General features: G+C 46.3%; 2 protein-coding genes, 2 long non-coding RNA genes and 1 other non-coding gene across 17 annotated transcripts; 1 reads left to right on the plus strand and 4 right to left on the minus strand.

Moving 5' to 3' along the window:
- Nucleotides 1-21,357: 21,357 nt before the first annotated feature.
- On the plus strand, nt 21,358-157,738 carry WASF3 (WASP family member 3). Of its 13 annotated transcripts, none has more exons than XM_019822353.3 (11): nt 78,721-78,940; nt 79,174-79,291; nt 82,589-82,666; nt 111,024-111,166; nt 134,011-134,145; nt 136,263-136,416; nt 140,343-140,460; nt 145,430-145,605; nt 150,328-150,594; nt 152,004-152,371; nt 154,667-157,738. In XM_019822353.3, exons 4-11 carry the CDS (start codon nt 111,034-111,036, stop codon nt 154,822-154,824), a joined length of 1,509 nt encoding a protein of 502 aa, XP_019677912.2. In that variant the 5' UTR covers nt 78,721-78,940; nt 79,174-79,291; nt 82,589-82,666; nt 111,024-111,033; the 3' UTR covers nt 154,825-157,738. The 13 variants fall into 13 exon arrangements, with proteins under 13 accessions (XP_023105967.1, XP_023105920.1, XP_023105952.1 ...); XM_019822210.3 differs by having other exon boundaries at nt 78,722-78,940; nt 82,589-82,685; XM_023250199.2 differs by lacking the exons at nt 78,721-78,940; nt 79,174-79,291; nt 145,430-145,605 and adding exons at nt 21,358-21,480; nt 149,275-149,441 and having other exon boundaries at nt 82,589-82,685.
- LOC111556724 lies at nt 54,688-54,794 on the minus strand. Its single transcript, XR_002736440.2, has one exon. It is a non-coding gene; the product is annotated as a U6 spliceosomal RNA (small nuclear RNA).
- On the minus strand, nt 109,647-114,391 carry LOC109495851. Its single transcript, XR_002740432.2, has 3 exons — nt 114,235-114,391; nt 110,582-110,758; nt 109,647-109,878 (listed from the first exon to the last, which is right to left on the minus strand). It is a non-coding gene; the product is annotated as an uncharacterized LOC109495851 (long non-coding RNA).
- A 32,013-nt stretch (nt 157,739-189,751) lies between the features above and the next one.
- Nucleotides 189,752-193,507, minus strand: LOC123382387. The gene is made up of 3 exons (XR_006590755.1): nt 192,670-193,507; nt 190,765-190,967; nt 189,752-190,344 (listed from the first exon to the last, which is right to left on the minus strand). It is a non-coding gene; the product is annotated as an uncharacterized LOC123382387 (long non-coding RNA).
- Nucleotides 193,508-212,900: 19,393 nt separating this feature from the next.
- Nucleotides 212,901-216,141, minus strand: GPR12 (G protein-coupled receptor 12). Its single transcript, XM_023250214.2, has 2 exons — nt 216,020-216,141; nt 212,901-215,232 (listed from the first exon to the last, which is right to left on the minus strand). The coding sequence occupies exon 2, from the start codon at nt 215,215-215,217 to the stop codon at nt 214,213-214,215; it is 1,005 nt and encodes a 334-aa protein (XP_023105982.1). The 5' UTR covers nt 215,218-215,232; nt 216,020-216,141; the 3' UTR covers nt 212,901-214,212.
- Nucleotides 216,142-288,358: the final 72,217 nt, after the last annotated feature.

Below are 288,358 nucleotides of genomic sequence, written 5' to 3' on the forward strand. Positions count from 1 at the left end.
GTGGGCTGAATAATATTTCATTGTATGTAGATGCCTCATTTTGTTTATCTGCTCACCTTTCAACCGATATTTGGCTTGCTTCCTCCTTTGGCCTATGGTGAATGTTGCTGCCAGGAACATGGGTGTGTGAATCACTCTCCTCTCTATCTCTGTCTCTCTGTGTTTCATAATCCAACCTTTGGATCTCACCCTGACTCAACGTTCTGCTGCCGGGAAAGGAGATGTGAGAAATCATTAACGCCTCGGTGCAAATGTGCGTAATGTGTTATTCCTAAATGAGACTGTCTGCATTTTAAAAAGAGGACCAAAGGGAAAGGAACATAAGGGAATGAATACAAGTTGTGGAGTCCCTGGGTGGGCGCTGTGTGGGCCGATGGCACCCTAGCACTTCTCAGAGCTGATGGGAATTCTGTACCAATGGAAGTGGGACTCTGCTCCCATTAGCCCAGAACACCCTTGTCTTACGTGTCAGTTCCGATCCGAGTCTATCTTAACCATCAAACGTGAAGCATACACTCGTCTCGACCTGTCATCATCTCGTGTTAGGCTGGGAGAGAAAATCCTTATAACGTGCTGGAGAAAGCTCACTCTGCTCACAGAGCAGGTCTGGTTCCGCTCAGACCCCAGATCACACCTCCCCACTGAGCCTTTTTTCCTCACACCAGCATCCCCGGGGCCACAGCTCCTGCACGGTTGTAATCCTCCCCAGCGAGGGTTTGCTAATCTCTATTATCTTTGCCTTATGACACCTGTCAACTCATGCTCCTCTCGGAGTTCACCACCACGAACACACTGTTGCCAGAAACACACGTCCGCCCACAACTGAAGATATGCAACCTAGGGAATATCTGTCTTCCTACAGACTTTACCCGCTGTAGTCTCAGAAAATGTTCATAGGCTGCAAGAATTCGTGGTTGCTGAACGGAATCTCTGTCCTCTTTTCTTCGATTGTAATGTCACAAGCGGAGCCTGTCACGGCAGATCAGTCGCCGTGACTTAACGTGTTGCCTTTTTGCAGCACTTCTCACATCCTTCTGCTCTCACCAGCTGGACGCAGCCTGGGTGGGGGGTGGTGGGTGGGCTTGCGGGAGACAACGGGGAAAGACCCAGTCACGTCTGGAAGGTGCAGAGTTTAGAACCGTAGGGAAGGCTGATTTCTGAGTGTTGGGGTGGCCGACCGGGACTTAGGTGAGAGGGGGCGGCGGGCTGGTATGTCGGGGCGGAGGGGGTGGGAGAGAGTGATGGATGCCAAAGTAGTGCACCCAAATTCAGGAACTGTGCCAAAGTGAGAGTGCAGGAACCAGAGACCTAAGGGGGACGTGGAGAAGTGAATTTAATCCTGGAAATAGCTTTCCACGGACCTGCCCTTATTTTATTATATATTTATTTATTTTTGAAGTTTAGTTGTTTATTTTGAGAGAGAGAGAGAGAGAGAGAGAGAATCCCAAGTAGGCTCCATGCTGTCAGTGCAGAACCTGTCCAGGGTCTCAAACCCACGAACCATGAAATCGTGGCCCGAGCCGAAATCAAGAGTCCGAAGCTTAAGTGACCGAGCCACGCAGGCGCCCGACATGGGGCTTGAGCTCACGACCCGAAGATTAAGAGTCGCGTGCTCTACTGACTGAGCCCACTAAGCACTCCTCACTGATTGCTTTTAAAAGCTTAGGTATATGTTCTGAGGAAATTTCCTTTCGTTAGAACTTCCCATTGCCAGTTAAAACCCTCATGGTATTTTAAAAATATCTTCCGGGGCGCCTGGATGGCTCAGTCGGTTAAGCCTCGGACTCCGGCTCAGGTCCTGATCACACAGTCCGTGAGTTCGAGCCCCGCGTCGGGCTCTGTGCTGACCGCTCAGCGCCTGGAGCCTGCTTCGGATCCTGGGTCTCCCTCTCTCCCTTTGCCTCCCTGCCCCGCCCCCATTCATGTTCTGTCTCTCTGTGTCAAAAATAAATCAACATTAAATCAGAGTCTGTGAAGGTGGGCCTTGGGCACTGGATACAAAACAGCAACTTCCCGCGTGATTGTAACGAAGCCATAATTAACCACTGCTTTGGCCTCTCCCCATGTACATCCACCTTGCATACCACTTCCAGACAAACCTTTCAAAGTCTGATGCTTTAGAACCCTCAGGGACTCTCCGTTGACTTCTCAAGTTGATGGGTTTCCTCGGCCTGTCTTCCAACACGCTTCGTGTCGTGGGGCTCCGCGCCTGTGGCCTGCCTACCTTCTCCTTCCGGCTCATTGCCTGCCTGACTGCGGCAGCGTAGAAGCCCTGGGTGGGCCAGGCGCAGGTGTGGGAAGGAAATCCCATCTGGCGGGCAGAAAGGGGTGTCTGAGGGGCACGTGAGCAAACACGAGGGAAGCCCAGTACGGGGAACGGAGGCGTCCCATGACACGGGGTGGCAATATTCAGAGGTTCACGCAGACAGCAAGATCACAGACCAGAGAAGGCTCTCAGCTACAGGTTGGTGGTCCTAGAGCCCTGGAAGCCATGCTGCTCAAGCCTAGCTGGGCAATGAGAATGAGGTAGAACGTCCATCTCAGCCCCAGGCCAGCTCTATCCCAACTGTCCACAGTAAGTATCCAGAAATCTTCCAACCACGCTGCCTCTCCCAAGGCAACAGCATCTGCCCAGGGTACCAGCCTTGGCCCCATAATCGGCAAGGTGGTTGCGGTCCTGGGCTGCCAGACCCCGGAAGCTCAGAAGGTCAGGCAGGAAGACCAGGCCACCTGTCGGGTTGTGTGCTCCTGTCTCATTTCCTGGGCTTCGCCTGCCTCTTTCCTGAATCTCCGCTGCCTCACCAGCTGGAACCCCTGGGCTGGGCTGGGCTGGGCTGGCTCTGCATCGGTCCCTCCTGTACGCTCCGTGCTCTGCCCCTCTGAAATCTCATCTTAGTGATGAGCTCTGCCAGAGCCCCTCTGGGCTCCTGAACCTGCTTGGAAACGGGTCGAATGTGCCAAGCCCTGTCCGCCCTGCCTGAGCTGGGTTTATCAGTGCAATCCCTCCCCAAAGCTATCTTTTCTGCTCCCACTTCCTGCCTTTGGTCCGTTCCAGGCCTTCTTCCTTGGTCCAGACCCCAAATGAGCTCTCCCCTCACCGGCATGCCCCCTGCGTCTAACTCCCCATCAGAGGGTAACACTTAGAGGGAACCATTTAAAATCGCCCTACAAATAAATATTTGTTGATGTTTGTGTTGGTGCTAAGTGGAGAAAAACAAAAGGTAGTTTGTATCTGTATGTGTTCACCCCACCTATGTAACAAGTGCTCAGACAAGGTCTGCAAGGGTATTCAGCAATATGTTAAGAGCGGTTGTCTCTGGGAGGTGGAATTATGGAAGTCTTCCAATTTTCTCCTTTTTGTTTATCGCTGTCATATAATTATTCCGCAGTAAAAAAAATTGTTTTTTTTTAAGAAGGAAAATTATATACATGTGTGTGTATGTATATATATATATATACACACATATATATTTTTTATTTGTAAATACACACACATACACACACACATTTACAAGTACAAAACATAAGGTAGCTACAGGGATCCTGGTTCTCAGAAACAAGACAGAGGTCGAACTGAGAGCACCCGGCCAAAAGCACAGTTCAATTAAGAACTAGAGATTGCAGCCAAGCCCCAAAGTGTTGGGCCCAAGCTCCCGAGGGCAGGTACTTAAGACTTAAGGGGGTGCTTAAGACTGTAACTATTAACAGCTTGCTCGGGTTTGAATTCCAGCTCACCACCTGAGAGATGTGCAACTCTAGGCAAATTGCTTAACCTCTCTGTGCCTTGTTTTTCTGAATACTTTGGCGCTTCAGTGGACCATATCGTGTAACAGGTACTTCAAAAGGTGCCTGCCATATAGCAAGTATGCAACTGATGTTCACTGTTCTGGGAAGGAAGGCGGGAGGGTCTGGGTGGAAAACCTACCTGGAGCTTCTAACCCTCTTTGGGCTCCTCCTGTTTATATTCCTGAAATCCCACCCATTCTTGAAACTCCATCTCAAATGCCACATCCTTCGCTCAAGCCTCCCCTTTCTGGGCCTCCAACCGGGAGGGGCCTCGCTTTCCTCCGCATCCACCCGTCACTGTGTACCGTGCCCCCAGCCCCGAACGCACCCTGCCTTCTCAGCCAGTAATTTGTACACTCGTTTTGTCCCCTCTTTGCAACCGTACGCGGAGAACCCGTGTCGTGCCTTCCACGCTGTAGCACACATTAACTATCTGAGTTGAATCGCACGTTTTGAAGACGATCAATTCGTCCTACGAAAATGCTAACTGAAAAGTGCTGAGATTTACCGCTCGGATGGAACCGTATTTGTTGCTTGACCGATATAAGGAAGAGTAGTTGTATATTTAAACTTACGCACTTTGGTCCCACGGAAGTTTGGATGTGTCAAAGGGTACCGGCCAGGAACCTCTTTGTTATTCGCAAAACAGGTCACAAATAAGATTGCAGGTTGGCGGAGTAAAGCGGGATCTGGCCACGAAGTTGCCAATGTCTGTGATGGCATCCAAATGCCGAACGGGGACGGGGACGGCATCTCAGTCCCCGCCAGTGCGAACGTGAGGAACCGTGCGAGGCTGTGTTGTTGGCCTGCAGTCAGCAACTTTCTGTTTGGGGAAGAAAAATGCTACACTTGCTAGAGTTTTGTTTCATATTTACCTCCCACACGTCTTGGCAAATAAACTATACATCGTTTGTTGTTCTCCATCCAGACCACACTTCCTTTTCAAATGTGTTTGTGTTACATTTGCCAGGGAGCCAGGGGATCTTAACTGGAGTACTTACCGCATCAAAACCTGTCAGTGGGAAGAGGGTGGCGTATTGAGCACCTATTTGCACACGGGCTGTACGTTAGCCTCGTGCCCTGAAGCGATATATCCGAGAATGAGAGCTCAGGGCCATACACCGGACACATTTCGTCTGGGTTAAACAGGACTCCACGCCACCTCCCGCCCAAAGCCCGCTGAAAATTGATCAGCGGGCGCTGTTGTTGCCTTGGACATAGAGTAGGCGCTCAATAAATGCCTGTCGACGGACTGCCTTGCGCCATTTATTTAATGTCAATTTTTGAAAGGCAATGAGTAGAGCATGTGGAAATAGCGTCTGCGTGTAAGCAACCTACAGTTTTCACGGGACAAAGAATTTCCGAATTGGGCTAGAGAGGTGGGAAAATGTAAAGTAGGTGAAGAGAATTAGAAGGCGGTGGTGGGCAGTGTGGGGCTTTGGGACACTGTGTCCCTCGATGTCCTGTGTTGAAAGGCTGAGACCTACCTCTCTAAGATGTTTCTGAGCAGCAGGATGTTGGGGTGATGGTGAGGTCGGGGTTGGGGGGGGGGAATGTATCTGCCCTGGCTTTGACACTGGGGTCTTTGTTTATCCAGAAGCATTCCTGCTTTTCTCCATGGCTTTTGGGATTTCCTTTGCATGTGTGGGAGGGAGTTAAGCAGAGATGGATAGATGGATGTCTCCTGCCTTTAAAGCTGGGACTTAAAGGGGAACAAAATGGGCAAAGTTATTGGGAACGGAAGTGCGTTATTTATTGATTCCGGAAGGCTTCATCGTTCATTCATAATTTTAAAAATACAACAGGGATCATTTTAAAAGAGAAAACGACTTCATTTTGAATCACCTGAAGAGAAATATTACTATTACTGTGGCCTGTGGGGGCAGGGTGGGGTGAGTAATAGATTAATGCCGTCTCATCTCAGATCTAAAGACCCGATTCTCGGGAAAGGCAGAGACACGTGGTGGGGAGATGGGACGATTTTAAACGGGCATAACTACCCAGCCCAGAGCCGAGAGCCCTGAGGGCGCCCAGAGCCCTCGCTGGCTGCACCGTGTGTGGGGGATGAACTTGCAGCGCGCCTGCTAACCTGCAGCCGTGGGTTTTACGGCCCCTGCCTGAAGGGTCTTTATCTTTGACAAAACTGGAATTACACAAAGACTGTGGGGCACTGTTAGTTTCCCTCGCCTGGCTGAACTTGACCCTTTCTCCTGGCGTCCACTGGGAATCGAATGGGAAACTGCTTTTAGCAGGGCTTCACTGTAATAATCTATAAGTCATTAACTGTAGCTATATTTAAACCTACAAGAATCAATCTCTGAGATCCTAGCAGATGTTATTGACATAAAGACCAGCGCCTCAAAAAATCCTTTAGAAACAATGATTTTAGGTCTGGGGCTGGGGATTCGCACTTCCCCATCTTCCAATCATCTTCGATTTGCTACCTGGGGCTGGGACGCACGCCTCCGTCACATTCTATTCCAGAGCACCTGGCACTGGAGGGTCTCACACGCGGGACTGCGATAGATCTTCCATGTGTCCCTGGGGCAGACGCAAGGTTAGAGGCCACTGTATAAATAGAAGCTGAAGCCAATGTTCTCCAGGGAGACTATAGCGATGATGCTGTTACGTGTTGAATTGTGCCTCGCCATTCATTTGTCGAAGTGTCAAACTCCAGGACCTCAAAATGTACCTATGTTGGGAGATAAGGTCTTTAAAGAGATGATTAAGTCAAAATGAGGCTGTCAGGGTGGGCCCTAATCCTATATGACTGGTGCCCTCACAAGAAGACGATGAGACACCAGCGGGTGTGTGCCCAGGAGGGACACCAGTGAGGACACAGCCAGAGCGGCCATCGCCATCTATGAGCCAAGGAGACAGGCTTCAGGAGAAGCCGACCCTGCCTGCACCTTGACCTCGGACCCCCAGCCTCCTGACCTATGGGAAATAAATTTCCATTGTTTAAGCCCCCCAGCCGGTGGTACTTTGTTACGGCAGCTCCAGCAAACTAATACGGAGGCGAAATCACTTCTGGGCATGCTCCTAGCTAAGTATCAAACAGACGGAATTTTTTATGTTACTTATTTGGGGGGGAGCGTATTAGGGAGCGTTTCAGTTTTGGTCTTGTTAGAAATAGATGGTACACTCCAAGGGTGTCACCGAAGAGTGTGAGGAAGGTGACTGACTGGTGTGGGCAAGGCTGAGGGAGCGGAGGAGGGATGGGGCGACCCGGGGACTGGCAGCAGTGGGGTGCCATTGGCACGCTTGACCTGAGGGCCAAGAGGATCGAAGTGTTGCTGGAGCCCCCGGCAGCTGTAGCTGTAGAAAGGAGGCGGCTGGCCGCAGAGTGGCAGGGGTGGTGGAAAGGGAAAGATAAACACTCAGCCCTCTCTCTCCTCCTGCCCTCTTCACCTGTGCCAGTGCCTCCTGTTGCCCGACCTGCGTGATGGTGCAGCCCTGCAAGGTCAGGCTCCGGGCTATGGCACAGGGCAGAGAAGGGCCGAGAACACACGAGCGTGGGCACGGAGAATGTTAGCTCCTCTCTCAGAAGATCCACTCCTGCCACGTTCAGAATGGCGCCCTCTCGCCCTGGGTTTCTTTGCTTTTCACTTCTCCTCTCGCTTTTGGCCATTTTCTTAGTTGTAGTTTCGTCATTTTTACAAGTGGGAGCCGTAAATATTTACCTCATGGGATTGTCGTGAACGAAACAACTTATGGACCCGTTGAAAGCCCCTGGCACAGAGGAGATCCCCTAGGAACCTCATTTGTTCTTGTTCGCCTCTAACTACTCCTCCCCCGCCTGTATCTTCCCCATGCTCTTCTTCAAGCCTTCGTAGGTCCACACCAGACTCTCTTGGGATGGCTTTGCCACCAGGTCAGTGTGCTCTACAAAAATGGGACAGGAACAGGAAAGAAATAGGTGAGAAGGCAGTTTTGCGTATTGGCCAGAATAGAGATAAAATAAAGTTCCGTTAAAGAAATGGAAGAGGTTAAAGAGGAGGAGAAGGCTAATGTAGGGACACGAGAAAGTGCAGAAGATCGATCACAAAAGAAGAAATAGGTGCTCTCTGGCTCCTTTTCCTTCCAAGGTCTGAAACCTCACTCCTATGGAGGAAGGGAGGGAAGGAGGGAGGGAAGAAGGAGTGAGTGCATGGCTCGGTGGATGGGTAGATGGGTGGATGGATGGGTGGACAGATCGCTGGCTGGCTGGCTGGCTGGGTGAATGATTGGATGAATGGATGGATGGATGGATGGATGGATGGTTGGTTGGATGGATGGGCAGATAGATGGAGGCTTCGGTTCCTGCATACCTGTACATAACTGCTCTGTTCCAATAACAACGTTATGATTTGAGAGGCACAGAAAGAAGTGCTAAGGATCCTAAGCCAGGGTTGGGGAGGAAATTTTTACAGGAGCATATGGGTACTGTCTTGCCAGGTGATCTAGTTGTCAAGAGTGGATGGGAGGGTGAGAGAAAGGAGTGGTAGTATTAAAAATAGATACAAAAGTACAAGGTGAATTTTAGCTCTTGGTTTTATTTTTGGAATGAGAGCCATAAATAGTCACAATCTTACCCATTCTTCATCCTTCTGGGCTTTTCACAGGGAACTCTTATCTAAGCACAGAAGATGCATAGTCAGATCTGAGCCTCAAATACATTTTATACCAAGAATTAGGAAAACTTCTAAAAAGTGTTATTGACAGGCCAGCAAGAGTGCTTCTCACTCAAAGAAGGGGGCACTTCCTGTCCCTGGAGGATGGGGAGTCCCAAGAATGGGCATCTCCTGGTATCACCAAGAGTTCAGTGCATCTCAGTTCTCCATAAAAACATCGAAATGCGCCTACTACTAATAGAACGTAAGCTAAGATCTCATTAGTTTTAACGTGTCTAAGGTAATGCCATAACACAAGTTGTTTCTTCCTAAGAATCTGCCATTGTTAGTCTGTTATATTGTTCAGAGCAAACAAGCATAGTGAGTCTGTTTGGTGGAGGACGCTACCATGGGGACTCACAGATGCTTGGTGACATGAGCTGATGCCTGAGGTCTCCTATCTGTCAAGAGGAAGACCAGCCTCTGGACCGGAGACGTCCCACCACACAGGGGTTGTCCAGTGAAGCTATACTTGCTCTGCCTGTTCTACTTGTTTCCGTGTCTCAAGGGCAACCCTGGCTATGCACCAATCCCACCCACTTTAAACTAAGTAGCTTGTCTTCCGCTAATAAGTGTAAATAACTGAAGGACGTTTTCTGAGATTGAACTGGGCACATCCTAGGCGTTTGAGTTAAAGAGGCAACCCACCCCTGATTTCAGATAGCACCCGAAAGGAGTAGTGACTGTCGGGGCGGGGGTGAGAGAGATTGTGTGGGAGGTAGCAAGCGTGGCCTTGCTCAGCCACATTGCCCTTTGCCCCCTGGCTTCCACGCCTGTGAAAAATGGGACCAAGGGAGTGGGAGTCAGAGGAATGTCAGGACTTTGTTAAGATTTCTGCTACTGGAGGCTTTCTGCTAGTTTTCTCTCATTCCTCTACATTTTAATAGAGAAGTTGAAGTTTCCCCACTACTTTAGGTTTCCACAAGAGTATTTCTGGGTACAATACAGCTTGACTTACGTGGTTTTCATTGTACTTTTTGATATTTTCAATATTCCTTCTCTTTCTCTAATTTGCAGAACGCTTAGATTTTCTTTAAAATTGTTTTTGCTTTCAATGCTAGTACTTTTTTTTTTTTTTTTTTTTTTTTAAGTAGGCTTCACGTCCAGTGCAGTGACCAACATGGGGGCTTGAACTCAGGACACTGAGATCAAGACTGGAGCTAAGATCAAGAGTTGGATGCTTAACCGACTGCGCCACCCAGGAGCCCAATCCCAGTACTTTTCAATTTTGTGTTTACTTTTGATTTGCTAGTCTCCATACTGACTTCTGGCTTCATACATTTTTTTCATTTTAATTGCAATAATTTCACCTTTTCCATCCTTGTCTTTAATCTTTTATCCTTTCCACTTTTGCATTTTAATTTTTTACTTTTCTAGATTTTATTAAATCTTTTTTTAAATGTTTTATTTGTTTTTGAGACAGAGAGGGACAGAGCACAAGTAAGGGAGGGGCAGAGAGAGAGGGAGACACAGAATCTGAAGCAGGCTCCAGGCTCCGAGCTGTTGGCACATAGCCCGACGCGGGGCTCGAACCCACAGACCAAGAGATCATGACCTGAGCCGAAGTCGGACGCTTAACCGACTGAGCCACCCAGGCGCCCCTACTTTTCTAGATTTTAAATCTAAATTTTATTTACCCGATCACCATCTTATTATTTAAACAGTTTTGACTTTCAGTCTTGGATGTGGCTTAATGAATTCACTTAAAATAGTGAATTGATGTTTTAAAATACCATTATTTAATCTTAACTTATTAGATTTATTCTTATCTTAAACCACTACCTTCCCTTTTAGTCTTGCCTTTCTCTTATATTTTAAATACTTTCATTTTCATTTTATTTTAGGGATCACACATTGTTTAGAATTTTATTTTGGGGATCACGAAGATCAGACAAGAAACAAATGTACGTGACTTAAGCTGGATATAAGGTGATAGGAGAGTAGATAGCACAGGTACCTGGAGATAGCACATCCTGCCTAGAAGACCCATATGAAGACAAACCACATGGGAGAAAATATCTAGGAAAAAAAAAAATAGGAGCTAATAATGGTGCTAACTTTTGAGTGGGATTATAGTTTGTTTTTTTCTTTTTGTTTGTCTCTATTTTCAAAATCTTACAAACGTCAATCACAATGCGTTGGTAATTATGGGAGGAGAGTAAACACAAAAGCGAAAGACAACATAAGGAAAATACTATTCCAGCCAGACAAACACATCTGCCGGCTGTATGTGGCCCGCAGGCTCCAGCGTGTGACCTTGACTTATTTTCCCAACGGCAGGAAAGAAGCTTACGCTGCAAAGAGGGGAAGCTGGAGCCACCCTCCTGCCCTCCTACTCGGGCTCCGTGCCTCTCAAGGAGAGTTCTCCCCGAAGCTTTAGCTGTTGGGTCTTGATGTTCCATCAGCAAAATTTCTTGCCAGTAAAACATAAGGAGCACTTTGTACATTCCAAGTGCTCCTGTTTCTTCTGAGCCACTGAATACTTTTTATTTAACAGCTACCGGGAGTCATTTCATTCTTTGGGTTGAATAGAATAGAATGGTTGCTATTCATGATTTTAGCATGATCTCTCAAGTGTCCAACTCACATATGTTTGTTCTTTGGTTTCCTCACTACTTTTTAATCCCGTGTTGCTGAATACATGCTGGGAGACACCTTAAGTCAGCTTTGAAATAACATAGGGTATACATACAGTAATTGACTAAATGCGTGGGAACTGCCTCAGTTTACCTCCTCAGTCTCATTTCCGTAAAACTCTTTCCACACTGCTTGTCTACACACACACGCACACACCCCATATGCATCAGTTTCCCGGAGATATCCAGAATTAACGGAGATACTTACCTGAATTCACCATGCATCCTTCGTGCTTTGCATTTGGTCTCACCTCTGCCTGGAGTTGGCCCTTTGTTTATCTTACTGATTCCTACTCATTCTTTCGGAGTTTGAATCTTCTGTTCGCATAGCCTTCTTCAGTTTCCCTTTTCTGCCTTGCCACTTAGATGCTTCTCCCAGTGCTCATAGAACCCTCTAGAATAGTGTGTTGGCCTATTTGCTTCTCTTGATCTTCTCCCCTAAACTGGGAATTCTCTGGTGGCTGGGACTTAATCATTTCTTCAACACTTCCATTAAGTACAAGGAAAATGTTCCAGACACGTGTCCACACTGAAATGAGTGACAAAACATAAAACTGAAACCAGGACACTTTTAGGGGCATGGGCCTTTGTTTGGGTGGATTAATACATTCCATATAGATTTGATCTAGTCATTTAACCATGCATCAATGTCAACGAATGACGTTACCTTAAATCGCTTGGATCTCCCTGGAGAGCAAGGTTTCACTCTGTTACTATCTGTCATGACAGATCACTTGGTTTGCTACACTGACCTGGCATTCAGTCGTGTAGAGAGATGGTTCAGGTTTTCAGATTCTGCGTGATTAAACCTCCGCACAAATAGTGTTTATGCATTTTTATCTTTTCATTTGTATAGCACCCAATACATTTCCTTAGCATTCACCACACAACTCCGGATGTTTTCCCTCAAACCTGCTGTTTCTCTGGTCTACCTGTCTGTAAATACCTCCTCCCGCTCCTCCTGCAGAAGCTTGAAACCTGGGAAGAGTGTCTGACATTTTTAATCCCCTCCTCTTCCAGCCCATGGCCAAACCCCACGGATCGTACCCTACGACGCACCCCACATCTGCTCTTTCCTTTCCGTTCTCCTTGCTACTTTCTCGGTTTGGGCCTTCATTGCCTGTCACTCACGGTGAGAACTTAATGACTCGTCTCTCCTCCGTGATCCGCTACACCTGGATGAGAGGAAGCTTCACCAGGCCTGCCCGCTCTCCCTTGCACTCTTGTCCACAGCACTGGGCCCAACCTCCAGGCTTACACGTGTTCAATGGACAGGCTCTCCAGAGGCTCCTCACAATCTATGTCTGAATTCCTTACAAGACACGAGTGACCCTACCTAGTTACGTTCTGGTCTCTTCTCCTAGCTTCTCTGCAACCCGCTCCAGCATTTCCCAGTTCTCTAGCCTGTCCTATGTCATGTCACACCCCGGGGTGTCCTTGCCCAGCTATCTCTGCTTGTCAAAGTGACATCCGCTTCTCAAGGTTCAACTTGGTTGGAACCTCTTCCATGCTTCCACTTGGATGCATATATTTTCCCTCTCAATGATATTCCGGTGGAATTTATCTTATAATTTACTCCTCTCCCAGAACCTACTACATTTTTTTTCTTGACTTACATCTTTTTTTTTTTTTTTTCATTTGAAAACATGCCTGAGTTTCCCTTTCCAGGATGGGGGGATTCTCCCGGAGAGCAGGAAAAAACATTATAGAGTAAAACCTTGAATGGCGAGTAACTTGTTTTGCGAGTGTTCTGCAAGACGAGCAAACATTTCTAATAAATTCTAACTTGACAAAGGAGTGACGTTTTGCAATATGAGTAGTACGAGATGCCGAAGGTCATGTGATCACCACTGAGCCAATGGTTCTCTCTCTGTGGGTGATCGCCTCCCATGCTCGGATGCTCGGTCTCAGGCGTCGGTATTTGGCAGAAATCAGTGATTTTTCAGAACGTTGGAAGGTGCCCACAATTGGTACTAGTGTATCTATTGTCCCTTCAAAGCACCTATGGACAGTCCTTAGCTTTTCCAGACAAGAGAAAGCTTAGGGATGCTTAGCTTCACTCTAGGTCAGGCTGCCTGCAGATGTAGACCCTTTCCTCTGCTGCCTTATTGCCAGTTACATTATATACAGTGAATGACAAGAGTTTATGAATACTGTACCGCAGTCAACATCCAGGTGAGCATATACAATGGCCCCATGCAGAAAAAGATTCCAGTGAGCCAACAGATAGCAGTGATTCCGGTAGTGATAGTCAAAGTCGTCCTACACAATAACCCTCCTCTCTCTTGTCTCCCTCATACCAGCCATGAAGGTTTTCAAAGGTAAGTGCAGGTTAATTTCTTTGTTCTTTATATTTTGTATTTTCCTTATTATTTTGTATTATATTCCAGTATTGTAATCATTTTTACAAGAATATTTTTGGGTTGTGGAACCAATCATCTGAGCCCCCATTATTTCTTATGGGGACATTTGCTTGGATAGACAAGTGCTTTGGATGACAAACATGTTTCCGGAATGAATTATCCTGGAAAACCAAAGTTTCACCGTACTGGGCTTAGCATCCTCTGGAACACCTTGCAAGCTGTGTCTCCTTTTCGAAGCGCTTACCAAATACAATTAGTCCTGTGTACGTAGCAAACCGAGAAAACCTGATGATCTCATATGGGTAGTGAGGGCCGGAGGATTCTCTCTCTCTCTCTCTCTCTCTCTCTCTCTCTCTCAAAAATAAATAAACATTAAAAAAATTAAAAAAACAAAAAAACACCTAAATCTGTTAAGATCTCTAAATTTTATAAGAAAAGCCATTGCATAAATAACCCACATATAAATGGGTTTGGAATGGCTAACTAGCAAAACCCCCAGGCTCCAATGGTCAAGAGGAATGACTGATAATGAAGGCAGGTTCTTCAGGTAGCATCAATCTGGGAGTTATTTCCTTCCTGTCAAAGCCCAGGGGGCTTATATAACTCCACCTTACTGCAGCACAGAGATAAAAGGCGTCCTGGGCAATTGCAGCAGGTAATTTTGCAGACTATGCACGGCAAGAGTGTTGCACGTTTGTTTCAGGAGCAAATTAGGAACAGTAATAGCCCAAGCAATAAAATGAAGACTCTGGATTTTTAATAACTGAATTCGGAGCAACTGCCCTTCAATTTTTCTAACAGTAGGAAGGCAAGGTACCCGTGGATTTAAAAGCAGCAGAGGTCCCGGACAGGGGCGAGCACACTGGAGGAAGGTCTCTGTGGGACCAGCACAGGGTCGTTGCCCTCAACATCAGGCTCCAAGATTTGTTTAAAAAAAAAACAACCTCTTATTGCAGGAAACAGGTGCACCCTATACCTTCTTTACTGCTTGCGTAAATATGCAGCATGAACTTCAGTTCACTTCGTAAGCTTTGGTGTCGTCGTTCCCACGTAACCCTTCCGCCTTGTTTGTAAAATACTGACTTCCAACAGATTCCCTTCAGGTAGTGGAGGAAGGGGATTTAATCAATCAACAAGTGCAGTCTGGAGAGGGAGAGGGTTGAAGATGAGGAATAATTAATGTTCTCTGAATACCGGCAATCGTACAACCCCATTTTTTATGTTCATTTTACACGAGGGAAATGGACAGGCTCTCCGAGACCGTAAGTTACCTTCCTCAGTACACAGCGGATGCGGAGTGGAAACCCTCTGTGGTTTCACTCAAGAGCTCATGCCCTTTGCATCCCGGTCCCCGGCCTCCTGAAGTTTGGGGTCCAGGGTAAGCAGACAAATGAATGGCGTCTACTTATGGCCTGTGCTTATGTTCCTGTAACCCACTCCACAGCCAGATCACTTCAGATCCGGTATGCTTCCTCCCGTCTCCCCCCAGCAAGGTCAGGACTGTGTGTCTGTTGGATGAGGGTCAGGGGAAGCTGACAAGTGTCACGTGGGCCCGGGGCGGTGTGGAGGCAGGCAGCATGTGCAGGCCCTGGTGCTTGCCAGCCCAGCAGTCACGGGTTCACCTTCGTTCTTCCTGACGCTGTTGTCGTCGGCTTCCTGACCTTCGTGGGGGACAGAAGCCTGGGGAAATTTCTGAGCCTGATGCCTCTCAGAGCTCTCTGTTCGTGCTATTTGGATTGCTTGCATATTAGTTTTTCCTATGATATCATGAAAATCCATTCAACGAAGATTAGCTATATGCCTGCATGTGTTTGGGTCTGGGGATTCGAGAAGGGGAAGGGAGAGTGTCTGCCCTCTCGGAACTCGCTGGCTGGTGCGGGACTGTGAGACAGGGTAGGACAGGCACGTGAAGAAGTGCAAGGGGAGTGCTTGGCGGGTGTGAGTACCCGCACGAAGGCTCCCGAGGTGGGGGGGGGCGTGTGAACTGCGTTGTGCAAAGTGAGCTTCCCAGGGGAAGAAAGGCAGGAAAGGTCTTCAGACAGAAAAGGTCCAGGCACACAGGAAGAATGCTAGGGATGCTTTGGGGAAACTAGTTGGAGCTGGTAATTGGTAAGGGTTTTATTTGACTTCCCCTGGAGATGGTAGGCGCCTCTGAAGGGTTCTGAGCAGAGGAGAGACACAATTCGATCTGTATTTGAAAAATCACCCACGAGATAATGCAAAGACAGACCGAAGGGAAATGAAGCCATGGGAAACGTGTTAGAAAAACTACCCCGGCGCAGAAGGGGACCGCAGTGGCCTCAAGTTGAGTGGTGGCAATGGGGAAAGAGTAGGGGGACAGACTTGAGAGAATTCCCTGCCGTGGTGTCAGAAGGGCATGTACATAGCGCTCTGCTGTCTCGCTGAGTGACTTTCAGGGCTGCCCTGGCCCACTGGAAAAGCAGTTTTCCGTGAAAATATCATGTCAGTAACTCTGGTAAATAACATACTTTCTTGGGGCGCCCGGGTGGCTCAGTCGCTTGAGCGTCCGACTTCGGCTCAGGTCACGATCTCATGGTTCGTGAGTTCGAGCCCTGCGTCGGGCTCCCTGCTGTCAGCACAGAGCCCGCTTCGGATCCTCTGTCCCCCTCTATCCCTGTTCCCCCCACTTGCTCTCGCTCTCTCTTTCTCAAAAATAAATAAACATTAAAAATAAAACCATACTCTCTGTGTCTTATCTGTAAAGTGGGCGTCACACCATGTATCCAACAGACACTGCGAACGTTAACTATACCAAGGCCGCCGTATGGCAAATAGTGAATTCACAATTCATGTTATATTCACCTTCTCGTATTTTTCCTCTCTTAAAAATAAGGTTAATATCAATAGACTGCCCTGCTCTCATGAGATAACTGGCCTCACATTTCCAGTTAAGATAAAGTTCCTCATTTTTTCGGGGAAGGTTTGATTCTTGCGAGATGTGGGCATGTGGACGCGAGGATTTATTTCACTCTAGCGTCAAGATAAACATAGATGCTCTCCTCCAAAAGAAAGCTAGACTAAGCGCAGCGTGTTTATAAAGATTTATGTACGGAGCTAAATTAATTCCTGAGAACTGAGGATTTGTAGTCATCACTCTACCTCATTCTGAGAACACATACAAATGGGCATGTCAAAAATGATGACAATTATTATGCCTTTGTAATTCGATTTCTTACATATTCTAATTATATTCTTTTAATTAGTAACCACTCTCGTTCTGGAGCTTCCCCAAAGTGAGACTGAACTCAGTTCCTGATGCAAAAACAGTTTGTAACTTTTATGTCACAGGACACGTTATTAAGTGAAAAGAATGACAATTGTGTTCTTCACCGAAGACTTAGTCATGGTGAGAGAGAACTTCAGCTAATCACCGAGCATGTATCTAATTTATAAAGCGTCTAATTCGTAAAAGTCACAGTGTCATCACTATCCGAATCGTCCGGTTAAAGTAAAAGATGATGCGAACACTACATTTGAACTTTGGGCATTTACCCAAGAGCTTGGCCAGGCAGGAGTAAAGAGGAACAAAGATGACACATTTCAAGAGGTTTAAAAAAATATCGTCTGGAAGATCTCATTAAGAATACGCTCGAGATCTTGTTCAGTTGTCATCACCCTGGACAGCATGCGTTCAGCTGGCTGGTGGGTCCAGAACCGGCCGCATTTGATGAACGTCATTTCACAAAACACGAATGATGGCTCGCTAGCCTTGCCTCACCAGAATTCTCCTTGGCCGGATGCCACACCACCAACCTCCCTGGCTCCCGAATTTGATTTTACCCGCTCAGCATGATCCCAGTTCACGGGGATAAGGACGTTCTATGTCAGACTGGCCAGGTATTTACAGAAAACAAAAGGGAAGTGATGCAGCTTGAGTAGTCAGACATACCTTGTCTCCACGAGCCCATTTTAAAGGCTCTGCTTGTCTCTTATGTGCTAGAACAAGCCAGACATTTTTGCCCTTGGAGGTATATGCGGAGGTATTTAAAGTGTCTTAGTGTCTGCGAATTGCCTCCAGGGGTTGACTGAAAAAAAAAAAGCCACGTGCACAGAGAAAAGAGAGAGAGAGAGAGAGAGAGAGAGAGAGAGAGAGAGAGAGGCTGACGAAGAATGAAGAAGCAAATATGGCGCTGTGTAGACATTTGGTGAATCTGGGTAAAAGGTTCATTGTGCCATTTTTTCTGTTTTTCTTTACACTTGAAAAATGTTCACTATAAAAATTGGAGCACACCCCCACATCAAAAAAAAAAAAGTATATGCGATAAACTTTTTAAGATTTAGCAATAGTTGAAGGGTGATAGCATTTGTCTGTGAATGCATTGGAGGCCCATAAATAAAACAAAGGTGGCTTCTCCAAACATTTTTATTTCCTCTTTATTATGATCACCTCATTACAGACCAGCGTTATAACAGTATCCTTGACCGTTAACTATGGTTCCCTTGTTTTAGTGATTAACAGACTTTATTTTTTAGTATAGTTTTCGATTTACAGCATAGCTGGGCAGATAGTACATAGTATATACTCACCCCACCCCACCCCTCCACCCCTCACACAGTTTGTCCTATTATGAACACCTCACACAGTTTCTCCTGTTATTAACATCTTGTGCAGTTATAATTAATGGACTAATATTAACACATTTTTTATTAACTAAAGTCCATAGTTCACCTTAAGTTTCACTTCTGGGTTTTGCATTCTGTGGATTTTGACAAATACATAATGACAGGTACTTACCGTTATGTATCGTACAGAATAGTTTCCTTGCCCTAAAAATGCTCTGTGCTCTGCCGACTCACCCCTCCCGCCCCCAGCCCCTGGCAACCACTGATCTTTTTAGTTTTCATAGTTGTGCCTTTTCCAGAATCTCCTCGTTGGAATCGTACAGAACGTAGCCTTTTTAGATACGCTTCTTTTGCTTAGTAACATACATGTAAGGTTCCCCATGTCTTTTCATGGCCCGATTACTCATTCTTTTTATCACCGAATCACATCCTCCTGTCTGGATGACCGGTTTGTTCATCCACTCACCTACTGAAGGACTTGGTTGCTTCCAGTGTTTGGTGATGATGAAGACCGATGCGGGGCTCGAACTCACGAACTATGAGATCGTGACCTGAGCCGGAATCAGGAGTGAGACGCTTAACTGAATGAGCCACCCAGGTGCCCATTGCTCATTTCTATTTATTTATTTATTTGTTTGTTTATTTATTTATAATATAACTTATTGTCAAATTGGCTTCCATACAACACCCTGTGCTCACCCTTGCTCATTTTTAAACTGGGTTGTTTGTTTTCTTGAGATTTGAATGACTTTTTTTTTTTTTAATTTTTTTTTTCAACGCTTATTTATTTTTGGGACAGAGAGAGACAGAGCATAAACGGGGGAGGGGCAGAGAGAGAGGGAGACACAGAATCGGAAACAGGCTCCAGGCTCTGAGCCATCAGCCCAGAGCCTGACGCGGGGCTCGAACTCCCGGACCGCGAGATCGTGACCTGGCTGAAGTCGGACGCTTAACCGACTGCGCCACCCAGGCGCCCCCTTTTTTTTTTTTTTTTTTAAAGTGGGTCATCTCATGAATAGGGGGTGGGTCCAATCATGTGTTCACTTATTCCACAACCATGCCAGAAACTGCATTTCCCTTCTCCTTTACTAACAGAATCCTGACATCGTGGCAGACAAGGTCCCTGGCCTGAAATATTTAGTCTTTCAGACTCCTTTGAGAGGTGGTCAGTGTGACACAGGTCTGGCCCACAAGAAACAAAAACAGAGAGTGCTGGTTGGGGCTTCCCAGAAGGACTGTTAGAAAGGAAGACTCAGTCGGCATGCACCACTTCGATCTTTTGTCCTTACCTGTACCCCTACCATTTCCCAGAACGTGACACAGTGCCCAGAAAGGGAGAGATCATCTTGTGAGGAGGAAGACAAAGTCACTTGACGAGTAGAGCCAATGGATAGACGGAATCTGGGGTATAATGACACCATGGAGGTGTTGCAGAAGCCAGGACCGTCCCTAGACGTCCTGGTTTGTGATGAGAAGCACCCCCATTTGGTAAGCATTTTAGTCAAGTTTCTGTTACAGGCAACCAATGCATTCCCCGCTATGGCGACATTTTTCAAGCACCGTTCAGGGTGACACGCTGTCTCCCTGACAAGACTATTCTAAGCAATGTTTATTTAAAGGCCTGGTTCGCAGAAGTACTACATTTGAAAAAATTTCTGTATGTTATGGGCATGATTATATTTACGACATGTTCAGCACTGTGCTGGGCATCACGGGGAGAGGAAACGAGAGAATGAAATAATGAGGTTACCCGCATGGAACTTACCATCTGATTAGAGATAAGAGCGACCTACATGAAATAATCCTGAGCGCATCAGGACGGTAAGATGAAGGGCTCATAGTGGGTATCAACAAGGTATAGCAGCAGCTCCCATAAGGTGAGGTCACTGAAGAAGAGAGGAAAGGGGAATGTGATTGTCAACTCTGAAAACACACTTTGGGTGTCCTATAGCTTCACGTTTTTGCGTATTAAATCAATGACCTAAATATGGACAGGAAAGCTAGTGCCTGGGTAAGTGAAGACAAAATGAAGAAAAGTCATTTTAATTTGTATACCAATTCAGCTTTGAATTCAGAGGAAATTTATCACACTAGTACCAATATTTCAAATACAGAGGACTGTAAATAATTCACTAAAATTCTATTTACCTTATTAATTGCCAGTATATTTCATGTTGACGCGAAATGGAAACTGAGTGTATGTTATCTCAAAATAGACCCTTCCTTTGGTAGGTTAATGGATTTCACCCCAAGAGGGGCCCATGCTTTTTCTTACGCGTTTCTGGTGGTGCAAATTTCGCTAATACAGTTAGCGACTGCTATTCATTTTTCCTAGCTTGCGGTTGCCAGTTACTAGCTGGAACAAAGGTGGGTAGTTATCACACGTCTGTACAGACAAGAGCAAGGCAATCTGAATTAGTTTTTCTTGGGCCTCTTTCCTGGGATTTGAAATTTTTTTTCTCAAGTTTTTCAATTTCAGCGATAGAAGAATAAAGGCTTGCAACTAAAATACAGATGACATCTCTACCTAAAGTTTTTAAACCCCTTTTCTTCAGGACTTGGGGGCACGAGGACATACTTGGCTTTTCTTTTTTCTTCTCTTCCTTTCCTCTTCCATTCTTGAGTTTACGCCCGAGTCATCAAGTCAAGTCATCAAGTTTACGCCTGGCTGTGCTTCATTGCCACGGGGCTTAGTTTCAGGGTTATCAGATCTTTAATGGGCACTGTGGATTGTCTCACATCTGGGCTGGAGGGCGACTGGAGATAGGGTGAATCAAAAGGGAAGAATCTGTAGAAGGATAGGAGACTAGGCAGAATGTTAACGGATTGGAGAAGGGCATGGAACCAATAGATGACAATGGCTATAATCCTCTCAAGGTTGCCTGAACTTAACCCTGTAGGACGTCTGACTACCTACAGGTAGATGGGACTTGTTCGCAGGGGCCCTCAAAACCCGGGTAAGGTTAGGGTACGGGTGGAAACTCAAAGGGACTGCAGTGGGTCCATCGGTAGCAGAGGCGATGGAAGGGCCCCTGATGATAAACTCAGCCGAAAGTAACCCCACCTCCCCACTCCGGGGCCGACTCCGGCCAAATCCTCATCCGGAGCCGCGGGCGGAGGACTGATCGTGAGAGCCACCTCCTCCGCAATCCCCCGCCCCTCGGCGCCGACGCTCCGCGCTCCTTCCATTTCCCCATTGGCTGAGGCGCTCGCCAATCCTGGTGAAGCGGCTCGGCGAGAGGCCTCCGGTTGGTGGAGCCGGCGCTGAGCCCCCCTCTCGCTCCGGCCGGGCCCCCGGCCGAGGGGGGGCGTGGCCGCGGCCGTGGCCGGGCCGGAGGCGGCGTCGCTGGCGCCGCTGCGTGCGGTGTGGTGCGGGGCGGGGGCGCCGGGCGGCCGCGGCGCGGCGGGACCATGGAGCTCGGAGCGCAGCCCCGGCGCCGGCGGCGGAGCCGCGGACCGGTGAGTGCGGGCTGCGGCCGGCCGGACTCCCCGGTCCTGGCCCCTTCGCTGCGCGGCTCCGGGCCGAGGGGCTGCCCCGGGGGAGGGGCGGGCGCGGGCCGGGTCCCCGCAGCCCGGTGGCCAAGTGAAGTTGCTGCATCGCGCCGGGCGCTCTCGGGCGGCCGGCGGGGCCCACTGCGGGCCGCGGCGCCGCCCCGCGCCTTGCCCTGCAGCCCAGCCGCATCCTCCGCGCCGGCTCCCGTGCCGGCCCGGGCTTCCCGCCGTCGCGGCGCGGCCCGGCGGCCGCTCTCCCCCGCGCGGTCCCTCGGCCCTCGGCCCCGGCGCTGCTCGGTGCGCGCTTCCCGGGCTGCGGGGCAGGCGCCCGCCATCCCGGCCGCAGGTGGCGCCCGGGCCTCCGCTCGCGCCCCACGCACGATGCTCGGGGCTGCCCGGCGTCCGGGACCTTCACATCCCGTGGCTCTGCGCGCCCTGCCGGCATGTGGCCCAGTCCCCGCGTGCCTGCCGCCCCGGGTCGGGCCCTCCACCCCCGGCTTCGCCCTCCCCGCGCCTCTGCGCCGGGTGCCCCCTCCCCCGGGTCTGCAGGCCCGCGGGGCTCCCGGCCTCCGCAGCCAGGCTCGGCTCCCCGAGCGCAGGGCAGGGGGGTCGGGCAGCCGGCGAGGGGGCGCGCTGCAGGGCAAGGGGAGAGGGCTGAGCGCCCGGGAGCCGCTTCGCGGGCATGGATCGTCCCCGGGAGACTTTGCCTGCGCGGCGGGCGGGGGCCGCGGCGCCTGGCTCTCGCCGTCCTCCGCGCCGGAGCTCCAGCGCGTGGAAAACCTTCCCCTCTCCGTCCGTGGTACTTACGGGCAATGGCGATTTCTTCTTGCTTCAGCCTCCCTGCAAGGGATAGTTCCGTGGCGGAGAGCAGAGTTCTTAATTATTAAGAAGCTAAGCGATGGGCTTAGGGATGAATGGGAACATCTCATTTTTCTCAGCCGCCGTCGGGCGTATTAGGAATTCTTTCTCATTTGGGGGTCAGATGAAATCGTACTTAACTACCAGCAGTAATTTCTCAGTTTTTAAAAGACCGAACATTCAAAGGTCAGTTTTTGCTTTGTGCCTGCTTCTCCAAATCAAATGCATACCGGGGCACGAAATTTTAAGATTCAGAATCCACATTTTTGGTTTTTCTTGAGGGGAGGGGCTAGCCTCATTTAAAAAAATCGGTTTGTCTAAAACTTAAAAAGCCTGCGTCTCTATCAAAACTAAGTTCAAAGTGTTATAATGGACTCATTTTTCTGTCGCCTCTAGGGCAAATTCTGTTGAACCTTGGTCGCTTTTCTGTGTATGCTTTACTCAACTTTCCTTTTCTAGCAGTGAAACAATGCAGTGATTCTTTAAAGCTAGTTCTTTTATCTACTAGAGAGGTTAAACAAAGGAAAGCTGGGTTTGACCTTTCCCATAGGCAGTTCTTATTGTGTATCTGGTCTCCTTTCTAACAGCCTCCACATAGCGCTCATTTTTCTTCATTTTTGAAGATCTTAATTTATATTCACAAAAGTTGTGCCCTTTCGGATGTTTAAAACTCACTAGGTTGGGAAGTTTGCTTGACTTCATCAGACATTTGCGGTTTGACCTGTATTCACTGTTGTCTTAAAACCGTGGAAAGAGGGGCACCTGGGTGGTGCAGTCGGTTGGGCGTCCGACTTCAGCTCAGGTCACGATCTCGCGGTCCGTGAGTTCGAGCCCCGCATCGGGCTCTGGGTTGATGGCTTAGAGCCTGGAGCCTGTTTCCGATTCTGTGTCTCCCTCTCTCTCTGCCCCTCCCCTGTTCATGCTCTGTCTCTCTCTGTCTCAAAAATAAATAAACGTTAAAAAAAAAAAATTAAAAGAAAAAAAAACCGTGAAAAGAAGCTTGTTCTGGAACTGTCTACATAAAAATTGTTCTTGCGTTTCCAGTTGCTGACATGAAGTTGCTCTATAGCAGCGTTTTATCTGTTTCCTTGAAACTTATGACCTAATAGCCAATGGTGTGCTACTCTGTTTTTAAAAAATTCTGGAAGAAAAAAAAGAAAAGGCGAAACTGCACTTTACTAAGTGGTGGTGTCGGCATCGTAGCCCCCTGTGTGTTCTCAGCGTGTCTTTGTAAACCTACTTTACCCTTCCCAGAGTAACCTGCGTGTGGTAAGTCACTTCTTGGTTATTGGAATGGTTCCATTAAAACAGTTGTCTGTTTATAAGTATTAAAAGAATTACCTGTCAGGGTGCCTGGGTGGCTCAGTCGGTTAGGCAACTGACTTCGGCTCAGGCCATGATCTCACGGTTCGTGGGCTCGAGCCCCACGTCGGGCTCTGTCCTGACAGCTCAGAGCCTGGAGCCCGCTTCGGATTCTGTGTCTCTTCCTCTCTGTCCCCCTCCCCTGCTCATGCTCTGTGTCTCTTTGTCTCTCAATAATAAATCAACGTTAAAAAAATTAAAAAAAAAAAAAGAAAGAATTATCTGTCCTAGGAGGCCAGTACTAGAGTTTCATTTAGAGTTCCCAGAACTTTTCTTTGAGAAATAATCGCCGAGTATATTTCCCACTTCTACGCTGTTATCATTCCTTATATCTTCTTGGGCCTGCCCGCCACATGGTCGTACAGACTGTTGATGCTCACCTCAGTCCTTTTTGCTCAGAAGCCTGCTTTCCTCTGCAAGGTCAGGTTTTCTTGGGACCTGCCCTGGGGCATTTGGAGCCCGATGCTACTTGCAGTCCACGGGTGCTCAGGGCTGGGGCTTCACCCATGGTGCCTTTTACGTGGGTAATACAGGAATAGAGTATGCCATTCATACGTAAATAAGGCGTTATTATAAACTAAATGGAGTATCACTACGGAGATACATGGAGTAACAAGTCTCAGTCCCCTCTTCCTCTTCTTCTTGGGTGCCCTTGTCCTGTGTCTTTCTCCAGAGGTAACCAAACCTGATCCTATGGGGTGTGGCCTTCCAGAACTTTTTCGAGAACTTTTTTTTTCTTCAGAAGCCAGTGAGTGGATGCCCGCTAAGCGCCTAGCGCGATTTTCATACCGGGAGCGCAGAAATAAGAGAGAAAAGCTCTCAAGATGTTGTTAGTCTGCCGAGACCAACGATTTCAGTGCAGTGTGATCAGTGCCGTGATGGGAGTTAGTAAGCAGAGAGGGGTGCGGAGCATCACATGAATGGCCTAGTCCGTTTGCTTGCTTTATTCATTCGCTGGATTTCAGAGCTTATTCTACGTGCTGGGGATACAAAGGCAAACAAGGTAGATGCCTCTTTTAGCATCTGGTCATCGGGTTCTCGGACAGTTTTACAAAAAACATTTTTTTTAATGTTTGTTTATTTTTGAGAGCGAGAGAGACAGAACATGAGCAGGGGCCGAGAGAGAGAGAGAGTGGGAGACACAGAATCCGAAGCAGGCTCCAGGCTCTGAGCTGTCGGCACAGAGCCCGATGCAGGGCTCGAACCCACGAGCTGTGAGATCATGACCTGAGCCGAAGTCAGTTGCTTAACCGACTGAGCCACCCAGGTGCCCCATCGGACAGTTTTAACCGATGGGGCACACATTTAGTTAACGAGTGTGGTATATGGTAAGCGCTCTGAAAGGGCTCAGCTACTGGAGCTTAGAGGGTGACTGGAAACCGAAGCTTAGGGACTATTCAGAGAGATGAGAAAAGCCTCCGGGAGAAATACAAGGGAAGGAATTGGTCAGAGTCTGGGTCAAGGAGAGGCTTGGTAAAGGCTGTCAGGGACATGGTGTATTGGAGCACCTGAAAAAATTTAGTCTGGTGGTGTGACAAGGTGTGGATGGGCTCAGGGAAGCGGCAAGAAATGGGGCAGGAGAAGCGACCCGGGGCTGTGCGGCATAGGGCCTTGCGATTCCTGTCGTAAGGGGTTTGGACTCTTCTGTGGACGAAAGGAAACAGTTGCGGAATTCTGAAGCAGAAGGGCATGATCAGATTTGCCCTTTGCAGAACGGATGGCAGGGAGCAAGGGTGGAAGGAGGGAAGGTCGAGGAGGTAGAATTACTGGGACTTGGTTGTCGGTTGGTGGGGGTACATATGGGGGAGTTAGGAGAGGCGGGAGTTCTGGGCAGTGCTGAGTCCCGGGTGGCCAGCCGGGTGGATGATGGTGCCTTTCTCAACGGAGCAGCGGCCATTTGGAAGAAACGATGCCCGGTGCACTTGGCTTCGTTAAGTTTCAGGTGGCCGCGGGACACGGTGGTTAGTCGACTGCGTTAGGGATCCGGCTGTTGGGGGATGTCTGGACTTGAGACAGACATCTGAGAGTCCTTAGACCACAGTTCCCAGACTGTGTGCTGATGTGATGCAGTGAACTCACGGGGAGACTGCAGGATATTGAATTGTGGAAGGAAACTCAGCAGTCCATAACATCTGTCCTGCCCTGTGGGGAATACTCGCTCAGAGGAATCTACGGTTTCCACCATCGGTTGCATTACTCTCTTTTCGTTGATAACGTTTGTAAGGCTGGGCGTTCAGTGGTTGGGTTCCCTGTGAGATTCAGTGTGTAGTAGGACATGCACGAGGTGATAACCAGTCCAGCTCCAAGGTTTGAGAAATTGTGAGGTGCCCAACAGGTGCACGCGTACCGTAAGTAAATACTGGTGGTTTATTCAGACATAAAAATACTGATTTTTTTTTTCTCAATTGAAATGTGCTTTTTAAAAATAGGTAATAAGTTGTTAGGGCACGAATGCTTAAGTTATTTGAACTTGTCCAACAATGCAGCAGTCAGGCGTTTCTTTTGGCCCGAGACGCTAAGGGTGCCGTGAACAGAGAAAGTTCCAGAACCTCTGCCTTTGCCCGTATTTGTGAACGGAGGCTGTTGGAGTGGATGGAGTTATTCAAGAAGCACGTACAGAAAAAAGGAGTGTGTCGAATGTGACCTGGGGAGCTCCTGTGTTCAAAAGATACGCAGGAGAGGGTAGGCTCTCACTGTGAGACCGAGAAGGACAGTTGTGGGGGGAGGGGGGCACGAATGGCGTCTGGAAGCCGTGGTCCAAAAGCACATCAGCAAAGAGGGGTGCTGAGAGCCAGGAAGTCATTAGTGATATAGGAGGTGGCCACGGTGACACGGTAACGGGGACAGGAGCGGGATGGCCAGATCGCGAGAGGGTATAACAGCGGGAGCCAGGAAGTGTGTGGGGACAGTGTGTGGGGACAGCTCTTGGGCGTGGTGGTGGTGAAGGGTGGCTCCAGGGGGCCAGGGAAAGGACGGACTTTTTTTTTTTTTTTTTTTTTTAGTGCAAGGATTTGAGCATGTTGAGGAACCAAGGGGAGAGGGTGCTAGCTAGCAAGAGATCCAGACAGACAGTGGGTACAGAATGTCCATTGGTTTCCGCTCTGGGACGTCATTACTGGTTTCACAGGAGGAGTCCCAGGGGAGCCTTACTGCCACGGACCAAGAATTGTACTCAGGTGGGGAGGCTGGTCGGGTTACACGGTGCTTCTAAACCTTGGTTGTGGAGAGGAGAGAAGGGCATTCGCTAGGGAGGCACGTCTGGTTCAAGGGGAGTTGTTTTTTGTTGTTTTTTTTAAACATTGACTTTATTTTCTTTTATTAACTTTTTTTTTTTTTTTTTTAAGAACGCCTTTTTTTTCTCTTCCGTTTGAGACATGCTTTTCTTAGGACTGGTTGAGCCTTCTCAGGGTGGGGTGCTCTGGGCACGGCCGTGCCTTTTTCTAGGTCCTGGCGTCCCGTGAAGGTCGTATGGTCCGCGACAGTGCTGTCCCGTTTTGCTTTGAGTGGACGCTTTCTGCTGTCAGTGCTGTGCTGCTTGCCTCAAGGTCAGTTTTGTTTGTTTTGTGTAAGAGCCTATCCTCCTGTCTTAGCAGATGTCCCTAGATTCGGATAATTTTTCCATACTCGGATTTCGGCCTTAATCTTTGGAGCCACCCTGTTCTGGCTCTTCTTCCCTGGATCTGTGCCTCTTCTCTTTGAGGTTAGCTCTTTTCTTCTCTTTTCTCCTGTTGATGCTCTCTTTTTTTTGCGGGGGGGGGGTGGTTTAAACATCCTGAATATCCCAGGGTGATTTCTCCTCTTTCAGGTCTAGTAGGAGCTTCTGAGCCTCAGCTCTGGGCTCAGCATCCGGGATGGAACTTTCCCCTTCGGCCTGTTCTTAGGGGGCCCTCCGACCTCTGGGAGCCGTGGTCTTGTATTGATCTAAAGATGTCTTCTGCTGCATTGTGTATTTTTGAACTTTTTCAGTGTTTTATTAACATTTCTCTTTAGTTTTTGCTTTATGGTTCTTTTCACGTGATTGAATGCCTACTGTGGACCGTCCTGGTTATTGGTGATAACAGCATTAATCGGACAAAGCACCAGTCCTCAATACCTGGAGAGGGAAAACAGAGGTAAATTGTCTTGCAAACTCACTGTAAGCTCCTTGTGGGCAGGCACCAGACGGCACGGTGCCTCATCCACAGCCGGCTCTTAGTAGATGTGCTCCAGCTTTGTTAAGTAACCTCTTAAACACTGTGGCCACTTACAGACTGTTGTTTAGGTCATAACCTTACTGGCCAGTGGTAACACCCAGTGCCTCCTGGCTCCAGCTGGCCATTTGCCCAAAGCCTTTGTGATCTTTGGTCCTTGAATACTTCCTTTTACTAGCCACTGAAAGCCATCTTGGATCTTTAAATTTTTTTTTGTAATGTTTATTAATTTTTGAGTGACAGAGAGACAGAGCGTGAGCAGGGGAGGGGCAGAGAGAGAAGGAGACACAGAACGCGAAGCAGGCTCCAGGCTCTGAGCTGTCAGCACAGAGCCCGATGCGGGGCCCGAACTCACAGACTGTGAGATCGTGACCTGAGCCGAAGTGGACACTTAACCGGCTGAGCCACCCAGGCGCCCGCATCTTGGATTTTTAAAGCTGTGCTCCAGTGCATCCTGAAGATGTCATTACCCTGCTGCTGTGGTTCCTCTCGCGGAGTGCTGTTATCCATGTTGTGCACACGAGCAGCTCAGCGAAATTGTGTTGCATATAAAAGTATGGATGTGATTGACCGAACTAAGAACCCATGTGGCCATATTTTATCAGCTAAATGGAAGAAATGGTGTCTTCCTTGCACATAGCAGATACTCAACAAATATGTTTTCATTGACTGAACGTGTCATGGGTTTTGATTGAGGACCATAGGAAAAGCAGAACGCTATCACTACTTTCTAATTTTAAGGGTCCGGACTGAGTCATTTTGCTCTACTCATGTTGCACTTTTGTTTTAAGCCCCCCAAAACACGTGCATGACACTCCCCCCCCCCCCCCCCCCTTGTTTTGTCATGTAGTCCTGTGTTAGAGTTATTACCTAGGCACAGTTCGGCTCTGAATTTGACTTTGTAACTCTTTTCGGGGCCATATTCTGTGCAGTTTAGAATGAACACTTACGGAGAGGTTCATGGATTTAAATTGCTCCCTGTGGTGCATGGAAGGAACACTGTCTAAACACGCAGGGAGTGAAGTATCTAGTCCAGTAGAGGGATGACATTAACCAGAAGAGTGGCAAGAAAGTGAGGGAGCAGCTTATGTTTGTGTTTGTATCATTCTGAGAGAGGCTGTTCACAGCTTACAAGGAAGAGGAACTCACTTGCCTTCCATCTCTTGAAAAGTAAGATTTTAATTTTGGCGGGAAGATTGTAGTTTTCCAATATAGGTTACATGCCCATTTTCAACAGAAACAGAAAAACACATTTTGTTTATAACCAAACCTATAGCGTTTGAAACATAACTTGGTTCTCGGTTTTCCATAGTACTTATCTCCTGTTTGTGTACATCTTTTAGAGTTAATTATCCGGTTTTTGATTTAAAAACAGAAATGCACAGAGACCCCTTAATTCCCCAATCACCTGTCTTCAGATTTTAATTACACACTGCAAACAACATTGTTTCCAAAGGCTTTACTAAAATGTGGACTGTCCTTTGAGATATCCCAGGGAGGAAGATTATTAAAATGTTACTTCTTTTTGAAAGCTAGCATCGTAAAATTGGAGGATTGCAAGGCCTATCAGTGATAATGAAGTTCATACCTGAGTTTGCCCGTTGTATTGCATAGATTAGTTAAAAACTTCTTCCATTTCTGACATGTCTAGCATATTCCATACTACCTGTCCAAAAACAAAACAAAACAAAACAAAAAAAAACGTGGTAACAACAAAACCTCATGATATCATTTGATAGAATTATAGAGGCATTAGGTATTACAGGGTCTAGAACAATTTTCGTTTTAAGCTATGTTTATAGTTATTGTTGCTAGACAGGAGTTTAGAAACGTGTGGTTTCATTTCTCAGGCTATTTGGTTTCTGATGATTGTCAAATTACATTTGAGATAAAACATACTGCCCTGCATTTTAGTATTCACCCAGCATGCCCTCTGGTTCTGGACCCTGATACAACTTAGACCAACTGTGTACAAGTGAATGTTACAAATAGGGTTTTGTTGCAGTGTTTATGTTTTATCCAAATGTATTTGTTCAGATTTTGTTGTTTGAGATGCTTATGATTTTATTGAATGCAAACAGTGGAGGCTTGTCCCTCGTCCCCCATTACGTAAAGATTTAAATTAGCTTCTAGGAAATACTCATAGTGATGAAGCTGAATATAAATAACGAGAATCAAAACCATGTGAAGATCATGAATGAAAACAATGAAACCTATTCTTTGAACAAGGGCCCAGCCTCCCAGGTGGGTGTTTTAGTTGTGGAGGGCTAGAATTTTACTCGTGCAAGGCGTCAGTGACTCAGCCCCAGAAGCATCTGTTGCTTAGTGTTTGTGTTCCTCATGGGGTCGTCTTCCACGGGGCCCTTCTGGTAGGCCAGCTTTTTCCACCTGTGACTCAGCCTCCATTAGGAAGTGGGAACTTCCTCCTGCTCGGTTCAGCTGGTGGGCAGGGAGAGAGCCAAGTCCCGTGGAGGTTTTATGGGCCAGCACACATCACTTCTCATCCCCCTGGCTGAACTCCGACGCGGCCTCATTTAATGTGCTGAAAGCTGAAAACGTCGGCTGACTCTGAATCCCGTAGGCTGACTCTGAATCCCCGAGAAGAGAGGACGTAGGTATTGGTGACATAACTAACCAGTCTGCAGACTGGGAACTTGGCCGAGCATCCTGGTGGTGAAAGGGGGAAACATCGTCAGCTCTACGCTGCAGTTTTCACCATCTGTAGAAAACGTACCAGTTTCCTTTCCTTAATACGTTCCCCACACCCTCACTTGGGGTTCGTATTGGTTACACTGAGAGCCGCAGTGTGGAGTGTGCAGCCCATAGGACGTGGTTTTTCTGAGGCTGATTATATTCTGTTTTTTAGATGAAGGGAAAACACACCTTAATAACAACGTTTCTGCAGAGGGTTAAACTCGCATGGTTCATGTGCTTTCTGGTGGCAACAGTGAATGCACTGCATCTCTGTCAAAACAGCCATTCAGGAATATAATGAGCCTCAAATGGATTTTTTGGTAAAAGGTGTATAGAAGCTGGTTTGAAGTTCTCTTTCCTGATTAGGTTGGAGTGCTGGTATTTTATGTTGTCAATTAGAGGTAGACTTTTTGGAGACCAAAAATGGAGAAATGATTGATTAATTCAAAGTCAATGTACTGCATGCCAAGCTTGTTCCAGAACGAGGGTTGGTAAATAGTAGCCTTCGGGCCCAATCTGGACTTTTGCCTGATTTTGTAAAGAAAATTTTATTGGAGTAGAGGCTTGTCCATTCGTTTACACACTGTCTGTGGCTGCTTTTGTGCTATAAGGCAGAGGTGAGTAGTTGTGACAGGAACTGTCTAACCTGCAGAGTACAAAATATTTACTATCTGAGTCTTTAGAGCAAAAAATCCCGACCCCTCTTCTAGAGGATAAGTGCCCTTTCTCAGAGAGATCCCGTTCGAGTGGGGGGGAAAGATAATAAAGAAACAGCATAAATACATGTAGTGATAATGGCTATAGAAAAAATACAGGAGCAAGGGGACAGTGTATCGGGGACTGCCATTCTTGATAGTGTGGTCAAGGAAGTGGTCAGGGAAGGTGTCTCTGGGGTGACAGTTGACAGAGGCGTGATGAAGGTCAAGTGCGCCAGTCCATTAGCTATTTTGGCCAAGAGCCTTATGGGAGGAGGAACAGCAGGTGCAAAGACCCTTGAGGTGGTAGGAGGGTAGTATGAGTAAGTGGGGTGTGTGTGTGTGTGTGTGTGCACGCGCGTGTGTGTGTGTGCGTGTGCAGTTACAGAGGTAATAAAGGACCAGATCAGGTAGGGTCTGGTAGACTGTGGTGGCACTTTGGATTTTATTCTGAGTCAAATGGAAAGCCATTGCAAGTTTTTGAGCAGGGACACGATACCATGTGGCTTAGATTTTAAAAGGGTCACCAGCAGTGTTGTGTAGAGAATAGATTGTAGGAGACAAGGTAGAAAGACAGTGTGTGCACCTGCTAGGCATTGCTAGATGCTGAGAGTATCAGGATGAATCAGATGGCCCTTTCCTCCAGGGGCTGATGGTGTAACCGCTGAGAAAAACAAGTGAAAAGATCACTGTGGTGTATAGCTGTAGGTGGGAAAGTGTAAGGTGCCGTGGGATTGGGCAGGAGGGGTGCTCGATCCCGAGTGGGAGACGACACCCGCCTGAGAAAATGGGAGGACGCTAATGAAGACTGATCGGAATAGGTGCCCGTTGCATACCTGAGCTCTGAGAGTTTTGGAAGAACCACGCGAACAGATCGTCAGAGATTCTGCCATCCAGCAGAGCTGGCGGTGGGTTTCAGATCCTAACGATTGTTCTCTGGAGCACTGCGGGAGAGTGATTCTAAGATTGCATCGGGCCCCGATGGGATACGGTGCAGTGGGCGCTGAAGGGGCACGGATGATCTTGGCCAGAGAGCAGGACCAAGGTAATTTTGGTCCGGAAAAATTGTGGAAGAGTCTCCGTAATTTATCTGTGGAATGTATTGTAGAGCGTTGATAACCTTTCCCATGAGCCCAGCAGCATGAATGAGGTTGCAAAATATACTTCTAAGTAGTTAAACAAATTGATCTGCTGTCTGCAGTTACTGGATCTGACCCAATGAAACTTTGGAGGATGTCTATAATGATGGTTTTTATTTTTGAGAGAGGTGATATTATCCCATTTTGGATAATAATTAGCGGAAAAAATTGTTGCCATTTTTATTGGTGTAGTGAAGGTTATTCATCTTTTTATTTTCTTTAATAGAGTGTCTAGATCATCTGAAAATAATTTCAGTGATTATAAAAGAAATAGGGAGATGAAATGGATACATTCACAATCGTAGAGTGAGTTATTTTTTGTACTACCCTGGTATTGTAGTGAACAGAATTCCGTAAGGATATACAAGATTTGAACAACACAATATTTGAACAATAAACTTGCCTTGCATGTCTAGACATTGCCCCTAACAACTGCAGAATACACATTATTTACCAGTTCATGTGGATAAGCTGTCAGCTTATGGGATATTTCAGAGGATTGAGGTCAAACAGTACAGTATTCTCTGCATTAAACTAAAATCAATAGCAAAAAGTAAAATCATTCCTAAATACCCACAAATTATGGAAGATCTTTAATTGCAATGAGAATTTTAAATATTGACAAAATATTTTGATCAGAATTAATATAAAAATACTTCATATCGAAATCTGTGGGATGCAGCTAAAGTTATACTTAGAGGAAAGTTTATAGCCATAAATACATGTTAGGAAAGAAGACTGAAAAACATTCAGTGATCTGTACATCCATCTCACAGAGTTAGGAACAAAACAGCAAACTAAACACGGAGGAAGTACAGTTGACCCTTACCATGGGGATTAAGGATGCTGACCCCTGGGCAAAGATTCACATGTAATTTTCGGGTATGGATTTTAAGTCAAGGTCTGAAAACCTTTCCCTGCACCCATGATACAGAAGGCTTCACCAATGATTTCCTTAAGAAGTTAGGTAGCTTTCAGCTTTTACATTTTGATTTCTGCTGCACTTGGAGTTTATTCTGGTGTGTGATATTATGAATGGGTCTCATTTTATCTTCCACATGGCTATTCACTTGCCCCAACATTGATGAAGCCCATTTTCGCCCAAGTCATTTGAGATGCCACCATTATTATATATTACTAGGTTTCCGTATACAGGTTGGGTCTGTTTTTGTATTTTCTGTTACATTTCCCTGGTCTGTCTGCCTCTTTGAGTGCTTACAACCACAATTTTAATCATGGAACTTTGTTCTCATATCTGGTAGGGCTACTTCTCCCTCGTTCCAGTTCAGTGTTAACTGAGTGTCAACTTGTCTAGCTCCATAAAGAAGCTTCCGAGTAATTTTTATTGCAGTGGTGTTATATTTGTAAATTAGTTTAGGGAGAACCAACTGCCAGTCTACTGAAGTTGTGATATCTCATCCACGAATGGCGGATGCGGAAGTCTCACAGGGTGTGCCTTTTCAGGAGTGTGAGTCTGTAGATTTCTTCATGGAAGTTTTGAACATTTCTTGTTAAGTATACGTTCCTTTCTCTTGCTGTTACAAATGGGCTTTTCTCTTCCATTACATATCCTGACTGGTTATCGGTTGTGTACACGAAGGCTATTGTTTTTTTGTTTGTTAATTTTATATCCTGCTGCCTTGCTGAATTCCCTTTCTTGAGTTATTTTTTATCACTGATTCTTTTGATTTTCCAGGTTTACTGTCATGTGATCAGCTAGTAGAGAGTTTTATTTCTCCTTTTTCACTGTTTGTGTTTTTAATTGTTTTCTCTTGGTGAATGCCTCCAGAACAGTGTTAAATAGTAGACAACGTATTGGGCATCCTTGCTTGGTTCTTGGACTTACGTGGGCATGCCTCTAGTTTTGACCCAGTAAGATGTTGGCACCCCCGCTCTCTTGTGTGTGTACTCTCTTGTGGGTGTGCTCTCTTTGTGGGTACTCCCACGCACACACTTTCTCTATATGTACCGGTAAAGTCATGTTAAGAAGCATCCATTCATTCCTATTTATTCAAGAGATGGTTTTCCAAAATTAGGAATGGATACTGAATTTTGTCAAGGGTTTTTTTCAGGCCTTTTTGGAGGTTATTATGTATTTTTTCTCATTAGATTTATTAGTATGGTGAGTTGTATTATTCAATTTGCTAATACCGAATAACAATAATAATACTGGTGTTTTTTTTTTATTCCTTTAAGTTTATTCATTTATTTTTGAGAGAGAGAGAGTATGTATGTGTGTGAGCAGAGAAGGGGCAGAGAAAGAAGGAGGGAGAGAATCCCAAGCAGGCCTCACACTGTCAGTGTAGACCCTTGACATGGGGCCTGATCCCACAAACCACGAGATCATGACCTGAGCTGAAATCAAGAGTTGGACGCTTAACTGACTGAGTCACCTAGGTGCTCTGGGTTTTTTTTCTTTAATACTTTATTTCATATCTCTGCATTGGTGTTCCTAAGTGCTATTCGTTTGTAAAGGTGTTCTTTTTTTTTTTTTTTTTTTTTTTTTTACTATCTTAATTGGGTTCAGGAATTAACGTTATAGTTTTTTATGTTATACTTGATTCATAAAAAGAATTTGGAAGTTACTCTTTACTTTTCATGTTTTAAAACAATTTAATATTGGAATTGTCTGTTTTTTTAAGGGTTTGATAGATTTCCTCTGGGCTCTCTGGTTTGGTTCTCTTTTAGTAAGGTAGTTCTTTGGTAACTTTTTCTGATTCTTCTAGGGAAGTTAGTTGGTTTAAGCATTGTCTCTGCTGGGGTCCGTTTTGATACGCTGTATTTCCCAAGAAATTATCTATTTCATCTAGGTTTTTAAATGTGTTTGCATGCAAGGGGGCAGGGTACTCTTTTATGATTTATAGATTTTATCTTTTTTGTATTCGTGTATTCGCTTCTTTTTTTCCTTTGCTGAAATTAGTGTATGTTTTGTTTTGTTATTTCAGCTGCACAGGTCTGTGGCATTACGTCCATTAAGTGCAACCATGAGCACCATTCAGCTCTAGAGCTGCTTCACCTTCCCATAATCCAAATTCTGTGCTGGTTGAATATTCACCCCCCGTTCTTCCCTTCCCCCAGCTCCTGGCAACCACCGTTCTCCTGTCTGTGAATCTGACGACTCTAGGTCCCTCATATACGTGAACTCATTTTTTTTTTTTTTTTAAAGAATGAGAATTTTTATTAAGTTGGTTCTCCACCACGTTAATTTCTGCTTTTGTATCTTTACAGTTACCATCTTTAAAAAAATGTATTTATTTTAAAGTAATCTCTAGACCTAACGTGGGGCTCGAATCATGACCCTGATCTTGAGAGTTGCAAACTCCACCAACTGAGTGAGGGGCCTTCTTTGTACTCCTTTTGGTTGACCTTGTTCTCCTTTTTAGCTTTTTGAGTTAGGAATGGAATACATTCATTTTTCTGCTCTTAAAAAATTGACATTGGGGTGCCTGGGTGGCGCAGTCGGTTAAGCGTCCGACTTTAGCCAGGTCACAATCTCGCGGTCCGTGAGTTCGAGCCCCGCGTCGGGCTCTGGGCTGATGGCTCAGAGCCTGGAGCCTGTTTCCGATTCTGTGTCTCCCTCTCTCTCTGCCCCTCCCCCGTTCGTGCTCTATCTCTCTCTGTCCCAAAAATAAATAAACGTTGAAAAAAAATTTTTTTTTTTTTAATTAAAAAAAAAAATTGACATAGGTGGTTAGGGCTCTGGATTTGTTTCTGATTAGTACTTTAAATTCTTCCATGGAGTCTGATATGTAATGTTTTCATTATCATTATTTTTTAGGAATTCTGTGACTTGTTTTTATATTCTCTTTCTTCCAAGAGTTGTTTAAGGTTTTTGGTGGGAAGGTTTTTAAAAAATAATTTCTAGCTTTTCTCTGATTTTTAAGAAAAAATGTTAATTTTATTGATACTGGTAAAAATCACATCAGAAGTGTGGAGCTTGGTGCATTTTCACAAAATGTATTCCATCACCCATGAAACTAGCACCTAGAACATACCAGTGTCTCTTTTAAGTCATGACCACCCCGCTCTCCAAGGGCATCCCCTATGCTGACTTCTAAGCTGATGAGTTTTGCCTGGTTTTGAATTTTGATCATTATAAATGGTTTTGTATTTAGATCTTTTGTTCACCAATTTTTAAAAATTCGTCCATGTTGTTGCAAGTACTCTTGGGTCATTTATTCTTCTTGCTGTGTGTGATTCCATTGTGTGTACCATAATTCATTTATGTTTCCCTTCTTGTACCATTTTACATTGTTTCCAGTCTTTCAGTTTTCTTTGAAATTTTGATCACTGGTTATTGTTGGTAATATTGCTGTTTCATGATTACGTTCATGATTTATTTGGGCCTTATCCTGGGATTAACGTTTTGTGTTTGTTCAAAGGAGGTATATTCTCTATTCTTAGAGCGCGGCGTTCATATATGTCCAAAAAAAAAACCCTTCTTTATTGGTTATGTTGTTTAGATCACTTTTTTTTTTTAATGTTTATTTATTTTTGAGACAGAGAGAGAGCATGAACAGGGGAGGGTCAGAGAGAGAGGGAGACACAGAATCTGAAACAGGCTCCAGACTCTGAGCGGTCAGCACAGAGCCCGACGCGGGGCTCGAACTCACGGACTGCGAGATCACGACCTGAGCTGAAGTCGGATGCTCAACTGACTGAGCCACCCAGGCGCCCCTAGATCATTTACTTTTAGTCTTTGTTTATTTTCCTTCCTGATCTGTTTTGGGTACTGAGTAGTGCGTGTCTCTTATTTATAGAGATTGTATTTTTTCTTGGATTGGTTATAGTTTCTGTTATTTGATTCATAGATATTAATACTTTTTTTGCATTGTGAAATGATAGCTTTTAGCATTCATCCGCCTGAATACTTTTTGTCTTAACTTTTATCTTGTCTGGTATGATTGCCACCTAATTGCTTCCATTTGCCTGATAAGTTTTTGTGCATCGCTTTATTTTTAGCCTTTTCGAATCTTGCATCTTAAATCTGTCTTCTCGTTACTACGGGACAGGGTTGGCCTTTGCTCTCTGAGGAAGTTTGAAAATCTTTTAAGTAGGCAAGTTTATTTTTATTTTTATTTTATTTTATTTTTAAACGTTTATTTACTTTTGAGACAGAGAGAGACAAAGCATGAACGGGGGAGGGTCAGAGAGAGGGAGACACAGAATCTGAAACAGACTCCAGGCTCTCAGCTGTCAGCACAGAACCCGACGCGGGGCTCAAACTCACGGACCGCCAGATCATGACCTGGGCCGAAGTCGGCCACTTAACCGACTGAGCCACCCAGGTGCCCCGGCAAGTTTAGTTCATTCACATGAATTGTTATAACTGAGATACTTGTTTTTGGCTCCGTTGTTATCTATGATACAGTTACCGTGTGTATCGAACTTACTGTGTTCACTCATTATTACGTGTATTTTCCTTGAGCTTGATAAAGACAACTTCATATCTAGGAAGGAATAAATTTTTGTCCTAGCGGTTGCTTTTCAATTATGTACCTGTATAGTACACCCTCCCCCTTTTTAACCATTTTAACCCATTTTACTCTCTTGTATGTCACCTTGATATGGCTTCTTTTGATTCTCACCTGTCACCAATACAGTAGTGATTTTATTGTTTTTTTCTTTCTCTTTTACCTCCCCATTTTACTCACTTACTTAACTTATTTATAGTGTATGCGCTCGCTCGCAAGCCGGGGAGGGACAGAGGGAGAGAGAGAATCTTAAGAAGCTCCATGCTCAGTGTGGAGCCCTACTTGGGGCTCGATCTCATGACTGAGATCACGATCTGAGCCGAAACCAAGAGTCAAGACGCTTAACCAAGTGAGCCACGCAGGCGCCCCTTCCCATTATTTTTGTTGCAATTTTCTGCTTTGTCACAACGTAGGTTTATATACTTCTATCCGTGACCCTAGTCTTGTTTTTAGTTTTAGTTCTGCCGTTGAATACACAGACTGGGCACTTCTTCATCAGTCCTCTTTAGTCATCCTGTTAGCGGTGGGAGATTCTGCATTGTGTGAATGGAGGTCTCAGTTCTTGGCTTCCCCAGGAGAAGATTTATGTGCGGATCCACACTTGCTCTGGTATAAAGGTGGCCAGACGGAAAGTAGCAAGCATGAAGCAGTTTATTAAGGACAGTACATCCTCAAGGTGGGAGAGTGGGCAGGCCCAGAAGTGGCAGCTGCCGGGGTTAGAGGGGACGTTTCTTTCTGTGTTTGCATAGGTCATGGGTCACAGCTAGGGCCATCTCCCACTGAGGGCTGAGGTTGCTTCCAGTCATCTACGGGACTACTCCCACAGGTTAGGAAGGGGAGCTTTTGGCCCTATGCACACACGGTTCTTGCCAGAACTGTCATGGCCATCTCCCCCAGGGGGTGGGGGTTGAAACCACAGTGTAAATATATTAAAATGAATCTACAGGTTACCCTGGGACAGAGGTTGAAGAGGAGAGCCATGTTCTACACCTGTGGCTCTTGGTCTGTCAGCCCTGTGTGTTGGAAGCCACAAAGTAAGGGGGAACCTGGGTGGCTCAGTCGGTTGAGCCTGACTCCAGCTCAGGTAATGATCTCAGGGTTCGTGAGTTTGAGTCCCACGTGAGGCTCACGGCTATCAGCTCAGGGCCAGCTTCAGATCCTGTTTCCCTCTCTCTGCCCTGCCCCACTCATATCCTCTCTCTCTCTCTCTTAAAAACGAATAAACATTTAAAAAAAAAGCCACAAAGTCAGGATGTTGTGCCCTCAGGCTTCTTATGTGTCTCCTGTGTATCACTGCCTTTGCCTCTTACTCATGTCTGACTGCCTGTTCCATTCCTTGGTTAGATGGAGTTCAATGTCTAGTGCATCCATTGAATATAATGGATTAACTTCTCTCCCGTGCATGTAGAAGTGTGTTAGTTTTGTGTCTTTGGGAGAACTGAGAAGTTAGTCATGCCGATCATTCTGTGTCTTTGATTCAGATGATGAGCCTGAGTTGAGAAGGGTGATTGGAATCCTCAGGATGCGTGCCTGTGTAAGCATTTTTTGAGTTCTTGCTTGTTCGAGTATTTTTCATGGTCCTGATAGTTGGAGGACAGCTTGGCTGGATATAAAAACCTATGTTTCGCTAAGTTTTCAGGCTGATGCAGGGCTCCATCTCACAACCGTGAGATCATGACCTGAGCCAAAATCAAGAGTCGGATGCTTAACCAACTGAGCCACCCAGGTGCCATCCCTCTTTCAGTATTTTAAATATCCTTTCCCAGAGTCTTGACTCTTCGTACCCTGGAATACGTGTGTCTTCAATTACATGATGTTTGACCTTCTTTGCCTGTTTGCTGTTTCATTCACTCTCTACATACTCATTTCTTTAGGTTGTTTTCTCACTTTTTCTTAATGCCTTTTATTAAATTTTCATTTGAAGTTAATTTCCTTTGGGCACCTTTTCATTTAATCTTCTGCAACAGGATTTTTTCCTTCTATTTCTTTCCCAATTAAGTTCAGCTTGCTTTTGTTTCAGTTTCTTTTTCAGTCCATTTTCATTCTCAGCTTCTGTATTAGATTCACGTGTGCTTGTTTGAGGGTACTCAGTTCGGTTTTGAGTGTCATACTAGAGTTTTCTTTGGTTTAACAGATGCTTTGGGGGAGAAGTTTTGTTAGTGAAATGCTTTGATTTACATTTTCTGTTTTCTTCTAGCAGTTTTGTGTGGGTATGGACTTCATTTGCGTTTTTGAATCCCTGTTTATTTTGTGAGTAGGTTTCTTGGTTGGAGAGCACTCTTTCCAGTTGTTCCCCGAAGTTCTTTTAATGATGTCAGTTTTGATGGGTGGGTGGCTTGTCTTATTTTTGCTTTCATTTCTGCAGTTTCTTAATTTTCCTCTTTTTTCTTTCTTTCCCCTTTCTGCCATGTCTCCAAGATGTGCCAGTCTCTCTAAATAACTGACCCTTCTTCACAAACGTTGCTTCTCCAAGGCTGTGACTTCTAGTTCCACTCACTTTCAAGCCCCTCTCTTGCAGCCAGTTCTGTGAACTACCAAGTCTTGATCTGTGTTCAGTGATGTAGCACTTTTTCTCCCCCCAGAGGGTTGAGGGTCATTTAAGTCTTCCACATGTCTCTACTCTATTTTATATAACCTTTCATCTCTCCCGCCTTGTTGTCTCCAGCCATAGGCTTTCAGTGGTATAGGATGGAAGCTCTGTTGGAATGCAGTTTATTTATTTACAGGTTATTTGAAGGCTGTTGTATTCTGCTTCCTATTCATGCATGAAGGCATGGGTCATATGTGGATATTTTTGCTCTTCTTATGGATGTTTCGGAAAGAGGATGTATGGGGAGATTTGGAATCAGGGTGACCAAACTCTTGTAAGCCTGGAAGTCCTGCCAGACGAGCATAATCTTAACATCAAATATTGTCAAGGAATAAATTATAGGACAGTCTCATTCATGAACATACTTGCAAAAATCCTTAAACATAACAATGAGATCTACCAGTGTAAAAGGGTAATATGAGCGTTTTTGTATTTATTCTAGAATGGAAGGTTGGCTTAATACTCAAAATCAGATGTATCTCATCATATTAATGAAGGAGAAAAACTATTATAATCATTATGAGATGCAGAAAGCACTCAAATTTAATATTTGTTCATGTTGAAAAACTCTTAGGCAAACTAGGAAAGAATGATCTCAGGAAGAGTATCTACAAGGAAACTTACAGCAAATGTCATATTAATGGTGTTCAGTGATGAAATGCTTATCTTCTGAAATTGGGAATAAAATAAGAATGCTTGTCCTTACCACATTTATTCACCATTATGCTGTAGGTTATGGCCAATGCAGTAAGAAAAGAAAAGTAAAAGGATAAGAATTAGAAGAAAAAAAACAATTGAATATATGTAGGTAGTACGATTGGTCTATATAGTGTTGTATGTAGAAACATCCAAGAGAATCTACACATAAGTTATTAGACTTTAGAAGTGTATTTAGCATGGTTGTTAAATTCTCTATAGCAATTGGAAAATGAAATTAAAAAAAAATTTTTTTTTTCAACGTTTATTTATTTTTGGGACAGAGAGAGACAGAGCATGAACGGGCGAGGGGCAGAGAGAGAGGGAGACACAGAATCAGAAACAGGCTCCAGGCTCTGAGCCATCAGCCCAGAGCCCGACGCGGGGCTCGAACTCACGGACCGCGAGATCGTGACCTGGCTGAAGTCGGACGCTTAACCGACTGCGCCACCCAGGCGCCCCTGGAAAATGAAATTAACAAAGACATTGTTTTGGCATTAAAGATCCCAATATATAGGAGTAGAAGTAGCAAGAAATTTATAATACCATTGTGCAGGAAACTATAAAATATTTAGAGAATTTAACGGAAAGGTAAGGAAAGGGGGACTATATCATGTTCATGAAATGAAAGCCTTAATATTATGGAGATGTCAGTCCTCTCTAAATCAATACATGGATTCTGTTCAACCTTAGACCATAGCCTGGAAAATTTGGGGAGGAATGGAAATTGACTATTTGTGTCTAAAATTTATGTGGAAAAATAGAGGGCCATGAGTTTCAAGACATTCTTGAAGAACAACAAATCCCTGGCCTTATCAGATACATAGAGTTATTATAGAGCTATAGGATTCAAGCAGTGTGGTATTAATACGTGTTAGCGTAGGCAAACACGATTAATGAAGTGGAGTAGAAAGCCCTAAAGCAGGCCCAGACATTTATAGATGTCTGATTATGTTAAGTGCAAAACAGTCTGGAAAGAATGGTTTTTTTTGATAAAAATTGTTGTGTGATTGCTTAGATGGATGTCCCTAATTGACATTTGACCCCTATCCTGTATCATACTCAGAGATCAATTCCACACAGACTACAGGTCTACAGGTAAAAAATAATATAGAAAACCCTCATGGCCTGTGAGCAGGAGAACCTTTCTTAAACAGGACACAGAAGGCCCTGACTATAAATAAACAGATGCTAAGTCGAACTGAGTATTAAGAACTTCTGTTTATTAAAGTGTACCATTGAGATTAAAAAAGTAGTCCATAGGCTGAAAAAGAATGTTTGAATGACACGTAAACTGACATGTCTCCTACCTCGAAAATTTGAAGAGCTGGCAGAGATGAGTAAGAGCCAGATAACCTAATAGATCAATGGGCAAGAGACTTGAACTTGCACTTTTCCAGAAGATGTACAAATAGCCAATGAAGATACGAAAAGAAGTTTAAACTCAGTAGTCGGGAAGTGCAGAATAAATAATACTGAGACATCACCACAGTCTTCAGATGGGCTAACGTTGAAAAGACTGGCAGTCTGTAGTGTGGAGCCACCGGAATGCATATCCCAACCGATGGGAGTGGGAATTGGTACATACACGTTGAAGAGCTGTTGGGGGTTGTACCGAAGTTGAAGGTACACATGCCTCGTGAACCAGTATCTGTCTTCTACATATACGCTCCATAGCTATGCGTGCATGATTGCACTAAGGTACGTGTATGGTGCTGTGCATAGAAGCATTATTTGTAATACCCCATTTGGATACATCCCACGTGTTCGTCCGTAGCACAGCGGTTATGTAAAGTGTGGTGGATTCATCCACCACCCGGTGATAGAAGTGAAAAAATTGAAGCTGTGTGCGACAGCAGTAATAATCTCATAAATTTGACATTGAGTGAAAAGATGCTAGACATAGCAGAATCCAAACCGTATGCTTTTGCTAAATACAGTTTTAAAGGGGTGTCAGGAACAGGGGAAGTGATGATCTTTGGGGAAGAAGAAGGGATTCTACGTGAGAGAGGCACGATGGGTACTTCTGAGGGTGCTGGCATTGCCTTATTTCATGATCTTGATGGTGGTTCCCTGGATTTGTCCACTTTGCGTTAATCCTTCAAGCTGCAGTTTCTTTAATAGCTAGATTTATTCTATATACGTCACGTTTACACTAGCGTTTGGATATAGATTTCCTTCACAGCTCGTGTTCGGTTTTGATTCAATTCACTTATAAGTGTTAATCTTTTCATCGAAAATCAGTGTGGGTTTTGAGCCAGCTCTCTCCCTCTCCCCCTGTCTGTTTTTTCTAGCGGAAGTCCTGCCTCTCTGACAGCTGCAGACCTCATTAGTCCTCCTTGCTTCTCTACTCTCTACCAGCAGTTTTCTCAGTGTAGAATGGGACCTCGGGGAGTCTCCAGCACCTTTTTAGGGGTCATTGAGGTCGCACTTATTTTCAAAATTATGCTAAAATATAATTTGCCCTTTTTACTCTCGTTATTTAAGAGCATACAATAGGGTTTTTCAGAGGCTGCATGACAGAGCTAACAGTTACTTGCAAAGACTATTAAAAACTCCTCTTTCCAACTAGATATCTGTGTAAGACTGAATTGTCTCCATACACTGCAGCCAAAACAACGTATTACAGTGGAATGAATTCAGAAAGCAGATACGAAAATCCAGCTGCCTTCTTTTAAGCCAGATGTTAAAGAAACTCGTAAAAAGACAATGGTGCCAATGGTTTTTTGTTTTGAGAAATACAGTTATTTTTTAAGATAACGTTTGTTCACACATAATGAATTTATTTTGTCCTTTTCAGTGCTTTTTTTTTTTTTTTTTGAGAGAGAGAGAGAGAGAGGCAGAGGGAGAGTGAGCGCATGTGTGTGAGCCAGGGAGGGGCAGAGAGACAGAGAGAGAGAGAGAGAGAGAGAGAGAGGGAAAATCTTAAGCAGGCTTCATGCCCAGCACGGAGCCCAGTGTGAGGTTCTGTTTCATGACTGTGAGATCTTGCTTGACTTGAGCCGAAATCGAGAGTTGGGCGCTTAACTGACTGAGCCACCCAGGCACCCCAGCGTTTTATTTAAAACATTTTTCTCATAATTTCTAATATGGTAAATATGGATACATACAACTCATGAACAATTACAGTTTGGGGTTTCAGATGGTAAGAGGTCCTGAACAAAAATTTTAGAGGATTATTGCTTCATACAGCAGTGGTTCACCCAGGGAGTTTTAAAGATACTCATGCCTGTGTCCTGGTCCCATAAATTGTGATTTAATTGGGCCTGGGGTGTTGCATAGGTTTGAAATTTCTCAATGACCTCTAGAGAATTCTGCCATGTACACAAGCTTGGGAATTCTATTGATTTATAGTTTGGAATGGTGGTATATTGTATGCTTATGTGACTTCTGCTCTTGAGGTCTTAAAAAACAGATAAGGCGCTGGACCCCAGATTTGTACAAAAACCTTACCTTGGGGATCTTAATTTCATTTCTGGTTGTTGCTGTTCTGTAGAAAAACAATCAATTTTTCAGAAAATAATTAAAAAAAAATTTTTTTTTTTAATGTTTATTTATTTTTGAGACAGAGACAGAGCAGGAACGGGGGAGGGTCAGAGAGAGAGGGAGACACAGAATCGGAAACAGGCTCCAGGCTCTGAGCCGTCAGCACAGAGCCCGACGCGGGGCTCGAACCCACGGACCGTGAGATCATGACCTGAGCTGAAGTCGGACGCTTAACCGACTGAGCCACCCAGGCGCCCCCAGAAAATAATTTTTTACTGTGAAGGATTGGTATTGCTTTGATACCTTAAATAGTCACGTGTGAAGCCATTTGACCCTGAGCTTTTCTTTGTGGGAAGAGTTTTAATTATTAATCCAGTCTGTGAACTTGCTACAACCTAATTCAGCTTTTCTCTTTCTTTTTTAGTTACTTTTGTTAACTTATAGGTTTCCAGGAACTTTCCTTTTCATCTGAGTTGTCCAGTTTGGTGGCGTACATTTGTTGGTTATTCCTTTATAATTGGTTGGTGGTAATTGATGTTTTCTTATTTCATAACTGATTTTGTGCTCTACTCTCTTTTTATCTTCGTCAGTTTCAGGGTTTCAGGGTTTGTCAGTTTTGCTGATCTGCTTCCATCTAGGTAGGATTTAACCTCAAAATCGTTTAAAAAATGATAATTATCTGATGTCTGTGATTAGACTGTGGAATTTTAGGATGATGGTTGTCTGGGATTGTTTTTTGAACATGAAATGGATACTTAGTCCCTGTAAAAACAACAAGAGAGAAGCTAGATTAAAATACATAAGTAGAGGTGCCTGGGTGGCTCAGCTGGTTGAGCATCCGACCCTTGATTTTGGCTCAAGTCATGATCCCCGGGTCTTTGGATCTGTCTCTGTGTGGGGCTCTTTGACTCTGTCCCTCTGCCCTGTTCCCCTGCTCTCTCTCTTTTTTTTTTTTAATTTTTTTTTTTAATGTTTATTTATTTTTTAGACAGAGAGAGACAGAGCATGAACAGGGGAGGGGCAGAGAGAGAGGGAGACACAGAATCTGAAACAGGCTCCAGGCTCTGAGCTGTCAGCACAGAGCCCGACGCGGGGCTCGAACTCACGGACCGTGAGATCATGACCTGAGCCGAAGTCGGATACTTAACCGACCGAGCCACCCAGGTGCCCCATTCTCGTTCTCTTAAAAAAAAAAAAAAAAAAAGTAGTAGTAAGTAGTAGTAGTAAGGTGTCTAAGCTAGAGAAAGGGGAAGGATACTGATGATTGATTATAAGTAAGTTATTTAATTATAATCCTTATTTTTTTTTGCTTACTTTTTATTGGGTCATTTCGGGTGGTAGACAAATGAAATTCAAATATTTCAGTGTTCCATGGATTAAATAAGTGAGTAATCTGGGTCCGGACAAGTGTCGAATTGAAGTGCCAATGACAGAAAATAAGGTTGAAAATAATATTTCTCCTCTACTGAGGAGACATTTCTGTTTGGGTTATTTTGCACATATAACATAATCTCACATATATTGTCTCCTTGCCTGTTTTACCATTATTTATGTATGTATTTTTGGTCTCTGTGAATTTCTGATAAAAACAAAGGAAAAAAAGAAAAACGTAGACCATCTTGCAGTTTGCCCTCCGACCTCCCGTGCAGTGATGTATAGACATGATATGTACCCTTGCAGTGACCCTTTTCTACCAGGGGGTGACATTCCTCATGGTTAGTGTGAACCCTGATTATGCATGGTCATCAGAAATGAATGAACTGGTAACGCAAAGGAATGGATGAATCCAGAAAAAATGAACCACATCATGCTGAAAAACAGACGATTTCCAGACTGACTGCGTTTCTGAAACCTCAGATGTCGAACATTGGAGATGCCTGCATTTCCGGGAATTTCTTACTGTGTATTTTTGGCTTTCTAGTATATAAGATTTCATTAAAAAATAGCCTCTTAAACTTTTCCTTTTAGAAGAGTATTGGGGCAGATCCATTAATATGAATGTGTCTAGAAGTGGGCTTTTTCAGAGGTTCTGTAGCATGACATGGGTTAAAAGTATGTGCACTTTCCATTTCTGTCAGGAACATTGGAAAGAATCTCCGTGAATGGAGTTACTCTCTCAATGGGCTTTGTATAAAACTGGCCAAGCATTAGATTCATATTCTTTCATAGGTCCAATTAGCATTCAAATATTATTTCTGAAGTGTTGGATTTAATATATTTTAGAGCTTCTTGACCCTCACCCCCCAACTTTCTCCCTCCCCCCCCCCCAATTTTCTAATTACAGCCTCAAATTATTTCTAGTAATTTTTAGAATTTCTTTTCTTGATGATGGCATTTGTTTTTACGGCAGTGATGGTTAATGAAACCCTTCCTTCTCTGGAGGAATGGAATATGATTTCCTAAATTGACTAGAATTTGATTTATCCTAGTCTTCTGATTGAAGTGCTAAAATAAATCAGAAGATTCAGCAAATTTAATTTGAAGTTCCCTGAATTTTTGAAGTGGTAGGCATACGAATGATTAACTAGAGAAAGCAAATTTTTGGAAAGTTGAATGAATAGAAGCCCAGAGTGCTTTGAGTTGACCAGAGCATTTTGATCGGTTTCCCTTCCCTTTCCCCCAGATGCAGAAATGATAAATGCTACATCTTAAGGTTATATTTTACTGCTCTCTTTCTGGTTCTAGAGTACCGAAGTTAATCTAGCGTAGTTTTGTAACTTTTTTCAGGCACTGTTACTTTCTTGCTGCTGTATGTAAGTTTCTTCGGTTAGCTTCAGTTTTCTTAATTTGCTGTTTTTCCTTCCCAGTGAGGTTTCCTACATGTATGTATACATTTAATAGCTTTATCATCCAGAGTTTCACTTTGGCTGGTAATTGTTCCTTTGGGAAGGAAAGTAAGGGGGAAACTTCATAAATTCATATTGTGATAGAAGGAAGCAGTAGGACACGAGTTAGCTGTAAATGTCAGAGAAGGACGGGGAGTAGTCACGAGTGACAAGTTAGCGTGGAGAAATCAGTCAGCACCCTTCCGCTCTCTTTCCAAACAGACTCATTCCCTTTGCAGCTGCTTGGTGTTCTAATGAGAAGTTACTGTTAACCTCAAAGAATTAAAACAGCCAATTATTCTACCAGCAAAATGGGTTTATCCGGGGATAGTGGAGAACTGCAGTCTGAGACGTGCAGTCTGTGGCCGGCCAGTCCCCCAGACGAAGGAGAGGAATGTTAATTTATTGAGAAGGAGGAGGAAGTTGGGAGGGGTTGTTGGGAACAGAAAGCCCCTCGGAGAGAAGCAAGAGTTCAGGGTGACAACGGTTTCTCTTTGGCCAACTTGCAGGGGTAGCACATTCCTCGTAGGAGATGCGGTGTCCCATCTTCTCCCGTTGGGACCTGTAATTGACACTGCTTCCTGTAATTGATGGTGAGTGGGCCAGGCTCCCCTTTCTGGCCTCCCTGGTCCTTTTTAGTGAGGTTTTCCTTTGCTCATTTTCACATTACAGAACCACTGCTCTTGTGGGTAAGGGGTCCCAAGTTGTCATGTTTTCAGTGGAAGATAATCAGAGTTTCTTGGCTTTTTGTTTTTAATTATCTTTTACTAGAGATTCTTTGACAGTCGTTTGCTACAAACTGGGCTTTGGTTTCGGAAGAACACAGGGGGGCTGTTTGGGATATTGAGGAGGAAGGGATATGTACTGGTACTTTGGGATAGGATGTTAGCAGGTGTGGATTGAAATATGTTTGCTTTCGGGACTTCGAATCAGGAGTAAAGGCAGTTTCCATGAGTGTTTGGCAGGTTTGTGGCTGTAGACATTGAGTTCTTCAGTATCTCAGATTTCCCTTTGCAAGTCCTTCGACCAAATTTGTTTCACCTGTAGCGGATGTACAGGGTTTAGGGGCTGCCTTCCACACTTGTTTCATTTCTAGCTTACGTGATGCTTCTAGTCTTTTTTTTTTTTAACTGACTTCCATCATCTGTTGTCTTTTTGAACAGGGGGATGTACATAAACGCAATCATGTATAGATGGTTCCTGACTAGACCTACCCCTTTGTAGGTTTCAGGCTCGGGACTGATGACTGATGGCCTCTGAGACCGGCTGAGACAGAATTGCAAGCCAGTGGAGCAGGGGCTCTGGGGGCAGACTCATTGGGTTCAAATCTTGGCTTTGCCATTTCTTAGCAGCGTGGTTTCTGGGGCACTTGCCAACTTCGGGGAGCCTTGCTCTTCTCATCTATAAAACAGTAACTACCCCGTAGAGTTGTAAGGAGTAAAGGAGAGCATGTAAATAATAAATAAAGAGTTGAGAGTGATGTACCAAGAATAGAAACCTGCCCGGCAGCCGGCAGAATAGAGGACGACAGAGAGAGTAAGAACATTCTTGAGAAAGTTTCAGACCTGCGTGTGCAGCGTTGACCACACTCTTGAAGAGAGGGACACAACCACCTAGGTGTCCTTTTTAGCTATTAGAAGTAATAGGGGAGAATTATGAGGGGATAATTTGTCAGCCAGAAAGGTGATGACAGGCCTCTTTGTGGATGTTTAGAACAGGGCAGGAGGAAATTAACGCCGAGTTAGTGATTTGGGGTCTTGGTGTGAAGAGAGTGACAACTGCGGTGTTGTGGTTTGGGCGGAGTTAGTGTGGATAACTTGTCACCAGTTCTCGTAAGACTGCATGCTTGTCTAGTGATTTATGGTGTTAAGGGTCTTTACGATCCGGTGGAATTTGATGAGTACACTCAGAAGGTAGCTTATTGTTCAGATGATTCTCGTTTGCATGGGGGCAAGTTCCAGAGGCACTGGGGAGCAAGCAAGGATTTTCCTTCGATGGGCAAGAGAGAAAGATTCACATGGTCAGTGAGTGAATGCACCAGGCCTGTAGAGAATTCCTGATATGAGCGCGGGGCTCTTTCTCCTAGAGATCAGGGTGGTGGCTGTCTGTGCCCAAAATGGGAGTGCTGAAATATACAGAATAGTTCACAGGGGAGGTGAGGTGGAAGCTGGACCCCAGGGGTCCTTCAGCCCGAGCGGGAACTGTTTTCTGCTGGATGGTATCTTCGTAGAAAATTCCTTACCCTATTAAAAAAAAATGTTTACTTTTTAAATTACTAATTTGATTATAGTCTTTGTTTTTGTTGTTTCTTTAGACGGTTTCTCAGAAGAGTGTCCCCTGAACACATGGTACCGTGGGGTTGGGGCTGTGTTTTTTTCATTTGTTAATTCATTAAAAAAAAAATTTTTTTTTTAATGTTTGTTTATTTCTGACAGAGAGAGCGACAGAGCATGAGTGCGGGAGGGGCAGAGAGGGAGGGCGACACAGAATCCGAAGCTCCAGGCTCTGAGCTGTGAGCACGGAGCCCCACGCGGGGCTCCAACTCATGGACGGTGAGATCATGACCTGAGCCGAAGTCGGACGCTCAACCGACTGAGCCACCCAGGCGCCCCTAATTAATTCATTTAAAAAAAAAAATTTCTTAATAATTTTTGAATGAGCCCGATGTTTTTATTTTTCTTTATTTTGCTTGTTTTACTTCAGGTTTTTTAATTCCACATATGAATGAGAACATACCGTATTTGTCTTTTCTCTGACTGACTTATCTTGCTTCTACTCTCTAGCTCCATCCATGTTGTTGCCCATGGCAAAATTTCCTTCTTTTCGCGGTTGAGTAATATTCCATCACACACACGCGCGCGCACACACACACACACACACACACACACCCCACTTCGTCTTTATCCATTCAGCTATCGATGGACACTTGGGATGCTTCCATAATTTGGCTACTACAAATAATGCTGCAATAAACATAGGGGTGCATGTATCTCTTTGAATTAGTGTTTTTGTATTTTTTTGGTAAATACCCAGTAGTGCAATTGCTGGGTCCTAGGGTAGTTCTATTTTTATTTTTTTGAGGAACCTCCATAGTGTTTTCCATAATGGCTGTTTGTGTTTCCACCAAAAGGGCCCGAGGGTTCCTTTTTTTCTACATCCTCACCAACACCTTTTGTTTCTTGTGTTGTTGATTTTAGGCAGTCTGACAGGTGTGAGGTGATACCTCTTTGTAGTTTTGATTTGCATTTCCTTGAAGATGAGTGATGTTGAGCATCTTTTCGTGTGTCTGTTGGCCATCTGGATGTCTTCTTCGCGGAAGTGTCCATATCTTCTGCCCATTTTTTTTTTATTTTTTTTTTAACGTTTATTTATTTTTGAGACAGAGAGAGACAGAGCATGAACAGGGGAGGGGCAGAGAGAGGGACACACAGAAGCTGAAACAGGCTCCAGGCTCTGAGCTGTCAGCACAGAGCCCGACGCGGGGCTCGAACTCACAGACTGCGAGATCATGACCTGAGCCCAAGTCGGCCACTTAACCGACTGAGCCACCCAGGCGCCCCCTCTTCTGCCCATTTTTTAATTGCATTATTTGGGGATTTTTGGGTGTTGAGTTGTATCAGTTCTTTATGTATTTTGTATGTTAACTCTTTGTTGGATATGTCATTGCAAATATCTTTCCCATTCTGTAGGTTGCCTTTTAGTTTTGTTGGTTGATTGCTGTGCAGAATCTTTTTATTTTTTTGATGTACTCCCAATAGTTTATTTTTGCTTTTATTTTCCTTGCCTCAGGATACATATCTAGAAAAATGTTGCCATGGCTGATGTCAGAGAAATTATTGCCTGTGCTCTCTTCAAGGATTTTGATGGTTTCATGTCTCACATTTAGATCTTTAATCCATTTTGAGTTTATTTTTGTATATGGTGAAAGAAAGTGGTCCAGTTTCATTCTGTTTCATTTGGCTGTCCGGTTTTCCCAGCACCATTTGTTGAGGAGACTTTTCCCATTTGATATTCATTCCTCTTTTGTAGAAGATTAATTGACCATATAATTGTGGTTTTATTTCTGGATTTTCTGTTTTATTCCATTGATCTGGGTGTATGTTTTTATGCCAGCACCATACTGTTTTAATTATTACCACTTTGTAATATAACTTGAAATCTGGAATTGTGATAGCGCCATATGTTTTTCAAGATTTCTTCGGCTGTTTAAGGTCTTTTGTGATTCTGTACAAGTTTTAGGATTGTGTGTTCTTGTTCTGTGAAAAGTACTGTTGGTATTTTGATAGGGATCCCATTAAACGTGTAGATTGCTTTGGGTGGTATAGACATTTTAAAAGCATTTGTTCCAATGGTTCGGACTAACTTTGCATTCCCCTTTTGTATTACATTTATACAGTATCCCCTTTGCTCTTGAAAGCCTTGAAAGCCTTTTGAAGCTACTATAGCTTCGTTGTAGTTTGCTTTTGTCATTAGGAGGGTGCGTAAAAACCAAGTCTGTCTCTCCAAAGAGCCAGATAGTAATAGGAGTCAGGGGTGTAGGTCGACACTTTCGTACCCTGGAAAGGTTGGGAGTGCAGGAGGGAAAAGGCTCACCGGAAATTTGGTATACTCAAAAAGGTCCTGAAAACTCAATTTCAGTAAAGTACATTTTGGGCTCAGTGCATTGAATCTGTGACCTCCTGTAAGATCCTGCATTTTTGCCTAATGTTTACTTAAGCCTCTAACTTTTAAGAGGTACCCCTCCCGCTCTCCTACCAGGCTCAAGCCCTCCGCAGAAGATACTCACTTGGTTTTGCAGGATTATGGAGATCCAGCAAACGTACCAAAGGCACTTCCTTTTTTAGGTGCCTTTTTTTCTCTGGCCTCATAGCTTAGTTATTTGCACGGGACCCCTAAGTTAGAATGTTGGTGTTTTTTTCTGTTGCTTTCTCTTGAGGGCGAATGATTTCTGCTGGAATGCAAATGAAGCATCTCAAATTTTCCAGATCTTTACTATGAAAAATCCCGGACTGTGGCAAATGAGAATATTTTATTAATTCCTGGAAATACTTGCTAAGAATACTTCTCTAGAGTGCTTATTTGTAGAGTAAAAACTGTGACTTCAATTTCTGTTACCATGCAGTGAACATAATTTTTGTGAAACAGTGGCTGTAAGGATCTAGAATTAACACTATATGGCTCGTGTTCACCAAATCTGTATTTGATACATTCAGTGCAGTATTGAGAGTTCTGGCTGTTTAACCAGCAGAATTATTCATTATGGAAGTTGATTTTTTTTTTTAATTTTTTTTTTAACGTTTATTTATTTTTGAGACAGAGAGAGACAGAGCATGAACGGGGGAGGGTCAGAGAGAGGGAGACACAGAATCTGAAACAGGCTCCAGGCTCTGAGCTCAAACTCACGGACTGTGAGATCATGACCTGAGCCGAAGTCGGCTGCTTAACCGACTGAGCCGCCCAGGCGCCCCTACAGAAGTTGATTACGGACAGCTTATCAGAGTTGACTTACAGTTTCATTCATTGTTTTTCATAATTAACCAGGTAAAACGATGACAAATAAGTCAGTCATTTTCTTTTTAATTAAAATAAGGAACTTACAAACGATTCTTCGGTTTTATGTTCCGTTATGTAGAGAAGTTCACAGGCAGCCAGGACATGGGGTAATTATTCAGGAATTTCATTTGCTAGTATTTGTGTGTTGAAGGTACAGAGGGGAATGAGAGGTTTTACAATGTCTTTGCCAAGTCAGAATTGCCTTGTAAAGGACCTTACAGAAATTCCTAACTGTTTCTGAGCCTTTTAAGCGAAGAAACGGAAAATTAGTACTCCTTCGATAGTTGTGGTAGGGTGGCTCATGCTAGCTGGCCGAAGGAGTGGAGGGATGCCACTATCCCCTACTCCGGGAGAAGAGAGGAGTGTTGGTGACAAAGCCCTTCCTCCCAATCGGAGCTTCCTTGTTAAAGTACATAATATAATTCTCCCAGGCAATAGTGCGGGAAGCACAAAAGGGAAGAGGAACTTAAAAAAAAAAAGGACTGAAGTGAGTTAGCACATGATTTGTAGTAAGTAGTATCTCTGGGTCAGCAAGGAAGACTGAATGAATGGGTAAGAAACTGGGAGATCCAGATACCAGAAATGGATAAAGGGGAGAAAGCGCATGGAAATAAACACAATATGGTTTTGGGATCAAGGTGATACCGGACTAATGATCTGAATTTACATAGCAGCTGTTCTGCTACCCTGCAGGAAGATACCTCACCCAGCTGACAGGCTCTGACTGTAGTGCCTTCGGGTTTTGAGCCGAGTCACTTGGGTATACCCATAAACTAGTTTAAAAAACGACATGGTTGATTACAATTTGCTTCTAGTAATAAGTTAGAGAGGGGTACTTTGGTTCGTCGGGCAGTCACCCGGGGAGATTGGAGATGGAAACATAATGTATGTTACTGCCCTTGGTGAGCAGATACCCTTTCTTCATGGTCTGACTAGTCAGCTGGTTCCTGGAAGGCAGAAGACTGGATGCTATACATTTGGTAAGCATTCACTGTTGAACCTGCATGTTGCCTGTCTGGCCACATACCCCAGAGCAAGCTTATTCTGGGAAAACTATTAACCTCGTATTGCTTTACTGTGTGTGCGTTTTGTTGAAATTAAGCTGTGACCTGAAGATGCCTTACAAAAGACATTGCCTTATTGTAAGTCTGACAGTTTCTAACACGAGTGGAGGGTAGTAGCTGTGGGTAGTGCTATAGAAATCTCAGGTCAGGGGCCTAGGCAAGTTTGAGATTCTCACCGTGCATTCTGTTGGATTTGATTTTTTTTTTTTTTTTTTTTGTATTGTTTTAAAACCCCTGGCAACTTGGGATCGTAGGAAAGACAGAAAGAGTGCTGTACTTGGCATGGCATAGAACCTGGGTTTTGTGCTGGTTGGACTTGTGCTTGGACTTCATGCCTAATTTTGACCTTGTCCATGAAGTTTTCTGTAAGGAAGCCATGTTTTATGTTTCTTTCTTTCTTTTTTTTTTTTAATATATGAAATTCATTGTCAAATTGGTTTCCATACAACACCCAGTGCTCATCCCAAAAGATGCCCTCTTCAATACCCATCACCCACCCTCCCCTCCCTCCCACCCCCCATCAACCCTCAGTTTGTTCTCAGTTTTTAAAAAATATGGAACGCTGCACGAATTTGTGTGTCATCCTTGCACAGGGGCCATGCTAATCTTCTCTGTATCGTCCCAATTTTAGTATATGTGCTGCCGAAGTGAGCACCATGTTTTGTGTTTCAAGTAGTTTCATGTTTGGCTTCTGTTGTTTTTCAACCATTCTTTGAAAGACCTTCTCCACTACCAGATTGTTAGAAAAAGATCCTTTCGTGTTTCTTCTAGTCCTTTAGTGCCTTCGTGCTGTATATTTTTGCTGCATTTAGAGCTTTGTGTAGTATATGGGCAAGGTAAGGACTCAGTTTGGGATCCCCACCCCCCCCTTACTGCGTACTCATTTAATTAATAGTCTTTACCCCAGTGGTTTGAAATGCCACCTCCATTTTATACTGAGTTCCTTGGTATATTCATTAGTTCCTACACTTTCTAATCTGTTCAGTTATTAGGTTTATTTCTTCAGATGTCAGCACCACACTGTTTTAACTATTGTAGCTTTATAATGTTTCAGTATTCTATAGGGATGGCCCTTACCCCCTACTCTTTAGTCTTTTTCAGAAGTGCCTTGTCTATCTTTGCTTGATTTTCTACAAGAACTTTAAAATCGCCTTGTCTAGCCCCTAAGGGAATCGCTGGGGGTGCTGGAAAGAAAACCTTCCTCTGTGATGAATGATCCTGGATTCTTAGAGCCCCATCTGCATTGTAAATCTGGAGACTTGGTTTCAGACTTCGTTCTGACGTTCACTGGTGCTGCAGTGAAAAATTAGATTTGTGTTTTACAGCTTTGCAGGTGTGTACAGGTGCTTTTAAAGAATTGCTGTGTACTTGCTGTTTTTGTCCCTTTACTTTTTCAATCAGTAGATATAACCATTAGAAAACTCCTCAATTTTTTAGCGTTGCAGAAGGGCCCTCATACTTGCAAACGTTGGGGACAACTGGTTGAGAGTTCTGTAAGCTCTTCTCTGTTCTAAACTTCAGTTCTAAATAATAAAAGGTGGTATATCATCAATCCAATCAAGGATTGAATTTAAATCTTTGTAGCCACTGAAAGGGCTACTCTACCAAGAGAAGCTGCAGAAACGTTTCTTGGCAAGATCATTTGTCTGTGTCTTTCTTTTCCTCTGTAAGCAGTTGGTGTTTTGAAAGGAAGCATATTGTCTAGATTTTCAAAGTTCTCTAAAAACAGGATGGGGGAGTGCGTTATTTTCGAAGCTTGTAACACGATTGCATTTTAAGCGGAATTAAGTGCTTTGAAAGCTTGAATTTGTGTTGTCATAGTTGAGTATTTATGATTGAAATAACTACGCATATGTCTTCTTCCCTTTCTGTGTGATCATTGTTAGGTCTAGCGAGAGCCTCTGGACAGAATGGTTGGTTTATAGGAGAAGACAATCAAGGCTGTGATAATTCTCAAAAGTAAAGCTTTACATTTTGAAGGGCAAGTCACATCTATAGTTTGTATGATTCTGTAACAGATGGGGAAATCATGGAACAAATGATGAGAGAAAATTGGCCTTTATCTGTTGGCAAATGGCAGTCAATGAAGAGATGACATTTTTTTTTGGCTCCTTTTGGAAAATTACTTTCAGGATTCATCGATTGAAAATTGCTACAGGACTTGGGGCGCCTGGGTGGCCGAGTCGGTTCAGTGTCTGACTCTTGATTTCAGCTCAGGTCATGATCTTGCTGGTTCATGAGATCAAGCCCTGAGTCGGGTTCTGCACTGACAGTGTGGAGCCTGCTTAGGAGTCTCTCCCTCTCTGTTTGCCCCTCTCCCACTTGCTCCCTCTCTCTGTCTCTGTCTCTCTCTCTCAAATAAATAAACATTTAAAACTAATAGTAAAATTGCTACAGGACTTAAAACTCTAAAAACATTTACCAGAAAGTCTAGAATTGTATACTGAATAATATTCTGAAGTTAAGGTTGAGGTTTGGGATATGTTGAGTCTAATTAAACCAGACTCAGTCTATTTAAGAGTCTAATGTTCTTAAGGAGGAATAAACATAATTAGATAAGCTGATCTAAATTACCATTATTAAAATTAGAAAGGTTGGAGAGGGGAGTTTAAGAAAACAAAAATATAAGCAGAAAATAATCCTGAGAATGAAAGTCAGTTTATTGAATCTTCAGATGTTGTTTGTGTGCTGAAAAGGAATAGAATGTCCCAGGAATGTGAGACTTCTTCAGATAAAGCTCTTGAGTTTACATTTCCTTTTTTCAAGAGTACATGTGACTAGAATAAATCAGAATCCGAGCCCCAATTCCACATTCCTGGGAGGGAAACTGGCCCCTTTTGGGTAGCGCCTGTCACCGTCCAGTCAGCCGTGGCCACAGGGTGGGGGTGGGGGTCACAAAGCCCAGGGTTTCAAAGGGTCATTAACCCCTCACGTTTCTACTAAAGTCAAACGGCACCTTCAAATGGACTTGTGTTTCAGTTGTCATCACAGTTGTCATCAGATGTTTTGGGAAATAGGTATTTTTTTCCTTGGAGTTCAGTTCGATCTTGCGGACTCTTTGCAGTCTTAAAAAGCTTTAATTTACGGTCTATTAGAGCGCCCGTGTAGCCCCGTCCTGGTGAACACTGGGCTTTTTCAAATATGTTTTAATCTCTACTAATCTAGTAAGTGAAAATGGTGTAACACATCGTGGCTTCAGTTTGTATTTCTTCAGTACTTTGGAAGGTTGGGCATTTTTGCGGATCTGCTTTTTCCACTAGCCATCAGGGGGATGGGAACTTAGTTCCTTTCTGTTCTCGTTCAACCAGATTGGTGGGCTACAGGGCGTCTTTCGTAGCGTGCTACTTTGGAGGAAGTTCCAGCTTGTTCTATCAGCCATCAAATTAGCACTAAAAATGGCTCATCTCAGGACTGGCTCAGGTGGAGTGAAGTGCCGGCCGAGCATTAAAGGGAAGTGGTCACAGGGCAGGTGTCATGGTGGGAACCGTCGTGATTGGTAGACAGCAAACCGTCACTGCAAATCGAGCTCAGCGTGGACGGAGGACTGTATGGTTTAGAAAGTTACTTTATGTAGGCAAGCGGCAAAGTCCTCTGAAGGCTTAGAGATCTGGGCCTGGCGTGGCGTTGTCAGTAGGTGCGTTTGTATGAGGGGTCTTGCTGTTTAACATCAGGTGAGTGTTTCGAATGAAATCGTGCCATGACGCAGCCTTTGGAAAGATGTTTGCACGTATCTCGTGTTTAAACCTTTCCTTTTGTTATTTCTTCAAAGCTCAACAGAGCTGGGCGGGCCGATAACGTGTAATTCTCTTGAAATTAAATTAAAAACAATCACGTTACGGTAGGTTGGTTGGGGTGTAGGGCGTTTTCCACCTCCGAGAATGTTAGAGCTCGTGCTTTGGATTGTCTTGAACATATACTCCATTTGGCTGGATGTTTCTTTAGATTTTAATATTCATGAGCACTGTCATCATGCTTCTTAGCATTGAATTAAAGCCAAGGTAGGGCTGTCGAAGGCATTTTCGCCTTTCTTTTGCGTTACTTCCTCGACTGGGCTCTCTCCGTTTCTGGGTTTCTGCCAGTGCAGATGAAGGTTTACTTCATTAGCTCTCAGTGTACAACAGTGAATGGAAAACATAAACATGCGTCTGTTCTTGCGTGTCGAACTTTCCCCTTCCCCTTTGCAACCAACTCCTTTGGGGAAGCTGAAACTGAAGACCCGTGTCTGAATAGCATTTTAACAGTATTTCTCATTAATATGCTTTGTCAGTCCTCAATTTGCAAGAAAGGCACTGTCAGGATGTTGTTGGTTTGAAGCCTGGATGCTTTGATTTCCGTCCCGTTAATTTCTTATCCGTGACCCTCTGCTGGGAAATGCCCTCCCCCTCCCTTCCCGTTTGATCACATTCAGGAGAAAGAGTAAAACTTCTGATATCTTTTTAAAATTGTTCACGTATTAATAAGATTGCCACCTCTTCCTCTCTGTGTGAAGATGCAATATAGTATATACTTTTGCTTCAGTAGTTTTTCCGAATTTTGACCTTTTTTATTTGAGAAAAAAACCTAAAGGAAGGCATAAGGTGGAAAGTTGTTGATTATTCTCTTTAAATGTCTTTCCTCTTACAGATGTCATCTTTAAGTGTAGGTTTTAAACCAGAAATATCCCCTATAACTTGACTCACAGAAAGTAATCTGGAAGAGATTTACGTGCACATCAGATCTACATGAGATCACTGGGTGAGGTCACCAAGGGAAAGGTCCAAATAAACACATCTAAAATCTGGTAATCTCGTAATTCTTTGGCATTTTGGAAGATGATAGGTACTATAGAGAAAAAGAAACCATTAAAGATGTTGCAATTTTGTGTGGGGTGGGGTCAGAGAAGATAGTATTTGAATAGAGATTTGAAGGAGGCTCGAGGGGTGTCGGGTGGGTGGGGAGGGACATTCCAGGAGAGGTCATAGCAAATGCAAAGGTCTTCCTCTTTGGAATGGCTGCTCCCTGGTGTGTAGAGGGAATTGGCCTAGGAAGGCAGCCAGGCCTGAAGTAGAATGAGAGAAGGGGGTGGGGGTGTGAGGGAGAGGGGATGAGAGAGAGAGAGAGAGAGAGATGAGGACAGAGTGGTAAAGGGAGGGAAGGAGGCAGGTCAGGTAGCTATCTTCTAGGTCATTGTAAAGGTTTTGGCTTTGACCTGAGTGAGGTGAACAACGATTAGAGGGTTTTGAATAGAGGAGAGACATGATCCAACTTCCCCTTTGATAGAATTGCTCTGGTTCCCATTCAGAAGAGAACAGGAGCAAAGGGTAGAGGCAGGAGACCAGGGGGAGTCCTCAGGTGGGAGCTGCCTGATGGTGGCCCCGGGTTGGGATGGAAGCAGTCGAGGTGGGAGGAGTGTTCTGATTTTGATATGTTTAATTTTTTTTAAATGTTTGTTTATTATTGAGAGACAGAGAGAGACAGAGCATGAGCATGGGAGGGGCAGAGAGAAGGGGAGACACAGAATCCAAAGCAGGCTCCAGGCTCTGAGCTGTCAGCACAGAGCCTGATGCGGGGCTCGAACTCACCAACCACGAGATCAAGACCTGAGCTAAAGTCGGACGCTTAACTGACTGAGCCACCCAAGCACCCCGATTTTGATATATTTAAAAGGCAGAATCACCCGTGGTATTTGCGGATGGATCCGATGTGAGCTATGTGAGGGAGAGGGGGGAGAGAAGTTAAGGATGCCTAGCGGTTTTTTGTTTTGTTTTTTAATATTTATTTAGAGAGAGAGAGAGAGTATACGAGTAGGGGAAGGGCAGAGGGAGAGAAAGAGTCCCAAGCAGGCTCCGCATTGTCAGCTCAGAGCCTTCTTATTTTAGATACAGAGAAATTATTTTCCCAAGGTGTTTCTTAATAGGTTGCACAACTTGTGTCCGTATTTTCAGTGCTTCCCTTCAGTTTAGTCTTTTCACAAATTGAACAGTCTGATACTTGCATAATGGGGAGTGGTTCGTAAATTTCGATGGCATTTTCGGGTCCTGTTTCTAGGGCCTGTGCGATTTTGCCGGAGTCCCTGCCATGCTGCTATGCGGTGTTGATTCAGTGAGTGAATGAACTGAGGCGAATGTGTGTGTGTGTCTGTGGGGGCGGAGGGTTGTACTACAATGAAGACAGGAAATGTGAAAAATACCATCTTAGCTGGTAGATGGAAGGATCACTTGTCTTGTGAGATTTTCTGCCTTCAGCGTTGCAGAGTTCATCTTGGCTCAAAGCAGCTTAGTAGAAGCACAGGCTTCCATAGGTATGTTGCTTTCCTGTCCTTCCTGAGTTTCCGGGTTTGGGAGTGGGGAGGTACCAGGTTTTGTAAAAGTTCTGCCTCCTGATGATGCTAAAGGAGAAACCATGGAGGGCCCACGCACTTCCTGTTTATAATTACACTTTGATTTTCCTAGACCATTTACTAAGCTGCCTGAAGTTTGCTTTGTTTTAAACTTTTATTTTACATTATTTTTACTATTAATCTTGAGGCTTATTTCTTTTAAAATGATTCCAGGTTTTTTTTACATAATTATACACACACACACACACACACACACACACACACACATTGTCTTATGTCACCTGTTAATGTTTGTCTTACTAGCATTTATTTCATTCCTGATTGTCTTGCACATTGATTTATCTACCCTTCCTGGCTCACTTTCCAGTAGAAGCCGAGCTTCACAAAAACAAGAAATTGTCTTTTACTGCATTTTATCCCCAGTACCTAAGTGATAGTAGATAATAGGTATTCAGTAAACAGTCTTGCGTAAATACTGCAGACCCTATTTTGTATGCTGTAAAATATTCAGTGTCATAAGAAGTTTATCCCATAATGAAAAAGTCTTCTGAAATACTACCTAGGCGGTTGCATAATTACTTATCTTATAGATCTAATTTAATTTGCTTTGAGTTAATTATTTTGTTTGGTTATTTAGTTTCTTCTGTTTTATTATTGGAAATAACATTGAAAGGAGGACATCTTTATATATAGATCCTTGACCACATTTGTATTTATTCCTTTCACGTATTGTAAAGAATTATTAGTTGAGATCATTTAGGTCTGAACGTGTACTGACAACAGAAGTATAATAGTTTACACCTCCATTGACATTTTACAAGGGCCCCTTTCTTCTAGAATTTGATCTCCAATACTGTTTTCTTCTCGTTTTATACTCCTTCCCTTTGGCAAGCCCATCTCTTACTGCTTTTACAGCCAGTGCTGGTGATTTGTGGCCTCTTAACCTCAGGCTGTAACTCTGTATGTGCTAGATCCTGGAGATCCTCTGTACCTCAAGTTCACATTCCCCAACGGCATAATGATTATCTTTCCATCAGAATCTGCTCCCCGCTGCTCTGTTCCCTTTTGAGGTAAATGAAAGTAACATCTTTTCAGGTGCCCAAGATGGAAATGTGGGCATGATTCTCAATTCTTCTCTTTCCTCTTTATCCTTAACTAGTTGGTACAAGCCCCTTTATTTCCATGCTTTTTCCTCCTCCTCTGGTTTAAGCTTATTACCACCTCTTCCTTGGACTATTAGATTATTGCTCTGACTTCCTCTATCACTTTGCTCTAATGGATCATCCTTACTGCCAAAGCTGTCTTCCTAAAAGGCCCATCTTCTATTGCTGTCCTAATTAAATTCCTTCAAACTCTCCTAGTTCCTTAGAGTGAAGTTTGAGCAGAGACTTCAGCAGAGACTGTGCTCCGCTTGCCCTCCACACAGTCCACCCTTCATCATTTCTTGTAATGAGGGATTTTCCTCCCCCCTGTTCTCCAGGTGCGTTGCACCCTTGGTGTTCCACATATGTGTCTTAACTCTTTTGTCCCTCAGTGGCTAGAATACTGTCCCTCACTTATTCACTTAACATTCATTTGTAAATTCAGCTCCAAGAAGACTTTCTTACTGACTCTTTTCTAGTGATAGCTTCCTTTTCTGTACAGCTGTGGGTGGTGTTTCAGCACTTCTGTGACAGAATATTCAATGTCATTTATAGGTTTGTATGCTAGGCTGTGAGATTGAGTCTTATTTGTCCTTGATTCCATGGCACTTACCGTAAGAGACTATTGTAGAAAAAATATTTAACAAGTATTAGTTGAATTAATGAATATATCAATGGAAACATCCTTGAAATTGATATCTTTTTAGTGTTCTTCCTTTCTGCTTCTGTCTGGGAAGTATCATTTCCATTTAGTCTGAAGAACTTTAGCATCTTTTGTCGTATGGATCTGTTCAGCTTTGGTTTATTGGAAAATGTCTTTGTTTTGCTTTCTTTTTATTTTTAAATAATTATAGTCTCACAGGAGATTTCAAAAAAAATCACAGTCCCATGTGCCCTTTGCCCAGTTTTCCCAAATGGGGACATCTGGTATACCTGTTACTGTAGTAGCAAAACCAAAAAATTGATCTTAGTATATTTCTATTAACTATTAAGATTAAGATCAATTAAGATTAAGATTAAGATCTTATTCACTGTTCAGTGTATTTTCAGTTACACTGTGTGCGTGTGTGTGTAGTTCTGTACAATTGTATTACGTGTAGATTTGTGTAAGCACTGCCACAGTCAAGATACGGTACTGTTTTCATCACCGTATAAGGTCTCCCTTGTGCTTTTTAAAAATAATCTCATCCACTCTACCCCCTACACCCTCTTCTCCATGTCTGTAGTTGTGTTATTTTGAGAACGTTACCTACATTGAATTGTACTGTACTTAGTAAAAAATGGGCAGAGGACCTGAATAGACACTTTTCCAAAGAAGATAGGCAGATGGTCAACAGACACATGAAAAAATGCTCAACATCAGTAATCATTAGGGAACTGCAAATCAGAACCACAGTGAGATATCACCCCATACCTGTCAGAATGCTGCTTTCAGAAAGACAAGACATAACTAGTGTTAGCGGGGATGTGGGGAAAAGGGAACCCTCATGCACTGTTGTTGGGAATGCAAACTGGTGCAGCCACTGTGGAAAACCGTATGGAAGCTCCTCAAGAATTTAAAAATGGAACTACCATATGATGCGGCAATTTCGGTTCTGGGTATTTATCCAAAGAAAAAGAAAACACTAATTCAAAAAGGTATATATACCCCTGGGTTCACTGCAGCATCATTCATGATGGGAACAGCCTGTGTGTGTGTGTGTGTGTGTGTGTGTGTGTGTGTGTGTAGGGATTATCACTCAGCCCTACAAAGAATGTGATCTTGCTGTTTGCAGCAACATGAATGGACCTACAAGGTATTATGCTAAGTGAAATAAGACAGACAAAGACCCAGGACCTTGTGATTTCATTTGAATATTAAATCTAAAAAAACAAAACAGACAAAAGAAAACAAATAGATTCATAAATATAAAGAACAAACTGGTGGTTGCCAGAAGGGAAGGGTGGGGGGAATTAAGAGATACAGACTTCCAGTTATAAAATAAGTAAGGCACAGAGATGAAAAGTACAAAAAGAATATAGCCAATGATACTGTAATAACTCTGTATGCGACAGGGGTAGCTAGACTTAACACCTGGTGATAATTTCATAATGTATATAAATATTGGATCACTCTGGTGAACACCTAAAACTAATACAACGCTGTATGTCAGCTATACCTCGATAATAAGAAAGTTTCACCAAACCCAAGATAATAAACTAATTAAAACTATGTGGGTATGGCACTGTTTCTTTAGAAGACCTGATAAACAAATCTGTCTTCACCGGAAATCATGTTCCGCAGCTGTGATCAAAGAGTGGGAATAAGGTGAAGCAAATCATCATGTTCAGGGTGTCTGAGTAATATCGTTTTGCAAGATGAGCTCCATTTTAATTTACAGAAACACTCTTAGGTAAAGTCAAGTGAATTAAAAATTTTAAAAGCGAATTAAAAATAAACCGCATGAGTGAACGGATTCCCAGTTCAAGAAGTCCTAACAACTGAAAGTGAACTCATTTTTCTTTATTGACTATATAATCTGTAAGTATTTGGGGAAGTTAAAATAGTGTTAATATTTTTTGTTTTATTGCTAAATATCTGTAACAGTACTTAGGTCCACCTAATGAAAAGATGAGTCAGATATATAGAATGTGCTACTGCGAGCGTGTTTTTAAGGCATTCACTATACAGTGTATCTCATGTCTTACATCCTAATAAAATATTATAATGAAAACAATCCAGAATGCCCTTACGAATCATTCAGATCGTTGTCTGTATCAATATTTCTTCCTTTTTATTGCTGAGTAGTAAAGCATCGTATGAATTCACCAGAGTGTGTTCAACCATCCACCCGAATAACATTTGACTGGTTTCTAGTATTATGAATAAAGCTGCTGTGTTCACATACAGGTTTCTGTATGGAAATAGGTTTTAACTTCTGTGGAATAAATGCCCAGGAGTGTGTATTGGCCCAGGGTCCAATGGCAAGTGCGTATTTAGTTTGGTAAGAACTTGCCAACTGTTTTCCAGAGTAGCTGTACTATTTTCATCTTACATCCGCACCAGCGGTGTATGGGTGATCTAATTTCTCTGGCTCCTCGTCAGAATTTGGTGTTATTACTGTTTTTTATTGTAACTGCTCCAGTGTGTGTGTAGTGATATCTCACTGTGGTTTTAGGTGGCATTTCCCAAACGGCTAATGATGTTGACCAGTGATGTTGGCCATTAATGTTAATAATTGATTGCCATCTGTCTCTCCTCTTTGATGAAGTGTTTCCTTCTGTCTGTTGCTCATTTTATACTTGTGTGCTTTTTCTTTTAACTGTTGAGTTTTGTGATTCTTTATATATTCTAAATAGGAGGCTTTTGTGGCATGTTCGGTTTCCAGATATTTTCTCCATGTGTAACTTGCTTTCATCCTCTTAACAGAGTCTTTGCAGCTCAAGACTGCAAAGTTTGATGCTTTTGTTTTTGAAAGTATTTCTGCTGGATGAAAAATTCTGTGTTGGGGATGCCTGGGTAGCTCAGTTGGTTAAGCGTCTGACTCTTGATTTTGGCTCAGGTCACGATCACGGTTCGTGGGGGTGAGACCCACGAGACCCAGTGTCGGGCTCCACACTGACAGCATGGAGCCTGCTTGGGATTCTCTCTCTTTCTGCCCCTCCCTTGCATGCACGCACACACACACACACACACACACACACACACACACGCACGTACTTTCTCTCAAAATAAATTTAAAAAATTCTGTGTGACAGTTTATTTTTTCTCCTTCTTCAGCATTCCAAACATGTCACTCCATTGCATTCTGATTTTCACTATTTTTGATAAAATGTCCCTTTCTTACATGTTATTCTTATTGTGTTTTTCCTATTGGTGGCTTTGGATGTTTTCTCCTTATCTTTGGTTTTCAGCAGTTTGGCTATCATGTGCCTGCGCGTGGTTTTCTTTGTATTTATCCTCCTTGGAATTGAGTGAGCTTCTTGGATCTGTGGGTTGATGTCCTCTATCACAGTCTGGAAAGTTCTTAGACATTGTTTCTTCAGGTATTTCTTCTGTCCCCTTCTGTCTTTCCCACCTTCTGGGACCCCGGTTACACTTGTAGTCGAGCCATTTGATATTGTGACACAGATCTTGGGAAACTTTGTTGTGCTTTTTAAATTATTTTTTTCTCTTGACATTTGTAGAACTGTCTGCTGTTTCCAGTTTGCTGTTAAGCGCATTGAAGTATTTATTCCAGAAGTTGTCGTTCTCTTTTCTCCCTTTTCTGTTCAGCTGTTTAGTTTCTGTTTTATTCTGCTGAGATCCTTCCCTGTTCATGTTTACTGCTCATCTTTCCTACAAGATTTTTTAGTACATTGAACATAGTTGGGTCTGCTGGTTGCAGTCCAGGGTCATATATGGGCTTATCTCTGTTGCCTGTTTTTTCTCTTTTTTATGAATCATATTCTTCCTCTCTTGTTCGATGACTTTCTTGTGTGGTGGTCACTGTGTGTAATGAACAGTGAAGCCTGGAGGGTACCACACGAAAAGGGCTTGTCCCTCTTTTGGTCATGCTGCTGACACGAGGGACTGAGCTGGGCCTTGACTTTGCTGTAGCAAGAGTTAGGTCCACTTCATCATTAGCTGCAGATATTTTGGGAGTGGGATTGAGACATTGTTTTTGGGAGAGCTTCAGAATGATCCCAGGAAGACCTTGGAGATTTCTGTGCTTTAGAGCTAGGCTGCCAACTTTTTTTTTATTAAAATTTTTTTTTAACGTTTATTCATTTTTTGATAGAGACAGAGCGTGAGTGGGGAAGGGGCAGAGAGAGAGGGAGGCACAGAATCTGAAGCAGGCTCCAGGCTCCGAACTGACAGCACAGAGCCCGACGCGGGGCTCGAACTCACGGGCCGTGAGATCATGATCTCAGCTGAAGTTGGACACTCAACCGACTGAGCCACCCAGGCGCCCCATAGGCTGCCAACTTTCTGAACAATGACGGACTCTCGGTTTTATAGCTTGGCTGCTAGTTTTGGGGACACTAATGAGTCCTCTTTGCCCTCCGGTCTGTGGCTTTCTTCTCTGGAGATCTCTCTTTGCCCTACTGTTTCTTAGAAGAAGTTTTCTCAGCTCTCCTTTCTTCCTCCTGGTGTTAGAGGGTGCCTGGATATGGAGCTCTTGTGTTCTGTCTGTATGTGTGCCATCTACATTATTTGGTAAAGATCCCAGTGGAAGAGTTGGCAGGTGAGTGCAGACTTGCCCTGTGTCTGGGGCTCCTTGAGATTCTAACCCAGCATTTCTGCTCATGTGTGGACATCAAAGGTTTATTAACAGTTCAGCTGGTATTTTCTTACCCCTGTTTACGGCAGGTCCTCCTTCCTGGCACTCTGCTGGGGATGAAAACAGTTGTGGGTCCTGTCTCTCCTAGGAAGGCCTTGTCAATATCTGGTATTTACTTCATTTAGCTTTCTTTCTGTTCTGAGGTTTTTTTTTATAATTTTTTTTTATGGGTTTCTTTCTTTCCTTTTCTTTTGAAACTTTTGGTTTTATAGCTTTCTTCAGTTTATACTCATTATTATGGAAATTTGCTTTATTAACATTTCTGATGAATATGTTTAACATTTTACTAATGAAGCACTGATACTATCTGTATTAATTTCTGATCCTTAGGCAATCTGTTCCCTTAAGCAGTGGTCTTAAAAACCATTTGATTATGTACTTCATTATAAGAAAATGAGCACAGAGTCCCAATATATGCATACCTTTTTTAAGTTTATTTATTTTGAGAGAGAGAGAGATAGAGACAGTCAGCCTGAGTGGGGGTGGGGGGAGGTCAGAGAGAAAGAGGAGTGGAAGAGAGAGAATCCCCAGCAGGCTCCACGCTGTCAGTACAGAGGCAGATGTGGGGCTCGAACTCAAGAACTGTGACATCATGACCTGAACCAAAATCAGGAGTCAGACACTTAACTGACTGAGCCCCCTGGGCGCCCCTGCATATCTTACAAATTATAGATATATACTAGGTTATTAAACTGTATTTTTCCCACGTTTTAAGACCTTAAGCATTATAAGATTCATAAAATTTAAAAATTTTTATATTTACCTGAAATTGTTGATAGTGGATATAAATTTATTTCAATTCATTGCTTTGATGACTGTGAGAAAATTTTAAGTTGATTTCTGTAGATGTGTTCAGATTATGATTGTATTTGACTCATGTAGCTGACAAGAGGAAGTTACCTAGACAGAGTGTCAACTTTGCCATTTTCTTGTTAGCTGCGAGAAATAAGCGCACTGCTCCAGTCAAAGGAGGGACACAGAGACTCAGAGCACAGTGAACAAGGCTTTAATCAATGTTCTTGCAAGAGCAGGTGTCTGATGGACAGGCATGCTCGGGGCAGTTACAGCAGACAATTTATCTCCTAGTATGCAAGTCCCTCCCCTGGGTCCTCATTGGCTGAGCACTACAGGGTTACAGCCTTCCCCGGAAGTCGCCTGTGCCCATGTAAGGCAAAAAGTAGTCTGATTGGAACAAATGTATATTCCTTGAGGTGACACACAGACTCTCAGTCCCTCCTCCCTTTGTTCTTTGGCACGTGCTCATTGCAGAGCCCGTGAATGGAGAGGGGAAGAAGAACCAGGAATCGAAGGGTTTGGGACTCCATTTTGTGTGTGTGTGTGTGTGTGTGTGTGTGTGTGTGTGTGTGTGTGTGTTGGGGGGAGGGTTGTACATATTTCCAGTAGGTTGTGAACCTACTGTTAGCTAGACAGCACCGCTTTTATTTGGTATTTCTGAAAATAGATCATCTCTCTTCCTGCATCAGCTTATTCTTGTGTTAATCAATATTTAATCCTTTTGTTGTTGTTCCAGGAGTCTCTTTTTTTACCCTCCTCTTTCATTTTTGTGAGAATTAGTTTTATTGAAACTGGTTAAAATGACTTGTAATTCCACTTTGCCTGGGCCCCTGTAGACCGAAACCCTGCAGAACATCTCACCTGCCCGTAGCTCTTGGGGCAGGGCTTTCCTTATCCCGTAATTGTATACTGTTGGGAGGAAGACGTTCCTCTGCCCTTCAGGATCCTTCTACCTGGACTTAGAATCAAATTGACATGAGACAGATTAACAGGAGAAAATCAAATTTAATAGTGTACATAAAAGGGGAATCCACACAGACATGAAATTTTGAAGACAATGAGGCAGCGTGAAGCTTATATGAGCTACGGAGGGGGGTAGGGCCTGAGGATACAAAGGAGAGGAGATCATTAGGGGGAAGGTGAGAGGAGCTACGTTTGGAAAAACAAGTTGCCCTATGATACAGATCAGTTTTTTAGGTAAAGGGGAATCTCCCTTAATAGCTCTCTTCCTGATGCAGGCTCTTCTTTCCAGTGCAATTAAGCAGTTGAGGACCAGGGAGAGAGCTTTTCCTGCATCTGCTGGGTTTTGATTACTTTTAACTCAAAATAATGTTTATGCCAAAGTGGCCCATCCTATAATACCTTGGTACATGACCGCTGCTGACCTGTCGTCCACAGGAAGACACGGTGTCTTACATACGTTAACTATGAGTAAGGCTTATTAATTCCTCTTCTGTCTCCCTATTCATTTTGTGTTTCCATTTCTCCCTGCCCATCGGGGCCCTGCACTTTGTAAATCATTGCCCTAGAAAACTAGAGCCAGTTCTGTATTTGGGGAGCAGCTCTTCCTTTCACATTCTTAGAGCGTTCACTGCCTCTGTTCAGCCAACTTTCCTGTTGACCCTGTTAGAGTAGCTATTCCCCAACCGCCCCCCTGCCCCTGCCCCTGGCAGGCACATCTAGAGCACAGCAGGATCCTTCTGGAAGTCCTAGGGCAAGCCATCTCTGTGTAATGTCACAGAACGGAAGTGAACAGTCATCCCACGGGATTCAATTCATTTAGGCCAAGTAGGCAAACTATTTCCAAAGGCATCATCTGCTGTAAGTGGACTGGGAGTTCACCTTGCCTTTGCCACTAAGAAGCTGGTGGTAATACTCAGTTATTCCTACTCTCTGAAAAGTACTCATTTGTTAATTGGGGTTTATACCACCTGCCTTCTCTTTGGGCGCTAATGATTAAGTGATGTGCTGAACGCAGAAGTCCATAGTAGATTTCCCAGGGCTCGAACGGCTTTCGGAGGATTGCTGTAGAGAGATTGTGAAGTTTACCTTTCAGAGTGGAGTGCACGGTAAGGTGAGTGGAATGGAAATTTGATAGCTTTCCATTTCCTGACTTTGCAGTGAGACTCTTACTTAATTTCACATGAAAGGGGGTGGATAGTGGTTAACCGCATCGTCTCTGGAAGCAGAGACTTTTCAGGTGGTAATCTCCACTCCATTATGTGTTGTGTGACCCTTGGGCCATTCCCTTCTCTGCTCCCTAGTTTCCTCATCTGTAAAATGGGGATCATGCCAGCACTTAACCTCATAGGGTTAGCATGCGGATCAAGTGAAAGACACAAGCTTGTAGAGCAGTTGAGCGGCGTGCCTGGCTTATTAGCATTGCCGGCCCAGGAAATGTTAGCTAGCCTGCTTCTCCTTTTTTCCTTTCTAAATGTCCTTGTGTGATACAGTCCTGGTTCACATTTCAGCCCAGCAGAGAATTCAGAACACAAACCCTGACCCAAAAAGATGTTTTCAGTAAGAAACCTCACAGTGTTTATGGGAGCGGGGATTTTGTTTTGTTGGGTGGTTGGTCTTGGAGGCCAGATGTTTTCAGCTCCTTTCTGCATGAATTTAATCTCCTTGCGTTCAAGTCGTCAGCAAAAGAGGAGCAGGGGCACCCTCTCTGAATCACGTACTGCCTCGAACAAGATGCAGGGCCACCATTGCCACCGCTCTGGCGAATCTCGTCAGTTTCCCTTGCAGATTTCTGCACACCTTCCCGCTTCTGTCTGTCTTTCCTTGACTGTTGCAGGAGTGTGGTAAATAGCGGATTGCTTTCTTGTGGGCAGGGTAGAGACTATCTGGTTGCAAATTCTTGAGGTTGTGGTAAGGGAGGGCCGTGATGTATTGAAATCATATGATCTCGTTAGTTTAATAATATTGTCTTTTTAGTATCTCTGTTTTTTTTCTTTTCAGTATTTTTAGGTACAATAGCTCATTTACTTGCCTTCAGAAGGATTTTAATATTGCTGGCCTCTTTGTTAATAGATTTAAGGGCCATTTGTTTTAAGCATCGAAACTGATGAAAATAGTATTTAATGTCTTTGCACTTGTGACACATGAAAATTGATACCACTATACGTCTTTGGTACCTGGATTATATAGTAGTTATTTTAGTAAATTTCCATGGCGTTTCCTTTATTTCTGCAGTTGTGAAGGGAGAAAGTAAAACTGGATATGAAACTGGCTGAAGTGCGTTGTGGTCTCATGTCTGCGGCCTGCCCCTGAATAGGTTGTTGTCACTTTCATTCTCTCTGTCCACTTTATACGTGGAGTCAGCCACGTAACCGTGACCCCTGTGCCAAAAGGCTCCATGGACTTGAGGTCTGCCTTTGGGAGAAGTGGGCTTTTCTCGACTTGGAGAGAAGAGTGATGTCAGCTCTTCGGGATTATGGTGGGTGGTGGAGAGAACAGAACAGAATCTGGATCTTGGCATCTTCGTAGCCTTCGGGGTTGACAGATTCCGCTGGCATTTCATGCAGAATTCAAACCTAACAGAAAACTACACAAGTGAAAGAGCTTTTGTTAAGTAAAAAAAAACCCCGAGGATTTCAAACATCAGAATACCTACTGTTGGGAATATCCACATTTCCGTGCCTTTTCTCTCGGTGTGTAGATTGGCCATCATCTTCACTTGCAGAAATCAAGCAAGGGCTGGGTGGGACACAGCCAGTGCGTTGGCCACTTGCCACGGGCATCCGCTTTGTCATTTCTAGACAGGTGGGTGTCAGCTACAGTAACTTGAGAATGAGAAAGCGGCACGTCCTCTGCCTTCACAAAAGCCACGGTATCTGCATTTCCCCTGTGCCATAGCGGCCTAAGTAACCCTGCCCGATTGTGGCGGGGATGCTTCCGCCTCCCTGTTGGAGGACAAGGCCCCGCCAAGTGCGTGACAAGTGCATTTAGCTTCCTGTAGGAGGTGGTTAGCAGCCACCACTTATGAAGCGTCTCTGCCTCCTTGCTGTATTCTTTGACAGAATGGCTCATCCTCCCCTCGTGCTTCCAGAGGGGGGGAGGGCACTGTTGGCCTTCTTACACATGGGGAGACTGAGGCCCGGAGAGTCACAACTTCCCCAGAGTCCACAGCTTCGGGTGGTGGATCCAGGCATGGAGCGCCCGTCTCCGATGGCCACATCTCTGTTCTTTCCCCTTTGTCGTGCAGCCGCTGGTCCTCAGCGCGTGTTTTCTCCAAGATCACATTGGATGCCACTAGTTACATGATTACTACTTAATTACTAGGAGGCAATTTAATGCTAGAAATATTTTCAGTGGCGATGAGTTACTTTCTAGGTGACTGAAATTTTCTATTCATTTCTGGGTGGTGATAATTCCCCCCCGCCTTGTGTTTGCCTTCTGTCACAAGCTGTGGTATTCTTGTAGTCTGGTCTCGTGGTGAGCCATTCAGCCATTCCCCGGTTACTTTAGATACGGTGTCCATTAGGGTGACCAGAGGCTCAAGGGAATTGAGCGTAGACGTGCCATAAAATGTTACTGCTGTGTTTGTCCGTCTTCTGTGGACACACAGGGTCCCCCGTGGGTAGAAGTTTATGGACCCATTTGTTATATCGGCTGGTACTATAATTTATCCTGGGGGGGGGGGTGGGAACGGGGGAAATGACTGAAGGTACTTGTTGAATGGCACGTGAAATCTTTGCGTCAGGTTTAGTGTTACATAGCTAGCTTTGAAATATATTTGGATTTGGGGATATGTAAAGATTGTCATGGGAATGAAGAAAAAAAAAAGCCTCTGCAATGCAGCACTTACATCTGCTGTTTCCATCTGATAATGCACAGATTTCCCAAGTACTTTGGTGCGGTTAGGTAAGAATTCTCTTTGTCCAAATTGAAGAGTCAGCATAGTTAATGAAGCCGAATGGTAATCCTGATTTGGTTATGATCTGTTTGGTTTCCAGCAGGATGTTGATTGCTGACGGGGCTGCCCTAATGTTTAGGATGAGTTTGAAGAGGAAGGATAGAAGGTCATGGGGAGTGAAGAGTCACTGCCGCGGGTACCCGTGTTACTTTCGTCTTTCTCTCCAAATAGCTGTGGACATGCCGAATCCAGGTGCAAACTAAAGATAAAAATAAGGCAATATCCCTCTCCTGACCGCTCATACATAGGAGGCTCAGCCGGTCCCTGTGTAGGGGCCTGGACGGTATCTGTGGCAGTGGGTTTGCTGTGGTTGACAGGATGGGTTCGAAAGTCAGGGTCAAGAGAACCCAGGTGGGGCTGGAACTCAGGAATCCTGGCGTGAACAGAAAGCAGGTGAATATGGGAATCAAGGCAGGTCACATCAAGGAGATAAAAAACTCAGACAGGCAGCCGGTGAATCAGGACCTCAGGAGCTTATGAAACTGAGCAGTCAGTCGGAAACCAGGGCAGTTTATAGTTACAGGAGAGCAGAAGAGACTCAAACCTGTTAAAGAGGAGAGCAACTTTAATCACTGTTAAGAAAGCCTCTTTTTTTATTTATTTATGATGGCCTGGGAACGGCTTCCGGGATTTTCTAATCTAGTTGCAAGTGATGCCATAGTTGGGAAGTAGGAGAAGAGAGACTTTGTCTACTCGATGATTCTTTGATAGGTGGTGCGATAAAAAATAGTTCAGTGTCTGCCCTTTATGTACATGATTCTAGACACTAAGAAATATAAGATTCTCGAGGGGGTTCTAATGGAGTTGAGAAGACAACAGGTGGATCCCAAGGTCAACCACAATGGGAAGTAGATGTGTTGGGGAACACCTGGGTAGTACTCTCCTTGAGCTTTGTTGGAGTTGGGGGGACGGGGTGACCTGGCAGGGCTGGGGCGGGGGAGGGTCCAGGAAGCCTGGTGAAGGTAACAGAGTGCGTCCTTGCAGGAGCTGAGTTTGGAATACAAAGTGGGATTAAGGGTGAGGAGGATGGGGGTGAGCGGCCCTCCCGCCTTCATGTGCTGTGTCAGTTTTTGAACTGGTTCCCTAATTTGTAAAATGGAAGTAATTCCTACCTTTCCCGTTTGGGTGAGGGTTATTGTGGAGATTATGTATATGACGTGATTCATGTGAAAGCACTTTGTAAATGGCATCGTGGGTTCAAATGTAAGTTGTTATTAATAATTGCCGTTTGTGGGGTGCCTGGGTGGCTCAGTCGGTTAAGCGTCCCAACTCTTGATTTTGGCTCAGGTCACCATCTCACAGTTCGTGAAATTGAGCCCCGTGTGTTGCTGACAGCACGGGGGCCTGCTGGGGATTCTCTCTCTCTTCTCTCTCTGCCTCTTCCCTGCTCGCACGTGCTCTCTGTCTCTCTCAAAATAAATAAATAAACGTTAAAAAAAAATAATTGCCATTTGTAGTTGGAGAGCCTGTTGGAACACGGCTGGGCTTTGTTTCAATTCATTTATCACATGTAAATGACATTGGATTCTTCAATCAAAGGTGTTTCATGAAGGTCATGATTCAATGTGAAGGGAAAGGAACTGTTTTTAAGCAAGGTTAGTTTATGTCTGAGATTTCATGTTAAGCTTATAAATGCATAATTAATATTGAAAATTAATGTTTAATGTGCATCTGAAGTGTTATACGTTTTTGGTTAATAAAAAGAGGAGATATATTTCAAGAGTAAGTTACTGAGCTGTGAAAAAATAGAAGTCCATTTAGTAGCAAAATTACATGATGCTTCTCATTCTACATTCTGAAACAGACTATTTTTAGCATCTCTTTGAATCAGTGATGAATTCCAATTACAGGATTCAGTAATTAAAGCAGAGAAAAATATATAACATCGTTTAGGCAAGAAAATCTTTCACTTGAATTGGATCTGTTTCAAGTTTTAAGCCATTATGTTCAGGGGCCTCCCCGGAATCATTGATTTGTCATCTTTGTGGGGTCACAAGCAACAGGAAAAGTGCCAGAACATCAGCCAAGGACAAAGTGTCCCACTTTTAAGAAAAGGAGTTTAAAAAATTCTGCGATTCTGGGATGTCTTAGCGGGTGCGTGTGTTGTGTCTCTGTTGTCTGCAGAATTCCGGAAGAAAACTTCAGGGACCCCTCGGCCTCGCCCTGTTTTCCCACCCTCCTGTGGTCAGCCCACTCCCCGACCAGGACCTCTGTCCCTCTGTCCCCTGCATCTGTCCTGCCTGCTCCTTTCCTCCTTCCAATCTCTGGCTGCTTCTGAGTGTCTCGAAAGAAGACGGCATGATGGTACCACTCCACATTTGTATTTAATGGTTGTAGATTGTCCCATAATGTTGCCAAACAGCTTTTAAAAAGCTTGCTCCTAGTCAGCAGTCTTTCCTCAAGCCGGAAGCCTTATTTTATCTCCAGCCAGTTATTGTTTATCTTTTTATGCCCCTTGCACAAAAGCTCATTAACCATTTGGCTGAATTGAAACGCGTGTTCTGTTGACCCCAATTCTCCTCTTTGCTTGGGTAAAGCCCAGCACTTAAGGTGGTGACCCACGGGGACAACACAGGGTCACTAGACACAAGCAAGTCCAACTTTCCCGGTCAAAGTAGGTCAGGAAGAGGCATCGTGATTTTTTTTTTTTTTTTAACCTAGGCATTCAAGAAAATTCACTTATTTGGCAAATGATTTTTGAGTGTGGGCCGTGTGCCAGGCACTGAGCTAGGTCCTAAGAATTTTAAAATGAAAATGAAAAAATGTTCATAGTGAAGAGTTCAGTTAGGGGTCAAAAGTGTTGGGGCTCACAGGTGGCTGTCTGGGGCCAGACCTCTCTGCCATGAGCATTAAAAACATGACAAATAGAAAATAAAAAAAACTTAACATTTGCATTAGGCAGAAATGTCCTACAACTCGATAATCCGTTTTTCCCCTTTGAAATCGGATGCTGTTTATTGTGAATTTCTGAACATTTCAACCTCGAAATTCTTTTTTTTTTTTTTTAAACTCCTGTTTTTTAATGCTTTTTTATTTTTGAGAGAGTGAGAGACCAGGGGAGGAGCAGAAGGAGGGGGAGACACAGAATCCGAAGCAGGCTCCAGGCTCCGAGCTGTCAGCACAGAGCCCCGACGTGGGGCTCGAGCTCACAGACGGTGAGATCATGACCTGAGCCGAAGTCGGACGCCCAACTGCCTGGGCCACCCGGGCGCCCCTGAATCTCTAAATTCTTTGATCTCCTGGCGGCTCGGTGCATTCTGTTGTGATAATTGTAGTTCAGGAAGTTTAAGCCCAAATAACCTGCCTGGAGTCTTGGAGCGTGTGAGTGGGGAAGTCGGTTGGAGTCAATTCCGGCTTGAGAGCCCCCCCTGCACCCTGGCATCCTGCATGGCGCCTCTGGTTGGTGGGGGTGGAGAAGGGAGAAGGGGACGCTACCGGGAAGCTGAACGATGCTTTGCAGGGGGCCCTGAGTCGGCCCAGTAGGAGAGCCAGTAACCGTGGAGAGGCAGGTGTAAAGAAAGGCAGGGGTGGATGGGTCGGGGCCCCATCGCAACTTGAGAGACGTGGAGGAGGCCACCCTGCCAAAGGGCTGCCTGGGAATCGAGCTCCGGAGGGGTGGGCCAGTCCTGAGCAGGAGTGTGCCCGGCGTGGCGGCGGCGTCCGGAAGAGAAAACCGGTGGAGCAGACTGGCAGGCTGGCCGCCTTAAGGGGAGGGGTGTGCTGCCTCTCTCGGGCGGCATCTGGTGTGTGGTGTTCTGGGCACTGCACCTCCCGGAGCACTGGCCAGAGAGCCCCTGGGAGAGGCTGGAGGGACTGGAGCAGTTAACTGTCCCCTCCGATGCTTGAAAGCTGGCAGAGCTGCGGGTGTGGTAGCCTCTGCCTGGGCTCGGCGGGCGGAGCAGAGCATTGGTTCTCGGTTAGGAAGATGCAAGCTTCAACCGAATAGAAAGAAAGGCTCGGGGGCGCCTGGCTGGCTCAGTCCGTTGAGCGCCCGGCTTCGGCTCAGGTCACGATCTCGCAGCTCGTGAGTTTGAGCCCCGCGTGGGGCCCTGTGCTCACAGCTCGAAGCCCGGAGCCTCCTTCGGATTCTACGTCTCCCTCTCCCTCTGCCCCTCCCCTGCTTGTGCTGTGTCTCTCTGTCTGTCTCTCAAAAATAAATAAGTGTAAAAAAAAAAAAAAAAAAAAAAGAAAGCCTCATGTCAAGTAGTGTTTCTTAACGCGTGGGGTTACGAAGTCATGGCTTCCCTCTCCCTGAGCAGTGTTCTGGTAGATGCGTTCGCATGGTGGCGGGGGGGGGGGGGGGTTGGTGCTCTGGACCCCTTCTAACGCTTGCCTGGGAGTTTCCTGTAGCTTCCCTGGAGACGGGCAGGCAGATGCATACTTTTTATTTCGAGAGGAAGCTCTGGATCTGCTGCTCAGGATCCTGACTTCCTCATGATGTCCTGACGCTCCAGCGATGATACGGCATTTATCTTTATATTCCCTTTGCATAGTCTGTGCATCTCAGAAGACAGTAATCAGTCTCGTGGTGTCACTTTGAGCCCCAGGCGGATTTGAAGGCTTTTGTCTATCGCAGCTGGCACTAGCCTTCTCTTCTCTCATAGCGTGTCACCCGTGTCTCTCTTGCCACTTGGCGCTTTTGAACTTGCGGTGTGGTGTCTTGCCGTGTACAGCCTCACCTTCATCTGACTCATGGCTGTGTTTCTCATGCACAGTAGGGAGAGAGTAAATGTTTGGATGGATCGATGAGTGGTTGATGTGACCCCGATCTGTATCGGGGCTATTCGGTTCCTTGACCATCGTTAGCCCAGAGGTGTGGGCCCGCTGTGGATCTCTGCAGAAGTCACGCTATATCAGGAATTGATCACTCCTCGTGGTTTCCTGGGTAGTTACGCTGTTCGTTAAGTGAAGGGGAAGAAGATGCTGTCTTATGACCCTCGTATTTAGGTCCGGGGTAAGTCCTTTCTCAATGAACAGATTACTCAAAACCGGGCGAAGTTTTCATCTGCGCTCATCGTTAACGTGGTTTTGTTAATTAACGAATGAAAGTGAACCTGGCAGAGAGTGTGAGACGCGTAGGGGTTCAGTGGATGGCAGTCGGCTGCGGTTACTTTTGTTCTACTCATAGCAATATCTCTCGTGCGGCTTGTTTCACATTTTTTGTGTTTATTTGCTCTTCCCCGCCCCCCCCCCCCCATTCAAGCTTTCCGGAGGCCAAGACCTTGTCTTGTTACTTAACGTTTTCGCTCTCCCGTCTGCAAAAGAGCCCACTAATACTTTGAATTGAATTGTGGGGCCAGCCAAGCGTGTCCCTGTTGGCTCTGATTTCAAAGACGGAGGACTGTTGTGGCGCTGGGACTTGGGGCACAGGTATCCAACCCGAGGGGCCAACGAGGGGAAGCACAAGACTTCTGTGTTAACCGTGTTGTTACACACACGATTCTAGCTAAAAACACTCATTTTTAATTTTTTTTTTTTTTTTTTTTTTATTAATTTTTTTTTTTTTTTAACGTTTATTTATTTTTGAGACAGAGAGAGATAGAGCATGAACGGGCGAGGGGCAGAGAGAGAGGGAGACACAGAATCGGAAACAGGCTCCAGGCTCTGAGCCATCCGCCCAGAGCCCGACGCGGGGCTCGAACTCACGGAGCGTGAGATCGTGACCTGGTTGAAGTCGGACGCTCAACCGACTGCGCCACCCAGGCGCCCCTAAAAACACTCATAATAGACATTCTGATGAGATCTGTTTCTCTGAAGCTAACAGAGGCTACCGGTTCTCAGGTGCCCAACAGTCTTGTAAATAGAACTTTGTATGTGAGTGGTTGTGAACATGGATGACGTGATCTCATGGAGAGGGAGGAACGTCGAACTGGAGTCTGGTTAATAAGGTAGCACGGGGAAATGCGGCAGGGAAACAGCTATCTGGAACACGCGTGGGCATTGTATACCCGCCAGCTTCTCATTTCTGGAAAACTGGAATTCGGAAGCTTAAGAGGGATGGCAAGGACCAAAATAGTAAACAAATCCTAGTACAATCAGATTAGGATAATATTGGCGGATTAACGTTGGTCATTTGGACACAACCTGTTCTCAGGTTTCTGAACAGTATCTGTTTTCGTGTCGCCGAGTTATTTATCTCATATTGACTTGGATGTTGTGGATAGCTGCGATGAAAGGGCACGTTCCTAGGGACAGCTTTATTATCATTGACCTTTTAAAATGCTCCGTGGGACACAATGAGGTGTTTCGTGAGATAAATTCAATCCTTTCCCCCAGCAGAGTATAGAGGAATGTAAACTGAATGTCAGCTGAACTGCGTAGGAGGTGAGCGGACTGTAATATATTTGTAATGACCTGAACTCATCATAAAGCTGTTTGGTCCTCTCCTCCTCCCCACTTCCTTCTGTTTTTAGAAAAGGACACATTTTACGAGACAGTTATTTATCCTGGCTTGATTATCCTGGGTCTGGGATTATTCCCCAAGTTATGACTTGCTGTAATTTCATGATACCCTTTTTCTTTCTTCTTTTTTCTCTTCTTGTTTTTTTATACTGAAGAGCATAAGGAATTTTAATTTAGCAGTATTTCAAGAATTAGGCTGAGGTTTGGAGACAGCATGAGTGCATTTTGATATCACCATACTGAAAGCAGTATTTGAAGCCTGAAGGAGCAAGGGTAGGTACCTCTTTGATGGGATTTTAAAGGGAGGAGTCCTTCAAGGTCACCCTGTTCCTCTTTTCATTTGCTTGTTCGTTCACCTGTTCAACAGATATCTGAGTGTCTGTATGTCTTTCTCTTGGTATTCCTTTCCCCAGATACTGATGGTAACCCCTCAACTCAGTATCTCAAGCCTGAAGTGTTAAGAGCTGCACTGTTGAAGCCGTTAGCTGCTAGCCACGTGTTGCTGTTTAAGTTTGGTTAAAATGAAATAAAATGACAAACTCAGATTCTCAGCCACACTCACCACATTTCAGGTGCCCCATCAAGTGCTCTATGTGTGGCTGGAGGCTGCCATATTGGATGGTGTTCATCTACAGGACATTTCCGTCATCGCGGGGGGTTAAGCTGGACCGTGCTGTCTTCGCAGCCCTCAACTCTGCCTTCCGAGAGACATCCCAGCATCCCTTCTGCTTCGTTGCCTGATGCCTATGTTTGTCAAGTTCGTTCCCTTTAAAAAATTCTCCCATCTTATTACTTCAGGTCCGCATCATCTGTCATCTGGACTAAGGCACCTGTGTTACCAGGGCTGCGATGTCTTCCTGCCACTCCCTGCCTTGCGCTTTCTTAATACCATGTGTGTATGTTGATCGCATGGAATGCCAATTCCTTTTTTGTGCAGTTTTCTTCTGGTGGACCAAGAGGTTCTTGGGGTTGCGGGATTGGGCTTTGATCTTCCCGGGGTGGGGACACACAGTGCCTAACACGTTACTACAATAGATAACTGTTGATTGAGCAGCTAGAGGGCTGAATGGATTGGTGAAGGAGGCTGTTGCATTCTGAAGGCTAGGCACAGTTGGGCTGCACGGAGGATAGAAAAGGGCGATCATACTGAGGGGCCATCATGGACGCAGGCCCATTGGGCAGAAATTAAAGCACAACTGTGCTCCTAGACTGTCGCCACGGAGAGGCAAGCATTTTCAGCACCACTTAGAGCTTAACCATGGGACATAAATAGAATTTGAATTCTGGTGTTGCATATAAATGTGTTTCCCTGCGCTTGCTAATACGACACCTCTAAGTAGAGGTGCTGGCTTTCACGCTTAATAACCTTAAGCGGTAGCTTCCGAGGAGTTGAAGATAGGCTCTCCTGTAAAATTAAGCAGCACACTCACAAAGCCCAGTTGATTCTTCAAGACTTTTACGCTTCCTGACTTAGGTTAGACATGGTAGCTGCAGAAGAAGAAAGAAAACTGCATGTGTACGTGTTCAAAAGGAGGCTGTCCCCTACTGCAGTTCGAAAGAGTGACTGCAGCCAGACAGGCCTGTCCTGAGCCCGCTGCTTCCAAGCTGGGTCATCCTGGGCACATCGCCTTCTGGTCCTCGGTTTCCTCATTTTTTGATGGAGATAGATGTTACCCGCCTTGTGAGGATAAGTTAAAATACCATGGGACACGTGCGCGCTGTGCTGAATCCTGAGTAAACCATTCACCAAGTGATAGCTAATAACAGATTAATAGTTACGTAGCATTTCACGCAAATGGGAAAATTCATGGTTGTGTTTCCCAAAGGAAGAATTCACACGTGATTGCGCTCATGCAGGAAACATGCATATGGGACACTTTCCTTCCCACTTAGCTAGGTAGGACCATCTCTACAGTGAAGTGCATGGTTACTTTGAGAATCATGCAAGTAGGATGATCTGGCAGAGGTAAAGTTTGGCCAGGATACTCCGAAACCCAGGGGTAATTCTCCGCGTTTGGAAATAAGGTGATCGCCAGTGGAAACTGCTTGGGAAAAACTCACTTTTCTCTTTCATTCTGCATAATCAAGAGCATGCCGTACAGCTGCTCCTAAGGAAGGAGAAGAAAATCATGTGCTGCTTTTAATTTTAAGTAAGCAAACCAGTGGGACGTGTCTAAATGAGAGTATCATTGAACGATCTATTTTCCCCACTTTCAAAGCAGTGGTGACAGTCTCATCTGGGAAGACTCCGCTGGCCGACAGATCATTCGTGCACATCCAGACAATCCTCTTTAGTGGATTTCAAGTTGCTTTCCTCCCACTCAGACATTGCACACTGCTCCTTCCCTGTGCCTACATGACCTTTGCCTGGCCTCACTCCTCCTGAGGACTCTTTGTCCTCGGAGAAGCTGTTCGATGATATGCTCCACTCCCTTCTGGACTCGCTCTTGCTTTCATGTGACTATCTTATTGTAGCATAATTATCGGTATGTATTGGCCTCTGTGAGTTCTTTGACGAGCATTTCTGTATCTGCAGTATTTTTAAATTTTTTTTTTCAACATTTGTTTGCTTATTTTTGAGGGACAGAGAGAGACAGAGCATGAGCAGGGGAGGGGCAGAGAGGGAGACCCAGAATCCGAAGCAGGCTCCAGGCTCCAAGCTGTTGGCACAGAGCCCGACATGGGGCTCGAACTCACAAACCGCGAGATCATGACCCGAGCCGAAGTCGGACGCTCAATCCGACTGAGCCACCCAGGCACCCCTGTATCTGCAGTGTTTAAAGGGACACTTCCTCATACAAAATGCTTCCTAAAGTTTTGCTGAATGAATCAATAATGATATTCACTAACTTTTTCTTCTGTGTGTTGTTCCTAAGTAAACTGTAACTCTTGTTTGGGTGGGAAACTATACCATACATACTTACTGCTACCTCCTGGCTCTAGCACATTGATAATAAACAATATTAGACTGTTCTGTAGTCTTACGGCTCTGAATATCTATTATCCTGGAAACACTTTCTAGACTCGATTGAGCAAGTATTAAATTTGTGTTGTTACCATTTTATTCCCATACATTCTAATAAAGTATTTATAGGTGACCACCAGGATTTCTATTGAATTTAAATATTTTTGTGTGAAAAATTAATACAAGTGCTTTTATATGAGAGAGTTCTTGTGTGAATCATCCATGTTCAGTTCATTGTAGGCATTAACAAAACCTTAAATGTATGTGCGCAGAGCCTATGAACCGAGCAGTTCGGTTGAATAGACTTGTAATATACTTGGCTTTTTGTTTTTCTGCCCTGTAGCTATTCACTGTGATTTCTTGAAGTTAATTTCAGAGTTTATTCCAGGATAGGGAGTTGGAATTATTCAGGAACTCACATACCTTATTAGCTCCTTGCTTAAACTCATTAAAAAAAAAACAACAAAAAAAACCAAAACCTAGTTCTGGGAGTAGCACTCCCTTGATGAAATTGTTGACATGTGAAATTGAAATTTAAAACTTTTTCGAAGACTTGAATGCATTTTACTTACTGTTATTTAATTTTTTTTTTTTTTTTTTTTTAGTTTTAATTCTGATTGCTGTACCATTGATATCTGAGCCAAAGTGGTGATGCGACTACCTGAGGGACATTTCTGCAACCCGTAAGTCAACACTTATACGGTAAGAATATGTGCCTCTTACACTTAAAGCCATTTAATTTCTGTAACATTATAGGTTAGAATTTTAATTTCAAATAGAATAGTATAAAAGCCATTTAATTTCTGTACCATTATAGTTTAGAATTTTAATTTCAAATAGAATAGTATAAAATAGTCTACGATTTTAACATATTAAGTATTAATGTATATTAACATAAAAATTAACAGCAGATAATATTTTGGCGCTTTAGATCCTAATCAACAGTTGGATTTGAAAGAGAAAAATATAACTTGATCTATCAATTTCATATTAATTTTTGCGTGAAAAACACACTGCTATATAGTTTATGACTAAACTGGGGTCTCGTTTTCCTCCCTACATGTTTTGCCCCTTTACTTTTTATTTCCCAGGGTTTAACCAGTTCTTTATTATCTGAATCTTGTTAATAATGAATGGATATGAGATGTCAAGATAATCAAACCGAAACCTAGTTGGAATTTACCACAACTTACTTTGAACTAAAGTGGTGTTGATTCTAACGGTGGCTAAAATGAGGTTTTGAATTATTTAGGGATTTAAATGATCTGTATTCCTCTATCTTCAAGGGATAATTCAAGAGGAATGAGACACGGCCAACCAGGAAGGAGAGTTATTCCTTTGAGCTGCATTTTCCTTGTACTGAGTGTCTGTAATTTGTTTTATAGAGTTGTAAAAAGCAAATGAGATGATCTATGTGAAACTGTCCTTTTCTTCCTTTTTTTTTTTGGAAGGGTAGGGGGAGAATAACAAAAAGTCTTGATTTTGACGTGGGATTTAGAGAGAACACACTGCTCTTCTATCCTCTAAGTTTTTTTAATGTTTATTTTTGAGAGAGAGAGAGAGAGACAGTGCGAGTGGGGGAGGGGCAGAGAGAGAGCGAGGGAGACACACACACACACACACACACACACACACACACACACATATACACAGAATCTGAAGCAGGCTCCAGGCTCTGAGCTGTCAGCACAGAGCCCAACACGGGGCTTGAACTCATGAACTGCAAGATCATGACTTGAGCCAAAGTAGGATGCTTAAAAAAAGTAGGATGCTTTTTTTTTTTTTTTTTTTTTTTTTAGTGTTGCTCTTCATATCCTTTAGAGGAAAGGGTACTAGAAGACCCGATCTCCAGTTTGGTCTCAGTGTGACTGTGGGCATATCGTTTCATTAATTTACAATCAGAAAATTGAATTTGATTTCCATACTTTCACCTCACAGGTGACTTTTCATGAGTATGTCTGTGTTTTTTGACTACAATGAAACTAAGCTAGAAATCAGTATCAGATTATCTGTGAAATCTCCCAAGTATTTTGAAATTAAATACCACATTCTAAAAATCCCATGGGTCAAAGAGGAAGTCGCAAAGGAAATTAGAAAATATTTTGAACTGAAGCACCTGGGTGACTCAGTCGGTTAAGCGTCCGACTTCAGCTCAGGTCATGATCTCATCTCATGGTTGGTGAGTCTGAGCCCTGCATTGGGCCCTGCGCTGACAGTACAGAGCCCGCTTTGGATCTTCTGTCCCCCCTACTCTCTGCTCCTTCTTCACTGGTTCTCTCTCTGTATCTCAAAATAAAAATAAAAATAAACTTAAAGAAAATATTTTGAATTGAATGAAAATGAAAATACAACACATCTAAATTTATGGGATGCACCTAAAACAGTACTTCTAGGGGAAATTCACAGTGCTAAAGGCTTCTGTTAGGAAACAAAAGTTTTAAAACAAAAATCTAAACCTTCACCTTAAGAAAGTAGAAGGCAAAGAGCAAATTAAACGTAGACCAAGCAGAGAAGATACGAAAGATAAGAGCAGAATTCATTGAAACTGAAACAGAAAACAGAAAAACTGTAATCAGTGAAACCAAAAGCTGTTTTTTTTTTTTTTTTTTTAATGAGATCAATAAAATTGATAAACTTGTAGTTTTTCTCTCAGGAAAAAAGAGAGAGAAGGCAGAAATTTCTGATATCAGAAGAGAGAGACCATCAATGTAGATTCTACAAAAGGAAGTTAAAGAGAATATTATGAACCACGTAATATATTTGATTACTTAGATAAATGGACATACTTCCTCAAAGATGCAAGGTACTTAACCTTACTCAAGAAGCAGCAGATAATCTGTATAGCTCTTTATTCAAGAAACGGAATTTGTAGTTAAAAACCCTCCCTCAGAAAGAAAGCTGTAAGCCCAAATGGTCTACTGGTGAATTCTACCAACCTTTAAGAAAGAAATAATACCAATTATATACAAAATCTTTAGAAAATAGGAGGAATGGAACACTGATTTATTTTATGAGGCCGTTATTACTCGGATATAAAAAACAAAGACATTTCTCAACAGAATATTAGCAAATTGAATAAAGTTTATATAAAAAGGATGATACATCATGCCAAAGTACCATTTATTCCAGAAATGCAGGATTGGTTCTTCATTTGAAAATCCGTCATATGATTAATTCACAGTATCAAGAAATTAACCAGAACTTTTAAAACCTGTATAACCATCTTAATAGATACAGAAAGAGCATTTGATATTATTTATCATTTATTCACAATAAAAACTCAGAACAGTAGGAATAGAAGGGAGCTTTTTCAAGTTGATAAAGGTGTCTGTGAAAGACCTACAGCTAAGAGTTATAATTATTGATGAAAGACTTCATGTTTTTGCCTGATTTTAGTTCACTCACCGTTCTTACTCAGAATTTCCTAGTCAGGCAGTAAAGCAAAATCAAAAACAAAAACATATATATATATCCATATACATATACACATATATATACACACACATATGTGTATACATAATATATCGTGTATTATATATAATATATGTAATACATACATATATATGAAAAATAGATAAAATACATATTTATAAATATATATATGAAAAAAATATATATGAAAAATTAAGGTCCTATGGCAAGGGACCTGAGAAATGAGCTTCTAGCCTTCTAGCCTCTGATGCAGGGAAGGGGACAGGGGAGGTGGGAATAAATGTTAATACCAGTAGACCGTGTTTATTACATTTTGGTTTCTGTGATCATGATGTAAAAATCATAAGAACAAGGCCACATTTATATGACTTGTGGTTTTAAGTTACTGTTTTCTCTGGAGTTAAAAGTCAGCATAATCTGTTGAGAGAGCTGTGGTTCAGCATTTTCTTCTTTCTGTTAATCTAGCCAGAAAGCTTTGTGTAGTACTTGAAAGTTAATGCCTTGGTTTCACCTTCATTACATAACTTACTCTTTGGTTTAAAGAAAAAGACTGAAACAGTGCTAAGATGTTCTCTTAAATTCTAAGAGGGCCTATAGAATTACTTGTTGATCTGTTACAACTATCATATATCTTTGGATGAGTTAAAATTATTTTGTATGCTTGTTGTATATATCTTAGAATTTGTTGACATGTTTTGCATAATAACGTAAGCCACATATTACGCCTGTTGATTTCTGTTAAGTAATTTCCATACACATACTTTTATGATGGGTGGCAGTTAAGAATTGAGGGAACCCTGAGTCCTTGTCCCCTTTGCCTGGGACCGTTGTATGGCAAGACATTGTGTCTGTGGATGGTGTTACTGGAATCATTTCTAAGTCTCTTGCAATCAAATACTTTCTCAGCCTTAGTGGAATGCTTATAAATGTAAACAAATATTTAATAACTGTGTGCATTTCCATTTTAATTACAGTTGACCCTTGAACGGTGCAACAGTTAGGGGCGCCGACTTCTGCACAAATTCACATACAACTTTTGATCCCCCCCTCCCCCCAAAAACTTAACTACTGGTAGTCTTGACTGGAAGCCTTCCCAATGATATAAATAGGTGATTAACATATATTTGGTACATTATATGTATGATATACCGTATTCTTACAAAAAAGTAAGTTAGAGAAAAAAATGTTATTAAGAAAATCATAAGGAAGAAAAAATACATTTACAGTAGTGCACTATATTAATGGAAAAAAATCCACTTATAGGTGGACTATGCGGTTCAAACCCATGCTGTCCAAGGGTCAGCTGTACGTTATCGGCCATATCAGTTGGCATGGCAGAATGGCATAGTAGAGGGAGTGTAAGTTTAGGAGTTAACAGAAAAATTTGGGGTTCAGATGCTAAAAACATACAGGCTCTAAGCTTTTGAGCAAAATCCAGTCCAGTCCTTGATCCCCATTTCCCTCCTCTGTAGAAGGAGGATAATCTTGACGAGCTGCTTGAAAATATTAAAAATAATACCCAGAGCTTCTAGCAGACAGTGGGCGCTCAAACGGTGATGCTCATAGAGGATCTTACTTGCAGACATGTTATAAGACTTTGGTATCTGACAGAGCTGGTTTTGAATTGGATTGGAAGAATTAATATTAAAAAAATGCCTATACTACACAAAGCATTGCACAGATGCAGTGCAATCCCTATCAAAATTCCAATGGTATTTTTCACAGAAATAGATCCTAATTTTAAAATTTTCATGGAACCGTGAAAGATCCTGGATAAGCCAAAGCAGTCTTGAGAAAGAGGAGCAGAGCTGGAGGCATCACGCTCCCTGATTTCAAGCTCTATTGGAAAGTGATTGTATTCGAAACATTCTGGCACTGGTATAAAAGCAGACACACAGATCAATGGAAAAGAAGAGAGAGCCTGAAAATAAATCCAGACATATGTGGTCAATTTATGACAGAGGAGCCAAGAATATTCAATGGGACAGTCTCTTCAATTAATGGTGCTGGGAAAACTGAACAGCTATATGCAAAACAATGAAACTGGACCGCTGCCTCTACAGCATACACCAAACTTAACTCAAAGTGGATTAAAGACTTAAATGTAAGACCCAAATCCATAGAAGTTCTAACGAGAAAGTATAGGTGGTCTCGGCGATGAGTTTTTGGATCTGAACTTCAAAAGCAAGGGCAACAAAAGCAAAAATAAACAAGTGGGACTACATCACACTAGAAAGCTTCTGCACAGCAAAGGAGATCATCAAGAAAACGAAAAGGCACATCACTGAATGGGAGAAAATATTTGCGACTCCTGTCTCCGATAAGGGGTTCATATTCAGGATTTATATAAAAAAGTCATACAACTCAGTAGTAAGAAAAATCTGGCAAAAAAAGGACAGAAGATCTGAACAGATAGTTTTTCAAAGAAGACATCTGGATGGGCAAGCAGGTACGTGAAAAGATGCGCAATATCACTGATCATCATCACGCGTATCAAAACCGTAATGAGCTAGCCCCTCACACCTATGACAATGGCTGTTATCAGAAAGACAGGATGAGGTGAGGATACAGAAAAGAAGGAACTCTTGTGCACTGCTGGTGGGAATGTAAATTGGGGCAACCACTATGAAAAGCAGTATGGAGGTTCCTCAAAAAGTTACCAGTAGAACTCCCATATGATTCAGCAGTTCCGCTTCTGAATATTTATCCGACGAAAACGAAAACACTAATTTGAAAAGATATCTGTACCCCCATGTCATTGCATTTTCAATAGTTCAAGATATGCAGACAGCTTATGTGTCCATCAGTGGATGAATGGATAAAGAAGATGTGGTATATGGAAACCAGAATGGAATATTCAGCCATAAACAATAATAAAACATTACCATTTCTAAGTACATGAATGGACCTTGAGGACATTATGCTAAGTGAGATAAATCAGAGAAAGACAGATACTGCATGATTTCACTTATATGTGGAATTAAAAAACAAAAACAGGGGCGCCTGGGTGGCATGTTGGTTGAGCATCGACTTTGGCTCGGGTCATGATCTCCCAGTTCACGAGTTCGAGCCCCGTGTTGGGCTCTGTGCCGACGGCTCAGGGCCTGGAGCCTGCTTCATTCAGATTCTGTGTCTCCCTCTCTCTCCCCTGTTCATGCTGCTCTGTCCTTCTCTTTCTCTCTCAAAAATAAATAAATATTAAAAAATTAAAAAACAAAACCACCCAGGGTTATAGATGCAGAGAGCAGATTGGTAGTTGCCAGAGGTGAAAGGTCAAGGGTGGGGAAAAATGGGTAAAGGGTTCACAAGGTGCAGACTTCCAAATATAAAATAAATAAGTCCTGGGAATGTAATGTACAGCATGGTGACTATAGTTAGAATATTGTATTGCATATTTGAAAGTGGTCAAAACAGAGTAGATCTTAAAAGTCCCCATTACAAGAAAAAAAATGTTGTAATTATATATGGCGATGGATGTTACCTTATTGTGATGATTATTTTACAGTATATATAAGTTTCAAATCACTGTGTTGTACACCTGAAACTAATACAGTTGACCCTTGAACACAGGGGTTAGGGGTGCCGACCCCCCAACACAGTAAAAAAATCTGCATATATAACTTTTGACTGTCCAGAAACTTTACTAATAGCCTGTTGTTGATTGGAAGCCTTACTGATAACATGAACAGTTGATTAACACATACTTTGTATGTTGTATGTATTAGGTAACTGTATTCTTATAATAAAGTAAGCAAGAGAAAAGTCAGTGTTACTAGGAAAATCATAAGGAGAGAAAATATGTTTACAACACTATACCATATTTATAAACAAACAAAACCGTGTATAACTGCACAGTTCAAACCTGTGTCGTCCAAAGGTCAACTATATAATGTTATAGCTCAATTAAAAAAAAGAAAAAAGACTGGCATCTGACAGAATCTTTTTTTCTTTACTTTACTTTTTTTTTTTTTTGGTTTTGAATTTAAGTTCTTCTGCTTGCTTTTCAAGCCTTGATCTCTTTTTCTTTTAGTTGGGCGCAGTACCAGCCTGTAAAGTGGTAGTGGGACATAAATGACATAATGCATACAAATACTTGTATATGCAAATGTCCCCATTTGTCATCTTTAACTGGTTCACTACCATTAGCCTTTTGACTTGGTTTCTTTGGTTGGTTTTTTATAAAGTTACCCAAAAACCCTGCCTGCTCCTTTTGATGGCGCTCGTGATTTACTTGCTGGAATATGTTCCAAAGAATGAAGTTGATAGGATGCCAAATTTGATGGTTGGAGAACCAGGTACCTAGGTTGCAAATTTCAGAAATTCTACTATCTCGTATTTCTCTTAATGCTTTCATGGCCCAAACAATTGGGAATAGTTAACTAAAAGAGCCATTTAATTGTTCTTAATTTTCTTTCATGAGCACAGTTTCCCGTTGCCAAAAATACTGCCATCAGGATGCTTTTGTTTCTAAAAACACAGGAACTCATGTTTAGTAGCATGTATGCTAAGGAACAGTTGGTAGATTCTACAGCTTTATTGCTATTTTAATTTTATCTCATTTTATTGTGTTCATTCATGTGAAATTGCCAACATTTTGGCTGTTTAGACCAACAAGAGTGGTAATTTCATACGGTTCAACTTGCTGTTTCGGGGTAAGGTGACAATGTGTGCAATTGGCAAGTTCCCTAATTTTGTAGCTTATAATTTGTTGTTTCCTCTAAAAACATAAGTTTTAATTCGTTTGGATTCTGTAAATTTGTTTGGTGAAGGTCATTCTCACATGCAGAAGAGGAAGGTAGAGAAAAGTGATAACTTGTTTCTTAACAACAACAAAAAAAGGAGATGCTAATTTTTGAAGAGACTTTAAATTTATGGTGAACTGGATCATTAGAAGCAAAAACTAGGGGTGCCTGGGTGGTTCGGTCAGTTAAGCGTCCGACTCTTGAATTTGGCTCAGGTCATGATCTCAGGGTCATGAGATCGAACCCCGAGTTGGGCGTTGTGCTGGGTGGGCAAGGCTCTTGCTTCTCTCTCCCTCTCTCTCTGCCCCTCCCCAACTAGCATGCACGCACACATGTGTTCTCTCTCAAAAAAAAAAAACAAAAAACTAAACCTTGAGGTCACAGGTGATACCAGGTAAATTCTGAGTACCTCAAAATTTTTCTTGAATTTTTTAAAAAAATATTTATTTTGGGGAGAGCGCAAGTGGAGGAGGGGCAGAGAGAGGGGGACAGAGGATCCAAAGCAGGCTCTGTGCCGACAGGCTTGATGGGAGTGAGCCAGATGTGGGGCTCGAACTCAACTAACCGTGAGATCATGACCTGAGCCACCCAGGCGCCCCCTTCTTGAGTTTTAAAAAATTCTTTGACATCAGCACCGTTCAGAAAGTCATGTCTTTGGCAAGTGATAAAATGCTGTTGATGGTTTTAGCTTCTGAGTGTTTATTGACGTATTTTATGTTATTAAAACAAGGCTAATTTTGCTTAACTTTTTTAACATTGTGTTTATAAAACGTGTGTAGGTTGCCTGTTGATTATACCTTGAATAAGGAGCTGGCGATTTTGGTTTGTTTAAAAAAGCCAAAGCATAAGAGACTCTTAAAAACTGAGAACAAACCGAGGGTTGATGGGGGGTGGGAGGGAGGGGAGGGTGGGTGAGGGGTAATGAAGAGGGCGCCTGTTGAGATGAGCACTGGGTGTTGTATGGAAACCAATTTGACAATAAACTTCATATATTGAAAAAAAAGATAAAAATAGAAAATAAGGGGCGCCTGGGTGGCGCAGTCGGTTAAGCGTCTGACTTCAGCCAGGTCACGATCTCGCGGTCCGTGAGTTCGAGCCCCGCGTCGGGCTCTGGGCTGATGGCTCAGAGCCTGGAGCCTGTTTCCGATTCTGTGTCTCCCTCTCTCTCTGCCCCTCCCCCGTTCATGCTCTGTCTCTCTCTGTCCCAAAAATAAACGTTGAAAAAAAAAATTAAAAAAAAAAAATAGAAAATAAAAAAAACTAAAAAAAAAGAAAAGAACATTAACGTAACAGATACTTCATGTGGGTTATAGTTATATACTTCATGCTAAATAGCATATGAGCACGTCATGTTCACCACAGTGTGGTACTGATAAATGGCTTCTTCCTCTTGCTGTCCAATTAAAGTGAAAAGGAGGTGGTTAAAGGTAGTTAGTTGGTCAAGTGAGCATTTATTTGCTGAAGAGGAACAATATCTAGGGGCGCCTGGGTGGCTCAGCTGGTTAAGCGTCCGACACTTGATCTCAGGGCTCAGGGAATGATCTCATGGTTTGTGAGGTCGCCTCACCCCGGGCTCTGTGCTGAGCGCGGAGCCTGCTTGGGATTCTCTGTCTCCTTCTCTGTCTGCCCCTCACCCCCTCGGAAAATAAATTAATAAACTTAAAAAAAAAATAGGCATGGTATCCAGTGTTTGCATTCCGCTTTATGGTTTTCACGGCGTCTTCAGCTGGGCCTTCTCATCGAGCCCTTTCAGGCCACCGGGCAGATGTTCTGGCTGCTGTGTGTTAACTAAGGACTTGGGTGTAGTGGGGTTTCAGTGACTCCCACAGGCCTCTCCGCTCCTGAGGAACTGGGGCTTCTGCTCGTGTGGCTTGTTGGGCCGTGCTGGAGAGAGAGGCCCCTGGAGGAGAGCCAGCCGTGCTCGGACTGTGGCACACTCCCTGATGAGGTTGGTGAGGCAGATTCCCTTCAGGTGAAGGAATTCTGTAGGAGGAGAACTTTCCTTAGGGAACTGAGCTCATTTCTGTTAATTATGCCACTAACCGGCCCTTTGTAAATACTCTTGGAGCGGTGGCCTACCTGCTAAATTTATCGCTTATGTCTGTTTCTTCTGCCGTGATGTTTAGTCCTGTGTCTGTGGCCAACAATAGAGTTGTCTCTACAAGGCCGTCGTGGTAGAACCTAAGTGGTGAAGAAATATTCAGTGATCTCCCAATTAGTTTTCCGCCCTTATCTCTTGTTCGTCTCCACTGATTCATTTTGTAGACGGTTGTATCGAGGCGTAATTGACATACGGTAAACTATGCACATTTAAAATGTACAGTCTGATAAGTTCTGACATGTGCACACACCCATGAAACCACCACCCCCAGCAAGAAAGTGAAACTACCATTACCCACACAACTCTCCTCGTGCCCCTGGTCATCCTTCCCTGGTGTCCGTCCCCAGCCTCCAGGCCACCACCGATCTGCTTTCTGTCACTGTAGATTAGCTTGTGTTTCCTAGAACGTTATTGTGAAGGAAGAACACTCCTCCGTGTGTCTCCTGTATTATAAATTCCTCACCACAGCACCACCTCACTTCTGACAATAGACGTGTGGGTCTTCCACACATCAGGCAATTTGACCACAGCAGCTGGGTGTCCTGCAGTTTAACTCATTTATTTCCCTGGAGACCGCATCGGATCCCGCAGATTAAAGGTTCTGTCCCACAATGGGGCGCCTGGGTGGCGCAGTCGGTTAAGCGTCCGACTTCAGCCAGGTCGTGATCTCGCGGTCCGTGAGTTCGAGCCCCGCGTCGGGCTCTGGGCTGATGGCTCGGAGCCTGGAGCCTGTTTCCGATTCTGTGTCTCCCTCTCTCTCTGCCCCTCCCCCGTTCATGCTCTGTCTCTCTCTGTCCCAAAAATAAATAAACGTTGAAAAAAAAATTAAAAAAATAAATAAATAAATAAATAAAGGTTCTGTCCCACAAGACTTCCCCCCCGCTTCCCCCATCTGCCCAATTTCAGTCTCAAGCCCAGAATGTTCCCTGTGCTTCCAACCGACTGGCTGTAAATTGGGGGTTCCCATGCCCCCACTTCTTGGGTTTTATTAATTAGCTTGAGTGGCTTATAGAACTCAGGACAGCAGTTCACTTAGTAGATGACTAGTTTATTATGAGAGATGTTAAAGGATGTGGTTGAACAGCCACAGGCCTGGCAGAACCCAGGAGCTTCTGTCCTCATGGAGTTTGGGCTGTGCCACTCGCCAGTATATGAATGCATCCTGGCTCACCGACCTGGAAGGTCGCTGGATCGTGTCCTTTTGGGTCTTTATGGAGGTTGATTACCTAGGGACAGTTGGTTAAATCACTGGCTCCTGGTGACTGAACTCAAGCCTCTCCTTTTTCCCCAAAGCTAGGGTGGCTGGGACTGAAAGTTCTAACCCTCTAATCACATGGTTGGTTTCCCTGGCAACCGGCTCCCACCCTTCTGACAGTAGGAGTGTCTTTCCCAAAGTCACCTGGCAAGGTTGAGAGGGATTTGTTATGAATATCAAAATTATAGCTCTTCTAGGGGCGCCTGGGTGGCGCAGTCGGTTAAGCGTCTGACTTCAGCCAGGTCACGATCTCGCGGTCCAGGAGTTCGAGCCCCGCGTCGGGCTCTGGGCTGATGGCTCGGAGCCTGGAGCCTGTTTCCAATTCTGTGTCTCCCTCTCTCTCTGCCCCTCCCCCGTTCATGCTCTGTCTCTCTCTGTCCCAAAAATAAATAAACGTTGAAAAAAAAAATTAAAAAAAAAAATTATTGCTCTTCTCACTTAGGAAATTCCAAGGATTTTGGGAGCTCTGTACCAGAAATGAGGATGAAAACCAAATATAGATCTCTTACTATAAATCACAGTATCATAGGCCCCTGGGTGGCTCAGTCATTTAAGCATCCAACTCTTCTTTTTGGCTTGGGTTATGATCCCAGGGTCATGGTATTGAGCCCCATGTGGGGCTCTGTGCTGACAGCATGGAGCCTGCTTGGGAGTTTCTCCTCTCTCTCTCTGCCCCTCCCCACCTCAAAATAAATAAACTTAAAAAAAATATTTTTTATTTTATTTATTAAAAAATTTTTTTAAAGTTTATTCATTTTTGAGAGAGAGAAATAGGGTGTGGGTGGGGGAGGGGTAGAGAGAGAGGGAGGAAACATGGAATCCAAAGCAGGCTCCAGGCTCTGAGCCGTCAGCACAGAGCCCAACGTGGGGCTCAAACTCATGAACCGTGACATCATGACCAGAGCCGAAGTCGGAGGCTTAACTGCCTGAGCCACCCAGGTGCCCCTAAAAAAATGTTTTTTAAAAAAGATTCTCCCTCTGTCCTTCTCCCCCACTTGTGTACTCTCTCTCTAAAATAATAATAATAATAATAATAATAATCACAATATCACAATTATGTAAATGGAATCGTACAGTATACACTCTTTTTTTCCGTCTTTTTTATTTTTTAAGTTTATCTTTGAGGGGGAGAGAGAGAGAGACAGAGAGTGGGGGTGGGGAGGGACAGAGAAAGAGGGAGAAAGAGCGCAGAGCCTGATGCGGGGCTCAGACTCAAGAACCGTGAGATCATGACCTGAGCCGAAATCAAGTAGGACACTTACCCGACTGAGCCGCCTGGGGGCCCCTGGTCTGGTTTTTATTCAGCACAATTATCTTGAGATTCATCCATGTTGTTACATGAATCAGTACCTCATCCCGTGTTACTGCTGATTAGTAGAGTTTATTTAATCTATTCGCTTGTTGTGGATTTAGGGTGATTTCTATTTTTGGATCATTTTGGCTACTACAAATAAAGCTGTATGAACATCCGTGTACAAATCTGCATCTGGGCGTTATGCTTTTATTTCTTTTGCATAAATACCTAGGAGTGTGTGTTTAACTTTCTAAGAACGTGGCAAACTGTTTTCAACAGTGATGGTGTTATTTTACGTTTTCTTCAGGGCTTGAGCGTTCCAGTCGCTCTGTATTCCTACCAACACTTGGTGTGGTTCGTCTTTTTGGGTTTTTTTTTAAGTTTATTTATTTATTTTGAGAGAGAGCATGCGAGCGAGCACGAGCATGAGTGGGGGAGAGACAGAGGGAGAGAGAGAATCCCAAGGAGGCTCTGCCCTGCCAGTGCACGAGCCCCAAGTTGACCTCCATCTTACGAGCCGTGAGACCATGACCAAGAGTAGGATTCTTAATTGACTGAACCACCCAAGGGTCCCTGATTGCATATATTTTAAATCTATATCTTTTTTTTTTTTTTTTTTTTTTTGTCATTTCTGGGGATTTGAAGCCTAAGGAGAAGCCTAGACTAGCTTAAGGAGAAGGTCTCACGTAGATTTGTTTTTCTTTCTTCAGTCGTCCCATTCAAATTATAATAGCTTTTGAAATGATTTCCTTTAAAGAGCTAATAACACCACACACACACACACACACACACACACACACACACACCCTAGTTCTTACAAGTTTCTCATTTTGATTGAGAGATTTAGTTAGTATTGTTAGGGCCTAAGAAACAACAGTAAGTTACCTGTAATCCCAAATCGAGGAATAGGAGATGGTCACTTTCTCTTGTCCCAAAGGTCCTGTTAAACTGGGAAGTTTTCCTTACCGTACCCACACACAACAGCATTTCCCTGCTTGTCCTTAGAGACTGGGTATATACTCATAGTCTCCTGCACATACCTTTCTGGCAGATGTCAAATGGGAGTTGAGTTACCAAGGTGTCATGCTGAATCATGCCCAGTAGAGGTGTAGGTAGAGTGCTTCCCTGGCCTGGGAAGTAGGATGGAACACAAATATCTGGGTTTCTGGAATAGTTAACCAAAAGCCAGTCCCATTGTAAAAGCTCACGTATTTCGAAAATACAAAACAGAATAAGATGAGGACATCTGATGCTTTATGCATCAGCAACAAGGCAGCATCAGGAGTTGAGGGACCAGACAAAACCCCCTGTTTAGAAAAGATACTACAATATCTTCCACAAACAGAGCCTTGGAAAGACCAGCTTCTTCCTTTCACGGTTGGAGTTGACCACTCGCAACAGGTGCGTGGTTCAGTGTTGGGAAGGTCGCAGGAAGGAGAGGGACGATGTTGAAGCATCATCTGAGAAGTCAAGGCTTACTTGCATACCAAGGCAGAGAATTTTTGCGGCCTTGCTGCCTTTAGACACTGATAAAACACAGACATGAAATAGCCTTGGCTTGTTGGTATGTTTACAGATGGGGCTTATAGGAGGAAGGCTTGCAAATGGGAATGCGGTGGGCAGAGCACCAGCAAAGTCAGAGATTGAGCTAATTTCTCCTCTTCCTTGGCAAATGTCCACAATGTGGGAGAGTTGGGGTCTCTTGGTCTTGCTCTCTGACTGTAAAATGAAGAAGTTAGTCTAGATCTCCCAGGTTCCATTCATCCAGCAAAAGTTTATTTTAATAAAGAGCCGGTTTTGTTGGGCTGGTCAAAACAGGGAAGGAAAATGGTGTCTGGCGAAAGCATCTTCGAGGTTCCTAGAGTAGTAACATGCGTGGGGATAAATCTGTATGCACAACAAAGAAATAGAAGACAGGCGTAGGCTCCAATATAAAATATAATCTCTAGTCCCAGATATACTGAGTATCTGGTTGTATGGACGCCAGGGCCATTATGGACTTGGAAACAGAAGACATATTTTATTTTATTTTATTTTATTTTATTTTATTTTATTTTATTTTATTTTATTTTTTATTTTATTTTAATTATTTATTTTTAATTTTTTAAATGTTTATTGTTGAGAGAGAGAGAGAGAGGGAGTGAGCACGCCAGCAGGGGAGGGGCAGAGAGAGAGGGAGACATGGAATCTGAAGCAGGCTCCGGGCTCTGAGCTGTCAGCACAGAGCCCGTTGTGGGGCTTTAACTCAGGAACTGCGAGACCATGACCTGAGCCAAAGTCAGCTACTTAACTGACTGAGCCACCCAGGCGCTCCTATTATTATTATTTTTAAATGTTTGTTTTTGAGAGAGAGAGAGAGAGAGAGCATGAGCAGGGGAAGGGTAGAGAGAGAGGGAGACACAGAATCTGAAGCAGGCTCCAGGCTCTGAGCTGTCAGCACAGGGCCCGACGCGGGGCTCGAACTCATGAACCGTGAGAGCATGCCGAAGTCGGACACCCAATCGACTGAGCCACCCAGGTGCCCCAAGACGTATATGCTTTAAAAACATTTCATATCTAATAGGAACTTAGTAATTTATTTAAATAAAAAAAAATCCAGACTAAAGAAGGATATAAAACAGAGCATAAGAATCAGTTTAGCTAGGTGTAGCTAAATAGAAATAAATGGTGGAAGGTTCTAGAACAGAGACTTTTTTTTTTCCTTTTTTTTGAGGGGGGGCACTCATCACTCTTCCCCACAATAACCAGGAGAGAAAAGAGAGGAGAGGGACCTAAGGATTTTTCTTAGCGATTGTTCTTTGCCAGGGTCCCCACTCTGCTTCTCTATATTCTCACTTACGATAAATTGCTTTTTGTCACCTATACTGGCTTTGAGGTTTCTCCCCGAGGCAGAGAAAACTGTAAGACGGGAGCCAATGGGGAAAGCGGTGGGGAGAAATCTCAACCTAGACATCTGACCTCTGCTTTTTCAGTTCGAACCAGATATCAGCTTCCACCTGAAGTGTCTTTTGGTGCCTTTTTGTAGCCCACAAAGGGCAAAGGATCACTCTGTGTCTCAGAATGTCCTCCAACAATAGGTACGGGACACACGTTTCAGGTACATCATGTTATTCGGCAGACCTGAGTCTCCTGTTGCTCCCTGGATGGTTGCTTGTTGCGGCTGCTTGGCAGTTTTTAAAAATAATGCGATGCCTCCCACGAACCTGGAGTAAGACCTCTGTTCATCCGCTAATGCTTGTTGAGCAGCGGCTCCTGCGTGCCGGGCGTGGCGCTACAGGCCTGTGATGCGGGGCTCCCTCCTCCCCACCGCCCTGCTGCCGAATCCTTCTAGTTGTGTTTAAATTTAGTTGCCCGGGTGTGAGAAATACCTATAACGTAGGGCTTGTCACACTGGGTTGTAACTTAATTTATATGCCTGGGTCTCTCACTAAACCATTAATTTTTTGAGGAAAGGGACTCGTCTTATTTTCGTCTGTTCTTCGTATTCCCACTGAATACGCGCTAATAATAAGTAATAACTAATAAGAATAATAAAAACGCACTAAAGCTCTAGAAGATAATGTCACAGGTTGGGAGTTGAGGAATCCTGGGCTCTTCCTTCGGCCTTGGGAATGTAACATTAGTGGGAAATGTCTTCGGGGACTGTCAGTAGGCAGGCAGCGTGCCGTGAAACGAGGGCGCACACACATGGCCCTTGCCCTTCGGAATCCACAGGGCCCGGTGGGCAGTGTTGGTGGGAGGTCGGAGCAGGGGCTTGGAAGCAGTGTGTCACTTAGTTCTGTACGAGCGTGGAGACAGGACCACTCCTGCTTAGATCGCTCTGGAGTACAAATCTCATACATACAAGTCAGCGTGATTGAAAAGCCAGACACGGGCGGCACGCACACGTTGAGTTTGGCGTGTGTGTATCGCCCGAACGGCGTGATTTGGCTCTGCCTCGAGTGGCACTGATTGCCTGGCACCGCGGCAGTCAGAGCAAAGGTTACCGGCGCATCCAGAATAGAAAAGACAGAATCATTAACACCGTCAAGTTCTGCAGGCTCTGCGTGCTCTCAGAACTCCCAGGATCGTCTTTGTGGCTGCGGAGTGGAGAAGGGAACCTGTCACAAAGCCTGTTGGTTCAGTTTTGTACGCTTAACTCTAACGCTCAGTAATACGGTTTTAAAATCTGTCCTAAAGACTTAATGCAGTTACTAGAAGTTACTCTGCATCCGGTCAGCCCTTCCTACGATTGTGGAATAAGCTGGGGAATGATCACAGTTGTGGGTTTCAATTTAATTTATATTCCCCATGGCAGTGTGTTCCATGCATGAAAGCTGTTGTCTGTACTCCTATGGTAGTGTTACTCCTTTGTTTCCAAAACAGTTTGCTCACTTTGGGGTCTGCGCACACAGATACTTAGAGTACCCTCAGATGGTCACTCCTCAAGAATGTCCGTTTGCTTTCTTGTCCCTTTGTGAGTATAGTTAGCCGTTCCAACTCTTAACAAAAGAGGAAGCTGATGTGTTCATCTTGTCCTTACCATGCTGCCAGAGAGTTTCTTTTCCAATTACGATATAAAAAGTTGGAAATGAGCATTGCTTCCATCAGTAAGAGAGAGAAGCCAGATGATCTATAAAGTAATAACTTATCTTGAATTGTAAAGAGTAGCAAGCCCTCCTGAGGAGAGCAGGACTCTTAAACTGTTTTGTTTTGCAGAGCATGGGACGGGGGGCCAGGTGACCACCATCAAAGTGGCTAAAGGAGCTCTTAAAGGTTGAGTGTGAGTGAACACATCCGTTCGAATAACCAGGAGCCTAGATACAAGGGGGGTTGACACTCGCAAGCTCTTTTCTGCAGGGCTCCACCAGGCACTGGTAAGAAAGAAGAGGGACTAGACAGGACCCCACTGGTGGGGCGGCCATGCGGGGGATGGTCGTACTGGGGGACTGGTAGGCTGTAAGGTCCATTATTCTGCTCCTTCTCTCCTTTGACACAGAAGTTGTTGGGAGGGCAGCAAAGCCCCCAGGACCCAGGTAAATGTGAACAGCCAGATGAAGAAGTACATGGGATGAGGTCTCGACGGGTCCCAGGGACCAGAGCTTCCGTCCCCAAGTCCCCACAGAGTTGAGATTTGCCACCCTCCTGGTACATGAAGGTGTTCACCAACCTGGGAGATCGCCACACCCCATACTTTGGGGATTTTTAATGAGGTTTCATCACATAAGCATGATTGATTTCCATTTCCCTTCATTTCCAGTCCCTGTGCCTCCCCCATGAGGGGGAGGTGCAGAGAGACAGGAGGAAGAGAGAGAGTCCCAAACAGACTCCATGCTGTCAGACCGGAGCCCGAGGTGGGGCTGGATCCCATGAACCCCATGAACCGTGGGATCATGACCTGAGTCAAAATCAAGAGTTGGAAACTTAACTGACTGAGGCACCCAGGCGCCCCTCCAGTATTTTCTCTGGATAATACTTTCTTTCTTTTCCTTTTGGATTTCCAGTTACAAGTATGTTACACTACTGATATTGTTCCATACTTCTTGGGTGTTCTGTGGTATCCTCTGTGTTTGTGAAAGCTCATGGTTTTTCTCTCTCTCTCTCTCTCTCTCTCAAAATAAAGACATAAGTATTCTTTTTTTTAAATGTTTTTTTAACGTTTTTACTTATTTTTGAGACAGAGAGAGGCAGAGCATGAGCAGGGGAAGGGCAGAGAGAGAGGGAGACATAATCCAAAGCAGGCTCCAGGTTCTGAACTGAAAGTACATGACCTAACCACACCGATTAAAAGACAGAAATTGTCATTTTGGACAGAAAAGCAAGACCAAACCGCATGCTGTCTCAAACCTACTGTAAAGACACGGAAAGGTTAAAATTGAAAGGAAGAACTTACATTGCATAAACACTGGTCAAAAGAAGGGATGACTGAAGTAGACTTTGGGACGGCGATCAAGCTCGGGGGTGAAGGGAACGTTACATAAGGACAAGGGGTTTATTTCACCAGGAAGACGTGATGATCTGAAATGTGTGTGTAGATTCAACAACAGACCTTCAAAATACATAAAAACTGATAGAACGCCAGGGAGAAATGGACAAATCTATTACTGTGGGCAGCCTCAAACCTCCTCTCAGGGATTCAGGGAACAAGCGTACTAAGAATTAATTAAGAAAATAGAAGATCACAACATCATCATCATCAGTCACCACAGCTGAACGCACGTCTGTTCGCCAAGACATACATGTGGAATGCTCACCAAGACAAATCATGCTTTGGGCCATAAGACACGTATCAACAAATTTAGACAAGTCCAGACAAATTATGTCTTCTGAATACGGTGAAATTAAACTGAAAATCAGTAACAGTAAGTGATCTGGAAAGATCCACCAGTGACTTAGATTGCTGAGATGATAGCTCATCCCGGGTGGTTCGGTGTGGACGGGAATGGTTGGGAAAAGGGACACTCCGAGAACTTCACACCGTTTTTAAACATTTGTTGAATTGCTTTTGTAACCTTTTTAGAAAAGACATTCCATTAATCATTCTATAGGAAGACTTCAGAGTTTTATAATACGGAATTTCATTTTATGTATTTTTTTAAATGTTTATTTATTTTTGAAAGAGAGGGACAGAGAGAGCGAGCATGAGTGGGGGAAGGGCAGAGAGGGAGGGAGACACAGAATCCAAAGCAGGTTCCAGGCTGTGAGCTGTCAGCACAGAGCCCATCGTGGGGCTTGAACTCGCGAGCTGTGAGATCATGACCTGGGCTGAAGTCGGACGCTTAACTGACTGAGCCACCCAGGCGCCCCAGTGTATGGAATTTTAAAAAAGAGGTTAGATAACTTATTGGAAGAGAGAAAAGTTGCCTTTAAGTAGAAAGCACACTGATATTACTTGAAATTCTTTAATCATTTGACTTTAGTTAGAAGATTACCACTCCGGGAAGTGAAATGCCAGTGTTTGGACATTCAGCTGCCATAGTAAGTCAAGTTGCAGGAGAAATTCAGGTGTAGACTAATTGGACACTAAATAAAATTAGAGGAAAAAATTAAGTATCTTACTTGAGGAATGAATGTTAGATTAATATTAAAATTTAATAATACCATCAGTATGTTACTTTTTTTTTTGCCCAGCACACATTTTCATGTGAGCTGTAAGGCAGGGAAGGTGTAGTCAGCACACACAGGGACTCAGGGTTAATTTGTTGATGCAATTCATAAATTGGAATAAAGAATACGTTTTGCTCTATATTCGACATTGTCTTCCCCATTGTTACCCACTTTACCCCTATTATTCTCTGCTGGTCGCTGATCCTTTCAGTTTTTCACTATACCTCGCCGATCGTTGTACTCAGCCTTTCTCGTTCCACATTTGAGGACCACAATGGAGAGGGTTATAGGAACAGTGAAACGTGATGTGATACAGTGATGGACAGGCTGGGGGGTTAAGAGAGTCCTCATAGGAGACGTCTACGAAGTGAAATTAGCCATGTGAGTTTCTGTGGACACGTACAGCTGCTGGGTAAAGTATAGCTGACTGTGTTTGTGAATTTATGTGGTTTTTTTTTTTTTTTTTAAAACCTTGCCTTGCTGGAAAGAACACGTTGGAGGCCTGTCCATGGGTGTTAGAAGCCAAGGGGGTCGAGAGGGGAAAGGACACCAGGTGCTGGAGGCTAGGTTCTGATGCTGCCCATGGTACAGAAACGTGTGTCCGGCCAGCCTGAGGCAGCGAGCTAGAACTGGAGCCTCAAATGAACACTGTGATTTTCAGAGGGTTGTCAGATCCCTTAAAAATTGGGTGGAAGAACGGCTCGCCAGCCTTGAGAAATGGCTTGCCATCTGCCTGGGGCTCCAGAAATAAAAAACCCCAAGCTCTCGGTGAGAAATTAGAACCCTCGTCCTGTGCCAGGGTCTCTGTCAAAGCAAGCACAAGGTTGCTGTGTCGGGAAACTCCTGAAACGAGGTGTGGAGAAGAAAGCCCCACCGTGAGAAACAAGTTAACGATGAGATAGATGCTCCAGGAAATCGGCAGGTGCGGCGCACACACGCGCGCGCACGCGCGCTGACCGAGCACGCTAGGTAAGGTGGGTAATCAAGTACCCGGATCCTGCCGGAAGCGGACAACAAGATGCGTGTCGCCTGGCTTGCACGCGTGCTCTTCCCTGCCCTTTGTGTAAACGCAGCCCTTCCTCCTGGTCCCAGTCGGCTTCCTGTGCCCCAAGGGGACTCTGGTCCCTGGCCCAAGGGGTCCAAGGTGCTGCCCGGAGCCAGAACCTGCACTTCCCTGGGACCTTGACCGTGGCCCTTGCCAGAATGAGCCCTTCCTGGCCCTCCAGAGTCCAGCGGGCAGGGGCAGGAACACAGAACCCCTCAGTGGGCTCTTGGCAGTGATGGTAAGTGGGTCGTGGCAGCTTCTGCCTCCTGGCTCCTGAACCCGCGTGCCCTTCTTAGGGACGCGGTGCCACAGAGCGGTCTTCGACCTCGCAGACCACATCGTGAAGCGTGGCACCCATCCTGTCAGACTCTCGAGCTGGTGCTTCCGTGTGCTTTGAGAAGGCGGTTGCGGCACTCGGGGGGGGGGGGGGGGGGACAACTGCATCTGGACGGTGTGGTGTGTGTTACCTACCACCCACCGAGTTGGGTCCAGTCCCGAGCCTCCCCGCTGTGAAGGGGGGCCCCTGGTCAGATGTGGCGACGGAGGCGATCCCATCGGGCAAATCTGATGCCGCGGCCACGTGGATCTTGCCCACTCGGTACTCCGCGCCTCTCCCGTGGGGGGCGGGGGGATTGACACGATCCAGGAGGCTTCCCACTGCCCGCTCCCCAGTGCCTGCCCCGTATGCTTGTATCCAGACTTCCTTGTCCCTGCTGCTCTCCTTCTTTTCCTTCTCGTTCCCCTGACCACACAGCAGGCAGCCCAGGCATTTGGATTTTCAGCTCAGGCTCCCTCTCCGTTCCGCACGAAGTGGGGTGAACTGCCCTGTTGCACCTCCACGTGCGGGAAGATTTTCGTCTCCGGTGTCTTCGAGGGCAATCCGCAGTTGCTGCTGTAACAGAGCCATGGGCGCTCTTTGCTTTCGTCCCTGACGTCAGGCTGACCCGTCTGTCGTCCAGGTTCGTGCCTGCCCCACTCTGCCCGCTGGACGTACAAGTCGGCGTTTCGCTGGGGGCACGGGCATGGAGTGCGCCGGCAGCTGTGGTGGGGGACGTGGAAGAGGTCTGGACTTCCTGCTCGTGGGAGTCACTTGTGCCTTCCACGCTGGCTCACTCTGGGGAGTGCCCTTTCCATCCCCTGGTGGACCGGTTGACCTACAAACCCAGCTCACCGGTGGGGGCGGGGGGGGGGGGGGGGCTTGGATGCTTCTGCCCTTGCCGTTCATGACCTCTACCAGGGCCTGGTAATGCACACGCCAGGAGCTGTTCTCAAAGGGCGTATCATTCTCTGCTGTGATGGCGTGGCCTTCAGAATCCCAGGGGGGTACGTTTGATTCTCCATCTGGCGCTTGCCAGGGGCTCCTTACTGCACCTGTTCCCGTTACGGACCCCTCTGTACCATCCAGGGTCACTGGATCCTACAGCCTAAACATCCGGGCCGCTTGTGCCAAGCCTGGCCCTGCTGCAGAGAAAGCCTCTTGCTCTGGGCCCCACTCCCAGGTGGCAGCCGCTGTGCCACCCGGTCTGCGGGCCAGAGCAGCATTCCCAGCTGCGTTGCCCTCACGACCCAGCCGAATGGGCGCTGCACTTCCTTCTTTGTGGATGTGCCTGTTACTCAGGAGGGGCTCTCCCAGCATGCCCCCAACTGCCACGCCCCTAGAAGCTTCACCAGAGTTGCCACATCCAGGGCCTTCCCACGCTTTGTCTTCCACGCTCCCGAAGCTGTGTCTCTGGGGCACAGCCACCCGCCGCTTGCTTGTCCTCCCCGGGCTGCCTGATGTCAGTCTCCCCCACCAGGCCCGGCACCAGTTCCCCCGTTGGCATGCGGGAAGGGACTTGTGCAGCCCGCGCGGGTCACCTGCCAGCCGTGGGGGTGAGGCCTGTGCGGCATCCCCCAGTGGTGTGCTGACCACTTCCGGAGGGAGCTGGGGGGTGGTGGGGAAGTGTTTGCGCCCAGCATCCTCATGGGCATCCGTCAGGAGTCCGTGTTCCAGTTCTCAGGATCCCTGAAAACCACAGCCTGGATCTGCATACTAACAGAATGCTCTGACCGAGCATTCGAACATCTTGAGCTCCGTAGCTGTCACACAGTCCAGTCCGCAGTTCCATTGCAGGTCACTACAGGTCACTGATGAGGACCGGTTTACACCCACCAGGAAGGCTCCGGTGTTCTCTCACTTAGCCATTAACTGCTTGTTAACAGCTTCCGGTCCCTCATTACCCTTATGCAGGCCGTCAGTGCAGGCTAGCAGCCACGAGCCAACCCTGCTGTTGTTGTAGATGTTTTTTACCTTCTGGATCTTCCACGGGTCCACACTGTTATTCCTGTCGTGGCATTTCCCTCCAGTGGACAGTTCCCAGGTCACTTACGGCTCAGTCCCGTGGCAGGTGAGCCACAGTCTTGTGGCAGGACTCTTCACGCCTGCCCTTTCAAGACGGTCACCTCCTCTCCTGCACAGCGGTCTGTGCACGAGGCCCGTATCCCTGGATTACTACCCGTTTTTCTTAAACCACTCCCAGAGCCGCTCCTATTTGTCTGGGTCCTCGAGAGAAAGCCATCAAGATGGGGTCATACCTGCGAGGGTTTGGTTACGGGAACTGTGGTGTGGAAGGAAAGAGAGGAAGTGAGAAGAGGCCAGAAGAGGCATCAGACCAGGTTGCAAGCCTGACCCCCCCCCCCAGTGAAGTGGGGGGTTGGGTAGAGGTGTCCTCTCCTCGTTGGCCGTGCATTCTGAGGAGGATTGGGCAAAGCCCTGGGGTGTCCTTGTCTGCCCCTTGTCTTTGCCAGTTTGTCTGGGACTTCGTTCTCATTTCTTGGCCGTGACTGTGGCAGTCTCCACTTCCTGGGGCGGAGGGGTTACCCATGCCTGCTGTTTGAGAGAGCAGCAGCTGAGCTGGGTGTGGGGTCCCACTTCCGAATTCCCAGGGAAGGGCTCTGGCCTGCTTTCAGCCGCGTCTGGAATCTAGTTCACGGTTATGTGAACCAGGTTGTCTGTCTCTAAATTGAAACATTTCCCAGAAAGGTTGGGCGAACTACAGGTTTAATAGCAATACCTTATGTAACTTCTAATAATCCATAAACGTATGATTAGCAGTCTTTGATTTTTTTCTTAGCGCACAGGATGACTTTGAAGAATGCTCCGGATGCATCCTAGTTCTTCAAGCGAAGGAATCGAGAGGCATACTTAAGTGATTTGTTGGTGACTAATTGGGTTAGTTCATTACGTGTCCGTTTTTGTCATTGCAGAGCATTTTCAAGAGTAATGAGTGACCCAACGTTTTCCCCTTTACCTCTACCCTGCCGTTCAGTGTATTCAAAACTGGATTAGTGTCAGATAAAATAAAGGCCGGCCGGGGGAAAATTCACGTGTTAGGGTACTTCACCCTGAATCGGGAAGTCATGATAGTCATTGCTAGGTAATTAGAACTTTCCAAAGGAACTACAAAGCCATTTTTCTAAAGTTGAGAGGAGAGTAGCATTTCCTCCCCGTTGTATCGTTTGTATTTAGACAAGTGTGGGGGTGCCAAAGAGACGTGTAACGACCGTGAGAAGTGAAGGCTGGGATTCATTAGGGCTGAAATACTGGAACAACAACAGACGCAGTGCCCAAGGAGAGGGCCAAACAGAGACGTGTCTGCCTACACATGTCGGCGTGTAACCAGCAGACGGTTTTTCAATGCTCAGGTTTTGTTGGGGACGCTGGAAGTCGGTGTGGGAAACACAGAACTTGTAGGCTCAGTCCCTGAATTCAGAAAGCTTCTAGTCCACTTCGGGAGGGAGTCCTAGCCTGGGGCCAGGCATGTAGACTCCTGCAGTTCGCTTGCAGTGGTAAGCAGGGACACAGATACATCGCTGCCATGTTGCTTCCTTGGAATCCTCAGACTTCCCTGTTGTCTTAAAATACAGTATGCTGGGGCGCCTGGGTGGCTCATTCGGTTGAGCGTCCGACTTCGGCTCAGGTCACGATCTCGCGGTCCGTGAGTTCGAGCCCCGCGTCGGGCTCTGGGCTGATGGCTCGGAGCCTGGAGCCTGTTTCCGATTCTGTGTCTTCCTCTCTCTCTGCCCCTCTGCCGTTCATGCTCTGTCTCTCTCTGTCTCAAAAATAAATAAACGTTAAAAAAAAAATTTTTTTTTTAAATACAGTATGCTAATCGAAAAGGTGGCATACGGGCTGGCCGGCAGATCAGGAGGTGATACCATAAGGTAAACGTTACAGATCCCAAGATGAGGGGACTGCGTGGGGGGAAGCACCGGGTTTGGGGGGTACCTGGAGACAGAGCGAAAGAGGAAGCTGGCATGGAGAGCCTTTATCGCGGTTTCTGTGGGGAAGGATGGATAAGGCAGGCTGAGCAGGTTTGGGATTGGCTACTTTGAGTAATTTCAGCAGGCTTTGGGGCGTAATGTTGTCCCCGGTTGTCTGGCACCTGGTCCTGGGGTGACTGGGGCAGTTGGGCGGTGGCGTGGGGTGTGAGAGCGGATAGAGGAGGTGCGGGCTGTGGGTTGATAGGTTTGCAAACGAGAGGCGAGCCCCTGGGTGAGTTTACCAGCTCTAGGAATTGGCTAATCCCCGGAGGACCGATGCCTCCAGGGACCTCCGTCTGGCTCCAAGATGTCAAAGCATCAGAATGCAGAAATAAAAGATGTGGGTACTGCACCCGCTTAGACTTCAGCTTTTTTTCTTTGGTGCCCTAATAACGCCTTAAGCAAGCCTCTAGGTGAGCCCTTTCGGTGAGGCCGCAGTACCCATGGAGCCTCCTGGGACCCACCGTGTTGAGCCAACAGTTCACTGCGTGAACACAAGAGGGGGCTGTCTGAAATACGAAACTGAGGGTCTTTGGCGGGGGGGGGGGGGGGGTATCAGAGTGGGCCGTGAGCACCTCTGACTGAGAACATCGGGAAAATCCTGTGCGCGTTTTCAAGATTCCCTCGAAACAGACAGCCAGTGGTAGCTCCCACATATGCCCTGATGAATGGCAGGTGTATCCGATATTGGGGACCCAGCCCAGGGAAAGAAGGGAGGGAGGTATTAACTAGCTGTGGCCGTGTTTCGGACATGTTGGTGGGACCTCTGTGATGCGTGGATGATTAGATTTCTGTGCATTTGAATAAATCGTAAGAGATGTGGTGGTGGGCTGGGGGAGGTGTACCGGGAAGGTTGCTGGGCATGTCAGAGGCTGAAAAATACGAGTAAAGAGTGACATTTCATCCTGGATGAACACAGAACGAATGTGCAGGAGGGGCCTGTTATATGTGTAGCCTTCAGCTCCTAAATCTTACATTTACCCCAAACTCTCATAAATCCCTCTTTTGAGAAATTATTTAAAAGCTAATTCACACTTGGGCCAGTTTCACAAATCGGCGTTACAAGCAGGCTGCCCGCGAATTCAGAGTCTTCTAAGAACATCCAGTTCGCTAGCTTATCTGTGCCGTCCTTAGAAGCTTTTGCCATCACATCCCTCTCCACCCCCCACCCCCGATCGCTCCGTGCTTCTTTATGGATATCATGGTTTTTGTTGCTTAATTTCCTTCTCGCTTTCCTGGAGCGAGTCCCCGTTTTCAGTCGTTTTCTTTCCCATACTCTATGCTTTTATTAAGTTTGTTAATGAGTTTTCTCTTTTTCCCTTATGACAAATTCTGGCTTTCTAGTTCACTTTATTGTGATTAGTTACCATCCTGTCCTGTTGTTCTAATGTGGTTCCAGAAAGAAATGACAACTCACAGTAAATCTTCTGGTCTTTGCCTTGAGACTTGGACCTCTAGAATTTTCATATTTTAGCATTCCTTCCTTGAGTGTGTACGTCTTCTTTCACATAATTTCTATGCGAATATTGTTATCTTTTGTGGTTCAGCCTTATCGTCGGCTAGTAAACCGTTCCTTTTACTAGTATGATAGAAATAATAGTTAACATTATAACAACATATAAGATGTCATTAAATTAATAATCAGTCACATTTTTTTTAGTGCTGCTACAGTTCAGGCTGTTCTAAATGATTAATATATGTGATTGTTCATTAGATTCGCACTCTCTAAGGTAGGGACTGCTATATTCTCCCCATTTTACAGGGAGGAAACAGGCACAGAGAGGTGAAGGGATGTGCTGTAGGCCTTGCGCCTGCGTCAGTGGGAGTGGTATTTGAATCTGAAAATAGGGTCAGTGTGTTGAACGACCACCTTCATGGATATAAGGCAGAAATAGTCGATTAAACGTTGGATAATTGGACAGAACTTTTCCTTTACAGCTGTCACCCTCTTTTGCCTTCCTTTGCTTCATTCTCCACATTACCACACGGGACCCTTGTTCACCCTTCAGAGTTCAGGTCCCGCGTCCACAGGAGCTTGTCCGTGACTCTAGACAGCTGAGCACCCTGACCCCACAAACGGTTTTCTAACCCCGAATTCATTAACCTGCGCGGTCGGGTCAATGTCTCTCTCCCTCGTAGAATAGGGCTTCAGTGGGAAGGGGGGTTCCTTGTCTGCTTTGACTCCCCATTGGATCGTCAACCTCCTACACCGCCGGGTAGGTGGTAGGTGCTCTGTAAGTATTTATTAGATATATGAGCAAAAGTTTTAAAGAAAGGAGGAAGAAAGGCAGAGATTTATTATATGCTTACCACATTCCAGGATCTTTAGGTACAGCGTACCATTCAGTTGTTGTACCAGTTGGAAATAAGTTTCACACCAGGTAACAGAAAGCCCAACTACGGTGGTTTGAACAAATAGGATGTTATTTGTCTCCCGTAACAAGAATTCCAGATTGGCACTTCAGGGCAGGTTTGACCGCTGACCAACATCCTAGGCTCTTGTGTTTCTGTACCTCCAAGTTGGCCAATATGACGATCTTGTCAAAATAACGGTTATGTCCCAGTCACTGGATTTCCTACTGTCGTATGAGCGGTAGGTTGGTTGTCTAAATAGCAGGTTTGAACCTCCATATGCCTCCTTAAACAAAATGTTGAGATTTCATGTTATTTATAATGTACTTTTTGCAGAGAGAAGTGAAAAGGATTCCCAGGTTTCCCCACATTGGGAAAAGCTTTCCTGAAGTGTCTGGTGATCCTTCACTGTGCATTCTTATGTCTGGGGCATTAAAAGCCATGTGAGAATTGTGCGGGGAGAGATTATTGGCAGGTGTAACTGGTGGGTGACCTGGCTGGCATTTTGCGTAAGGGGAAGCCCTGGCCCAGTGTCCCATGTTTGTAGATCTCTCTTCCAGTATTCCCAGGGAGGGATGTCCCGGTCTCTTTGGGTGGGAGTGAAAACCGGGCTGCCAGGGCTCTGGGAGCCACGTGGAGAAGCCAGCCAGGGAACGGGGGTGTAGGGAGAAGCCCCGTCTTACATTCAGTGTAGACTTTGATTGAATACCCCTGGTCTCAGTGCATTTCCTACCCCAACCTTTAGCTCTGCTTTGTGTCTCAAGTCCAAATCCTGGAGTTCACCAGAAAGTAAAACATGCCGGGTAGGATGGAGTGGAGGCAGCCCAGGAAGGGAGAAGGAATTTGTAAATGGGTTTTTAAAAGCTAGTCCTCCTGTTGTCATATTCCTTCGTGTAGATCCTTGTGGTTCATCTAGTTCATTAGCTTATCCCACTTGGGAAGCCATCCCCTGCTCCCCCACCTCTGTCCGTTTCATGCATACGTGTCACCTTCTGTTCCTGAGCTGTTGTTGGGGAAGGTGGGCAGTGGGCTCACTTCCTTTCTCCCTTCATTGGCCTCCAGGGTATGGCCTTGTCTGTGTCTTCATCTGATTAGGCTCTGTCCAGTTTGGGACCGCTGTGTCCTTTCCTGCCCTTAGCACTTCTGGGCTTATGCCTTTTTGATCTCTCATCATGTTAGTAGAGAGGGAGGGAAAGTAAAAATGCATGCATTCAGTCATTCATACTTTACTGGAAATCTTGCTTACATTATCTTTCTATAAAAGTCGGGTTGTATGCTAAATATATCTTGGCAATCGATAAACTTTTATGTAATTAATTCGACATCTGCTGTGTTTCTAGCTGATTGTCTCACGTAGAAAGGATAATGAAAACTCTAAGTTTCTTAAAATGTGACTGTGAGCTTTTAAAAAAATGTCTTTTTGATTTTCAGATCGTGAGCCATGCCTTTAGTGAAGAGGAACATCGAGCCCCGGCACTTGTGCCGGGGAGCCCTGCCGGAGGGGATTACCAGTGAACTTGAATGTGTAACCAACAGTACCCTTGCTGCTATCATACGCCAGCTCAGCAGTCTAAGTAAGTCATCTTCTGTCTAGAACACTTTTTTCTGATTACCGATGGCATGTGACGAACTTCAACGTCAGCACATTGGTTTCACTTCAGTCGTTAGTTTTGTCCCAAGAAGAGACCGCAGCTTTGAAGGAAAGAGCCCACCCCCGCCCCCTCCCGATTTTCCCAGAGTGAAATAACTCACTGGTCTTAGGATACCAACTTTATGTGCTGAAGACGTAAAGTTCAAATTGACCCTTTTACAGATTGTTAGATAAGACCGAATTGTGGATTCAAAGTAGTGTCGGTTCTTATTAAATGAGGATTAAATGATTGGTACTTTTTTTAAAAATGTGAATTACTTTGTTAAGCTTGGACAGGACTGATTTTTTTCTTTTTAACGGGATAAATTAAAAACTTGTTAACACTTGTAACATGCCTGGCACAGAGTAAGTGCTCAAGTATTTGTTGGTTAACTAATGCTCCAAGTGAATTGACGATTAAAGCCAAAAAGTAGTGAGATTTGCTGATTTTCACTTACTAAGATGCAGGTACCAACTTCCAAATTGAGGTCAACAGATAAACTGTTACATATACAACACTGTGTATGTATTACATGTGCAGGTATATAAACGCAAGCAAATATAAGGAAGAAAGGACTTTCTGTTATTTTAATTTTGAATATGAAGGTGAAACACCCAAGAAATAGTTCATTTCTTAAGACTCAGATATTCACGAAAATGCATTTTCCTTCAAAGTTTCTTGAAGTCAGAATGTTTTCCCCCTAACTCTTACATTTATAAAATGATCTTGTTATCTTACTTTGTCCCACTCCTTTTTGGTTTAGATGGTTTACACCACGTTTGGGTGACGGGTTTTCACAGTAAAATGTTCCAGAAGCTCTGCTAATAATTAGAAAATCCTCCATGATTTCCCCTACTGGTAGCCTCAAGCATAGAAATATGCTTTTTAAGAACATTCAGGTACTTTCTGGGGTGCCTTGGGGGCTCAGTTGGTTAAGTGTCTGACCCTTGATATCGGCTCAGGTCACGATCTCGCAGTTCATGGGTTTGAGTCCTGTGTCCGGCTCTGTGCTGACAGCACAGAACCTCCTTGGGTTTTCTCTGTCTCTCTCTCTGTCTCTCTCTCTGTCTCTCTGTGCCCCTCCCCCCCCCGCTGGTGCTCGCTGGCTGTCTCACTCTCTCTCTGTCTCTCTCTCTCAAAATGAATAAATAAACATTTAAAAAAAAATAAAAACACTCAAGTAATTTTATTTAAATTTTGAGGAAGAAACATTCTGGAGAAGTATTTTTTCTTTAAAAGAATTGTACAGGGGCGCCTGGGTGGCTCAGTCGGTTGAGCGTCCGACTTCGGCTCAGGTCACGATCTCGCGGTCCGTGAGTTCGAGCCCCACGTCGGGCTCTGGGCTGATGGCTCCGAGCCTGGAGCCTGCTTCCGATTCTGTGTCTCCCTCTCTCTCTGCCCCTCCCCCATTCATGCTCTGTCTCTCTCTGTCCCAAAAGTAAATAAACGTTAAAAAAAAAAATTTAATAAAAAAAAAATAAATAAAAGAATTGTACAGTGTTGTTATATTTTTCATATATCTATAATCATTGGCTGAGGCAAAAGTAACTTGAAAATTACTTAAAATCTGTTTTGAAATAGGTATCTTTTGGAATCTAAACTAATTACAATTGATTTTGAGTAGCGGTTGTTGATAAAATGTATAAATTGGTATAATTACAGGAAAATAGCTGGTAAATTATCGAAGGCTAGAAATGTTTCTGTTTGAATTCATAATATTTTTGTAAGAACACTCTGGTCTCTTGTTTTTATGGCTGAAGTGTCTATTGACGCGGAGTATAAAAGATGGAAACCAACATAAATCGTTGAAGTTTTAGTAGTCAGGCTGCATCTCATGCTGTAATAACACTCAGCATCGTGTTGTTGGTCGTGTTTATGGCGTCTGTAAGCAAACCCCACACGTTCTATGTTCTGTTCCCCATAGTCTGCTCATGGAGGCAGAATAAGAATGGCCCCTCTAAAGATGTCTGCGTCTTAATCCTTGGAACCCTTGGATACGCTATGTGACATGATGGGGAAATGAAGGTTGCTAATCAGCTAATCTTAAGAAAGAGGTTAGCTTGGATTATCCAGTGCAATCCCAGGGTTCCTTTAAATGTGGAAGGAGGAGGTGGAACAGCCCACATCAGAGCGATGTGATGTGAGAAAGACTGAATCAGCCGTCGCCGGCTTAGAAGATGGCAGAAGAGATTGTAAACCGCGGAACGCGGGCCACTTCTGGAAGGTGGAAAAGACCAGGAGATAGATTCTCCTCTGGGGCCTCCAGGATGAACGTAGCGCTGCCAAAACCTTGATTTAGCCCAGTGACATCCCTTTCAGACTTCTGACCGCTAGGTTTCATTGCACCCACCTAATCCACTCAGGGATGGGCACCGACTGGCCTCAAGGACAGTCAGCCTTAGTTAGGCTGCCCCAGTGGGTCCCAGCCCTGTCCCTGCTAGAATCACCTGGGGAGCTTTAAAACAAGGTGCTAGGAATCCCCCCAGAGATGATGATTGGAGTGTGCCCTGGCAGTGTGATCTAGAGAATCTGGTACCGTGTATCCGCATTGAAACGATGAGCCGGGTCAGCCCTATGCTTGCAGGAAGTTCGACCTAAGAAACACGGCGAGCTCGCTAGGTTATTATGGGACCTGCTGCTGAAGTGTCCCCCAGGACCGAAGCAGTGATGGCCACCCGCAAGCTGAAGCTGGGGTTGTGGGCAGAGTTTAAGAGAAGGCAGAGGAAGCCAGCTGGTGAAGGCAGGCGAAAGCATGGGCAGAAACAGGAGCTGACGGGGAGAGAGACCGCAGGTCGCAGCCTGGCGGAGGCAGCACCTCGTCCCTACACCTGCGCGGGGGAGCTTTCCCTCCCGTGCAGGGGGTGGTGGTCGGGCATCCTCAGAGCACAGCCGCTACCTTCCCCTTCCTCGTGATCCATGCTTGCGGCCCAAAGAGACTTCCGGAAAGGGGACTATAGTGATACGTAGGCCAAGGATGTAATTGTATGAAACTAATACACCTAGTTACTTACTGGTAGTAGAATAGCACGTTGTCGGTTACCAGTGATTTATTCTTGAGTGATTGTTCACTCGGGATCCCCTAGGTGCAACGCATAGCAAATAAAATCGACTTGGTACCTGCGTGGAATTTTAAAAGCATATATAATTGGCGGTGATGTCATAGAACAGGAAGCACATGCACTTACTATGACGATGCTCTAGCACTCACACGTGTAATAAATGACCGCTCCGTTTGGGGTGACTCCATTTTGTGGGGGGCTTGCACGGAGTCGAACTTTATGACAGGAGATATTTTTTGATCTAATTTTTTATGATCTAAACTTGCTAGGAAGAATCAGAATTTAAAAATTACGTTTTTATGTTATTTTCTAATTTTGTAATCCTTCATCAGGTATTTTTAAAATGAAGTTTTAGGAATGCATGAATCTGTCATTCAAAGTCTTCTAAAAAAAAAAGTCTTCTACTGAGTATTAATTCCCAAGATAAAGTCAAAAAGGAATCTATTTTTTTATCCCATTAGGCACTAGGCCCAGATAAGTCTTAATCTTCCCTGCTTCCCTACCCACCGTCCCACACGCCATGACCACCCCTCGTGGGGGTTCCCCAGGTTAGGAGTGGGTGATGACATCACCTGAACTTCTCATGAACCATATAGAGAGAGGCTGGACTCCATCTACAAAGGCCATGGTGGGCAGAGTCCCATGGGAACTTGAAGGATTTGCCTCGACCCCACACACACTCCTATGCGCCTGAACAGCAGAGACTTGCCCTGGGCGACCTTCTGCGATGGTCCAGGGTAACTGATTCTCCAGTAGGTGCAAGGGAGGAAGAACAGACCAGGAGTCCATAGGAATTTGGTTGCTCTTTTCCAAAAAGGAAAACTTAGAAATCCAGGCCCCGTTTCACCAGATCATTCTGATTCTCATCACGTGTCTGGGCAGTTCAACATCATGCAGATATCACTGACTTTGCATAATCAAGAAAAGAATATGGTCCTGGATACCAAATAGACCTCTGAAGCCCCTAAAATTCTGCATAACTTTTGGGAAATCTATAGGTTTTTACCAAGTACCATGTTCCCATTATATCCAGATGAGACACTTGACTTTAAAGGGTGAGAAATTTTGTCAGCTCTAGATTTTTTTAACCAGGCTTTTCAGGGAATTGAAATCTTTTCAATGAGAAAATATTGATTATTGTAAGGAGTTTAAGAACAGTCATAGAAATGCAAGAGCAGATTTGTAACTTGAATCGCCTTATAGTTAAAAGATCAAAGCTTTCTCCAATAAAGAATTAGTAATTTTCAGATTTTTTTTCTTTTGTGTGTTCCTGACTTCTAATAGTGATCTGGGGGAAGTGGGAGGAGACAGGGAAGCCATTATTTAAAACAGTTTTGGTTAGGGGCGCCTGGGTGGCTCAGTCGGTTAAGCGTCCGACTTCGGCTCAGGTCGTGATCTCGCGGTCCGTGAGTTCGAGCCCCGTGTCGGGCTCTGTGCTGACAGCTCAGAACCTGGAGCCTGCTTCTGATTCTGTGTCTCCCTCTCTCTCTGACCTTCCCCCCATTCATGCTTTGTCTCTCTCTGTCTCAAAAATAAATAAACGTTAAAAAAAAATTTTTTTTTAAACAGTTTTGGTTAATAGTGTGTTACTTGGTTTTCTAACTATGGAATATTGACTTTTTTTCCTTCAAATAATGACAGTTTAGTGTAGCAATTAAATCAGTGCTTTTTCGTCATTTTGCTTGATTAATAATCTGAGTACTCTTGTTCCTATCAGCTAGTTGCTCAATTAAAATTACAGTATCTTGCAATCAAATTCCTACTGATATTATAATGTAATTTTAATATAATTTGCATTAAAAAGGACATGGGAATATAGGACATTTGTGCCAAGGATGACATAAATCCTCTTTAATACCTCTAGGCTGTTTTTTACGACTTCTTTTCTCTTTGTTCTTGTGACAATAATGGTCTTTCTTTTCCCATCTGAAGAAGCCTCCCAGGATGTCACAAAGAAAGGGATCAGACCTTTAGTGCAGCACCCCCCACCCCAAGGTTTTTGCTTGTATTAGATGGCATTAATGAGATAATACAGAGAACTTCCAGAGCACAGGAAAGCACATAGGAAAAAAAAATTGCAAAATTTTCATTAATCAGAGAAGGTAATCGGTAATGCCTTATATACGTCTTCATAAAAATTGTATCTTATTATACATATGGTTTTGTAGCCTGTACTCAATATATAGTAAGCATCTTTGTTGATTCTTCTAGGACATAGTTCTTAATGGCTAGAGATTATTATATTGATATACCATAATTATTTAACCATGTTTCTACTGTTGGACATATAAATTGTTTCTTTGTTAAGGAGTGACACTATCAGAAATTCTTGTATAAACCAACATATACATCTCCAGTTATTTTTGGTATTAAAAAATTTTTTTGAGACACCATTCATTTTAAATATACCTCTCCCTTAAAAACTTATTACAAAATCAGCTGCCTGGGTGGCTCAATCGGTTGGGCATCTGACTTCGGCTCAGGTCATGATCTCACGGCTCGTGAGTTCGAGCTCCATGTCAGGCTCTGTGCTGACGGCTCAGAGCCCGGAGCCTGCTTCACATTCTGTGTCTCCCTCTCTCTCTGCCCCTCCCCTGCTCACGCTCTGTCTCTCTCAAAAATAACATTGAACAAATTAATTTAAAAAATTATTACAAAATCAATTTTTCTGTTAATTTCAGTGTTGCAGGCAATTGCATGAATGAGAAAGGAGATCTGTTGATTTCTCAAAGATTTTAATAAATGATTAATATTTTTACTAATAATCCTTGTGATGCATACTGTTTCATATCAAACCAAATGCTAGATCAGCATAAAAAATACTACCTATTAATAGGGAGATACCCGGGTGGCTCTCAGTTAGGTGTCTGACTTTGGCTCTGGTCATGATCTCATGGTTTGTGAGTTTGAGCCCTGTGTGGCGCTCTGTACTTACAGCTCAGAGCCTGGAGCCCACTTTGGATATTCTCTCTCTCTCTCTCTCTCTCTCTCTCTCTCTCTCTCTCTCTGTCTCCTGCTCCCCCACTTGTTCTCTCTCTGTCTCAAATATAAATAAATAAATATAAAAAAAAGATTAAAAAAATACTACCTTAAGGGCTTGCTCACCTTTGGTTTATCTAATCAGATCTAAAATTTGGAGTTAGATTAATTGATTATATCAAGTGCAGTTCTACTCAGAATAGAGATCTAAATATTTTGAAGGCATGCACTAAATAGATCTCTAAGATGTTTGTAGGGGGATATGGGGGAGGAAGGGGAGATACCCAAGTGCAGTAGGTACAAGAAATAGGTCACAAGTACATTTCCATGCAGTGTAAGGCCAGGGTTAAAAGGCTATGGTTAGGAGAAAACGTACTGCTGTATCTGGATAGAGGTTGACTGGAAGAAACAGCAAGAACTTTAAAAATTTTAATGCTTCAAACTGAGATAAATGTTTGCGTTTCTTGTGGACTCAAACAGAAAGCCAGTGAAGGGAGCAATGTATACTTAGGAAAACTATGAGATAAAAGTTCTGTCAGCAAATTGGAGGCAAGTGTAAGAGGCCCCCCTCCCGAGAGGCAGGATTGTCAGGAATTCAAGCACTTTGCGGACCCATCATTTGACCTGAAATATCAGAAATTCTTCCTTACAGGCGTTATAGAAGTAATTATGACTTAGATTGTTTTTCATTTCTCCTTTTTCTAGATGGACCTCTACATAGCAGAGTTTAAATGTAAGATAATTCATAGGAACACAAGTTGGAGAGTCCAGCCAAATCTGTATGTTTAGTCCTATCATTGAACTTCTGGTTTATCATATGTATCCTTCCTGTTTCATGAGTATGTAGGCTTATGTGATTTATAGATGGTTTCTTTTCCCTTTTTCTTTCTTTCTTTCTTTCTTTCTTTCTTTCTTTTTCTTTCTTTCTTTCTTTCTTTCTTTCTTTCTTTCTTTCTTTCTTTCTTTCTTCTCTTGAGAGTATGCAGGAGTTGGGGAGAGGAGCCGAGGGACAGAGAGAGAGAGAGAGAGAGAGAGAGAGAGGACCTCAAGCATGCTTGACGCCCAGTGCAGAGCCTGATATGGGGCTCGATGCCATGACCCTGGGATCATGGCCTGAGCTGAAATTGAGTCGGACGCTCAACTGACTGAGCCACCCAGGCATCCCTAGATATTTTTCTAATTGTTTTGCTTTACTAAAGCCGACCATCTAAAAACTTTGAGGGAAGATTTTAAAGGTTTTTAATATTCTAAAATTTTGCTATGCTCACTCCCACATTAGGAACATGATTGTTATTATCAGCGGCCTAAAGTAGCATTCTTCTGTCAAGCGTGCCCTCGTATAAGACTAAACATTTGCTATCTCATTTCTACTATTCTACATACCTTGTCCAGTGAAAAAAATACAAGACATTCAGAAAAGGAGAAAAATGTGACTTCATAATTAAGAGAAAAAGCAACTGGTGGCCGCAGGACCCACAGATGACCCCAGTTTTGGAGTAGCTGAAAAATGCTATGAAAAATATATTGAAGGCGACTTCCAGGTTCCAACCTGGCATTGAAGGGGCTCAGAAATGATTGGTGATAAAAAAAAACACAAGAAAAAGCTGAACAAATTGAAAACCCAGAAGCTTCTCTTCGATCTATCAGAGAACGGAGGTCACAGTTCAAACCACTGCCCCCACGTGTGGAGAGACTGGTGAATTGCTGAGGGCTCAGTGAGAACAAGTTTGAGAGTTAAAAGCTCGGGGGGGGGGGGTCCATTCTTTGTGGGGCTTCCACACTTGGTGAGTTTTACTGTCAGGTGCCCTTCTGTTCTCACGGTAAACATTAGAGCAAAATCCCCTTGAGTTTCCATCAGAGGAAACTGATGGGCCACCTACTCCAGCCCCTTCTCGCCTTCCTTTCTCATCTAAGGGGGAGCGGAGTGAGACCCGGGGGCCTAGGCTCACTGAAAGACTGACACTGGGTCATAGGGCTACCATCAGTAGGTGAAGGGATAGGAAGATGGGGAATATACGTGGACACGGTGGGGTATTTATTCAGCAAGGAGAAGGAAGGACATCCTGCCATTTGGAACATGGATGTACCTGGGGGACTTTATGGTGAGTGAAATGAGCCATACAGAGAAGACTGTATGATCTCATTTATGTGCGGAGTCTTTAAAAAAAAAAAAAAAAAAAGTTGAACTCCTAGAAGCCAATAGTAGAATGGTTGTTGCTGGGTGAGGGCTGTGGGGGAGGGGAAGCAGGCAGATGCTGGTCAGAAGGTACAAGCCTTTAGCTTTTGGTTACAGGATGACTAAGTTCCAGGGATCTAATGTACAGCATGGTGACCATAACTAAAAATACTGGATTGTATGTTTGAAATTTGCTAAAGGAGTAGATGGTAGGGGTTCTCACCAAAAAAAGAAAAAAAAGAAAAGGTTTGTGAGGTGATGGTATGTTAATCAATTGTGGTAATCCTTTCACTAAGTGTGTGTATTTCAAATCATGACATTGCACACTTTAAATATATACAGTTTTGTCCGTTACACATCAGTAAAGCTGGAACCAAAGGGCATAGGACTCTAGAACACTTTCCCTCCCCCCACACCTTCCCAACACGTCACCAAAGGCCTTCGTATCCCAGTTTCCTTTGACCCTGTACAGCATGTCTGGGTTTCACCAAAAAAAAAAAAAAAAAAAAAAAAGAAATGTAAAAAACCCAGTTTGAAGAGGCAGAGGAAGCATCAGAAGCAAAGTCAGATATGGTAGGGACGTTGTAATTATCAGACCAGGAATTTAAAAGAGCTGATTCATATGTCAAGGATGCCAATGGAAAAAGCAGACAGGATTCAAAAACAGATGGGTCATGTCAGCAGAGAGATTGAAGTTATAAGAAAGAGTTAAAAAAATATATTGGAGGATAGATCAAAAAACTAGGTGACTGACATACATGAAGAAATAGAGAATTTATTTTCTAAAAAAATTTTTTTAGTGTTTATTAAAAAAATTTTTTTTTAACATTTATTTATTTTTGAGAGACAGAGGCAAAGCATGAGCAGGGGAGCGGGGGAGGGAGAGAGATACAGAATCTGAAGCAGACTCCAGGCTCTGAGCTGTTCATCGGCACAGAGCCTGATGCAGGGCTCAAACGCACAAACCGCAAGACCATGACCCGAGCTGAAGTCGGGTGCTCAACCGACTGAGCCACCCAGGTGCCCCTAGTGTTCATTTTTGAGATAGAGACAGAGCACGAGCAGGGGAGAGGCAGAGAGAGAAGGAGACACAGAATGCGAAGCAGGCTCCAGGCTCCAAGCTTTCAACACAGGGCATGACATGGAGTTTAAGCTCACGAACCGTGAGATCATGACCTGAGCTGAGGTCAGACGCTTAACTGACTGAGCCACCCAGGCGCCCCAGAAATAGGGAATTTCAACAGAGAAATGGAAACTATAGAGAAAATAAATAGAACTGAAAATGCCAGTATCAGAAATAAAGGAGTTCACTTGATGGTCCTACTTGCAGAATGGACACAAGCAGAAGTGGCTTGGGGACAAACCAGTAGAAATTATTCAAACTAATTCACAAGAGACACCGAATGATAAAAAAGAAAAAAAAAAAAGAACAGAACAACCAGAATATGGGCTAATATCAGAGGGTCTAATACGTATGTAATTGGAGTCCCAGAAGGAGAGGAGAGAGCAAAAATAAGGTAGACAAAATAACGGATGAGAATTTTTGAATATTGATGGTAGATATCAACCAGCGGGTTCAAGAAGCTCAGCAAATTTGCAGAAGTGTAAATTACACAAAATCCCATTTAGTCACATCCTAGTAATATTGCTGAAAAAACGAAAGTAAAGAGAAAATCATAAGCAAGAGGAAAAAAACACATTACGTATAGGGCGGGCACCGTGTTAAGAATGACAGCTGATTCTCATCAGACACAAGACCAGAAATGAAATATGAATGAAATGAAGGGAAATGGAAATGAAATAGACATATTTTATTTAGACAAAATCTGAGAGAATTCATCTTCAGTATATCTCCATTACCAAAAATGCTAGAAAAACTCTTTAAGCTAAATGAAAACGATACCAGATGGTAGCCTGGATCTGCAAGAAGGAATAAAGATCAACAGAAGGAGTAAATATGGGACTAAAGAAAAATGGGCATTAAAATGATATATTTGTATCTCTTTGCTTAAAGGCTGTTGACTGCTGAAAGTTTATTGTAGAGTTCATACCCTGTGAAATTAAAATATATGGCAGTAAGAGCTGTAAGAGTAGAAGTGGGGAAATGGAACCTATGTTGCTGTGTTTTACATTGGTTTTGAAATACTGTACTATTTGAAAGTACATTGTGATGAGTTAAGGATGCCTGTTTTAATTTCCGGTAACCTCCAGGATAACACACAGAGGAGATAGATGGAACCCCAAGGTAAATCATTTGGTTTTCCCAGAAGAAGGCAGGAGAGGAAGAAGAAAGGAACCAAGAACAGAAAGGACAAATGGAAAACCAATACCCAGGTGATGGAATTAAACCCAGCCATATCAAGAATTACGTTAAATGGAAACATGTTAAATACCCACTTAAAATTTAAGGCAGAGCTTAATCAGGTTAGGTAAAAAAGCAAGACTAAAATACATGCATTATTAAGGATGAAGACACAGCTTTAAAGAAAATAATGTAAAAACTATACCATGTGAACATAAAGCAGAAGGAAGCTGATGTGGCTATATTAACGTCAAATAAAGTAAACTATAAAACAGAGAGAAAGAAGGAATGTTCCATAGTGATAAGAGCTCATTTGTCAAGAACTCACAATTCTACATTTTAGTTTAAAAGAACGTGGCGTAACAATAGAACCAAAAGGGAGAAATAGACAAATGAAGAATGACAGTTGCAGATTTTAACAAAAACCTTTCGGTGAATGCTAAAAAAAAAATAGACAAAAATCTGTAAGAATATAGATGGTTTGGGGCGCCTGGGTGGCTCAGTCGGTTGAGCGTCTCACACTTGATTTTGGCTCAGGTCACGATCCCAGAGTCATGGGATTGAGCCCCGTGTCGGGCTTTGTGCTGAGCGTGGAGCCTGGTTAAGATATATTCTCTCTCTCTCTCTCTCTCTCTCTCTTTCTCTCTCTCTCTCTCTCTCTCTCTTTCTCTCTCTCTCTCTCTCTCTCTCTCTCTCTCTCTCTCTCTCCTCCCCCAGCCCCTCTCCACTGCTTGCACGCTCTCTCTCTTTAAAATATATGTTGGGGTGCCTGGGTGGCGCAGTCGGTTAAGCGTCCGACTTCAGCCAGGTCACGATCTCGCGGTCCGGGAGTTCGAGCCCTGCGTTGGGCTCTGGGCTGATGGCTCAGAGCCTGGAGCCTGCTTCCGATTCTGTGTCTCCCTCTCTCTCTGCCCCTCCCCTGTTCATGCTCTGTCTCTCTCTGTCCCAAAAAATAAATAAACGTTGAAAAAAAAAATTTAAAAAAAAAATAAAGAAAATAATGTAAAAACTATACCATGTGAACATAAAGCAGAAGGAAGCTGATGTGGCTATATTAACGTCAAATAAAGTAAACTATAAAACAGAGAGAAAGAAGGAATGTTCCATAGTGATAAGAGCTCATTTGTCAAGAACTCACAATTCTACATTTTAGTTTAAAAGAACGTGGCGTAACAATAGAACCAAAAGGGAGAAATAGACAAATGAAGAATGACAGTTGCAGATTTTAACAAAAACCTCTCGGTGAATGCTAAAAAAAAAAAAAAAAAAATAGACAAAAATCTGTAAGAATATAGATGGTTTGGGGCGCCTGGGTGGCTCAGTCGGTTGAGCGTCTCACACTTGATTTTGGCTCAGGTCACGATCCCAGAGTCATGGGATTGAGCCCCGTGTCGGGCTTTGTGCTGAGCGTGGAGCCTGGTTAAGATATATTCTCTCTCTCTCTCTCTCTCTCTCTCTCTCTCTCTCTCTCTCTCTCTCTCTCTCTCTCTCTCCTCCCCTCCCCCAGCCCCTCTCCACTGCTTGCACGCTCTCTCTCTTTAAAATATATGTTGGGGGGGGCGCCTGGGTGGCGCAGTTGGTTAAGCGTCCGACTTCAGCCAGGTCACGATCTCGCGGTCCGTGAGTTCGAGCCCCGCGTCGGGCTCTGGGCTGATGGCTCAGAGCCTGGAGCCTGTTTCCGATTCTGTGTCTCCCTCTCTCTCTGCCCCTCCCCCGTTCATGCTCTGTCTCTCTCTGTCCCAAAAATAAATAAACGTTGAAAAAAAATATATATATATATATGTTGGGGCGCCTGGGTGGCGCAGTCGGTTAAGCGTCCGACTTCAGCCAGGTCACGATCTCGCGGTCCGTGAGTTCGAGCCCTGCGTCGGGCTCTGGGCTGATTTCTCGGAGCCTGGAGCCTGTTTCAGATTCTGTGTCTCCGTCTCTCTCTGCCCCTCCCCCGTTCATGCTCTGTCTCTCTCCCAAAAATAAATAAACGTTGAAAAAAAATTAAAATAAAATAAAATAAAATATATGTAGATTTGTAGATGGTTTGAACAACACTACTAACCAATCTGATTTAATTGACCTTTATAGAACACTCAACTCCCAAATTATAGAATATACATTCTTTTAATGTTCACATGGAACGTTCACCAAGATGAACACAGGCTCAGCCATAAAATACTACATTTGAGAGATTGACATCCTGAAGAGTATGGTGGTAATGAGACGGTAATTATAATAATCTTTTAAGAGAATTCTCACATATCAGAAGATGAAGCAGGATCTTTTAGAATAATCCCTGGGTCGAAGAAGAAATCAAAAAGGAAATTAGAAACTGTTTCTAATGTGTGATAATGAACCATGTATTTCTGGGATTTCCTTAAAGCAGTGCTTAGAGGGAAATTTGCACCTTTAAATGCTTATGTTGGAATAGAAGAGGGATTTAAAACCGTGGGCACGTTGCTCAGGTGAGCCCTCAGCGTTGCTCTGCGATCCTGCTGTAATTGCTTCGTTAATCCGTTTCCCTGCCCTTAGGGTGCCTCTTCTGTACCTTTTCCACCTCAGACCTCCCCCCTGAGCTGACGACTTGTTTCTTACTTCGTTTGGAAGAGGAAAGCAGCCAGAGGAGAGCCAGACATCCCCTTCTGCCAGCTCAGTCGGCCAATACCAGACGGAACCCGGATGTGCCGGTCACCCTCCTTTCAAATGGTGACTGTTGATGTTTCTTTCAGACACACCGGACCCGATACCCTCCTGCTCGCTCCAGGACGGCGTTCACCCTCTCTTTTTCCTGCAGTATCTTTCTCCCCTCCCTGCCTCCATCATTTCTACCAAATAGTAAAATACGGAGAAATCTCTCGACTGAAACCTCCAACCGTCCTCTACCTGTGTCCCCATTTCTTGGTCCCCTTCACAGCAGGATACGTTGAAAGGACCCTTCCTTCCTCCGCTGCCTTCACTTCCCTCATTTTCTCTTGTCCCCATTAAGTCTTGTCCCCTCTACACTTAAAATTTGTGCTTGTCCGCACTACCGGGGACCTCCCCATGGCCAAGCCCAGTGCTTAGTCTCGAGTCTGGAGCAAACTTCTTGACCTGGCTTCTGGGCCAGCGCGCTCTGGTGCTTCTCCTCCGTCACAAGCTGTTCTTTATTAGTCTCCTTTGAGGATATCTCTGCACGTGGGAACACTCCAGGGCTCGGTCACCGACACTCTTCTCTGGCTGTTCCCATTCACTAGGCGATCTCATGACTTGAAACACCGTCTTTACGCCGATGACTTCCGAACGTGGGTCTTCAATTCTCACCTCTTGCCTAGATTTCAGACTTGTGTACACAACTGCCTACGAGGTATCTGCGCTCGGGTTTTTGTTTTTGAAAGTAGGCTTCATACCCAGCTCAGAGCCCAACGTGGGGCTTGAACTCCCGACCCTGAGATCAAGACCTGAACTGAGATCGGGAGGCCGACACTTAACCGACAGAGCCACCCAGGCTCCCCTGATTCACTTGGCTTTCTGAGGCATCTCACACCCTACATGTCAAAAGCAGAATTGTTTCATTCTTCTTTCTTCCCTGCCCCACCCCCCAGTTCTTTTCTACTTGTGACCCCCTTCTCTCCTATCGCATACCTTCGGAGTAGGGAGCACATCTGTACACCTGTTGGCACCTCCACGGCTGAGCCCCCACGGTGTCCCTGCTCAGTGCTCAGCAGCGGCCTCCGGTCTGGTCTCCCCACGCCACTCATCACCCCACTTCACAGGGAAGGAGCTTATTTGCCTGTGCTCTTCTCCCACTTTTCCCTCCATCCACCGGACTCCAGCCACATTGGCCTCCTTGAGGCCGCCCTCCCACACCAGCTGGGGTTCTGCCTTCCGCCTGGAAGGTTCCTCCCTGAGATGAGATCCACGTACGTTTCCCTGGCCTTTGGTGACCGCCTACGGGGCACCCCCTTCCTACCACCCTCTGCGCCCTCGCTGTCTTACTTTCTTCACAGCACGTATCGTCACGTGACGTGTCACCTGTGTGTTACCTGTGTGTAACGTCAGCTTTGTGGCTGTGTTCGCTGCCGCGTTCCTTCGGGCGACGGGGATGGCACCCGGTGCGGAGGGGGTGTTTATGAAATATTTGCTGAGTAAACTGAATATGCTTAACAGTCAGCTTCTATTATCTTAGTTCTTATGAAGAAGTGTACAGAAAACTTCACCACGGTTGCCTGTGGGTGACGTTTCTACTTTTCTGAGTTTTCCAGATTTTCTATCATGAGTGTATATTTTATACTCCCAGAGACACTTCAGTCATAAGGTGTCCACTAGGTTTTTTGGCTTTTCCACAGACTGGTGAACACAACGAAGACAGAAGAAAGAAATCGGAGTGTCAACAGTAGATGGGTTGGGCTTGGGGCCATTTCTTTCTACTGTTTACTCTTCCGTGTTTTCTGTATTTTTTATAATAAGCATGGATTGCTTTCATAGAAGGAAAATAAAACTTTAACAGGGGGGAAAAGGGGCGCCTGGGTGGCTCAGTCGGTTGAGTGTCCAACTCCAGCTCAGGTCGTGATCTCGCGGTCTGTGAGTTCGAGCCCCGCGTCGGGTTCTGTGCTGACCACTCAGAGCCTGGAGCCTGTTTCCGATTCTGTGTCTCCCTCTCTCTCTGACCCTCCCCTGTTCATGCTCTGTCTCTCTGTGTCTCAAAAATAAATAAACGTTAAAAAAAATTAAAAAAAATAAATAAAAGGGGGGAAAATCCTTAGGGCCCCCAAATTATAACTTGGTATTTTTATGGAACTCAATGGTTATTGGACTTCACCGCAAACACTACAATAAGGTTTCTTTTTTACCTTATTTTGAAATGACTTCAGACTTCTAAAAAGATCAAAACAGTAACGAGTTCTCAAACTTTCACCTACATATTCTTTTTCTCAGAGACTCTTCCTCCTGCCCTCCCTTCTCCTGTACACACACGTACACATATATATTTAATATTTTATGTGTATGTTTAGTGTTTTTTAAATATATATTTTATGTTTAGTATACTATATACATTTAATTCTCTTCTTCAGCCTGAAGTGGTTCCTCAGGCTTTCTTTGACTTGATGATTTGATATTTGAAAGGGGAACTGGCCGTTTCTTTTGTGGAATGTCCGTTGGTCTGGGTCTCCTGAGGTTTCCTCTTGATTAGATTTAGGAAATCGGCAAGACTGTGGCAGAGTGATGGTACGTCCTTCTCAGTGCGTTTGTTCACAAAGCACACATTCTCTGCTCGTCCCATAACTGCCCATGGTGACTTTGCTCACGTTTTGTTTTCCATCACGTTGGCGTTTTGTCCGTAGATTTCCGTAGCTAAAGTTGTGTCTCCTTCTGTAATTGGTAAGGATCTGTGGCGAAACGTGTTGAGACTTTGTAATAGCCTGTTTTCATCCACTGCTTTCCACTAGTCTTAGCATCCATTGATGATACTTGCCCCAAACACTTACTGTTGTGGTGGTTGCAGAAAGGTGATTTTTGTGGTTCCCTAATTCTGCGTTTATTAGTTGGAATTCTGCTGTAAGTGCTTTCGTTTCTTCCCTTGTCATTCATTCATTCAATCAGTTTGAACTCATGGATTCTCATTTTATTCTGTGGGCTATCATCCATTATCTTTCTTATTTATTTTGATGCTCACATTTTCCCAGATTTGGCCAGTGGGAGTCCTTTCACGCGGGCCCCTGTGTCCTTTTGACATGTCTCTGCCACCCTCTGAGTACTCCTGTATGTTTTTAGAACAGCACAGCAAAAGGTGTGCTAAGCTCCTCTTGGCCTTATCCACCCTCGGCCCTAGAATCAGTCATTTTTCCAAGGAGCCTTGTTATTTTTAGTGGTGAGTGAAAAGCCAGAATCTCGACCAATCAGGATCGAGGTGCTAGGGGTGCGCACTAAAATTTCTGAAGGGCCTTGTTAGGACTGGTTTCTTGTTCTACAGAAAGGACTCCTATCAGACAACGGTGGTTGTTGCCAGTAAATCGTCGCTTTTGAATACAATTGAAAATCCATGCATAATTTTGACTGCTTCGGCAGCTTAGAGGCATACTTCCCAACCTGACATACCTGGACACGAATTCGTAATGGTACCGATAAATCCATAAGTAGATCCTTTGTCAGTAAAGAATGAATAAATTACACTTAGCTCAGCGTGGTCTTCAATTCAGAATGATTTTAGTTTCGCTATTAATGGACTTGCCACTTCCAAGAGCGCGTAAAATTAAGCTTTTCAAATAAGTTGCTGTTTGCAAAACTGAATACTGTAATTTGCAACATTTTAGTCTCGTTCATCAGGAAAATATAGTTTCTCCCATTTTCTTCAGTCACTTGTTGGCTTGCAGCAGCTGGCAAAAGATGAAGTATGCGGTCCTCAATTTCTGTGTCTTTTTTTGTTGTTGTTGATAAATTAAGAACCTCCGGGGCATCTGGGTAGTTCAGTCGGATAATCGTCTGACTCTTGATTGCAGCCCAGGCTGTGGTCACGGTTCTTGAGTTTGAGCCCCACCTCGGGCTTTGCGCTGACCGTGCAGCACCTGCTTGGGATTCTCTCTCGCCCTCTGCCCCTGTCCTGCTTGCATGCATGGTCTCCTTTTCTCAAAACAAAACAAAACAAAACACTAAAAGAACTTCTACAGAAGTATAGTCAATGGCATGGCTTTTGGTCTTTGGTTTTTGTTTTTTTCCCAAATAGGGTTAAGCATTAAAGGCAGAGGCCACATGTTATTTATCCTTGTCACCTTCTATAGTATCTAGGTGAACGTGGTTCTCAGCAGTAGTCGCTGTGCTTGGAGAATGCTGGCGTGACTTTGGCAAGGGACGAGAGTATATACTCCCATATTCTTGGTGATACATGCTGTCCCTGTTAGATCTCTGTATAACTGAAGGGAAAGGGGAAGGATTTGGGTGGGCAGAGGTGGGAATCACACTGGAATATTTTTTATTTTGCTTTTATTTTTTAATGTTTATTTTTGAGAGAGTGTGAGCAGGGGAGGGGCAGAGAGAGAGAGGGAGACACGGAATCCAAAGCAGGCTCCAGGCTCCGAGCTGTCAGCACAGAGCCCGACATGGGGCTCAAACCCACGAACTGCAAGATCACGACCTGAGCCAAAGTTGGACGCTCAACCGACTGAGCCATCCGGGCGCTCCTGGAATATTTCTTTTAAATTTTTTTTTTCAATGTTTATTTATTTTTGGGACAGAGAGAGACAGAGCATGAACGGGGGAGGGGCAGAGAGAGAGGGAGACACAGAATCGGAAACAGGCTCCAGGCTCTGAGCCATCATCCCAGAGCCCGACGCGGGGCTCGAACTCACGGACCGCGCGAGATCGTGACCTGGCTGAAGTCGGACGCTTAACCGACTGCGCCACCCAGGCGCCCCTGGAATATTTCTTTTAAACTATGAATGGCCAGATAGAGAAAAATTAGTTGGCTCTATTTGATCATGTCTCGTATTCAAAATAAACAACTGATAGGCTTGGGCAGATACCCTTTGGAACCTGGTACTTTGTCTACAGATCATCCAGCCTGAACGGGCATTTTCCTGAATAAGTGTCGTAAGCCAGAACTTCCAAAGGATGTTATTAGGTGGTGCCAGGCCCAGTCCGTTTGAAAACATGGTATGCTAGATGCTTCTCTTACAGATTCCTATTGCATATGAGCATATTAAAGATTTGAGATACCCCAAGGCATAGAAACACGTTTGTCGAATCTTTTCAGCCCAGCATTCCCCAAACTTACTTGAGCAGGGAGCATTTGTTGGTTGTGTACGTGTTAACAAGAAAACACTGGTAGAGATCCTGTGTTTTTTTGTTCAAGAGATACTTGCTGAACACTAACTCAGCACAGGCAATGAAGAGATAAAAGGCTTTGCTCATACCCGCAAAGAACTTCTGTAAAGACAACGTTTGAGTTACGTGAAGAGTCCTGTGACTGAGGTTTGCCTAGGGTATTGTGGGAACACAGAGGGAGGCTGATGTTCCCCCGGTCTGCATCCAGAAGGATTGATTTGGAGTTAATACGTTTTTATTCACTTGTTCCAAAATCTTTTTGAGCACATACTATAAGGCAGACCTGCCCTAGACCTTGGAGATTGATACAGCAGTGCGCGGGACCCAGTAGAGCCCTTGTCCTCTTGGGTCATACATTCTGGCGGAAGGAGACAGGCAGGAAACACAAGGAATAAGCACACGTGTCCGGTGAAGCTCAGTCAGTTAAGCGTCTGGCTCTTGGTCGCGATTTCGCGGTTCGCTTCGTGAGTTCGAGTCCCAAATCGGGCTCCGTGCTGATGTGTGGAGTGGGATTCTCAATCTCTCCTTCTCTCTCTCTGCCCCTCCCCCACTTGTGCGCGCGCTCTCTCAAACGTAAAAAGAAAGTACGAGGCTACAATTATAACGTGGTAAATGCTAAGGAGAAAACTACAGCAGGGAAGGGCCAAGGGGGTGTGTGTGCCTCTAGTGTGGTGAAGTGATTGCAGTCTTAGCTAAGGTTGCTAGAGACGTCTCACTTCCAAGGTCACAGTTGGGTACAGGCCCGGATGAAGCGAGGGACCAAACCATGTGAGTTTCTGGGACAAAAATGGGCCAGGGAGAAAGAACAGGAAATGCACCCCCCCCCCAAGGCAAGTATGATTGGCACGTCTGAGAAACAGCAGGAAGCCAGAGTAGTTGGGGGAGTGGAATATGCGAGGGGGTGGCCTAGTGCATGAGGCCAGCGGGGTAGGTGGCATTCATCACGTGACCTGTGGCTTTTGCTCTGGGTGGGGGGGACAAAGGGCGGAAGGGGTTGAAAGCGCAGAGCGGTGGCGCCACCTGTGGGGAAGGGCCATGGGCACCGCAAGTAGTCCCTTCAGACCGGAGCACAAAGGGAGGGCACAAGTGAGGTGCACGGGGCCTTGTGTGGCCTGCCAAGAGGCCTAGATTCTATCTTGAGATGCTGGGGAGGAGGAGGGACAGTCAGATCTTTCTTTCAGAGAGATCACTTGGCAGTGGTGTGATGAACAGGTTCGAGGGTGGGAGGCGAGCCTGAAAGCAGAAAAGAAAAAAAAAACCAACAACTGTCGCTTGTTTAATTCAGGAGGGAAACGGGGAGAGTCGGAGCTCAGGGGCGCCGGGAAGAGGCAAGTGACAAGGTCTGGTGTTGGGTGAGCCGTAGCGGGAGGCAGCAGCCACGGATGACCCCGTTTCTGCGTGGGCTTCCCTTTAGGTGATTGATGCCTCTCCACACGGGGATGCAGGTTTGAGTTAACGTGAAAATGAATTCCTGTGCGCACTTGTACAGCATTTTGGGGTTCTGTAGGACATCAACGTGGAGATGTTCATGAGCCAGTTAGGCACACAAGTCCGGCACTGAGCAAAGGGTTCCGAAGGCAGTGAACACGCGCTAATTCTGGATATCGCATCTAGTTACAGAGTTTAGAAATATGTAATTTGTGAGGACTTTATTTCATTCCCTTGCCTTTGTTGAAACCGTTTTGTATGTCGTGGCAATGGAAAGCGTTGGCAGAATTTTAAGCGACTCTAGAGGATCATACATTAGATAACAGACTTTAAGAGAAATGATTTATTGCTCAGCTGACATCAGTGGCCTTGGGGAGCCCCCTTCCATTTTTGGCAGAGGGATGACTTTTTAGATACAGAATGTTTTTACTGATTCCTTTATTGCTCTCATTTTTAAAGAGAAAGTTCCTCCTGTTAGGATAGTCACACTATGGGAATTTATGAAACTGTACTGCTTTTAGATTCACAAGAAATGCTTATCTGGTGTCTGGGAGTGACCATTTAGGCAGCAAATATTTTAGTCCCTTTAATTAAGTAAACAGGAAATTACCCAGTGGCTTGTGGCCTGAAATAATTTGTGGAAGTTGCTAATTTCTAGGCAGGGAAGTTCAAGGAAGTATATGATAAAATCAGGAGAGTAGAAGCTAGAAGACCGAAGTTTAGTTCCATCTTTTTCTGCCACTTACTAGCCATGAGATTTGGACAGATCACCTTTCTGGTGGTCAGGTTGGTCGTCTGGAAAATGGAAGCAGTAACTCGCTATTGACCTCATAAGCCGGTGCGTTCTTTGAACAGGCGTTTGTCAGGACTCATTGGTCTAGCTAGGGCTGGGCTGCAACAGTGAACAGACAGGCTTCGTTCTTATTCTCACATCTTGCAGTGTTGTGAATTACAGCAGACAGTCTGCAAAGTGGATATCAGACTGTGCAAATTGTAAAGCACTATGAAAACATCACGGTTGTTCTCGCTTTAAGTAAGTATTCTTTCCAGAAGAATTAAAATGAAAACCTTACGCTCTGTGAAAGATAGTCAGGAGAATAATAAGACCTACCACAGACGGGGAGAGAATGTTTGCAGAAGACATAATCTGATAAAAGGCTGTTGTCCATAATATACAAAGACCTCTTAAAATTCAATAAAAAGAAAACTAACAACCTGATTAAAAAATGGGCAAGAGACCTGAACAGACATCTCGCCAAAGAAGATGTACAGATGGTGGTCACAGCACATATGAAAAGGTATTTAATATCGTATGTCATCAGGGAAATGCAAATTAAAATGAGAAAACCACTTCACACCTTTCAGAATGGCTAAAATCCAGAACACCGACAACACCAGATGCCGATGAGGGTGTGGAGCAACGGGAACTCAGATACACGGCTGGTAGGAGCGCAAAGTGATACCGCCACTTTGGAAGTGAGATCATGACCGGAACCGAAGTCCGACGCTTAACCCACTGAGCCACCCAGGCGCGCCCCGACTGCCTGTTTCTTATAAAAATAAACATATTCTTACCATACAGTCTGGCGGTCCTGCTCGTTGGTGTTTACCCAGATGAGTTGAAAACTTTTGTCCGCACAAAAACCTGCACACAGCTGTTTATTCCTCACCACCAGACACGAGAAGCAACCCAGGTGTCCTTCAGTAGGTGAATGGATAATCACACTGTGCTTCGTCCAGACAGTGGGACGTTATTCAGCGCTAAAGAGAAACTGGCTGTCTTGCCATGAAAAAGCAGGGAACCTGAAGTGCTTATTACTAAGCAAGTATGACTAATTGTAATTAATGACGATTCCTACTATATGACATTCTAGGAAAGGCAAAACAAGACAGTAAAAATCAGTGGTTGCCAGGAGTTGAGAGGGGGTGGGGTGAGGGCGGTAAACAAGTGGGAGCATAAAGGATTTTCAGGGCAGGGAAGCCATTTTGTTGAAACTGTAATGGTGGATACATGCGTCTTTTATGCGTATGTCAAAACCCATGGAATGTATGCCATCAAGAGTGGACGGACCCTCATGGAAACTAGACTTTGGATATCACGATACGTCACTGCGGGTTCATCAGTTACAACAAATGCATCACTCTGGGGTGGGATGTTGATCGTGGGGAGGCTGTGTGTGACGGGGTTAGGGAATATATGAGAACTTTTCTGTGCTCTCTGATAAATTTTCCTGTGAACCGGAAACTGTTCTTAAAAGTAAAGTCTTATTTATTTATTAATTTTTAAAGTGGTATCTCTGGCAGAGAGAAGATGCAGCTCTGCCTCGCACAATCAGGGTAGACGATTATTAAGTGTTCGTTGAATGAATAAAGGAACGATGTTAGGGTTTGGAAATTCAAGCAGGTACTTATTCCTGTCTTTTCAGAAATGTTTTTTATTACATTTTTTAAAAAGTGAGAGTAGTTGTGTCTGGCGCTCATAAGGATCCATGCAGAAAAAATTAACTCAGAATGCAAAATAGTGATTTTTTGAGAGTGCCAGATTTTTAGAGAGTGCTTAGATTTCAAAATATGGATTAGAACAATTTAAGGCCACTAGAGAATGTTAGGCGCAGCGTAAGATACCTAATGTTTCTGATTGTGAACGAAGCGGAATCTTAAATTTAGAAACCAACATGATTTATTTAATTCTCACAGGAAGTAAAAGGAAGGTTAAGTTCCTGAGATTCTATTTATACATAAAGCATGCAAAATGTGAGCACATTTTTTCCCGGCGAAGTTTAATGGGAACCAAGTTTCACGATAACTCACGTAGCAAATGAGTGAACATTCCATAGTGTCTTAAAACTTTACAACTTTGGGTCAATTTCAGACATACATGAATTTCCACAATACATTTTCAAAAGCTGTAAAGGCCTTTGACCGTGACACTTTAATTTTATAATCATTTGCACAAAATCCCACGTGTCGGCAGTCCTCAGCAGTGGCGAGAACGTGTGAAGGCTGCCTCAGCAGTTCTTAACAGATGGCCTTCTCCATTCATTCTCTCCTATAGGCAAACATGCTGAAGACATATTTGGTGAGCTGTTTCATGAGGCTAACAACTTCTACATCAGAGCAAATTCTCTTCAAGACAGAATTGATCGCCTCGCTGTCAAAGTTACCCAGCTGGATTCAACAGTGGAAGAGGGTAGGTAATGGCACGGAAGCAACGAGCTAGAGGTGATGTTGACAGGACAGCAGTAATTAATTGTGGTGTCATCACTGTTTTTTCCTTGGGGTAGTGTACTGATACTTCATCTTGTCCTTTCTGGAAGAATATTAAGGGGGGGGCGGGACCCCAACATTGGGTTACTTAGTAATTAAAAGATTCTTGTCTGCCTTATATATGCCATACTCTTTTTAAAAATTTTACACGTAGAGTATTTGTGTTTAAAGGCTTCTTTGAATGAATTCGGTATTAGAAACCCTAATTTAGGTCATTGGTAGTTATTCTAAAGATACTTTCTTAGCCAAAACTCACAGAATCACTCAAAGGATGTGGTCCAACTAAGAGGGAGGGTGATACGTACACAGCATGACCGAGCGAAGGCTTCTAGCTGTACGCTTGTTGGGGTTGATGCCTGTAAATAATCTTGGTTGATCCTGCTGATTGCACACCTCAAGAAATAGCATTTACCGAAGGCCTTTAGCATCAGAGTTTTCAAATAAAGTCAGTATCGGTAAGCACTGTGTAGTTAACTGATCATCACTTTGAGGATTTACTGTGAAATTGTGACAGTTTCACAATTAAAATTCTACAACTCCTCTTTAAAGATTTCACTTTCTGTAGCTTTCCAATGAGAGACTGAGGTTAGACTGGAAGAAAAAGAAAACTTGAAAAAAAGTGTAAGATGTGTCATTTCGTATTTACTTGAGGAGAACGTTCAGAGTAACAATTCCTGTGGTAGTTACCGTGTCTCGTTGCATTAAAGTGATCTTCGCATCTGCTATTTCTACTAGACCTATAATAGTAGTGTCAGTAAAAGATGAAAGTTTTATTTATTTTTTTTAAATGTAGCATTTTATGCAATTCATCCCTCCTCATTTATGTTCAGGGCTTTCCAGAGGTCGTTATTAAATTAGTGAATTAGAAATTTAACAAAAATGCAGAGCATGGAAATTTTAATATCCATGATGAACATTCTCTAGTCTGATTTTTACGATTCATCTTGTTTGAAAAAGGAAAACCTGGGTAGCTATGCGGTCTACTCAAATGAGAAATTTTATCATCTTAAGCCAGTCATTCATTTTTCAAATTGGTATCACAACTGATTTTTAATATTTATTCATCTGCCTTCAGTTTTGTTTTTCTTTTTTTCTTTTGTGGGCTCTTGCCATCGGAACACCAGTGATAAACCTTGGGCTGGAAAAGATTAATCTGTGCATTAGATTTCCTAAGATTTTGCAGTGCGTCTATCTCATATCCTCAAAATCATTTCCAGTCAAGATTTACCTGATTACTGTCCTTGGCATGGAGGTTATAGTAGAAAAAAACATTTGACCAAGTTAGGAAATCTGTGTTCTATCTCAGGCCTACCTTTTTTTTGCTGGGTCACCTTGGAAGGGTCACTTAACACCGTCATGACACTCCCCTTCATCGGTCAAGTGGTTAATGGACCAGGTTGGCCAATTCAAAAAGTTGACGTCACAGTTAGATGAGTTAACACATGAGGTACGGAGCGTTGTGCCAACAAGAAATAAGTATAGTCAGCCCTGATTTTCTCACCCCTGAGTGTAGTTTTTGTGTCCTGCTACTTAATTTCTAGGACTGTAGAAAAGCTTTGCCATCTTTCTTTAACGTTCGCGTCAAGAAAACTTAATGCGCTTTTTACATTTGTGTGTTTTTTGCAGACGTATTTCGTACATGTGTTACAATTCAACTGGTATTAACTGTTTGAATGTTTTTTTCCTTCTAGGATACCCAGATCTTTGCACTTACATGCCTGTTACACTCAACTGTATTCCTTGTGGTTTCTGCAAAGTGCTAGTATAAAGAATGATGCTCTAATGCTAGGTTCAAAGAAATAATTAGATCACTACAGAAGTGGGCAAGATGTGATTCGACTTCATTTTATAGAGATAACTATTATTTATAAGAGGGAAGGAAGGCACATGCTATTTAATGCACAGGCTTTTAAACGAACAATAAAAACATGATTTTGTTATCCTAGGGGATATTTACGATTATGTCTCAAATGATGCTTATTTCTGCACAGTGAAAAATATTTCTGCATAACTCAACTTGGGGGGCTTTTCTCTAAATAGTGTCACTACAGGATATCAACATGAAAAAAGCTTTCAAAAGTTCCACGGTCCAAGACCAGCAGGTGGTTTCAAAGAACAGCATTCCTAATCCCGTTGCTGACATTTACAACCAGAGTGATAAGCCGCCTCCTCTGAATATTCTTACGCCGTACAGGTATGGCTTCGTGCGTTCCTGGTGCCGTTTTTAGTCTAGATAAGCTGAGACAGGAGGGCAGTGCTGTGAAACTATTTACGCTGTGAAAATAATAATTGTATTATATATACAACAAAATTAGTTACTGGTACGGAACTGCTAAAGGGTTCATATTTGAAACTGTAGATAAACTCACCGAGAGAAGCGTGAACTGTCGTGTCAGCTTTTGTATCTGAAGTAGACACCTGCAGTACCTATCTCCTTTTGTAGATATCTGAGCGTAGATATCTGAAGTCGAAGCGGACACATCATATGGTATCGTGTGTGATGTTTTTCCTCATATCCAGAGTCAATTTTAAAGGAACTGCCTAGTTCATGTACAATGTGGCAAAATGCGGGTCTCAGCATTTCAGCACTGCAGAAAAACGTATTCCGTGGCAGTAGGGGTTTCTAAGAGGGAATAATATAGTCAACGAATTAACCCGTTACTGTCAAATGGTAGGACACGTTATTAGGACCAGACTTCTGACAAAAAAACTGGAGAATCAATGGCGAAGAAAATGAATATTCAGAAACTGAAAATGCTGTTTAAAAACACCTCTCCTAGCTGTTACCACATTCGTGTTTTCTTTCCATATTCTGTCACCTCGTCTCCCATCTCCCTTATCTGCAGACCTTCTCATTGTCCCTCATTGCACACAACTTGTTCTTCTCCCACACTTACCCTGCTGGTGAACTCACTCCCTCACAGCACAGGCTGTGGTAGGGGTGGTCTTCACTGTCCTCAGGATTAGCTCCGCTGGGTGGCGTTCTTGACCGCGGAGGGAGTTCTCTGCTTCCGGTGCCACCATCTTGGTTGGGCCTTTGGTACTTCTCAGAGAGTGCTCAGACGTTTTTGGGTCTGAATTCCTGTCCCTTCTCGGGGTCCAAAAGGAGATGTTCGGACCCACCCTCCATTGAAGCTCTGCTAATAGAGTAGCAGTTCCAACTGTACCCCCTTCTTTTAGCACAGACAGAAAGATTCTCTCAAAAAAGAAGTCCTAGAAATCCCCTGGAAACTGTGATGGGAGAGGGCCAACCTGTCACAGGGAAATATGTCGGCTTTTCTGGAAGGTTTAGCACACGCGTCTAAAAATTGATGGTCTATATGACTAGTAGTATTGTAAGCCTAATGTTTTAACTTGTGATTTTGCTTTTGTTCATAGGCATTTTTCTGGGGCAATTTCAGTTTCACTTAGCACTGGAAGCCCTAAGGGCGGGCCTGTTAAAACTTTCCTAAGACACCTCATTAAATATTCTAAAGGAAAAAGCCCATAAAACTCAGTGAGCCACTTATATTTGATAAATCAAGATCATGATTAGATAATTTGTGGTGACAGAAAAATTCTAATTATATAAAAAATGACTTGTATATATTGGATGTGTGCATTCAGTTTTAGGGAAAATAAAAATGTCTCTGACTTTTTAATAGTGTGTTTAAGAAGAGCAGTGCTGGGGCGCCTGGGTGACTCCGTCATTTAAGCGTCCGACTCTCGATTTCGGCTCAGGTCATGATCTCACTGTTGCAAGATCGAACCACACGTAGGCCTCTGCGCTGACAGTGTGGAGTCTGCTTGGGATTCTCTCTCCTTCTGCCCCTCCCACCCCTCAAAATAAATGAATAAACTTTTAGAAAAATAGAAGGGGCGCCTGGGTGGCTCAGTGGATTAAGTGTCTGACTTTGGCTCAGGTCATGATCTCACAGTTTGTGGGTTCAGCCCCCACTTTGGGCTCTGTGCTGACAGCTCGGAGCCTGGAGCCTGCTTCAGATTCTGTGTCTCCCTCTCTCTCTGCCCCTCCCCTGCTCACACTCTGTTTCTCTTTCTCTCAAAAATAAGTAAACATTAAAAAAAAATTTTTTTTTTAAAAAAGAACAGTGCTGACTCAGATGTACTTTTTGATAGTAAAATAATATTTGTGGTATATAAAATACTAAATAAAGATTGCTTTATATGAGCATTACGATGTGACCAGAAAATGACGTATTCACTTGCTGTAAACACAGGATATTGCTGCTTATATTCTTGTGTTTAGATTAGTGTTTGTTTACTTATACGAGCTTCTGCCTTCATTTAAAGTATTAGCTCCCCTCTTCAAAAAAAAAGTGTGGATTTTGTATGTTTTAAATTTTGCAGCAAGTTACTGCTCAGTTTTTTCTGTATCTTCGTCTATATAGAAGGCCTCGTATCTTAGGGAAACATATATGTTTCACAATAACGTTCTTAATAAAATCTCTATAATGGAAGTCTCATACCCGTTAGGAAACTTGGGAAGGAAGTGAATTGCCATGGTTAGTGATCTTCAGACAGTTGAACGGGCCAGAATAGCCCCTGTAGGAACTTGGGCCTTAGTTTGAGATGATGAGAAGTTCAGCAGGAGCAGGAACTTCAAGGACAGGCAGGGTTTTCCCCTGGACTCATTCAGTTAGTTTTCTTTGACTGTTTAGGCAGAAACTTTTTTTTTTTTTTTTTTAATTCAAGTTACTTAACATACAATGTAGTCTTGGTTTCAGGAGCAGAACCTGGGGATTCATCTCTTACATATGACACCCAGTGCTCATCCCAGCAAGTGCCCTCCTTAATGCCCCTCACCCATCTAGCCCGTCCCCCCACCCACCTCCCCTCCAGCAACCCTCAGTTTGTTCTCTGTATTTAAGAGTCTCTTATGGTTTGTCTCCCTCTCTGTTTGTATCTTCTTTTTCCTTCCTTTCCCCTATGTTCATGTGTTTTGTATCTTAAATTTCACGTATGAGTGAAATCACAGATACCTGTCTTTTTCCACTGACTTATTTTGCTAGTTCCATCCATGTTGTTCAGCATAAACTTACACTCCTCTCACTGTGCCTCATTTCATGTTGCTTTTATCTGTGCCTCAAATGACTTGTTGAAACACTAATTTGAAATGTAAATGTTCTGCTTCCTCTTGAAGGTAATCTACAGGCCAAATACTTTATGATTATTTTGAGTGTTACTGTTGATTTATATTACAACTTGGGATTTGTATTGGCTTTATGATAGGCGAATAACTCCTATAAACACCCAGAATATCCTTTCAGACCACAGTAGTTACAGCAGGACTCGAAAATGAAATGCCACGAGTGAATTCTCTTTGTGGATTACTTCTACTTCTGTCACACTTACACACCTTGAACACGTTGCTTCTTTCCAAATTGAATTTACAGATGTTGGGCCAACCTGATGTAAAAAAAAGGAATAGCATACTTTCTAATTAAAAAAAAATTTTTTTAATGTTTATTTTTGAGAGACAGAGACAGAGAGAGAGAGAGAGAGAGAGAGAGAGAGAGAGAGAAAGAGTATGAATGAGGGAGGGTCAGAGAGAGAGGGAGACACAGAATCCGAAGCCGGCTCCAGGCTCCGAGCTGTCAGCACAGAGTCCAATGTGGGGCTCGAACTCACAGACCGCGAGATCATGACCTGAGCCGAAGTCGGACGCTTAACTGACTGAGCCCCCAGACGCCCTGTGTACTTCTTAATTTTTATCCTAATAATATTGAAACTCCAGAAAAGAGGTGAATATATATACACAAACCAAGAATCCATCCATCTGTGTGTGTGGCCCCTGTTGGAATAAGCAAAATGTTTCCTGAAATAATTGAGGTATTAGATATTGTTGTTTATGAGCCATCTTGTGATTTTTAGGCACTTTTCTGTACTTAAACCTGAATTGGCAAGAGTACTTTTTGCCTGATTATTCTAGAAAACTTTGCCCTTCCTGCATGTTTGCAGTTTTTGTCAAATAAGGAAATCGGAGAAACGTAATATATAGGATAGTTAAAATGCCCCATGCAGACGTTATCCTCTCATAAGTTGAAATTAAATTAGTATTAACCCCATCTGAAAATGTCTAACAACCTTTTCCCCCCCAACTTGTAATACATTGATTTATAGAGATGATAAAAAGGATGGGCTGAAGTTCTACACAGATCCTTCCTATTTCTTCGACCTCTGGAAAGAAAAAATGCTCCAGGACACGGAAGACAAAAGGAAGGAGAAAAGGCGTCAAAAGGTAAATAATTCTAGGACGGGAACGTGCATACTTATGTGTCAGGGAGCTTCTTGTTTAGAAATAAGTCAGTAAGTTCTTTATTTAAATGGTTGAGAGGCTGGATTTAGGGCAGAAGTAGGTTGCATTTTTTACATGAAGATACTGACCATTCAGTCTAACACAGTAATACTGTATTTCAATAAATACTATCTGATTTGTTCCCTAATACTTGCATTGCTTTAACAGAAGTAGAGGCTAATATTTCAGTTCCGTTTGTAACTGTGTTTTATAGCTTTTCTCCTGCTGTTCTTTAAATATATATCATGGAAACATCAGATACAATGATCTGTTCTCATCTCTTGAAAGCATTCTTAATTGGTGGGTTGGCACCTCGCTGTAATTAATACCTTGGTGAGATGTTCATGTTGAATTGAAAAGCATGTGTGATCTGTACATATAGGGGATAGTATTTACTAAAAAATGAGACTCCTTTCAGTGAGGTGGTCGTAGGCAAGAGAGTTGCAAGTCTGAAGGTTGACAAACATCCACATTATAAGCACTCTTAGAAGAATAAGCCACTCTGGTCAGGTGTAGGGACTTCTGGGTTTTTTTAATGTTTGTTTATTTTTTGAGAGAGAGACAGAGTGCGAGCAGGGGACGGGCAGAGAGAGAGAGGGAGACACAGACTCCGAAGCAGGCTCCAGGCTCCGAGCTGTCCACACAGAGCCCGACGCGGGGCTGGAACTCACGGATCGTGAGATCATGACCCGAGCCGAAGTCGGACGTTTAACCGCCTGAGCCACCCAGGCGCCCCTAGGGACTTCTGTTTTAAAAACTGTCCTTTGGGGCCCAGAAATTAGACTTAACCCACTGAGAGTTAATTCTCCAAAGGCAAATATTTGCTAAGACTCATGTATATAAAGTATGTTTCAAAAAAATGAGCACCTGTTTTGCTTGACAAAGATTAGGGTGCTTTGGTGAGGACAAATTCTTGGTATCTTGTGCGGTGGTGGCATTAATGTGTGGCAGTATTTAGATGTACTGGCCCCAGAGAAGTGACAGTTTGGGATGGAAGAGAATTTGGGATGTGAAAATAGGATTTAAGAAAGGGACGTGGAAAGAGTTTGCAGACTGCAAATGTAAGATGTTCTCACGGAAGTCCAGGGAAGAATTCCAGAGGTTGGTTATTCATAGTCTCTCCCTGCACTGTGGGTCGGGGAAATCAATTGGGAAATTTGGGGAAGAGTATTCCAGTGGAAAAGTATCCAAGGGAAGAAATTACAAAGTATTCAAGTGAAGAGAAGAAAGACCCTAATCTCTTGACAGGAAAAGAAACATTTATCTAAAGGCCCATTGGTCTCAGTCCCTATACCTTTTTATATTAACAGAGGTTTAAGAGTATTTTCCTTTAAAACATAATGTCCTTTTAAATGGCCTTCTAGGTTTCCCTTCTCGGTGATATCTTGGCAAAAATACCTAATTTTTTCAGCATTGTTCTTCAGGGAAAAACAGTGTTAGTCTATGGATGATTATCACGTCTTCAAAATGACGCCATTTCCTTGGCTGTTTTGTCTCATTGCACATTCCTCCGACACATAGAATTCTGATAAGGGCTTCTTATTCACTTACATAATAATGCGTCTCGAATGCCTTCTAACTGCTGGATAAACAGCGGTGAGAAAGGATTATCGCCCTCACGGAAATGACAATGTAGCAGGGGAGACAAACATGAAGTAATCATGCAGCCCGCTGGAACTCATAAAGAGGGAAAGAAGTTTGAAAATTCTAGTACAAATCTGCTTTTATTAGGTAGGAATGCAAAATGAGGCCAGATAGCCTTCATTTCCCAGGATTTCGTAAACACGGGTCGCTGCTTTCAGTTTTGCACTGACAAATCTCTCTGAAGAAAAGTTAGTTTAGAAAAATTTAGGGGGTGAGAAGTCCATTGTTTCTGAACTCGCTTTCCTTAGTTTCCTGGTTTCGAAACATTTTTAGAATTGCAAATAAATAGGTAGTTGTGAGCGTGTCGTTACGGTGCTGTAAACGTTGCGAAGGAAAAGTGGTGTGCGGTGGGGTGAGGTGACGAGGAGGGGACAGCGTAAGTGCAGTGGAGTGTCATTCATTGAGCCTCAGCAGTGGGGAGTTAGAAGTCAGCTAAGCAGAGTTGGGGGAGGATGTGTGTGTGTGTGTGTGTGTGTGTGTGTGTGTGTGCGCGCGCGCACGCATGTGCTGGAAGAACGGAGGACAGAGGAGGTGGGGTGCATTTGGGGTAGAAGCAGCCAAGACCATACTGGGCTAGGAGACAGTTGGGCACATTCTGGGACTTTAGGACAGTGTAGTTGGAGTATAGATGCGTCACTGTTAAAACTTTGTCAGAGTTTGTGCACGTGTATGTGTGCGCGTGTGTGATGTGCATGATGGTGGGTAGATTTGGAGGCTGAACCGCTGTAAAGACTGTTGCATAATCGTAGCAATACCTGAATAGTCAACATACATCATTTAAAAGTAAGGGTGAGAGTTACTGATCAGTGCAGTGGTCCTTAATCAGGATGCATATTGCTTGAAATCCATTGAAGTCTCCCTCCTTTGGGTTTCTACAGGTATGCAGACAATGCATGCTGTAAAATGCTCAAATTACACCGAAGTGAATACATTAGAAAATTTGGGGAGAAGTTTCTTCCCTCCCCAGGTGTCACTAATCAGTAGTAACAGTTCAGGGCGCCTATTTTTAGGTCTTTTGGGCATTCGTAAATATGTGCGCACACGTTTCACCAAGTATTTTTACGTGCGTAGAATTGTACCACTCTTGACGTGCACACACACGCAGACGTGTACGGATATTGACATAATTAAAGACCTTCTTTGGTCTTTTTAACAGTTGTATGGTACTCCAAGGTATGCCCCCTACGTAGACTATTTACCCAATAGCGTATTAGGAAATAGAGTGTAAATAATTGCTTAACCGCAATACTGCTGTATTCATGTGTCGATATCTCTTCTCAGTAAATTCCTAGAAGGCAAGTAGGAGTTTTACAATTTGAAAGATGCCATCATATTGCCCCTGACCATTAAAAGACTGAACCAGTTTATACTCTTAACAGACTTCTTCTAGACCTGGGTGTTATTATTATTTTTTGGATGAGCTCACCCCTCCCCCTCATCTAATTTGCATCACACATCCTTATTAACCATTTGCATGTGTTCCGTGAGCTCCACGTTCACATCCTCCGCCAGGACATCGCCTACGCCTCCTGAACCCCTCTGCAAATAGTCCGGCTCCGCCTCGGCACCCACCGCGAGCCGTCAGCCGCCCCTTTTTCCAGGACCTGCCTGAGCAGCTTCTAATTGGCATCCCTGCCCTTCCCCCTTTTATCTTTTATTTAGTTTTATTTTATTTTTTTGCCTTCCCCTTTTTGATCCGTTCTCCACTACCTAGAGGGCCCTTCTCACATGCCTGGGCGGGGTGTCAGCCCCTCCCTTTGTCCCATTGCTCTCGGGGTAAAGAAAAACACTTGTGACACAGCCATTAAGGCCTTGCAAACCTTTTAGATCTTGGAGCCATTCACCTTAACTCACCATTTCCCTTCTTTATTCCTCCTGGCGTGCCACTGTCCGCCCTCCGCAGAGCCTCTGCACGTTCTCTCCCCTGTGGGCATGCTGCTGGCCCCTGCTCCTTTGCAGAATTAATGCCTGCACACCGCAGATCTGACTCTCAGTCACTCCAGGACACTCCCTGACTTCCAGACTAGGCAGCATTCGGTGTACGATGCACTTATGTTTCACTACGTTTTGTAGCTAGGCGTTTATTTGTGTGATTTTGTGGGCTTCGCCCACCGGATTGCAGGCTCCATGAGGGCAGATTCCGTGTTTGTGTGTTTGCTGTTTGTATCAGCAGCGCCTGACATGGTGTCTGGGACGGAGTAAGCGCCCTGAGCCCACCTAGACCTGGTCATATAGTCAGCCTTTGCCAAGTGCACACTGTCTGTAAAGCCGTGTGTGGAGGTGCTTTTAAGAGGAGCGTAGGAGTTAAAGGCACACAGTTCTCATCCTTAAAGACCAGGACGTCTTACTCGGGAAGCAGGAAAAACACGTAAACACATGTAGAAATAACTGCCTTCACCTTTAAAGAAACACCTATGTAGGACCTGTGTATTTACTGGAGACATTTTTGCTGGCAACGTACGGCTGGCACAAGAATGATTCTTTGTATGTGAAGGTAAGTCCTAATCACGGTTTGCTTTGTGTTAAGCTAGTTGCAGGATTAGCTTGAATATTCTGTAATGATCTTCTAGAGACTGGAAATAGAGGATTTTGAGTTATTTCATGAAACATGATGGCCTGTTAACAACTCAGTCAAAATTGTGCAGTGGTGGGAAATGATTTCTCTGCATGTTAGATATTTCACGTGTATAATACACATCTAAAAGGTACAGCACATTTGAAACAAGCTAAAAGCCTAGTAAGGTGTAAATTCTCTTCTTTAATTTTATTTATGTATTTTGAGAGAGACAGAGGGAGGGCGCCAGCAGGGGAGGGGCAGAGAGAGGGGGACAGGTGATCCGAAGTGGGCCCTGTGCTGACCGCAGAGAGCCTGACGCAGGGCTCATGACCCACGATGTATGCTGACCGTGAGATCATGACCTGAGCGGAAACCAAGAGTCAGACACTTAACCGACTGAGCCACCCAGGCGCCCCTTAAGGTGTGAATTCTTTACCAAAAATGATGGTAAGCAATTCCTGTAGTTAGCTGCAGTACAGTCAGTAGCTTTCATTTATTTAGGTTACATAGTGAAGTCCCCGTTCCTTCTGTTGGGTCTGCGTTGGGTAAGAGAGTATGTGCTTAGAATTTTCTTAACGTTAAAACCACCGGAAATGGGAATGTCTCTTGTCTGCACACCACGCTTGTTGCCTATGCATTACGACTGCATTTAACTTCTGTTTTCCTCTCCCTTCTGTCTTGGCATGCTTGCCCTCTCTGCCTGGACACCAGGAGCAAAAGCGTATAGATGGCACAACCCGTGAGGTGAAAAAGGTTAGGAAAGCCAGAAACAGGCGCCAGGAGTGGAGTATGATGGCATATGACAAAGAGCTTAGACCCGACAACAGGCTGTCTCAGAGTGTGTACCACGGAGCGTCTTCCGAGGGATCCCTGTCCCCAGACACTAGGTGTGTGTGCGTGTGTCGGAGCAGAGCCTCTGCGTAGTGCTCGGTTTTGTCGTACGTTGGGAACGTACCAGTGGCTTTCGTGTTCACGTGGCCCGCGGGACGTTTCAAAGCTTTCCTTAAAAGTCGATTCTGTATATGTTTTCGATTGTGAAATAATCCTTTGAAACAGTTTCATTTTACATTGGGTCACATCGTATGATTCTCCACCACTGTGACTTCAGTTTATGGTTCCATTAATCTAGACGCTGTGTTTTAATGTTGATACTAACTTGGGGCTTGATAACCATCGATGACTGACATTTTTATTTTAATAATCATTAATTTTTTCTCTTCTGCTTTAGCTTAGAATCTCGAATTTCCTTTGCCACCTGGCATCTAAAATTAATTAGTAGGTAGTAATTGATGTGCCTGCGATGCAACTTTATTATTCTTTAAATAACCTTTTCTAAGAGTGGTGAGCAAAAGCGATAGTGTTTTCTTCGGTGCACTAATCTTGTGTATTCTAATTTCAGGAGAAGAGTTCTGTTGGAGTTACTTTAAGAATTTGTAAGCATTTAAGTAAAAAAAAAATATTCCTTGCAGGTGTGAATGACATGGTCACTAAGTCACCATTTGTTGCAAAAGGGATTCACCGAACGACAGAAGCCGACTAGTCCATTTTTACTCTGGTTTAATTTCCTGTTTCTGCTTTTGTAAGGTCATGGTCTGCCACTTGCCTGCAGCCTCAGAGTCTTCCGTCAACATTTCAAAATTCCAATAGAGAATTCTTAAGTGACACAAGAATGTTCTAAAAATAGCCAACAACCTGGACGTCGCATTACATCTGTATCTTTTTTTTTTTTTTAAATGTTTATTATTGAGAGACAGAGAGAGACCATGAGCAGGGAAGGGGCAGAGAGAGGGGGAGACACAGAATCCGAAGCAGGCTCCAGGCTCTGTGCACAGAGCCTGATGCGGGGCTCGAACTCAGGAACCACGAGAGCACGACCTGAGCTGAAGGCGGACGCTTAACCGACTGAGCCACCCAGGCGCCCCACATCTGTGTCCTTTTTAAATTTTTATCTCTGTAACCTCGGCGTCTAGTCCGCTCTGCACAAGTGGCTTTGTCTTTGGTAGTTACCACGCCCAGAAACATCCCTGCCCCAGAAGGGCTGTAAGTCTTTGACTGGCTATGTTAGGAGGCAAGTTCTAGGCAGTTTTTCTGTACTGGCTGTTACCTGTTCAGTATTAGAGAATTAGTGGAGCTTTAACTGAGTGCTTGCCTCAAGTTTGAATCTCTGTGTCCATTTATTTCCATAGAAAGTGACAACGATGACGATCCAGGTTGCTCACGCCTCTAGGGGTGAGGAGGGGTACTTGAAGACGATAGCCTTGAGAGTGTCAGTTGGCTTTTTGGCATTTTTTTTTTCCAACTAATTTCGTTGTGCCTGTTTACTCATAGGAAACCTATGCTTTATTTTATAATACTCCATATACTTGCTCTCCCATTTCAACAGATGCAGGTGGAAAAATGATTTTTTCCTCCCTCAGTTGAGGGATGGTTACTCACTCTGGCATCCGAGATTCCGTTGTTCCGTGTTGGGTATAAAACTGACGGTTGCTGAGATTATTTAGTATTCAGCCTTTGTGTTTATGTGGTTCAGGTGCATCTTCATTTTTCTTAGTTTGCAGAATGCAAATCCCATTTCCCGCGGCCTCGTGCTGTCTGCACACACGAGATAATAGATTAAAATTCATCCGTGTACTTGGATTCCGTCCCTTAATTTAGAGACTTTTTTCATTTTACTAAACTGTACCACTTTTTCTTCATATAAAATAAGCTTTTTATATTTGGAAAGTACCAATGAAAAGTAAAATATTATCCATAATCCTATCATCCAGAGAAACCCCTTTCTGCATTTTATTTTATTTTTTTTTAATTTTTTTTTTCCAACGTTTATTTATTTTTGGGACAGAGAGAGACAGAGCATGAACGGGGAAGGGGCAGAGAGAGAGGGAGACACAGAATCAGAAACAGGCTCCAGGCTCTGAGCCATCAGCCCAGAGCCTGATGTGGGGCTCGAACTCACGGACCGCGAGATCGTGACCTGGCTGAAGTCGGACGCTTAACCGACTGCGCCACCCAGGCGCCCCCCCTTTCTGCATTTTAGAGTATTTCTTCCTTTGGTCTTTTTTTCAGTACACGTACATGTTTTTTCTTTTACAAAATTGAAATCGTGCGCCATGTTTTCTGTCTTTTGACTTTTATTATTTCATATTTATGTTTTAAGTATTATTTAGAAACAAGGTTTTTAATGGATATATTGAGGACAACTGAAATGCCAGATTTCACGGCATGTGTATAACCTGTTCGTGTAAGTAATGTGTTTGAATCCAATCCAGGTAAACTAACCATGAGATTTCGCTCCATTGATCAGGAATGGTTTGATTCTAAGCATAAATTTAGGATGAGAATTGACACACTTACCTCCTGCTCTCTCTTGCCCTTCTCAGGGGTAGATACCTCCAGCCCAGGTGTCCTTGTGTTTGTCTCTTCCTGTCCTGTGCCCGTGTTACAGCCGTCCCACTGCCCACCTGTCTATCCACAAGACCCTGGGGGAGTCTTTTGATTCTCCCACTGCATCTCCACCGCCTGCACTTTTCTTCTTCCTTTTTCCATGTGGTCTTCACTCCAACCAGTTCTCCTTTCTGTAACGGACAGTCAGTGATGACCATGACGTTTCAGGACCACCCCACTCGTCTCCACGTTGGTACAGCATCTTCTGGGGCTGACTGCTACCTTCCCGCAGGGATGTCTGGCCCCCACCAGGCCCCCGAGTCCCCACCTTTCCTCCAGCCCACTGGCGCCCCCCCGCCTCAACAGGGCAGCCCCCCTCCAGAGCAGCCCTACCCTCCAGACCTCGCCCGTGCTGTTCTTATCCTCAGATGCACACCCCCTGCTCCTTTACTCTCTCCTCCATCTGGTCTTCCTTCCCTTTCACCGGCTCCTTTGGGCCTCTGTCACAAGGCTACTCTGTGGGAGGAGTGCCCCGAGTTACCCCAGGATGTTTACAGTTTCTGGCTCCCCATCTCATCAGAAGCACTGCCTATTTTGCGAGATGACCTCGTTTCCTTGAGAAAGTGGTGCACGCAGTCTGTGACGCAGGCGCACACACACACACACACACACACACACACACACACACACACACGGTCAGTCACGCACCACCAGTGGCTCTAGTGTCTTAGGGTTTCCGTTTTTAAAACGTGCTACCTCAAAAAAATAATAATAAAATAAAATAAAATAAAATAAAATAAAATAAAATAAAATAAAATAAAATAAAATAAAATGAAACGTGCTACCTCTAAAGCTAGGTCGGGTGCTTCCCCCATTAAGAGTGTTTTTAACTCGCTAGCAGTTTGCATGGTTCAAAAGACATACTTATGTTCACACCATAATCTAGAATTCACACTGCAAGTAAGAAGCAAAAAGTGAGTTATTCGTTATTCTCATTATATTGCAAGTAGGGAAGGAAAAAAAAAAGCAAAAAAGCAGCCTCTTGTCATTTAGAATGCTTTTCTGTGCCGTGCGACGCTCCGTCGGGATTTCAAAGATCGAAATTCAGTTGGTGTCTTCCCTGCTCCCCCCCCTCCCCGCATCCCCAACTTGTGTTTGCCTGTTTCCTTCAGAGAGAGAAGCACAAGCTGAATCCTAACAGAAACCAGCAAATAAATGTGAGAAAAGTAAGAACAAGAAGAGAAGAGTGGGAGAGAAGGAAAATGGGCATTGAGTTCATGAGTGACACCAAGGAGCTGGCACAGGCAGGGAGCACGGCCGAGGACAGAGTGCCCAGGGGGTTCGTCACTTTGCGCTCTCGGACCCCAGCCTCAGGTTGCCCGCCCTGCTTTGGCTGTCCCGAGAGGACGCGCGGCCCCCTTACTGACAACGCCTCCCGTAACCTGTCCTGTAACCCCGGGCCAGGAACACGCCGCTGTCGTTACTAATGCCCGTGGCCTGTGTGGCTGCGACACTCACGAGTCCCCGCTCCCTCCGTAGGGCCTCGCTGGCGTCCCAGCGTCCGCACCTTTCTGAGCTCTGCTCATCTAATCCAAGACCTCCATTCCTTCCAGAGTTTCACACTCAGCTGTGCGCTCAAAGAGAAGACCACCTTTCCGTGTTACCCCACATTCTTTCCTTTTTGGCCGAGTACAGTTCTTCCGTCGAAGAACACTACGGTTCACTGTATTGCATTCTGGATTTCTTTCCTTTTCTTTCCCGTTCGTGTTCATCCGGGTCACCTGCCATTTCGTAACTTCTAATTATACGCTCTCACTCTCATTGCCACTGAAATCCTCTGCCTTAGGTGCGGTTTTTTAATTAAATGGGATCTGTCTTGTAGCCTTCTCTCTTAGAAAAAAAAAAAAAAAAGCACGCTGAAATACTGTGGAAATGGGGCTCTGCTGCTCCCTGCTTGCCGATCTGACTTACCCACTTCAGCGCTGTGAATCTGAAGCCACGTAACACTGGGGCTTGCCGCTAAAGTCGTAATGATGTTGTTGCTGGGAGGCTCTCATGGGGCTGGACCTGGCTGGTGCTTGTAAAGGAAACACAGTGTGTGATTTCTGTACATCGGCAAGGTTGTTACTCAAATAGAGGTGTATGCCTGTTGGGGTGGGGTGGGGGGATCCTCCTAATTTAATTTGAATTTCTCCCCCCCCCCCCACCTCTTCCCTGAACGCCAGGTCGCACGCGTCGGATGTCACAGATTACTCTTACCCGGCGACCCCCAACCACTCTCTGCAGCCGCAGCCGGTGACCCCTTCTTACGCGGCCGGCGACGCACCACCGCACGGGCCGGCAGCCCAGGCCCCCGAGCATGAGTACCGACCCCCCTCCGCCTCGGCGAGGCACATGGCGCTGAACAGACCCCAGCAGCCGCCGCCGCCACCCCCACCGCAGGCCACAGAGGGGTCCCAGGCCTCCGCGCCCATGGCGCCAGCAGACTACGGGTAACCGGGACTCCTGCGTCCTGCTGCGCTTGCTGTAGCGTCGGGAGTCTTGCTGTGTGTGCTCGAGAAGGTGCCACTGGACGATCATACCTTAGGGGCCAGAAGCAGCCAGGGGCGGCTGGGTGTAGATACTACCAGCTAAGCCACATTCCGCGTTAAAAGCCTCAGTGTCCCGTTGCTCCCCTTTCCGTGACAGATGCATCTCAGGTTCGAATCTGTAGTCATGCACACCCCCCCCCCCCCCCCCCCCGCCTTCATACATACCCCTGGCTACGTTCGAATGGATTGCGAAGCCAAGGCGTTGATCGAGGGTGACACGCTGATTTTGTGAACCTGTCCCAGATCTCCGGGTTAGACGTGCGCCGGGTGAACCGCAGAGAGTTCCCGTCACACGTCAGAAAACCATACAGTGCAGCCCCCCGTGAGCCGTGTTCGCACTTGGCCGCGTGGTCCCCTTTCTTGACCCATTGGAGCCCAGACGTCATTCCTCCCCCGGGTCCTTTTGTTTTCTGTGTCTCGGGTGGGATTCAAACACCTCCTAAAGAAAGACCCTCACGTTCAGGAGTTTACTAATGTAAGCACCCGTCTCTGTTTTGATAGGCGGTCTTTTGCTCTTTTCGGGCTCAACCGTAAAGTTGTCTTTTCGGGCTCAACCGTAACCTTTGAAGAGTTAGTGCCTCCGAGACAGTGTCCAGGAAGGTTGAGTGTGTGTTTGTGTTAACATGTGTGTTCTTCAGAGCAGCATGAAACACCTGAATGTATGCCCTGCCCCCCCCCCCCAGCCAGCTTTTTGAGGTTCCCTCTGTGACCACTCAGTACTGGTTATTCCCATCCATCCGTTCTCTCTCTCGGAGTATGTTCTGAGGCTCTAGCCAAGGGTCAGGCAAAGAGAGGGTCTGTGGTCCAGTTGGTTAGGAAAAGCCTTAGCTAAGTAGAATTCAGTGGATTTCTTAGCTGAAGGACTTTTCAAAGATTTTGAGACTTCCATAGGCACTGTCGGCTTGAGGAACTTCCATGAGACGGGCTAGGAAATACAGATTTTTCTGAATCTGACTGACCACAGAACCCTTGTAAGACCGAGTGCGCGAGCCGCCCACCTTTGAGATGCCCAGGAGAAAGGGGAGATTTGAGTCAACCGTTTTATTCTGGCCTGCCACAGAGAGTTACTTTTTGAGCGATTTTCTTTTCGGTTCCTTTGAGTAGGTGATCTCGAATCGCACCACAGCGAATAATGTAGACATGTGAGAATGGCTGGTGCGAAGCGTGGATGTTCGCGTCCTACGGTGTTGCAAGTTCAAAGGACAGTGTATATTGTGTTGGAGGGAGGCCCCTGTGTTAGGTGTATTAGACGCGCAGAGGATGTGGCTGTTGCTGCTTTAACGACTCTTGGTGTTTCCTCTCTTTATTAGGATGCTCCCAGCACAGATCATTGAGTATTACAACCCCTCAGGACCGCCGCCTCCTCCACCGCCCCCCATGATTCCTTCAGCACAAACTGCTTTCGTCAGCCCTCTCCAGATCCCCATGCAGCCCCCCTTCCCTGCCTCTGCGGGCTCCTCCTATGCGCCTCCTCCCCACCCTCCCGCCGCGGGGCTCGTGGTCACGGCCCCGCCGCCTCCGGGCCCACCGCCGCCCCCGCCGGGTCCTCCTGGCGCAGGGTCTTCTCGATCCTCCTCCCCGATGCACGGCCCCCCAGCAGCCGAGGCGAAGCGCCAGGAGACGGCACAGCCACCCATAAGCGATGCTCGAAGCGATCTGCTTGCCGCCATTCGAATGGGTGAGTGAGCGTCTCAAACACAGTCTTCCTTCCAGAAGGAGATCTCTTCGTGGCTCCGACCCCAGCTACAGCCTGGTCCTCAAGTGTCTACTCTCCACTGAACTGTGTCTGACGATAGGGTTTAAGGACACTTGTTTGATTTTGTTTTTGAAGTTTATTTATTTTGAGAGAGACAGAGGCGGTGCGAGCGGGCGAGGGGCAGAGAGAGAAGGAGAGAGAGAGAGAGAATCCCCTGTGCCACCAGCTACAGAGCCCAGCGCGGGGCTCGAACTCACAAACCATGAGATCGTGACCTGGGCCGAAACCAGGAGTTGGACGCTCAGTCGACTGAGCCACCCAGGCGCCCCTTGATTTTGTTTTTGGTAAACAGTAGATATGTTTTTGCCAGTGCAAGATAAACACACAGTAATAAAGAATTGAGAATTCAGGAAACCTTTACTTGACTAGAAATAGCTCATAAAAATGATCACTAATTAATGAGATCTTTCCTCTGCCTTCTACTCTGAGGGTAAATGTATAAATGAGCGAAAGCGAGCTCGTGTATATGATTTAGTTATTTTTAAAAATCTAAGCTGTGTCCTAGACTTCCCATATTTTTAGCTCGATGTGCTAAGCCAGTAAGCTTTTCAACATTTATTTAGCAGCAAAATTCTTTTGTCAGATTGAAGTCCTACACCGAACCCCAGAACATGAGACATACAGAAATAGAGCATCTCTGGTCCCGTCAGGTTGGAGGAGCCCAGACGCTCACCCATTTTGCCCCCCCCCCCCCAGAGCCACACACTTCCAGTCTATTCCACCCCATTTCTTCTCAGCCCCAGGCACAGCCCAGGCTGGTTGAGGGTCACTGACAGGGCATGAGATATCCCAAGAGCTCCTCGTGCAGTCGGGAGATGCACCGTCTCCTGGTCACGGTCTGGTTGTTTCCGTTCAGAAGGGACTGAGAAGGGAGCCCGACAGCAACACCCCTGGCGTCCTTCACAGGACGGCGGGGACGTGACTGCCTCTGCTTTGAGTGCCCACACATCAGACTGGAGTGTGACACACAGGCCCGGGGTTCTCGTATGTCTTGAACGTCATTGGCACACTTTGATTTTGTCAAGGAGAGAAGATCCCAGAGGTACACGACCCCGTCGCAAATAAATTTAGGGTCATAGCAGGACAGTGGTTTTGTTTTCTGACACCCGTGAGCCCCTTCCAGTAAGAGTGATAACATAACTTGGATCTAATCACGAGGAAACCTCTGATAAGCCCACATCAAGGGACAGTCTACAAAAGAGCTGCCTGTGTTCTTCAGAACCATCAAGGTCGTAAAACACAAAGACGGAAGAACTTCCCAGAATAAGGGACATGAATGACAACTAACGTGATGGGTGTTTCCACGTCGGATCCCAAGCCTGGTGGAAAACTTTCTTCATTTGCTGCTGTTAGGTCTGCTGGCAAAATTGAAATGAAATTTGTGCAGTAGACGGTAGTATTTGTGTCTGCACTGAGAGCCTGATTTTGGTCATTGTCTCTTAGGAATTACACATGAGGTATTTTAGGGGCATAGGGACATCATATGCTACCGTATTCTCGAGTGATCCAGGGAAAAGTATGGGTGTGTGAGCAAGAATGCCAGAGAAGGGTTGCTAGTTAAACAAGACGGTCAAATGGAATCTGGATGTCAGTTATATGGGGATGTTTTTCCTCTAGTTTTACAGCCTATAAATCCGAAATCGTTTCAAAAGAGAAAGTTAAAGAATTAGCACATTAAATCATCTTTGTATCCCACTTTGTTAATAAGAAAGCAGACGATTGTATTTTGTATTCATTTTCAGCAAATTAGTGAGACAGAGATCTCAACTCCCCACACCAGCCAAGGGCTGTTGGGGTAAAAAAGCACTGCTTTCTAAGCCTTGGGATTACAGCAGCGTCCGGGAAGTGTTCATGATGCCGTCCAGTATGGTAGCCCCCGGGGCCCAGTAAATTCACCCTTAATTTGCCACACGTGGCTAGCGGCTACCCCACTGGACAGTGTAGCTCCAGAACTTTCGTGACGTTCATATGTCCTGATTCGAACACACTGCCGTAAAACTCTTTGCTACAAAAAACGTTTCCCCTTTGAGTGCCAATTTTGTTGGTCACGAAACTTCTATTTCCCAAGCTTTTCTCCCCTCAGGTTTCCAAAACTTTCTACCCTGGGTGTCAGCAGGAAAAACAACAAAAAAAAGGCCGCTAGGCCTGTTAGTTTGTGTTTCCTTCGTGTGGAGCCAGCAGAGGGATTAAATTCTACGCTCCGTGTTGTGTCTCTAGGGATTCAGCTGAAGAAGGTGCAGGAGCAGCGTGAACAAGAAGCCAAGCGCGAGCCAGTTGGGAACGACGTGGCCACGATTCTGTCCAGACGCATCGCCGTGGAGTACAGCGATTCTGACGACGACTCCGAGTTCGACGAGAATGACTGGTCCGACTGAGGCGGGGCGAGTGCGCAGGTGGACGGCGTGGGGGCAGGGCTGCTTGCCGGCAGGAGACCGTGCGTCGGAAAATGTCTCGCAAATTTTGTGGTCTCCGCACCCACATAGTGGTATTATAACCCTGTAGCTTAGCAACTTTTGTATTAATAATGTGATATTGCTTTTGCACATCCAAAAATTCTGGGTTTTTTCAGTATTTACTGTGTAATACTTAAGTGCCACTACACATAGCAAATTGTGCTGCACACGAGGAAATATGCTGTAACTATTGCATTGTCCCGAAAACGGCATTTTGCTTCCTTTTTCTTGGCCGTGAGCGTATTTAGTGCAGTTTGGGTTTCCTCCTTTTGGTCGCTATAATTCTGCAGACTTGCTGCGTGTTTGTGAAGCTGCCTGGTGTTAGGTCTTTGCAAGATTAATGACCGTGTGTCAGAGTGATGTCTTCCAATCAGTAAGTGATACCGTTTCACCTTCGTTTTGTTCTGTTTTGTTTTAAATGTGTTTCAGAAGAAGTTGGTTCTAGAGGGAAGGATTCGACAAGTAAGGAGGATCCAGTGTTTCTGCTCGCAGTGTCTGGGCTTGTGCCTCTGTGTGACTCGGAACGATCTGTTAGATAATTTCGTTTCCTTTGCACCGGCCCTTTGCAGGCAGGGTTCCCTGCGGGCGTTCGCTTGGTCCCTGCCTGTCGGCAATTGCCATTAAGAGGTTTGGGCAGCTGCGCAGTGATGAACATGAACAGCGGGGTTCTTCTTCCGTCAGGGCCATGGGGTTGTGACGCTGGAAATGTGTGACAGCGCTTACAGCCTTGGGTGCCAGCCAGCCAGCACAGACACGGTGGTCCGGGACCCCCGGACCTCAGGGAGAGGGCTTCCCGTGGCTCCTCGCGCCGCGTGCTCTGAAGTTTAAAAGCTTAGATGGAGGTGGACGTAGATGCTGGCAGCTACTTGCTTTTCCTGGTGCCGCGGCCACATTAGGGATCCATCACCCGAGCGGGGCCGTGGCCCTGCTCCTAGAAGCACACGGTTCTCTTTCCTCACGTGGCCGTCGGCACAGGGAATTTTCAAAAGTACCTCAGGTCAGAGTAGGCTCCTGGCAGCACCGGATCACTTGCCCCTCGCCTTCGCCCTTCCCGCTCTGCTTCCCACACGGCAATACGACCGAGCCATGGGGTTGATCTTCCTGAGGAAGGCAGACTGCTGGAACGCTCACGGATGGCAGCTTACGTCTTAGAATTTGGGGTGAGGGATCGCTGCTTGTTCGGAACAAATAAACGCCCCCGGGCTTTGATTCTAGATACGACTTCACAAATAACACTAAGACACTTTACGTACTAGGGATTCTTACCCGAGTACAGCATTTCTCACGGATGGCGGTTACTCGTGACTCTCGGTCGTGACAAAGGAGTCTTCAGCTCAAGGCAGAGCTGGCTGGTTCACGGTGGTCGTCTCAGCAGGACCATGACCGATGGGTTTTTGTTACTGAGTCCTCCTGAGGACTTCAGCGGCACCCTCGAACCGGGTCTCTGCGTCCCTGTGTGGACATTTACGTGGCTTGTGGGCGTTCATCCTGTAAAGCCGATACCTTGAATTTTAATCACGTAGAGTTGGAGACTCTGAAAAGCCTAATGTCTGTGTCCCCTTCCCAAGACCATCCTTCTCACATCAGGTTACCTGAGTCTTAGCTATTTTGACACATGCTTCTCGAGTTTCTGTTTCTTGGAGCTGGACGCCATAATTTTACCGATTATAAGCAGTAGTTAGTAATGAACGTTTAAATTTCTCCCTTTGATTTCTCTCCCTTTATTTCAGTGTAAAGGCCTCCTGTGTTGGCATTATTCTTGGGACTTTTACCATTTGTACTCCTCTTTTGTCTTTATTACAGTATTTTGTTTTTATTGTTACTTTTGGAGTAGGAATTACTTGCACAATTCTAGAACTTCTATCTGGTAACGCTTCTTTGTTTTTTATGTCCCTTCTGTTCTCAGGACGAAGAGAACACATAAAGCTACTACCCATGTCAGAATTTCTTCTATTTATATCTTATTACAATAAAATTACTGGCACTTTATTCATAAATATTCATAAGCCTATTAATTATTAGTCGTCTTCCTGTAGTGGAATCAACAAGTCACTTTCAACTTGATTTTCCGACTAGTGAAAAACCTTTTGCCCTAGGGTGTCACATAGCCTTTAACAGAATGGAAAAGGACTAAATTTCCATTTCGATTATTTTTACAGTATTTTTCTCAGCAAATCGGATTTCTTCGAAAATTTAAATCCAGACTTTTTCTAATGTGCTAGTACATGAAAAGGAAAAAGTGAATACTTTGAATTTTCAGTTTTCCATTTTCAAAAAATATTTACCAAAACAAACGGAGAAGGACATTCAAAAGGGTATTTCATAGCTGTGAATTTTACGTTTTAAAGTAGTAGTCATCTATTGTAAGGTTATTTTAAATCATCCTCCGTTTTGTTCCCCCTCGTGTATTTTAGACTCATTTCTGATCAGCTTTTTTCTCCCATCGTAGATTAGGCAGAGGGGATGAGAAGACCGCTCGGTACCACACACATTAGCTACACAAACATAACGTGGTTGCTTTTCCATTGGTGGCCCCCGACCGTAGGATTTGGTACGCTTCGGGTTTTCCTTTCGTGAAAGTATACTGTTAGGAAATTAACATTTTCATTTCAGTAAATGTTTAGAGTATCAACATCTTTTCTGAGCACCGAGTGGCTAGGCTGTGAAAGTTTTGTAATAATTTGCAACGGAAATACACGATACATTTGAATCCATTAAAGACTAGTGGGAATGTATCAGCCAGAGTAGCAAGTAAGTTTTGTTTTATAAATCAGAGTATCTGTCACCTTGCAGTATTATTACCAATGCTGTTGTAAATTGAATTGAAAATGGTATTGAAAAAAAAAAACCAACCTCCTGTTAAACAATTTTTATCTGTTTGTATATCTTACTATAGATTATGTACAAGTAACATCTAAATAAAATTACACTTTTAACCCTAAAAGGTTTTACTCATTGGCAGCAGTGTTGTATGTTTAACCTTTTTTGGAGGGGAGAAGTTGGGGGTTTGGCCGAGTTTTTAAAAAAATTAAAAAAAATTTCTTTTAATGTTTATTTTTGAGAGAGAGAGAGAGAGAGAGAGAGAGAGAGAGAGAGAGAGAGACCGTGAACAGAGGAAGGGCAGAGAGAGAAGGAGACACAGATTCTGAAACAGGCTCCAGGCTCCGAGCTGTCAGCACAGAGCCTGATGCGGGGATCGACCTCACAGACCGCGAGATCATGACCTGAGCTGAAATCAGAGGCTTAACCGACTGAGCCACCCAGGTGCCCCTTAAAATTTTTTTAACGTTCTTATTTATCTTTGAGAGAGAGAGAGAGACAGTGCGTGAGCTGGGGAGAGGCATAGAGAGAAGGAGACACAGAATCTGAAGCAGATCCAGGCTCTGAGCTGTCAGCACAGAGCCCAATGCAGGGCTCGAACTTGTGAACCTTGAGATCATGGCCTGGGCTGGAGTCGGACACTCAACCCACTGAGCCACCCAGGTGCCACAAGGGCAGAGTTTTTAATTAGCATTTTCATTATTAGATAGCAAATACTCCGATTTCCATTTAAATTTCTGCATAAGTTTTGCGTCACCAGGAGTTGTGATTGGATACTGGGAGGGACCCGGCATAGTGAGAAAGAAAAAGCCATTCTGGGAGCAGGAGGCCGTGTGCTTTGCCACGTCTAGTCTTGATAATAGCAGTGATGAACATTCGGTAGCATTTATTGTTCCTGGGATGCCTTTCTCCAGTCCTTACAGTAACACATCGTATACGTCGTATACGTATATAACACATCATATACATTCAGCATACACATCATAAATTAGAGTTTAATATTTGTAACTAATGTTTAATATTTTTGAGGTAAGCGTGAAATGCAGCGTCCTAAGTATACCATTCGATGAGTTTTCACAGTGTGGACGCTCTCGTAACGCCAATCCCACAACGGTAGCCAGCACTGCCGTGACCCCAGCATGTTGCTCCATACCCTTCAGAGGCTTCTATCCTAGTCCCTGGAGCAACCACCGTTGTGGTTTTGTTTTGTTTTTTTTAAGCTATGGATTCATTTTAGCCTGTTTGAGAACTTCACATATGTGGAGTAAAATAGTACCATTTTACATCTGGCTTCTTTTAGCATAATGTTTTTGAAAGCCATTAATGTCACGGCATATGTCAATATTTTATGCCTTTTTTGTCACTGAGTGGCGTTCCATTGTATGAATATCCCGAAGTGGGTTTATCCACGCTCTTGGTAAGGCTCCATACAAGTCCTTTCTGGGCGTATCTGCTCATCTATCTTGGATAAATACCCAGGAACGAGACTGCTGAGTCACAGGTAGGTGTATGTTTAGGTTTATAAGAAATTGCCAGACTTCTGCAAAGTGGCTGTACTATTTTAAACTCCCCAGCAATGTTGCTTCATATGCTTTGGTATGATTTTCCTTGTATTTATCTCGCTTGGAGTTCCCTGAACTTGAATCTGTAATTTATGTCTTAAATGAAATTTGGAGAATATTTAGACGTTACTTTTTCAAATATATTTTCTGTCCCTTTCTTTCCTTACATTCCTATTACACATACATTAACCTTTTGAGGCTGGCCCACAATTCCTTGAGGCTCTTTTGATTTAAAAATTGTTTTTCTCTCTGTTTTTCTCTCTTCGGGTTCACCGACTCTTTATTCTGTCTCTTACAATTTACTCTAAAGCCCATCTAGTAAGTCTTTGCTTCCAGCCTTCTTTTCCATGTAGAATTTCATATCCTTTTTTAAAGTTTATTATGAGAGAGAGAGAGGGAGCATGAGTAGGGGAGGGGCAGAGAGAGAGGAGACAGAGAATCCCAAGCAGGCTCTGGGCTGTCAGCATAGAACCCAATGCGGTTGATCTCACAAACCACGAAATCATGACCTGAGCCAAAATCAAGTGTCTGATGCTTAACCACCCAGGCGCCCCTGTTCTTTTTTCTTTTTTAATAGCTTTTTTTTTTTCTCTGCTGAGATTCCCTACCTGTTTGTTTATTACAAGCTTATTTTCCTTTACATCTTTGAGCATGGCTATACTAGCTCTTTAAAAATCCTTGCCTGCCAATTCTGACATGTGGATCTTTTCAGGATCCGTCTCTAGATTGCCTTTTTCTCTTGGGTGCGTGCCTCGTAGTTTTGGATTGTATCCTAAACTTTATGAATTCTACATTTCAGGGACTCTGGAGTGTGTTGTGTTCCTCTGAAAAGTACTGATTTAAAAAAATTTTTTTTCAACATTTATTTATTTTTGAGAGACAGAGCGTGAGCAGGGGAAGGACAGAAACGGAGGGAGACAGAGTCCGAAGCAGCTCTAGGCTCTGAGCTCTCAGCACAGAGCCGGTCACAGGGCTCGAACTCACAAACCTTGAGACCACAACCTGAGCTGAACCGACTGAGCCACCCAAGCGCCCCTGAAAAGTGCTGATTTTTAAGGGAGATCGTTAACAGGGCTAGAATTAAGCTGCCACTTCTCCTTACCCTGCCTATGATGGGTAACCCCAGAACTCTCCTAAGTTCTTTTAGCTTAGCCAGGCCACTTTGAGTTTGCCTTGCTTTATACCTGGTTTCTAGGATCAACCAGAGATTTGGGCAGTTTTACCCAGGATTTTTGGATCCTCCTTTCTGGCTCTCCTTTCTAGTATCTTCTGTCACTTTCTGCCTGCTCTGATCACTCTGAACTTGGTCCTCTTACTTGTTAAGCCAGCAAGGCTGCGGGTTTTCTACTCCAGCTCAGCTGCCCTACTTGGCAGGAGGAAGCCTGTCCTCGGGCAGAAAAGCCATTAAATGCACCCAAAGATTTTCCTCCTAAGCCTCGGCCCTCCTCTGGTGTTCTGGTTTTGATTTCCCTCCAGCGCCTTCGAGAGTCGTGAAGTGTATTTTGTCCACTTCGTGGTTGTTCTCTGTAAAGAATTGCTCTAGAATGGGCCAGTCCTGCATTCTCAGGAGCCTCACCCCATAAATATTGGATGCGATAGCTTCTTAAAAACATTTTAAATATCATTTAAAGATGAGGACTGGGGCGCCTGAGTCGCGCATCGCATGGTGTGCTCTAAAACATCAGCCATCTTGACCGCCTTGCTCTAAACTGTACAAGCAGAACACGGCACCTGAATGACCTGGAGCCCGAGACGACTTTAATAAATCGCTGGCCTTAACCCCAGTCTCAAATTTTTATGTTCACCGCAAGGACCTTGATGTTTCCACAGAGTGTTAAAACATTAAATGTAGGAATAAATCTACGCAGACAGAATAATTTCTATTTCTGACTCTTGGTTCCTTTGAAAAAGGGGCGCCACTACTTAAAAGTCTGAAAACGGCCACCTGACATCATCACCGTCCGATCTTCTTGTCTTTAGACCGAGAAGTGTTCGCACTGTGATAGCACATTGTACTGCGGTCCAATTCTGTGTTTTATGAAGACAGTACCAATACAGAGGCCTGTCAAAAGCTGGAGAAGCCTCAGCTATCTAATTTGGAGGTGTGAGTACCTTGTAGAGAGGTATCTTGACGGGGACTTAGACGCTTAAGAGGTTCGCTTTCAAAATACACTTCCTTCACAGCTGACGCGTGGACGTTTCTTTGCCAAAACACAATAGCTCTCTGTTGTGAATATTTGCATATGTCATTTTTCTAAATCCCCCCCCTCCCGCATTCATCCTGTGTACTTGTGATTTGAATAATTGGCTTCAAATATAGCACCGTGATTAGTTAGAGGTGGTGAATCGGTGGATGATTTGCCACGAAGAAAAATTAAGAGAATATGCCCTTTGAGAACAATTTAAAACCTACCAAGTGGTACTTACCATGAAGTGACATTTAAAAGCATTTAATATTCTAGGATGTGCTGCAGCTCTTCTGGCCTAAAACCAGTTTAAATAGAAGTCAAGCGATTTGAGAGTACGTAAGCCTACACATCCTGAAAGTGTGAATATAACTTAGCACTTAACATGGGTAAGATGTTACTTTTTGTGGTGTGCGTGACAGTGGCTCGCAATGTCCCTTCTTACCCTTTTGAAATCAGGACTTTATGATCTCGATAATTAAGTTAGGGTGTCAACGTAACGCTCCTTTGAAAGGTCTTTTAATATTTCAAGGACCTAGGCATTCATTTGATTTGCAAGCTAGAGTTTCAACAACCTATGCACTGAGGGCTCAGACAAAGAGCAGCCCAGTGAATCACCAGTGGATGGTTCACCGTGGAGGCCCCCCCCCCCACCGCCCCGGATCGCTGCCCCACCCGTGAGCACCCACACTCATCAGGAATCAGGAGTGATTCTTAGGAACACAGAAGTGTAAGAACATCGTCTTAGCACCTGACCTTGCATGGTTGCTAGGAGCCCAAAGATCACCTGCAGTGACCCAGGACTGGTCAGCTGACTGGTGTCGCCACGGGGACCCCATGCTGAGCCCCGGGACCCCACGACACTCTCGTGTCTGCTCAGTGGCGGACAAGCACCCCCCCCCCCCCCGGTGCCGACGGGGGGGGGTGAACGGAGTAACGACTGGTCGTCTCTGGACTGCAGGTGCAGGGATGCAGAATCACCATCTTTGATTCTGCACCTGGTGGCCCAATTCCATGTTCCTTGCAGAGAGCCTGTCCCCTCACGTCCAAACCTCCCCAAGCTTCTCACTCGTTTATGTCATTGGGTCTTGGCTGCACAAAGCGCGTGGGAGATGTTACGGTCCCAGAGCAGATAATTTAGAAACTCCTTCCAACTCTCGTCCTCAGCAGCTGGGGAAGAGAAATGTCGGGGCCTGACTTTTGCCTGTGGGCTGTCGTTATTGGTGTCCCTCCCCAGACGGGCCTTGGCCTTTCCTCGGCGGCCGCGGGAGAGGCTCGTCTGTCTGTTGTTGATTCTCTGTTGTTTCTCGTGCCATGGGGGTCCTTGGGGCAGGAATGTGGCTGTGGGCTGCACATCACCCAGCATCTCCAGGGTTCTCTTGGGGTTGCTGTAAGCACAACACTCTTGAGAGCCCCCTTCTCCCTTCATGGCCTGACTTCTCCCTTGGTCTGTTTGCTTTGGCCCCCTGGCTCTGGGCAGTGGTGCGGAGAAGGAAGGTTCCTCTTTCCCTGTGTCGTCAGTCTGTGGGCGGCCAGGAGCAGGCAGGTCCCTAAGCGGTTCCCTGCAGGGGGCTCCCTAGGGTGTCCTTGCCTCGGGATGGGAAACAAAAGAAACATTCTTGGGTTGGCCCCATATCAAGCCATCGTGGCTCTCTGCCCTCTGCTAAATGGCCAGAGGCTGGTGTACATCCTGGTGGGCCCTCTACCTTGTGATGAAGGACCCTCGCCTGGGTTCAGGGACAGCACGGGAAGCCCCGTGGCCATATCCGCCCCTCCCCCGCACGCCCACTGGACTCACTCCCAGCCTGTCTGTTCTGAGACAAGAAAGAGATTTTCAAAGTAGCTTAACACAAATGTCTGCCTTCAGGACTAGTGAGGGCAGGAGGTGGGGCTTCCTGTGTTCAAACTCCTTCCTGGTTGTGAACTAGGGAGCAGTGAGAGATCAGCCCGTGGGAGGGAAGGACAGTCCCACCCCCCCTCCACCATGGCCTGGGGCCACTAACACAGGGCCAGGGCGAAGCCCGAGTCCCATTGGATCAAGCATAGAGTGACACAGCCATCAGCCCTAGTGTGGGATGGCACTCAGTGCCTGACTGCTCAGACTGGTCCCCTGAGGGACAGATGATAGCCGGTGTGCAGCCGCGGTGTCCCCAGGGCCCCGTGCTCCTCAGTGTGCGTGGGGTCGCTGGAGGCAGGCCCGAGACCGCCCCTCAGGGTGTGTGGTGCCCAGTGTCAGCCTGGCCCTCCTCTGCTGGGGGGGTGGGGCGCTGGAGTGCCCGTTCTGTCCGGATGAGGGTGTGTGGGCCACAGCTGCAGGGGACAAGGGCCAGAGAGGTGGGAACTGATTGCCCTCGGATCCGAGGCCTGGCGCTAAGACCGCTCTCCGACGTAACACAGCACCTCTACGAAGCAGGAACCGAGATCATAGGCGAGGAAACGGGGCCCCGTGATCTGCCCACGGCTCCCAGAGGTGAGGCTCCAAGCCAGCCCTCCCTAAGGCGACTCTGCGTCCCTCCTGCTTGGAGCGGCCTCCCAGGCCTCGGGGAGGACCCGCGGGACGCCGTGGTCAGCCTTCACCCCTGCTGCACCACAAAGCTGACGCGGGACTGCGACCGGGGAAGTCATGGGTTGGTTCCCAAAGGGTCAGCCGCATGTGGGTGAGCTTGATGCATGGGGACAGTGTGGCCTCCGAACAGCCCAAGAGGCCCGCTGGGTCCCTAATTTGACCCAAACACAGATTGTGAAATTCAGAGGCCGTGTTCCTTGCCCTGCCTCTGACTCCCCACCCCATCCCCGAGCTGTGCCTGGATCTCCGTGGTCGAGGCAGCATCCGAGATGGGGCAGGGGGACCTCCGCCCACCTCACTCCGTTGTCGACAAGGTTCGTGCGCAGTGGAATCGTCCTGGCCTCAAAGCCACGTTATCAAAACGTCCTGCTCTGTCCCCAGTGGTGTCGAGGGGCAGGAAGCTGGCTGGGGCCCTGCAGGGCCTGCCTGGGAGGGAACTCAGCCTGTGCGAGGGCCCCTGTGCTTGGAGCCACACTGGCGGGATGCAGGGTAGGGATCCGGGAAGATGCATGTTCCTGAGAGCAGACGGTGACGGACAGGAGCGAAGGGCCAATGTGTCAGGAAGCGGGCAGCTGTGTGCATCCGCGACCCGGGAGTGGACCCACAATCTCAGGGTGTGGAGTTCAGCGAACAGGCGATATGAACAGGTACAAGTAGGGCAGGTGCACGCCTTGGGTGACCCGGGGTGGGGGGGCAAAATCTTGCCTGATGGCCCGGGGATGCCTCACCCAGGGCCCAAGGGGCCTCCCTGGGCAGGCAAGGCCTGGGTCTCGGAGGCTCCAGGCCATCCCTGGAAGTGACCAAGGGTCCCACCTGAAGGAGGGTGTGGGGAAGGAGCCACAGCCCCTGGGATCACCCTGGGGAGGTGTCACAGAGGCTCAGCGCCTCCGAGGTCTCTGCAGAGCGACTGCCCCAGGTCCCCCGGCACTACGCAAGCCCCCGCATTTGCAGGCCTAAAACTACAACCACTGGAAATGTGCCTTTGAAGGAATGGCCTCACCTCCAGAGGCCCCTACAGAGGACGAATCCCTTCTGAGCTCTGGTGCCGTGGCCTCGGGAGGGCTTTACACAGGCATCGGAGCCTCCTGTACTGTAAAGGACAAAAGGAACGGAGAGCTGTGACTCCTGTCTTCCCTCTTCCGGGCTGTCAAGGGCAACCAAGTGGAGTATAAGTCCACACACACCGGAATCTGGATGGAGGGAGCCTCCCCTGCCCAAAGCAAACCGGTGCTCACAGACCTTCTTTCCCAGGGCGCCTCCCAGCGCTTCCGTGGGAAAACACCGCCTCCCAGTGGCCGGACGATTAAGTGTTTCTCTGTAGATCAACTTGGCATTCGTTCAATCACTCTTCATTCACTCTTTGTCCTTTCCATCAATCTTTCACTCCTTCCGGAGACAGATCCGTGCTTCCCATGCACTGCTGTTGGGAGTGAACTGGTACAAATCCTCTGAAGGGCTATTAACAAACACCTATGGAAATTAGAGCCTTACCTCCCTGTCACGGAGCAAGTGCGTTTCCAGAAAGGTACCCATGACGGATTGGATTAAAATGTTACAATGGTATTTCTGGACTCGAATCCTCTTCCAGGACCTTGCCACTCCGTGTCAAGAGGTGGATTCTATGCCCCTTCCTTTGAAGCTGGGTGGGATTTGGGGGCGGCCTCCTGCCCCCGACTGCCAAGGGCAAGGGGGCCGGCCTGGCTCTCTCAGAATGCCCTTCTAGAGCTCAGCCACCATGTTGCGAAGAAGTCAAGGCTGCCCGCAGGGGCCCCAGGCAAGGGTCTGGTCACAGGTAAGGTCTCAGCCAACCGCCAGGATGGCTTGCGGGCTCCGTGAGTGGACGAGACTTCATCCGAGGGCTCGGTCCCCACCCTGAACTGGCACCGCTGACGGCCTGTGGAGCAGAGACCACTGTCCTCACGGAATCCTGCCAGCTGAAATCGCAGATTTGTGAGCCAAAAAGATGAATGCCATTGTTGCAGGTTACTCAGACTTGGGGTAACTTGTTACCCAGCTTTAGAAACTGAGACAGATAGATTACGCTCACTAGAACTATTTCATGGGCTAAATGCCATAGTCACCACGACATGATCTGCAATCACAAAAGATGAGAAACACCCTACTGTTCTAGCAACCGAATATGGGTTAAATTACAAGAGACACCAACAGAGTCCTCTGCAACTGTTCAAAGAATGAAGATGTTTGAGGGACGCTCGGCTGGCTCAGTTGGTGGAACATATGACTCTCGGGGTCTTGAGTTCAAGCTCCATGTTGGGCATGGGACCTAGTTAAAAAAAAAGAGAATGAGAATGTTTTCAGTGATACGACCTTCGAGATATCGTTAAAGTGAGAAAACAAGAAGCAGAGAAATGTGCATCTAGGTGGCATTCACTAGCTAAAAAGGAGAATTGAGAACACACGTCTTCATTTAAATGGGCGTAAAATACTTTTGAAAGGATCGGCAAGAAAGCGAGTGCGTTACCTCGGGGTGGAGGTGGAAGGGAGAGCTCTACGGCTTACCCTTTTAGTGCCTGCGAATTTCGTAACCCAGGGAATGTTCTTATCTTAACAATGGACTATTTTTAAATGGATACAGCCTTTTTGGTGAGCTAGACATGGTGATACGAGAAGAGAGGAAAGACATAATCCTTCTCATCATCGTAACATTTATACTACTGCCCTGCTATCGAGGCAAAACAGTAGCATGAGGATAAAAGAGCGAAGCTTCTAGAATCCGGCTGCTGGGGTTCAACTCCTGGCTCTGCTCTGTGACCTTGCGGCTTAGTCAAATGATCAATTCTTCAGATTCCTCCTCTGAACAGTGGGCGCCCACCCGTGCTTCCCTCAAAGGGTGGTTGAGTTGTTGGCGTCTGGCTATTGATCTTTTCAGATTCTCTACTCCTTGTGGCCACTTAAGCATTTGAAATTCTTAGAGAAATGTTTCTGTTTCCTCTTCTATTTTCCTGTTGTATTTTTGTTTATTTGAATCTCCTCTCCTGATGAGTTCTCCTGCTGGCTTGTCTGGATTGGGAGCCTTTTCAAAGAACCAATTATTTGGTTTTACTGGCCTTCCATTTTTCCATTATTCCCATTTCACCCATTTCTACTCTTTTCTTTGGGTGTTGTGTTTGCTGGTTTGCCTGCTTGGGTTCACTTTTGGGAACTTACTAAATGGGAACTTCATTTGCTGTTTTCTCATGAATAATTTTTAAAACTATGATTTTATCTCTAAATTTCTTTAGTTTGTCCTATACATTTTGACATAGAGTATTTTTCATTTCGATTAAAAATATTTAATAATTTCCTTTATTATTTCTTCCCTATTTCAAAGATTATTTCATCATATTACATTTTGTTCTCAGTTTTCATTCATGAGGGATCTTATAAATTGATCCTTTTGATGTTGATTTATTTTACATAAGGTCAGAAAACATAGTCTGAACTTGCTGTGGAGGCTCTGGAATATACTGAGGTTTCCTCTGTGGCCTTATGCATAATCCACATTTGTGAATGTTCTGTGTGTACTTGAAAGCAACGTGTATTCTTTCTCTAATATTTAACTGATCAAGCTTTGTTAGGCACATTAATCAAATCTTCTATACGTTTGGTTCTTATTTGTCTGCTTGATCTGTTTCAAAGAGAGTATTTTAAGTTGTAAAAATTTTTTAATGTTTATTTTTGAGAGAGACGGAGACAGAATGTGAGTGGGGAAGGGGCAGAGAGAGAGGGAGACACAGAATCTGAAGCAGGCTCCAGGCTCCGAGCTGTCAGCACAAAGCCCCATGTGGGCTGTGAACTGTGAGATCATGACCTGAGCTGAAGTTGGACGCCCAACCGACTGAGCCACCCAGGTGCCCCTAAATGTTTATTTACTTTTAAGAGAGAGAGAGGGAGTGAGAGAGAGAGCAGGGGAGGGGCAGAGAGAGAGGGAGACACTGAATCCGAAGCAGACTCCAGGCTCTGAGCTGTCAGCACAGAGCCTGATGTGGGGCTTGAACCCACAAACCGTGAGATCATGACCTGAGCCGAAGTCGGACGCCCAACCGACTGAGCCACCCAGGTGCCCCATGAAGAGAGTATTTTAAAATCTCTAACTCAATTGTCCATTATCTTTTTATTTACAATATACTTTCTTTTCTTTTTCTTTCTGATTTTAAAAATTTTGGACTTTAAACAGCTCTGGTACCAAATTTGCTATACCAGCTTTCTTTTGGTTTATTTTTGCCTGGCGCTTGTTCAAAAACTTAAAAAAAAAAAATCTGTATCCTTTTGTTTTAAATGTGTTTCACAGTAGACATATCACATATATAGAGATATTCGTATCACTTGTTATTTCTTCTTTTTTAATCTTTATAAGTTTGTCTTACTATACTAATGGGTGACTATTATAAGTGATATTTACTATAGGTATGTTATTTAAAAAACTTCATCAGGGGCGCCTGGGTGGCTCGGTTGATTAAGCGTCCGGCTTCAGCTCAGGTCATGATCTCATGGTTTATGGGTTCAAGCCCCGCGTCAGGCTCTCTGCTGACAGTTCAAAGCCTGGAGCCTGCTTTGGATTCTGTGTCTCCCTCTCTCTCTGCCCCTCCCCCAGTCTCTCTCTGTCTCTCCGTCTCTCTCTCTCAAAAATAAAAAGTAAAAAAAAATTAAAAAAATAAAAAACTTCATCAGATTAATAAAATTCCCCTCAATTTCCTTTCTCAATTTTGAAAAAAATTATAAATAGATGTTGAATTTTATCAATGACTTTCTGTATTGATGTCAACATTCCTATGAACTTTCACCTTTAAGCTGTTAACTACAGATTACATTATTTTGTTAATATTTTTTAGAAGTTTTGTGTTTATGGGGGCGCCTGGGTGGCTCAGTCGGTTGAGCGTCCGACTTCAGCTCAGGTCATGACCTCACAGTCTGTGAGTTCGAGCCCCGCGTCGGGCTCCGTGCTGACAGCTCGGAGCCTGGAGCCTGCTTCCGATTCTGTCTCCCTCTCTCTCCGCCCCTCCCCTGCTCACACTCTGTCTCTGTCTCTCTCTCTCAAAAATAAATAAACATTAAAAAAAAAAAAGTTTTGTGTTTATGTTCATGAGTAGATTATAATTTTTCTTTTTTTTTTTAAATGTTTATTTATTTTGTTTCTGAGAGAGAAAGAACACAAGCGGGGGGCAGGCAGAGAGAGAGGGAGACAGAGAATCCCAAATAGGTTTTGTGCTGCCAGCACAGAGCCTGAGACACGGGGCTCGATCTCACAAAGCCGTGAGATCGTGACCTGAGCCAAAATCAAGCGTGGAATGCTTAACCAACTGAACCACACAGTTACCCCTGTAGTTTTTCTTTCCTAAGCTGTCATCATATTTTGGCATGAAGGTTATGTTTGCCTCATAAAATAAGCAAGAAAATATTTGCTTTTTCCCCCCCTATTCTGTAGAAGAGCTTGTATAAGACTGAGGTTTTGGTCCTTGATATCAGGCGCGGTAGCAATGGAGGGTGAAGCCACGTGAGTCTGAAATTTTCACTGAAGAAGGGCTTTGGGTTGCTGATTCAATTCTTAAATGTTCATAGGGCAACTTAAAGTTGAGTCATTTCTGATAAATTGTCTTGTTCTAGAACTGTGACCATTTCTTCTACATTTAGAGAAAAAGTTTTCATTACATGCCCCCCCCCCAGGTTAACCTTTTATATATTTATTTAGCAACATGTGTATCTTACACACACACACACACACACACACTCACACACACACACACACACACACACACGCCATATTTGGTAAACTTGTATCCGTTATGCTATAAATCTCATTCTGTATTTCTATTTTTGTGTCTTTTGAGTGGAAAAAAATCATATGTAAATGTAGTTCTTATTCTCTTAATGTGAGCAGCAACTATAGTGATTTCCGTTCTCTCCATCACTGAAATAGGTCTGTGCTTTCTCTTTTTCTTATCCAGGTTCGTTGGAGGCTCATCAATCCCATTAGGGTTTGCAAAAACAAAAACAAAAACAAAAACAAACAAAAACAAAAAAACAAACCAAAAAAACTTTTAGTTTGTTGATCTCCGCTATTGTAGATTTTTTTTTTCAATTTCATTTGTTTCTGCTCTGAATTTTAGTGATTCCTTCTTTCTTCCTTCTTTGGGTTTATTTCGCCATTCCTCTTCTAGCTCCCAGAGATGGGATCTTCATTATTTTTCAGCCTTTCTTCTCTTCCAACATGCATATCTTAGGGCTTTGGTTTTCCTCTAAATTCTGCTGACTTAAATTCCATTAGTTGTGACATGGCATTTCCCTGTTTACATATGTAAATTATCTAGAAGCATGTTTCTTAATTTCCAAACATACGAGGATTTTTTTTAGGCTTTTGGATTTTCCCGCTTCCATGTGGGGAAACCGAAAACGACAGAGACTAAGTACTTTGCTGAAGATCACATACATAAGTAGCAGAGCTGGGATTTGAACAGACTGACTCTGGAAACTGTTCTCTGAATCGAACTTTCACCTCTTTCTAATGAACGGGCTTCTGTCATTATGACACGGGCTTCTTCCTGGTGAGTGTCTTTGCCTTAAATCTGTTTTGCCTGATACACCATGCTCTGCTAGCTTTTTTTTTTTAATGTTTTTATTTATTTTTGAGACAGAGAGAGACAGAGCATGAGCAGGGGAGGGGCAGAGAGAGGGAGACACAGAATCTGAAACAGACTCCAGGCTCTGAGCTGTCAGCACAGAGCCCGACGCGGAGCTCGAACTCACGGACCGCGAGATCATGACCTGAGCTGAAGTCGGACACTTAACCGACTGAGCCACCCAGGCACCCCTGGATTGATTTTTTTTTTTTTTACTTACTCTAATTTTCTTCAGTAAGTTAGAAGCGTACACTGTTTATATTTTGGAGTCATTACTCTAAAAATCACAATATGGAAACTTAATTGATCAAAATCTAAGGTTAATCAATAATTTTTCTCAGAGGGAATTAAAAAAAATGGTTGTGCCGGCCAGGGTGACACACACGGGGTCCAATCAGAACGCACGGGAGCCAGTTCCCTCGGGATAATGTACAAGTGGACAATGCCTGAGTGTCAGCCCCGGGGACAATGCCAGAGCCTGCATTCTGTTTATCTCTGCTGGCTGCTGTCATAAAACACCGGGGACCGGGGAGCTTAAACAACAGAAATTATGTTCTTGCAGTTCTGAAGGCTGGAAGTGTGATTTCGAGGGTGCCAGTGTGGTCAGGTTGCGGTGAGAGCCCTCTTTCCCTTTGCGGATGGCACCTTCTCAAGCGTGTCTCTGATGCCTCTTATAAGGGCGCCGATACATCATGAGGCCCCCCTCTCATGGCCTTACCTCCACCCAGTCACCTCTTCTTCCAGGCCCCATCTCCAAACGCCATCACAGCGTGGGTTATGACTCCAACATACGAACTGCAGAGGAACACAGTTCATTCTGTAGCCACCCATCGGACTTCTAAGCTTTTGTTCTTTTGTTTTTTTAAACTTCATGAGACAGTATTGTTTCACGCAGTGAATAGATGCGCTTTTAGATCTATCCCAATCCCTATCATTATTATTTTGGCTTATCACTTCTTTGTATATTTCAGGCCTTCCACTGGGGATCATTTTGGTTTTTTTCCCAAAGTATGTGGCTTTAGAATTTTCTTTAGTGAGGATCTGCTAACGGGAAGGTGCTGTGTTCACCTGAAAATATCTTGACTTCACCCTCTGTTCTAGTTGCTGAGCGCCTGTCTGTCAACCCCAGACGCCACCCCCACCCCCCAACACACACATACTCTGCTTTGTGTCCTGCAGCCGGGACTCTGCCAGCGACATTCCTGCTTCACCCAGCTGAATCCTTGTTAGGGGACTCTATTAGTCAGGGTCCGTCGGAAACAGAGACAGAAACGTCCCTGCTTATTGGAACAGGGCCATTCTCATATAGCGAGTTACTGAGTAGAACGAGACAAGGTGGTTAATTACTAACAGGAGTTAGGAGGGAGCCCAGATGTAGAAGGTGCAGAAGGACAGCTTTTCTAGGCTGAGAAAGAGAGGACACTGGAGGAACTGAGGACAGGATGGGGACCCCCTCCAAGGCTGAAGCCTCTTCAAAGAAACCTCAGAAACATGCGGGCTGCCCGTGGCAAAACACCAAACAAAGGAAACAAAAACCCGCAAGAATGTGGGCTGGCGCTGGTCTGTAGAGGGAGCCCACCATTCCTGGAGGATGTGGGCAGGCCTGTTCTAGAAGCAGCCCACTTTGGTAGAGGGCATTTCTGGGACAATGTTGGTCTGCTGAGGGGGAGAGGCAAAAGACCCGGAATAGCCAGCACAATGTTGAAGAAAAAGAAAACAGAGTCGCACCGATGTCACCCAACTTCAAGACTTACAATAAAGGCACAGTAATCCAGACAGTGCAGTACTGGGGAAAGAACAGGCGAGGAGATCCACGGAACAATATAGAGATCCAAAAGAGATCCAGTCAAGTTCTCAGAGTTCTGGAAGCTGGGAAGTCTAAGGTCAAGCTACGTGTCCATATGCATTGTCTGGTGAGATCCTCCTTCTTGGTTCATAGATGGATGGTGGGTGGTCTTCTCATTGTGTCCTCACACAGCAGAAGAGGCAAGAGAGTTCTCTGGGGTCTCTTTTATAAGGGCAATAATTCCATGCAAGAGGGCCCTACCCTCATGATCCAATCACACACACCTCAACAGCCACGCCCCCGAGCTTACCATCTTGAAGAGCAGGTTTCACTTAATTTGGGGGGGACACAAACATTCAGTCAATGGCACAAATATAGTCAGTTGATCTTTGACAAAGTAGCAAAGGTAATACATTGGAACAAAGACAGTCTTCAACAAATGGTGCTAGGACAAGTGGACGATCATGTGCAAGAAAAAAAAATAAAAGAATCTAAACCCAGGCCTTACACCTTTCACAAAAATTGGTGCAAAATGGATCGCAGACCTCAATGGCAAATGGCAAAACTATAAAACTCCTAGAAAATAACACCAAAGAAACCAAGGTGACCTTGGGTTTGGTGATGACGTTTCAGTTCCAACACCAAGAACATGATCCGTGGCAAGAAAATTTGGCAGGTCGGTCAAAAACTTTTGCTCTGCGAAATCCAGTGTTCAGAGAATGAAAAGACAAGACACAGACCGGGAGGAAATATTTGCAAAATGTATACCTGATGAAGGACTTGGAAGATACCGGGGAGTCATATTTGCAACGTCTTAATCAAATACCTGAAAAGTTGTCTTCCACTGTGGCTGCTGGGAGCGCCTGTCCCTCGTCTGCCCTTTGCTGACTGCAGGACCCCGGGCCAGTCACTGGGGCTCTCTTTCCTCACCTGTAAGGTTTGGGGATGGTACCTACCCCACAGTGTGGCTGTAAGCATCAGGGAACCTGACTTCGGGGGGAACAAAGAGGGGGGGTGGCTAGAAATGCTAGAAAGGCAGGCCTTTCTGAGAAGCTCATTTACAGAGAAGTTCACGGGCTTTCCACACGGTGTCAGTGGTGCCTTAGAGCGCCTGGGAAGCTTTTCTGTCTGACCGGGTTTGAAAAGACACGACGAGGTATCCCCGGGGCCCAGGGTCCCTCAGCAACCCTGTGGGTCCTCCCACCCGCCTTGACACCTCCCTGCCCTCAAGTTACCTGGCAGGCAGCCCTGGACCCAGGCAGGTGGGCTCCACCCCAGGGCTCAGCTCCTCACAGAGCCTGCCCCCTGCCGGGGGGGGGGGGGGGGGGGGGGGGGGGGGGGGGGGGGGGGGGGGGGGGGGTCCAGCCCCCATTGGCCGAGCCTTCTTGCAATTAAAGAGCCCACGCTGGGGTCAGAAGCCCATTGGGTGGGCTCCCTGGGTGACGGGGCCGGCTGGCCCCTGAGGTGCGCTGGCACCTGCTTGATGACCGAGTCTTAAGCAAAAACGGGGAACTGCCGGAGCCCTGGTTTGTAGCCTTTGCCCATTTCTGTGGTCTAACGAGTCTGAAGGCAGCCACCTCGCGCCATCAACGCGGGATCACCCAGGGCAGGGTGGAGACAGGCGCGCAAGGTGCCCGCTGGAGCCCGCGCGGCCCCAGGCTCCTCGTAACTGAGACGGGAGCGACCGTCCCACCTGCTCCTCAGGGCGCCCTTGAGGGTTGTGCAATGCACCTGGCACGATGTCTGCCCTGTATCAAGTGCGGAAGAGACGTTCACTGCCACTGCCCATGCGGCCGTGGCTTCTACCGTTTTCTCCTCCCCCATAGCGCCCCCTGGAGGGAGCTACTCCTCTCTCTCCCCTCCTTAAGCACTCTGCTTTCCCTCCTGTCGTGTGGCCTTGCCATGGGTTTGCAGGGTCATCTCCCCCCCCCCCCCCAAGAGTCAGGTGCCCCTGGAGGCAGGACTGCCTGGGGTTGAGCCCCACTCTGCCACTCACCAGCTGGGTCAACTTGGACAAGGAACGTAAAACCCCCTGCCCTAGACGCCGCGAGACGGGCGTGATCACCGGTTCGTGTTGAGCAGGACCCTAGAGGGCGTCGCAAGGCTCGGTGTCTCCCGCGCTGGCGTTCCTGCTGACCACGGTGGCCTTAGGAGTCTACACCGTGGGATCAGGTGACTCCTGGAAGGAGGGAGCCGCGTCGCTGGGCGCCTCCCGTGGCTCCTGCCTCTGGGGTGGGGCTCTCTGCAGGCGGCGGGCGAGGCCCGAAGGGCGCTTCACGAGACCCGACGGCGTGCAAGGCCGCCCCGACGGCCAACGTCACGCGTTGGCGGTCCACCCCTGCAGGCTTTCTCTCCGCATCCTCTCGGGGCCCTGAGGCTGCGGCGTGGCTGCTGCGGACTCCGAAAAAACCACAAAAACGCGTCGCGAGGCAGGCCAGTGTTGGAGCTGCTGGCTTATGGGGGAGACCGAAGAAACCGAGGCCAGGGGAAGCAGAGCAGCGGTGGGGGCTGCCGTGGCCGCAGACTGGGGGTGGCAGGTGAAGGTGGGAAGTCGCCTACCTTCCTGGGCCCCGGCTGTCTGGGTGGAGGAAGCCCCGCTTTACCCAGTGCCCTCCTCCTTCCGCAGTTTCATTGGGCTTCTCTAGTTTTGCGCCTCAAGGGGGCCGACTTTTCTCCCAGAGGTGGAGTCAAGCAGGCAAATGCTAACAGGCGGCTGATATTGGAGGTAAGCTGTGTTTCTGTAAATTAACGCAGCGGGCAGGGTAACTCTGTTGGCCTGGGAGGATTTTTTTTTTTTTTTTCCCCTGAATCAGTGGGTTTGATTCTAAACACGGCGGGTGTGCCCATCTCGGGTGAGCTGGTTCAGTAACCACACAGCTCCGTCAAAAGCAAGGCGGGCCCGGGTTCCCTTCTTTGCTGGCAAGATCTAGCCTGTGTCGCAGCGAAAATCACCCCGCGGAGGCCGCCGAGCCTCGCACTCCTGCGTCCACGAGTTCCACCGATTTCGCAGGGCCTGCTTCTAAGGACGCGCCGACTCGCCCCTGAATGTGGTTTCGTCTATAGCTTTGGAGAAATGGAGACGTCAATCCCCATAATGTATTTATTTCATAACTGGAAGCTTATCCCTCCCGATTCCCTCCACCCCTGTCACACCCCCCCCACTCCCCTCCTATGTGGCAACCTCTAATCTGTCCTCTGCATCTATGAGTTTTGTTTTATCTCTTATGGTCTTTTTTTAGAGTCCGCATGTACGTGAAATCGTATGTTGTCTTTCTCTGACTTATTTCACGCAGCATGACATCTCGGAGGCCTTCCGTGTTGTTGCACGTGACAAGGTCTCATTGGGTTTGGGCTGAGTGATGTTTAGTGGCGTCGAAGATACCACATTTTCTTTATCCATTCGTCTACGGAGGGACACCTGGATTGCTTCCCCATCTTGGCTACTGTACCTAATGCTGTAATAAACATAAGGGCGCAAATATCTTTCTGAATTAGTGTTTCATTCTCTGCGGGTAAATAGCCGGTAGTGGAATTATGGGATCGCATGGTAGTTCTATTTGTAATTTTTGGAGGAACCTCCGTACTGTCTCCATAGCGTTTGTACCGATTTACGTTCCCACCAATAGTGCGCGAGGGTTCCCTTTTCTCCACGTCCTCACCGACACTTGTTTCCTGTGTTTTTGATTCTAGCCATTCTGACAGGTGTGAGGCGATATCTCACTGCGGTTTTGCTTTGCATCTCCCTGATAATGAGTGATGTTGGCCATCTGGTAATGTGTCAGCCATCTGTCTGTCTTCTTTGGGAAAATGTCTATTCAGGTCCTCTGCCCATTTTATTTATTAAAAAAAAATTTTTTTTTTTATTTTTGAGAGAGACAGAGACAGACAGACAGAGTGTGAGTGGGGGAGGGGCACAGAGGGGGACACAGAATCCAAAGCAGGCTCCAGGCTCCGAGCTGTCAGCACAGAGCCCAACGCGGGGCTCGAACCCACAAACCGCAAGATCATGACCTGAGCTGAAGTCAGACGCTTAACCGACTGAGCCACCCAGGCGCCCCATTCCTCTGCCCATTTTATTTTATTTATTTATTTATTTATTTATTTTTTCAACGTTTATTTATTTTTGGGACAGAGAGAGACAGAGCATGAACGGGGAGGGGCAGAGAGAGAGGGAGACACAGAATCGGAAACAGGCTCCAGGCTCTGAGCCATCAGCCCAGAGCCCGACACGGGGCTCGAACTCCCGGACCGCGAGATCGTGACCTGGCTGAAGTCAGACGCTTAACCAACTGCGCCACCCAGGCGCCCCTCCTCTGCCCATTTTAAATTGGATTAGTTTTTTGTGGGGTTTTTTTTTTGGTATTGAATTCTCTAAGTTCTTCGTGTATTTTGATGATTAACCCCTCATTGGATATACCACTTGTGAATATCTTGTCCCATTCAGTAGGTTGCCTTTTCATTTTGTTGATGGTCTCTTTCACCGTGTAAAAGCTTTTTATTTGTGGTGTAGTCCCAATAGTTTATTTTTATTTTCCTTACTTTTCCATTTTCTAAAGGGTGATTTTGGAGGTGCAAGTTTTTTAAAATGTATACTCTGCCCAAATTCTCTTTTATCGTTTTTGCCTCTGTAAAACTTACAAAGACCTTCCCAAACCTGAGAGATCTAATTTTTTTCTTTTCGTTCAGAGAGAAAGTATGTGATGGTAAGAACTCTACATTAACTGTCAGGAGACCTCCATTCTAGTCGTTGGTATGTTGTGCAATAATACATAACCAAAATATTACATCTGTTATTCGAAAAAGACCGTCAACGTCTTTAATGTTGTATTTGTTTATTTTTCCCTTTTTCACTTCCAACTTTTGCTTCATGCGTTGTGGAGTTCTTTGGTAGATGTATATACATCCAGGAACATTATGTCTTCTTGTTGAAGTGTTCTTAAAACGCTTGTTTTCAAGTAGTGTTTTCTTTGATTTTTCTTGTTCTGAAGCCCACTTCGTCTGTGATGAAGGTAATCGCTCTAGTTCCCTTATGACTAGACTTTACGTCAATACCTTTTCCCATCCTTTTACTTTTAGCCTGTGTGTTTGTACTTACAGTACATTTCTTCTAGAAAACACAGTTGGGTTCAATCTAGTATTTCCTGCCTTCTAATTGGAGCATTGAGTCCACTTATACTTAATGCTTAATCAAAGTGTTATTCAATCTTCTTTTAACGTACGTGTTGCTCTAAGTTGGATTTATGTCTGCTGTCTGGCTGTTGGTTTTTATTTATCCCATCTGTCTTGCTTTTTTTTCTTTCCCTGCCTTTGAATTAGTCAAGTATTTTCAGGTATTCCATTGTATGTCCTCTGTTGGGTTTCCTGCTACGCCTCTTCGTTTTGTTTGTTTGCTTTTGCTCCTGGCCCTGGAACCTAGGGATGCCACATACATTCTTGACACATCCGTGTATTTCAAATATTACATTTTTCAGTTCTAGAATTTTCATTTGATTTCTAAAAAAAAAGGTTCCATTTTTCCTACCGACTTCTTATCTGTTCGCTCATTGTGTACCTCTTTTTCTTTACTTGTAATAGCTGTTTTAAAGTTCTCATTTGCTAACTCAAAGAAAAAGTAAACAGAGATCCCAATAGTTCATTGTTGCTTTTGTTTCCCTTGCCTCCCGAGACACGTCGAGTAGGAAGTTGCTGTCCAGCCGAGGTCAAAGAGCTTTTGCCTTCTTTCTCCTCTAGGATTTTGATGGTTTCCTGTCTCCCATTTAGGTCTTTCATCCATTTTGAGTTTCTTTTTGTGAACGGTGTAAGAAAGTGGTCTAGATTTATTCTTCTGCATGTTGCTGTCCAGTTCTCCCAGCACCATTTGTTAAAGAGGCTGTCTTTTTTCCACTGGATATTCTTTCCTGCTTTGGCCATACGTTTGTGGGTCCAATTATGGGTTCTGTATTTTGTTCCATTGATCTAAGTGTCTGTTTTTATGGCAGTACTGTGTTGTCTTGGTGATTACAGCTCTGTAATGTGTCTTGAAGGCCAGAATTGTGACGCCTCCAGCTTTGGTTTTCTTGTTCAGGATTGCTTTGGCTATTCGCGGTCTTTTCTGGTTCCATACAAATTTTCGGATAGTTTGTTCTGGCTCTGTGAAGAATGCTGGTGTTATTTTGATAGGGATTGCATTGAATATGTAGATGGCTTTGGGTCGTATCCACATTTTAACAGTATTTGTTCTTTCAGTCCGTGAGCATGGGATCTTTTTCCTTTGTGTGTGTGTGTGTCTTCTTCAATTTCTTCCATAAGCTTTCTATAGTTTTCAGTGTATGGGTTTTTCACCTCTTTGGTTAGGTTTATCCCTAGGTATGTTACGGTTTTTGATATAATTGTAAATGGGATCCATTCCATGATTTCTCTTTCTGCGGCCTCGTTATTGGTGTATAGAAATGCAAATGATTTCTGTGCATTGATTTTATATCCTGAGAGTTTACTGAATTCATGGATCAGTTCTAGCAGTTTTTTGGTGGGATCTTTGGGTTTTCCATATCGAGTATCATGTCATCTGCAAAGAGCAGAAGTTTGACTTCCTCCTTGCCAACCTGGATACCTTTTATTTCTTTGTGTTCTCTGATTGCTGAGGCTAGGACTTCCAATACTCTGTTGAATAACAGTGGTGAGAGTGGACATCTCTGTCGTGTTCCTGACCTTAGGGGGAAAGCTCTCAGTTTTTCCCCATTGAGAATATTAGCTGTGGGTCTTTTATATATGGCTTTTATGATCTTGAGGTATGATCCTTCTAGCCCTACTTTCTTGAGGGTTTCTATCAAAAAAGGATGATGTATTTTGTCAAAAGCTTTCTCTGCATCTATTGAGAGGATCGTGTGGTTGTTGTCCTTTCTTTGATTGATGTCATGTGTCACATTGATTGATTTGCGGATATGGAACCAGTCCTGCATCCCGGGAATAAATCCCACTTGGTCACGGTGAATAATTCTTTTAATGCATTGTTGGATCACGGTGGCTAGTATCTTGTTGAGAATTTTTGCATCCATGTTCATCAGGGAAATTGGTCTATAGTTCTCCTTTTTAGTGGGGTCTCTGTCTGGTTTTGGAATCAACGTAATCCTGGCTTCATAGAATGAGTTTTGAGACCTCAGCAAGATAAAAACTTCTGCACAGTGAAGGAGACAATCAGCAAAACTAAAAAGCAACTGACAGAATGGGAGAAGATATTTGCAAATGACATATCAGATAAAGGGTTGGTATCCCAAATCTATAAAGAACTCAAGCTCAACACCCAAAAAACAATCCAGTGAAGAAATGGGCAAAAGACATGAAGAGATACTTTTCCAAAGAAGACATCCAGATGGTTAACAAACACATGAAAACTGCTCACCATCACTCATTATCGAGGAAATACAAATCAAAATCAAACCACAATGAGATACCCCTTCATACCAGTCAGAATGGCTACAATTAATAACTCAGGCAACAACAGACGTTGGTGAGGATGTGGAGGAAAAGGATCTCTTTTGCACTACTGGTGGGAATGCAAACTGGTACAGCCACTCTGGAAAACAGTATGGAGGTTCCTCAAAAAATTAAAAACAAAAGTACACTACGACCCAACAATTGCACTGCTAGGTATTTATCCAAAAGATATAGGTGTGCTGATTCAAAGGGGCACACGCACCCCAAAGTTTATAGCAGTGCTATCGACAATAGCCAAAGTATGGAAAGAGCCCCAACGTCCATCGCTGGATGAATGGATAAAGAAGATGTGGTATATATATATACAATGGAGTATTCCTCGGCAATCAAAAAGAATGAAATCTTGCCATTTGCAACAACGTGGATGGAACTAGAGTGCATTATGCTAAGGGAAATTAGGGAAAGAAATTATCATATGACTTCACTCATACGTGGAACTTAAGAGACAAAACAGATGAACATAAGGGAAGGGAAACAAAAATAATAGAAAACCAGGGAGAGGGACAAAACAGAAGAGACTCTTAAATATGGACACAAACTAAGGGCTGCTGGAGGGGAGGTGGGTGGGGCATGGGCTAAATGGGTGAGGGGCATTAAGGAGGACACTTGTGGGGATGAGCACTGGGTGTTAGACGTAGGACATGAATCACTGAAATCTACTCCTGAAATCCGTATTGCACTAGACGCTAACTCACTTGGATGTAGATTAAAAAAAAAAAAAAAAAAAAAAAAAGTTCCCCTGCGTGAGCAATGAAATCCTGAAGTCTTCATTGAAAAAAAAAGAAAGAAAGAAAAAGGAAACAGTAAGAGGAAGATGGATTTTCTGGATCACATAATCTATTCTTATTTATCTCACATGCCTCTCTGCCAGGCTCCTGGAACGCCTGATATGGTGTAACCCTATCCTTTAAAAATGCGAGCAGAGGAGCAACCCTAGATGCTTTAGCATGCCTTCACCATAGAACGACACCCCACAACTCCTAAATACCCAACTCCCACCAGCATAAATCCTGCCTTTCGAGTTTGACATTCTGTACAAAGACAGTGTAAATGCTCTTTTCTTACGAAGTCGGTAGAGCAGGGGCGTAGGGTAAGGCCACAGTAGAACAATCGACACAACACCAGAGTCAGCTCACCGAGGGTGGCTCACCAGAGACCCACCCGGCTGTGGACACAGCGCTCTCTACAGGAGTTCCTGGCTTGCTGCTCAAGGCTGGTAACAACTGCACACGGGCCTGTGGTCCTTCAAAGGGTCAGAAGAAGAGTTGCAGCCGGGGTGGAGGCCAGCCCAAAATGAAAGGACAGAGACAAGTGAGCAAGTGGCCTGGGAATCCCTTATTCCCATTCGAACACCCATGCCACACCCATTGAGTCAAGAATCAGGGGGCAGAACTTCTAAAAGCTCTGCTGGTGATTCTAATATGCAACCGGGGGTTGAGAACTCTGCCTCTTTCCCCGCCCCATCCCCAACCCCCTTGGGGCAAAACGTTCTGTGAGTACAAAGGTGATTGTAGTTTCTTTCTGGGGAGTGATACAAGCGGATGGTCCCCGAACTTCAGCACGCATCAGAATTACCTGGCGGGCATGTTAAAACACAGATTTCTGGGGCCCACTCCCTGCATTTCTCACTCAGTTGGCCTGGGGCGGGGTCATAACCAACAAGTTTCCGGGTGTCACCGATGCAGCTGGTGGGGCCCACCCTGGATGAGCCTCCGCTTTCTGCAAGGAAGCATTTCTGCCCCCAGTCACTGTATTGGTCCTCACCCCGCCAAGAGGTGAGTCCCTCCCTCTGAGGTGAGGGGCGCAAGCCCGAAACAGAGCCCCCATTTTAATGCATCTCATGGCCATTCATACAACTGGATTTCTGGTGGGGGTTGGAAAAGTGCTTGAGGAGTGGTCACAGATCACCCGGTGCACGACATTGGGAGCTCTGGGTTTTCCCTCCTCCACCCCCCCACCCCCCACCCCCACTGCCTTGGAGCACAAACCCCTGATCTCAGCCTTTGGTGGGAGGAGAGAGCAGAGGGGTTGACAGTCACAGGCTTAGGAATTCCGTTGCTTTTCATGCTGTCAGGTGGGTCACGAGCCCTTTATTTGCTCATCTCTCTGGACTTGACTTTTTAACATTTTTTTAGGTTGACATTTATTTATTTATTTATTTACGGAAAGAACGAGAGAGAGAGAGAAAGCAGGGGAGGGGCAGAGAGAGAGAGAGGGAGACAGAATCCCAAGCAGGGCGGAGCCTGATGGCGGGGTTCAGACGTCACAAACCCGTGAGATCGTGACTTGAGCCAAAGCCAAGAGACAGACGCTCAACCGACTGAGCCACCCAGGCACCCCTGAAAAATTTAAATATGTTTTTATTTTTACTGTGGCAAAATCACACGCCATTTGCAATCGTCATCATTTTGAAGCATTCTGTTCGGTAGCATTAAGTACATTCCCATGGTTGTGCAACCGTGACTCTTCATCTCTAGAATTTTTCATCTTCCCAAACGGAGGCTCTGTATCCATTGAAAACGAACTCCCCATTCCCCCTCCCCTCAGCCCCTGGCGGCTACATTTCTCCTTGCTGTATCTGTGAATTTGACTCCTTCAGGTACCTCATATAAGCGGACTCATACAATATTTGTCTTCTTTGTGCCTGATTTCTTTCACTTGGCATGATGTCTTCAATTCTAAACCGGTTTTTGATCTCAGTCAGAATTATTATACCAGGATGGGGTCCGACACAAAACTTTGGACTCAGAGGGTCCCAGTTTCGAGTCCTAGCTCTGCCTCCTTTGGTGATGTGATTTGGGACGATTTACTTCATATGCCTGGGCCTTAGTTTTCCCCAAACTCAATGAGGAAGTCTTATAATATCTATCTCATAAAGTAGCCAGCAGGACTACGGGACAACAAATATAGGACATATTAGGTAGTGAGAGCGAGCTAGCTCTCCCCCCAGCCTGGAGAAACAGCTCCAAGGGGTTAGGTGACCCTCCTTGGGGTGAGGTAGGGGAGTGGCTGTAGATACACAGGGTCCCATCCTGAGTCACGCTGCCTCCTCCTGGGCTTGTGTTTTCTGTTTCCTGCAAGGCAGAAGCCTTGTTTCTACAAAGTGAGCTTGGCCAACATCCATGTCTGCAACGCTGGCGTGTGTAAAGAACTGCTTTTGCCTTTTAGAGTATTTTAAAATGAGCTATCTGCTCTGTTCTCCCCCCCCCCCCACCACTCTCTTGAGTTTAAAATGCAGTGCTAACAAAATATTTTTGGCATAGTAAGCATAATATATTGAATGGTTTTTATAAAGGATTAACGTAACTTGGAATCCTATTAAGCCTAAGAAAGCAGTTCTCATTAAGATTCCAAATTATGCCATGCAGTACAGTTTTTATGATGATTAGGATAGGCAAAATAGCAAGAAAGCAGAATTTTCTTGGCACAATGCAAACTTGATATCATGATCACTTACAGCCATCTGTGGTTGTTCATGAGGCCTTGGGTACTGGGAAAAAGAGTGTCCTGGGTGCCCTGAGGCCATGGTTCCCAATGTTGGCTGAACATGAGAATCACTTGGGGGGGATTTTGGAAATCTCAAATGCCCAGATAATGCAATTCCATCAGAATTCTGGGGGGGTGGGGGTGGGGGGGGTTGGATCCAGGAATCTGTATTATTTTTAAGTCCTCAGGTCATTCCAAGGTGCAGCCACTGTTGAGAACCCTGCTCAAGTCCCAGTGGTAACCCACTTGCCTTTCCTTTTATATTCTTCCTCATACAGATCTTGTACATATTTTGTTATATTTATACCTAAGTATCATTCTGGGGGATATTAATGTAAATGGTATTATGTTTTTAATTTCAAATTTCACTTGTTCATTGTTGGTATATAAGAAAGTGATGAACTTTTGTGTATTAACCTTGTATCCTGCAACCTTGCTCTAATTGTTAATTAGTTCCAGTAGGTTTTTCTCTTTTCTTTTTGACAATTCTTTCAGAGTTTCTACATGGATCGTCATGTCATCTATGAATAAGGACAATTTTATGTCTTCCTTCCCAATCTGTATGCCCTGCCCCCCTTTCCTCGTCTTACCACATTATTTAGGACTTCCCGTACAATGTTGAAAGCAGTGGCGAGTGGAGATGTTCTTGCCTTGTTCCTGATCTTGGCATAAGATCATGAGGTTTTTACCATGAAGCATGATGTTAGCTGTAGGGTTTTGTTGATGTCCTTTACCAAGATGTGGAAGCTCACCTTCATTCCTAGTTTGCTGAGGACAGATGTACTTTTGCAGCCACTTACAAACTGTCTCCCGTTAATTGAACCAAAGCTGTCACCCACTCAGTTTGCATGGGTGTGTGTGTCCGTGACTTAGTCTGTAGATAGGTTCTATCCCGTATAATCCTAATAATCATACTCTCGTTCATGCTACACTCATTCATTGAGTGTCTGTCATGTAGACACAGCATTAAACAGGATAGAACACACAGAACCTACACTGTTTCGTTTCTTTTCATTTGAATGAAATTGTCTTATTTTTTTTCTGATTGTAAACACGCTACCAGCAATACAGAAGAGATTACAGAATAAAAATAAAAATGTCTCTTACATACCACCCAAAGGCAGCCACTGTCAACAATTCTTTACATGTTCGGCAATGGTTAAGAGTTTTTAATAGCAAAAAGAAAAATTAAATGAAATTGGGAACAGTGAGAGAGTCCAATTAAATTCTTTCAATTGATTTTTTTATTGGGATAAAATATGCATAACATAAAATTTATTCACAGTGTTGTACAGCCGTAGCCACTATGCACGTCCAGAACTTTTTTATCATCCCAAATAAAAACCTCATACCCATTAAACACCAACTCCTCATTGTCCCCATACACCCAACTCTGGCAACTTCTGTTATACTTTCTGTCTCTATGAATTCACCTATTCTAGGTACCTCATATAAGTGGGATATACGATATTTGTCTGTTAATATTTTTTTTATTTTTATTTTATAGAGAGGGTGCGTGGGAGCGGGGAAGAGGGACAAAGGGAGAGTGAGAGAGAATCTCAAGCAGGCTCCACGTTCAGCACACAGCCTGACACGGGGCTAGATCTTGTGACCCTAGGATCATGACCTGAGCTGAAATCAAGAGTTAAACATGCAACTGACTGAGCCACTCAGGCACCCTTGTCTGTTAATATTTTGACAACTAGCCACATAGGTATCTCTTTTGTATGTTTGCACAGGCACACACACAATTTTATATTTATTAAATATTTCGACTCATATGAGAATGTACCTTATCACATAATAATTTTCTATAATCTTCTTCATGTAAATAGATAGATATATATATTACATGGCATTCCACCGATGTCCTCTTGACATATATTTAAGATTCCTTCACCTTACTTTATTAAACAATGCTTACAATTATTGTCTTTGGATTTATATCACTTTGCACTTGACTGATCATCGTTCGGGATAAATTCCTAGATGTGGACTATTTGGTGCAAGACTATGAACTAAATTTTCTTACATGTTGTCTTAAAAGCAATACATTTTCCCTGGGGCCAGTGGCTCTAGAACAGTTGGAAATTTATTTATTTATTTATTTATTTATTTATTTATCAATCTATCTATCTATCTATCTTAAAATTTTTCCACAATGGCCAATTCAGGAAAATGATGTCTACACATAGCTAGGACCCAAGGGTACAAGAACATCTGGCTCTGGGGGCCCCCAACAGACCAGGCTGAGCCACTCACCGCTGAGAAAATCCAGACACAGAGAGATGAGCGGTAATGACACAAGAAAGGAATTTATTTCAATGAGGCCAACTAGGGGGAAGACAGAGGACAAGTGTCTCAGAGACTGCCTTCAAAGTGCTGACAGTACATCCAGGTTTATATTAGGAAAATATGGGACGAAGGTCAATGAGTATGTGCAGGTGGGCAGAGAAGGCCAAGTCCTCAGTGTCTTGGGGTCAGTCATGGGTGGAGTCTGCTGGCTCGGGGCACTCCTTATTACTTGAAGGGATAGTTTCCGTTCCCATAGGGGACTCTTTGCCATCTATGTCTTTTGCCTGAGTCAAGAGATAAGATGGAAAGAACTTAATCCATTAGAAGGTAGAAACAAAGGTCAAAATTGGTAGGTAATCGAAGTCCTCTTTCATACAGGCAAATGTGGTCCAAAATTAAAATACTAAAGTTTTATTCATGGAAAGAGTATACATTCTTACAAACAGAATATATGTTTATGGAATAGAAGGGTGTTATTAGAAATGGATTAGCTTTTTTTTTTTAGCAACAAAAATATTAATATCTAGCAATATGAGGAGAGTTTGGAATCTTCTTTATGAAATCAGATTAAGGGCTGCAGAGAGGTCATAGAGTCTGGATTTGAACAGGTTTGGTAGAAACAGTGTCACTTGTTGCTGTGGTTGACCGCGATTTATTTGTTAGATTTGCCAAAGGGAAGGTTAGGGGGAAATGAAGACGCGTGGCGTGTTACAGTGGAAAGAACATCAGAGAAAGTCGGACCAGGAAACTCAAGTGCCACCAGGTGTTCTTCTAAAGGGGGACATTCTACTTCCCCACTCTGAACCTCTGTGTTTTCATCTGTCAAATAAGGGATTGAGCTAGAGGGTTGAGCTAATACCCTAGACTACATGGTTTAAACAACAGAAATTTATTATTTCACTGTTTTGGAACCTGGAAGTCCAAGATCAAAGTGCCAGCAGGAGTAGTGCCGGGTGAGAGCTCTCCCCTTGGGTTGCAGACGGCCACCTCCTTGCTGTGTCCTCACAGGACCTTTCACCGTGTGTGCATGCAAAGACAGAGAGTGAGAGAAGGGAGAACAAGTTCTCTGGTGTCTCTTCTTAGAAGAACACGACTCCTGTAAAATCCAGACTCCTCTCTTCTGACCTCGTTTAACCTTGATAACTTCCTCAGAGGCTCCATTTCCAAATACAATCACACTGGGGTTAGGGCTTCAACATGGGAATTTTGAGGGGACACAAACATTCGGTCCATAATATTTCCCCCAAGCCGCCTCACAAATTCAAGTCTTCTTCTCGCATGCAAAATACATTCATTCCGCCCCAACAGTCCCCCAAATCTTAACTCATTCCAGCATCAACTCTAAACTCTAAAGTCCAAATAGCATCTAAATCAGGTATGGATGAGACTTGAGGTAAGATTGTCTCTAGCTGTGAACCTGTGAAACCAGACACTTGTGCACTATGTGCTTCCAAAATACAATGGGACAGGCATAGGATAGACATTCCCACTCCAAAAGGGAGAAAAACCAGAGGGGTGAAAGGGGTGATGGGTCCTAAGCAAGTCCCAGATCTAGCAAGAGAAACCTCATTAGATCTCAAAGCTCACTCAAGAGTCTTTGGCTCAATGCCACAAGTCCAGACCCACGGGGGGTGCGGGGGTGGGGTGGGAGAGGTCCTGCCCTTGTGGCTCTGGGGAGTCATCCTGTCCCCCAGGCTTTGGGCAGAGACCAGCTGGCCTGTTGAAATCCAGGCAGTGGCCCCAGCTTTTGAAACGGAGGAGGCAGCTTGGAGGACCTGAATTGCCTTTCCCCTCTCCCGAAGAACAGTACACATTCATGCCTACACAGCCCAGATCCCACCATGTAAAAACCGAGAGTCTAACCCACAGCCTCCCGTCATTGGCTCCATCTTCTGCCAGGTCAGTTCAAACCAACAGTGTTTCTGCTCAAATGATCTCATAATCCCTTTCTCCAGGGAAAGCCCAGCCACACCCTTCTCTTCAGAACAAGCTTCCTTATTTTTTGCAAGATGGGCAGGCTGGGGGTTGTCCAAATATTGAAATTCTGGTCCCTTTTTTTTTTTTTTAATTTGAGAGAAGTTGCACGAGTGGGGGAAAGGGGCAGGGGGAGAGAGAAAGCACGAGTGGAAGAGGGAGAGGGCAGAGAGAGAGGGAGAGAGAATCTCAAGCAGGCTCCACATTCAGTGCAGAGCCTGACCTGGGGGCTCAATCTGATGACTTCGAGATCATGACCTGAGTCAATATCAAGAGTTGGTTGCTCAACTGACTGAGCCATCCAGGCGCCCCCTGGTTCTCATTTCCTTAACATTTCCTTCTTCGATTCATCTTCCTCCTCCTGCATTTTATGGTGAGTAGTTACGAGGACCCAGGCCGCACCTTCCACATTTTGCTTAAAAACCTCCTCAGCTAAATTTCCAATCTCATCACTTACCAGTTCTACCTTCCACAACACGCTAGAACACAGCTCAGCCAAATTCTTTACCGCTTTGTAACAGGGACTGCCTCTCCTCTAGGGCTCAGTAACCTGTTCTCAGTAGCCCATTTTCACTTCCATCTGAGACCTCCCAGATTGTCCTTAAACGTCCACATTCCCAGCAACGTTCTGTTCGTGGTTATTCGTTCTCTGAGAAGATGGGGACTTTCTCTCCAGCTCTCCTCTTTTCTTTCTGAGCCCTCCACAAAATTGCCTTTACCTTCCATATTTCTACCAATAATCCCATCGTGTCAATCTAGGTTCTTTCTAGCATGCACCTCAAAACCCCTCCAGCCTCTCTCTACCCATTATCTGGTCCCAAAGCCACTTCCACACCTTTAGATATTTTTTATAGCAGCACCCTACTTCCTGGTACCAAAATCTGTACTAGCAGGATTCTCCAAAGAAATTTATTTGTTTATTTGTTTTTAAATTCATTTATTATAAGGAATGGGCTCGTGTGATTATAGAGGCTGACAAGTCTCAAGCTCTTTGGGGGTAAATCGAAAGGCTGGAGACCCAGGAGAGTGGGCGGTGTGGTTCCAGTTTGAAAGCCATCAAGCTTGAGCCCCAGGAAGAGCCAATATTTCAGTTTGAGTCCAGAGGCAGAACGAAGAACTGATGTCTCAGCTCAGAAGCCATCAGATAGGACGATCTCCTTACTCTGCCTTTTGGTTCTATTAAGCTCTTCAAATGATTAGACAAGACCCACCCACATTGGCTTCTCAGCTCAGAGGCCATCAGTAGGAGGATCTCCTTACTCTGCCTTTTGGTTCTATTAAGCTCTTCAAATGATTAGACAAGACCCACCCACATTGGAAGAGCAATCCAATTTATTCAGTCTACCCATTCAGATGTTAATGTTATCCAGAATCACTCTCACAGACACACCCAGAATAACGTTTGACCAAATATCTGGGCATCCCATGGCCTAGTCTAGTTGACGCATACAGTTTGTCATAACAGGGACCAAATGGGATCCCCTTGGAGGGGAGTTGGGAGTGTTGTCAAAAGGTGATCCCATCACTTGCACTTTCAACTAGACAATCCTCTTGTCCCCTTGGCCCTTGGGCCTGCCCTAAATCCTTGTTTGGTCCACAACTTTCTTGTCTCTCTTCATTACAAAGAATCATTATATTGAGATCTTACTGTGTCTCATGAAAGCTGAATTTTTGTTCATTTTTCAAAACATTGTAGATGTGTTTGTGCCCATGAAATGCAATTTTACAAAGCAAAGAATGTAACTTCAGAGGAGGATTTATCATTGTTTCAGAATGACACGTCGTGGACCCTCTGGGCTTCATTAACTCAATGACAAGAAAAGGGATTTTTTTTTTAAATAAATAGAGCTTTGGGGCACCTGGGTGCCTCAGTCAGTAAAATGTCCAGCTCTTGATTTCATCTCAGGTCATGATCTCACGGTTCATGAGATCGAGCCCCACGTCAGGCTCTGCGCTGACAGCACGAAGTCTGCTTGGGATTCTCTCTCTCCCTCTCTCTCTCTCTCTGCCCCTCCCCTGCTCGCACTCTCTCTCCCTCTCTCTCTCAAAATAAATAGATAAACATTTAAAAAAAAGGAGTGAAATTAACTTTAATGACATATTTTATTTAACCCAATATAGTATATCCAAAATAATATCATTTCAATGTACAATCAGTATAAAAACTTGCTGAGGTCTTTCACATTTTTTTCTCCACCAAGTCTTTAAAAGTCTGTGTGTGGGTACATGTGCCACACATCTCAGTGTAGAGGGGCCACATTCAAGTGACCAAGGGGTCACCCGTGACGGCAGCTCCTTTACCGGCCGGGGTAGCCCGCGAGCCTCTGGCCGTCACACACCTGCCGCATCCCAGGGCTCACCGCACTCAGATCCACTGGCCTTCGTTCTCCCCCCTTCACTCATTAAGTCCTTTCCCACCCTACGGCCTTCACACCCAGGGATCCCTCTGCCTGGGGAGTTGCTGTCATTCACTCCACCATCGAAATAGTTCCCTCCTGCTCTTTGTTCTTATAGCACTTACGACGATTCATAATTACAAATCCATTTGTTTACTCAATGGCCATCTTCATGCTAAATAAAATCCGTACTTCATGAGCCCGGGGATTATTTCCATGTAGCCCAGGACTACCTATCAGGCGTCCCGTCTGCGAGGCACACAGGAGGTCCTCAACGTAACCTGTTGAAAGAATGACCCAATTTCTGAGAATCACTGATCCTCTCGTATTCTTCAAGATGTGAGATGCAACCTATTAGCATGAAATCAGTTGGGTGGGTCACAGGAACCATTAGGTAAAAGAAATAGAGTACAACGACTTGATGTGTGTACCGAGTGATGATGCGTGTGTCATGTATTTGTCCCTGTGAGTTGTGTTCAGACACGTGTGGCAGTGCTTGCCTAATCTGTGCTGAAATGCAGGCGGAGGGTGTCAGTTCACCCCGGGGGCAAGTGAGCCCCCCGTTCGTGGGCCTGTGGGGCCAGAGCTGGGGGTTTCTGCCCCCTTCCCTTAAGCTGTGGCCACACTGTAGTAGAGAAGCTGTCGGACTAGATGGTGATCAGTTTCCCCAGGGGGCCATTCAGCAAGAAGAAGGTATTGACCTTGTCACTCTGTATGCTGGAGACCCCTGAGCGGAGCAGGGGGGTCACAGGCAGGCCTCAGTGCCTGCCCGTCAGACCTCTTCAGGGACCAGGCTGAGCAGTCTCCTCACGTCTGTCCCGGGGATGGCTGTCCTGGGAAGCAAAAGAGTGACCCGGTTGCAAACTGAACTGCGAAGCACGTCTCAAACTTCCAGATTAAAATCCTACAGAAGATATAGATATATATTTTTCACTTCAGTGCAGTTAGGCTAAGCATCAACAACAAAAAGATAATTGTTACTTGTTTGGAAATAGAGCAGTACTTTCTCTAAAAAAAAAAAACCCTATGGGACAAGGAAGAGATCATAGTGTAAATCAGAAAATACTTTAAATTATAATTAAATAGTATATATCACAACTTTTAGGATGTAGCCAAAGCCATGCTTCAAAGTTTATAGCTTGAAAGGCTTGTATTGGACAGGAAGAAATGCTGAAAATCAACGAGCTGAGAGTCTGTCTTAAGAAGTTTGAAAAAGGGGCGCCTGGGTGGCACAGTCGGTTAAGCGTCCGACTTCAGCTCAGGTCACGATCTCGCGGTCCGTGAGTTTGAGCCCCGCGTCGGGCTCTGGGCTGATGGCTCAGAGCCTGGAGCTTGTTTCCGATTCTGTGTCTCCCTCTCTCTCTGCCCCTCCCCCGTTCATGCTGTGTCTCTCTCTATCTCAAAAATAAATAAACGTTAAAAAAATTAAAAAAAAAAGAAGTTCGAAAAAGAATAGAAAAATAAAGCCACAGGCAGTAGAAGTAAGGATATAATAAGGGTAAAAGTCAAAAATAATGACTCAGAAAAATAAAAATACAGAAGAGGGTCACGAAAGACAAAGAGTGGTTCTTTGAGAAGACTGATACGACTCAAAGTCTGTTAAAGAACAAAACAAAGTAAAACATTGATGTCAGGGATTACCAAGGGGATTTTGGTTAAAGAGCCCACCAGTCTTATTTTTTTAAGGTTTTTATTTATTTTTTAGAGAGCGAGTGAGCATGCGTGCGTGTGTGGGGCAGAGGGAGAGGGAGGCAGAGGATCTGAAGCGAGTTCTGCCCTGACGGCAGACAGACAGATGCAGGGCCCGAACTCGTGAACCGTGAAATCATGACCTGAGCCGAAGTCGGACGCTTGACCAACCGAGCCCCCCAGGCGCCCCGGCCCATCATCCTTAAAAAGATGATAAGGGATATGACGATACATTGGAAAATGGAGGTGAAGTGGACAAGTTCTGGAACCACAGCACGGGTTCAGCAACATTTTATCAAGAAGGAGAACATAACTTGTCGCCCTCGAGGGTTGCCTGTCTCTTGCTATGCTCTGGAATTCGGTCCTGGCAATGCCAGGGTGATGTACTTTAGAGAGATGCGATCTTGACACAAAATGGCCCACAGGACGGAGGACCTGTTCTGCTCAACGAGGCCCCCGTGGGGACGTCCACCACCCCCTGGATGGAAAACACCCTGCCGTCCCCCCTGCCCATCCCCGAGCATAATCCCTCCTTATACTCCTCTCGCACCAATATAAAATCAGCTTAGTAAACCGGGCACACCGCCCAGAACGAGATAGCCCCAGCCTCGCAAACCTTTCCGTGGGGCACATATTCCCGGGACGAGGGCTTTAGGTACCTTCACGCTACGTAAGCGCGCAAGCCTTGCTTGCCCCAGATTGTGCGAGGACGCCACCAAGCCCGCACCCGGCCCCCCTTCTGGTGGCTTCTGGCATGTCCGGGAGCAGGCTCTTTAAGGGCAGTTTGCCCACGCAGAGCCTGCTTGCAAAGAATGCTAACCGAATGCTGCTGCAACACGGTTCCTGCCGGGCCAGGGACCTCTCCGTGTTCTGCAAAAAAAACCCAAAAAAACCCCAAACACGCAAAGCAGACTCACCCGGCTCAGCGTGACATCGAGAAGCATCGCTTTGGGCCCGGGGCCGCTTCCACGGATTCCTTCTTGCAGAGGAAGACCAGGCACATAGGTGGAGGCGGGCGGCCCTGTGCAGAGCCGCTGGCCCGAGCGCCCACGTCTAGCCTCAAAGTCAAAGTCTCCAAGCTCAGCGTTCCCCACGTGTGATGGGTGGATATCACCACTCTACTGAGCATACCTGGCTGAGCTCCGAACGCAAGGTATTCTTGGTTTCCTTATTTGAACCTCCCGTTCCCAACGTGCCTGCAAATGACAACTCGGCCGGCTTCCATGTCTTTTCAACTTTGGTTTACAAAAAAAAAAAAAAAATTTTTTTTTTGTCATTTTCATAGATTTTCCTCCAGAACGTTTTTGGGTTTACAAAAAGAGAAAGAGAAAAATTGCACAGGAAGTACAGAGAATCCCCCTATAACCCCTCTCCACCCACAGTTCTCCCTTGCAGACATCAGTAAGAGTTGATGAGCCATGGATACATTCTGATCAGCTGAAGTTCATGGTTTACATTAGGGTTCACTCTTGTCCATTCTATGAGTTTTGGTAAGCATGTCAACACGTACATCCACCATGATAGTATCCTACAGAATGGTTTCCCTGCCCTAAAGATCTTCTGTGTTCTACCTAGTCCTTCCTCCCCCCACCCTAATGCCTAGCAACCATTGATGTTTTCTTTGTCTCCATGGTTTCGCCTTTTTGAAAAAGTCCTAGAGTTGGGATCATACAACCTGGAGCCTTTTTAGATTGACTTCTTTCACTGAGCAGTATGCATTTAAGGTTCCTCTGTTTTTTGTTTTGTTTTGTTTTGTTTTTGTTTTGTTTTTTGTTTTTTGTTTGGTGGCCTGAGATCATCACATTCCACACATTCCATTGTATGGATGCCTCTCAGTTTGTCCTATTAAGAGACACCTTAAGACTATACCTTCAGGGACCATTTCTATAGTTTGGCTAGGTGCACGAGTACCGTTCAATTGTGGGTAATCAGTAATACAGTTGCCATAAATATTCACGTGCCGGTTGTCTGTGTAAACATGTTTTCAGCTCCATTGAGTAAATACCTTGGAGTGTGGTTGTCAGATCATGTGGTCAGCCTGTGTTTAGCTTTGTACCACGTTGCTCAACTGTCTTCCAAAGTGGCTGGGCCATCTTGCATTCCCACCAGCCATGAACGAGAGCTCCTGTCCCACTACACCCTCACTAGCAGTTGGCGTTGTCAGTGTTCTGGATTTTGGGTTTCCTAATAGGCATGTAGTGGTATCTCATTGCTGTCCCCATTTGCGATGACTGTTAACGATCTTTCATATGCTTATTTGCCACCTGCGTGACTTCTTTGGTGAGATGTCTATTCATGTCTTTTGCCCATTTTTAAATTGAGTCGTTTGTGTTCTTATTAAGTTTTAATGGTCCTTTGTATATTTGAGGTACAGGTGATTTGTCTCTCATTCTCTAATAGTATCTGTTGCAGAGCAGAAGGTTTTCATTTTAATGAGGTCCAAATTACCGATGTTTTTCCTTTCGTGGATTGTGCTTTTGGTGTTATCTCAAAAAAGTCATCACCGAACCCAATATCACCTGGATTTTCTCCTGTGATGGCCTATAGAAGTTTTATAGTTTTGCATTTTACATTTAGGTCCATGATCCACTTTAAGTTGGTTTTGGTGAAGGGTGTGAGTTCTGTGTCTAGATTAATTTTTTTGTCTGTGGCCGTCATCGACTACATCTGCCCTCCCTCCCCTCTCCCACTCGCTGGACACTGTGGAGTCCGATTTCTTCTTTGCCCTGAATTCTAACCTCCCTGTCTGGGGCTGTACGTAGTGTTGGACCACACCTAAGTTTAAGGATCCAAGTCCAAGTTCAAGTTTGGCTGAGATCCTGATTCAAACAAACTAGAACCAACACTGGGGTTGGTTTGGCTTGACTCTGAGTGCCTGAGATGTCTCCTGCCCCTCAAGGTCACTCTGCCTGGGTGGATGGGCAGGGAGGCCTGCCCTTCAGGGAGTTGCCTCTGATCTCACTTGCTTTGTTCTGCCCATCGTTAGGAACCTAACAACACTTCATGGCTGTCTACTCTGTACAACATTGTTTTTGCATGTGCTTCCTGCTCAAGGAGTACTGGATTTGTTGGATTTGTTCCTCCTGGCCACCTCCCAGCTTTCTAGAGAAAAGAAAAAGGTACAGAGATCAGACAGAGAGAGAATAAAGGTTCAGCAGAGGCAGGAAATCAGAGAGATGATGACTTAAAACAAGATCGTTCCCCTGAGCATCTCCAGAGCCATGGAGGGTAGGTTGGAGGAAGAGTGTAGATGTTCTCTCATACATTGAGTGGGGCCAATACTGACTAAAATAAGGTGATATGTGAGGGATAGGTAACAAAATGACGATAGTTTAAATAAATAGAGGGCAAAACCCCTTCCATTATTTATTTAAGGACTACTCAGAATCAAGTCATTTAAGGGCAGCGCGTCCATGACTGGTAGAACTGTAATTTGGTATCTGAAGGGCAATTTGTCAATAATCAGAGGAATCAGTTTAATTGGGTACACTCGGGGCAGACAGGTGTGGTATACCTGAGACCTAGATCTTTCTGTCATGATTCTGAGCACATGGCTTTTGAGTCATGGTTCAGATAACCGCTGTCGCTCCAGCCATCAAACATGCATCCCAGCCAGTGAGAAGAAAGAAGGAGGAGGAGGGTGCGTTTCTTCCTCTTAAGGACATTTCTAGGTGGCTGTAGACACCAAGGTTGCTTATATTTCATTGGGTGCTTTAGGTGCAAGGAAGGTGAGTAAGCGTCATTTTCTTCTGGGTGCTCATGTACCTAGCTAAAGCTTGAGGAAAATGGGAAGAAGAATGGGAAGAAGAAGGGAAAAGTCATGTTCGAGATAGAACCTTGTCATGGCACCGCCAGCGACTTTTACTTTAATACTAAAACCACAGTGAAGAGGGTGTCAGGAGATTCAGTTCATCTATTCTCCAAGAGAGGCTGACCAAAGTACCGGTAAAGCCAAAGTCACCTCTTAATAGAAACCCCAACAAATGGTGACCTTTTTGGACTTTTTATCTGTTTTGATATTTCGTGGCACTGTTCACCCTCTTTAAGGCTCTTTAAGTCTTTACTCTCTGGAAGAAATGATCACTGAATCATGGAAGAGTGACCGTCCAGTGATCCTGAATGGAGGCAAGGCAGCCAGGCCCCTAGCCTCACTCTCCTCCTGAGCAGAGTTCAATGCTCTTTAGCAGGGGCCGGATGTGGAAGGTCATGGAAAATGTTGTCACTTGTAGGTGCGCAGGGTTTCACAGACGGTGGTGTGGGTCCAAAGCTTTTATTTCCCTCTTCTTGGATTGGGTTTTGAGACAACATATGGGTGGATCTTCACCAAGAGGAGCCCACGCCTCTCCTTAAAATGCCACTGAGCCTTTCTTGTCTCCCAGGGTCTATCCCATGAGTGCCCACCCCTCCATCAGCAGCGACGAGCCCACTGCCTTCAGCGTTTTGCTCTGCCTCCCGAATTTTGGTCCTGTGGAAATGGTCTTGTTTTCACAAAAAGCGTGAGTTCTGTCCCTCCAGATAGCTGCGAGTCCTACCTTCTGTTTCAGAAGTTCTCAGTAACAGTGCAACATCCCAGCCATGTGTCTTGGGCAAATCGTTACTGACAGGAAAGTCCTGAAGCCTGAAATATTGCCTCTTTCAAGCCCATTAAAACACATTCAAGGTTACCTCCAGAGTGGCTGTCATCCCGGTGTGCCTTCTCGAGTGACATCGGAACAGTAGGAGTGACGGCCACTGTGTGAGTGACGGGGCTCCGGGGCGTGTCTCACCCGGAAATGTCAGCCTCCGTGGGCGCGGAGGGGGTGCTCGATTTCTTTTTGACCTCCAGACACGATCTTCTGTGGAGTTCTCTACGTAGGAAATGCCACTCCCTCAACACCCACCACGAGCGGCCTCGGTTCGGTGGCAAAGCGAAGCAACGAGAATTAGCGACAAGTGTGGACGGAGAGCAACGTGAGACCCCCGTGGGCCCTGGGTCTTCTGTGATGCGGTCACAGAGTCTACGTAGAACGCACACCTCAAGCTCAGCCAGTGGCGTGTTATGGCAGCCCAGCTTCCCAGCTTGAGGAGGGCCCCACCAGAGTTACGCAGGCACGCCTCTGCGTTCGTTGATTCTCACCCCACGATTTTAGCTGGGTTTAGCCAAAAGGGATGCTTTGGAGACGCAGCTGCTTGACATCTCTGATGAAGAAACTACTTTGGATCCGTCATTCTGCCTTTCTGCCAACCGTCTGAACCTCACTGGCCATTTCTAACCAGGGAGGGGGGCTCGAGCTTTGCTTGGGTGGCTCCCCCTTCGGCATCTTGGGGGCCCGGGGCCTGGGGGACCCACCCAGTGGCAGTTCCGGAGGCCTCCTGGACCAGCACCGGGGCTGGTGGTTCCAGGTGGGTGGACCGGGGCGCAGGGGTTCTGGGCAGCTGTGGATGTGGGGGCTTTGCCACGAGGTCTGGGGGGGCTCATGAGGAAGGAAGGGTTTTATACCTTCACAGCAGGTGATACATGGTATTAAGTAAGATGATTGGGAGCGGATGCCACGGATGAGACCTGCTTCAGGAGGGGAGAGCTGCCACAAAATCTGCAGGACTCGGGTAGAGGCCGGGCTCCGGGACCTCGCCCCCAGTTGTCGCTTATGACCGGGACGAGTTGGCAGAGTTGGGACGAGCAGAGAAAAGAGTTCACTTCTTTTGGTTTTGTTTTTAAGTTTGTTTATTTATTTTGAGAGAGAGCGTGGGGGGGGGAGGGGCAGAGAGAGAGAGAGAGAGAGAGAGAGAATCCTAAGGAGGGTCTGCACTGTCAGCACAGAGTCCGAAGCGGGGCTCAAACTCATGAACTGTGAAATCATGACCTGGGCTGAAATCAAGAGGTGGACACTTAACAGACGGAGCCACCGAGGCACCCTGAAAAGAGCTCACTTCTGAAAGGGGTGTGGGGGGCCATCTCGGTTGACTGCCACCCTGGGAAGGGAAGAGGGGCCCGGGGAAGATTCCCCTGTGGAGACGGGGGAGCGCAGAGATTAGGTTTGGAGAAGAGGCATGCCAGAGGGGCATTTGGGGGAGAGACAACACTTGACCCCGTGGACTCTTCCCTTGACCCCTCAAGTGCTGGATGAACCAACGTGTATCACGATACGCCCGGGGTGAGGGCTGATGACGGGACCAAGATTTATGTCACGTTTGCAAAGGAACAGCTCGTATCTAGACGACACTGATGCTTTCCAATGCGTCATGGACGGGACAGCGCACCCCAGGGTTAAAAGCACGGGCTTTGGAGTCCAGCAGATTGAAGTTTAAGTCCTCATTCTCCTGCCTGTAGTCAACAGTCGATAAATACACATGGAGTGACACAGACTCATCCAGGCACAATGCCAAGTGTCTGGGCGTTCCATGGAAATTGTCGTATCGACTGTGGGGACTTTAGCAAGTTGTCATTCCTTTAGAGCCCTGTCTGTAAACGGAGATGACACTACAGACATGATTATCTTCATCGAAAGGTTGTCATCAGGGTTAAATGAGAAAATGCATTTAAAGTATTTGCATCATATCCAACTAGAAAAGCCCTGGTTTAAATGTTGTGTTTTTTTTTTTTTTAACTTTTTAATGTTTATTTTTGGGACAGAAAGGGAGACAGAGCGCAAGCAGGGGAGGGGCAGAGACAAAGGGAGACACAGAATCCGAAGGAGACTCCAGGCTCCGAGCTGTCAGCCCAGAGCCCAACCTGGGGCTCGAACTCACGGACCGCGAGATCATGACCTGAGCTGAAGTCGGACACTTAACCGACGGAGCCACCCAGGCGCCCCTAGAAAAGCCCCGTTTTAATATGATCTAGCCTTCTTCTTCAGTACTCCATTAATACTGAGAAAAAAAATACTCTCACATTCTTTACACCTTCAACATACTAATTAGCTCGTCAACTGGCCTCCTTTGCTTCAGGACAAATAACCCCAATTCCTTTGATCTTTCTTCATTGACTGTATTTCCTGACCCTTTAATCACCTTCTAAACAGGATTTATTCCAATTTGTCTGCAACACTTTTTGAGTATGGTGTCCCCAGGTGGGCGCAATGGATGAACAGAAATGTTACTGGTGAGGAGGTGAGCAAAAAAGGAGTTCCCCGCCCCCCTTCCAATTTCACTTGAAGCTCTTCTCCCCACTCACCTCCCCCCCACTCCGTGTTCTAGGGTGAGACACCAGTAGCTTTCTCTGCGTTATGACCCACAAGACTAGCCACTCACTCAACAGAATCATCAAATCTTAACTATGTAATGCATCTAGAATAGAATCAAATGTCTATGAAGAACATTTGCATGCATTGCTGGTAGGATTGCAAATTGTTATCTGGAAGGAAGTTTGGAAATATGATACAATAATTCTTCTAGGATTTTTTTTTTTTTTTTTTTTTTTTTTTTTTTTTTTTTTTTTAGAGAGAGAGAAAGCAGGGAAGGGGCAGAGGGGGAGGGAGAGAGAGAATCTTAAGCAGGCTCCCTGCCCAGTGTGGAGCCTGAGACAGGACTCTACACAAGGCTCTATCCCAGGACCGTGAGATCATGACCTGAGCCAAAATCAAGAGTCAGACACTCAACTGACTAAGCCACCCAGGTGCCCCTCTTCTAGGATTTTTAAAGAAACATCATAGGTGTGGGCGAACGTGTATGCGGGAATATTCCTTGGAGCATATTTCCAATAATAAAATTGCAAATGATCTGGATAGTCCACGGAAAGGAAATAAGCAACAGTGTTTCCATCTGATATATAATTCCGTAGAGTCAGTGAAGAGTGTGGTTAAGGATTACGCGACACCTAAATGTGTTCGCTGCATATCAAGGGACAAAACAGCATGTTTAAAAAACGATGCTGTAAAACAGAATGCAGGTAAAGCACTTAGCATTCTGCGTGGCTCTGTGTTAGCTATCATCGTTTGCAACAATGCGATCTGAGGTTTTAGAGAAGCGTTCATAAATAATGGAAGAAAATGCATTACAACCTCAAGTGGTTATCAATGCGTAGAAGAATTATAGATTTATGTGTCTTCCCCCGTGCTTCTCTGAATTTTCTGAAGTGTCTGTAATGAACCAGTACTCTATCACCTGAGAACGGTCGCCCACAAAGAGCCCTGTGCCAAAGGTGTCCCAACCCGACTCCGTTTCCTTGAGCTGTGATGTTAGACATGTCTCTTTACTCCTCTAAGCTTTGTTTACCCATTTGTGGAATAATGTCTGACTTTAGGTGAGGGGATCCGTGCTTGTTAGGGAGAATTTTCGTTCATCATCATCAAAATAGCTCCACTTCTGGAACCCATATGGAGATGCTGGTCTATCCATGCTCTCAATGGTGGCATCTTACACAAGAGGACATTTAGGCTTAGAGAAATAGGGGCCCCTGGGTGGCTCAGTCAGTTAAGCATCTGACTTCAGCTCAGGTCATGATCTCACGGTCTGTGAGCTCGAGCCCTGTGTCGGGCTCTGTGCTGACAGCTCGGATCCTGGAGCCTTGTTTCCGATTCTGTGTCTCCCTCTCTCTCTGCCCCTCCCCTGCTCACACTCTGTCTCTCTCTCAAAAGATAAAAAAGAAATAAAATGACTTACCTGCGGCGACACAATGAGAAAGTGGGAACTCCGAGATTTGGACAGGTCTCTCCTACTGCAGGCATCAACAACTTACCTTAGTGCTCAAACAAGCAAAAATCTTCAAAGGCAGGAACAGAATTAGTTTTTTGAGACACATGTACATTTTATTTTTTGGCCGCTTCATCTCTGGCTCAATCTGGATGGGCTTTGTCCATTTCACGTTCTTGTATGTTCTAAAATTATGTAGTATGCAAAAATTAATCTGATCAGGATTCTGCACAAATGTAATGAGATGAAATTTTGTCACCGTTTCAAGGTTTTGCTTTGCCGAAACCCTAAACTTCTAGAGTCAACCTCCCCATCCTAGAGATAGGCGAGCTCCTGTTTCTGAACGGCACATGTAGGTAAATTACAAACAATACATGTATCTATTCAATATGAAGAGATAGGCAGCTTTTTATGAAGCCAAGCTGATGTATCCTTCATACCTCATAGACAACGGTTTTGCTTTTAACTAAGCTATTACGACATGAGTTAGAAAACTGCGCATTTTCAATTCAGCATAGCGCAATAGGGATGCTTGACAAAGAGCGACTTGTGCCATTTAAAAATTAACATCAGTCGGTTGAGCGTCCAACTTCGGCTCAGGTCATGATCTCGCAGTTGGTGAGTTCGAGCCCCACGTCGGGCTCTGTGCTGACAGCTCAGGGCCTGGAGCCTGCTTCCGATTCTGTGTCTCCCTCTCTCTCTCTCTCTGCCCCTCCCCTGCTTGCGCTCTGTCTCTGTCTCTCAAAAATGAATAAACGTTAAAAATATTTTTTAAAGAAAGCAGCAGCCTGAAGGTTAATTACAACACCTTCACAGAAGCAGTGGGTAGTTAGCATGACTGTGAAACAGAGTCCCCTTGGGGCTCAGGCGCAATCACACCTCAGAGGTTAGGCTGTTTGCTTTCATTTGAAGGGGCAGCTCGACCCGCTGAAATCATCTGCTGGGATTGAAGTGAATTAAATTCCCTAGGGAAAGCAATATCTGAAAAATTCTACAGGAAGAAGACTACTGTAAATTATCTTGCATTTTCCTTCGGTTACGCAGACATCAGTGGTTGTGGGGGAGGGAGATGTACAATGTCAAAGATGAAAGTATTCTGTTAGAATCAAGAAAATGGACTCTTTATTGCCAGTGATCTGGGGAGCAAGCCTGGAATGTATGTATGACGGTCACTCTTTTACCGGCCGAGTGTCCAGTGCCCCAGCCCGGTCACCAGCAGGCAGGAACCTGCTCTCAGGTCTTCGCCGACTGGTCCCAGCTCTCTCGCCAGCCCCGGAACACAGGGGTTTCATGACTGACAGCACTATTTCTGATTCCAACCTAGTCACATGAATGCTGTCATCGTTCCTTCGGAAGCCACAGTCCACAGCACTAAAATTCATCGTCACTCTCTCCCGTCCTTCCTGCCCTGCCCACCTGGTGGGGGCGGGGCAGGGGGGGGGGAGAAATAATTTGTATGAATGAATTATATATGTTTTTAATATTCTGTATATTTATATATTCTTTAAACCTTACTAGAATTGGTAAAATGAATTTCATTCATTCACTCATTCATTTCTTTAAACCATTTGATTGAGGTACGATCCACATACAAAACCCCGTGCATACTTAATTCATATAACTTGATGTATTTGGAGATAAACATACACCTGCGAAACTACCACCACAATCTGTGCCATAAATCTACCCGTTACCTCCAGATGTTTTCCTCCCACATTCTCCTCCTCCTGCCTCTCCCCACCCCTTCCCTCCTCCCTCTCCTCCTCCTCCTCCTTTTCCTCCTCCTTCTTCTTTTTCCCACTCCTCTTCCTCTTAAATATTTAATACACGATTTACTCTCTTAGCAGGTTTTTAGGTATATAATACAGTATCGTTAACTACAGGCTCTCTGCTGTACGGTAGATCTTTAGGATTTATTCATTTTGTATGACTGAAACTTTGTGCTCGAGTAGGCTCATTAGTTAAAGGGTAAATGAATTAAAATTATTTTAACGTTTTATTGTATTTCTTTTGAGGGAGGCAGTGTGCAAGTGGGGTGAGGGGCAGAGAGAGAGGGAGACACAGAATCCGAAGCAGGCTGATCCGAGCTGAGATCAACAGTTGGGCACCTGGGCGCCCCGGTGGCTCAGTCGGTTAAGCGTCCAATTTTGGCTCAGGCCGTGATCTCGCGGTTTGTGGGTTCGAGCCCGCGTGGGGCTCTGTGCTGACAGCTTGGAGCCTGGAGCTTGCTTCGGATTCTGTGTCTCCCTCTCTCTCTGCCCCTCCCCAGCTTGTGCTCTGTCTTTGTCTCTCTCTCTCAAAAATAAATAAACATTAAAAAAAATCAGTTTCTCAGTATCATGAGTCACATTTCAAATGCTCAATCACCACAGGAGACTAGCAGTTACTGAATTGGCTACATTTCCGTAGTCAGAGAAAGTTCCATCAGAAAGCCCTGCTCCAGAGTTTTTCTAGAGGATAAAAATAAATAAATAATACAGCTGGTACAACTTTTAAAATAAGTAGCCATTTAAATTTGGTAGTTCTAGGGGCGCCTGGGTGGCGCAGTCGGTTAAGCGTCCAACTTCAGCCAGGTCACGATCTCGCGGTCCGGGAGTTCGAGCCCCGCGTCGGGCTCTGGGCTGATGGCTCAGAGCCTGGAGCCTGTTTCCGATTCTGTGTCTCCCTCTCTCTCTGCCCCTCCCCCGTTCATGCTCTGTCTCTCCCTGTCCCCAAAATAAATAAACGTTGAAAAAAAATCTAAATTTGGTAGTTCTATACTAAATATTTACCAACTAAAGTATATAATGTAAAATATGTAACAATGTGTCATCTAAAATATGCAACATAAATAAACATTGACATTAAAAAATAACACACTAGGGGCTCCTGGGTGGCTCAGTTGGTTAAGCATCCGATGTCAGCTCAGGTCATGATCTCGCAGTCCGTGAGTTCAAGCCCCGGGTCGAGCTCTGCGCTGACAGCTTGGAACCTGGAGCCTGCTTTGGATTCTGTGTCTCCTTCTCTCTTTGCCCCTTCCCTGCTCACCTTCTGTCTCTCTCACTCTCAAAAATGAATAAATATTAAAAAAAAAACACTAAAAGACAAGTACCATCTGATCTCACTCATGTGTGGAATTTAAGAAACAAAACAAATGAACAAAGGGGAAAAAAAGGGAGATAAACCCAGAAATAGACTCTTAACTATAGAGAATAAACTGATGGTTACCAGAGAGGAGGTGGGTGGGGGGATGGGTGAAATCGGTGATGGGGATTAAGGATACACTTGTCGTGATGAGCACTGAATCATGTACAGAACTGTTGAATCAATATATTGCCCTCCCCAAATTAGTAGAACACTGTATTTAGCTATACTGGAATTACAGTGAAAAACTTTAAAAAGAGACATTAAAAAATAACACTGATTCCTGAATTGTATGCTTTTAAAAGTCTATACAACCCGTGTTGGGAAAAACTGAGTATGTGTTTTTGAGCATTGGTTTTTGCCCTATTCCCACTATTTTATTTCATATCTCTGGCAGAAAAAGCCAGCTTGAGTTCACATGTCCTCAAGCAGTTTTTCACTGACAAAACTTAAACGAGAATACATGGATTATAAGTGTGTGCTAATGCATGTGTGTGCACGCACACACACACACACACACACACACCCCACTGACGTACACTTTACTAGATGTTGCTCGTGGTAAGGATTGTTATTCTTGGATCTCAAGTTCTGTGAGTCAGCTGTGCTGAAATAGGCTGCCAAAATTCATCCTTTTCAGTGAAATCTTTTATGAAATATAATATATGGGCCATCTTCTTAAAAAGCTTGTAAACTTGGCAGGCTGGAAGATAGACCATGTATGTTTTTCCCCCTCGGTAGAACTAACAAAGCAACTTGCCTGCTTTAAAAAAAAAAAAAAAAAAAAAAAAATCCCGTTTTTGTTGATTGGCTTATTTTGAGAGTGTCTTCAGGCTGACTCTAATTCTGTCATTTCAAATGTCTTCTGGGCTTCCTTTGAAAAAATTATTGAGGCTCACGAATTACTTTCGTATTTAAAGGGCCAGCTGCCCTTCCTCCCCCGTGCAGTAGAGTGGTAGGGTGGAAGCCAGGAGGGAGGGCCACCCTCTGTGCAAACATTTAATGCTTTCCATTTAAGTTGTGTCCCGGTGTTCAAGCAGAGACAAGGAACCTTCCTCCAGCGTGTGGCAGAAGACGGTCTTGTAGTTCGAGGTGTGGCCACCAAGAAATTATGAAATTCTCTGTCTTCTAGCAATTACCTTTGGCATCACGTAGGCCTGTCAAGGACAGACCCCCAGGCTGGTCCTCAAGACAGATGGAAAAGACGGGTGTCTGGTGGTTAAGAGGGGGTTGTGGTGTCGGACAGACCCGCCCGCCTCACAGGTGGAGGATCTTGGGCACATTACTTAGCGTCTCAATCTTTAATTTCCTCCCCCACGAAATAGAAAGAATAGAAGTGCCTGCATGTTGCCGAGTCATTTGTAAAGAGCTAATTTACGTAAAGTGCCCAGTGCGGTGGCTGGAACAAGAATAACCCAATACATTTCGTTATTTCATATCACTTTTATTTTTTATTTATTTTTTATTTTTTATAGACAGAGATTGTGAGTGCGAGCAGGGGGAGAGGGGCAGAGGGAGAGAGAGAGAGAGGGAGAATCTTTTTTTTTTTTTATATGAAATTTATTGACAAATTGGTTTCCATACAACACCCAGTGCTCATCCCAAAAGGTGCCCTCCTCAATACCCATCACCCACCCTCTCCTCCCTCCCACCCCCCATCAACCCTCAGTTTGTTCTCAGTTTTTAACAGTCTCTTATGCTTTGGCTCTCTCCCACTCTAACCTCTTTTTTGTTGTTGTTCCTTCCCCTCCCCCACGGGTTCCTGTTAAGTTTCTCAGGATCCACATAAGAGTGAAACCATATGGTATCTGTCTTTCTCTGTATGGCTTATTTCACTTAGCATCACACTCTCCAGTTCCATCCACGTTGCTACAAAAGGCCATATTTCATTCTTTCTCATTGCCACGTAGTATTCCATTGTGTATATAAACCACAATTTCTTTATCCATTCATCAGTTGATGGACATTTAAGCAGGCTCCGCACTCAATGTGGAACCCAACATGGGACTCGATCCCATCACCCTGGGATCGTGACTTGAGCCGAAATCAGGAGTCGGACGCTCAATCAACTAACTGAGCCACCCAGGTGCCCCGCTATCACTTTTAATAATAGTTGTATCATTAGGATTTCCAGAAGCCTGTCACCCCACTTGTCACGTGTGGGATTTCTTCGCCCCTTGTCTGACCGGAAAAGCACACTGTGCCGTCTGCCATTGGCTGCCCACTTACTAGCAGGATGGGAACAGGTTCGGACCTCTGCATATCCCTTCATAAAACTTGCCAGCTTTCATGTGACAAAGAGTCACAGGGATTACTGTATTTGTCACCTTGTGTGCTGATATTTTGCGTGTGCAAATAGCTTACAATCTGTATTGAAAATGCAACGGCTTCTGAACTGCAACAACACTTATTAAGCCAGTCAACTGTTGGAGAAGGTTGGCCCAGAAGTGTGTTAAGCTCCAGGATACATGGGACCCAGGATTGGGGGGCAGAGAAGAAGGGTCCTGAGACTTGCTTCCGGTTTGCATTTGTGAACAACCCCTTCCTGAAGGCTAGATTTTATGTTTTCAAATACTACCTTGAAGATGTGAAGAGCCGGTAAGTCGATACACGTAAAGCCCTTAAAATGGTGCCTGGGACAGAGCTCTCAGAAAGCGTTAGCCTTTATAGCAATGATCACTCCTCAAATTATCGCTGTAATTTCTAATAATCGGGGGTAACAGCAAATTATTCCGTCACAGGAGGGAACACTAGGCAACACTTTTCACATCTGAAGCTTTTCCTTGTCCGTGAACATCTGCCCCAGAATGGAGTCCTGGACGAGGAATCACGATTCTGGCTTCTCATTCTGGGCCTGCCACTTCCAAGGCAATGACCTTGGGATGTCAGCCTGCGTCACTTCAATGTCAGTGAAGTGAGGTCCTCTCCAGCTCGAGAACATGAACTCGATGCCTCCTGAGATATCCAAAGGACCCACGTAAAAATAAAAAAAAAAAACCTGTGCTATGTTTATGTTTGAAGAGTCTGCATGTAAATTAGCTGCCTTGTTTTAAAAATAAATCTTTCTAAAGAATTTTTTATTCATGCAAATGCATATGTTTACAAATGCAAACTTGTGGTCGCTCAGGTCTTTTCCTGAACAGACATTTTATGGATGTCAATAAACATAAATTTTTAAAAATCCGGCGTTTACAAGGTTTACAAAACACCTAAATGCAAGCTTTTGGTGATCATGCTGAAGTTTGTTTCAGTGACGTTTTCAGAACATTTTTCAGGAATTGGCCGTAGGATGAAATGTCATTAAAAGAAATTCTGTACCAAATTATTTCCACTTCACTCCTTGGAATCCATCACAGTTATTCCTTTCAGAGAACTCTGTGTTTTCCTTACACTTAACTAGGTCCAGCCTGCCCTTCGGGACCTATTGGCATCCAGCAGTTCTCATGAAGCCTGTCTACACTCCAGAACGTTAGGTATCTGCTTGGCACTCCTCTGACGCTGAACCCAGGCCACCTTCGGAGTCACCTGAACTGCTCACGCACAGGCCACTCTTGGCTCGTCTGACTGGGCACTTCTTAGCAGGTGCTGCCCATTTCTACGCGTGCACAGTTCCTAGCACAGTGACCCCCGCAAAGGCTGTGTGACTTGAGGCAAATCACTCACCCTCTCTGTGCATCAGTTTCCTTGCTTGTGATGGAGAACATCAATACGTGATGTATAGCGTTGCTGAAAAGATCACACGACGATGTGATTTAATGCAATGTGTAAAGCTTTTAGTTCGGTACTTAGCTAACTAAACGGTGGAACTTGTATTAGCAGGAGTAATAAAAATACTAACGAAAAGTAACATCCAAGTAGGTTCGTACCAAGCCCCATATTAAACCTTTCATATGCTGTCTGTCACCCAGCACCGGGAGGTGGGTCTTGACTCACACACGTCTTAGAGAGTCAGGACAGGCAGCTTCAGAGAGGTGAAGGAGCGCAGCCAACGCCCTCCAGTAGGAAGTGACAGGGAGGCGACATGAATCCAGGTGTCTGTGTCCAGAGCCCGTGTTCCTGATCTCTTTATTAATGAAGGCCATGCGACTATTGGTTGACGTCTTTTCTGCTTGCAATTAACAATGAAATTGTTGGGGTGCCTGGGTGGCTCAGTCGGTTAAGCGGCCGACTTCAGCTCAGGTCAGGATCTCGCGGTCCGTGAGTCCGAGCTCCGCGTCGGGCTCCGGGCTGATGGCTCGGAGCCTGGAGCCTGCTTCCGATTCTGTGTCTCCCTCTCTCTCTGCCCCTCCCCCGTTCATGCTCTGTCTCTCTCTGTCTTAAAAATAAATAAACGTTAAAAAAAATTTTTTAAAAAAAACAATGAAATTGTTAAATTGAAAATTTTCACTCCAGTAGGAAAGAAATGTATTGTCAACACGGCCTGTTTAATCGATGTCACTCTGTCAGGTCTGCAGGTCGAGGTGGGTACCCGGAGGCCCGTAGGTTTTCTTGCTGAAACCTCTTCGGACCAGTGGCGCCTCCTGAAATAGGTCCGTAAGAACCAGCTCGTAACTAGGTGGAAGGGTGTGAAAAGTGGAAACTATCTTCGCACTAAGGCTGGGTAGAGTGAATTCAGCTTTGGAATACACTGCATAGAGGGGCGCCTGGGGGACTCAGTCGGCTGGGCGTCAGATTTCGGCTCAGGTCAGGATGTCACAGTTCGTGAGTTCGAGCCCCGCCGTCAGGCTCCGTGCTGACAGCTCGGGGCCTGGAGTCTGCTTCAGACTCCCTCTCTCTCTGCCCCTCCCCTGCTCACACTCTGTCTCTCTCTCTCTCTCTCAAAACTAAATACATGTTAAAAAAAATTTTTTTTTAATAAATAGATAAACATTAAAAAAATTAAAAAGAAAGAGAGAAAGAAATACACTGTGTAGAAAGAACTCCCAGGATTCGTCAACCGTTCCAGGCCTGAAGTGATGACCTTTTGAATAAGTGTGACCTCAGATGGGCTGCCCTGGGGCCCCCAGTGGCCTCTGGTTTTCACGGAGTTAGTGTTCTCTTTGCATTAAGTGTGCTGGGTGGGGACGAGGTGGGAGAGGAAGGCTTTGTCTCTGTGGCGCACTTGCTGTGGGGGGACGACACTCAGGGGGCGCGGGGGCCACTGGGCGCAGCTTGCTGCTTTCAGCAGTGGCTCCTGGGTCAGCAAGACCAGCGTTCCCCATGGCGTTAGTCATAACCTCTGGATTCGGGTGTTTCGGAAATCACTAGATTTTCACTGGAAGACCACCCACATTCGCGGTGAAAACGCACCCACGTACTAGAACAGTCCATGCAGTGTACCCTACCCCCCCACGCCGGAGTCATCCGTCAGAGGATAGCATGAGGAGTGCACGGCACGGGTAGAAAAGGCTGAGAGGTCCCGGTTTTGCCGAGATATTAATGCCAGTATTATGTTGGGTTAGAAACAAGTGGATGAACGAACGCAAAGCAGAATCAGACCCATGAATACAGAAAACCGATGGTTGCCCCAGGGGAAGGGGGTGGGGGGATGGGCCAAACGGGTGAAGGAAAGTGGGAAGTACACGTTTCCAGATGGAGTAGATAAGCCACAGCACGGGGAACATAATCAGTGGTATTGTAATAGCGCTGTATGGTGACAGATGGGACAGCGACACTTGCGGTGAGTATAGCCTAGCACAGAGATGTCTGATCAATCTCTTGTGCACCTGAAACTAATGTAACATTGTGTGTCAACCATACTTCTAAAAAAATCGTTTTGGTGGGGGGCGGCGCCTGGGTGGCTCCGTCGGTTAAGCGTCCGACTTTGGCTCAGGTCATGATCTCGCGGTTCGTGGGTTCGAGCCTCGTGTCGGGCTCTGTTGACAGCTTGGAGCCTGGAGCCTGCTTCAGATTCTGTGTCTCCCTCTCAATGCCCCTCCCCCCCCAAAATAAATAAAAATTTTAAAAAAATGTTAAACCTTTAAAAAAAATACTACACTAGTAGGTCAGGATTCAGTTAGCCACACAACGCGCTACTCAAACTCAAGAGTGCATCAGAATGATCTGGAGGGCTTGTGAAAAGATGGCAGGGTCTCCCACCCCAAGTTTCTGAGTCAGGAGGCTTAAGGTGAGGCCTGAGACTCTGCATTTTTAACACCTTTCCAGGAGACTGCTGTTTCTGCTGGTTGGGCCCACACTGGAAGGCACATTGCTACACAGCAGACCCTCATTTCTGCTCTAGGGAGCTCTACATGTAGCAGGTTACTGTCTCCCAGCTTGAGGTATAGGGAGGAACGGTAGATATGGAAGAAAAGAGCAGCAAAATAATCAAAAAGATGGAAAATAAAATAAATCAGAAAAAAATGCTTTAAGTAATCGGGATAGTTGTATTTGAGAAGAAGAGAACTCTATTGTTCGATCAGTGTTTGCCATAGATGAACGTTCACTGCGGCGGGGACATTCGCTGTATCTCCAGGGGCTGAGCCAAGATAAATAGAATTTGCATGTAATAAGAAAGACAGATTAGGGATATTCAGACACTGCTAAGCAGCGAGGGAGAGGGTGGAATTTTAGTTTCCAAAGATACTTGGACTTAGATGATGCAGATTCAATATTCAACATGGTCCTCTGTACCTTGTCTTCCAATGGTTAGATTCTACAGTATCCGAGACTAAATTTGGTGCCAGAACATCCTGGAAGGAGTAAGGATATATAGTTGCGTCAGAACCAATGTTCCTTCAGGTTGTAGCCCAGGGACCACGATGTCTGGGAAAGACGGGTCAATATCCACCTCATGTGAAAGGCTTATGGTATCTTCCCCCAACCCAAGCAAGAATCCCATAGATTCCAAGTATGCCGTCTGGTGAGAAACGCAAATCCAAGCCTTTCAGAGAATGTTGGGAAGATGTCCTTTTACCTTTTAAAATATTCTGCCTGTAATTGTCTGTTCAAACCCTCACCTGCCAGGAAATCTGTGACGCAGTCAATGTTTTCCTTTCTGCTCCACACTTATTTCCAGTTGAAAGTTTGTTCACGGCTGCTTGATGTTACCATTTGCATTCCAGTGATAAAAATTTCCCGGAGTTCTTCTGTAAATATTTTATACTATGGACATATTGAAGTTATATATTAAAATCCACTTCAACTATGGACTTGGACATTCGTCTGTTGGATAAAAAAATATTCGCACCTCCTTGGGCTGAAAGGAAGGACAACGGTGGTAGTGACCATTGGTAACAGTTAACATTAATCGTATTTTTGGTGTTAAAAAATAACAAAAGATTACAGATAAATATCAAAACGAAGACGAGATATTTTTGAACGTCTCTGGCTAGAGAAAGGTTGCTGTGGGATGAGTTTAGCTGAATTGTAGAACACAGAGAACCAAAGTTTCCGCCTCACTTATCTCAAGGTGAATTCATGCATGTACATGAACCACATATGTCATAGAGAAAAGTGTCCTTTTTGGAAAACATGGCGGTGAGAACAAATCTTTGCTGCTACTGCTGCGTGCATAAACATGCAGGGTTTCGTGTATGCTCCTACATGCATCTGGAAACATACTGCACAGATACACAACATTCTGAAAGAATTACCTTAAGATAATGGTAATTGGGATTTTAAAAAGTGAGAATCCTAACATGGAAAATATATGTATAGATATTTACAAGATATGGAGAAATCCTAGGAAAAGTTCAAAGTTCATGTCCATTGAACATGGACTAGTTATCTATCAACTTCTGACAAGAATAAACACCTTTAAGGTATATGTGTGTGTGTGTGTGTGTGTGTGTATAATATACATATATAAAGTATATATATTTAAAAATGTTTATTTTTTTCAAGTTTATTTGAGAGTGTGTGTGTGTGTGTATGTGTGTGTGTGTGTGTGTGTGTGTGTGTGTGTGTGTGAGAGAGAGAGAGAGAGAGACAGAGAGGGGCAAGGGGAGAGAGAGAGAAGGAGAGAGAGAGGGAATCCCAAGCAGGCTCCACACTGCCAACGTGGAGCCTGATGTGGGGTTCAAACTCACGAACTGTGAGATCATGACCTGAGCTGAAACCAAGAGTTGTATGATTAACTGACTGAGCCACCCAGCCACCCCAAAAGTGTTTAGTTTTTTACTTTATTTATTTTTTTTTAATTTATTCATTTATTTTGAGAGAGGAGAGAGTGCGAGTGGGGGAGGGGGAGAGAGAGAGAGGGAGAGAGAGAGACAGAGCATGAGTGGAGAAGGGGCAGAGAGAGAGGGAGACACAGAATCTGAAACAGGCTCCAGGCTCCGAGCTGTCCGCACAGAGCCCGACGTGAGGCTCGAACTCATCAACCACGAGACCGTGACCTGAGCCGAAGTCGGACGCTCAACCGACGGAGCCATCCAGGTGCTCCACACCACTTATAACTTTAAACAGGAGGCTTTGTCTTAATTGTAGAAGTAAAACTTAGTGACAGTAACAAGTCCTCAGTCATTTCGCTCAGCTCTCATGTCCAGCGAGGGATCACAGGCAGCCTGGTGCAGGGAAGGGGTCAGGCGTTGGCTTTGGGAAAAACCTGGCTCTACCCTGGAGCTCTGTGACCTCAGAGAAATTGGTTAGCTTCTCTTCACCTTAATTTTCTTACCTGTAAGTGTATTTTAGTGAATCCAGCAACAAAGCAGGTACAGCATCCGGCAGGGAGCCTGGCACAGAACGTGCAGAGAGAAACAGCACGGTCATTATCGCTAAAATTCCTACTGTTAGAGATATCCAAGTGGGCCACCGTTTCTACAAAGGCAGCATTTATTGCTTTAAACCTCATTATGAGTCTTTGCCCGCACATGTCAAAACCAACTCACCTTAGTCATTTCTCACAAGGGGACGCTGTCTGGTTTTCCGTCATTAAGAAACGAACAGACCCATCACGTCCCATCCACCAACTCCATCAAACGCTCAAAAGGAATTTTTTTAAAGGCATCAGGTTGATTAGATTGGTCATACGGTGACAGGGATTAAAAATCCCGCTTCTGAAATATTTCACTCTCCCGCTTCCGCAAGTAACCTAGGGGAGGAGACCCAGATTCGAGAATGGGATTGGTTCACCCTTGTGCTACATACGAAGGCGAGAGGGACATCAGTATGCAGGCTGACAGAACGGCCCCGAGACCACCACGGGCATAACGTTTGGGACAAACCGATGAGGTGAATTTATTACCAGTGATTCCCCCACGGACCCTGAAATACCGGTCTTGCCGCCATCCGAATGGGCTTAGTTGACATCCCGTCCCGAAACCTTTCGTCGATTGTACAGGCACCACTACGGATCCACGGCAAATGGAGGGAAGGTATGTGCGTCTAAAACATCTGTCTGACTAAAGGAAATGGCGCTCAGACAACGATTTTGCAATGTGCTTACAACCGAGTCTTCTGTGTTATTTCTTGACAAAAATCTTTGCTCTCTGGGAACAGGCAATGCAGTTTTTATTGCATTTAAGTTGTTTTTTTTGGTGAAAAGAAGGAAAAGGAATTCAAAGTCAGCTTCTCACGAACAGCCACATGGTCACTCCGCTGATGAACTTACAGAGGGTAGCTTACAAATATCACCGTCAGATACGCGTGGTTTATACGCACTCGCCAACTTAATCGTTAAAATAGGAGACCACCTGTTTCAAATGCACTTTGTGCCACAGACGGTGTGAACCGGAAATATTTGATCTACAAGATTTAATTCTATTCGTCTCAATCAGGACTGACTATTAATACATTCTTAGATATAGAGAGATAGGAAACGTGATGTTTTCATATTTCGCGACAGCTTCCCATTGCTTTATTTTTCAGAATATTCTCCAATAAACGTAACCTACTTTTAATAGATGTTACTAAATTTTTTTCTTTTGTTCCCTGAAAACAATCAGACTGTGGTTTAAGAAACTACAATGGCCGGTCTAATCAATCCCACTTCATATGCAAATCAAGACAATTTTCAGAATTCGTTTTAGAGACACATTGAAAACCTATATTGAAAGCGGACTCATTTGATTCTGGATTTACACGGCAACATTTGAAACTAGTGGTCTAGCTAACACAGGCAACCTTGCAGAAAGTCACAACATTCACAGAAATACCAAAGTAATTCTTGTGAACAGTAATTGCTCCAAGTAAAGAAAGAATGAACAAGAATGGGTACACGGTTTCCGTGTTGGTCACTTATCACTGAGTTCACGTTAATAAAACCGGGTCTCTTCCAAACAGAATCATGTGAACTATTTGTGTTGGCTCGAAAGAGATCATCTTCAGTTAGATACATGCAGCGTTGAAAATCTACCTTGACATGAAAAAAAAAAAAAATCTGGAAAAAGTCACTGCTCCTCCATTGATCGCAATAATTCAATTTTATTGTCGAGTCCAAGTAAACACTCCAGGACCAGTTTACTTTTGATAACATCATGGCCACAGCATACACTTTCTTTCCCACCCGCTACCAATCCTCCAAATACAACAGAAAACAAAAATCCCTGCCTCTCAACAAAACAAAATAATCATTTATTTTATTTACTTTTTTTTTTAAAGGGCGAAGACACTGGCAACATTATTTCCACTTCGATCACTTAACTCATCTAAAGGAATGCTTCAGAAATGCTGGGTGCTCCTGCGGCTGGAGAGGAAAATCCGGTCGAAAGGAGTTAAGGACAGCATCTCCACCACTGGGCCGGGCAGTGAAAGTGCTTGGTAAATGCAGAATTTAGTGCGCCGCGTGTCCCCTAAGGGGGAGGCTGCTACACGTCGCTGGGGGACCGCGCTCTCTGGGAGAGACTGGACGGGATGCAGCCGCAGCAAATGAGACAGAGGGCTTTCTGGATTTCTTGGTTTCTGAAAGCATATATGACAGGGTTGATGATGGAGTTGTAGGTGGCCGGCAGGAGGGTGGCATAGGTGTACATGGAGGGGTAGGTGTAATCAGCTATCAAGGAGTAGAGCGTGAAAGGCATCCAGCAAGCAGCGAAGGTCCCCAGAATGATGGCCAGGGTGGAGACGCCTTTCCGGGTGGTCACGTAGTGGGAGGTGGCCAGGAAGTGATGTTGCAGGGCGATCTGATGGGCGTGCCGCATCACGATCTTGCAGATCTGGATGTAGAGCTGAAGCATGAGCGCAAACATGAAGAGGAAGGAGACGGAGAGGATGGCCGCGTTGTTCTTGGTGAGAGGTCTGACCACGCTGCAGGTGGACTCGTCTCTGAGGCAGTTCCAGCCCAGGACGGGCAGCAGTCCCAGGCAGATGGAGGTCCCCCAGAGCATGACGAGCATGACATAGGTGAACGTGACCGTCCTCTCCGAGTGGTACGTCAGCGCGTAATACAGGGAAAGGTAGCGGTCAACAGTGATAGCCAGCAAGCTGCAGACAGAGGCAGAGAAAGAGGCGACAATGAGCCCGATTGTGACCAGCTTGGTGGCTTCTGACTGAAGCAGGTAGGCAAAAACAAAATTGATGATGAGTCCCACGCCGGCCAGTAAGTCTGCCAGAGCCAGGCTGCCTATGAGCAGGAACATGGGTGCTCGCAGGCTGGGGTTATGGAAGATGATAAGGACCACAATGGCATTTTCACAGGAGATGAGGGTTCCTGAGGTACACAAGACAATGTCCCAAGGGTTGACAACCAGCTCTGGCTCCGGCTCGACAACAGGAACCTGGGAGGAGACGGCAGCCGAGACGTTCTCCGCAGCGCCAGCATCTAAATACTCCCGAGGCAGCCCGCTTAAATTGACCTTCAGGTCTTCATTCATTTTAACCCCCGTCCTCTTCAACGAAAAGACAGGCTTTTTAATGTTGAGACACAGCAGGGCGACAATCCAAGATCATGCAAAACACACACAGACAGAAAGCCAGCCCCTGCTCAGACACCGCCATCAAATGCCACACGCTTCACCAACTCGAAAGTGTCACGGAACAAAACAAAGGGCAAAGTCTCGCCGGCTGAGGACCCGCGACCACAGATGCCGGTGGGCGCTGGGGACGACACAAGATCGGACTTGGAAACACGAGCGTGAGCGAGGCAGGCACACACGGAGCCGCGGCGGACCGGTTGCTAAAGTGCGGGCAACGCACAGCTGAAAACCACATCCTGCATGCTGGAACCGAACCCCCGTGCCACCTCTGGGCTGCTGCCGGGGCGGCCCCGCCGCAGCCACAGGTCGCGAGCCGGGGGCCGCCATCCTCGATGGAACATTTCAATCGCCTATTTCCATCGAACTCCCCCTCCCCGCTCCAAAAAAATCAAACCAAAACCAAAAAAAAAAAAAAAAACAAAACAACCCTCGCGCGCGTGCACACACTCACCCCCCTCCCCAAGCCAGAACAAAGAGGGGTCCCAGCCGCCCCCCCGTGCGCACGGGGCAGTCGGGCCAGGGTCACAAAAGGCAGGTGTGTGCAATGGGAGTGTGGACACAGACAGACAGACACACGCCCATGCACCTGCCGCCGCTCCCCCCCTCCCCCGGCGGCGGGGACGGGCGGAGGACGCGCGGGGACGGGCAGGGCGCCGGGACAGGCGGCCCACGGGGGCGGGGGGGTCATCGAGGGGGTCACCTTGGCGCGACCAGGCCGAAGGGGCTCCTCCGGTGCTTCCGAAGCGCGCGGGCTACTCCTGTCGCATGCCCGCGGCGGGGCCCGCGGCGGCGAGGGGCGGTGGCCGCGCCCGGGAGTGGGCGGGTGGGGGGGGGGGGGCGCGCGGGGCGCGCGCTCCGCGCCAGGTGAGCTGCGGGCGGCAGGTGAGCGGCGGGCTCGGCTCGCGTGCCCGGCTCTCCCCGCCGCGCGCCCGCCCGGCCCACACGCTCCCCGCGCGCGCGCCCCCGCCCCTGCGCCCGCGCCCGCCGGTGCGCGCCCCGCCGCCCGCCCGCGGGAGCCCCGGGAGCCCGGCGCGCGCCCCCAAGGCTCGGCGCGCACCTGCAGGCGACGGCGGAGCGCGCGCGGCTGCAGCACCCCCCCCCCCCCCCCCCCCGCCCCGACCCCCTCTGGGAAGGAGAGGACCTGGAGGCCGCGACTTGCACGCTCGCCTTCCCGGCCCGCTGCCCCCGCACGCCACCCCTGCTGGCCGTCTGGGGCTTGCACCGGGTGACAGGCAAAGGAGCACTGCCCGGGAGCCCGGTGACCTATTTATTCCGTTCCTGAGGTCTCCCCGGGGAGTCGCAGTCTCCCGGGCCCCCGCTTCTCCACGCCTTTGCCTAAACTGCCACGTTCATGGCCCAAAGGATGGCTTAGGGTGGTGTTCAGGAGTAGCGTTTGGGATCCACGGTGAGCGGGTTAGGGAGGCTGATCCTTCAAGCAGCAACATGATTGGCCAGCTACTTTGCAGTTGCCGTTGACCACACTGCATCCGGATCCCCAAAGGGTTCCTTTCCTCAGGTGTGTGTTAGACCTGGTGCATTATGACCGTGCCCCGGGGCACATTGGCTTAACCGCATGTAAGGTGCTGTTCTGTGAATCATCATTCTCATCAAATCGCACTTATGAAGTGCTCCTTGAGCTGTTTTCAAATAGCAATCGTCTACTGAATTCCTGCAGAAGCTTCCTGCAGATGCTGGCCGAAACCCATTCATCTGGGTCCTGGAGTGGCAGTGTTAATTTATTTTTTTTCATTTCAACACATCGGTAGGTTCTAAGATTAAGAACCCGATAGCCGTCTGCTCTTATGAGCTCATGTCTCCTCTGGCTGCAAAACCTAGAGCGCCTAGTAGATCTTAAAGTTAAAAGTGAACTCCCAGCTTAAAGATGGGAGAAAACAAGGCTGGATATTCTGTTTTTGTTTGTTTGTTTTTTATTTATTATTATTATTTTTTTTCCTTTCAACAGTGAAGGTTTCCTGACTGCCTTTCTCCACCGCACGGTAAGGGTCCTGTGTGAACAGAGATAGCCCGCGGAGCATGGGACCCTACAACTCCTTCCTCCAGGGGCATCATCCTCTGGCCATCCTGCCTCTCTCCGGTGCTCACTGTCATTTCTTACCCCAGCCCTGCAGATTCCCCTGCCCTTGACTTCCCCTTCTCCCTTTTCCTCCCTTTCCCCCATCCATGAGCTCTGGCCTCTGCAAGATCACCCTGTCTCTCCCTACATGCCGGTTCTCAGCTACAAATCAGCAGTTCTGCGGTGGGGCCCAGATTCTTCGTTTGCAATCCTCTGTCCCGGAGACCCCAATGTTCCTGGTCCACGTACTCCCCTTGGAAAAACAAGGTTCTATGGAGTTTGTAGAACTCCTGGGGCACCTGGGTGGCTCAGTCGGTTAAGCATCCGACTCTTGGTTTCAGCTCAGGTGGCGATCTCACGGTTCGTAGGACCGAGCCCCTGGATTCGGCTCTGTGCTGACAGCGTGGAGCCTGCTTGGGATTTTCTCTCTCCTTTCTCTGCCCCCCTGCCCTGCTTGTGTCCCCAGTCTCCCCCTCTAAAAAAAAAATAAACATTAAAAAAAAAAAAAGAACTGCTTGTACCTGGTGGGGAGGCATCAGACACCTGTACCTGCCAAGAGCCATGCTAATCGCTGGGCGCAGATTCACTAAGATGTGATCTCCCTACTCACGGGCATGTATCTCGTGCTGGTGACAGACACATAAAAAGGAACTATAATGTCGGGCAGCAAATGCTGTCATGAAGGGATGTATAGCTTCCTCTCAATTTCTATGTGATGAATCAACGCGCTTTTAGAATCAAGGGTTGATAACCAGCTGCTTAAGCATACACAACAGTTTCAGCACGGTGCGGTTCAGACTATCTGCCACTTGGGAGCCTCGCATCCACACCGCAGTTCGGGGAAGGCTAACGCACAGGGCTGGCCACACACTGCTCTGGTCGATCACACGGAGACAGTCCCTGCCCTACAGAGCGGACAGGAGTGGCATTCATTCCCTCTTTAGTGTGTTTGGGAGTTGTGGGGGGCGGGGGAGAAGAAGGGTTGGGAAGAGAAAAGGTAATGAGGTGGGTGTGTTTCCCCACAGCGAGATCTTGAATTCAAGGAAGAAACCGAAGGAACGCACACGGGGCTGGATACGGCTAAAGGGCAGTTTCCCGGGGGCTACGGCGATGTGGGCACCTCCTCCGGATTGCCAGCATTAGCTGTGCCTTCCCAGTTCTGCTCGCTTCCCCCCCCCCCTGCCCCCGCCCCTCGAGCGATCGCTTGTAACACCACGAAGACTTTAAACTTTCCTCCCAATTCTAGGTTTATTTGTGCATTTGTTAGGACTTTTGTTGCCAAAGGGCCGAAATCCAATTCAAAGTAACTGAGTTACAAATGGAAATTGTTGTCTGACATGGTTGGGAAAGATTCTGGAGTGGCTCTTGGAAAAGCAGAAACTGCGGGAACAGAATTCTGTGTGCCAAGGCTCGCCGTCAGTCCCTGTCTCTGGCTTCTTCCTTGTCTTTGTTTCTCTGTGTTTGGCCGCCTCAAACTGACTTTCCCCAGACAAGCATCTCTCATGCGGCCATGAAAGCGGCCCCAGCAGCCCTCCCCACCCCCCACCCCACCCCCACCCCCACCCCCACCGCCCCGCTTACATGCTGAGACCATCTTCCGAGCTGGGGCCAGGGGTTCCCATGGAGAGCGCTGGCCCCGCCTGGTGTGTGCCCAGCCCTGCACCAACCCACGGCTGACGGGATGGGATGAATTAGTCGGCAAGGCCCGGATCACGCATAGAGTCCTGCGGTGGGGTTTCCACGCGTACTTTGCCGAATGGGCATTTCCCCACGAGAAAAGTGAGCTGGGACGCCAGATGGCCTCTGCAGCTCGGAATCCGGTGGGCTGATCGGGAGGTTTTGCGTGGCCCTCAGTGACGTGGCTCGTAGAGTTGCAGTCTGCAAGGCTGCCTCGTCAATTCATTCACCACTCGTTATAGGACACTGGAGCGGATGCCTTCCGGACGTGACATTTCTTGCCTTTTCATCGTGTACCGTTTTGGTCACCTCTCTCTATAGCTCTGGCAAGAAACGGTGAGCCTGAAGCACAGCCTGGCACCTTCACAACCTATACGAGCAAGTACTGTTTAGTGTGAGAAAGACTGTGCCCGTGTTAATCACACACAGCATCTTGGCTACCTTCAGCCCCGTACCTACATTTCCTGGCCCTTCCTCGTCATTGACTTTGTAGACCGTGGGGCCGTCCCCACAGCGGGATTATTATTGGCGGGAGCAAGTCGTAAACTGAGCCAGTACTGTGGGGAGGGCGCGGTGCCTACGCTACAACGCGACTAAACAGCTTCTTTGCTGCCCGTGTTAATGACTGCGAGTCAATTTCTGTATGTTTGATTAATTGGTGCACTGATCTGAACCAGATTATTAGCCACGCTTCGCGCTGCCTCGCCAAGGGTCGTATCACACCTGAGAATAAAACGCGACTCCAAATTAACGTTTCGTTTTTATTCTTTTTCAGTTTACGGTCCTTTTTTTTTTTTTTTTTTTTTGGCTGGGTGACCTACATACAGAAAGCGCGTATTTCCCAAGCACACGGTTTGATGCAGAGATGCCCAGTGGATATGCCAACGTCCTCTCTAGCCATCCTGAGAAATAGAACATTGCCAGCGCCCCAGCTGTCCTCTGGCCCCACGCCAGTTAGTACCCCCACTAGGAAAAGAAAACCACTCTTCTCAATTCTCACCCCGTCGATTGGATCTGCCTGTTTCTGAGCTTTACAGGAACGGAATCCTACATTCTGTATCGTGCTGTGCCTGGCTCCTTTCAGTCGACATTGTTTCCATGAGACTTACTGACTCGTTGCATGGAGCAGTAGCGCACTCTTTTTCATCGCTGCGTAGTATTCTATTGCATAATATGCCACTTGTTTTCTAATACATTCTCCTACGGATCTTGAGCACGTTGGGTGAGTGTCTCGTTTCGGCTATCGTGAAGAAAGCCATGATGAACATCCCAGAACATGTCATTTAATGCGCATATGTTTGTATTTCTATCAGGTGTACTCCTAAGGCTGCATCGTTTTACATTTGTATTTTAATATTTAATCCTCCGTTGAAACCAACCCTGACTTCTCTTTAAAGGCAGTGAAGGGCCTATGACAAATCATAACACATCCCTCCTTTTCCCTTTCCCAGGCCTTCTACCCTTCTCATTTTAATGGAGAAGGAACCTATTTCATGGGAATGTCAGGAGATAGAGAAAGGAAGGACGCATCACACAAAGACAACATTTGGGCTGAGATTCTGTGTGAGAAAGAATTCTGTTGTCCGTGCTAACATTGCCTTCTGTACAAATTTTTGTGTTTTCAAAGATGTATTACTTAAAAAAAATTTAAAAAGTCTTTTTCTGATTCTAAAACAATACATATTCATTACAGAAATCTTGCTGCCTGCGACTAAAATTAAAAAGTAGGGGCGCCTGGGTGGCGCAGTCGGTTAAGCGTCCAACTTCAGCCAGGTCACGATCTCGCGGTCCGTGAGTTCGAGCCCCACATCAGGCTCTGGGCTGATGGCTCGGAGCCTGGAGCCTGTTTCCGATTCTGTGTCTCCCCCTCTCTCTGCCCCTCCCCCGTTCATGCTCTGTCTCTCGTTGTCCCAAAAATAAATAAAATGTAAAAAAAAAAAAAAAAGTAAAATTACCCACACTCTCAATTCCAGAAAGAGAGACATTGGGAGCTTATTTTTGTTGTTATACATTTTTTTTAATGTTTATTTATTTTTGAGAAAGAGAGAGAGAGACAGAGTGTGAGCAGGGGAAGGGCAGAGAGAGAGGGAGACACAGAATCCGAAGCAGGCTCCAGGCTCTGAGCTGTCGGCACAGAGCCTGATGCGGGGCTCGAACCCACGAACCGTGAGATCATGACATGAGCCGGAGTCAGACACCGACCTGCTGAGCCACCCAGGTGTCCCGTGTTGATACATATTTTTAATGCATTCGCTGGAGTGTTTTTTGTTTTTTGTTTTTTGTTTTTTTTCCCCAGAGTAACTTGAGGAATTACAGTAAAACCTTGGTTTGCAAGCATAGTTTGTTCTGGGCGCATGCTTGTAATCCAAAGCACTTGTATATCAAAGTGAATCTCAAGAACCTTTGGCCCAGTTGTGATCATGTGACATTTATCAAGTTAAAGTTCATTACAAATGTTTGCTCATCTTGGGGAACTCTCGCAGAGCACGGTACTTGCAATCCAAGATTTTACTGTATTTTATTTGTCATTACTGCACGGAAAAATACCTTTCCTGCACCGCCTCCTGCTGTCTCTCTGTCCCGGTGGTAGCTGAATGATGAACGGCCCCCAAAGATATCCTCGCCTTAATCCCTGGAACCTGGGAGTATTACCTTATACGGCGAAATGGATTTTGTGACGCAGATGTAATTACGCGTCTCCGGATGGGCAGATTTCTCTGGATTAGGCAGGGGAGCCCTAAGTGTAACCCAAAGGTCTTTTCCAAGGATTGAAGACAGAGGAAGCAGGGCCAGGAGCCAAGGGGTGTAGGCAGCCTGGAAGCTGGAAAGGGCAATGAAATGGATTCTCCCTGGAGCCTCCGAAAGGAATACAGTTCTAGGGACCCACTTGTGATTTCTTGCCTCCCGAATACATTGATGGGTTTTTTTTTGCTGATACACACAATTACTAACTAAAGTCCATAGTTTCCGTTAGTGTTCACGCATAGTGTTGTACGTTCTGCGGGTTTTGGCAAATTTATAATGCCGTGTCTCCATCATCATAGGGTCATACAGGGCAGTTCCCCCCTCCCGAAACTGCCTTTGCTGCACCTGTCCCTCCCTCCCCACCCCCAATCCCTGTTCACCACTGTATGGTTTGCCTTTTCCAGAATGTCATGTGGTTGGAGTCATACTGTACGGAACCTTTCTGAGCTAGCTTCTTTCCCTTAGTAACGTGGGCGCGGGCATTGGCCACGGGGTGGGGGTGGGGGGGGGGCCGAGCCTGCACCTCGAGTCCGCACTCCATCAGAAGCATAGAGTGGCAGGAGCCGGGCACTGTGCCCATCCCAGGGCCACCCCCTGATGGGCAGGGCCAGCGTTTCCTCCCGAGGTAGATGGGCAGGTGATGCGAAGGAAGCCGAACCTGAGGCACCTCTCTGGGGACTCCCCACGTCACCAGAGGACGCTCGGCGCACGTCTAACTTTTCCCATCAAGCCAGCGACGGCCCGGGCCGCCACTGCTTGGGTATAAAGAGGAAGCATTCACCTGGACCTTCATTCAGCTTGTAAACAAGAGAGATCGCTCTCGCCCGGCTTTGTAACAAGGACCCCCCCCCCCCATCCCGAGCTGGGCATCGTAGCTGTGAACTGTAGTAGGCTGCTGGCTCAAGCGTGCCATGGTCCCCTGGGCAGAGAGCCTGGACAGTTAGCTTCTTGGGCCGTGGCCCCCCTGCTGCGTTTGTGCAAGAAACGCAAGGCGAGAAGCGGGGTGATCGGGCTTGCTGTTGATTCTTTGAGCCACTGAGGAGCGAGCACCGTTCACACAACCTAAATGCTTTGTATTTGAGATGAAGAATTCAACGTCTTTGCGGGCCAGCTTGACAACACATACCCTCTCTGCAAAGAAGCCTTCCTCGGGGATCTATCACTTGGTGCAACATGAATCACGCGTTCTCGATCTCTCTCGTTCGTTGTGACCTACATTTCATCGTATCTGATGGATGTCCCTGCGAGGTTGGGAGGAAATGTGCACGGTGAGCAAAGATACAGCCTTCCCTGCTGATGTGGTTTTAGAATCGTGGCACGTGCCTCCTGGTTGTGCCTTCTTACTTTAAACGAGGAAAGGGAAGGATGCTCCGGGGCTAGCTGGAAGGAGGAAAACTGTGTGTTTGGATGATGTGCTACTTTTCTTCCAATTCTTCCTTTACTATGTCAGGAGGCCCAGGCAGACGATTATAATCAATAAATTTTAGCCAAAACGTGATTGTTGGACATGTCCCCCCTCCTGTGGTTCTTGAAATGCTGGTTTAAAGTGCTGGTGGATAAATGGGGTACCTGGGTGGCTCAGTCGGTTAAGCGTCCGACTTCGTCTCAGGCCATGATCCCGTGAGGGTCAGGCCCCGCGTCGGGCTCTGTGCTGACAGCTCGGAGCCTGGAGGCTGCCTCGAATTCCGCGTCTCCTTCTCTCTCTGTCTCTCCCCACTCCCTCTCTCAAAAATAAATAAACATTAAAAAAAATTTTTTTTAATAAAAAATAAAAAAAATAAAATGCTGGGGAATGAAATGAGAGGAGAGGGGGCGAGAAGGAGTAACCCCCTAGGGTGCCGGCCCTGTGCGCTGCCCTAGGCTCGTGTAGAACGCACTGTATCTTCCCCTCCGCGACACAAACAGGTTGGGGACGGTAAATGCACAGCCAGACTCCAGCAGGGTGTGTGCGCAGGGTGTGACGCTATGTGACGAGAAGAGCTTTGGCAGTGGTCTTGGTTAACAGGGAAGGAGAATTACTAGTTCTGTGCATGATGCGTACCTGCTCCGGGTAACGTGCGCTGGGCAGTTAATGCACGCTCTGCTTGGTCCCGAAGCTGAGCTGTCCTAGCTCTTGATCGTTCTCCCTGGAGGCTCACATCTCTGATCGCTTTACGGTCAACTGAGTTTATATCGCTCATGTGAGAGCAGGGGCCCCCAGAAATTTGGATTTCTTGGGTTGGTAAACTCCACCAGCGGCAGCAACAGCAACAACAAAATGGAGAGACCGACATGGGGTTTCCAAGCTTTTATTTTGTCAAATAAGTTCATTTAAGCAAGCCAACTTCAAATTACCTTTATTATTCTTTTAATTTTTGTTAATGTTTATTTATTTTTGAGACAGAGAGAGAGAGCGCGTGAGCAGGGGAGGGGCAGAGAGAGAGAATCTGAAACAGGCTCCGGGCTCCGAGCTGTCAGCACAGAGCCCGACGCGGGGCTCGACCCTCACGGGATCATGACCTGAGACGAAGTCGGACGCTCAACCGACTGAGCCACCCAGGCGCCCTGACCTTTATTATTATTTTATATGGCATTTTTAGCATGCATGTGTGTGCACACTCACACATGGGTGTATGTCAAGCAAAAGGAGAGTGCTTTAAATGAAATACATCTGGTTCTATGAAGACCTCACTGCATTTTTCTGACTTTTCTAGAATACTCATGTTCAAGATGGATGGAGACTGTTGCAGCCCAGACTAGTCAGAGGATGCCTCTCCACTGATGGACGTGATGATCTTATAGCTACTCAAAGGAATCCTAGAAGACATTTAATACTTTCTGTCACATCAACAGAGAAAATGTACACAGTTTCCAATTATCCACAGTTTTCTTTTAGGCGTTCAGGAACATTCTCCGCCTCTCCAGACTCACAGCCCGCGTTTATGGACCCCTCACCTGTGCCATGAGCTCTCAGGGCCGCAATGTTGTGTGTTGTCATTGGGGAAATGGCCAGGCTTCCCCTGAAGGCCTACATAGTGACATTAATTTCTCTGCGAATTTACCCTGGTCTGGGGAGCTTTACCTTAACCAGATTGATACGTTCCTGTCAAAAGCTATCACAGGATAAATATTTACTGTCTCGGGTGCCAAGTATGAGCAGACCTGTGTGGCCTGGAGCAAATAAACCCTTCACCTATTTGTAAAATGAGACGGGTAACAGCATCCACCTCCTAGGGCTGGTGTGACACAGGATGAAGCACCCAGTCCACTTATCCCAGCCCGGCACAATACACAATAGTTGTGATCACTGCTGTAGCCATTGTCAGTGCGTCATCTCCCCGTGCCCTGTGTGAGTGGGGATCCAGGTGGCTCCCATTCTCTCAGTCGCACTGGCCAAGGGCCTAGCCATCGTCCTTGGAGTCATCACCCACAGACCATCCAAACTGTCAGGACATCCTGTGGACCCCACCCTCCGCATACATCCAGAATCGCTAAGTGTCGAAACTCAGAAGCAGCCAAGATGTCCTCCAGGAGGTGAATGGATAAATAAACTGGGTCGGGCACCTCCAGACACTGGAATATTACCCAGCTCTAAAAAAGCCCCATGCCCAAAACACTCTCGAGTCACAAAAAGACATCAAGGAGACCTAAATGCATATCACCAAGTGAAAGAAGCCAGTGTGAAAAGGCTACACGCAACCACATGACGTTCAGGAAAAGGCAAGACTTGGGGGAAAATAGAAAGATCAGTGGTCGCCAGGCATCGCGGGGAGGGAGGGATGAGTAGGTTGAGCTCAGAGGATTTTTAGGGCAGCGAAACTACGCTTTATGGTGCTGTCATGGTGGATACACGCCCATTATACACTTGTCAAAACCCATACAAGGTACAACACCAAGAGCGAATTCTAAGGTATATTACGGACTTCGGGTGATAACGACCGGTCAATGCGGGTTCATCGATGGTAACAAAGGCACTGTCTGGTGAGGGATGTTGATAATGGAGAGGCTCTGTGCATGTGGGGGAGGAGGCATACGGAACCTTTCTATACTTCCTGTTCGATTTTGCTGTTAACCTAAGATCGCTCTACAAGACAGTCTATTAAAAAAAAAAGCGAATAAAGACACATCGTAAGAGATGAATGCAAACAATGCATCAAATATTCATCAAGCAAAAATCGTAAAAGGAAAAAAGATGCCACTTCTTACCTCCTCCTCCGCTGCTGTCACCCTGATGCAAATGACGGTCATCCCTCACCTGGATTATTCCAAGGGTTTCCCAGCTGGTTTCCTACACGTGCTCTCGTTCTCATCCAGTCTGTTGTTGATGCACGTCAGTGAGGTCGTGTTTGTCCCCACCAAAGCCCTCAGAGTGGTCCCAGCTCACCCAGAGGGAAGCCAAGTCCTTCTGCTGTCCCCAACCACCCAGCCCTCCTGCCACTGTCCTTCCCACAGCACCAGGCTCCTCCCGATGCCCCGTGACTGGCCCCTGCCTCCCCAGGTCTTCCCTCGAATGTCATGTTTCAGTGAGGCTTCAGCCACCCTGTCCGCACCGCGTGCCCCCAACACCCAATGACCCTCCTCCCGCTTTATTTCTCTCCTTAGCCCTGATCACCGCTGATGCGCCCGGAGTTTCATTTCTCTCCCTTGTTGTTTATCTGTGTCGTCCCTGCAACACTACCCCCTCCGTTTGGTTCCTTGTTGTAGCTCCAGTGCCTAGAATGTGGCCTGGTGCAGAGGAGGGCCTTCTTTCTGATGACTGGGTCGTGGAATTGAGACAAGTTAGGGAGATTGGACGTTGCAAGGTTGGGCTGAGACCCTGCATCTCACTGTGGGGCACGTCTTCCCAACATATTGGGGACGTCAAGTGACTAATGACCAAGTGAGCCTCTCCCTCGGCAACGTTGGGTGGGCCTCAGCTGACCGAGGAAAACTCTCTGTCAGAGTGGGATGTTCTTTCCGACACGCAGATCTTGTTCAAGTGACCTGCCTCGATGCCGATGGCAGATGGTGCTCTGGCCGGGACTGTGTCCCTCCAAAAGCCATCTGTTGCTGCCCTGACCTCCAGTGCTTCCAGAATGGGGCTGCCTTTGGAGACAGGGTCTTTGCCGAGATGACTAAGTCAAAGGGACATCACGTGGGTGGCCCGAATCCAGTCTGCCTGGCCTCCTAAACGAAGAGGAGGTTAGAGCCCAGGACGCACAGAAAGGGGGGAGCCCAGGTGAAGACAGGGAGAAGACAACCATCTACGAGCCAAGGAGAGAGGTCTCAGAGGGATCCAGCCCTGCTGACCACCTGGACCTCGGACTTCCAGCCTTCAGGATGGTGAGACAATAAGTTTCCGTTGCTTCAGCCACCCAATCTGTGGCGCTTTGCTATGGCGGCCCATGCAGAGGAGTCTGAGCAGATGGACAGATTCTGACAGGAAGTCAGGTTTTTCTGGAGGGCTCGAAATTGGTCTGGGGCACCGCCTTCCACACCGTGTCAAGGAACGTAATTCCACAGATGCTCTTACATGCTTGGAAAGGGTACCAGGTGCTGTGGGGGCCCGGACGGTCCCCTTGCCCCTCAGGGCACACTAGCTAACTCCCAACCAACCAGCACCTACATCTCTTCGCTGAGGACTTCCTCTGGTGCCACCTGCACTGCAGATGGGAAGTGCCAGGAAGCGTATGCCCTTGGAGCAGCCATGTGCCCGTGACCGATGGGGACCAGGGTATCCGTACCCCGGCTCCCGCCTCCCTGGATCTCGGGGACCTGGACTAATCGCCATAATCTTCTCACACTGAAGGAGCCACCACAGCCGGGATGACGGGCAAACGGCCATGGTTGTGTTGCCCACTCAGGTTCAGGGACGCCAGGGACTCCAGCTTGGACAGCTTGCCCTGGGTCCTATTCTCGTTTGGAGCCTTCAAAGTCAAGCTGTGCGGCTCGTTTCCCGGTGGGTGAACCATGTCCCTGGTGCACGTTTTTCTCTGACTCTTGGAAGGTCTAAGCTCCAGTCACTGGCGGTGGGATGGCCTTCGTCAGCTGGGGCTGTCACAGCGACATGCCACAGACCGGACGGCTGAAACAGAAGTTTATTTTCTCGCAGTTCTGGAGGCTGCAAGTCCAAGTGTGAGGTTCTGGCTAAGTTTGGTTTCTGGTGAGAATCCTCTTTGTGGGTCGCAGATGGCTGTCCTCGCACGGCCTCTCTTTGGGGCATGTGTGCAAGTGGAAAGAGAGAGCGAGCTCTCGGTGTCTCTTCTTAAAAGGACACTAATCCTATTGGACCAAGGCCCCACCCTTATGACCTCATTTAACCTTGACTGCACTACAAAGGCTCTTTCTCCAGATTCAGCCACGCTGAGGAGCTGGGCCTTCAAATTACGAATTTTGCATTATGAATTTATTCAGTCCGTGACAGGTAATGTGATGTAAAATTTTTTTTTAATGTTTATTTATTTTTGAGAGAAAGAGAGACAGAGACAGAGCACAAGGGGGGGGGAGGGGCAGAGAGAGAGGGAGACACAGAATCTGAAGCAGGCTCCAGGCTCTGAGATGTCAGCACAGAACCTGACACGGGCCTTGAGCTCATGAACCACGAGATTGTGACCTGAGCCAAAGTCGGATACTCAACTGACTGAGCCACCCAGGCGCCCCAAGGTAATGTGCTTTTAAAAACCTGCTTACTGGGGCCCCTGGGTGGCTCAGTCGGTTAAGCATCCGACTTCGGCTCAGCTCACGATCTCACGGTTCATGAGTTTGAGCCCCGTGCCAGGCAGGCTCTCTGCTGAATGCAAGGAGCTCGCTTCGGATCCTCTGTCCCCCTCTGTTTCTGCCCCTCCCTGGCTCCCACTCTCTCTCTCTCTCTCAAAAATAAACTTTTTTTTAAATTTAAATCTGAGTATTGCCTGGTTTCTCTTTCTTTCCTGCCTCACTTCTCTACCCTTACCAGTATTTCCTGGGCATATACCCAAAACGCATTACTTATACTAAATCTTTGTCTCAGAGTCTGCTTCCTGGGAAACCCAAACTGAGACAGAAAAGCTGAATGTTGCGTGTCCTTCTAGGAATATCGCAACACTTGGTAGCATATTGAGGCTGTAAGAAATCTTCCATAAAGAAACATTTCTTTGAGTTTTATCCAGAGTTTCGCAAACTTTCTAAGCCAGGAAACCCCTTGGAATGTTCTTGCATTTAGTTGGAAATGGTGCTGTAGGGCTGGCAGAGTGCACGTAGTCGGTCATGATCGTTGCTGGGCGAGCAGGGTGAGGTCCAGGAGGACCCACGGGCCACCAAAGACGTTTCGGGTGGAGGGAGAAAACAGTATCTTCAGTCCAACATCGAATTGCACGTATTCATACTCCGACTATTTAACAGTGTTATTTGGGGGCTGATATTCTTCTTATTAAAATTAAATGGCATGAAATTTGAATTAGCTCAATTGAATTCATTTCCTTCTCTAACGTATTTATCTGTGACTCAGAGGAGTTCAGGAAAAGGCCGTCTTGGGCTCGTTCAATAATATACAGCTCCGTGCTCCCTAATCTGGACTCTGAAAGTACCCCCGGGGCCGGGAGGAGATGGAAACACCACAATTGCCACCCTTCATCTACTCGGCTTGGAAACAGGGGTAAAAATGACACCAGCTTCATTGGGGTTGTATTTTGAGATTAAATTAATGCACGTGAAACTCTTGGAGCAGGGCCCGGCCAGAATAAAAAGGAGCTCGTGAAATGCTCAGTGTTGTCATTCCTGAGAGTGTCCTTCCACTCAGGCCCAAGGAGTAAGTACTAAAGGATTGGACTGGGACCCTAACTCCAGGGTAACCTAGGCCTCTTCCTTTTCTGTGAGTTTTAATTTTCCAATCCATGAAGGAGCCGTGCCTTTCCAGGTTGGGGGAGGTGACAGGCACAGCTGACACCCCGCGGTGTGAACCGGGCCGTGGGTCTCGCTTTTCAACCCCAGCGCTGCTGAAACTTGCTAAGGCCCCCCAGAGATAAGGACAGTGAGCTAGCAGATTTTCATATCATACACTTGCTCGAAGGTCTCAAAGACAAGGTCTCTGCTGGCTTTCTGTGGTTCAACCCAGTCACCGAGCCATCCACGTTTCTGGTCGCGCTGCACTGACAGGAAGGTTCATTGTCCAGGGTGGGTGTAAAGAGGTCGGGAGCTCTCACCGGACGAACAGAACATTCTCACCTTGCTCTGCTGACACCCATGGGGCTCCAGACCCTTGATGATGCCAGGTCTCGGGGATTTCAGACCTAAGGGTTGTAGACACAGCAATTTCCTCATAGAAATTTGCGAGTGGAAGGAACCATGGCAGCCACCACTTCAACTTCATTAAGTCACAGAAGAGGTGACCCAGAGCTGAGGAAAGGGTTCATTTCCTCAATCCCCTCTGTATTCTCTCTTCGCTGCCCACGCCTTTGACTTTGATTATGTACCACTGAGTGCCCACCCCTCATTGCCCTTGAGGGAAATCTTATGGTACCTTGGGGGAGGGGGGTTAAGTTAACCTTAATGAACCAGAATGACCACCATTCTAGAATTGTCTCTCAGTCAGAAAGTGGGAGGTTTTACTGAGTTTTTTGAAGAATGAGTCAAATGACAGAGATAACATGACACTTAGTTTTCGAAACAAATAAATCCTGCACGCATATGTTAAAGATTTACCCTTACTCAGCCAGTTCTTTGTTGAGAATCAACAAATCTGGGGTGGGGGTGGGGACGGGGGTTTTCAAACTGCCCTTGCAATCCATTAGCGGATTATGAAATCAGCGAGCAAAATTTCTTAGAAAATAAAATTGGAAAAATGCATACAAAAGAGTAATTTTTTTTATATAAAACTTTTGCATCAATTCTATATAAACATACGTATATATGTGTACTCTTGGGGTAGCAATTAACCCAACTGTGGGGTGTGGTCAAAATAAACGTGACAAACACTGATGGGGTCCATTGCCACCATTTTTCAGATGAAGGCACAACAGGCCCCCACGGATTAATCGCCCTGCTCCCGCTCACCAGCTGGATTTGTCCTAAGCTCACTGATCCGGAGTGTTCTCTGCTGGGTACCTGACTTTCTCCACTTCACCGTTAAAGCACTAGGTCGTCAGAACGGTCACCTCGGGTCCCCACAAGATTCTGTCATTACTAAACGATTAGATTTTGCTTAGCAAATCATATTTCCTTTTGCAGGAAAACGGACTAACCCATCTTAAAAAGATTTATTGTGAGGGTTGACAGGCAAGAGGTTTTCTAGCGAGTATTTCCTCGGTTAGGAATGATCATCTATTAGAACCATCCCATCTCAGTCTCTGAGGATTCCAGTTGACTGTATACACTTTCATAGCCTCCTGTCCCCCTGCCCCATCCCTTCCCAGCCCCATTTCTTAGCATCATGTTGAGCACACATGTCCACTTGAGTCTGTCTTAGAACTGTCTTGACTGGGGCTCCTGGCTGGCTCAGCTGGTAGAGAATGCAACTCTTAATCTCAGTGTCATGAGTTCAAGCCCCGAGCCCACTTAAAAAAAAAAAAAAAAGAATTGCCTGGGTGGGTGGAGGGAAAATTACTAGTTCCTTGCTGCTGCTGTTCTGGAAAGGTCCCAATGAAGCCTGGGTGTTACAGGAGCCCATGCTTTAGTCTAGTTTTGGGGAAGCATTCTTACATGTGCACACCACATCTTGTTTATTGCTTCCATTTTGTTTTCAAATTTCTGTAATACATACACCCAATGTGGGGCTCACACTCATGACCCTGAGATCAAGAGTTGAACGCACTGTTGACTGAGCCAGCCAGGCATCCTCTGGGGCACCGTTCTTGAGCTCTGGTGCATACTGGCTTAAGCCAGATGTTACTGACCAATTACATGGGGCAGCCTACCCAACTTCAGTCAGCAAATTATGATGTGTTTTGACCTTTGGAGTCAAACGTATGTGGGCTCACATCTCAGCTCTACAACACATTGACTTATAACCTTGGGAAGTTCTGCAACCTCATTGAGCTTCAATATTTTCATCATTCATTCGGCAAATATTTCTCGAGTAGACTATGTATGTGTCAGGAATTGTGCTAGGAGAACAGAACAAAGCAGTGCCCGCATGGATGGAACTCAAAGTGTACAAGGAGATCCATTGCACAAATAGTCATTTAATTGTAATTGTGGAGAATCATCAAAGCAATGTTATAAATAGAAATATTAAATATCATAGAAATGTTAATAAAACAGAAATATTAAATATCGTAGAAATGTTAATAAAACAGAAATATTAAATATCATAGAAATGTTAATAACATAGAAATATTAAATATCATAGTGATTCAATAAAAGAATAAAAGACTTCATAAAAATATTTTAAGACATATCAAGATAGTAAATATTTAAGATAGTTCTTTGAGACCAGGAGACCCCAACCTGTTAACACTGGGAAGACAGGGGAAATCACATTGAAGAAGCGATTTTTGAGGCCATCCCTAAAGAAGGTGACAGCCATTTACATTCAGAGAGGTAAATGTGGGGGCCAGGGGAAGAGCACTCCAAGTGGAGGACAGCACATACCAAGGGCCTGAGGTTACTGAGGTCACAGAGTGGTGCAGGCAAAGGAGTGGAGAAAGCCAGTGCAGCTTTCTAGCTGGAGGAAGAGAATGGTGAGATGTGGAATGGGCGGGGGGGGGGGGGGGTGCTCTCAAGAACAGGAAAATAAAGCCCCGGTAAGGGCTTCTGTGAAAATTATTGAGTTAAGGTAGCTAATGCAACTAAACTACTTAGAACATGAAAAACGAACAGCTAGGATTAGGGGAGTATTTAATAATTTACAAACCAGAGTTGGAAGCCCTTATTTTGGAAGACACCAGAATTTCTGTGGCCAGTGTTGCTCCCCACCTGAAGCTCAGAAAATAGCATTGGCATCACCCCCTCAAGCCCCACCCCCAGGAGGCACCCCCAATTCCTCTTTTCCTTGGAGCTCGCATTTGATCCATAGCTCTACAGCCCACAGACCTCTTTAACCACTCCACCTCGCGCGTCTCCACTACTAACACCCTAGTATCCATCCCAGACTTGGGGCAACAGTCTAAGATGAGGGTTTACATGCCGGACATTTGTCACGTTCAACACATCCAAGGGTGGGGACAAGGAATGCAGTCCTGGGCAGAGGGGGAGCTGAAGTTCAGGGGTACCAGAAGCCTCTGCCAATGCCATGGGGAGCTCTGGATGGCTCTGGATGGCTCCAAATTGAGGCAAGGAGACCAGGCTTTTGCATTCTACTCGTCAGAGACCAGTCACTGGCTGCAGGCCGTCGCGGAGTGAGACAATCCCCCAAGAAGGGGCAGCCGGCCCTCTTTCCAGCTGGAAGGATGAATGTTCGGGCCAAATGCCTCCTCTAGAAGGTGAGCTCCCAGGGGTCTGGCAAGTCGTCTTGTTTCCCAATGTGTCTCCAGGGTCCAGAATATTAGGTGCTTAAAAATATATGTTCAGGGGCGCCTGGGTGGCGCAGTGGGTTAAGCGTCCGACTTCAGCCAGGTCACGATCTCGCGGTCCGGGAGTTCGAGCCCCACGTCGGGCTCTGGGCTGATGGCTCAGAGCCTGGAGCCTGTTTCCGATTCTGTGTCTCCCTCTCTCTCTGCCCCTCCCCCGTTCATGCTCTGTCTCTCTCTGTCCCAAAAATAAATAAACGTTGAAAAAAAAATTAAAAAAAAATATATGTTCACTGAAAGCCAATTATTAGTTTATAATTCCACCGATCATTTTGAGAAGTGGGAGTGGGATATGAGTTTCTCACGGGATTATTGGCGGGATTATAAAAGGAAAGAGCGTAAGAGAGGACAGAAAACAGAGGATATATATATATGGATATATATATGGATATATATAATATATATAATATAACGTTATATTATATAACATGTATATACATATTATATAACATATATATACATATATATATGTTTATTTCTATTTATTTTAAGAGAGATAGCAAGCAGGGAGGGACAGAGAGAGAGGGAGACAGAATCCCAAGGATTCTGTCAGTGCAGAGCTTCACGTGGGGCTCGAACTCACCAACAGTGAAATCATGACCTGAGCCGAAATCAAGAGTCGGACACTTGACTGACTGAGCCACCCAGGTCGCCCTAGAGGATGTATTTTTAAGGAGAAAACCTATATAGTTTTATTACTCTTGCAGACATCGTGTGAAGGATTAATTTTTTAAGATTCATTTATTTCTTTTGAGCGAGAGAGAAAACGAGCTGGGGAGGCACAGAGGATCCAAAGCAGGCTCTACACTGACAGCAGGGAGCCCAATGCAGGGCTCAAACCCAATGAACTGTGAGATCAGGACCTAAGCGGAAGTCAGCTGCTTAACCGACTGAGCCACCCAGGTGCCCCGACAGAGTTACTTTAAAATAGTCGTCTCAACTGTGGGTCTCAGCCTGGAGGACGGGGCATTTGGCTTTAATAAGTCTCCCGGCTGATTCTGTGTGGCCAAGATTGAGAACCGGTGCTAGAAAAGGTGAGAAGGGTAGACAATTGACTCTGACTCAGCAGAGATCCAACCGAGGAATAGTCACGCGCCTTGTGAAGCATCACTTCCGTCTGGCCACAGAGGGGCTGCAGACGCCACAACCAGCAGCATCCACGGGGCCAAGAGGCCAGGGTGCACAGACATTTGAGGTAGATTTGATCTTCATGGAATTTAGCAGTTCAGCGGCAGTGACCCACGTTCCCTGGTCCATTTGACACGGTGTCTGCTTTTATTTATCCTGAAGAGAGTTGAGAAAAAAAAATCACAAAGGAAATCAGTTGCACCTGTTTCTATAAATGATAACTGTGTCCTAGTTTTCCCGAGGCTGAGATTCACTTGCTGTTCCTTTTTCAGAGTCATCGCTGCCGTGAGTGCAAAATGTTTACACCCAAAAACAACCTGGACAAGATCGTTTTGAGGGTTTTCTTCGCGGAGGCACTCGGTTCCTTTTTTTTTTTTTTTTTTTTTCCTCCTCTTGCTTTCTAATTTTAGGTATGTTCTGTCGTGTGGGGCTCAGGTCCGCCCTGGAAGCAGAATGCATTCCTGCCAAACAGGAGTTGTCTTTGTTAGTGTTAGAAATTCTTGGGGGAGCTGGGTGGCTCAGTTGGTGGAACGTTCAACTCCTGACTGCGGCTCAGGTCGCGGTCTCGTGCTTCGTGGGATCGAGCCTCACGTCGGGCTCTGCCCTGATTTAGGGGAGCCTGCTTGGGATTCTCTCTCTCCCTCTCTCCCCCTTCCTCCCTCCCCTGCCTTCTGGCTCTCTCAAAATAGGGAAATCAACTTAGAAAAAAAGAAATGATTTTTTTTTTATCGTGGTAGACATACAGAATCTAAACTGTACCATTTTATCTATTTTTAAGTGTGCGTCCTATACATTCGCTTTATTGGGCAGCCATACACCATCCACCTCCAGAACCCCTTCATCTTCCCAAACAGAAATCCCTCAGACGGGTGCAATCGTGCAGTATTGGTCCTTCTGTGTCCGGTTTATTTAGCGCAATGTCCTCAAGTTCTTCCTTTTTTTTTTTTTTTTTTTGTCAGTAACTCTTTTTTACTTTTTATTTTCAGTTGTGGTAAGACACACGTAACGTAAGTTTTACCATCTTCACCCTTTCTAAGTGTGTAGCTCACTAGCGTTAAGTAAATTCTCATTGGTGTGCAACACGTCTCCAGAACTTTCTCACCTTGAAAAGCTGCAACTCTCTGTCCGTGTGAAACCACCGCGCCTCCCGCCCCTCCCCCCAGCCCCTGGCAGCCACCTGCCTTCGGACTTCCTGTCTCTGGGGATTTGAGTGCTTTAGAGACCTCAAGTAAGAGGCATCCTACGGTATTCGTCATTTTGTGACTGGTTTATTTCACTTATTATCGTGTCCTGAAGGTTCATTCATGTTGTAGAATGTGTCACAACTTCCTTTTTTAAAAAAAATTTTTTTTTAAATGTTTACTTATTTCTGAGACAGAGAGAGACAGAGCATGAGCGGGGGAGGGGCAGAGAGAGAGGGGGACCCAGAATCCAAAGCAGGCTCCAGGCTCCGAGCTGTCAGCCCAGAGCCTGACTCGGGGCTCGAACTCACGGACCGCGAGGTCATGACCTGAGCCGAAGTTGGACGCTCAGCCAACTGGGCCACCCTGGCGCCCCTGGACTTCCTTTTTCTAAGGCTGAATAACGTTCCCTCGTATGCACGCACCCCTGCGCACATCAGCGGACACGGGCGGTTTCCACCTCTCGGCGGTTGCGAGTGAGGCTGCTTATTTGGTTGCGCAAAAAGGTTAGTAACTCTTGAGTGGATGGCATGAGACCTGGAGCCACGATCCACAGCCGAGGCGACCCGAGAGGCGTCAGATCAGCATTTGCTGTTGGAAGCAGCCGATCACGTTCTGCGGGATTGTGATTTGAAGACTTCGGATCCTGGCCTAAACAGTCGGCTGTAACTCCGGGCTACTTCGGAAAGTCGCCTGCACCCGGAGCGCAGTTCGCGTGGAGTCTTGTGAGATCGGTTGCTTAGGAACCGTTTGACAATCTTCACTGATTTAACCAATCAATGAGGGGCGAGGGAGTTGGAGCACCTAACCATCCTTTTTAGTGTTAGCTCATCAAACACCGGAGGCCCTATATATTTTTTTGCAGGTCGCTCAGGTCGTGTCTGCAAAGCTGCGCGAGACAGAAACCTGTTGTGAGAAGCCTCCGGTCCAAGTGTTCTCTGTGCACAAAGGGCGTTGCAGCTATAAGACTCCAAAGTAAAAATCAGTTTGGCGGTTATACCGGAGGCGCTTAAGAATGGTAAGATTGGGGAAGGAGAAGGGAAAAATTCCAACGTCAGACCAAGCGCATGCGCAAAGGAAGACATGAGCAAAAAGCGGAACAAAGATGCAATGATCGATTTTTATGGAGCAAGTCGAAAACATTGGGAATAACCAACTCCTGAGGCCTTATCTACAATTCCGGTGTCCCCAGACTGAGGACTTGTTATTATTATTTATTTCTTCTTTCTCTCATTTGCTGGCACCTGACCCGAAATGGGGCGAGGCAAATTAGGATCCCTCTTCATGACGCTTCAGGTGGCTGTTCACAGTCTTGGCCACGGAAACGTTAATGAGTTTCATTAGGGGGTACAGTCCTACACCCCGGGGCTGGTGCACTACATGTATCTTTGCACGCTATTACCTTCCCCAAATCTGCAGACTTCTGATGCCTGAAACACATTTGGCCTTAAAGGCTGTGTGTGAGAGACTGTGGGTCTGTTCAGCACACCCAAGGGGCAGAGAAAAAAATAGCTACCGAAAATGACTTAGCAAAGGAGGCGCTTGGATTGCTCTCGGCAGGCTGTGTTATCTGCCTGGTTCTCTCTTTGGGAAAGGAAACAACCTAGTGATAATTAGATATGCTGCCTTGCTTATTTTCGGGAGGAAAAGGCGTCAGATGGGAGTTGTTTTCCTGTGGCACCGAGCCCTGAGCAGAAGCGTTGAAGGAAGGGAAAGAGCAAGAAAACGGAGCTGGCCCCGGAGTCCTTGTGTGTGTGGCCCCGCAGGGACCCACCGTGGTCCTTCCAGCCCCGCCCGCGTGTGCGCGCCCTCCTGTGTGTGAGGGTGCACGCCTGTGTGCAGCGGGGGCTGGCGAGTCCTTTCCTTTGGGGATGGGGAACAGAGCAGGCGCTGTGGACATGGAGGTGGGAGAGAGAGGGGAGGACCCGCGACTCATGTCTGTTCTGGTGAGACATAAAAACGTGGCAGGCCGACGCAGAAAAAGGGAAGTGCTGAGTGTGTGTGCACCTGTCGGTCGCCGTGTATCCTCCGCTTGTAGACACGGTCAGCGTCTGAAGCCAGACGCGAGGAACGCCCAATACGCGCCCCACACACAGACTAATTGTGTTTCAGCCCCGTTCTTCACCGTCTGCATCGGTTTCCGACGACAAACCAGGGCGCTGCCTGTCTCAGAACCCAGGCGAGAGTTTCAAAGCTGAGGACCACGAACGACGAGAGCTCTGTATTCTGAAGGAAAGTTCTAGGGGCGCGAGGGTGGCGCAGTCGGTTAAGCATCGGACTCTTGATCTCAACTCAGGCCATGATGTCACGGTTCGTGGGTTCGAGCCCCGTGTTGGGCTCTGAAATGACAGAGCACGGAGCCCTGCTTGGGATTCTGTCTCCCCCTGCCTCTATCCCTTCCCCGCTTGCCCTCTCTCTTGCTTTCTCTACATAAATAAATTAACTTTAAAAAAAAAAGAAAGAAAGAAAGTGCTAGACTCATCCATGTGGTTAAAATACGGCTAGGTCGGTCCGATAACCACGACCCCAGACTTAACAAGGGGGCTGGAGTTTTCTTGAGAAGAAATCTTTGAAAGGAATTCATGGGCACAGAGTAGAGCGGTGGCGCCTCTCCATGGCACAGCAGAGCAGAGACAGTGCCTCCCCCTGAGCCCCTGCCCCCCACCTCCTCAAGCCAGGCAGGGGACCCCCCAGACAAGGCGTCAAAGACTGCCAAACAGTCACTGAGCTGGGGAAACAACCCCTATGCCCAGCCCATGCCGCTTCCAGGGCAGACAGCTCTTGAGAGTGTGTGATCTGTGTCCCTGGGATTTTGGGGTACTCCTGAAGAGGGAGACTGGAACCAGGTAGGAGAGGGGAGAGAAGGCACCAGTGGCGGGGGGGGGGGGTAAGGAATGTCCCTGCGGAGGGAAATCAGGCCCACGTCACCCTGAAGGATCCCACCCAAGAGACGTTTTAACCAAGGCTGTGGGTGCATCGTAGGTCCAGAAGCTAAAGGAAAGGTCACAACAGACTAGCCCAGCAGTACAGCTCACACAAGGGAAAGCAAGGATTTGAAAGTCTTTCAAAACCAAAGCCCTTTGCCAGACAAGTGAGAGCACGAATGGCACCTCCAAGCTTAAAGGTCCTTTTGCCTCTTGTCTTGTGCCCCTCTCCCATCCCATCCCAAACCTGGAGGAGGCAGAGGGTGTGGGGAGGGGCTGAAGTTAAAGATCAGACCAAGCTCCCCCTCCTTTCCTTAATTCCCACCCCACCCCACCCCCTGGCCAGGCTGCGGGCGGGGCCCGAAGGAGAGGGAGACCGAGGTCGCTGGTTGCCCCTGCTGAAGGCTGTCCCTCTAATGGTCTTTCCCGGTTGGGGTATGGAGTGCTCCCTGGATTCACGTTTTCCATCCCTCCTGGGAGAAGAAAATTATCTCTTTCTTCTCTCTGTTCTTTCTTTCTGGAATTCTGACTAGATGTCTCATCCGTGTCTGTTATCTCTTTCATATTTTCCACATCCTTAACTTCCGGGTGATTTCTTTGGGTAAAAACCTTAGCGTCTGACTCTTTCTCCAGCTCTGTCTAATCTGCTATTTGACACTTCTGCTGAGTTTTTATTTCAGCTGTGATGGCACTTTTTTCATTCGAGAATTCTGATTTTTTTTTAACTTTTTAAATGTTTATTTATTTTTGCAGAGAGAGAGACAGAGCATGAGTAGGGGAGGGGCAGAGAGAGGGACACAGAATCGGAAACAGGCTCCAAGCTCTGAGCCATCAGCCCAGAGCCCGACACGGGGCTCGAACTCACTGACCGCGAGATCGTGACCTGGCTGAAGTCGGACGCTCAACCGACTGAGCCACCCAGGCCCCCGTCTCGAATTCTGATTCTTAACATCCCCTCTTATTATTCCTGATCATCCCTTGCTGATTGAGCTTTGTGGTTGAATTTATTCCCCTTATCGCTCGTACGTAGCTCGTCTCGTCTGTATTCTCTGACAACTCCAATGTCTACGGTCCTTGGCCAGCTAAATCGGCTGCCTCTTGTTCCTGTTGACTGTCTGACTCCCAGTGCCTTGCTCTCTTGTGTCTGGTTATCTTGGGCCGTGAGCCCATCGCTTGATCTTAATCTGCGTCGATACTGTGGGCCCACACTGGGGCGTATGGAAGCTCTCCTGCGGTGAGTATTTGCTTTGTCTTTGCTCAGTCTACACGGAGAGCTTCAGAGATCTCTCTGATCTTCTGTGAGACCAGCAGTATGTCTGTTGTGTCTTTTCCAGGCTTCTGCTGTCTCCCAAGAGGAGACTTCTTTGCCCTCCTAGGCTGTTGGCCCAATTGACCTTTTTAGCCACTATTTACAGTCACAGAGAAGTGTTTTACACGTACGTATACATCTTAGCACAAAATCTTAGCAACAAAATCATGTTGTTTGCTATTGTTTCTTGCTGCTACTTCCCGTGATTTGGGGGCAAGTGACTTAACTTTTGGAAGCCAGAGATTCCTCATCGGTAAGTGGGAATGTCCATACCCGTTTTGTAGAATAAATAATAAAACAGCCCGAGTAAAGCAGCTGGCTCGATGCCTGGTTGGTTGAGCATCCAACTCCTGACTTTCGCTCAGGTCACGGTCCCAGGGTCGTGGGATCGAGCCCCGTGTCGGGCTCCGTACTAAGCATGGAGCCTGCTTATGATTCTCCCTCTCTCTCTCTCTCTCAAAACAAAAAACGGGGGCACATAGGTGGCTCAGTGGGTTAAGCGTCCGACTCTTGGTTTTGGCTCAGGTCGTGATCTCACGGTCTGTGAGTTTGAGCCCCGCATCAGGCTCCATGCTGGCGGCACGGATCCCGCCTGGGATTCTCTCCCACCCTGTCTCTCTGCCCCTCATCTGCTCTGTCTCTTAAAATAAACTTAAAACAAAGCAAAACAAAACAAAACAACTATGCAGAGTCTAGTGTCATGGAGCAGGAAGCAGGGCTGTAGGGAGGCAGGGCATGAGTCTGAAGACTGGGTTGGGCGTGAAGGTCACCAAGGAGGCGTTGGGGGCGTTGTCCCTGGCTGCACAGCCTGCAGTCTCCGTCATGTGTGCTGTGATGTTTTCCCACCACCTGGCCAGGTCCCCCAGCTCAGTGTTGCTGGGGGATGGGCGCCAGTAAGGCTGGGTCAGGAGCCAGGAAGGAGAGCAGATGCCAGGGAGGCTCCTGTGGTAAGGAGGGCACTGGGTATGCTCCGGGGGTCAAGTAAGCTCGAAGAACCGGGAGCGTCAAATGTCAAGGCAGCGGAAGTCCACAGCCCAGACTGCTGAAGGTCGACATCCAGGGAAGAGACCCCGGAGCCTCTCATTTTCGGGCCAATATTCTCTGCACCGCTGGTGTATCTCACGGTGGGGTCGACCCTGTGACCGCCAAGGTGCAGAGCCGGGCAGGGTCTGCTCCTGCCGGGGCCGAGCTGTAGGAAGCCGCGTGCACGCCCGCCGCCTCTCTGGGTCCCGCCCTGCTCGGGCGAGCCCTGCCGTGTTGGCCTCACAGTATCTTGGGCAGACGGCACTGTCAGAGACTTGCACACGTGACCCAGGGGAGGCGACAGGGCTTGGAGACTCCAGGGCTGATGGATTCTTTTTGTCGCCCAAGCAGGTCCACACCAAGTGTGGACACCTCGGCTCTGGAATCGAGATCTGAAAACCGGCAACAAGAGTGAGACCGAAAGCATGGTATGGACTTTAAGTATGGCCGGTGGGCAATCAGAAAGAGAGAAAATGCATGAGCATATTTGGAAATATAGTTTCCTTGCATTATGACAGAGGCACGTGAACCCCCAGCTCCGACAACAGGGGGGTCAGCTCTCTGGCTTTAACAAACTCAGATGAGCAGAGGCCAGGAGAGTAGAAATCCTGGGAATTAAAAACGCAAGAGTCAGCCACTCAAAAGCATCTCTCTAAACAGCTGGGTTTTAGCTGATTTTGTATATATTAGTATGTCTAGTTTCCATTTACTGTTGCTTGCATAAAACATTGAGGCCTTTTTTTTTTTTCTTATGAAGGCTCTAAACTAATTTTCCGAAGACAATTCTAAAAGCCTTGTTCCCAAATGCTTAGGGGGAAACTGCCGACCAAGGTAGTTATTTTGCAGAAAACAGGGTTCCTTTAGACACGTATTGTGGCCTAAGTAGATGTTAAGCACCGTGGAGCTGAGGGGTGCCATGAAGGGGCCCCCTGTCCTCTTAAAGCTCATTATTTGGTGAAGGGGCTGAGCATAAAGCAAATAAACACACAATAATTGCAATTGTGTACAAGTGCTATGAAGGATTTTTTTTTTAGAAGGGAAATTCTGTTAGAACAGAAGCTTGAGGTGGCTCCTGGGTGGCTCCGTGGGTTGAGTGTCCGACTTTGATTTCGGCTCAGGTCACGATCTCACGGCTCCTAGGATCAAGCTCTTTGCTAACAGTGGGGAGCCTGCGTGGGATCCTCTGTCTCCCTCTCTCTCTCTCTGCCCCTCCCCAGCTCGAGCTCTTAGCCTCCCTCTCAGAATGTCAGTAAAGCGAAGTCAACTCGACGCGGAGGCCGGTGTGGCCTGGCCTCTCGGTTGTGTGCTATGGTGGGAGCTCCTGCGTTTCTCTGGGCTTCTTTTTGGTCCATTCGCTCCCACACGCTGCGCTGGCTTCTGTGCTCCTTTGGGCCACTAGAACCAAGAAAACCCTTAGGTTGTCTGAGTGCTAGGTTTCGAGAGGGGTTAAAGGAAATGTCAACAGCCCTGTAGTGGCCCGGAGTTGCCAGGAGCCACTCAGCACTTGGCAGGGGGCTGGCGGCCACTGCCAGCTCTGGGCTCACAGGCACCCCAGGGAACAGGCACCCACTGCTCCCAACCCAGGCCCCGTCTCCAGCGGAACTCGGCCATGTTGATGTCGCCACTGAGTAGCTCCCCTCCACCTTACGGCTCTGACTCACTGCCACATCTCTGTGCTCTGTCCTCGCATCAGTGTCTCTGCGTCTTTTAAGATCCTGTGTTACAACATTCTAACTCTCCGGGACCCTCTGCCCTGCTTAGCCCTCACCGTGTATACAGGGTCAGTCTCGAGCAGAGCTTTCTGGGTCGAGTGCCCAGGGCCCCCTGCTACCGCCCGCTGTGCCTCTCTGTGAAATGGAAAAAGGTGCCCCTGCAGGGAAGACGATTACAAAGCGGACTGTCTCTGAGCGGATGAATTCAAAAAGGAGGCTCGGTCCCCAGGCTCTCGCACCTCTAGCCCGTGCATGGCTTTTTGCAGCTGAGCATGGCCTGGATCTCAGTGCCCATTGCCCTCTGGGGATCGAGGCACGCCCGCACAGTCACTCTCGGTGGGCGTCTTGGGTCCCATCAGCCTGACTCTCCTGAGGGGTGGTCGGGTGGTGATACCTGCCCTCTGGGTAAGAGAGCTGTGGGCACAGCAGGGACCCGTCCTCCCAACTGGGCTGTGGACTCTGTGACCATGGGAACTGTCTGACCTTCAAGGTATCCTCCTCAAAGGAAGGGGGAATGAGCACCCTATGGACCCAGGGAGTACTGGATATAGTGTGACTCACCAATAAATTAATTAGCACCCTGTTTGGGGTTTTTGTTTTTGTTTTTTGTTTTTTGGGGGGTTTTTTTGTTTGTTTGTTTGTTTGTTTGTTTTGATTTGTTTTGTTTTTGCTGCAGTGGGAACGCATTTTCCATTCACCAGTAATGAAAAGAGGTATTCTTGTATTCTTTCCTCTTCCCCTGGGCTTTTGTTTTCAGAGTTGTGGGCTCCCCTGCCCTAGGGGACGTCACAGCTTTTCTGTTTCAGGCACGGTGGGGTAGGTGGCCCCCCCCATCACCCTCGCCTCAAATGGGTTTGAAATAAGGGTTACACAGTCAAGGGGAGAAAGGTGAGGGTGTTTAGGAAAGGAGACAGGTTTTGTAAGGTCCAAGGGAGACAGAGGCTTGCCCTGTGCTTCTAGCAATGCCTGGGGAGCAGGACCCGGATGCTGGAGGCTACGGCACCATCGTCTTGGGAGCTGTGGTGAAGGTTCTTCCGCATGGCCAAGCGGGGGTGGGGGGAGGCGATCCCACCAGCAGAACTTTCCACTTCCAAATGGTGTGTGAAGGGCAAGACAGAAAACACAGACCACAGCGCACTGGGCCGGTGGCTGTGCTGCCGAAAGGAGACTGCATGCCGAGTTGCAGGTAGGTTGTTTGGGTTTATTTTAAACACACAGAGAATGCCTTCCTCTGGCAGCAACTGTAAACGTTTATAGCAACAGAAAAGCTAGAACCTAGAAGAGCTCTAAGCTGCAAGCAATCTATTTGTGTGTGTGTGTGTGTGGTCAGATGTTCACATAAATGTTTCCAAAGGTCAGTGCCTCTTCTTACTGTTTTGACTTTTAGACAAGGACAGATGGCTGGCATTTGGGGTCATGTAGGTCCAAATTCATTTTAGAGTCAAGCGATTGACGCAGCTAAGTCTTTTCTAGGTGGGAAAAGACTGCAAGCCGCGAGCAAATTCTGACACCCCTGCCCCGTTTTTCCTGCCTGAGCACTAGACCCCAGGGAGGGGGAGGGGTGCCATGACATAGCATGGGGAACCATGGCGGTCAGATGAAACCTGGCCCCACGTTGTCACTCACTCCCCCGCTTCAAGCGAGTGGTCACTTGAAGCCAACTATGGTTGGGTCTTTAAAAAAGAAATGGAGTATTTCCTGCCCCTAGGGGGTCATGGGGCAGTTTGTATCTGCCGCACCTGCCTCTCCACCACTGGCTCCTGGGTCCACACAGCATCGTGGTTTGCCTGAACCGCTTCCAAGAGCTCCCTTGCCAAGCCAGACATCCACACGGTGCCCATTCTCCACACTGTGGCCAGAGGGAACTTTTCAAGTTCACATGCAGTCATCTCACTAGACCCAATCTATTGGGAGCCCAATAGTGTTCCAATCTATTATCCTTTTCCATGGCTTCCCATGGATCTGGGCATGAGGACCCAAACGCATAACGGGGCTTACAGGACCCCGCAAACCTGCCTCATTTTGCTCCATAACCTACTTCGTTCTCAGAGCTCCATCCATCATTCTCTTCCTTTCTCTAGAAAACACCAGAACTTCTCCCATCTTGAGCCATTTGCACGCACCATCCCTCTCCACGAATGCCTTCCCCACCCGTCTAATGCCCATTCCTCCTTCAGCCCTCTGGTCTAGCCCCACCTCCCTGGGCAGCCTTTCTGAACCTCCTGGACGGGGTCACACCCTGTTTTTATCCATGACTCGTGCGAGATGTACCTCTGCTTTACTCATGCGTCACAGCCATGAGTGTGCATCGGGGATATGGTTTCATTAATGTCCTTCCCCCACAGACTCTGAATGCCACATAGGCAGGGACCTCGGTGAGCATTCAGAGCTCTATTTTTTGCTCACTGCCGCATCTTCAATGCCTTGTGCTGTGGCTAGAATAAGTAGGTCTTCTATACCTTGTCGGAGGAATGAATGAGCATAGAACCACCGGGCATTTATCAACAGATGGCCCATGAGGCACTGACAAGAAACCTTTGGATCCTACGGTCTGAAAACAAAAAAGGCCATTCGATCTCTAAGGACCTGTCGGGTCATAAAATTCTATGACAATGAGGATTTCTAGCCCAGTGACCGATGAAAGGAAAACAAAAGAAATAGGCTCTCGGCAGGGAAGAGAACAGAAAACATGGCTAAAAGGTGCTCTTTGCTCCCCAAGCTGTTTCTAGTGATTTCTGTCTTACCACTGAGGTCTAAGAGTATGTCTCATTTATCTTTATACCCCTGGTGCTCAGCATGTCACAGGCGGCACATAGTAGGTACTCAATAAATGTTGAACGGAAAAGAGCAATTCATCACTTGGAAATGAACACAGTGACATTATTCGCCATCATTGAGTCAGATTTTACGTTCATAATTGATCGCGGTCATTGAATCCTTTTATTGTGATTTCATTAACTGTTCAGCAATCCGTGGGCTTGTATTAACCTCCCGGCCTTTTTCGTGTAATTGAACGTAATGGCTTGAAAGGGTTTGTGATAACAAGGTTAGGAAGGTTCCGTGCCCACGATTTGACGGTCTGCAGTTGTGGTGGGCAGTGTGGGTGGGTTTGCACATCCCTGGAAAGTTGACTCTCGATTCCCCTGCACTGCCTGTCTGCTTAGCTCCTTCCTGCTCCCTCGGCTTTTCCCTCAGCTCAGCTCCTGTCCTGACCTTAAGTCACGGATTGTGGCAACCGCCTCTGGGTAGAAACACAGAGAAGCTTTGGAAGCTACCAGCTCTGCTTCTGTGAAAATATATTTATTTCACCTGGGGCTTTCCTCAACTCAGTTCAATCCATTTTGTTCCGAAATGTCTGCCACTACTTCCTGGACGGTTCTTTAAAAGAGTTTTAGTAGGGTTGATTTAACCGATTTGCTACCCAGAGATCCAGAGCAATGTGACTTTACAAATATTTGGATGGGCACAGGTCAGGGCCCCTCTGTTAACTTCCGGTTCCTTCAATGAACCCTCTCTCCAGACCTTTGCTCATACTGGGACATCCTCTTTCTTGCTGTTCCTGCCTGGATGTGCTCAGCTCCTCCCTGGGTCCTCAGCTTGGACTGTACTTCCTTCCGGAAGACTTCTTGGACCCTCTAAGCCTGCGTGAGGCATGGCTCCTCTGAGCTCCCAGCGCCTGTGGGTTCCCCCAGAACAGTTTTCAGCATTACTGTGTTACTTACTTCTGTATCCCCTTCCACCTCTAGTTGAGTGATGGCTGTATCTTAGCCACTGCCAAGTTCCCAGGACCTGGAAGAATGCCTGGCACACGGTAGGGACTTACAGAGGCTATTTGTTGACTCCCAGATGAACAGGCTCACTGACCTTGGGTGCAAGCCCCCCGGAACCTGGCTTTGTCTTTGGGGCCAGAAGTTCGGGACTAGCCTGGAGTCAAGGGCTGGCCTTGGAGTTCTCCCTACATGTGTATCTGCCTGGTTCAGCAGAAAGTGGCCTTTTTGTTTATTTCATTAGAAACCTCCTTTATAACAAATTTTTTTATTTTGTCGTATATACCTTGATGACTATCTAAATGCTTATTCTTACAATCATAATAAACGTAACAGAGAAAGTCAACGACGAAGACACAGAAACCAGTTAACTGTAAAATGTCATAGCAAATTTGATTACCGTAACCGTATATTCCCATAGCATTTCTTACTAGTTGTAACCAGATTTTTCTGCCTCCTTCTGCTCTTCAGGACACAGAATACACAGTGTTTCTTTCTTCTCTTTTTTTAATTTTTTAAATGTTTATTTTTGAGACAGAGTGTGAGTGGGGGAGGGGGCAGAGCGAGAAGGAGACACAGAATCCGAAGCAGGCTCCAGGCTCTGAGCTGTCAGCACAGAGCCAGATGCGGGGCTCAAACTCACGGACCGTGAGATCATGACCTGAGCCCAAGTTCATGCTTAACCGACTGAGCCACCCAGGCGACCCACATCGTGTTTCTAACAGTGTCCTCACCCTTTTAATGTCAAGGGGAGATGACAGGATGCATTTGCTTTTTTCACGTAAAAACATATTTCGTGTCATTTGTAAAAACTTTTGAAAATCAAGACGTGCATGGTTCACAGGCACATGAGCAAGAGGTAGGCCCCCTGGTGAGCGAACACACTGCCTGCCGGGCCCCAGAAGATTCTCAGCCCTAGGATTCCTTCCAGCAATGCTATCCATCTTATCCCTGAGGAGGATGGAGTGGTTTTCACCGTAACAGGTGGATCTGCCAGAGAAACAGATTCAAAACTCACTCTTCCAATCTCGAAAACGTTGTTGTGGCTTCCCTGCCCTTAAGAAAAATTGACCTGTGAAAATCCACATAAAAGCATGGGGTTTGCACTACCAGAGATGAGCCTTTGAGGGCTCCTGGGGGGCTCAGTTGATTGAGCATCTGACTCAATTTCGGCTCAGGATCCTGGGATGGAGCCCCACATCAGGCTCCAGTGGAGCCTGCTTGAGATTGTCTCTCTCTCTCTCTCTCTCTCTCTCTCTCTCTGCCCCTCTCCCCAGCGCTCTGTGCTCTCTCTGTCTCTGGAAAAAAAAAAAAGAGCCTTTGCATTTTCTGAAATTCTTCAGAACTTGAGGTGCATTGCTGTGTGGGGGCCTCAGGTAAGGAGGCTCGTCACTCCCTGGGGGACAGGTACTGAGCGCAGGCCTCTGTGTGCAAGGACAGGGCCAGACACGAGGCTGTCGAGCCCTGGAAGCCCCTCTCTGCTTTCTAGGGCGGGACATGCTCATACACACTGCAGAGAACCACAGAGGGTTGGGAAAATGTGAAGCTCAGATAAGGGAAGGAAGCTCCTATCACAGGAAGCCAGGGTGAGGGGGTGTCTCACGGGTTCTCAGCGTCTTGGTGCCATCCCTGCCCCAGGACCTCCCCTGGATGGGCCCTCCCGGTATCCACCTATCCCAGAGTTGTGCCAGGTTGACGGAAGCCCGAGCATTGTGACTGCTACTGGGATCAACCTTCCTGGAATGTGTTCTGCACCTGTCCATTCCTTCTACCATTGTTTGGCATGCTCTTCACTTTCCCCAAGGAGTTCACCACCCTCCCCGACCCCGGCTAACATTGCCTCGTCCCTTGAGACAGGCCTTCAAGCAGCCCCATCTGTCTGTGTCGCCCCGCTTAGCACAACGAAGCACAACCACAGTCTTCCGTGTATGTGTCTCCGGCCCCCTCGTCCCGTGAGCTCCGGCCTGGTCACCCAAGACCCACCACAGAGTCGGGGTTCGGTTACTATCCTTGGACGAATGACATCATCCAGTCAGAGTCCTTTGGGATCGAACGAGAGCATGAAGTGCAAGGATGGGTCCTTGAAGGTCAAGCATGACCTTGACCACGGTCACGGCTAGTTTGTCGCAAAATTAAGACCAGAAGGCTGTTCCCATGCCTGTCCCACTGTGTCTGTTGGCACTTAACTTCAGCACGTTTTAGTGTAACAACGTCGAAAGAGAGGCTTTAAATACCATAGACGTATAATATAAATCTACAGCAGGCCCTAATGAGGACCCACACAAAGATTCATAATATGGATCTTTCTGAGCCCTAAGCCTAGCCCTACAGATTTGAAAACAGATCGTTATTCAGGATTAGTGACTAGAATGTAAATAAAAGTGCAGAACGTCCTCTCGGGCGGATTGTGAACTTAGGGGGCAAGAAGGGGAGCGTTCGTTCTCTGTTTCGCTTATTCACTCGCTTTAGATTCATTGAGTGTCTATGATATATCCAGCACGTGTTAGGGGCGTGCGGTCCAGGGACAGCAAGTGGAGACGGGGACAGATCACGTAAGTAAGCGTGGTAAGCGCCATGAGCACACGGTGAGGCGGGCACACAGATGGGGGGCACCCGGCGCTCAGTCGCTCTTTTTGAATAAACAAAACCAGCTGGAGGATCGGTTGGAGAACCAGGATGTGCGTGGCGGGTGAGTGGCGGGGAACGAGGCTGGGCAGGAAAGTGGAGACTCGAGCAGGAAAGGCCTGAATGCCAGTGAAGCTGAGGTCTGGTGACGTGGGGAATCTCTGTCACTCTACTCTGCTCCCGAAGGTTCTAATGCTGGAGGATAATCTCTCCGTGTGTGTGTGTGTGTGTGTGTTTGCACGTGCGTGCATTTGCATGCAGGACGGAGTGGTACAGAGCGAGAATGCCAATACTGTCCCAGCTCAGTTTTACTATTCGTGACAATTAACTGTTCCTCAGCAAAGCCTTACCAAACCATAAGGCCACACTGCGGAAGAACAATTAAATGGCCGGATGGTTCCAGATGCACACCCTTCAATAGCCGGCACCTGCCGTGTTTGAACCTCATTCAGAGGGATCGAAACGGGCCTTTGCGTGGGGCAGGCATTGCATAATCCTCACAACATGTTTGTGGACATCCCAAACATTTCTCCCTTGCTTTAGATAACTTTTTTCCTTAAACAATGAGTACTCACTTAGAAACTAGTCTAACTGGAAGCTCATGACAGAAGTCACTGTAAACCCCGGTCTTTCTAAGGCAGACAAGGCCACGTCAGTTCCCGAAATCAGCTCTTTCCAACGGCTCTGCTTAAGGGAGAAAGTGTGTGCTCCGGGCTGGTCTGGAGTCTTATGCCGTGCCTTTCATGCCTTCTGTATTTTGGTTTGCTTTTATTTTCCCAGCTCCAGGGTGTGTCATATAATTTATTTTCAAATTCTGAAAAGCTGAATTTTTAAATTGGAGCAAAATTGGGGCGCCTGGGTGGCTCAGTCGGTTGAGCATCCGACTTCATCTCCGGTCACGCTCTCGCGGTTTGTGGGATCAAGCCTCGCATCAGGATCTCTGCTGACAGCCCGCTTCAGATCCTCTCCCGTTCTCTTTGCCCCTTCCCCCGCTCACACTTTTTCTCTCTCTCAAAAATAAATAAACACATAAATAAGTTGGAACAAAATTTTCAGGCACTGATTTCTAGCTTTCTTTTAAAACTTTTTTCTTGATGTTTTATTTATTTTTGAGAGAGAGAGACTGAGTGTGAATGGGCAGAGAGAGAGGGAGACACAGAATCCGAAGCCGGCTCCAGGCTCCGAGCTGTCAGCACAGAGCCTGACGCAGGGCTTGAACTCACGAGCTGTGAGACCATGATCCGAGCCAACGTGCCTCTGATTTCTTTGCTTTCTGACAAAGGTTACCTATGTTCTCACGTCACTGTGATTATGTCTTTGGACAGTGGATGTTCTGGGTTTGCCTTTCCCTTTCATAGCCAAACAACATAACTCGCCGCCCTCCCCCTTCAACTGCACAGAGCTCCATGCCCGCCCCCCTTGTTCTGCGGCTTTCCTGGGTAAGAGGCGTTCACGCTGGGTGTCATCGTACCTCTGGTGTCCCGGCTGAGTTGGTTTGCCCCATGTCTCTGTCGTTTTGCCCTAACGTATGAAAGCTGCTTGGACCTCCTGCATTGTAACGAAGGCCCGTTAACGGGTGGTCAGTTGGTGTGGCAAACTTTTATTCCAAGTTTGGAGATCATGGAGGATTATAATGAACAAACGAGTTAAACAATCAAACAAATGAACTGAGAAGAAGGAAACAACCCGAACGAGGGAACAGTTGAGAACTCAGCCATCTTGATTGTTGGATGCTGGCTCTTCCATCCATAAGAGGAGTCTCTCAGGCCACCTAATCAGATGGTTTTGCTCTTTGACTTTAGAGAACTTTCCCCCTGGTCCTCTGAAATGATCAGAGCCCCAACCGCTTCCAGGTCAGAGGGCAACTAAATACCTCTGCTAAAGATTCTATACCCACTTCCAGTGTGTTTGGGTCCCTCCCCCCGACTCACCACCCCACCCCCAGCCAACAGCAATTCTCTGGCACCAGCCAGGTATCCTAGAAGCCAACTCAATTCTGACACCATCTACCTGGAGACAACGTCAGATCCCACAGGGTAAGGGCTCAGTCCCACAAACCTGTCATCCACTTTATTTATTTTTATTCATTATTTTTTTTTTAATATTCTGGTTTGGTGTTTTACTCATAGTGGACTCTTTTTTTTTAATGTTTTATTTTATTTTTGAGCGAGAGACAGACAGAACACAAGCGGGGGAGGGGCAGAGAGAGAGGGAGACCCAGAATCCGAAGCAGGCTCCGGGCTCCGAGCCGTCAGCACAGGGCCCGACGTGGGGCTCGAACTCATAAACGGTGAGATCATGATCTGAGCTGAAGTCGGACGCTTAACCAGCTGAGACACCCAGAGGCCCCAAGCCTGTCATCCACCTGAAATGCCAGTTGTACACTTCTGTGCTTCTGATGGCCATACATCAGAGACCCCCACCACCTTCTCCTGGGCTCACAAGACTCAGGAAACAAATTTACTCACTAGATTACTGGTGTATTGCAAAGGATGTGAAAAGATACGCGTCAACAGCCTGCTGAAGAGATCCGTAGGGCAAGGAACGTGGGAAGGGGCTTAAGAGTTTCCACGCCCTCCCTAGGTCAGCAATTCCCAAATCTCCATGTGTTAACTAACCCCAAAGCTCTCCAAACCCTGTCCTTTTGGGATTTTATGGAGGCTTCATTCCAGAGGCACAACTGATGAAGTCAGAAGTCAGGGACTTATGGAGGACACCTAAACACTTCTCTCTGGTGCTGGATGTCTGAGAAGACATGTGCATCAGACCACAATCCTCCGTGAAAACCCCAGACTCCAGGCAGAGACCAGGCTCTCTTTCCGGCTCCCTTCTGAGTCTCCCACACACTCTGCTGTATCTGCGCTCTCTCTCCCTCTTCAGTAAACTCTACTCTCACTTCCTCCTGGCTTGCGTTTGGTTTCCATTCTGCACCAAGCCAAGGACCCTCTTGGCTGGTCCTGCGGGACCCTCTTTGGGTCCTCGGACCTGGCCAGCCTGTATCACCTCTGAGGTCTGGACAGCCCTTGCAAGCCCACCTGTGACCCCAGCCCTCCCCTTGCTATAAGAAGGATTAGAGGACATTTATAGAGAGGTGCAGGGTGGCCAGACCTCCCGAATCCTAGTAGAAGAATTACAATAAGATTTCAAGCAAAACACTAGTGACAAAGGCAATTGTCTCTCTCTTTTTTCTTCTCTGTCAGGAACAAGTACTTCCTGATTTATCTCTTCTAATGATATTTGGGGTCTGGAGGACATCCTGGGGCTGTTGACAGCTCTGGTAATGATACGGTCTGAAGGTTTTTAAGTGTCATTATTCACTTCCTGTGAAGAAAGCAGTTAAGGTCAATTATTCAAAATAAAATACGTAGAAAAACATTCCTACTATCAGAGCAGAGGTGTGGCTAATGAAAATGGTTCCTATCACAGAAGAATCTCTTCCTTCCTTCTTGAAGCCGTAGAGTTTGGCCAAGGGAAATGGACGAGAGGGAGGTTCAAAGCCTTGATGGACAGACGGGGCGGGGGGCGGGGGGGGGACACCTCCTCCGGGAGGGAGGCCAGGATGGCCCTTCTTCCAGGGCTGAGAGGAGGATGTTGCCCCAAACGACCCCATCTCCCTTTGTTCCTTGGAATGGGAGTGTGTGTGTGTTGGGGGGGGGGGGGTTGGTCCTCAAGGAAGATGATGTTGCACCTGAGAGACAGTTGCCCCGGGACCAATGGATTCCAAAGAAGAAAACCCTTGTCAGGGACTTATGTTGCTCGCCACTCTGCTGAGGGCTTCCCGTTCCTGTCCTTGTGACAAGGCGACTCTCTAGGTTAGTCTCCTCACCACAGCAAGACACTCGTGCGACCTGTCCTAGGCAGAGTGAGCAGATACGGCGTCTGTGGGCTTGGTGCCTGCACTCTAAGACAGAAGGCAACACAGAAGAGGCAGTGAGAATATGCCATATACAACCACCCTTCCTCAGTGGCCTCATCTCTGGGTAAAGATTCTGCCTGATCTCCCCACAGGGACGGCGACAGAAATAATACTAAGTACTCTCTAAAAGGGACAGGTCCTCTCTAGTGACGCTGTGCAAGGTTTCTCCTATAAGACTTGTATGACCTGCTGTGTTCATTTGAGGCGTGCCACACAGCATTCATCCCTAGGGTCCCTGCTCCCTTTTCTATGCATCTGTGAGAAATGGAAGTATAACCTACAGGGCCTTGGGCTTGACATGATTAGACACTAAGACCTAGGAGACAGATGTCCAGGGCCCTTGCACAGAAAGGTTCATCATATATAGACTCTGGAGAGTGGGAACCTTGTCTTCGGTTCCAGCTCCAAGCAGAGGAAGGATGAGTTTTATCCCCTTCAGAGTAGAAACTGCTGGTCGTGGCCAAAGGGACCCATGGGCAGACCCAGGGCGCTTGCATGAGACTGGGACACACAACCTAGGGCATCTCTAGCCTTTGGAAGCTCGCATCCAGGCAAAACGAAGCCTTCCTTAAAACTCAATTAGGAGGGGCGCCTGGGTGGCGCAGTCGGTTAAGCGTCCGACTTCAGCCAGGTCACGATCTCGCGGTCCGTGAGTTCGAGCCCTGTGTCAGGCTCTGGGCTGATGGCTCAGAGCCTGGAGCCTGTTTCCGATTCTGTGTCTCCCTCTCTCTCTGCCCTTCCCCCGTTCATGCTCTGTCTCTCTCTGTCCCAAAAATAAATAAACGTTGAAAAAAAATTAAAAAAAAAAAACTCAATTAGGAAAGGGGCGCCTGGATGGCTCAGTCGGTTAGGCATCTGACTTCGGCTCACGTCATGATATCGTGGTTTGTGAGTTGGAGCCCCGCGTCGGGCTCTGTGCTGACAGCTTGGTGCCTGGAGCCTGCTTCCAATTCTGTGTCTCTGTCTCTCTCTCTCTCCGCCCCTCCCCACTCATGCTCTGTCTCCCTCTCCTTCAGATATAAAGGAACATTAAAAACATTAAAAAAAAACAACTCAATTAGGAAAGACTCAATCAGGAAAGACTCAGTACTTCCAAATTTTACGGTAAGCGAGCATACAAGCAATTAAGCAGGTTTAGTAATTAGGGCACAGACTCCAGGAGCAGGTATCTTGGCATAAGAGCACCTAGAGATACAAAATCAAGGGTCCAGACTGGGTTAGAACTATTTCTGCAGCCTTAGAGAGGACTGGGTACCAGAGCTGGAACGGGAAACAGTATTTACAATGCTCTGTAAGCATGTCACCTGTCAAATCTCCCTTAATGCCCACCCACATACGAGGTGGGTACTCTTTTCTTCTTAACTGAGGCAGACACAGGTTACCCAGCCCGCCCTAAATCTGGAGTCAGTCTGGATATGACAGAAACTCTCTGAAGACTATGACGCAGACAGTTTCAACGAGTCCCCTCACTCTCTCTATTAGGGAAGTGAGAGACGAGGCGGGGGGCCTTCTAGGCACAGCTACAGAATGGGTCGTGGATGGAGAGACCCAGCAGCAGTATTTGAATCACGTATTTGAGCATTTGAGCTCTGGTCTGCTGGGTTTCTGTTGTAGCTTTTCCTTTCTGATGCACCACATAATGTCCAAATTATTAATGGTATTTCACCAGAATGTGGTACCAACGGGGTTTGCTTCCTCTACCCGCTGAAGAGAAGCTTATGAACTTCCACAGCCTGAAGCAGTTTCCATTCGACTGGATCCTGAGTCCCTCACTCCCTGTCCTGCACGTGACCTTCCCACGGGCGCCTAAAAGCTGTGGGTCGGTGATGTTGACAACTTCCGGCCAGGATGCATGAACGGATTCCCACCGCAATGCACACGGAAAAGTCCTCTGGGGCCTGGAGGGAATCGCCTCGCGCCATAAAGTCTCTTTTTCTAGCTCAGAACAATGTAGAGAGCAATCAAGGTCTGGGGAGAAGGCCATTAGATGCCATCCCTCCGAGGCTGGCGCGAAGGCGTCTGGTCTGACAGCAGCCGGTGTTTATCGCGAGTTTCAGGCAAGTCTGGGCTCGTGTGGCCATTTATAGCTCAGGCTGCCAGGGGCCTATTTCTGTGACAGAACAAGGGGTCTCCTGGGACAGAGCAAACCCAAGGGAAGGGGTTCCATGTGCAAGGATGAGGATAACTGCCGGGCTGTTGGGGGCACGGCGGGGCCGCTAACCCCCCTCTGGCCTCTGGCCTGGCCCCATGAACTTGTTCCACGCTGAGCCTGGGAAGCAGGTGTGGGCAAGACCAGGAAGAAAAGCCTTCCCCCAAGTCACGGTGAATCGGGGTACCAACACAGGAAGAACAAGGCTCCCCGAACTGGCGAAGATCCCAGTCTGATCTGATGCACTGGAGACTCCGGAACATTCTACGCAACGGCACTGGCGATCCAGAGGCTTTGTGTTCACAGCGAAGGCGCCGATGGCAGCCCGGTGCCGACCCAAGGGACGGGGCATCCGCAGGAGCTGTGACTGTGATGGGAGGTGCTTTACCAGGTGACCTTGCAGGGGCTCTTGATGGCCTTTTGGCACGGGCGTAGCATCTGAGGCCCCAGTGGCAGCCCCTGTAGGCACTCCCCTATGACAGGAGAAAAATGGCGTGGGGTGAGGGGAGAAGCCATGCTCTGTGTACAATTTCCGTGACCTTGATTTTGACCCCAGGCTTGGGGAAACCCACACGCTGTAGTAGTCTAAATCCACAGGTGGAGGGAGCGTTCTTTTCTCCCCTGGCTCCAAGTGAGAGTGGAAACCCCACAAGACCAAGCTACGAGGGGCGCTCACACCTCCCTAGGGTATCGGCAGTTTCAGGGACCCCTTTCTGGGGGTAACGGGGGTAAGACTAAGGCACGTGCATGCCGTAATTTAGCACGCCAGGGGCAGTATAACTTATCGTCCCCTCCAGCCGGCATTCTTCATGTACTTGTTCAGCATTCCCTTGGGAGAGAGAGCATCGTGTGAAGCATGAGTAAGCAGGTGTCACCGCTGGCAGGAGTCAGCGCCCCTCGTGCGGGTGGGACAATTTTCCACGTTCCCAAAGGCCCCTAGGGGGGCAGTATCCCCCTGTCAAGAACCAGCGGCAAACACTGCTGAGCAGAACAGAAACTCTGCAGGTGACAGGTCTCCCCCTCTTACAGGGAAGCCTCTTAAACATCCGAAGAGGTCATAGCTTTTGGAGGTCTCGGCCCCCTCCAACGTGATGTAGGAAAACACTCCTTCAGTTCATACCGAGTGCGTGCTTCAGTTAAGAGCGGGTCTGGAAAGTCAAATTTTCTTTGTCTCATCACACTCAGTGCAGCCTCATTGAGCCTGGCTGCCTGGCGGGGCTCCCTTTAATCTAGCTCTGGGGGTATTGCTCCCCGATCAGCCAGAAGGTGCTTTCTGGCTAATTTTCCGCTCGCTTGAATTCTACTTACTGATTTGTGAATCCGCGGCCTCACCCTCAGGTTTTGGTTGACGACACACGTTTTTGAAGTCATCCGTTCGCCCTGTGTTCTCCTCTTCTTCCTTCAGTGGTTCCACCGTCACCCCCGTCGATCACCTCTGTATAAAAGAGTTCCCCCGAAGTTCAGTTTCATAAGCCCATTGACTATTTGATTTTGTAGGAGATATTGATTTGATATTGATTTTGTAGGAGATATTGATTTGATAACTGTTTTTGCTGTACCTACTGCACCAATCGATTCCGAAAACAAGTTTCTAAAGTGAACACATGTCTCTCGATGCTTGTCCTCCTTTGGGGGCTCCCCGATACCTGTGTGACAGAGGTCTGAATTCTCTATCTTGATATGCAGGTCTTTCGTGACCAAACCTCACCTCTTTTTCCACCGTCCTCCCCATGATTCCCTCCCATGTACTTTGCCGTGTACCCACACTGAAAGTGATGAACATTTCAGGATGGCAATAAAAACCTCTGAGAGACAGACACCCAATTATCCAGCAGGCTCCTGAACATTGAATTTCCTGATCCATCTGGGAAAACAATGATGTGGTAATTCTGGCCCAGCTCATAGTACTAAATACTTACCAATTCAACAGGCGTCAGACCCAGTGCCCCGTTCAAACCATCCACAGTCTCCTCACGGCTCAGTTCCCTCCTATCACCATAGCAGCCCACACCCAGTAACAAACAGTGAGGATCTCTGACAAGAGAATGAGGACATTACACTTCGGCGTTCGGGGCCCCCTGGGTGGCTCTGTCGGTGAAATGTCCCACTTTGGCTCAGGTCACGATCTCACGGTTCGTGGGTTCCAGCCCCGTGTCAGGCTCTGTGCTGACAGCTCAGAGCCAGGAGCCTGCTCTGGATTCTGTGTCTTCCTCTCTCTCTCTCTGCCCCTCCCCTGCTCTCTCTCTCTCTCAAAAATAAACATTAAATAAAATTTAAACTTCAGTGTTTGTACTCTACAGGCTCATGTAGCTGCCTAGTTTTTCTCTCCTCAGCCTCTTGTTACACCGTGATACACAACCTGTAAAAGCCCGGTCTGAGTTAGGACAGAGAAACTTCCCTGTCTTCCAAGCTGCCCTTGCTGGAGTCACAGAACCTCCCCAGGCTTAACAAGTGCAAACCTCAGCAAAATATATAACGTGAGAGTTTGTAATCATTGGGCAACAGGTAGCACGGAGCAGTAACCTCTGAGAGAAGGGAAGGAAATAAATGAGTCTTACCGTGGCCTCAGTTTATTGCCTGTAGAGTTTCCAGGCTGATGTTCAGAGATGCCGAGTCCGAACGGAGCTTGACATTTTGGCTGAGTTGAGTAGACAGAGTTCAAAGTTTAGAGAGGCCAAATTCTAGAATCTTCAGGGCAAAAGACCAGAGAGGAGGGAGCTTCACAGAGAGCTCCAAAAATCCGAAGAGGGGGCTTGTGGAGTACGTGGATGAGGGCTTATCTGTGTATGTATGCAAGGACACTACCTGAGGCCAGGAAAAGAACCATCATAAAAGAGTGGGGGTAGGGTGCCTGGGTGGCTCAGTAGGTTAAGTGTCTGACTTCAGCTCAGGTCACGATCTCACCACGGTCTGTGGGATTGAGCCCTGGGTCAGGCTCTGTGCTGATAGCATGGAGCCTGCTTGGGATTCTCTCCCTCTTCCCCCTCCCCCTCCCCCACTCTCTCTCAAAATAAATAAACTAAAGAAGAACAAGAAGATGAAGAAGAAGAAGGAGGAGGAGGAGGAGGAGGAGGAGGAAAAATGTTGGCAAAAAAAATCAATGGAGATCCCACAAGGCCAGGAATAATTTGTGTTTCCATCAACCAGGATGGAAAGACCTCACACAGTGGGTATTGAGTAGAGCCTTCAAAAGATATTGCCTTCGTGGTGGGACCAAATTAGCCCTAGATCTGCCCTCACAAAAGATGAAAGCCAGCCTTGAGAGAATTAAATCGCTCCCCAGAGCAAACTCCAACAATATACAGAGGTAGACAACATAACCCATAACATTTGTACTCTTTAGTAGACAATAAAAAATTATCAGGAATGCAAAGAAGCAGGAAAATGTGACCTATAACGACAAGAAAAAAATAATAATATAGTTTTTTTTAACAGACACAGATATGATGGAATTTACGAAACGCAACAGATAAACATAGGGGAAGGGAAGCAAAAATGAGATAAAAACAGAGAGGGAGACAAAGCATAAAAGACAAATACGAAGAACAAACTGAGGGTTACTGGTGGGGTGTTGGGATGGACCAAATGGGTGATGGGTATTAAGGAGGGCACTTGTTGGGATGAGCACCGGGTGTTATATGTAAGTGATAAATCACTAAATTCTAGTCCTAAAATCACTATTACACTGTATGTTAACTAACTTGAATTTAAATTTTAAAAAATGATAATAAAAAGACACAGATATTAGAATTAGCACACAAGGATGTTAATCCGACTATTATAAATACACCCCTGGGGGCGCCTGGGTGGCTCAGTCAGTTAAGCATCTGACTCTTGACCTTGGCTCAGGTTATATCTCAGGTTGGTGAGATCACATAGTAGTAGAAATATTTAAATTGAAAGCAAGTAAAAAGATTACGAAAAAAACTGAAAACAGCATCAGTGAGCTGTGAGATCATATCAAGACTTGAACACATGTATAATTGGAGTTATATGGGGGTGGGGGGAGCAGGGAACCAAAGTGAGAAAGAAAAAAAATATTTGACTAAATAATGACCAAAAAGTGTCTACATTTGATGAAAAATATAAACCCACAGACAGTTATCTCAACAGACCCCAAGCAAGAGGAACACGAATAAAATGACACCAAGGTATATCATAATCAAACTGCTTAAAACAAATGATGAGGAGAAAGTCTTAAAAGCAGCCAGAGAAGGCCTATTACATAAAGGCCCTGAAGACTGCAGATTTCTTATTAGGGATCACGCAAAGCAGAAGACCACAGAGTGAACGTCGTTCAAACGCTGGAAGAAAAACTGCCAACATAAAATTCTATACAAATCCTATACAAATTCTAAACAAAAACGTCTTCCACAAAATGAAAGTAAGCTAAGACTTTTTCAGACACGCCAACGTTGAGAGAATTTATCCTCAGCAGACTAGCGTCATAAGAAATGTTTAAAGGACTTTTTTAGGCAGAAGGAAAGCGATCCCAGATGGAAATTTGACACTATGCAGAAGAATGAAGAGTGATGGAAATGGTCAACATGTAGGTAAACGGAAATATACATTTCCCCCTCATCTTTCAAATCTCTTTAAATGATAATGGACTGCTTCAAGCAGAAGTGATAACAATGTATTATGGAGTTTATAACATATGTTGACTTAGAATGCAGGGCAATAGTGAGAGCACACAGGCCCGGAGGGGGAAGTGGACGCATACCGTCTTAAGGGTCTTAAACCATACGCAAAGTGGCATAACATTATTTGCAAGTAGACTTCCAAATAACTTTGAAACGTTCAAGTAACTTCGATAAGCTAGAGATGCGTATTGTAAACCCCAGAGCAACCACTAAGACAAGACAAAACAAAGAGTTATAACGAATAAACTCCTAACAGAGATAAAATAGGATAGGGACATGTTCAAGGTCATCAGTACTTAACATCCATATATCAGGGAGGAACAAACAGCACTCCAGAGAAAACACGGGGACCTGTGTCCACTTATGTAACTGTAGCCAGGTCATGAAATGCAAATGTCCAAGGTATTCTAAGATAAAAGATAATGTCGATGTCAGTGGCACCACCAATCTTAGGTAAAGACACAAATGTCGTTAGAGAGTGCTATTATCTGTCACAAAAGGCATCATCCAAAGACACAAAGAGGGAGGCATCCAGGCCGAATCAGTGAGACATGTATAAGATATTGACTCCACGGGGGCGCCTGGGTGGCTCAGTCGGTTGAGCGTCCGACTTCAGCCCGGGTCACGATCTCGCGGTCCGCGAGTTCCAGCCCCGCGTCGGGCTCTGGGCTGATGGCTCGGAGCCTGGAGCCTGCTTCCGATTCTGTGTCTCCCTCTCTCTCTGCCCCTCCCCCGTTCATGCTCTGTCTCTCTCTGTCTCAAAAATAAATAAACGTAAAAAAAAAAAAAGATATTGACTCCACTTTTTGCCCTTCAGCTGAGGACTCAATCTAATTTTTTTTTAATGTTTATTTACTTTTGAGAGAGAGAAAGAGAGCATGAGCAGGGGAGGGCAGAGAGAAAGAGAGAGAGAGAGAGAGAGAGAGAGACAGAATCTGAAGCAGGCTCCAGGCTCTGAGCCATCAGCACAGAGCCCGACGCGAGGCTTGAACTCAAGAACCATGAGATCGTGACCTGAGCCCAAGTTGGACACTTAACCGACCGAGCCTCCCAGGCACCCTGTTGAGGACTCAATCTAGATCAACCCAATTCCATTTTGAGAATTCTTTTTTTTTTGTTCCCAAAGATATATCCCCTTTGTTTTGAAGGCAGAGAATTCTTTTTAAAACCTCTATACTATGACGGTCTTGTACTTTCCCAAGTCAACATATTTTCACATGTTCTGGTCTTTCCTCTGCCTGCAACACCTTTCTCCATGTTGTCTTCCTGGCAAAGTCCCGATCATCCCGTAAGGTTCAGTTAATGAATCGCCTCTCCTGTGATACACTGCCTGCTCTCTGCAGGCGATTGCCACTGGGTTCCCGTAGTGCCTGGAGCACAACTCCAGCTTAGCATTTATCACACAGAACTGTGTTTTCCTATTTATTTCCCCCCTGACGAGTAGGTCTCAAACTTTATCATGCACTAGAGTTGCCTGCAAGTTTGACTGCCACCCCCTTCTCCAGAGTTTCAGATTAAGTCTGGGATGGGGCCCAAGAATGTGCATTTTTTAATCTAAGGGGTGGGGTAGAGGCAGCGGGAGGGGGAGAGAGAATCTTAACCAGGCTCTAAGCTCAGCACGGAGCCCGACACGGGGCTCCATCCCACGACCCTGGGATCACGACCCGAGCTAAAATCACAAGTTGAACGCTCAACCGACTGAGCCACCCAAGAATGTGCGTTTGTAACAAGTTTGCAGGTGACTACCTCAGTCAAGACAGTATAAAGTGTTTACAAGACACGACCAATGTTTATATTTATCTTTCTATCTCTCACACCTAGTATGGTGCTGGCACAAAGTAGACGCTTCATATACATTTTTGTAGCTGAATACATGAATTCATTAAAATACAGTCTACTAGCACCCGTAGAAATCATTATTTGCCAAATAACCCTGCGCAGCAGAGTACCTATGTAAAAAACAACAAAGAAATATTGAAATATTTATTATTTACACCTGGTGATATTCCTCTCCCACAAAATAACTTTGAGACCATTTTAAAAGTTAAAGCATCAGGGGCGCCTGGGTGATTCAGTTGGTTGAGCGTCCAACTTCAGCTCAGGTCATGATCTCACGGTTCGTGAGTTTGAGCCCCACGTCGGGCTCTGTGCTGACAACTCAGAGCCTGGAGCCCGCTTCGGATTCTGTGTCTCCTTCTCTCTCTGCCCCTCCCCTGCTCATGCTCTCTCTCTCTCTCTCTCTCTCTCAAAAATAAATGAACATTAAAAAAAAATTAAAAATAAAACAAGTTAAAACACTGGTAAAACCAGACACTTAAAAATAAAAATTGAATAATAATCATAAAAGCAGTTTCAAGAAGTAGATAAGCAGAACACTGGGGTACATTTCCGAAACCAAAGGCAAAAATTACCTCTGTGCTTCAGAACCTGAAGGGAAAGGCTGACCACCTTGGGCGGCAAAGAGTTACAAAAAAGAAGTTAAGGGAGAAAATTGTTCCGAGTGCTTTTAATTTATCGTCTAAAGGTGGAAAATGGGAGCCCGTGGTGATGTCCTGACATGCCTCTTAGACCTTGCAAAGAGTTTTGAAGAATGCACATCCAATTATTCAACATTATTAAATATATTAAACATTATTAAGTAGATTAAATATATTAGCTCTCGTATGCTGAAATTGGCCAGAGTGGTTCCTGTTTTCTACAGCTGCATCCTGTCGGGCGGACACCCAGGAGCAGTAAAATATAACCCATGTAGCTATCAGGGTCCCTGGGCTTCAAGAAGCCCACTGCTCCTAGGATCTTACAGTTTTTCCCTGAGCCTGACTGGTGGGCATGGTCCCTAAGGGTCTCAACAAAGTTCGGTTTTTGAAACCTTCCTGTAGGGGCCCAATTGGGGCTCTGCCGAGCTGTCTCCTTAAATGACATCTTGTTCTTTCTTTAAAAAAAAAAAGTTTTTTATAACATTTATTTATTTTTGAGACAGAGAGAGACAGAGCATGAGCAGGGGAGGGTCAGAGAGAGAGAGACACAGAATCCGAAGCAGGATCCGGGCTCTGAGCTGTCAGCGCAGAGCCGGACGCGGGGCTCGAACTCACGGACCGCGAGATCATGACCTGAGCTGAAGTCGGACGCTTAACCGACTGAGCCACCCAGGCGCCCCAACATCTTGTTTTTTCTAACCACAAATAGTATGTGGTAGAAAACACACTATCATGGGCAATTATTTCTGTTGTTAACCCCGTTCACAGGTGAGACCACTGAAGCTGAGAGCGGTTAGTGACGCCTCCATCGTCTCAAAGTTGGTGCTTCTCCGAGTCAAGGGGGGCCTGTTGCTGCGGCCTCAGCTGTAACCCTGTAACCCAGTGTCTCTAGAAACTGTCAGCTCCAACTGGGTTTCAACAGCATTGTATTTCTTGATCTAAGAACGCTGCCTATCTATTTTTGTGTCTATATTTGCAAGCTTGACAAACGCCAGCATAAAAAAGAGAACACCCCGGGGCGTCTGGGTGGCTCAGTCGGGTAAGCGTCCGACTTCAGCCAGGTCACGATCTCGCGGTCCGTGAGTTCGAGCCCCGAGTCGGGCTCTGGGCTGATGGCTCAGAGCCTGAACTGCTTCCGATTCTGTGTCTCCCTCTCTCTCTGCCCCTCCCCCATTCATGCTCTGTCTCTGTCTCAAAAATAAATAAATATTAAAAAAAAAAAAAAGGTTTAAAAAAAAACACCCCATAAAGAGAAGTGTATTTTTGAGAGGGGAAAAAAAAAAAAATACTAATCAGGGCAGAGACCGAACTTGGTAAATTTTCAATAGTGGCTCTAAATACAGTATTAAACTGCTCGGCTCCTTTGAGAACAATCCTGTGCTGGGACACGGAGAAAACCCTGTTTACCATCTGTAATGCTCTCACACCAGGCATCTTAGGAAGTCTCACTTTTTTTTTTTTTTTTAATTTTTTTTTTCAACGTTAATTTATTTTTGGGACAGAGAGAGACAGAGCATGAACGGGGGAGGGGCAGAAAGAGAGGGAGACACAGAATCGGAAACAGGCTCCAGGCTCCGAGCCATCAGCCCAGAGCCCGACGCGGGGCTCGAACTCACGGACCGCGAGATCGTGACCTGAGCCGAAGTCGGACGCTCAACCGACTGCGCCACCCAGGCGCCCCGGAAGTGTCACTTTTTAACAAAAGGGTCGTCATCAATATCAGGTCAGGAGAAGTAACGGGTCATTAACTCTGGCTTTCAAAGAGACTATGGAATTTTTGCCTCTGATACTCTACTCATAAGTGAATGGATCTGTTTTAGAAAGTAGAACCAAGCATTTACTTAAAAGTTGTGTGTTTCCCATTTCGTATAAAATATGCGCGGTATTTGGGCCTTTCTATCGTGGTTCTGTTAAGGACAAAGAACAGATCTTTTCGTCTCCTCCCCTGAAAGCAGACCTCATGCGCAGAAGCAAGCTCGGCAGCCTGGTTGGGTAAATCCAGGTTGTTCCCTGTGGCTCAGCCTGGGCCACCTCCCCAGTGATTAATGAAACTCTGCAGGGAACCAGCTCTGGGTCAGCTGGGTTGAACATTTCAGGACACAACCAATTTTCTTTGTCACTTTCTCTGGTTTATCTGACCACAGTCTCTTTCCTCTCCAAATTTCACTTTACACAATAACCAGGCTGGAGATTCGATCATTTATCCCTCACACCCTCTGCGGTAACTTTTATTCTGTAGTCTGTGATCTAGGTCATCGGTCCGCCTGGAACCCCTCGCTGTGTGATCTGTGAACTAATCGTCCTGGGAATGCTTGAAGCCATACTTCTAGAAAGCCCCGGAGGGTAGTGGTGGAGGTCAGCGGGAGGGCGTTCAGACCTAGACCGCGCTCGTATTTCCTTTGGCAAATAAACAGTTTGTTTCTCTCATGAATAGCTATTCTTGGTTGAGGGCCTCGTAGGTTCTAGGCCCGCTTCATATATGATGCTGCCTTAAAAGTATTACCCAAGAGCCCTGCAAGGGAGCTGTTATCCTGATTTTTACGGCAAAGAAATTTCAGGCTTAGTGAGGGGAAGCAATCCGCCCAGGGTCATTCAAGTCTGCTGTCCTCCTGGCTGTTTGTCCCTGCTCCTAGGGCTCGTGGGCCTAGAGGCTGGGTTCCCGTGGAGTCTCCTTCTCCCTGCCCCATTGCCCCCTCCCAATGTCAATGCAAACGGAAGATCCAGGACTCATGCCTGCCCTTGGCGTCTACGGCCCTCTAGCTTCTCTGTACATTCCTTTCCTCTCAGCCACATGAGAAGCTTCCTGAAGGCAGGGACCCCTGGCGTCCAAGGACTCGGGGCGCATGCCGGGTGCTTGATGGCCATAGTGCTCAGCCACCTGAGTATGCTTTTGTACCCAAAGACTGACTTCAGTACATGTACGTGCTCCCGAGGTGAATTTTAATCTCATTTATGTTTTGATCTTCTCTTGTTTCAAAAGTTGCTTTCGTCCCTTCCTGAGGTTTTGTGTTCTCTTTCTGGAGATCACCATGAACCTGCTCTCCTCAGCCCGCCCTAGGTTACCTCTGAGGGGAAACTCCGAGCCCAACAAGAGTGTCTAAACATTCATGCAGCTGCCGGACCGCAGGTCTCTGTCTCTGTCTGGCTTCTGCTCAAGGGGCCACCGTAGCCCGGACAGAAGAAGGGCCCAGGGTCGGTTACAAAGCGCCGTGAATCTCCTAGGCTGCTGAGACAAAGGACCATGAGACTGGAGGCCTTAAACAACGGAAATTTACTGTCTCACAGCTCTGGAGGCTGGATGTCAAGGTCAAGGTGTTAGCAGGGCCCTGCTCCCTCTGAAGGCTCCGGGCCTCTCTCCTGGCTTCTGCTTCTGCAACCTTCATATGTGGTGGCCTGTGTGCCTAGCTCTGTGTCCAAATTTCCCTTTTATTATGGACACCGGGGGGAGCCCTGGGTGGCGCAGGAGGCTAAGTGTCTAACTCTTGATTTCGGTTCAGGCCATGATCTCACGGTTCACGAGATCAAGCCCCGCATTGGGCTCTGAGCTGGTGGCACAGAGCCTGCTTGGGTTCTCTGTCTCTCTGTCTCTCTCTGCCCCTCCCTACCTCAAAATAAATGAATAAGCATTAAAAAAAAAACCCAGATACCAGTTACACAGAATTCGGGGCCACCCCACTCCTGTGTGATCTTATCTTATACATCTATAATGGGTTTATCTCCAAGGAAGGTCCCATTCTGAGGTGCCGGGGGCTAGGAATTCAACATAGTAAGTTTGGAGGGGCATAATTCTACCCATAACAAAGTCCACGTCTAGAGAGGACACTTTTTGAGTCCAGTGGTGAAAGCAAACTAGGGGTCAGGGGATGACATGGGCCAGGGAGATGGTTCAGGAATCAGGTGAACTTTCCAGAAGCCCCCCAGGACTCTTCCTCCGCGGCACTGGCTTCGGGACATAGCAAGATTTTAAAGAGGCAAAGAAGGGTCAAATACAGTCCTCCTGAAGGCCCGGGGTGCGCGGGCTGGCCTTGAAGTGTTCCTTCAGGTCAACGTCATTTAACACGCATGCTACGTGCCGGGAGCTCGGTCCGCTGTTTCCGCCCCCGAAAAGCTCACAGTTTTGTGGTTCAAAGAGGCAACACTCTTATCGAGTTCAAAAACAGTTGCATTATTTTTCTAACCACACGTACGTCTCGAGCTAGACAAAAAGCTAAAAAGCAGTGAAACCATCAGCTGGGTGCTAAAATCGCAGAACAAAATGTGTGAGCCTTCTGTGGGTTTCAGAACAAAGAGCAGGGGGCTAATAGGGGAAAAAGCGAGCAGGCAGGGGCCACCTAGACATGGGAAGCGGCTCTTGGGGTCCCTCTCCACAGATCACCTTACATTTAAAGAAATGCCTCTGTGCCTAGGCCCTGCAGATGCAAGTTTATGTGTCGCCTGAGGTTCAAGGCAGGGGCCTCTGCTCCAGGCTGCTCGAAGGTACAATCGTCAGCTTGTAGGAATTCACACAATACAGTCTCCAAAATGCAGTTGAGTCGAATACAGTGCATCTTGTTGGGAAAAACGTGGATTTGGGAGGCAGACGCCTCCGCCTCCGGTCTGCCATCACCCCGCCACGGCGCCACCTGGTTGGGGAGGCCGAGCCTGCTGCTTCTTGGTGACAGAATGGGGACCACATAAAGACTTCCTGGAATTACGATGACTCGAGAAGATCGTACATTAAAGACCCTCGCCCAGTCCCAGCACGTGGCAGGCACTTACCAAAATGTTCCCTGGGTTTGTACTCACAGATGCATCCGTCTCTGTTGGGGTTTCCCAAGGGTGATGGGCCGGAGCTGGGAAATGGGGGCCCAGGGCAGGAGATTGGCCAACGAGGGGTGCGGACGCAGAGAAGCGGAGCCACAGGGAACCTCCACGTGAGCAGCTCAGCAGCAGCATCGGAACCACGGTCAGAGCGAGGCCGTGAAGGCAGGGAGGCTGTGACAGGCAGGTGCGTCTGTTTCCAAAATCCCTTTTGAGTCCGTCTGTTTCTAGCCACCCCGCTGCCACCGTCTGAGGTCTGGGCACCTGGGATCCCCCAAAAGCCCGCTAACTCATTTCCCCACCTCCCCCGCCTCGGTCCATCTGGGCTCGGTCCTCCTGGGCCCACAGCCCTCACGACTGCTCATGCCCTCAACATCAAGCCACGCTTCCTCCCGTGGCTTTCAGTGCTTGCCGGATCTGATCCCTCACATCCCGCCAGCTAGCCTCCTTGCTGACAACCGTCTCGAAGACGCTCAGCGCCCCCACCTTACTTTGTACCCGGTGCTCTCCGGGCCTTTGCACGTCCTGGTTCCCACGTTTAGAACACTCCTACCCCTCAGCCTGTTTTCTGGTGCCTCCTATTTGCCTTTTCGACTCCTGATCATGCATGCTTCTTCCTCTGGGAAGTCCTCCTGGCCTACCTGCCCGGGCCCAGACCGAGCCGCTAACCACTCGCGTCTCCAAGTTGCGTGAAGGCACTTCACACAGTAGAGGGCATGCGGAGGCATTCGACAAACGTTGTCTGAATAAGTAGTTCGTGGCAGAGGAGCTGAAGGCTCACTGACAGGTAACGCTGAAATAATTTACTAGAAGCTCTCACCGAGGTTTTTCCCACAGGATTCCAGCAGGAAACCAATGGCTCCAAAAAGACAGGGTGATCTAGAAGAGTGTGACCAAGGGACTTTTTTTATAAAGGTATAGACAGAGTCAAGGGAATCCAACAAGGGAGGGCAAAACACCTGCCCTGGGACTAAGGACAGCGGGAAGTCACTACCTCCTCGGGCCTGACGGACAAAGGAGGAGAAGGAAGTTACAGAAACTCAGAGCTGTGAGTCAGGGGAGAGGCTTGCAGCGTATGAGCTGGGGCTCTTGGCAAAGGAATGTAGCCACTGCCCGCCAGGGTCTCCCTCTACCTCCTCCCTCTCAGTCATGCCTCCATTGGCCAAGTCCAACGGGTAGCCAAGGACAAGGAGCCCCATCAATGTGGTCGTAGACCTGTGGGCTCCAAGCAGAGCAGAGAAAGATCGTGGGTGATTGTAGGGAGAAAAGGAATCTCCAGTTGTTCTAATAACTTACCTAATAGCCTGTCCTAAGCTTTTATAGGTAAAGGATTCCACCTGCTGTTGTTAACGTGTCTATCCCTTGGAATGGAATGATGTCAACCAGCCAATTGAGCACAGATTCAGTAGAAATGTTTTTTTTTTAACATTTTTATTTATTTCTGAGACAGAGAGAGACAGAGCATGAACAGGGGAGGGTCAGAGAGAGAGGGAGACACAGAATCCGAAACAGGCTCCAGGCTCTGAGCTGTCTGTCAGGACAGAGCCCGAAGCGGGGCTCCAACTCAGGGACAGTGAGATCATGACCTGAGCCGAAGTCGGACGCTTAACCGACTGATCCGCCCATACGCTCCAAAAGACTAAGGTTTTTTTAAACTGAGTTCTATCTTGGACTCAGTGTCTTATTTGTAATTTAACAAAAAGTTGACTTACAATTTTATTTTCAGTTTAAAAAAACCTGCTTTGAGGTTTGTCCCATCCCTGAGATGCCACTCAGCTTCCAATGTGCAAGTGAATTTTTGCCCACCGCCAGATGGGCTCAGATCTGAGCAAAAGGGCCTTTTGCCTGCACCGGGAGGCATCTCTTCGTGGGGCGTGGCACATCTCAACAGGGACAGGTGTGCATTTCCCCCCCGTCTGTCCATCGGTCATGGCAATTAGATGTCAGACCCAGAGAGAGCTTGCAATCTGACGATTAATGTCACATGGAAGATGTCGGTCCGGAGTCAGGACCCTTCCTGCTTGAACAGACGCATGCTTCTTCACTTGCGAATCCATAAATAGCTTCCTGTCTGCTGAACCCTGGTGCGCTGGGATAATTCAAAAGTCAGACAGCATGCAAAGGCTCACTGTGCGTACTAAGTGCTCACCACGCCGTCTGCTTTTGTCTGTGTTTGGGTGCCTTGGTTGTTAGCTCAGAGACCTGACAAGTTAAGGTTGCAGGGGCCAGAGGCTACCCAGGCATTATCCCATTTCGGGACTGCTTTCGTAGACCGCAGACACCTCTGTGCGGGGCGGGTCACAGCTGCCCTCGCTGGGAGACGCATGCCTCGTGTGTGCGTGCTCTGGACTGCAAGTTTGCGTCTCCCCAAAGTCACAGGTCGAAGCCCTCATCCCCAGTGTGATGGTGTTAATAAGTGGGTTTTTTTTTGTGAGATAAGGAGGTCATGAGACTGGAGTCCTCACGAGGGGATCGGTGCCTTTAGAAGAAAAGACCCGAGAGAGACGATCTCTCCCTTCCCGACGGGGGGACATGGCAAGATGGCGGCCATCCGCATGCAAACACTGTGAGAAATAAATGTGTCGTTTGAGCCAGCCAGTGTGTGGTATCTTGTTAAAGCAGCTTGAACTGACTAGAACAGTGGGTATGTGGGGTACCTATATGATGGACATTAGGTTCAATTTATTTTCTTTCTGAGACTCCTCGAGTGAATTAGTTTGCATCTGCTTTGCTACCCTACGACCCTACAGAAGCCGTGCGTGTCCAGGAGAGCGGCCCCAAACACGCGTTCATGTTGGATCATCTAGTCCCCTGTTGGCTTTTCATTCCAAATGGGGCCTGTGGAAGAAAAACTTTGCATAAAGAAATGTAGGGAGCAAAGCTGGGGAAGGGAGGGGGAGGGAGAGAAGGGGGTTGTGTCGGGGCGCCCACGTTGGCCAGGGGCGCAAGGTCCCTTTGTGTCATCGGTGCAAAGAGAGGCCAAGACCACATGCATAGAGTCTAGAGCAAGGTGGATGTTACAGACGCAGAACAAGAGGGTGCAGTGAGCTTGGTCTCCCCAACCGACGGGGCAAGTCCAGGAACTGAGGGGCAGTGGGAGTTTGGTGTCAGGACCTACAGAGGAGCGTGGGGAGAGCGGGCACCGGCAGAACCTGGGGAGCTCACAGGCAGTGTCTCTGCTGGGCTGAGACTCCTTGTGAAGCCCCTCCCATCTGAAACTAACCAGCATGAGACAGAACTGGAAAGGGTGGGGGGTGACGTGGCATTGGGGTCCTTGAAACTGGACTCCATCCCAGTTCTACACGGAACAGCTATGACGACAGCAGTTACCGATCTTTCCCGAACTTCCATTTCTTCGTAAGACAGCCTTCCTCAAAACCTTTCGGCAAGGGCCAAAGGTGACCTCACAGTAGGTTCTCAGTAAATGGTAGCAGTTGCCATTATCAGTGCAGGAGTCCGTGAGCTGAGTAGGGTAGATTTTCCAGAATCCACAAGTGTTTGCTCATGCAAAAAAAAAAAAAAAAAAAGGTATAAAGGCTTCCAGTCGTATGTTCCGGTGACATTTATTATAAAGCATTGCTGTGTCTGGGGGGCTGTGACCTCAAGCATGACTAAGCCCCAGGCTTCCCTGGGGGAGCTCCACAGGCATGGGGAGGGTCCTGGGGGCACAGGGAAAACGTCCCCGCTGCTCCCTGTCCCCAGAGTCGGGCAGAGTCTGGAGAGATAGGACAAGAAAGGCTATAAATAGCCAAGCAAATCAATAAGCAATGCACCCAATTAAAAATGGTTTTAATTATCTGAGTCTGCCTGGCCACCAGACACTCCAGTCAAACAGAGTAAATGTAATTTTCTTTAACCACCACCTCCCCTAAGGTCAAAAGTGTTTACACATCATCTCTATGTGCCTCCAGAAAACGCATCTCAGCTCGCACGGGTCTGTCCCTGTCAATGCAGCACGCTGCTTGGTCTTATCCTGGGTCTTAGGGAAGCTCTGATTCTAGGGCAGTGGGGTTTCTGAGATGCCTTCTGCGGTGCCTTTAAGCCCACCCAGGTTTCTAGTCCTGTAAGTATGGCGGGTGATGGTTTCCCACACTTGGAAAGCTCCCCCCATCTGGCTCTTGAGAGTGAGAACCATGCCTCTCCATGTTTCCGTGGGGCAGGCCAAGGTAGTGCCGCTCTCGGACCTGGGCGAGAGGGGCCCCGCCATGTGGCCCTGCTTCAGAGGGCCCTGCGTGTCACAAACCTAGGGACAATCAACTCCTTAAAGAACATGACACCTCTGTCACTCAGGACCCAGTGCTCCCCCCAAACCCAACCCCATTCAGGCCCCAGCAAGACACTTTGCTCTCATATCCCAGGGTGCAAATACTGAGCAGATTCGCATGCTGACGCCAGAGAAAGAAAGTTCCTCAGAGTTGGGGAAGCTTCTAGAGAAGAGAAAAGTTAATTAATGAACTTGGCCAATCCTTCCTCTTCGCATAAATACAATCGATTCCTGCACAGCAAAATCTCATCTCCCAGGGGTGCTGATGCCCATGTCCTGGCTTCTCACATTCTGATTGCTGGCTCCAGGCCACATGCTGGCTAGTATGGCGTTCACGGTAGAGGCTGTGCAGGTTCCCAGCAGGGAACATTTTGCACTCTGGAACTCTCCCAGGGCTCTCAAAGGTGTGTACGCATAGGCGCAAAGTCAACATGCGCCATCTCATGGCACTGAGTCTCAACCTTGGCAATGAGATGGACCTTGAATGCTAGGATTGTAAATGGCTTTATTTTTAATATTGAATAGGGTTTAATCACTGTTTCGAAAATCTAAAGGAGAGTTGCAGTTTTATTTAAGTCATTTTGACTTACGCTTTTGATATTCATGAGTTGTAACCTATTTGCTTTTAAAATTCCTAGATGACTTTGCATACTTGAGGGGGAAAATGAGTGTTTTGAAGACACAAACTAATTTGAATTTACATTTTCTTATGAACTGACATTCAGATTCCAGACACTTTAAAAAATTTTTTAATGTTTATTTTTTGAGAGAGAGAGAGAGGCAGCAGGTTCCAGGCTCCGAGCTGTCAGCACAGAGCCCGACGCGGGGCTTGAACTCATGGATCACGAGATCGTGACCTGAGCTGAAGTCGGACACCCAACCGACTGAACCACCCAGGCGCCCTTAAAATTCCAGACACCTTAAATACAATTCTATATATTTTTTCAGTCCTTGGAGTGAATCATTGCACATGAGTGCAGTTGAGATTGAAGTAAGTAGGTAAAGAAACACAAAAATCGGGGCACCTGGATGGCTCAGTTGGTTAAGCGTCTAACTTGGGCTCAGGTCATGATCTCACGGTTCACGGGTTCGAGCCCCACATCAAGCTCTGCGCTAACAGCTCAGAGCCTACTTTGGGTCCTCTGTCTCCCTCTCTCTCCGCCTCTCTCCCTCTCAAAATTAAATAAACATTATAAAAAAAAGAAGAAATACAAAAATAGAGCTCAAAAAAAAGATAAAAAATAGAAAATCTACAATCCGCTTAGATTTTTAGAAACTGGAACCAATGCAATTTAGCAGACCTCTGGTGAGCCTGCCTCACATCAAATCTACAAACAGTCTATAACCAATTCTTTATTTAATAAAGACTTAATTACTAATCAAAGCAACAAGACTGTGAATAGGCTTTCATTTCTACTCTTGTTAGGGCCAATTAATGTTCATGGTGGCCCTGGATGCTTAGATTCTCTTTTTTTTTTTTAATTAATTACTTTATTTTGAGAGAGAGCATGGGGGAGGGGCAGCGAGAGAGAGGGAGAGAGAGAATTTTAAGCAGGCTCTGCGAGGTCCGACTCGGAGCTCGATGACCTGAGCCAAAGTCGAGCTGGACACTCAACGGGCTGAGCCACCCAGGCGCCCCCCTGGCTGCTTAGATTCTTATCAGCAAGCCTGCCCCTGCTGGGGGGGGGGTCCATGGGCAGAGCAACCCATGCTCTGACCCTGGGACTTAACCAGGTCACGAGGCCGCCAGGCCACCACCCATTGGATCAAATGCTCCCTTGGGCAGTTTCGATTCAAGCCTTACAGAGGCTCGGTTGGCCAATAGAACACTCCGGTAAGAACAAGAGTGTGATACACAGTCTCAACGTTTCTGACACAGTGGCTTGCATCAAACAGACCTTAATAATGCTTTTTAAACTTTCCTGGAAATCACCACCAGGCGGGCGATTTGCCCACTTGCACTCCGTGGACAGGCAGGACCACCCACCCCACTCTTGACATAAATGTACATGGAACGCCATTGTGGCAGGCGCTGAAAGGGACTGGAGGTGAAGACGAGGCCCTCGACTTCATGGGGTGTGGTTAGTGGAGAAGGCAGATGTGATTCAAAGAATCAGGCAAGGCGACCGAAGAGAAAATGTGCGACTGTTCATCCCAGAGAGACCCACAGCGAGAGCCACCTGGAGGAGGGAGCAGGCGGTGATGGCATCCTCCGGCTGTCCCCAAGAACCTGACCTTCTTTATCCCTCTCTCCTCCTTTCTGATTGTCGCTCTCAAGGCTGGTCTGCCTTCTCCCCTCTCCTTCCCTCTGTAAGCCACCCCCGTGGTTTTCTGTGGAGCAAACGTGAAATTCTTATTAAGAAGTGTCAGTACTCAAATAAATGGAAATTCAGAGAAGGGAGACCGTATCACAGAAGCTGAGGTTAAAAAACAATAATAATAATCACGATGAATGTCCCTGTCCTCAGAGAAATTGGCTTGTGTCTCAGGGTAGGAGAAGTGGCTGCCTGGGGAATCAGGGGTGTAAATGCGCTTTCCTGCGATTTTAGTCGGTGCTGTAAAAAAAAACCAAGCTGTGAGAAGACAGAAAAACTCGGGGGTTGGAGCTGCAGATGGGTGGAAGTCTCACTGATTCCTATAGAAATAGAGCATTTAAAATTAGCTTGCTATAAAAATAATCAGGGAGGTGGCGTTGATTTACTATCTATATTCCCCACTGCTCGATTCAATTTCTGTTTTGAGAAATCCATCCCGTTTCCAGTTTCCCCCAAAGACTCAGTCCCAGCACTGGGCCTCAGGGACAAAGGCCGCTGTAGCTTGTGGGGGGTCTAGGGACCCTCGGACCTGGCGCCTCTGAGCCTGGCCTCCTGACCTCTGAGTCTCCCTGCTGTCTGTGCCTGTCCAGGCAAAATTCTGAGTTTCCTCCCTCCAGGCATCTTGTTACATTCCCAGAGAAGTCCAGATGCCCTCGAGCCTTTTTATTTCATTCTATTTTATTTATCTCCCCACCCCCCACCCCAAGACCAACTCCTACAGCCAGGCCCAGGTCTGGATCATCAAGAACTAGGGAGATAAATATTTCAGTACAGTTGAAGGGGAAGGGCTCAGGCCAGAAGGCCAATGGCCTTCTGGTAATCATGATCCCTTGTGTTTATAAAGTAATGTCGTGCGTATAAATTTGTTCCAAGAAGTGTGAACTATAAGAAATGTTTGAGTCCTTCGTTCCTGGTCATCCCACACCTGGCCCAGCCCCCACCACCGGGGCCGTGACAGAGCGGACCCTGGTCACCAGGGGAACAAGAGGCTCTGCTGTCCTTTGAAGAAGTCCCTGCCCTTCTTCTGTGACTCTTGCCCGTGGCCTTGGGTACTGGCCAGGAAGAAAGGCTTGCTCAGGATCAGCGCTGAGGCTCTGGTCCCCTCGGGGGCCAGCAGCCACTGCCCCGAGGGTCCGACTACCCCCAGGGGGGCGCCCCTGCAGCAGAACGCAGACCCCGCTTCACCCCCCTCCCCCAGCCTTGGAAAACCCTACCGTCCTGTCACAGGGCCTCTGCCCCTCACAACCTTCAGAGGCTTCTTTCTCTGCATTTATAAAGCCAAACTTAAAAAGAAAAGAAACAAAAAACCTAATGCCCACTCTAAATGCCCAACGTAGAGATGCCCAACTCCAAATCCAACGCAAAAGAATGAAGTTGGGGCAAGGGAAGAAGGCAGAGCCCAGGGTTTCCCTCCGGGGTGCCGAGGGCAAGGCTTTGCGCCCTGTTGGAGCCCCCATGACAACTTCAGTTAAGCTCAGGTATTGACTGAGTGAGACGGGGTCCCGAGGATACATTCTGCCTTGGCCCTTGTCACCCACCACCCAGTCACAGTCCCTCCAGAGGGGCCTTGTCATGCCATGCGTCCCAGGGGGCGTCCTCAGGACCCTGGCCCTGGGGCCGGGAGTGGGTGCCTTCAGCATGGTGGGGGGGGGTGTCCTCAGACAGTCCTAGAGACCCTGCAGGGCCAGGAGGGGCTCCGGGGAACCAACGCGGGGCTTCCCTGACCGAACCTTGGCTCAAGCTTCGAGGTAAATGGCATCTGCCTTCTGCGGGGTCCAAGCAGGTTGTTGATGAAAATACCAGGGAGTAGCGGACTTCAGAATGTTTTGTTTCTTCCCTAGAGGGAGCCGAGGGGTGTGTGTGTTTCTCCCCTAGCGGGGTGATAGGGTGTGTGTCTAGCTCTAGAGAGGAAGTGGGGGAGGGCCTGTTATGCGGGCCCAGGGCTTCGGGGTGAATAATCCGTAGCCACTGCCCTCAAGGATTGCCAGTGTGGCGAGGGTACCCCCGGCACTCAGGACAGGTGCACCAGGGCACAGCAGGCCTGGGGCAGGGGAGATGACGGGCCATGCCGCCTCTGTCAGATGTCCAAATGGGGCGGAAGACGGGGCCCAGCTGTAGGGTCACACTCAAGCCCATGTCAAGAAACACAGAGCTGGTCGTTGACCAGGTACTTAATAAAAGTCAGCCGACGGGTAAGCAAATAACAAGCCTCACAACTGAGCGGAGGCTGGACCTCGTCCTAAGTTCCTTCCAACAGCCCCAGGGAGTGGGATCCAGCCCTGGCTTGCCTAAGTGATTCGGTGAATGAGGGAATAAGGCCCAGGAGCCCATGTCAGGGGGCCGGGCGGGCGGCTCACAAACAACCCCAAGGGAAGACCATTCTTTTCTTTTTCTTTCCCCTTTCAGTTTACGTTATTTCCTCCTGTGTTTATTACGGTCATGGAATTCTTGCACGGAGTCGTGAAGATCCTAAAAAACAAGACTTACAGGTTGAGAGCCAAGGCTTTGCAGATGGTGAACAGGCAAGCAAAGATAAGAGGTCGGAGGCGGGATGGACTTTGCATCAGCCTGTGGTCTGGGAAATCATAAAGGCCATCATTCACGTAAGTCGCGATGGTGTGGTGGTCGGGTCAATAATAATATTCTTGCCGTTGATAATCAGAAGGCAATGCTGCGGATGCGCTCGAGGACATCTTGGGGTCTGGGATGGCCTCCCAGGTGTGTGAAATCTGGACGTCTGGCCCAACATCCGGCTCCTCGAGAGAGAGAGAGAGAGGTCAGACACACCCCAAGGGTCCCAACAGGTCCCAGAGGAAAGATGTAGAATAGACCGCAGGAAGCACGTGGCCAATAGCACTTCTCTCGTGGAAGTTTCTGACGTGGGCTTTTCTTTCCCAAGGCTGAGTCAGAGCTTAGGCTAGAGGGCAGGAGCCTTCCCACATCCTCGCTTTCTATCTGAATGTGTCTCTTAATGCTAGAACGTTCTTCCAACGCCTGACCGTGAGCGCTTAGAGAACGGGGGCCGAGGAACACAAATCCAATTTTGATTTCGACTGGTAAAATGGCGGGGAAAGCATTTAATCTCCCTGGGCCCAAGCTGACCCACATAACAAGGCAGAGAAAATCATAGTCACCAACAGTCTTTTCCAGGAGAACACCCTGAATTTGCGTGGAAGAGGTATGTTGTCAGGTGCGAGACTTCAAGAAACTCTGTTCCAGGAAATTGCCTCCGAAAGCGAAGGGCTCTGGTTACTGGCAGCCGAGCTGTTTATGAAGCTGGGAGAGCACCTAGGTACGTCAATACCTAAGACATGTTTGGGGGGCAGGGGAAAAAATCTGGCTGGGAGAGAGCCCGGGACCTTCGCCACTCCCACCACCCCTCCCAACGGACATGGCTTCGGGGAAATTTTGTATGGAGAGTTCTGGGATGTTGGAGCGAAGTCCTCCTTCTTCAGTCGTCCCTAAGAAATCCTCAGCAAATTGTCCCTACTACTCGCTTTGCTATATGTGGATGGATTTTGGGGGGGGGATCAGGAGACCCTGAGTTCCGCGCTAAGGCTGGGGTGGAGGGAAAAGGGAAAACTGAATTTTGTGCGTATGGCTGCCGCCGATAACTAGTTACATCCATGAAACTTACAGGGTGAGTGCCCCATACATGGGGTCGATGAGCGTTTTTACCCCCACGAGACAGGAATTGTCTTCACCCCGTTTCAGCTGCGCTGTGCTTCCTGTGCCTGTTTCTGGAGGGCTGGGAGCGGCACCTGCACCCACGGCTCCTTGGTTAGGTCTCCCCTAACCAAGGGCCCCCTGGGGTCCCCATATTCTGCTTGCAAGGGGGGGGGGCGAGGAACACAGGTAGCCCCCAGACACAATGAGGGACCTGAGCCTGGGTCCCTGCAGGGGGACTGCGCTGCGGTCCCACACGCAGCACAAGTCGGTACCACACTTGGCCGGACTGCTTGCACGATGCCATCGCCTCCAGGCAGTCTGCCCAGAGTGCCCAGACACCTGTGCGTATTCCCTGACCTCATCACTCCTGGAGGAGCCCTAGCTTGTTCGCTGCATGTCCCGTGTGGCACTTTTTAATTTAGCTTTCGGTTACTTTTATGCGTTTGGAATTGTTACCGTTCCACTGTGTGCGGCTGCAGCTCCTCAAGGACAGGGCTCCCCGTTCATCCCCGCATCCCTCACTGGCCTAGACGTGCCCTTCTGCCCGGACACCCTTCATATGCACAGGCACAAAACTCCCCTCCCTAAGAGCGTCTGATAAGGGTTTTAGAAGCTTCGGTGCCCAGCCCACAGGCCTAAACAACCTAGAGTTGTTTAGGCCTCTCTGAACACACTTGGGCATGGAGGGCTAATGCGCCCTGTGCCCTGGTGGTTAGACTACATATAGCTTAGTGCCCAAACCCGGGCACCCTGAGTGTCAGATGCGGGTACTGTTCACAGCCGACCAGGACAGCAGACCTAGGATGGGGTCTTCCCAGTGCAAGGACACCTGTTCCTGTCACTCCTCTGGCCTCCAGTCTCCCCAGCACGTGCCATCACGCAGGGTTCTAATGGCAGCCCTACCCTCTCCGAATTGTTCCAGAACCACATTAGCCTCGAAAACAAAATAGTGTGCTATCCCTGGGAATCACAGAGTATTCGAAGTAGAGGGAATCTTTCAAAAGTTCTAATCTCATTCCTTTACAGATGAGGAAACTGGGGGTAAATTTGTGGGGTCAAGACCAGAACCCTATTTCCCAAAACTCCGGAGATTTTTTTTTAAGTTTATTTATTTATTTTGAGAAAGAGAGAGAGAGAAGTGCACGAGTAGGGGAGGAGCGGAGAGAGGGACAGAGAGGATCCCAAGCAGGCTTAAACACAGAACTCTTGCCTCCAGTGGTGAGCTCTGGGAAGGTGACCTCAGAAGAGAGCAGCGGCTGTTCTCAGGGGATCACAGCGCACAGGGGACAGGAGTGGAAGCAGAGCCGGCGGAGGCGGTGAGGAGCCGGGGCCAAGGCGCAGAGAGTGTCCCCGGAGGTGCAGGGACGTTGAAGCACAATCCTGAAATGTGAGCGGCTTTTCCCCTGGCGTCAGTTACAGCTTCTGGATGGATCTCAGAGCCACTCCCTCTGGAAGCAGGAGGAAGGGGAGGCGGGCTAAACGTCAGGAATTTTGGAAGTCAGGGATGGTTATTTCAATTTTAAGAAACAGGAAGGGGAGACGTGGGTTCCCGTTCGTGGGTTCAAGCCCCGCCTCGGGCTCGGTGCTGACGGCTCGGTGCCTGGAGCCTGCTTCGGATTCTGTGTCTCCCTCGCTCTCTGACCCTCCCACACTTGCACTCTGTCTCTCTCTGTCTCTCTCAAAAATAAACATTAAAAAAAAAGATTTTAAAAAATAAAAATAAAACCAATATTAGGGGCACCTGGGTGGCGGACACGTTTCAAAACTATGCTCCAATTAGACTCATACTGAGCTTTCTTGAAAAATCTAGAAAAATTGGGGCACCTGGGTGGCCCAGTTGGTTAAGCTTCAGGCTTCGGCTCAGGTCATGATCTCGCAGTTTGTGGGTTCGGGCCCCGCATCGGGCTCTGGGCTAACAGCTCGGAGCCTGTAGCCTGCTTCGGATTCTGTGTCTCCCGCTCTCTCTCTGCCTGTCCCCTGCTTGTGCTCTGCCTCCCTCTCTCAAAAATAAATTAACGTTAAAAAAAAAATAAAAAGAAATAAAAAATAAAAATCTAGAAAAATGTTAAAGAGCTGATTGGGATTGAATGGGTTTTCAAAGTCAGATGGTCCCATGTGCTTGTACATTTTTTTTTGGTTCCACGCTCATGAGCAACTTCTTGAAGCTCAGTTTTTTGTCTGTAGACCGGAGATAGAAACATTTATCTCAAAGAGGTCATTGTGAGAATTAAGTTAAAATGTGAAAAGTCCTTTGCACAGGGTAAATATTCAATATGATGTACTATAACATAACTCATAAAACAGCACATATAATTTATAATGCAGTACGATGAACAATTAGGAACAAATTCACAATTCACTCACAATGTTCTACTAATTTAAAAAAAAATTTTTGAGGCAATTATCACTCTAGCCATAGTATATCAGGAATTTAGCAGAGACTTTGACAAAAATCTTTAGTAACATTGTTATGCTTGTGACAGGAATTCTGGTTAATGATTACAACTGGGGAGGAAGGAGGAAACAGATGAGCGACAGGCACATGGGGAACTTTGCCTCGTCTGCAGTGCTTTATTAATTAAATAATTCTGAGGAAATACGGCAAAATGTTTGGGCGGGTGGGGAATGCTCACTTCTGGCCAATAGCATGTTTTTCTTTCAACAATGACTTTTCCCTTAGAAACTCTTAGAAACAGCCTGGATCCCGACCAAACCACCGGTCTGAGTCTGTTCTGGCTGCTCTAACACAACACCAGAGACGAGGTGGCTTATGAACGACAGAAATGTATCGCTCACATTCTAGAAGCTAGGAAGTCCACCATCAAGGTGGCAACACGCTTGTGCTCTGGTGAGATCCCTCTTCCTGGTTTATAGCTGGCGCCTTCTCACCCACATGGGAGAAGGGGTCTCTCTGGAGCCTCTTTCATTAGAGCACTGATCACATTCAGGAGGATGCCACCTTCGTGAGGTCACGCCGCATCTCCAAATACCATCCCACCGGACATGAAGATTTCAACACGGGAATCTGGGGGAGGGATGCAAAAATTCTGACCTTGGCACTGCTGGTTGAAACTCCTTCCTGGGCAACCCTGGATCTTTTGTGAAAGACCATTACGTTTTGAGCAATGCAGTTCAGCACATAACGCCCTGGGGCCAGCAGTAGAGCCGGGATTGGGAGCTATGACCAGGAATCAGACGTCGCATTTTACGGCACCACCTGTGTGGTTCCTCTTGGGGGAATGAGGAGACTTCTATCGGAAGGCGACTCCTGAGCCCTGACTCGTCCAAGTCAGTTGAGATGCAGAACATTGCCTTCTCCAAATAACTGTGGGTAAAGTCTTTCCTAGAAAGCAACCAAGACTTTCAAAAAAACACTTTGTAAAATTGGACCCTGACATTTGAAAACAATTCCTTCCACAGTGAAATCAATTGTTATTGAGTATTTGTATCGCCAACCACATTAGACTGGCCCCTGGTTTTAGTTTCTTCCTTTTTATAAATAAAATGCAAGTTAAATAGACCTCAATTACATGAAAGACAGCCCTGGACTGAAATCCAGTCCAAGAAGTATTTTACTACACAGTGAGAAGATACGTTTCAAATCCAGTTTATGCCTGGCCTGACTTGATATGGCGGAGATAATACATTTTTTTTGCAATAGGGTTGATATGAGAGGAAATAAGCTTTGTACAACGTCTGAGGGGTAAGGGTACACTTGCTGTGTGTGGAGCTGTACCAATTAGCTGTTGCTGCATAATAAACCACCCCAAAACTCAGTGGCTTAAAAAAAGAATAATACTGGGGCGCCTGGGTGGCTCAGTCGGTAAGCTTCCGACTTCGGCTCAGGTCATGATCTCGTGGTCCGTGAGTTCGAGCCCCGCATCGGGCTCTGTGCTGACAGCTCAGAGCCTGGAACCCGTTTCGGATTCTGTGTCTCCCTCTCTCTCTGATCCTCCCCCGTTCATGCTCTGTCTCTCTCTGTCTCAAAAATAAATAAATGTTAAAAAAAAATTTTTTTTTAAAGAATAATACTTATTATCATTCGGAGTTTACGAATCAGCTGGGACGTTCTGCTCATCTAGGCTAAGCTCTGTCAACCTTGGCTGGTTCCTTCGCTCTTCAGTTAGCGGGAAGTTGGACGGGGTGAATGAGTTAACCTAGGGTGACTTCATTCACGCAACGGTTGGTTAGCTGGCTGTTGCCTGGGGCACTGAGATAACTGAGGGTTCGTGCATGTGTACACATGTGTCTTGAAGGAGATAAAGAACAGGGGTCACCACCAGGGGAAAAAGGACGTCAGCAAAACAGGACTGTGGGGAGGCCACTGGGGACAAATGTGACCTGTGCTGCCTCTTTGCCCATCGCCATGGTCTTTATCCTCAGAGGTTAAGAGGACAGACTTTGAAGTCAGAAAGCCCTGGGTTAAAGCCTCGATCTGGGGAAAGATCCTAACCCGACTGCAACTTAGTTTTCTCATCTCTACAGCGTGGATAGCGTTAACAGCCTCTCAGGGGTAGGAATAAGTGAGATAATGTACCTGAATTCGTGAGCATGGCCCTTGGCACGTAGTAGATACTCAACAAGTGGGTGAAAATGTCAGATTCTCAACCTTCTGGGGATTTAATTGCCCCCATGACTCTAGAGGTCCCCAGATTCTTCCTCTTCGTTTGCATATCGACACGAACAACTTGGTGTGGTCCCGGTGAGGTGGGACCCACCTTCTGTTTATACTATCATCAGCAAAAGGCAAGGGGAAAGGGGTCCTTGTTAAAGTCTTGATTGGAAAGACTCTGGTCCCATCATTCGCCCATAGATTGGCCCCTCAGAGAGAGATGGAAGGGAGGTATTAGCTGTGCCTGTTCGGTGAGATTCCAGCCCTAATTCCCTGGTGTCTTTCAGGAAACTGTCACGAATTAGGGATCCGACTGATCCCTACCGTTGTTCACCAGCTGTGCCCAGAAGAGCAGTGCAGACAGTGATGCCCAGGGTGAGTTTTGGACAGAAGCGTGTGAGGCATCTGTCCAAGGTGACGCTCCACGGGTACTGGGCCCTGTGGCCCTTGGACTCCCCCCCACCCTTGCCTGTTGGCTTACAGGAAGCCCGCCGCTGACTACCATTCCTCTACTTAAGAATGTGGCCTCTGGTTCAATGCAACGATCCTTGGGAAAGGTCATATTGAAAGTGACAGACACATTCCATTTGCGTAAATAAAGGACTAAAGATCTGCCCCCACAACCTCCAGGGAGCTGTGAGCACAGCTTGAGAACTACTGGAAAAATCCATCTCTGAGATTCAGCTGCAAAATCTAGGCTCCCCTCTATCCACCTCACTGAAGCAGATCCCAGAAGTAATGGCCCCAACGCTCACTGAAGAATATACCCAGTGTCTACCCACTACCCGAGGCCACATCCTGGCATCCATACCCATGTTGGCCAAACCTCAGCCCCTTAGAGTTTTCCGAGTGGACCTGAAGCCATTTCATCACAGCTGGAAACAGGTGCTGGAAGCAGTCTCTCAGAGACTCCACAGTACACACACACACACACACACACACACACACACAGCCTGGAAACCTCCACATTGCCATCCTGGCTGGCACATGGCCTGCCATTGAGCGGGCGCAATGCGAGTTGTGAGCACACGGCAGATTGGGGGTTATTTTTAAACACCCTTGCTGGGAGGCAGCAGTGACCTTAAAGTAGGTTGTCTCTCTTTTTCTGGCATTTCAGTTTTATTGTAAAAGCATTTATTTGCAGAAATAGAGAAGGTTAAGCTGCAAAAGCACACATGTTATGCAAATGGCAGATGTTGGATGTTTCCCATACGGGCAAAGGGAAACGGGGTGGGGAGGGGCCAGCGGTGACACCCCCTTGGGGTGAAAAAAGGGAACAAGTGGGCACCCCATCCTGAGAAGGACCATCCTTATGAAACGTGTTCCTCCTCAGACCCGGGGACCCCAGGGGTACCAGGAGCTTCCTGAACACAGAAAGGATCACTTCCAGGACCTTCCAGGAAGAGAAAGCAGGTTTTTCCGGTGGGACGGCACCACCAACCCCCTCCCAGAAGTCCCCTTGTTGGTGGCGATTGCCTGAGAAATTTAGTGGCATTCCTTGCCAACCCCTGGCTGACTCCATCCCATCAAAAAAGAGAAGACATAAAAAAGAATCCGCTTCTACTCAGAGAGCCAAGAAATAGGATGAGTGCTTGAAGATTTGGGTTTCTTTAAACATTTATTCATTTTTGAGAGAGAGAGAGACAGAGAGCAAGCAGGGGAGGGGCAGAGAGAGAGAGAGGGAGACAGAGAATCGGAAGCAGGCTCCAGGCTCTGGGCTGTCAGCCAGGCCCGATGCGGGGCTCGAACCCACAAACCGTGAGATCGTGACCTGAGCTGAAGTCGGACGCCTAATCGACTGAGCCACCCAGGTGCCCCAACCTGAAGATTTAAGTGTTCTGCAAAGTTAGATCCCTGAATAACAATAATCATAACACAGCAGTATACTAATATATTATACTAATATATTATTACCGTACTAACTAGATAATATGTGGATTGAATATAAAGTGAAATAATAAGTTGGTATAGTGTCTAATACTATTATTAATATATTATTATCATTTCAGTAAGTAGCTCTGCAAACATTTATTAGATGCCTTTTATATACATCACCACCATACCAGACATTGGGGGTCCAAAAGCCTCGGGCCGTTACCGTGTAGGGGGAGAGATAGATGCATAAACAGATAACCAGTTAAGTATCAATGGAGCCATGGAAGTGAGTAGGACAGAGGAGGTGACCAGCCAGGGGACAGAGGCAAGGGGGTGAATTCACGGAGGAGCCTCCTATGGCCAGTGCTTGTGGGAGGTACGGGACTAGTGACGGGATGGGAGATCGTGTCAACAAAGGTCTAGCACCTGGACCGTCCTCCAAAATAGCAACTGTTGGGGAGCCTGGGTGGCTCAGTCGGTTGAGCATCCGACTCTGGCCCAGGTCATGATCTCACAGTTTGTGAGTTCGAGCCCGGCATTGGGCTCCCTGCTGTCAGCACAGAGCCTACTTTGGATCCTCTGTCCCCCTCTCTGTCTGCCCCTCTCCTGCTTGCTCTCTCTCTCTCTCGAAAATAAACAAACTTTGAAAAATAAATAAATAAAACAGCAGCAGCTGTTAATGCTTTGCCCTAGGCCTGGAACCTTCCTGCTGAAGGCCTTACGTGAAGACGGGCGCGACTCCCCCAGGAGATGAGGGCCCCTCAGCCACGTGCCCGCGGCCCTTTTCAGTCACTTCTCTTAGCACATAGCACGTTGCAACTTCCTGATCTCTTCATTCGACTCTTTCTCTCCCACTGGGCCACGGGCCCCAAACAGTGTGCTTGTCACCTCTGTGTCCCTAGAGCTGGGCAGAGGGCCTATCACACAGCCAATCATCAATAGACGTTTCTGGAATGCATGAGCAAATGACGGAATGAAAAGCATTACAGAAAGTTAGCCTGCTCCTCAATTCAACTAACTAAGGAACCTTGAGTTCTAGAACAAAAACCCAGATCGCCACCCTCTCCATGCCCCGCCCCTGATTTCAGACCTAGCGTCAGGCTAGAATTTTATGCTTTCAGGGGCAAAAAAAAAAAAAAAAAAAAAAGGAACAAAGGGAGTGAAGTGATTTGTTACGATGATGGTTACAGTTCTCCTCTGAAGTGGCAAGTCCACGAATCAGAAAAGCTCACTGGCCTCATTCCGTAACAGGAAGCGTTCTGCGGTGAGACCAAAGAAAGGGTCACCTCGAGACAGACAAACCCAGAGCATCCTCTTAACTACGGAGAACACACGGACGGTTAAGGCGGGGTGGGGTGGGGGTGAAACAGGCGATGGGGGTTAAGACGTGCACGTCCCACGATGGGCATCACCCTCTTGTACGCCTGAAACTAATATTACGCTGCATGCTAACTGGGATTTAAGCAAAAAACAGCGACAACAAAAAGTTTGCCAGACGGATCTGCTCCCACTACCACTCTCTTCCCAGCAAGAATCCCTCCCACCTCTTTCCTACCATCGATCCTACGATCGTCTTCCGACCCAGACATCCCGGGCCTGCTTTCTGGAGGCAAACCAGAAGGAGGTGATAAAAACCGAAGCGAAAACACAACACTTGCAAATAAAAAGCAGCATCGTCTCTTTATTCTCTGGAGCCGTCATGAGCCGGGATCGGCACGCAGGCTGCTAGTTTCTGAACCGTGAACTGAAGGGTCCCGGAAATGCTCCTTTTCTTCCCCTACAGAAATTTGCTAAGCGCAACATGATTCCGGCAATCTAATCCTCTCAACCCTCATTTTCTGAAGATTCCCTGAGCATTATACTGCGAAGCCAGACCGTGAGTGTCGAAATCAGGGATGAACGGTTACGCTCTTTCTTCCCCATAAAGAAAAAGAGAGTAAATCAACATATTTAATTATGCTTATCTCTACATGTGACTGCGCGCTTCCCTTAAAGAGATGGGATTTGCGTGAGTCTCTGAGGATTTAAGCTGAACTTGTAAGGCTCGAGACGAGCGTGTGTTTTACCCCCTAAAGAAGACTTGGGCACATTGGGAAAGCCCTTGTAACCCTTGTCACTTCTTCCCATTTGCTCCTTCTTAATGAAGGGCGAGGAAGGATTTAAGTAGCAATTCGCACCGTTTTTCACTTAATCGTGTTGGGTTTTCTATCAGAGGAATAAATTGTCCACAAATATTTTTCTTCTGCTTTTGTAATATGTATACCTATTATTTCTGATACGCTGCTTTGAGCAGACGAAGTTGCCAATAGAGGTGTTCCGAGGGGAGCTCGGTAGGCAGAACCTGACACTTGGACTGCTGGGACCCGAGTTCAAATCACAGCCTGGAACCTTCCTTGGCTGTGCGATCACCCAGGGCCCCTGTTTCCTCCATGGAAAGGGGGAGGTGATGGTGCCTTGCTCATTGTCCTGGGGCCTAGATGCAGCCTCTGGTGTGGAAGGGGGTAAGCAAATGGCAACAAATCCTGCTGTCTTCACTGCAGTATGCACTCCTCTCTGTTCCGTTGCCCTTTGGACAACCTTTAAGATTTCACACTAACGGTGACGGCCGTCGGGGGTTCTGTGTGGCCGAACCACTCCTCCTGTTGGCCTCCAGATTTCAAGCCAGTTGGTAACTAGACACAGATCCCAAAGGAGAGTCACATCCAATATTCATTTAATTGCTGTTACGGTTATATTGCAGAATGCAGTCTGCACCTGCTGCCAGGGTGGGTCCACTTTCCATTTGTTCTGTCCCTGCAGTCTAGACCTTGAGACGTGCACGTCGAGGGAGCGGGGTTGGCCTACATTCACGCAGCCAAGGAGAACTGCAGCCTGACCCCTTTCTCATGGTGTCTGAATAACTAAGACTCTGAGAGCCGAGCCAAGGGGCCAAGAATGAGCAGTTACATTCAACGTATTGCCACCAATCATTTGGGAAACAGAGATAAACGAATGTCAGATTCTCACTATTTTCTCACGGGGAAGAGAGAGGGGGGGAATGAGAAGGAAACAACCAACCAAACAAAAATAACTAATTCTTCTTCACTGAGACAAGGAGCACTGAGGACATCCCCAGGTTATGGACCAGGGCAGGAATATGAAGGGGAAAGAGAATGGCTTTCTTTCTATTGGCTCTTTAAGATATTCCTCTTTTTATTTATTTCAAGATACGGTCCCCCAAACAATGAATTCATAAAATTCAATTTAATACACCCGTCTTGCACATTTACTATATGTAGGTGCACCTTGGCAGAGTTCATTGTATTGCTTATTCGCTGTGCATACAACGGTGTGGCAAAGCCTCCTTCAAACTTGGAAAAGACGGCGTTATGCCAAGGTAACTGTCACAAGACTTCTCAGAGCCTTGAATGTTCTAAAGTGCTCCGTGGGGTTCCAGGTCCCCTAAAGCAACACAAACCCATTACAGCCGTCTGATTATGTCTGATCATTCGCTGGGTGGTCAGGCTGTGCCCCAGAATAGAAAGTAGCATGAGTGTGGCCAAGGTTAAAAGGCAGATAAGTGCATCCAGGGAGGAAACCGGTGCGTGATTTAAAGTCGCTGAGCACAGACCGTGCTTACACCAAGCCCACGTGGGGCAATGTTTACTTCCAGCAAGAGGAGACAGTGCCTGACATCCAGCCCCGTGCGACGCATCGGTCCCCCACGGCTGGTGGATGGATCAGTCACACAGCCGACACAGGCAGCATGATTGCACGAACCCCACTTTGTCTGCCCCGGAAGGCCCCCGACTCCTTCTCTGGCGGGGTCTGAAATACAGAAAGCTGAGGCTGCGCCTAGGGGCCACTGACACAGGTGTTTCAGCAGGGCAAAAGAGCACACACTGAGTCCGCAATGGGGAAAGGTTCCCGCTCACAAGGACAAGCCCAGCACAGACCGTGGGAGCCCGACTATCTCACAGCATGGGCATGTTCTGATGCAGCCAAGTGGGAGTCAAGGGCCTATGCATGACCCCCTTTCCCAACAAATCACACCTGAAAATCCTGAATGGGGAAAATAAGAATAGTAATACCTGAGGACTCTGACTTCAAAAAGTAAATCAAAGCAAGAGGTTTGTGGAGAGGAGTCAAAACTTCAAGGAGGGTCCACCAAGGCGAGTCTCCATTCCTCCTTCCCTCTCATAGCTTTGCTCTGAGGATGGCCTCTAGCCACTGAGCAATGTGGCAAGCGTGGTCCTGTCGGCAGCTGAAACTCGCAGAGAAATTGTATCTTTCTGGTCGGAGGACCCAGAGACATCTCCTGAGGGCTGGAGTGTGGAAGGAAGAGGGCAGAGTGGAGGAAGCCAGAAAGAGGGGCTCTCTTAGGTCCGTATATAAACCTTCCCAAGTCCTAACGCTACTCCCCACAAGCAATACGCATGCACAAGACAGACACACACCAGCACCATGAAGTTTCTGAGAACTAAGCTGGGTCGTGAACTGCAGCCCACAGAACGTGAGACAGAACGCGTGGTCTGAAGCGAACTGAGTTGGTTTCCTGCTAAAACAAACTCCAGCAACCTCCTTAGTGTCATGACAGGACGGAGTGTCCACAACATAATACTCGCAATGTCCAGCGCACAATCCAAAATTACCCGATATGCAAAGAACCAGGACGATGTGACCAGTTCTCAAGGGGAAAGAGAAGAGCAGATGTCAATCCCAGATACAGGGATT

This window comes from Felis catus, chromosome A1, assembly GCF_018350175.1.
Source record: "Felis catus isolate Fca126 chromosome A1, F.catus_Fca126_mat1.0, whole genome shotgun sequence".
Taxonomy (NCBI): Eukaryota; Metazoa; Chordata; class Mammalia; order Carnivora; family Felidae; genus Felis; species Felis catus.

Coding starts and splice junctions, on each gene's coding strand:
- WASF3 (XM_023250152.2), top strand. CDS start 111,034: ATGCCTTTAGTGAAGAGGAACATCGAGCCCCGGCACTTGTGCCGGGGA. Junction 134,146..136,262: donor GGATTCAACAGTGGAAGAGG/GTAGGTAATGGC, acceptor TTCTCTAAATAG/TGTCACTACAGGATATCAAC. Junction 136,417..140,342: donor AATATTCTTACGCCGTACAG/GTATGGCTTCGT, acceptor ATTGATTTATAG/AGATGATAAAAAGGATGGGC.
- GPR12 (XM_023250214.2), bottom strand. CDS start 215,217: ATGAATGAAGACCTGAAGGTCAATTTAAGCGGGCTGCCTCGGGAGTAT.